This window comes from Nansenia antarctica (genome assembly GCF_963989245.1).
Source record: "Nansenia antarctica genome assembly, chromosome: 1".
Taxonomy (NCBI): domain Eukaryota; kingdom Metazoa; phylum Chordata; class Actinopteri; order Argentiniformes; family Microstomatidae; genus Nansenia; species Nansenia antarctica.
Genome location: NC_137674.1, coordinates 18,513,888 through 18,802,245, shown reverse-complemented (window position 1 = coordinate 18,802,245; position 288,358 = coordinate 18,513,888). Strand labels below are relative to the sequence as shown.

General features: G+C 43.2%; 11 protein-coding genes and 1 long non-coding RNA gene across 14 annotated transcripts; 9 read left to right on the top strand and 3 right to left on the bottom strand.

The window, feature by feature from the left end:
- Positions 1–13,731: 13,731 nt before the first annotated feature.
- On the top strand, positions 13,732–15,857 carry vsx1 (visual system homeobox 1 homolog, chx10-like; the record flags this gene model as incomplete). Its single annotated transcript, XM_080543590.1, has 5 exons — positions 13,732–14,119; positions 14,340–14,418; positions 14,543–14,666; positions 14,833–15,025; positions 15,592–15,857. The coding sequence occupies 5 exons, from the start codon at positions 13,732–13,734 to the stop codon at positions 15,855–15,857; spliced, it is 1,050 nt and encodes a 349-aa protein (XP_080399716.1).
- Positions 15,858–23,813: 7,956 nt separating this feature from the next.
- acss1 (acyl-CoA synthetase short chain family member 1) lies at positions 23,814–57,317 on the top strand (the record flags this gene model as incomplete). The annotated part of the gene is made up of 14 exons (XM_080536209.1): positions 23,814–24,120; positions 24,597–24,693; positions 25,117–25,316; positions 30,607–30,782; positions 32,569–32,721; positions 43,892–44,039; positions 45,236–45,373; positions 45,736–45,828; positions 46,845–46,957; positions 48,021–48,147; positions 48,695–48,822; positions 48,973–49,036; positions 56,794–56,915; positions 57,132–57,317. 14 exons carry the CDS (start codon positions 23,814–23,816, stop codon positions 57,315–57,317), a joined length of 2,052 nt encoding a protein of 683 aa, XP_080392335.1.
- Positions 57,318–73,418: 16,101 nt separating this feature from the next.
- apmap (adipocyte plasma membrane associated protein) lies at positions 73,419–82,277 on the top strand. The gene is made up of 9 exons (XM_080536672.1): positions 73,419–73,682; positions 74,253–74,369; positions 74,979–75,094; positions 75,458–75,550; positions 76,996–77,112; positions 77,673–77,847; positions 78,369–78,503; positions 80,141–80,333; positions 80,957–82,277. Exons 1-9 carry the CDS (start codon positions 73,591–73,593, stop codon positions 81,164–81,166), a joined length of 1,248 nt encoding a protein of 415 aa, XP_080392798.1. The 5' UTR covers positions 73,419–73,590; the 3' UTR covers positions 81,167–82,277.
- Positions 82,278–83,868: 1,591 nt separating this feature from the next.
- Positions 83,869–89,177, bottom strand: cst7 (cystatin f; the record flags this gene model as incomplete). Its single annotated transcript, XM_080536094.1, has 4 exons — positions 83,869–83,952; positions 84,064–84,183; positions 84,342–84,517; positions 89,087–89,177. The coding sequence occupies 4 exons, from the start codon at positions 89,175–89,177 to the stop codon at positions 83,869–83,871; spliced, it is 471 nt and encodes a 156-aa protein (XP_080392220.1).
- Positions 89,178–98,433: 9,256 nt separating this feature from the next.
- syndig1 (synapse differentiation inducing 1) lies at positions 98,434–109,276 on the bottom strand (the record flags this gene model as incomplete). Its single annotated transcript, XM_080544918.1, has 3 exons — positions 98,434–98,592; positions 106,638–106,775; positions 108,722–109,276. The coding sequence occupies 3 exons, from the start codon at positions 109,274–109,276 to the stop codon at positions 98,434–98,436; spliced, it is 852 nt and encodes a 283-aa protein (XP_080401044.1).
- Positions 109,277–116,628: 7,352 nt separating this feature from the next.
- cul9 (cullin 9) lies at positions 116,629–189,292 on the top strand. Its single transcript, XM_080544950.1, has 42 exons — positions 116,629–116,769; positions 118,028–118,684; positions 126,729–126,883; positions 127,198–127,821; positions 128,976–129,138; positions 132,419–132,609; positions 132,797–133,229; positions 134,255–134,447; positions 135,120–135,321; positions 135,654–135,844; positions 136,599–136,795; positions 142,115–142,331; positions 142,655–142,760; positions 143,429–143,656; positions 145,534–145,624; positions 145,772–145,943; positions 146,785–146,890; positions 146,978–147,073; positions 147,186–147,361; positions 152,953–153,086; positions 154,616–154,801; positions 155,588–155,617; positions 155,862–155,992; positions 156,137–156,319; positions 156,431–156,588; positions 157,014–157,215; positions 161,553–161,724; positions 165,772–165,917; positions 166,579–166,729; positions 174,680–174,882; positions 175,358–175,632; positions 176,588–176,966; positions 177,523–177,663; positions 179,453–179,617; positions 179,836–179,999; positions 184,622–184,715; positions 185,270–185,344; positions 185,471–185,581; positions 185,736–185,853; positions 186,174–186,307; positions 187,792–187,883; positions 187,990–189,292. The coding sequence occupies exons 2-42, from the start codon at positions 118,033–118,035 to the stop codon at positions 188,198–188,200; spliced, it is 7,848 nt and encodes a 2,615-aa protein (XP_080401076.1). The 5' UTR covers positions 116,629–116,769; positions 118,028–118,032; the 3' UTR covers positions 188,201–189,292.
- A 6,365-nt stretch (positions 189,293–195,657) lies between these two features.
- Positions 195,658–196,913, top strand: LOC308170200. Its single transcript, XR_013937778.1, has 3 exons — positions 195,658–195,789; positions 196,530–196,572; positions 196,794–196,913. It is a non-coding gene; the product is annotated as an uncharacterized lncRNA (long non-coding RNA).
- Positions 196,914–197,051: 138 nt separating this feature from the next.
- Positions 197,052–214,588, top strand: LOC308161903 (uncharacterized protein; the record flags this gene model as incomplete). The annotated part of the gene is made up of 12 exons (XM_080535983.1): positions 197,052–197,171; positions 197,538–197,756; positions 198,467–198,604; positions 198,730–198,855; positions 199,118–199,252; positions 201,058–201,282; positions 203,867–204,004; positions 208,496–208,606; positions 209,465–209,532; positions 209,645–210,347; positions 210,649–212,178; positions 214,484–214,588. The coding sequence occupies 12 exons, from the start codon at positions 197,052–197,054 to the stop codon at positions 214,586–214,588; spliced, it is 3,618 nt and encodes a 1,205-aa protein (XP_080392109.1).
- An 8,371-nt stretch (positions 214,589–222,959) lies between these two features.
- On the top strand, positions 222,960–239,903 carry znf318 (zinc finger protein 318). The gene is made up of 12 exons (XM_080535872.1): positions 222,960–223,316; positions 227,468–227,589; positions 227,686–227,967; positions 228,390–228,822; positions 229,201–230,392; positions 231,831–231,940; positions 232,180–232,279; positions 232,402–232,751; positions 235,245–235,433; positions 236,265–236,358; positions 236,785–236,903; positions 236,984–239,903. The coding sequence occupies exons 1-12, from the start codon at positions 222,987–222,989 to the stop codon at positions 239,087–239,089; spliced, it is 5,427 nt and encodes a 1,808-aa protein (XP_080391998.1). The 5' UTR covers positions 222,960–222,986; the 3' UTR covers positions 239,090–239,903.
- Positions 239,904–243,542: 3,639 nt separating this feature from the next.
- ppp2r5d (protein phosphatase 2, regulatory subunit B', delta) lies at positions 243,543–271,029 on the top strand (the record flags this gene model as incomplete). 3 transcript variants are annotated; one of them, XM_080544824.1, is made up of 17 exons in its annotated part: positions 243,543–243,635; positions 244,568–244,651; positions 254,091–254,265; positions 259,215–259,414; positions 263,882–263,992; positions 264,251–264,343; positions 265,063–265,193; positions 265,440–265,499; positions 266,213–266,321; positions 266,426–266,479; positions 266,866–267,036; positions 267,291–267,418; positions 267,974–268,075; positions 268,435–268,507; positions 269,230–269,280; positions 269,994–270,110; positions 270,892–271,029. In XM_080544824.1, the coding sequence occupies exons 1-17, from the start codon at positions 243,609–243,611 to the stop codon at positions 271,027–271,029; spliced, it is 1,824 nt and encodes a 607-aa protein (XP_080400950.1). In that variant the 5' UTR covers positions 243,543–243,608. The 3 variants fall into 3 exon arrangements, with proteins under 3 accessions (XP_080400950.1, XP_080400949.1, XP_080400951.1); XM_080544823.1 differs by having other exon boundaries at positions 244,568–244,672; XM_080544825.1 differs by lacking the exon at positions 269,230–269,280.
- Positions 271,030–277,107: 6,078 nt separating this feature from the next.
- mea1 (male-enhanced antigen 1) lies at positions 277,108–281,714 on the bottom strand. The gene is made up of 4 exons (XM_080544938.1): positions 281,648–281,714; positions 280,662–280,993; positions 280,159–280,261; positions 277,108–278,164 (listed from the first exon to the last, which is right to left on the bottom strand). The coding sequence occupies exons 2-4, from the start codon at positions 280,959–280,961 to the stop codon at positions 278,001–278,003; spliced, it is 567 nt and encodes a 188-aa protein (XP_080401064.1). The 5' UTR covers positions 280,962–280,993; positions 281,648–281,714; the 3' UTR covers positions 277,108–278,000.
- A 393-nt stretch (positions 281,715–282,107) lies between these two features.
- dnph1 (2'-deoxynucleoside 5'-phosphate N-hydrolase 1) lies at positions 282,108–283,948 on the top strand (the record flags this gene model as incomplete). The annotated part of the gene is made up of 4 exons (XM_080535760.1): positions 282,108–282,243; positions 282,502–282,585; positions 283,170–283,280; positions 283,782–283,948. 4 exons carry the CDS (start codon positions 282,108–282,110, stop codon positions 283,946–283,948), a joined length of 498 nt encoding a protein of 165 aa, XP_080391886.1.
- Positions 283,949–288,358: the final 4,410 nt, after the last annotated feature.

Genomic DNA, 288,358 nt, shown 5'->3' with positions numbered 1-288,358 from the left:
CTCTGTCCTGGGTCCATGGTGGCCTGGTCTCTGTCCTGGGTCCATGGTGGCCTGGTCTCTGTCCTGGGTCCATGGTGGTCTGGTCTCTGGTCTCTGTCCTGGGTCCATGGTGGTCTGGTCTCTGTCCTGGGTCCTGGGTCCATGGTGGTCTGGTCTCTGGTCTCTGACCTGGGTCCATGGTGGCCTGGTCTCTGTCCTGGGTCCATGGTGGCCTGGTCTCTGACCTGGGTCCATGGTCGTCTGGTCTCTGGTCTCTGTCCTGGGTCCATGGTGGTCTGGTCTCTGTCCTGGGTCCTGGGTCCATGGGTCTCTGGTCTCTGGTCTCTGTCCTGGGTCCATGGTGGTCTGGTCTCTGACCTGGGTCCATGGTGGTCTGGTCTCTGGTCTCTGACCTGGGTCCATGGTGGTCTGGTCTCTGACCTGGGTCCATGGTGGTCTGGCCTCTGTCCTGGGTCCATGGTGGTCTGGTCTCTGACCTGGGTCCATGGTGGTCTGGTCTCTGACCTGGGTCCATGGTCGTCTGGTCTCTGTCCTGGGTCCATGGTGGTCTGGTCTCTGGTCTCTGACCTGGGTCCATGGTGGTCTGGTCTCTGGTCTCTGACCTGGGTCCATGGTGGTCTGGTCTCTGGTCTCTGACCTGGGTCCATGGTGGTCTGGCCTCTGTCCTGGGTCCATGGTGGTCTGGTCTGGTCTCTGTCCTGGGTCCATGGTGGTCTGGTCTCTGGTCTCTGACCTGGGTCCATGGTGGTCTGGTCTCTGACCTGGGGCCATGGTGCTCTGGTCTCTGACCTGGGTCCATGGTGGTCTGGTCTCTGACCTGGGTCCATGGTGGTCTGGTCTCTGTCCTGGGTCCATGGTGGTCTGGTCTCTGGTCTCTGACCTGGGTCCATGGTGGTCTGGTCTCTGACCTGGGGCCATGGTGCTCTGGTCTCTGACCTGGGTCCATGGTGTTCTGGTCTCTGACCTGGGTCCATGGTGGTCTGGCCTCTGTCCTGCGTCCATGGTGGTCTGGTCTCTGACCTGGGTCCATGGTGGTCTGGTCTCTGGTCTCTGGTCTCTGACCTGGGTCCATGGTGGTCTGGTCTCTGACCTGGGTCCATGGTCTCTGGTCTCTGTCCTGGGTCCTGGGTCCATGGTGGTCTGGTCTCTGTCCTGGGTCCATGGTGGTCTGGTCTCTGTCCTGGGTCCATGGTGGTCTGGTCTCTGACCTGGGTCCATGGTCATCTGGTCTCCAATGCCTTGGGGTAACAGTGGCCTCCAACCTGCCCCTCCGTCCCTACAGTACATACTGTAGGCAGGCCTCCTCACTGACGGTGGCAGCAGATTGAAGACAGATGGGGGCTCTGAGGGGCTCTGAGGGGCACGGGTCTCCAGAGCAGGAGGGGAAGGAGGAGGAGAGGTCCTGTTTTTAATCATCAAATGATAACAGAAGACATCTGCTGCCTGGGTGACAGTGCCACGGGGCTGGCGTCACATCGAGGAGTGTGCCAGGCTCTCCTAATCGCACCAAGGAATGGCTTTGTTTATTCCTCCATATTCCTGTGCATTTGCGGCTTAATCCCAACGCCCATCTCCCCCAATCTTAATAATCTTGTGTAAATACTTCTGTATTTACTTCTTACCCCCAACAAAAATAATGACTGGTGCAATCTGTTGTTCAAATAAATCCCTCACCCTCACAGCATTTTATCTTGACCTATACAGCATAAAGACACATGGCTTATAGTCTTCGCATGCAACCTGATAGATACTAAACAAAACACAGATTCGTCAGCGACCAGAGAATGGAATATTAGATACTTTCCCAAAAAGAACTTCCCATAATCCATCAGTAAAATTGCACTTTTCCATTTTTCCTCATTCGCAACATGCACCATATGCTACAGTAGATACCATATGTGATCTTTTCAACAAGACAGAAAAGGGGCGATAGCTTTTTGTTATTAATCCCCCAAATATTTATTAATATTGCAGCTATTGTTTAAATCAAGGGCAGATTTTGTTTTCATTTTCTCTGTAATACTCTTAAATGTCGTCACTTTCTCCCCACATCTTCCCCCAGTTAAAGCCATCCTTCTTTTAGCACACTGAGGATTCCTTAGGGCCACCAAACTTGACAGTATTTTATGGAGGACATCATTATTGTGGAGTGGTTACTCAACTAAAAAACAGGGTTATATTTTAAGATTTAGCCATGTTATTATAGCATAGTGACTGCGTTATATTACCAAAAATAGAGTAGGTGGTTTGAATTAACCCCATTTGCATAATGTGCAACTATAATAACATATGCCATTTAGCTGACGCTTTTATCCAAAGCAACTTACATTGCAGTGCATACATTTTTCAGTATATACGGTCCCAGCGGGAATCGAACCCACAACCTAAGCATTGTTAGCACCATGCTCTACCAACTGAGCTACAGAGGACCAACCCATGCTGCAATTGAATGTGCAATAACACTATGTGCAATATGACAACCCTAGTCGTCTTACCTGTACAGTATAGTATAGTGGATAGTGTACATAGCCTTTATTTATGTAAACCAGCTCCTTTCCCTTCCTGTTTTTTTTCTTTTTTTTTCTTTCCTAGCACCAGGGGAGCCACCCCTCCCAAATTTCGTTGTTTGGTACCTGTACTATAGCAATGACAATAAAGACCATTCATTCATTCATTCATTCAATACAAAAAAAAAATTATATAAGAAAGAGACAATTCGGAGAGATAGAGGTATTGTTACAAACAAATTGCATCTGTTTGGCCGGTTATGTCGACTGGTCATGTAGGGTGAGGCATGTCAGTCATAGGAAAGAGACCATAGCCCAGTCAATCTCTCCTTTTGAGATTATTTTGAGAGCTTCAAGCACCTGTCTGTCCCAGCATTCCCTCACTGAGCCCCCTTAATGAGTCTCTCTGTAATTGACTTGATGATTGTTGTCTAATTAGCACACGTGGGTGTGAGTAAGTGGGGTGAGAGGGAGAGACATCACCCTGTGATGGCCTAAGTCAGTCAGACAGGTCTATGACTGAGGAGAGAATGGTAGTATTGTGTGGCTGGCTAACTGAACAACTGGACAGATTCCCTTCAGCGGGTGGGGTGAGGGGTGGGGGGCACGATTCTCTGGCTTCAGTGACTCGAGACCAAAACCATCTTCACCTGAAGTTTGAACTGTAGGCCTTCCCCTTATTATTTTCTCTCCATATCCACTTTCAGTCGATATTTGTCTACGTTTTATATAAACCAACCTTTGGTCCTAACTAGCGAGCCTTTGCTTTATGAGCCAAGAGAGAGGATCACTTGGTCTATTGTGACCCACACAGACAAACCTATTGAAGGGACGTGGCCAAATGAGGGGTTCTCTACCAGGTTCTTCATTGGTCTAGACCCCCCTACTCTGTGATGGAACATTGGAGAGGCCCACATCTCAACATATTGTTTTCAAGATCACCCTGTTTTTTTTAAAATATAGGTTTTAGGGCATTTTTGCTTTATTGGAGAGAGACAGTAGAGATTCACAGGAAGCATGGTTGAGAGAGAGGGTGATGACATGCAGGATATGTCGATGGTCATGATATCCTCTAATATGAATCAACTGTCCGTTTAGAGTGAGAAAGACTGTACTGCAGTTCAGTGAAATATGGGAGCCAGCTGAGTGGATGTGATGGTAGAGTTCTAGTAAATCATTATCATTTACCAGGTTTTCAGAGTTCAAAAGAAAACTTTTTGGCAGCATTCACCCCAATATCATACCAATTTTGCATTAATTACATACTTAATTGATGGCCATACTGTATGATGTTTTCAGTGTCCATACATTTGTGTTGTAATAGCACAACACAGCAGATTTGTTATTTATTTTCAAGTTATGTTGTGTTATGTAAGTGAAAAGATTTAATACCAAACAAACCGTAACTTCAAATTTTTCCTCAAATGCTAATTCTTATACAATCTCACTTTCTTGATGATTTTTTTGAAATGTTGGTTGAAAAGGTACATTTCCAATTGGATACCTAGGTAAAGGATGTATCTAATTCAAAAGATAATTGCAAATTAGCATATCTGGGTAAATGTTTGTCAAACTGGCACGCGTTTCAGTTATGATCTCTGTGCCACGCCATTCATAAGCGTGGTGTGACGGTTGTTGCAGAGTATTTGCCCCAGACATGGTGTCAGTATTAACATCTAATCATTAGCCATTACTACTAATGCCTCCAGACAGTGTGTATCATTGTATTGTTTCGTTTATGGCAGATTTCCTGAGTGTGTCCTGTCTGGCTTGGCCTCACTTTAAGAGTGAGATTATAGAATATAAATGAAGACTGTACCCAGACTTCCAGACTACGAGGGGTCATTAGAATCCCAGTCTAATTGACACAACTTTAATCCCAATCGAGTAGTTGTTTACATCACCGAATTAGGTTAATCTATCCAGGGCTATTTGCATAAATGTGCATTTTTGAATAATGAAGTGGTCCTGCAGTGCCTGCTCTACGGGTGGATGACGCGTGGCCAGACTATTGTCCCCTATGCCGTTGTCTCCCATAAACAATGGGCTAGCAAAACAATTAACAACAAAACCACGGGCTGGTGTTCAGCTTCTTTTGTGTGAATGACCCCCGGCATTACCACCGTCTGGGATGAGAATTATATGGCTGCAATTACTGCTATCGCTTACAATGCCTTTTAGATTTAATTATTTCAGCCATATACAGTACAGTCACATAGTGGTAATATATTAGCAACATATTTTTGATGTTATAGAATTCCCTATGAATACTGAACATTTCATTCTTTTAATAATACATAATGATTTACAAAAATATCATGAATGAATGAATGAATGGTCTTTATTGTCATTGATATAGTACAGGTACCAAACAACGAAATTTGGGAGGGGGGGCTCCCCTGGTGCTAGGAAAGAAAAAAAACTAAAAAAAACAAGAAGGGAAAGGAGCTGGTTTACATGCTATTGTATAAACCCCTGTTTTGCAATTGCAACATGTTTGTGTTGCTTTGTAAAAACAAAAAAACAAAGAAACAGGACTGAATTACATTTCTAATTCACAGGTCCATACCAAACGTTGTTTGAGAAAATATGGAACCATGTGAATTGGGGTAAACATTGTTGGAGCAAATATTTAGAATTGTTTACAAAGACTCTATACTGGAAATGTGTGTTTCTTCTTCCATCTTGACCACTATTCTAACTGGTAGTACACCAAATAATTATCGGATCTAGGAAAGTATTGCAAGCAACGTTTGTTTGATAAGAACCAGATTGTGATTGTGAAATATATATATAGTGAGTTTTTAAAACACAATTTGCCATCACACATGTTTTAAGGACACATTTACATTCAAACCAAAATGTGTACATTTTCAAAGGCCCTGAACTGATTGGCTACTCATCTAGTCACAAACTGATTGGCTACTCATCTAGTCATGTAATCAATCAGTCTCCGTCTTTTGTTCCCAGGTGGGCACTCTGAGGACATTGTCTCCAGGGATACATCAGCAAGCAGCTTCCTAACGCTTCCATGTGACACCCCTTCCTGATTTAAAGATCCTCAATCCTCAGTTGACAAACCATAATACTCAATAATTGTACAAATCCTGATTTATAATAATAATAATAATAATACATTAGACTTATATAGCACTTTTCTAGACACTCAACTGTTTGCTTTACAAACTGAAAAGATTGAATAGTAATAATAAAAAGACACAAAAAACGAATAAAAGAAAATATAGAGGCCTAATTAAGGTAGTGCTGCGGACACATGGGAAGGGGAGGTGGAGAGGGTTAACTGGTGAAGGCGAGCTTGAAGAGGTGGGTTTTGAGGGCCTGTTTAAATGTTGGGAGGGTGTTGGCCTGTCTGATGTGGTTGGGTAGGGCGTTCCAGAGGGACGGGGCTGCAGCTGAAAAGGCCCTATCACCCCAGGTCCGGAGCTTGGTCCTGGTGGTCTTGAGGGTGGTTTGGTCGTCAGACCTGAGGCAACAGGAGGGGGTGTGGAGGGGGACGAGGTCGGCAAGGTAGGAGGGGGCCAGATTGTTGATGGCTTTGTAAAATGTATTTAAAAAATTATAAAGAGGAACTGTAAAACTTTGAAGAAATGTCCCCCTTGTTGAAATGATGTGATTGAGGTGATCGTCATGCTAGGTTTGTTATGAAGTGGTGAAGGCAACCACTGAGAAAGGCCTGTCTACAACACACATAAACAGGCCTGGTTCAAATACTCAAATACCTGAAAGTATTTGTTGTTTGCTTAATCTACCGTAGACTACTTTGGGACTACTCTATTTCCTCCATTGTAGCCTACCGAACTAGATTAAGGGCACACAGTAACATACACAAGTGTGACCAATTTGGGTCAAGACCTGTGTAAAAGTCAACCACTAAAATGAAAGATAATATAAGTTTCATAAGTGAGATGTGGTTTATGCCACTACACGCCATGGCACACACACACACACACACACGCACACGCGCGCACACACACAAACACACACGTACTGTACACAAACCTTTATTAGAGAATTAGGATGAGCAATAAACCAAACTGTGATTGAGGGCCTAAATCCAAACAATGTTAAACACATCTTTTTGGATAATACACGCAAAACTGATGGTTGACACTTTGTATACCCTTTGCAAATCTGCAATAGCTTACAGTAATCATCTTAGCTGCGTCATTGTTTCATTATGATAATACAGAATATTAATCTTGAATGGGAATGAATAACAATCTGATTATAAAAGTAGAATTCAGTTTACTGCAATGTGTGTGTGAGAGTCTGTGTGCGTGCCACAACTATAACTCTGATTCTCTTCTCATCATATTTAAATTCTTAGTATAATAGGTTCCTGGGTACTGCTGTAACTGTGGAACACGGGGTGTAAAATTAGATTTTTCACAACATGGCTTAAAAGCTAAATAATAAGAGACTATCCTGAAACAGATGCAACGAGATCAGGGACACATCAGCAGGGGGTCCCGTGTTGGCGTGAGGAGCTCTCTGATGTTCTCTCTGATGTTCTCTCTGATGTTCTCTCTGATGTTCTCTGATGTTCTCTCTCTGCAGTGAAACTGGTGTCTCATGTTCTCTCTCTGCAGTGAAACTGGTGTCTCATGTTCTCTCTCTGCAGTGAAACTGGTGTCTCATGTTCTCTATCTGCAGTGAAACTGGTGTCTCATGTTCTCTCTCTGCAGTGAAACTGGTGTCTCATGTTCTCTATCTGCAGTGAAACTGGTGTCTCATGTTCTCTCTCTGCAGTGAAACTGGTGTCTCATGTTCTCTCTCTGCAGTGAAACTGGTGTCTCATGTTCTCTGTGATTACGAATCCTGAAGAGCCTTAAAAGAGAGGCTCAAACATCTGGACTCTCAGCCCAGTCCATCTGCTGTCACAACACTGGCCCCAGTCACACCCCAAACATGCCCCCGTCCCAGAGAAGATTTCTCCATCTGCCAGATGTGATGTGTTGTAGAGGAACTCTGTTTGATTGCCAAGTGATCTGACTTACTGTATCTGGTAACTCCCTAAGGATCCTTGGTTTCTGATGCGCATTGAGTTGCATCTTGTAAGAAATGCGCTATACAAATAAAATTTGATTTGATTTGATTTGATGAGACCCAATTACCTCAGTTTTACAGGTCTCTCACTACAAAAAGCGAATTCAAATATTTTCAGAATTTCAAATAATTGTCTCGTCATCATGATTAATATGATTCTAAATACATCATAACTTCTATGAGAGTAATATCTTTATCATAACCAGAACACCAAATGTGGAATTGACAAGTGGGGTTACTTCCATGTAAATCAACATTTATTCTGTAGCTGCAATCCATCATTGTGATTGGCCCAGACAACTAAGGGAAACCAAGGCGTGCTCTTCAGTAAAAGTAACTGACACTTAGCTAAGCCAATGACACCAGAAATCATCAAGAAGGTTTGGGGTCAGTGGCGGACTCAGGCTGTTTGAAGGGCAGGGGCGAAAAGAAAAAAAGGGCACCTACTGCACAACATGGGACCCCATCAGAGCCAATGGATCAAGTTTAGACCATTGGAGGGGCACCAATAGGGCACATCCTCTAATTTTTGCCACTCAAAAGGGCATTTTTGCCACTCAAAAGGGCACTTAAGAGAGACGTTTTTCCAACCGTGGGGGCACCAGGAGGGGCGGTCGCCCCTCTGAGTCCGCCAGTGTTTGGGGTTCTATGAGAAGGTTTGGGGTGCTAGCAGCAAAGATGGTTATCTACATAGGCTTGTTGTTTGAACACCACATCTCAAACTGATCTGGGCAGAGAGAGAGACAGAAGATGTATGCATGCTGTAACTTCATGCTGCCATTTACCATCATTTCACCCTTAAAACTCGGCGTTTTGGGATTTGTCTGGCCATTTGGAAAATGTCCATACATGCTCAGCTTTCTAATAGCAGCAATAGAAGTCTTCCCATATGATGTAACAGTTAGGATTCCTGGTTTTCACTCCTGATGCCCAGGTTTGACTCCCGGTATGGGCATGTGACTTGTCTCGAGGGGGAGAGTGCAGAAAACACCACATTCCAAACAGTGGATTGAGTTGATAAACAAATAAAACATTGTTTGTTTGTTTGTCATATGTATGCTTTTATCTGTGTAAAATGCTCAAACTTGACATCAGATTTTGGAAAGCACTTTGTTCAGACAAACACAGCATTCCAGTCTGAACGTTCTTCATCATGTGGTCTGACTCTTATTCCTTGATTGCTACAGATACTGGACCTTTAAAGGCACATGTTACCACTTTTTAGAGGGTTAGTTTAGGGGTCCCCAAACTTTTTTCTGTGAGGGCCACATCATTTTTCCTTTCTGTGATGGGGGGCCTGGGTCGGTCTCTAACATAAAATAATATGGAACGGAGTGAAATGGAGGCGGTTGCGCAAAGCAATTGCGCGCAGGAGAGCACTGGTGGATGCAAACAAAGTCTAAAACAGTTGAATTTGGATGGAATTTATACCTATAGTGATATGTCAATGAAATATAATCAGTTTTACAGTCTGATACATGAGGGAGGACCCTCATCATACACGGGGGGACCCATGAAGCAGGGCTGTCTGGGGGTCCTTAAACGAGCATCAAACACTTAATTTCTACCATTCTGGTGAATTGATATGCACCAATTTGTGACCTTTCTGCATACATTTATGGTGGAAATGTCATTATTTATGTAAAGGAAAACACAATATTCAGGCACCAGATGATCAAAATATAATGTAATATAATGCAATATAAGGCTCTCAGGCATTCTGTACTTTCAAATATGTATTCTCCTTGAGCAGTCAACATACTATCAGCTATTTCGCTAGCAAAAACGAAAGCTAACTTATTTGCGAAACAGCGCCCCCTTCACCACGTCGGCGCAATGCCGCAATTGCAGTCAGAAATGACAGAAATCCACCGAGTTCAACGCTTGTAGAAAATACGACCGTCAGAGTTTTGTAGAGAGCTGGATACGGCCGCCTCATAATTCTCTATGCAGGAAAAACCCTGCTTGACACAGATCATGAACAAATTATTTCGTTTTCTCCTGCAGCTGGGCATCTACATTATCTAATCCCCCCATTGTTTCAATTCATCTGGTGCCTACTTGCGGACAGACTCACCGCGGGACACACCTCCTCCGTGATCACATTCATACATTTATTGACAAACTTCTTTGCATTTAACAATAATAATCACTTGTGCACTTTTGGTTAAAAACCCTGCATTCTGAATCAACTTTTCTCTTTACCAACCGTTTGGCCATTTTTCATCTCTCTGAATGTTCGTTCTAGCTCGCGTGCACCTGCTATAGATCCGCATTCTGTGGGCGGGTGAAACTAACTAATAATGTTATTAATGAAAATAGTTTATAACTAAGGGAAATTTTAATTTGAAAGCCAACCTTTAATATCAAATACAGATATGATATGATTAAAACATATATTTAAAGTTTAATTTTCAAAATATGTTTCTGGCATTGTTGAGAGTGTGTGGGGGCGACGTTTTTCAAAGGGCCGGTCCAAGTGTGGGGGCGGGCCGTGTTCGGCCCGCGGGCCATAGTTTGGGGACCCCTGGGCCATAGGCTTCAAATCCACACTTTGGTTCTGTTTATCTGCACTGTCACTAACCACTAACTAATAGCATTTTTAACCAAAAAAACAATATATGTCAAAGTAGCCTAACGTAAATTAGCATCGTTGAAATGGCTTGGCCAAATTATCGCAAATTCTCTGAAAAGTCATCAATCATTTGATTTAAATGATTTTCAGAGGATTCCGGCTTGACATTTCAAACACACCGATTCCTTCTTTTTATATATATATATATATATCATGGCCCAACCACCCAACACGGAATCACCGAACGTATCTTTAAAGTGAGAAGTATCATTATATTGAAAAGAGGCAAATGTTAATGCATGGCTATGAGTGAGGTTTGGGTTATACAAGTTTAAACAACATTTAAACTTTATATCAAACAACAATAAATGATAATAGCCTAATATAAAACCACTAAATTCCCAATGTTATAATCTCTGACATAATCTCTCACTTAATATATAATATAAACATATATGTTTAACATTTGAAAGTGTTACTAAGCAGTTGGTGTCTGAGGTGTTTAAATGACCCCTGTTGCCAATAAGACGTCAGAGTGAATCAGAGCATCACTGCGCATGTGCACGCAGGCTGATTCAGTGGCCGGATCATTTCTGATGTATGACACGTGACCGGTCTATTAGTGAAACAGCCTCCATGTGCCGGTGATGGCCAGAGAAATTAGAGCAAAAAGCGATTTCTTTTAATGTTACGCTCTTTAAGAGATTAATAATCTTGGCGGCGGAGAATCGCCTTGAAATCTTCTCTGGAAAATAATGAGCAGAGAAACATTTACTGATTAATTTAATCCCAGATAATCCCATCGGATGACACCATGAAACCCAGCCTTGTAATCTGGCTCTTGGAATAATGTTTTCCCCACTCAATTCACTGCAAGTACTCTATTGAGGGAAAGGGGATGTTTTCTCCTTGAATGAATTATTGCCCCTTAAGTAAAGGAGGATGTTGTGATTATCTAATGCTCTTGAATGTATCCTTACATCCCTTCAGACTCAGAAATCGTGTTTCTAGAAACTGCTCCAACAGATTGGACATCACACTTGTTTCACGAAGGCTATACACTATTTTACAATGTCATATAGAACTTGTTTATTTTGAAGGGAGAGGTTGGCCTGAGGACTACCGCCAGATTGTGTTATTGGTGGTAATGGTGGAGTATGGCCATGATTGTCGTTAATGAATAATGTTACGATAGCCTATACATGACAATCAGTCCAATGCATTTAATCGTTTAGGAGATTGTTGTATTCGATGATGATTTATTTAATTTATAAGGATGAGGATACGTCCTCTTTTTGTTTTACTTATCCCTTACCAGTTAATACCACTAAAACACTATCCGATAAAGACAATAATCATATATAGTTGTGTAATTCGATGTTAGATTTAAGTTTAGCTCCGTTAAACAAATTCGTTTCAAGATTAAGACCCGATGTTATGTTAATGTTTTGTGTTAGCTACACACCACCACTATATATATATATATATATATATATATATATATATATATATATTTCATGGATACGTGCCCTAAAAGCAGATTTCGCACACGCTCTGTCTTTATTCAAGTGATAGATTAAAGGAATTTAGTGCATTTGGTTTAATTATCTTGTGTAAGACGATTTCTCTAATTGCTTTTTAAAACCGACTCGATACCATTTCACCCGTTGAATGAATGTCATTGGGCAGCTAGGATTTTCTTTTCTTTTTCTATGTAGGACTACCTGGCACGTGCCCTCCGCTCAATAACATGGGATTACCATAACTTGGTCCTAATTTTCCGAATTATGCACGTAAGGAGCTTCATTTTCTCCCGAGGCCTCAGTATTAACTTAAACTGCAGAAATAGGCTAAACCTGATTCTGTGTCAACGTTAAAACAATTACGGTTTTATCTGGTCAGACAGGAAATTTGGTGGATGGTCGGATTATGAACTCTAATTACACCGGGAGATTTTCTCCATGTTAGCTTGGTCTGGTTTAAGTGAAAGTGTATAGGGGCACGTGTCGCCTCCACATATTAAACGAATAAGAGATCATCAATAGTCTATCTAGGGAGAATAATCTAATATTCACTTACGTCGCCTGTAGGCCTCCGTCGCACACAAACACATGCACACTGACTGAGAGCCAACAAGTGCCACTAATTCAAAGGCTAACACATCTAGCCTCGCTTGTCTCTGGTGTTATAGACTGACTATGACTATACTAGCCTCGCTTGTCTCTGGTGTTATAGACTGACTATGACGTCACTATACTAGTGTGTAGTTGGTTTTATATTTACATCATAGGCAGGCTGCTGTACATTTTCCACATGGCTGTCAGTCAAAATGTATCCTGAACACAAATGTAAAACTTTGAGACAAAATATCCAGTGATTTCTAAATTGCATTTAAATGCCTACATGAATATGTTTCGTTAATAAGCTTCAGGTATAGGCTTGTGTCGTAGGCCTAAGGCCTAAATCTTTTTTGTGATATATATTTTAAAAAGTCTTCTTTGTGATTTTTAAAAATTGTCTTTGTGATTATTTTCATCAACTGTAGGTTAGTGTCAAATAAGAAAGAAACTGAATCAGTTTGATTGTATGCCAGGGATGATATATAGATGAACTCATTTTAGGCCACACATTTCTGGCTTATAATGCTCCAAATTGTATCGTGTGACAGACAAAAAGAATGACATTGAAACCTTTCTTTTCTATTATTAACCCTAACCCTTTTTTGTAAAGCGCTTTGTGACCTGCTTGGAAAAGTGTTATAGAAATAAAGATATGCCAATCGTTAGGCTATTATTATGATTATTATTATTATTAGTAGTAGTAGTGATATTGTTATTATAATTATTATTGTTATTAATAATAATAATATTGTTGTTGTTGATGCAGATGCAGATAATAATAATAATAATAATAACAATGATAATAATAATGCTATTGTTGTTGGTGTTATTAGGCTACCATAATTATTATCAACTGACATGCAGGTATTGAGAGATACCTCACAGTATCAGTTTGCTAAAGGCCTAAAAGTGTTATATAATATTATTTTCTTAAATGAACATTCAATCGGTTGAATCCGATTAAAATAAACCAAATTGAATTTCTTTGTCTTTTTAAGTTATTTCCTGTTTGACTGAACGTGGAATAGGCCGGGGGCATTAAGAGGCTCGTGTGAAGGTTTTGCCAAAGGGCTAATAGCCCTGGCAGTCTAATTGATCATCATGGCCAGAAAACTGACTAGCCTATGCTTTGGAAATGCGTATAGCCTATTTAAAAAGTTATAAGGCCGTAAAACCATTTTATCAGCCTGAGTGACATTTGTGACATTTGCCAAACAGAAAAAAAAACACTTACGACCAATTCAGATGGGACAGTGGAGAAAATCCTTATCGGATTTACGGGAAAATTGGTGGCAATTAATCCTTTGGGATTGAAAAAGAGAAACGCCTTCCCAGGGTTTGACAGGTCCGTTACTTGATCTCTGATTGGACACTGGCGGGTATCCCGGGAGGATAAATGGTCCGTATGTTGTCTCCCGCCTCATCACACTGAGCTGCAGGAGAAAGAGAAAGCGCTTTGCAAATGACAACCATGACAGGACGAGAGGACAGTGCGGAGGAAAAGCCTAAGGTCAAGATGTTGGCTCCAGCATTTGGGATCGATAAATCACGACTTCATGGATCTGGGTTTAGGTCCAAAGGCTTTGCCATCACCGACCTGCTGGGTCTTGACTCGGACCTCCAGCCTCGGCCACCCGGACCAGGAGGAAACGATATCCACAGCGCCGGGATGGGGGGGTTCCCTTTCCCTGGAGGGTCTTTGCCGCTCGGTTTGGGGTTCTTATGCAGTTTGGCGGCTCAGCAACCTCCGGGAGCCCCATGTTTCCTCCCCAGTCACATCCCCCTCCTCCAGGCCAGGACGGAGAGCCATTACATGCAGAACTTGGAGCAACAAAGAGACGCCTACTCTGGTACAACTCATTTCCAATTGTTTGACTTGACATGTTTATTCAGGAGGTGTCCACTTCGTTCCCATGCAGGGCGCGCAAAAACATCCCATCACCTCTTATTTTTACATTTTTGAGAGATTCAGTAGCCGATAATAAAAATAAATATTCGTGTCGTTGTCCTTTTAAAATATTCTTTGACATGATATGTTCAGTCTCTAATGTGATTAATTTTGGTTTTCAGACGACGAATGTCTCTCTGGTGATCGAAACGATTCGAAAAACTCAGGGAGTTCACAGAAGAGAAAGAAGAGGAGGCACAGGTTTGTTGATGATGACACTGTTTCATATGATCAGAAGAAGTATAGCTATGACATTAAACGTAACAGAAAAACGATATGGCACATTTATTTGCCGATGTTAAATGTGATATCTTTTATTTTACAGAACCGTGTTCACCTCTCACCAGTTGGAGGAGCTCGAAAAGGCCTTCCATGAAGCACACTACCCAGACGTCTATGCCAGGGAGATGTTAGCAATGAAGACAGAATTACCTGAAGACAGAATACAGGTATTTATGTCACAGACCCTATAGGCCTATATACATCATCAGGTCTATTCAATTGGCTTATTGAGTAGGTAACACTGATTAAATTGATAATTATAGCTACATAGACATATCAAACGCTATCATCATCCAAAGTTATAACGGTCTTGCTTGTGACTCTATTTTTCAGGTTTGGTTTCAGAATCGTCGGGCCAAGTGGAGGAAACGTGAGAAATGCTGGGGTCGCAGCAGTGTGATGGCAGAGTACGGGCTCTACGGGGCGATGGTCCGCCACTCCATCCCCCTGCCCGAGTCCATCATCAACTCCGCCAAGAGCGGCATGATGGGGTCCTGTGCTCCCTGGCTTCTAGGTGAGCCAGCAGGTTGTTTGCTTTATTAATAATAATATAAGACTCAAATATGTATTCAATCACTTGAATACATAGCTGAGGTGTGTTTTGTCTCTGTGTGGTGGTAGGCATGCTACAATATTCATGAGCTTAGAATGATAAGGTTCTATCTCCGTTTAGGGTAGTTCAGAGACATTGAGCGTCAAAGTTTTTACATTCCATTATGTTTTGTGAGATGGAACCTTTGTATTTTATTAATTACTAACTAAAAAATGTCAACATTTAAAAAATAACACCACACAGGCATTAATAAACACCTAATGGATCAGATTATGTAAAAAACTCAATTTTGACAAAAATGGAGATAGAACCTTATAATTCTAACTTCACGATATATTGCCCAGAAGGACCTTATAGGCTAACAATAACTGTATTTGTTTACGAATAGTACAATAACGTATTATTTAACATAGTCTCTCTCTCTCTCTCTCTCTCTCTCTCTCTCTCTCTCTCTCTCTCTCTCTCTCTCTCTCTCTCTCTCTCTCTCTCTCAACATTCGTAAGCAACCAGGTCTGACTGTTCTCTCCCCCTTTCCGCAGGAATGCACAAAAAGTCCATGGAAATAGTCAAAAAGTCGCCATCAGGAACGCCAGAGTCTACCCACTCGGATTCCTACTCAGAAGAACCTAAAGGGAAAGAGGGCGACATAGGCTGGTCAACCCTGGCCAGTGCTGTGGACCACAACACCGAGGAGGACATGGCCATAGATCTGTCATGCAGCACTTCCAAGCAGGACAAGAGCACTTTGAAGGCGCCGTCGCCGCAGAGGGATCATCCCAACAGTGACTCAGACCATGAGAGCTAAATACATCATTAGCCTACGTTACTTTCCGTTACATTCGTTGAGCTCGGACATTGACGTGAACGTTGACAATTATTTCCCAAAAGTACAACGATGTCGTCATCAACTTAGGGACAGTGTATAGGCTACTTGTTGTTTAATCTTCATTATTGTATTATTGTATTTGAACATATGTTTTATATTATCCTTGTTCTGTTTAAAAAAATAAGAGACTATTTAATATTCGTTGTATACTTTTGTTTAATGTGTGTGTTGTTGAATTCATTTTAAGAAACACGCGGGAATGAACCACGTTTTGAATGCGGAGAAAACGTTTGCATCATTTTTAAAGCAAAATACAGGTTGCCTAGTGCAACATCACTCGAGACATTATTAATGTACATTTAATACTCAAGGAGCACAATAACAAAGCACTTTAGTTGTGTTTGATGTTGAAGTGAAGGTCAATTTCAAACACTGTAATAACAAAAATATCAACAAAACTACTGGATAAATAAAACGAATTATTTTTTTCGGATTGTAGGCTATGCCTTTTTTATTGGTTAAGTCTAATGTGTCTTTTTAAGGTAAGTGTCTTACACTGATCTGTTATAGTTAAAATTGGTAATAATAGTTGAGGCTGAAGCATTGGTCAATGGTATACGCTGTCAGAAGAAAGTGAGTCAAGTAAGTGGGTATTATCTAGGAAACATCACGAAATACATGATATATGTAACATATAATACCTAACATTTGGGGAAAGTTGGTCATTCCACTGAGCCTGTGATAGTGAGTTTGGTCTTATCATGTTTGTTACAGCTGAATAAAAGAAGATATAGTTTGGGTTGTAGTAGGCTGCTCAATAATTAGGTACAAAATAAGATGAGAAGCTTTCACAGTTGTGACACTGTGGCCATGCGGTAAACGTGCCAATCAGCCATGGGGAAGTACAAATGCATTAAATGCAACAAAAGCATTCCCTCCCATTTGAAGTCCTGGTGTTGGATCAGAACATCCACACTCAGACCATGTTGGCCCTTTCCAAAACACAATGTGATGAAGAATCTGCCAATAACTCAGTTTACAGTTTATGGCACAGTGACAGGGTAGAAAAAGTTAGGCTTTCCTGCAACCTGACACAAGTAGCGCCAGACGGACCTTGAGCCAGACATATATTATTTTATCAATATTATCTGCCGATATATCCATATTGGCACATAGTCTACCGATATTTTCATACAACAGTAAGGAAAACATATGAGGGGAATGTGTACCCTAACCTAGAAATGTGTGGACCTGGAATTCCAAAAGTGAGAAACATTTAGCCATGTGGAAATGTTGTTTAAGCTGAATGCCAGCCTTGGACAGGTATAAGGTTGTTTAGCATGTTCAATTACCATATTTACGAACTATGTATGCACTCACTGTACTGTAAGTCGTTTGAACTGTCCGCAAAATGGCATATGTAGATATATGAAGCATTTAACTGCTTTATATGGTAAAGTGTGTGTTGAGTGTGTGTGTACATTTACAAATGAATGTGATAGCATATATTCTTATATTTGTCTCTCAGAAGACACTGTATTTACCCATGGAGAGGTTACAGACAAGATAATGGGGCTTCTTGATGAGGACACTAAAGAAGATGTGAAGTTAGTTGATGGAGCCCTTGAGGATTCTAAGTAGGAAATGGAGAATTTGCTTTCAGGTTATGAACACTAATAAAAATGATAACCTACTACACACATACATACAGTATAACAAACAGAACACACACTCCTCAACATTTCTGTTGACTGAGCCAGTACTACAAGAAGGGAAAATAAACTACATTGATTTCACAAAGAAATAAAGTTGATGAATTGATTTTACAAATGGTGACCATAGGTGTGCCTAGCAGTTAATGGGTAAGGGGTAATTTTCAAGGTTTAGTGACTATGCTACATACTTCAATGATTAGTGGGGTTAGTTCAGATACTCACTAGAGGAAGCTACAGTATATGGAGCACTGAAACTGATGATAGTTTGTATTCAGTTCTAGTATGAACTACAATGCCGTTAAGGACTATTCTAGATACAGATGTAATAAGGCATGCAATGTTAGCATCACCTTTGCTCCCCTCGTGCCTTTTGCTCCTTTTTCTGACCGAGGTTCTTAAACCCAGTTCCTAGTCCTAACCACAACCCTAACCCTAGTCCTAACCCCAACCCTAACCCTAGCCCTAACCCCAACCCTAACCCTAGTCCTAACCCCAACCCTAACCCTAGTCCTAACCCCAAACCCTAACCCTAGCCCTAACCCCAACCCTAACCCTAGCCCTAACCCCAACCCTAACCCTAGTCCTAACCCCAACCCTAACCCTAGTCCTAACCCCAACCCTAACCCTAGTCCTAACCACAACCCTAACCCTAGCCCTAACCCCAACCCTAACCCTAGTCCTAACCCCAACCCTAACCCTAGTCCTAACCCCAAACCCTAACCCTAGCCCTAACCCCAACCCTAACTCTAGCCCTATGTGAACTAACCCTAACCCTAGCCCTAACCCCAACCCTAACCCTAACTCTAGCCCTAACTCTAGCCCTAACCCTAACCTCAGCACAATGACGAGGGTGCAACATCTCAGTTCAACCCAAAGACTATTTACCAGAAAGATCTATATATAGAAAGAAAGGATAGAAAGGCTATCTAAGCACAGTATTCACACAGGTACCCTTCACACTCTTCACATGCTCGACATGTGGGAAGAGGTTCCAGAATATTTTCTTGAAGTCTCATCACTAGACTCACCTAAAATAGAAGGACAGGTCACCCAGGTTAGAGGGTGTTAAACCCTAACCTACAGGACCGTTGAGTAGCTTTTCCTGCTTCGCAGAGGAATGCGCAAGATATAATACACAGTGAAAATGCGGATACACATTGTAGTCAATATAGAATGTTTATTTTGTCACCTGATGCAATCTAATGCAGTGATATTAATTATTAAGTCAATTCCTTTTAGTTTGTGTTTATTTGAGAATATGAAGGCTAATATACTTGCAAATACATATTTGATTATGTATTTGTATTCATTATTTATAACATGAATTGTTACATTAAAATATATCTAGGATCATTAAGAGTGTATTTTAATTTCTATTTCATAGATGCCTCCATTAATTGTCTACCATTGTTGTTTCCTCATAACAAACCTCCCATGTCTCTCCAGCCATTAGACACATTGCTTTGCCTAAGCCTCATCGTTATGGCTTAAGTGGTTACTTAAGTGGTTACTCAATACACAAAAACACCATGACCATTGCTCCATTGGGTTTATGGTTCTTAAGATTCACATTAATATCTAGTTGTGTTTTTAACGTCTAGGTTAAAAACCTAGGTTAATCTTTAAAACCCCTAGCATAATCACATATAATTCCCATTTAATGGTTCACAAATCATATAATTGCGCTTCTGCCCCTGCCCTTTTTCCACATTATAATCTAATGCCCCACTGCCTTTAATCTGGTATTGTTTTGTGATTACAATGTTTTGTACAGATTGGTACATTAGATTGGTACATTTCAAAATGAAATTGTATGTTGATTTGAACACACCAATGGTTTATTCACTGTGTAATATTAAATCCCATGATAACAATATGTACAGTATGCTAGTAATAGTAATAGTAACTCTAATTATAATACTGCTACTACTACTAATAATAATAATAATAATCTATTTCATTAGATAAATTATATATATATATCAAACCTTTTCTTAAATATAAAAACAAGATTCTTTTGTAGTCCTGACTAGTAACAACACTGTACCACTATCAATTATATATAAACAGTATATGTATATATTTCAAATTCAGCTGCATAAAGTCATTTTCTCCACAGTGTCGCCAATGTGGAATCCTTCCAAATCTTACTTATCATAACAATTACAATGTAGACCATTGCATCAAGTTAGCTTATTACACTGTTAAACACAGATTTGTGAATTCGGTGAATCTAGGATAGAATTAGTTATTATGATTACCATGGTGTTTGTTTTAGGCTATTGATGGTTACGTCCAATACGCTTCAGGATAATGCTCAGTGAACCAATCATAGGCCACGTTGTATGAGTGATTGCTTTTCCCTGGGATTGAACAAACAGATTAGCAGCCAACAATAAAAAAACAAAAACAAAGATTAGAGATTGTGGAGCAAATAAGATGGCCCTTTGTTGGAATTATCTGTTAATGGAAATAATGTTAAATAACTCAGTTTATGAATAACAGGATTTAATGGTAATATTGGTTGTTATTCTGACAAGCAGGAGAAGCCATGTCGATGGTATGTTTTACTTTGTGAACTTCATATTATGTCCCTTTTGGCATGTTGTCATTTATAAATAAGTAATTGGCTTATAGCTCATCTTCGAGTGTGTTGATGAGGAAGTTTTCGGTCTAAGGCTGTTTTGCTTTGTTTTTGCCTAAAACTAAAACCACTTATTCGAATTGTTATTCATATAGCATATCCAAGCAAAACCTGAGAATGCTAGTTGATGCCATATGACAATCCCTGTTTTCTCCAGTAATGGAGCTGCAGTTGAATTGAAGGGAGTGTCACATACTTGTGAACAGTTGTGAACAATGGGTTATACAGAATGTAATTAATTGACTCCAGCCAAAGGGAGAAACTGATATCACAATTATTAAAATGACCATGATAAGAGTGCAAAATGTGGCATTTGATAAGGGTTAGGGTTAGAGAGAGTGAGTTGGACTGGTAATCAGAAGGTCATGAGTTCAAATCCCACCAGGGAACACCACCACTAGTGTGACCTTGACTAAGACGCTTAAGTTACTCAGCCCTGATTTACTGCTGGAGTGTCTGATTGTAAATTGTTTTGGATAAATGTGTCTGCTAAATGGTTAAAATGTAAATGTAAACTTAATACAATGTCATGTTTAAAGTGATTTAAGATAACAGTCTTGTATTTTCCCACAAAGGAGCTAGGAATTTATTGCACAATTATTGGGTAAAGTGTGTGATGGCGTGTGTGTGTGGATGTATTAGTTATATTGGCATTTGTTTATCACTAATCCAGAAGAAGGGATTGACATTTCATTCGGATTACATTTGAATACAATTTCACCCTTCCTTAATGTCCTCTAGATGGCAGCACCGTTCCTGAGTTTGAGAACCTGTTTAGATGTTCATAGAGTGGCAGCTAGGGAATAGATGTGGCCAATTGGCCTCAATACAGTTGTCTGGAATGTCTGGAAATATTTGGACAGTGACACAATTTCCATAATTTTGGCCTTTACTGCAGCTGTCTTCAGTTGTTGTCTGTGGGTCTTTCTGCATTTAGTTTTGTCTCCAGCAAGTGAAATGCATGCTTGATCGGGTGGAAATTACTTTATATAATAATAATATAATATATTATATACAAATAATATATTATATTATATTATTTAAAATGATTGCAGAATATTCCACTTCTTTGCCTTCAAAACCTGGGGCTGACTCAATAAGTTCAATAAGCCTTCTTATCTTCAGGTCTCGGTTACAAACAGGAAATCAAGTTCATAGGAGCTAATCAAGTCGAATCAAGTAGTTAAAGATCTAGCATTAAAAAGGGATAACTTCAGTGGCTCTGTGTTTGGTCTCTGTGTAGGCTGTGTGTGGCATAGTATAGAGATTAGATTGGAAGGGTGTGTAAACGGGTGTTCTGACCTGGGATTAGCCGTTCCGTTACTGATATGAACAGGGATAGCAAGAATTGAGAGTCCCAGCTTTATATCAGGAAGGTCAATGTTATCAACTCTATGGAAGCAGGGACTGTCAGACTGTCAGAGTCAACTGGCTATGGGTGACATCGGGCTGGGTAACCTGTGGTGCCAGGGTGGGACGATGGGTGTCCTTGATGAGGCTAGCGTCTTCTTGCGGTGTCGGGGTGGGGCGGTGGGTGTTATTGATGAGGCTAGCGTCCCAAGGAGAGTGGGGCCAGGTGTTCTAGGGGTGCTAGGGGTGAGAGCCACGCCTCTCTTTACCATGTTCTCCAAATCAGCTGATTTTTTCTGTGTTTTATAGATGATGTGGTATGAGGCCTATGAACGGTTTGCCCCTTGTGGTGAACCCTTTGTAATTGCTCTCAGGAAGTCCTCTCTTTGTGGCAGACTTAGATAATGATATGCCTACCTCCTGGAGACTGTTCTTCACTTGGCTGGATGTTTTTACCATGTAAAAGATCCTGCGATCATCCACCACTGTTATCTTCTGTGGACGTCCAGGCCTTTTTGTGGTGCCGAGCTCACCAGTGCGTTCTTTTTTTCTAAGAATGTACCAAACTGTTGATTTGGCCACTCCTATTGTTCCTGCTATCTCCCTCTATTTTTTTTAGCTAGTTAGTTTTTGCAGCCTAAGGATGGCCTGTTTCACTTGCACTGAGAGCTCCTTTGACGGCATGTTGTGCCTTCACAGCAACAGCTTCCAAATGCAAATGCCACACTTGGAATCAACTCAGATCTACTTAATTAATAATTTAAAAAACAAACAATAAAGGAATAGCCCACAGCTGTCCTTGAAACAGCTTTTGAGTTGATTGTTCAATTACTTTTGGTCCCTTGAAAAAGAGGGGGCTACAAGAGCTATAATTCCTAAACCCTTCCTCCAATTTGGATGTGAATACCCTCAAATTAAGAGAGAGGTTGCACTTTAAGACCATATATATATATATATATATATATATATATATATATATATATATATATATGTGTGTGTGTGTGTATATATATATACAACTGTAATGTTTGGTAAACAGCTAAAATAACACAACTGGGTCATTTTTTTTATACGGTGCCATTTGGACTTCATAACTTGTGAAAAATAAATTGTTGATTTATCTATATTTTAATGTTCTATTATATAAAGGACATATCTAGCTTTCTGAAAAACATAGTGGTCGAGCTCAGGCACCTACATTTTATTTTATTTAGAATACCCTCTGTAGTTGAATAGGGCGAGTGTCTCCAGAACAGAGTGGACACATAACAGGGTGGACACTAACAGGGTGGACATTTTGAGTTAAAGTTAGCCTTTAGCCTGCCTGTGTTAGCATAATGCCTAGAATGACCATGAATACTTGATGAGGAATCTAATGTGCACTAAATACTTTTTTTGAAATTATTCAATTTGATTGATCTCCTCAATATTTAGGCATAACAGGGTGGACACGTTATGGTCAACCACATTAAACTCACTGGATAAAAACATAAAAATCAGATGGTAAAAGAGGTAGAAAATCACACAGCTTACCACATTTGAAATCCCCTCCACTGATGTGATGTCACCTCATGAGAGTGATGTGATTGAGAAATATGGTTTTCTTTTAAAAGGGACATTAACACAAGCAATATTGTAAGCAAAACCTTTAAAAAAAAAATGCAAAAAAAAAAAAAGGATAAAAACTATATTTGATTTCAATAGATATTGATCAGGAAAATGAAATAATAATAACATATTTGGAAATGTATATGTTTTTAATAGTTATTTTTTGGATTGAAGTTGAATGAACAACACTGGGGACATCCCAAATCCCATGCAAAATCCAATGTACATCTTTAACCAAAGCTTTTAAAATGTAGAAGACAACAACTTAGAAGCCCATATCATTGTATTCATAATAAATAACAATTGACTATACATGAAAAACCTAATGGAATTAGTATTTGTCCAAATTTAGACAAAATACAACATGATTTAGTACTGGGGACGGAAAAGGCACCAAATGACCCAACTCATACAATTCAGTGAAGCGTCCAACTTGTCATGTGGCCGTGAATGACCTTTATGTAATAACTTTGTAACTTGTTCCCACCCTTTCTGCTTTCTGTTTTCACCTGAGGACACCATACAAGGCAAGGATCGGGCTCTGACTGTGGTCAAGACCTGGTAGCAAGGAAGCAGAATATGGCTGCACCTAAAACTAGAAATGTCATACATGTACTCATGAGAGTCAGTGGATTTTTAAAGAATAGCAGTAATCGAAAGAGCATAGTTACGTCTCTGAAACCTGCTCAGCATCAGAGGCGAGCTCTCTCCAGCATCGGCGATAGAAACACACACTTGAGCTCATATCTTGCTGACCGATCATACAAAGAGTTGTACGAATTGTCAGTGCAAGACCCAGAAACGTTTTGGGGATCAATAGCTGAAGAGAGGCTGACATGGAGTAAACCATTTGATCGAGTGAGCGATTGCGATATTACAAGCGGAAGAATCAACTGGTTTCTGGGGGGACAACTGAACGTTTCTGGTAAGAGTTACCAACCACATACAGTAGGCTATTATCATTAATGTATGCACAGTGCACACCCCATTGTATAACTGTATAATGCCTCCTGCATAGAGACCCGAAGTGCGTGGATTCTTTTTTCTTTTTTGTTTACCATTAAGTTGACTTTTACTTTGTTTTTGTGTGTACAGTAGGGGAAACCGGGGACACATGTAACATGTGATTTATCAACTCTGTGATCCATCATTTAATGCAAAATCAACCATTCCTGTGTTTTTTTGTGAGGGCTTGCAATTGTAATCAATCCACTTTTACACCATAAAGGCCCAATCAAAGAATTTACAATTTTACATTGCAAAAAAAAACAGTCTCCCCTAGATCTGGGTCAGGTTATCATAGGGTTACCAACTGTAGTATATGTACTTGCATTTATACATTTTAAAGATGGCCAATTCTGCCTATTGGGCAATAAACAACTTCCTACATTTGGTTGGCAGTGAACTGTCTGGATGTACATGTTGCCAAACATCCTGACAGGGTTGCACTCATCTGGGAGAGGGATGAACCTGGGACAGAGGTGAAGATCACATATAGGTAAGTGATACATTATTAGCATGGCATTCAATTTATTTCGAGACGACATTAAATCATAAAGTAGAGGTAGGGAAGTGGTGTACTTTTCAAAAGAATGTGTTGTTAGTGGGCTGTTACAAGATCTCCAAATCTCCGTTATACAGTTGCTTTCTGTAAACAGGAAGCGGTGGGCTATTCTTAACATTCATCAAACAACATCCTAACGAAAGCTAGGATACAGTAGCTTGCATGCCCTGGTGTTTCAAGTAACAAAGAGAGCCCAAAGACCATACCCTCACAACAAAAGACTCACATAAAATGAACCACAAAAGATGAACCCCTTCAATTCACGTATTACAGTAGACCTACTCATAATAACTCACATCCTGAACTCTGTTCCGATCTGAAAGTCATTCATTCTGTCATTCTGAAACTGTCCAACAGGGAGCTTCTTGAAACAACATGCCGCCTAGCCAACACCTTGAAGAGACATGGGGTCCAAAAAGGGGATCGGGTGGCCATCTACATGCCCGTCTCGCCCCTGGGGGTAGCTGCCATGCTTGCGTGTGCCCGTATTGGTGCCGTGCACACAGTGGTGTTTGCCGGGTTCAGCTCAGAAGCCCTGGCAGGGAGGATCCAGGATGGTAAGTCATCCTGGGCCACATACTCTCTGTGACAGCAGCTCTGTGGCTCATATGTGACAGACTCTCTGTGGCTCATATGTGACAGACTCTCTGTGGCTCATATGTGACAGACTCTCTGTGGCTCATATGTGACAGACGCTCTGTGGCTCATATGTGACAGACTCTCTGTGGCTCATATGTGACAGACTCTCTGTGGCTCATATGTGACAGACGCTCTGTGGCTCATATGTGACAGACGCTCTGTGGCTCATATGTGACAGCAGCTCTGTGGCTCATATGTGACAGCAGCTCTATGGCTCATATGTGACAGACGCTCTGTGGCTCATATGTGACAGCAGCTCTGTGGCTCATATGTGACAGACGCTCTATGGCTCATATGTGACAGCAGCTCTGTGGCTCATATGTGACAGCAGCTCTGTGGCTCATATGTGACAGCAGCTGGTGAAACCGGGAACAAGTCTACAGCAGATTTAATGTTCAGACTTTTATTCAGAAAAATTTAAACACTTTTCAGCGTTGTTGAAAATCAATGACACACCCGCTAGTCAACTAACACAGCTTGTTTTGTGAGCCTGCTAACAATGTAAAGTAGTGTTCTAGTTAGCTAGGTAGTAGAGGGGATTGGTGTTTTGGCTTGACTAATGTTTACATTTATTTACATTTTTCAGAATAAAAGTCTGAACATTTTGATTGGTCGGCGACTTGTTGCACCAGCTGCTGTCACATATGTGACAGGGTTTCATTAAAAGGTCCGCATCTCGGCAATTGTCAAAGCTCGCAATCGAGCCAAACAAGTCTTGTTGTGAAAAAAATTGTTTTCCGGTTTTTGGCATAGGACGACAAACGAAGCGATGAAGAACCCACTCGATATCATATCCAACAGTTTTACATTCACTAAATACCTACATTTAGTTAGCAAAGTCGGGTGGGGGGTATTATTCGTATTAGTGTGGCAGTGTGTGTAGCCACGCCCACTCCAGCTGTATTTAAGTAGCCATGTCCATGTGCGTCTGGACCTGTTGACAAATTTACAAGATGGATGCGGGATGCTCTAGCTAACACCTATAAACAGAATTTCTGAAGCCGGTAGAAATATCGACAGTGGGCAATTAATGAACTCCTTCATATTGGACTATACATAATGGGAACTCCGAACGGGAACTCCGAACTCCGAATCTGACGATGACGAAGAAGACAGCAGAATTTCAGACATTGATCTCCACTTCACTTTCATGGGACAGTCGTCTGCAGACAGACTTTCTGCTGTGTTCTTGGGTAAGTTTTAGTGAGTTACATGTGTTGTATACTAGGATTTTGTGTTGTTTACATAGGATAGCCAAACAGTTATTTGTTGTTTTGTGAGTAAGGTAGATAGCCCCGTTGTTAGCATCAGTTATCAGACCACTGAAACTGCTCACCACAATTATGCCACCCCTCTCCAAAACTAATGAGATGGTGGGAGGAAGAAATACGTTGTCAAAGATAAAACATAATGAATAAATACATTTGTTGCAGACCTACTAAACATGCAACATACTGTACAGTATGTTTCATGCACCATTTAAGTGTGTGTGTGTGTGTGTGTGTGTGTGTGTGTGTGTGTGTGTGTGTGTGTGTACCAGCTAGCCAAACAAGTGTTAGCTTGTTAGCTAGCTAGCTAGCTTTGTTAGAGATATAATAGATTATAGAAAAAGTAAATGCTTTTGTAATGAACGGTAATGTTATGTGGAATCAAAAATAATGATTAATTCTATCTAATGTAGATTTGCTGTAGAATAATACTGTGAATTGAAGTGATTTCACTAGCCTACTTCAGTACAAGTACAGTACACTGAGTCTATGGAAAACCTACACTAGCAGTGTGTCCACACCTCTGACCTGAAATGTGTGTTACAGAATGAGGAGGTGAGAGGTTCTGAGAGATGACACCTTGATGAGAGTCACCAGCACTTCAGGTATTTGTCAATGTCATTGTATAAGAAATTCTATTTTATGAAGATAGTAGTAGGCTATTTCGTAAAAGTGGTGTTGGTAACAGTGGGCAATCATTTTAAATGTAGTCTTCTTTTTTAATTACAGCTTTGATGCCCAGATGGGATGGGAAGGAACTACGCCGAAGTCCCACTAGATGCTTTATGGACTATAATGATAAATGCATGTGCACACGGACAACATTATTATTTTTTACCATTCTATTATTGTATTGCTCAATTGTATCTTGCCAAATGTTTTCCATTGCCATGAATTTGACTCTCTTGTACTTGTAATGGGATGTTATAAACTTTTGGCACTCATGGCAATAAAAAATAATGAATCTTGAATTATTATTATTATTATTATTATTATTATTATTATTATTTAGCTATTTATGTGTCAGCCCTGCAATTTTGGTTAGCTGACAACCCCACTGACAGATGACAGGTAGGTAATGACAGGTAGTGTAATGGGGAAGTGGTTGTCTTGAGGGTGTGGTTGTCTTGAGGGAGTGATTAGTGTGGAGTTAACCAGCTATTGTTCCCACCCATTACCTCTGTGAAAAACGTCTCTTAAGTTTTGAGGCTGGATATCTCAGTACAGTGGTTCAGGGGGTATCAACATTCAAATATCCATGACTTCTTCAACTTGTTTCAGATTTCAATGTATGACACATCATTTTAAAGCTTACAATCTACCCTTTCATAATCTGGAACCATGCCCTGTTACATATATGGATCCATTTGACTGTGTTTCTTCTTCAGATTCGTAGCCCTTATTGACAGTAGCATTGGGTCAAATCATATCAGCAAACACTGTACAAGCATAACGGTTGTGTCAGCCTGTAGTTTTTAGAGTTATTAACCTTAATGCTTTGTGCATGTCACAAGATCTCATGGCTCTGTTGATAACCCAATAATGCAAGGGCACTACTTGTTTTGTATACATTTCTGCTGCCACCAAACCAAAAACATGACATTTGATCGGTTGACTGCACAAGGGTAAACATGGGCATTTCAGTTGTGCCTGCAGCCATTGAAGCTAAAAAGAGTGATTTTATGGGCTGTTATCTGTAATTATACAAAGCTGAAATAATGCCCTAAGCCTTTTTAGTTCTGATTAAAGGCACAGGATAACTGGATAACAGGATAATAGTTGAACAGGTTATAGCCCCAGATGGTTATGACCCCTTAACGGTTCATACTGAATGTCTGCCAAGGTTTCAGCTAGAACAAGGCGTATACTCAACGTGCATTTTCAAGTGAGTTATTTTATACAGTGTAAATTCCTGTGCTGAACTTGTGAACTTGTATTTCCCTTTATGGTGTAATACAACAGACAGTAACTGCCAGTTTCCCCCTTTTTTTTCTTTTTTTTTCGTAATACTGGAACTACTCAAGTGTTTGCTACTGTTTTAGACCCGATAAGGGTTTGTTTGATTTGAAGCTGCAGGTTGTGATAATGCAGAAGCCAAGCACATTAAGACAGATCAAATGGCTGCATATAAAAAAGATAGTGTCAAGTCAAGTCAACTTTATTTATGTTGCACATTTACATGCAGCAGCAGCTGAACCAAAGTTCTTCACAGGCAGGGCTAAATAAAATGCAACACAATACAAGATATGATAACAATTAAAAGGAGAGAAGATAAAAGGACTAAAACAATAAAACAATAAAAGCCAGGGACCTAACAATGGCTAAGTGGGGGGGAAGGCCAGGGAGAACAGGTGGGTTTTTAGGAGGGATTTAAAAACCTCCAGGGTCTGAGTGGCACCACCAGCAGTAGCTGATCTGCTGACCTGAGAGATCTGGAGGGGGTGTGGCAGTGCAGAAGCTCAGAGAGGTAGAGAGGGACCATTCCATTGAGTGCTTTAAAAACGGTGAAGGATAATTTAAAATCGATGCGGAAACGCACAGGCAGCCAGTGGAGCGAGGACAGAACTGGGCTGATGTGCTCGTACTTCTTAGTCCTCGTAAGGAGGCGCGCAGCCACGTTTTGGACAGTTGTATAGGCGGCGGAGCAGGGACTGGTCAATCCCCGCGTAAAGTGCATTACAAGAATCGAGGCGAGTGGTGACAAAGGCGTGTATCACCGTCTCCAGGTTCTTCTGGGAGAGCTAGGCCTTTGTCTTGGCCAGGAGTCTAAGGTGGTAAAAGTAAGCAATTTAACATGAGAGGAAGGGGGTTGTGGAGACATTTACCACACTGGTACAGGGTTGTGGCACGAGGCGAAGCCTGTGCAGTGGTAAATGTCTCCACAACCCCCGCCCTCGAATGGTAAATTGCTTTTCTACAACAGCCACCACATAATATAAAAAATAAATACGCAGTTGTAACATTAAATTCATTTATTTACAATCATTAACCGTTTCAGAATACATAGAATCAGAATCAGAATCAGAATCAGAAGACTTTATTGCCATGACATGTAAACATGTTAGGAATTTAGTTTGGGACAGTGGAGCACGGTTTACAGCAGGACAGGTGCAAGACAGGACAAGACAGTGCAAACCAACATCATAGAGTGATGTCATAAACTATAAACATAAACATCAAGAGTCATAAACTAACCCTAAGTGCAAAGATCAAGTGTTCAAGTGTTCATGTCCAGACAGTCCAAAGCTCTCTGGGTGGGGGTGGAGGGAGGGTAGATAGATTGGGGTCAGGTCAGGTGGGGGGGGCGGGGGCAGCAGCATTTAGGGCGGGGGGGGGCAGCAGCATTTAGGAGCCGGATGGCTGTGGGGAAAAAGCTGTGTGCGTGTCGGGCCTTCACAGTTTTTAGAGACTGAGGGGAGCGGGCGAAGAGACCGTGTCCTGGGTGTGCTTATATCCTTCCACCACAGAATATAATTAAGATACACACATTAATCTGCTGCGGTAGTAAACACAGCGCAGTAGAATGACGTCACAGGCGGTCAGATTTGGGCCCTAGTCTGGAACGCACGTCGAACGTTCGAACGATTAGCAAACGATTAGCAAGAGCGTTCGAACGATTAGGCCGTTGATGGCCCTGCCAGGATTTGGCAGCGCCACTGTAGAAGGCCCGCCGTTGTCGACTCTCCTCTAGGTCATGAGTCAGTCTTTTGGTTTTGTCTAAACATACACCTACCTTGTCATAGATCCATTGCCCATCGACCAAAATAACAGATGGTTTCAGACTGCACCATGGAACAAATGAGAAAAACCCACATCCGGTCTCTGAAATAGTTAGTTATGCTTTCCAGGTTCAGAAGGGTTCCTTTTTCTGGACGCCCAACAATATTATGTCATATTCTCAGATCTCTCAGATTGTTGTTGTGTTCCCGTCTCCCTTCAGCTCAGTGTAAAGCTGTGGTCACGTGTAACCAAGGAGTGCGGGGAGGCCGGCTGATAGACCTAAAGCCTACGGTGGACATTGCAGTGAAGAGTTGCCCCTCCGTCCAACATGTGTTTGTGGCCCATAGGACCGACAACCCGACTCCCATGGGCCAACTGGACGTCCCACTGGAGGAGGTAATCCTGAGGTCCGCTGAGCGCCTCCGAGGGCAGTGACGATCCTAGAAGGGATCGGCACCTTTCTCGATCGGTTAGGAGCTTGATCAATTCCGTCCTCTCCTCTGTCCTCCACTCGCTTCTCTATGAAGATATAGGTTCCTCCTCTTAGATGTTCTCCTCCGATGCTTTTGAGAAGGACGCGAGTATATAAACCCCTCAAAAAAAGTTCGGAAACGTTTTTTTTTTTTTCATTATTCCTCCCCTTTAATAATACCAATTGGTATTGTATTTTATATCGTTGGAAAGCCTGATTAGTCACCGTTACAACGAGGTATAACTTGTAAGGATGCATTCGTGGAATGAGCAACACAGCTAAACGTGTGGGTAGCGGCCCAAAAATATTTGCCAAAATCCCCTATATTCTTCTGTTGGTATTCACTCTCGTTTTGAGTTGTTTGGTGGATTGGATGATTGCACTCTCCCACAGTAATAAGGAAAAAACAACACATATTGGCCATTTTTACACTTTATTAATTTTACATTGTCAGGGACCTCAGTAGTGTGTGGAAGATCCATACGCAGTCACAACAGCTTGGCACCTCCTCCTCATGATGGTCACCAGCCTGGTCACACACTGCTGTGGAACAGCATCCCATTCCTCAACTAGGATTTGCCGCAAGTCAGCCAACATGGTTGCGTTTACGTCACTCTGGCACGTACAGCACGCCCAAGCTGATCCCACAAGTGTTCAATTGGGTTGAGGTCTGGACTCACGGCAGGCCATTCCACCCTCTCCACTCCCAAATACTGGAGGTGCTCTGTGATGATCCTGGCTCTGTGGGGGTGAGCGTTGTCATCATGGAGGATGGAGTTAGGTCCCAGATTCTGGAGATATGGGATCGCCACTGGCCCCAGAATATCATTCCTGTCAATTAGGTGCCATTCAGGTGCCAGTCACACACCTGTGACTGACATACACCTGCCAGCACTTGAATCTCAAAACGAGAGTGAATATCAACAGAAGAATATTGCAGGGGATATTGGCAAATTCTTTTGGGCCGCTACCCACACGTTTAGCTGTGTTACTCATTCCATGAATGTATGATCCTTACAAGTTGTACCTCATTGTAAAGGTGACTAATCAGGTTTTTCAACGATATAAAATACAATACCAATTGGTATTATTAAAGGGGAGGAAGAATCGACTGAAATAACGTTTCCAAACTTTTTTGGAGGAGTTTATATATAAACGTACTGGAAGCATGATGACCTAGCACACCTTTAACATGCTATCCTACCTCATATAGGTTATTAAATATAGGGTATTACATATAAAGTATTACATATAAAGTATTACATATAGGGTATTACAGAGCATGTACTGTATTCTTTTCTGTAACTTTTTATTTATGAACATTTTCACTTTATGTATAAGAAACTCTCAAACAGATAGAGCTTCCTTACAAACATAACACAATAGTATGAAAAGAAAAAAGAAACACAAAGCAAAAGTGAGGTCGTGGGATGGTGAAATTAAATCAATCTAGAGTTCATCCGATCTAACTTACACTGTTACATGTTGTACATTTTTTTTTACTGTATTCTAAAATATCAAGATGCCCAAGATCCATACAGAATCACCTGTGTCTTTATATTAGTCTCCAACTATTCTTGCTTCTCTCTCTCTCTCTCTCTCTCTCTCTCTCTCTCTCTCTCTCTCTCTCTCTCTCTCTCTCTCTCTCTCTCTCTCTCTCTCTCCCTCTCTCCCTCCCTCCCCCCTACCTCCCTCTCTCACCTGTCTCAGGCCATGGCCAGGGAGGCTCCAGAGTGTGCTCCAGAGCCTATGGGTAGTGAGGAGATGCTCTTCATGCTCTACACGTCTGGCAGCACAGGCAAGCCCAAGGGCATCGTCCACACTCAGGCTGGCTACCTGCTCTACGCTGCACTCACTCATCAGGTTTGTCCTGTAGGCTTAGGGCCAATCCCAATTCCCTTTTCTACCCCTATGGCTCGTTTTCGAGTGTCACTCGATTTGAAGGCAAGGCCTTCGAATACGTCACAAGCCCTACCCCTTGAAATCTAAGCCCTATGAATTGGGACAGCCCTTCACGGCGCCTACGTCATCAACAGTGGTTTAGACGCGGTACGGGTGACGCGTTGTGTTGCCGGCGAATTCTCTCTCCTGTGACCGGAGGAGATAGCAAAGATGGCGGCCGTTAGCATTACAAACACTATGATAACATCCTCCGTAGTATCTAGTCTATCTCAGTCACAGACATGTTCAACAACAAGGAAGGGATACAACTAATAAACATGTTAACTCACTATTCACCTTGTTATACAACAACTACTACTACAAGTGTCTATGACTACTGTTAATGTTAAATCCGTGTGGAGCTAATGCTATCGCGTCTCCACAGGCTAAAGTACAACACTGATATCCTTAACTTATGTCCTAAACACACTACTGTCATAACGTACCTTCTCCTTGACATGGACATAAACACCTGCTACCTTCTTTGAAAGAAATCGCGATTTATTCAGTGAAAACTAGTACATGATAGCACAACAGAACATAGCATAGCATTCGCGAACACTATGCTAACAACACTATGATAACATCCTCCGTAGTATCTAGGATAAACGGGTTATTTTGATAAACTGGACACATTTTGTGAATATATATGGTTACTTTCTCGCCTGAAAACATATAAAAACGTCATAAAATGACATATTAACACTTGTAGAGCCAAATTACAAATTGTCGCCAATGGCGGCCAAAATTGAGGATTTTATATTTGTAGATGATTCGCAATGCATCCTGGTATCAAGGGGTAGCGTACCTCTAGCCCTTCGAAGCTAGTCTGGTCCTGAAATCCCTCGAAACGAAGTAATAGTTAGCCCTCCCCCTTACCCCTAGCCCTCGATGAAATATGAATTGAGACAGCCCTCGCCCTAAACGTGAACGCGCAAATCGAGCCATAGGGGTGAAAACGAAGGGCTAGGGGTGAATTGGGATTGGGCCTTAAGGCCCAATCCCAATTCACCCCTACGGCTTTGTTTTCACCCCTATGGCTTCGTTTTGCGCGTTCACGTTTAGGGTAGGAGTGTCCCAATTCATATTTCATCGAGGGCTAGGGGGAAGGGGGAGGGCTATCAACGGCTTCGTTTGGAGAAATTTCAGGACCAGACTAGCTTCGGAGCCATATGGCTTTGTCCCCGGATGCATTGCGAGTCATCTACAGAAATGGTATTTCGCTCTATTCAATGCGGAAGACAGCCACAAATGTAATTTACTTTCTCTGTAATTACTTATTAATAAAGATTAGAAAAATTATGATAACCATCTTATTATCTTAGTTTAATGTCATTTCAATGCATTATAGAACTTTTTTTTGTAAAGAGCAGAACAAAAAAGTCGCTATTATGCCGATGTGCAGAGTAACAGAGTTGGGAATGTATGTTTAGCTGTGGTGAATGTAGATGAGTTTCGCCGTGCTTTGAGCAGCCCTGGTTGTTGTTGGAGCCCCCCTTTGGAGTTTGGGTGTACTGCAGGTCTGCACGTTCTTTGTCCTTCTCTTGTTGCCGTACTTGCGGTGGTGCGTCAGAACATGGCCGCCACCTCAATGGGTATGTGCGCTATGTAAAATGCTCCTCGTGTTTTGTTGTTTGTATGAAGAATCTTGTAATGTAGGGTGAAGGTGTTGGTGTAGTACTGTGCTGTTTGTTTTTACATGTATTGTGATGATGTGATGTATTGTGATGATGTGAAACAGAACATTTATTGTATGTTGTTTTGAACATGCAGATTCACAAGCAGACCAGAGAAGAATTGTGTTCTATATGTCTTCTCTGCAGGTATGTCGCTCCACATGTTGTTTGTAATTGTTATTTGTAATGTTTGAGGGAAGTTTGTGTTCTTTCTGTGAACAAATTGTCCTGATGTGAAATGTACATAGACGGTGGTGGTAGAACATGGCCGCCACCTCAATGGATTCACAAGCAGACCAGAGAAGAATTGTGTTCTATATGTCTTCTCTGCAGGTCAAATAAACGAATTAAATGAAAGAAGTTTGGCTGTTTGACCATCGTTACACTGGTGCCGTGACACGTCGATCTCAAGATCAGCTGAACGCCGATCTCCGTGGATGCTGCGTGGATGCCAGGTCTTAGTGTGATAGATCAAGTGTGGTCAGAGTATTATAGTAAATGGTCATTCAGTCTGAGGTCTGTGATTATATCAGTTTAAAAAGTGCTTTGATTGTTTTGGTTTTTATGTCCTGCTGTAACTTTATATATTTTTTTAAACATTATTATTATTATTATTTTTTTCATTCAGTAATATTACACAACGCAAGTCTGTACCACTATGGCTCAGAGGCCAGGTTTTAATGATGAGATTTTTGCCAGTCCAGTGTTGCCTATGGGGAGGGGTGCATGGGGGGCATGTCAGAGCAGAGCAGACAGTGCTGTCATAGACATTGACAGTGCTGTCAATAGTAGGGAGGTGGGGTGTTCCCAGTTGTTTACTGACAGTGGTAGAGGCACAGGGTCAGGTCAGGACCCAGGTTGTGCTGCTGTCGGACAGTTTACAGGGGAGGCTCCTCCCACATCCACACCCAGTGTTAATGACACTGAAGCTCTTCATCACCTTTCAGACATGATGGGTCAGCTAGGTGCTCAGATTGGCGAGTCCATTGTAACCAAGTTAATTTCAGCTGGTGTAGTTCACTCAAGTAGTATGAGCAGTGCACACCTCAACTGCACATCGCCTCCAGATCCTGTAACTGATCCTAATGTTGTTAGACAGGAGGTTCCGTGCGTTACTGTGAATGTAACATCAGACAGGGAACCACCAATGTTCCGAGGTGATAGTTCTGATAAGTGTTCAGTCCAGGACTGGATTGACATGTCTAAAGCTTATCTGAGAAAGCAGAAATGTCCAATGCATGAACAGGCTGAGGAGATACTGGCAAGGCTGATGGGTAAGGCAAAGGATGTTGTGAGGGTTGGTTTGCGAAGCGATCAGACACTTGATGTGAAGCAGAACCCTGATCTCATCTATGATATCCTTCTCAAGTACTTCAGTGATGTGTCATCATGCCTCCCGTTGTCAGATTTCTATGCCACTCTACCCAGACCCAATGAGAACCCTGTAGACTACTGGTTGAGGATCAACAAAGCAGCTGATGTAGCTGGTGAGGGCCTTCGCAGACAAGGTAGGAGGATGGAGAACGTGGGTGAAGAGGTAGCACGGATGTTTGTCAGGCATTGCCCGGACTCTGGACTATCCCGTATTCTGGAATGCAAGGCTATTGAGGAGTGGAGCTCACGAGACATACAGTTGAAGATTGATAATTATCAGAGAGAGCTGAGAGCCTCTGGCAGGACCGGTAGTTCTGTGCCATTGAAGAGCCATGCCACCGCCCTCCACACTGTGCAGTCTCATCCAGAGCCTTCGATTCAGTCTGTGTCTGAGCAGTGTTCCACCCAGTACCCCCCTGCTCCTGCCCATAGTCCAGTGTACCACACACAGTGTCCGCCTTCTACCCTCATTCCTTCCCAGGGCCATGCTTTAGGCCAGCTTCCGTACCACTCCTCCGCGACTGCTGTGGCCCAGAACACTCAGCAATCTGAAGACAGGATTCTTGCTCGCATTATGGAGAGGCTGGAGCAGATGATGGGGAAAGTGCAGCAGCGTGACAGTGCTCCTCGTGGCGGAAGATACCAGGGTGGCGCCCGTGAGAAGGCCTGCCGAGTCTGTGATGACAGTAGACACACTACCATCTCACACTGCATGTCAGAGAGGCTGTGCTTTGTCTGTTTAGCCCCAGGTCACACAAAAGTTGAGTGTCCCACCAGGTCGTCCCGAGCACCTCAGCCTCAGGGAAACTAGGTGGCCTGTATTCAGAGGGAGAAAGTATAGGTCGCCAAGTAAACTCCCATTGTGAGGACGAATCTAGTGCTGAGACAGTGTATATAGCTCTCAAAAGCTCAAGTGATAACTCTGAAGATATTGTTTATCAGAATACGCATACAATTAGTGGTAGTGACAGCCTTTTCTACACACCTGTGACAGTTGGTAATACAGTGACTCTAAATGCTATGCTAGACAGTGGGTCTATGGCTTGTACAATGAGTAAGACGGCAGAGGGAAAGCTTAGAGAGGTTGGAGTTGCTACAGAGCATAACCAGTTCAGTTCAAATGTGGTGCTTGTTGGCTGTGGTGGTCGCCGTGTCAAGCCTGAGTCAGCTTTCAACGTGGAAATGGAGGTGTATGGCTGTAGGATTATGGTTCCCACTCTGGTAGTTGAAGGCCAGCATGATGAGTTGATACTAGGCACCAATGTTATTAAATATATCCTCCGGCAGTATAAGCAATGTGATGGCTACTGGAAGGCTGTGTCTACGCCCTGTCCTGCTGGCGATCCAGAATCTGAACAGTTTCTCTCGATGCTCGCTGGTCTGAACCGTTGGCGAGGTGACGTCATACCTGACAAGATAGGCACAGTCAGGTGCAACTCAGCCGTGTGTCTTGAGCCTGGTCGGGAGTACCTGATGTGGGGCAAGCTACCCAAGTCCACTATTGTGTCTCCTGGTAGCGCTGTGATGACAGAGCCCACATCGTGTCGCTCAGCTCCAAGAGGGGTTCTGGTGGCCAGAGTTGTTACTCCTTTGTGGGGAGACGGATGGGTTCCATTGAAGCTGATCAACTCGTCCGACAGGCCCGTCTTGGTAAGACGCAATGCTAAATTGGCCGACGTCTTCTCCTGCATTGCGCTCGAGGACATGGATGAGACCGGACCTGCTGAGGTCCCACTACTCAGTTGCTGTCAAGTAACCCCGTCCAGTGAAAATGCGGCCCGCACTGTTGATGAGGAACTGAAGTACATGGGATTGAGTGGGCTCGACATACACTCCTGTGACGTGTCTGAACAGTGTAGAAGCAAGATGGCTGACCTGGTTGTGCGCTACAAGGACATCTTCTCACGCCATCACCTGGATTGTGGAGAGGCAAAGGGCTTCATACATCGCATTCACCTCTCAGATCACAGGCCATTCCGGCTCCCATTCAGACGAGTGCCCCCCAGTCAGTATCAGAAGTTGCGCCAAGTACTGAGTGAGATGGAGGAGAAAGATATAATCAGGAAGTCAACCAGTGAATATGCATCTCCGTTGGTTCTTGTATGGAAAAAGAACGGAGATCTCCGTATCTGTACAGACTTTCGCTGGCTGAACAAGAGGACCCTGAAGGATGCTCACCCTCTCCCTCACCAGGCCGACTGCTTAGCTGCACTTGGAGGTAACTCCTTGTTTAGTACTATGGATCTAACCTCAGGGTTTTATAACATGCCACTACACGAGGATGACAGAAAGTACTCTGCCTTTACAACACCTATGGGCTTGTATGAGTATAATCGCCTCCCGCAGGGCCTCTGTAATAGTCCTGGGAGCTTCATGCGTATGATGACTAGCATTTTCGGAGACCAGAACTATCTGAGCTTACTGGTTTATCTGGATGATTTATTGGTGTACGCCCCTGATGAGAGGACAGCTCTGGAACGCTTGGAGATGGTGTTCAGTAGACTGCGTGGTCATAACCTGAAATTGGCCCCCAAGAAGTGTTTTTTTCTCCGGAAATCCGTCAAATTCCTCGGCCACATAATTAATGACAACGGTGTGTTGACTGATCCCAGCAAAGTTGAGAGCATCGCAAAGATGACAAGTGCTGACCTGATGGAAGCGGACGGTGTAACCCCCTCACAGAAACGAATCAGATCTTTCTTGGGGATGATCAATTATTACCAGCACTTTGTGCCTAGCTTCTCCGCTATTGCAAAGCCTCTCTTCTCTCTGTTGACGGGCCAGAAGAGAAAAGGGAAGGTGAAACAGTCCAAACAAAGGTCACAAAGCAGGAAGTTGAAGGTTACTGACTGGACCCCCGAAACGGAGCAGGCTTTCCAGAAGCTGAAAACGGCGCTGGTTGAGACGGCTGTCCTGGCTCACCCTGATTTCAGCCGTCCCTTCATGCTGTCAACGGACGCGTCCCTTGATGGCATCGGTGCTGTCCTGTCGCAGATCCAAGAGGGTGAAGACCGAGCGAGGCCAATCGCATTCGCCAGCAAGTCCCTCTCTCAGTCTCAGAGAAACTACCCAGCCCATCGGTTGGAATTCCTAGCCTTGAAGTGGAGTGTCTGTGACAAGTTTAGCCATTGGTTGAAGGGGCATGATTTCACTGTTTGGACGGACAATAATCCATTGACTCATATCATGACGAAGCCCAAGCTGGACTGCTGCGAGCAACGATGGGTGGCTAAGTTAGCGAGCTATAACTTCGACATCAAGTACGTGCCAGGCCCACAGAATGTTGTCGCTGATGCCTTGAGTCGTGTGCCTTTCGTCAAGCAGAGAGTCAGTCACAGATTACTTGAAGAGCCCTACAAGAATCTCCTCTCCGAAGTCCAGGATGTGTCGAGTGCTTCTGTACAGGACGCCTTCCGGTCGTCCAATGATAGTGGTGACACTCCACGCCAGGCAGAGAGTTACGCTCAAAGTGTCCCATCACCTCTGCATGTCCACGCTCAGTCTATGGAGATGGATGAAGTGTCTGTTGTTCTACAGTCATATGACGATCTGTGGGAGGTCGGAGCAAGAACGCGTGCTGTAGCAGTCTTGCACCATTTGCCTCAGTTAGTCCCAGGTGGTCAGGACTCACTTCCTGCTTACAGTGAGAAGGAACTCCGGGATGAACAGCTCAGAGACAGAACTCTCTCTCGAGTCTTGTACTATGTGGAGAGACATCGGAGACCCTCCAGGAGAGAGAGAGATAAGGAATCAGTCACAGTCATGAGGTACCTGAAGCACTGGGAGAAACTTGTTGTGAGCAATGGGATACTCTACAGAGTCTCGAGGGATCAAGTCGTGAAGTCAAAACGCCGCCAGTATGTGGTTCCTGAGTCTAAGAAAGTTGAAGTTCTGAGAGGTGTTCATGACCATGCTGGCCATCAAGGTCAGTTCAGGAGTCTTGGCTTGGCCAGACAGAGGTTCTTCTGGCTCAACCTCGACAGAGACGTAAGAGACTACGTCCGTAACTGCCAGCGGTGTATTGTCAGTAAGACTGTTGAACCTGCTGCGAGGGCGCCTTTGCAGAGTATCACATCAACCAGGCCACTTCAGCTGGTTTGCATTGATTTCTGGTCAGCGGAGGACTCAAGGAACAAGTCAGTTGATGTGTTAGTTGTTACTGACCATTTTACAAGAATGGCCCAGGCATTCCCCTGCAAAGATCAGTCAGCCAAACAGGTGGCGAGAGTTCTATGGGACAAGTTCTTCTGCGTCTTTGGGTTCCCAGAACGTATCCACAGCGACCAGGGAGCTAGCTTCGAGAGTCAACTAGTGAGTGAGCTGCTCAGAGTCTCCGGTGTCAGGAAGTCGCACACAACCCCGTATCACCCGATGGGTAACGGTAGTGTGGAACGTTTCAATAGAACTCTCGGTAACATGATCCGAGCGCTTGAACCAGAGGCAAAAATCAACTGGCCGAGGCGTTTGCAAACTCTGACGTTCATGTACAATAGCACAGCGCATGAGTCAACTGGCTATGCACCTTTCTATCTGATGTTTGGGCGTACTCCTCGTCTCCCTGTCGATATACTCTTCCGGACAGTCCTGAATGATCCAGCTGTGGTCAGCTACGACAAGTATGTGATGTCTCTCACGAAGGATCTGAGAGAAGCTATGGTCATAGCCCAGGAACATGTCATAAAAGAACAGCACCGTCACACAGAGCTCTACAACAGACGAGTAAAAGGGCCCACCATTGACGTCGGAGACCGTGTGCTGTTGGCGAACAAGAGAGAGAGAGGAAAGAGAAAGGTGGCTGATCGTTGGGAGTCTACTGTATACACTGTGGTGGATAGGAACTCTGAGACTCACACATATAGGATACAAGACACTGTCACTGGACGAGAGAAGGTAGTCCACCGTAATCTATTGTTGTTGGTGAACTTTCTGCCGGTGTATGATACGAGTGTGATCTCTGACCCAGTTTCATCCCTGTCTGCTGTTCATACATCAAATGAGCCAAGTGATATGTCCGTGTCGGAAGTGGAACAGGATTCCTTGCCTGGGGAAGTGAGTAGAGGAACCGCGTTCGAGTCGGAGAGAGTGGATTCCTGTCCTGGGAGTGAGGGAGGGGAGGTTGAAGACATGGAGTATGGGGGAAGAGCTGTTCGGGAGAGGGATGTTCCCTTGACTGTTCCAGAGCCCAAGGATCCCAAGGGAAGAACCCTGGAGTGGGTCACCCAGTTACCATTCCCTGACCACTCACGGACAGAGGCTACTAACACTGTAGTGTCTTCAGTCTCGTTTGCCCCTCAGAGGGTTCCCGAGCAGATGGCTGAGGAGCAAATGGTAGATCAGTCCATTAACTCTGATTCTAGATTTGTGGTTAGCGCTGATGATTGTACTGATGTTTCTGGTAACACAAATCAGACAGATGATGCTAGTGACACACAGCGTACTGACACTTTAGCTTCTGTCACACAGTGTGAACATCCTAGTACAGTCACACAGGTCAAGTCCAAGTTTGGTCGCCTTATCAAACCGGTTGACAGATTGATATATACTATGTCAGGACAAGACATTATTCAAGACACTAAGTCAAACATTCGAGCTGTTTGCAGGTCAGTGTTCCAGGCTTCCCACAGTTAGATAAGCCGAAGCTCAGTTCAGTGCATGTATACACTGTGCACACTGACATCCTATGACATATAGGTTTGTTCGTTATTCTGATTGTTTCATAAGAGGTTGTGGCCTCTTGAAGGCTAGTAATACACAGTGAAAATAGGGTCTTGTGGGGTGTAGAACGCATCCTACCGCCAGTAGTTGGTTGGAGAGGTAGTTTACCTCTCTTTCCACTTCATCCTTATAGGATACTTTTCAAGTTGGCTGTCCTGTCCTTTGGCGGCCCTATGTAATAGTGTAAAAAGTAAAAAGTAGTATTTAAATGTATAGTTGCTGCTCAAGGTTGGCGAAATTCAGGGGAGGTGGGTGTAACAGAGTTGGGAATGTATGTTTAGCTGTGGTGAATGTAGATGAGTTTCGCCGTGCTTTGAGCAGCCCTGGTTGTTGTTGGAGCCCCCCTTTGGAGTTTGGGTGTACTGCAGGTCTGCACGTTCTTTGTCCTTCTCTTGTTGCCGTACTTGCGGTGGTGCGTCAGAACATGGCCGCCACCTCAATGGGTATGTGCGCTATGTAAAATGCTCCTCGTGTTTTGTTGTTTGTATGAAGAATCTTGTAATGTAGGGTGAAGGTGTTGGTGTAGTACTGTGCTGTTTGTTTTTACATGTATTGTGATGATGTGATGTATTGTGATGATGTGAAACAGAACATTTATTGTATGTTGTTTTGAACATGCAGATTCACAAGCAGACCAGAGAAGAATTGTGTTCTATATGTCTTCTCTGCAGGTATGTCGCTCCACATGTTGTTTGTAATTGTTATTTGTAATGTTTGAGGGAAGTTTGTGTTCTTTCTGTGAACAAATTGTCCTGATGTGAAATGTACATAGACGGTGGTGGTAGAACATGGCCGCCACCTCAATGGATTCACAAGCAGACCAGAGAAGAATTGTGTTCTATATGTCTTCTCTGCAGGTCAAATAAACGAATTAAATGAAAGAAGTTTGGCTGTTTGACCATCGTTACACTGTGCCTATGCTTAACATAGAAATACACCGTTCCACCGTTCCAGCGCGCTTCAGCCAAGTTTAAGATCCGAGGGTTTTGGTGCTTAGCAGTAGAAGACAATAATAGCAAAACTATTACCTGGGCACTTCCATTAGACTACCAAAGCAAGACACCGGAGCACTCATATCTGCGCGTTTGTCACAGGGTGACACCCAGGGTCACCCTGTTCCTCTGCAACAATTGATTGTATGAGCGACCGGCGTCCCAGTCCAATGGAAGCATCAGGCACAGCCTCCCCATAGAAATACACCATGTCATCACCACAGCCTCCCCATAGAAATACACCATGTCATCGGAGCGCGATTCACATTTCCGAGATGTACAATCCTGTTTATTTAGAAATAAATTATTACCTGTGGCGTTTGACAGCGGATGATGGTAGACATAATAAAAATAATAACTTTTATTTGTATAGCACTTTTCCTGCAAACGTTGGAAAAAATTAAACAATCAATTAAACAAAATCAATTAAACTGTGATGTTCATTCTCCAAACATGTGTAGCTGGTCCGCGCTCCAAAAAAGAAGATGTAAGATTTCTTTAAATATTTATCACTTTCAGATGAACGTTTTCGACCTAGGTACTGCAGTGTGTAAAGCCCTGTACAGTGTTGTATGTTTTAATGGGGAGTACAGACAGTGCAGTCTAAACAATGGAAATTATTCTGCCTCATGGTTATGCATAGCTCAGACCAATTAATCCAGGGTTCCTCTTTTGTGACATGAAGCCCCATTCATATTCTGGGTCAAAATTAGCCTTTTAGCTTGACAAACAAGAAACATCTGTTTGGTCTCAGCTTGTCTATCTGGGGTGAGCGTTATATGTTGAGATTGACAGACAGACACAAATCTGACATGATGCTGGTGAAAACATGACCCTTCATTTGCACGAGATGTGCTGCTAATTTCTAAAGTAGCTTACCAGCTCAGACCAAAACAGACGTTTGGAATTGTTCGCCCTGTCTCTCTTTGGCACATCGCTTGTTTAGACTCTAATAACAGACAAAGCTGCTTTATCCGCGTGTTCCCCTGAAACAGACTGGGCCTCTTGGGACACTGCCTGGGAGAGACCTGTAACGTTGGCCAGACTGTTGGGTACTTCTGCTCTGGGGACTATCAATGGGCAGCCATGTTGTGGGAGACAAGCCTGTTGAAGACAATAAACTCCTGTGCATCACACACCACACACACGCACACGCACGCACGCACGCACGCACACACACACAAAAACAGTTGAAAGGGGTTGAAATATCTCAAATAAGTTAGTGACATTTATGCAATCATCTGATTGATGATATCATTGTCTTTACCGAATTGTAAAGTTGTAAATTGATTATATTATCGCTAATTAATGATCTCTATTTTTCCTTTCCCGCAGTATGTCTTTGACTACCATGCTGGCGATGTGTTTGGCTGTGTGGCAGACATCGGCTGGGTGACTGGTCACAGCTACGTGGTCTACGGGCCGCTGTGTAACGGTGCTACCACTGTGCTGTTTGAGAGCACCCCCACGTACCCAGATGCTGGTGAGACACCGCAATACAGAGGAGGGGTGTGAGATTATGTTTACAATAACAGGTTACAGAGCGGCTGTGGCTCAGGAGGTAGAGTTGCCGTCTAATGATCGCAAGGTTGGCAGATCAGCGGTTTCTTGCCCCGGCTGGTCACATGTCGAAGTGTCCTTGGGCAAGACACTGAACCCCAAATTGCTCCCAGTGAGCGGGCCGGCGCCTTGCATGGTAGCTTGCCGCCATTGGTGTGTGAATGTGTGTGTGAATGGGTGAATGAGAGGCCGTTGTAAAGCGCTTTGGAATAAGGTGCTATATAAGTCCAGTCCATAAATCCTTTGAAATCATTTGTGTATAGCTCTTTGTTACACTCACATATAAGACTCAGTTGTCTCAGTATGAGGTAGAACACTTTGGGATGAGAAAGTTCTAAGGTTTTCCTTTTTTGTTGACACAATATTTGCTGCTGCCTCAACAGAGGTCATTGAGTCGTTCCGATGATCTTATCCACAGAGAGATAGACATGTGACATTGTTATCAGCTGGGTGGGTGCAATAGAGATGTACGGATGCCTTTGAACAGCAGCGGTCAAACTGACAGCTCAATCTGATTCTGAAGTTATTTGTTTGATTATTCATAGACAATTTGAGCATATGTATTATCACAAACATGCTTCATGATCTTCATTCTGAACAAGCATAGCTGTGTTGCTGTTTTCTTTGCTATAACCAATACAAAAAAGAAACACTTTAAAGTGTATTTTGGCTCTAGAAATGCGCTATATGAATGAATGCATTAACGTTATTATATTAGAACACAGTGAAAACGTTGTAATAGGTGTGCTGGGTGTGGAATAGAGAAGCGATTGAAGTTGTAACTGCCATAGTGGTGTTTACTTCAGTGTGAGTGACTCATTAACTCTTGATGATGAGTTTAGTCTTGGTTTACTACCAACGGTTAAAGAGAGAAGGAGTGTTTCAAAGTCTTATCTGTTCATTGTTATGTTTCCTGGAAATGGCATACCAGCTTTCATTACCCTCTTTAGCCTTGGCATGATAACAAATATCCTGTTCTTGGCTATGTGCCCTTTTCTAGTTGATATAGGAAGACACTTTTTTTATGAATAATAGCACACTGGAGGGGTGAATGTTCTAAATGAAATGTGTGGGGGGGTGAGTCATGCGCTAGTTGATAATGAATATGTGCACCCTCAGGGCGATACTGGGAGACGGTACAGCGTCTGGGCATTAACCAGTTCTACGGCGCGCCCACCGCCATCCGGCTGCTGTTGAAGTACGAGGACAGCTGGGTAAAGAAATACGACAGGTCCTCCCTCAAGACCCTGGGCTCTGGTGAGAGACTACACGAGCACACAGACATGGCCCTTGACACTTTAACCAAACATTTTTTTCGCCATTCCATACAGTGCAGCTTATTACGTATTCAGCTGGAACAGTTGATCTCAACCTGGTCCTTTGTGTATTTAAATGTATTTCTGAAACATTCCCAACTCAATGTGGGGGTAACTTTATGGTCAGGCTTTGCGTATCACAGAAACTTGGATAGATTCTCCCTGTACCGCTGTCCAGAAGGGAGTCATTCAAACAAGCTGTGAGCTGGATGTGAGGGGTCAGCCACAATATGCCTTTCAGAAGCCTTTCATATAGCCTTCAGACGGGCTGAATAATAACATTTATTTTGTATATTTCTGCAGTGGGGGAACCAATCAATCATGAGGCTTGGGAGTGGTTCTACAACGTGGTGGGGGAGGGGCGATGCCCGCTGGTGGACACCTGGTGGCAGACAGGTAAAACCCTCCAGCCAGCCCTGCTGTTGAACTGAAATGTTTGTGTTCATGTTCGTGTCTTAGAGGCTCATATAAAATCGTCCTCTGTTTTAATAGTCACAACTATAACTACAGTAGCAGGAGTAGTTGTAAGACATTTCATACTTGATCACATGGAACAGTGGTGTATCAACGGCATATCAAACAGCTCAGATTAGGAGAAGAGGGAGGAGACAGCCTTGACCTGAACAACCATACACAAGCGTGATGTATCTTATTTTCGACATCCAATGAAAGATAACTGACGTTAGTGCTGTTAATGTTCCTGTGCAAGAAGAGAAAGCCGTTTTAGGCGCATCTTGATTTGTTGTGGTGGTTTCAGTGTTGATCTGCACAGCAAATCTGTCTGATATTCTGTTCATCAGTGGCTTAACTCTAATTTGCGATTAGCACAAGGAACATCTGCAAACTCTACTGAAAATGAATTAGAATAATACCCCCACCCCAAACACACTCACTCCCTACTCCCCAAACACACTTACCCACTACTCCCCAAACACACTTACTCCCTACTCCCCAATGAGGGGAGTAGACCTACTTTGTAGAAAAACACTTTCTGAGGATTTCTTCATAAGCAGGGTAGTGGCTGAGGCCTGCTGAACACTTATCCTATGTATTACATCTTCTTTTCATATTTTACTCATCTGAAGAATAGAACTATCCACATTGAATCCTTTCATGACACACACACACACACACACACACACACACACACACACACACACACACACACACACACCACACACGCGCACACGCACTTGCACACACACACACACACACACACACACACACACACACACACACACATTCAAGATATCTGCTCACAATCTGAAAGAGCTGGGTTAATTATTATTAACCCTTCTTCATGGAATTCCTCCACTTCTTTTAATTCCTCCATCCGTTCCTCCCACCCTCCCTCCCACCCTCCCTCCCACCCACCCTCCCTTCCTGTTTCTCTCTCTCTCCCGTGTCCCCAGAGACGGGGGGTGTGTGTATCGCCCCACGACCTTCTGAGGAGGGGGCGGAGATCGTCCCGGCCATGGCTATGAGACCCTTCTTCGGCATCCAGCCTGTTCTCATGGGGGAGAAGGTGATGATAATAATAATAATAATAATAATAATAATAATAAGGTTTTCTGGTTCAAGTAAACTTTTAATGGAACATGAAGACAATGATCATTCCCATATACTAGACAGGAAGGGATGAAATGATCCGTCGTCATCCTCCAGCACAACGTAGTTGGTTGTGATCTACTCTATGTGTGTGGAACAAGGCTTTGTGTAATGTCTTCAATCCCCAACTCTGGTAGAGCACTCTTTTTCCTCAGGAGTCATAAAGACTACAAGCTGGACCATGTCCAACTTAAGATCCCTGCATCCCGTCTTGAACAGTCTTTTGTAATATTCAGAATATGACATGCTTATTGTGAAAGATTGAAAAGAGGAACAACCTTACTGTTGTTGTCCATCACTCCCAACTACTCTCAGTATTCACTATTCAACTTTAGACTAGATATTTAGACTAGATGTTTAGACTAGATGTTTAGACTAGATGTTTAGACTAGATGTTTAGACTAGATGTTTAGACTAGATCTTTAGACTAGATGTTTAGACTACATCTTTGGACTACATCTTTAGACTAAATATAAGAGCTTTCAGTCCAATCTCTCAGGCTTGACCTAACTCGACCGCCTAATAGATGGGTCACACCCGTATTACGTCATCTCACATTGCAATTTAAATGGAAAGCATATGTTGATGTGTCTTGCTTTTACAAGATTTACAGAGCTTTGTTGGAAACTTGGCCTTACAACATAATTTCTGCAATTTCGCAAATTCTTTCTCTTTTGCCAAATTCTGTCAAGCTGAAAGTGAGCTAGTATGACCAGCATTCCCTGGGTTTCTAGAACAGTTGCTGTTCTGTTTTGTGTTATCCTGTGGTGTGTAATGTATTATTTTATTTCATATGCAAACAAGTTATTATTATTATGTTCCTGCAAGTTTATGGTTGCTAAGGACATACGCTTTCATATATTTTTGGACATACACTCTTAATGGTTATTTTAATTAGCTTAATCACTTCCTATTTATCCAAATTAGAGAGAGAATAGACATGATGAATTCTATATTGTTTGTGCTCTTCTCTCTCAAAGGGGGAGCCACTATCAGGGAACAATACCAGTGGAGCTTTATGTATCAGGCAGCCATGGCCCGGAATGGCCCGGACCATCTTTGGAGACAACAAGAGATTTGTGGATGCGTATTTCAAACCATACCCTGGTGTGCTTCTCTTTAAAGTTTATAACATATACTAGCTAATAGAACGTATAATAAGATCACACATGTAATGGAGGTGATTCAGTGACCAAAGTCATGCATTGGTTACCCAAGCTAATGTCTTGGTTTTAGCTCAGTAAGTTTGTCTTCCAAGCTAAAGAGCTGGGTTTGAGCCAATGTCAGCCAATGTCAGTCGACAATTCGTGAGCTTAAAATTATACGGTTCTATCTCCGTTTAGGGTAGTTCAGAGATATTGAGCGTCAAAGTTTTTACATTCCATTATGTTGTGTGAGATGGAACCTTTGTATTTTATTAACTACTAACTAAAAAAAAGCAACTTTTTAAAACTAACACCACACAGGCATTAATAAACACCTAATGGATCAGATCAGAAAAAACTCAATTTTGACCAAAATGTTGAACAAAATGGAGATAGAACCGTATAATTCTAAGCTCACGAATTGTGTTAATATTTGATTGACATCTCAAACAATGTCGGGGGATCTTATATGTCAGTTTATTACCCAAGGTCTTTATTTTGAACTCCAGGTCATTACTTCACTGGGGATGGAGCGTACCGGTCCAAAGAAGGTTACTATCAGATAACTGGTCGTATGGATGACGTCATGAACATTAGTGGCCATCGGTTGGGTACTGCTGAGATCGAGGATGCCCTTGTAAGCACACACCTCCATAACCCACACTTCTGTGTATGACTGAATGCATATTCAGTCTAATTGAATTGAAAAAAATCGACATCATGATTATGTATATGCAACGTTTAATAAGTTTCAAATGGGTTTGTGGTTTGGATTCTCATCTTCTAGGATGAACACCCAGGGGTTCCTGAGACTGCTGTGGTCGGCATCTCTCATGATATCAAAGGAGAGGGTAAGAGTGAAAATGCTCACATTAGACAATCCACCATCCCACCCAGCCCCCTCACACATCGTGAGCTTAGAATTATAAGGTTCTATCTCCGTTTAGGGCAGTTCAGAGATATTGAGCGTTGTAGTGACTACATTATGGGTTCATGTTCTCCTCTTACTGTTGGTTGTGTAGTGGGAGGGAACCAGTTCTGGCACTAGGGGCAGAGGGGAGGATTATTAACGTTGCAACTTCCTGTTTAGACACAACAGTTTTGGTGATCTATTTTCTGGTCCTGTACTGAGAGTACAAGTTGTTATTTTGATTAAACAGTTTTGGTGATCTATTTTCTGGTCCTGTACTGAGAGTACAAGTTGTTATTTTGATTAAACAGTTATCATTACGTTGCCTACGTCTTTCCTTTTTCCTCCGGCACTACACTGGTGACCCCGACGTGGATTTTTGTTAACGTAATTGTGTACAAAAACCAGCGAACGAACATTACAATCCTGCAAAATGTCCGGGCGAGGAAGACGTTCAAACCAGCGGCAGCCATCACCACCCCCTGTCAGGGTAACGCGTGGTGCGCACACTCCCACTCTCAAGCTACCAGAGTTCTGGGACTCAACGCCTGCTGCATGGTTTGCTATTGTAGAGGCACATTTCAACAAAAGTGACATCGATGACGACGACGACCGGTACAACCATGCTGTGGCAATGTTGGGCAGCTCCACCGCAGCTCGAGTGGTAGGTTTTTTGTCTGCTCCCCCGACGACGAACAAATATGAGCGCCTCAAGGCCCTGCTTCTAGAGACATTTGAACTGTCCACTGCGGAGAGGGTGCGTCGCCTATTTGCCATGTCGGACTTGGGTGACGAGAGGCCTTCTGCGCGCATGGAGAGGATGCTAAACCTGCTCGGTACAGAAGACCCCATGATCCTCTTCACAGAGCTGTTCATGCGCACATTGCCAGCTCAAGTTAGGATGGCGCTGGCCAACACCGCCATCATGGAGCCCCGCGCCCTGGCCAGGGAGGCGGACCGGTTCGTCTTGGCCATGCCTCAACGGTCCCCCGACCTGCTCGCTCCCGCGGCCGCCCCGCCACCCGACCGTCGCAGGAGAGCGAAGGATGACGCCAGACCTTCTGGCCAGCAGGGTAACGCTGCGGGCCATTGTTTCTACCACGCCACTTTTGGCGCCAAGGCCAAACGGTGCCGCTCACCCTGCACCTTCGGACCGACGGGAAACGGCGGGGCCGGCACTCAGTAGTGGCCCTGAGCGCTGGCGTCACCAACAGGCTGCTCTTCATACAAGACACCGCCTCTGGTCGCAGTTTCCTTTGTGACACAGGTGCCCAGTGGAGCATCATTCCGGCAGAGAGATCGGATGTGGCGAAGGAGGAGCGTGGTCCGCAGTTGGCAGGCGCGGACGGCACACCTATCTGCTCTTATGGCACTAGGGCGGTGGACGTGTGCTTCGGAGGGCAATGCTTTTCGTGGGATTTTGTCATAGCGGCTGTCACATTTCCCCTCCTTGGTGCGGATTTTCTGTGCGCCCACAACCTGTTGGTGGACGTGGGGAACAGGCGCCTGGTCAACTCACAGACTTTCGCTTCCTTCGCCTGTACGCAGGGGGAGGCGGTCTACAGCGGGTGGTCCAATACGCTCGCCGAAAGTGACCAGTACCTTCGGCTGCTCGCCGAATTCCCCGACCTTACCAAGCCCACCTTCTCCGCGCCCACGGTGAAACACGGAGTGGAGCACCACATCGAGACCGAGGGGCCTCCCCTCCACGCCAGGGCCAGGCGCCTCAACCCGGAGAAGCTGGCCATCGCCAGGGCGGAGTTTGCGCATATGGAGCAGGTGGGCATCGTTCGGCGCTCGAGCAGCCCCTGGGCGTCTCCCCTGCACATCGTCCCAAAGTCAGACGGCGGGTGGCGCCCATGTGGGGACTACCGCCGCCTCAACGACGCGTCCAAGCCTGACCGCTACTAGGGATGGACGGTTTCCAATTATTGAAACCGAAAAACCGTCAAATACTAAAACCGCGGTTTTCCGGTTAACCGAAAAACGTCTGGAAAAAAAAAAAAAAAAAAAAAAAGAGAGCGACAATTTCAAATAATTGAGCCCTACTGCTACAATACACTCATGTCGAACACCATTAAAACACCGTAAGCACAGTCGCAACACATTTAGGCTACTTAGTTTCACAAATATAAGTGGAAAGGCAGACTTTTGTAAGCTACACCATACATGAAAACACATGAACACTTAACACACCAGCTCCGCTGATCCAGGGTGCACGCCTGCACGGAAGATCATCTCTTGGAACAGCGTCTTCATTGAATGAACTGCTTTCTCAATATCTTGGTTCTTAGACAAAGTTTCAGCTGCTGCTCAATGTATTTAAATATTTGAATACTGCTCAATAATCACTGAAATATTAGACTTAGAATTATGCAGTGAACATACTTAAAGCTTTTCATAAAAACCACATGCCGCGAGACTGACTCGTCCTGAACTGTCGTAAGTCAATCAACAAAGAATGCCCCATCAAAATAAAAGTGCCCATGGTAGAGCTGTCAAAATAGAGCTTTCAAAATAAATGTACTAATACAGATAGAGATAAATACAGAACTACCTTTGCGTCACTAAGTGACCGCGTATCTTCTGAGACATGCGTTCTGTCATCACTTTCAGTAGCGCCTTCACACACAGTGGTGCTGTGCACAAACACTCTTGATCCGTATAGCTCTTGTTTTATTATATTGTGGTTTAGTAAATACTGCACTTGGAGTTACATTCAATGCATGATTTGTGCTATAGAACATAAATAAAGTTTGATTGATTGATTGATATCAAATCAAATCACATTTTATTTCTATAGCGCATTTCTCACAAAAGTGACCCAATGCGCTTTACAGAGAGCAGCGAAAATGATCTTATTAAATGTAAGCGAGTAATTGTAAAAAACCTTTCCTATCTACCAATAACTGAAGGCAACTATCTTTCCCATAGAGTGATTCGTTACCCTTAAATATAATCCCAATTAGATATTAATCCTCAGTTATTCTTCACAACTGACCAAACCTCTCACTCATTGCGCGGCAGATTCAGACTGTATCATTGTTATTTTCACACACGACAAACATGTGACATGTTCCAGTTTTATTCTTTGAACAACATAGGAAAAAAAAAAAAAAAAAAAAAAAAATCCGGTTTCAGACGGTTTTGATAAAAAACCGTTTCTATTTTTATAAACCCCGGTTTTCGGTTTAACCGAAAAACCGTCCATCCCTAACCGCTACCCGGTCCCACATGTCCAGGACTTTTCAGCGAACCTGGCAGGCAAACGCTTCTTCTCCAAAGTGGACCTGGTACGGGGGTACCATCAGGTGCCGGTGCACCCCGAGGACGTCCCTAAGACGGCCGTAATCACGCCATTTGGACTCTTCGAGTTTCTGCGGATGCCGTTCGGCCTGAAGAACGCGGCGCAGACCTTCCAACGCCTCATGCACTCGGTGCTCCGGGACCTACCATTCCTCTTCGTCTACTTGGATGACATCCTCGTCGCAAGCACCACGGAGGAGGAGCACCTGTCCCACCTCCGGGCCCTTTTCACACGGCTCAGCCAACATGGGCTGATTGTCAATCCGGCGAAGTGTGAGTTCGGACGGAACACCATCGACTTTCTCGGGCACCGGGTCTCCGCAGAGGGGGTGACCCCCCTCCCCTCGAAGGTGGAAGCTGTCGCTGCTTTCCCGCGCCCCAGCACAATCAGCGAGCTCAAGGGGTTCATCGGGATGGTAACCTTCTACTATCGCTTCCTCCACCACATCGCTCACATCCTGCGGCCTCTGTACGATGCCCAGAAGGGCAAGACTCTGAAGCAGCCGGTGGACTGGACGGCGGAGCGTGTCAAAGCCTTTCAGGACACCAAGGCGGCCCTGGCCCGCGCTGCCATGTTGGCCCACCCCTCGCCCTCGGCACCCACTGCTCTCACCACGGACGCCTCTGACTTTGCTGTGGGAGCGGTGTACGAACAGTGGGTTGGGGACGCCTGGCAGCCTCTTGCATTCTTCAGCCGCCAGCTGTCTCCCAGAGAGCAAAGGTACAGCACATTCGACAGGGAGCTCCTCGGGCTGTGGCTTGCTGTCAGACACTTCCGTTTTTTACTGGAGGGCCGCGAGTTTACGGCCTACGTGGACCACAAGCCACTCACGCACGCCATGTCCAAGGTGGCGGAGCCGTGGTCCGACCGCCAACAGCGCCAGCTCGCCTACATATCCGAGTTCACCACAGACATCCAGCACGTTGCTGGGAAGTCCAACCAGGTCGCGGATTGTCTCTCCAGGGCGGTGGTTGGTGCGGTCCAACTGGGTTTGGACTACGCGCGCATGGCTGCAGACCAGGCCGCCGACCCCGCCGTCCAGGCTCTCAAGTTGTCGGACACAGGACTGCGCCTAGAAGAGGTGGTTTTCGGTGACGCAGGGGCCACGCTCCTGTGCGACGTCTCCATGGGTCAGCCACGACCGGTGGTCCCCGCCAACTGGAGGCGCCCCGCCTTCGAGGCGATACACGGCTTGTCTCACCCTGGTAGGAAACCGTCCTCACGGCTGGTGTCAGAGAAATTCGTCTGGCATGGGCTCAAGAGGGATGTGAGGGCCTGGGTAGACACGTGCATCGCCCGCCAGCGCGCCAAGGTGCATCGACACGTCAAGGCCCCCCTGGAGCAGTTCTCTGTGCCTGAGCGGAGGTTCGATCATGTAAACGTGGACCTGGTAGGGCCGCTGCCCCCCTCGCACGGATACACCTATCTCTTTACCATGGTGGACAGGACGACTCGCTGGCCGGAGGCAGTTCCGCTCTCCTCAACGACAGCCCCCGACCTGGCCCGGGCGTTCATCGCGGTGTGGGTCTCCCGCTACGGCACCCCTGCTGATCTCTCCTCTGACCGTGGCTCACAGTTTACTTCAGAGCTGTGGGCAGCGGTGGCGGAGAATCTGGGGGTCAAGCTCCACCGCACAACCGCCTATCACCCGCAGGCGAACGGGCTCTGTGAGCGTTTCCATCGATCCATGAAGGCCGCCCTTCGAGCCAGCCTCACGGACAGCGACTGGCTTGACAAGCTGCCGTGGGTCATGCTGGGGCTCAGGACAGCGCCTAAGGAGGACCTCCAGTCGTCGTCCGCTGAGCTGGTGTTTGGACAGCCGCTGCGGGTCCCCGGTGACTTCATTCCCAAGTCAACGGAGCCCTGGTCCGCCGCCGCTCAGCGCGCCTCCCTGCTGGACAGCGCCAGGACCTTCGTCCCGGTCCCGACTACGCAGCATGGTGTCCCTACTTCGAGGGTACCCCCGGAGCTGCACTCAGCGAGGTTCGTTTTCATTCGTCATGATGGCCACAGGACTCCACTACGTCCTCCTTATGACGGGCCTTTCCGTGTCATCGAGGCCGGAGCCAAGAACTTCATGGTTGACATGGGGGGTAGGCCTGAGTGTGTGTCCGTTGATCGCCTCAAACCGGCCCACTTGGACCTTGAACTGCCCCTGGACTTGGCCCTGCCACCGCGCAGAGGCCGGCCTCCAGTCCTACCTCCCCTGCCGCGCCCTGGCCATTCCCCCCTCCGACCCCGACAACCCCCCGCAGCTCGCGAGCCCCCGGTCGTCACTGCCCCCCGTCCTTCCCTGCAGGAGGACGTGATGGGCGATGTCACACCTCCTCCCGCACCTCCTGACTTTACCTACGATCGTAGGGGCCGGGCCATACGCCCTCCTCGCCGTGAGGATTTCCAATATTGAGGTGAACACTGGGGGGGCTGGTGTAGTGACTACATTATGGGTTCATGTTCTCCTCTTACTGTTGGTTGTGTAGTGGGAGGGAACCAGTTCTGGCACTAGGGGCAGAGGGGAGGATTATTAACGTTGCAACTTCCTGTTTAGACACAACAGTTTTGGTGATCTATTTTCTGGTCCTGTACTGAGAGTACAAGTTGTTATTTTGATTAAACAGTTTTGGTGATCTATTTTCTGGTCCTGTACTGAGAGTACAAGTTGTTATTTTGATTAAACAGTTATCATTACGTTGCCTACGTCTTTCCTTTTTCCTCCGGCACTACAGCGTCAAAGTTTTTACATTCCATTATGTTTTGTGAGATGGAACCTTTGTATTTTATTAATTACTAACTAAAAAATGTCAACATTTTTAAAATAACGTCACGACATGGCAAACATATAAGTAAGTAAGTAGCCTTGTGAACCGATGGTTCTCCAGCCTAATGGCCCATAGGGCAAGAGCCTCCTGCTTCCGTAGCGTGAGGCATCTTGACCCCCTGGACATGACGCTAGTATCACCCCCAATCCAACCCTTAGTGCTGAGTGCCAAGCAAGGAGGCATCGGGTACCATTTTTACAGTCTTTGGTATGACTCGGCCGGGGATCGAACACACAACCTCCCAATCTCAGGGCGGACACTCTAACCGCAAGGCCACTGAGCTGGTCCACAATAATATGGTTAGTGTTAGTTAATGAAATGAAGTTTCGGTCATGAAATTGAGTTTATTGGAAATGTTTTATGGCGTCATCGAACGTGACAATTTAAACAAAACTAATTGACCTGATAATACAAAGTCATAGTAGGATGAGTCAACTGGCCCCAGTAGCCTGCTGCTTATCAGTCCTCACTTCACCTGTCATCGTGAAACTCATTCCAGCTTATCTGTCTGTTTAAATCCTGTTGGTTATCATGAACCTCACACCATGACTCTCATTTCACAGTCAAACCAGGGCCAGTAACTGACTCTCTCTGTGCTGTTTGTTACTGAGGTTAATAATCAACCCTGTCAAGTGCGCAGCGGAACAATTGTTTATGAAGTGAAGATAGCGGAATATTACTGCTTGTCCTTGGCTTTGGGGCAATGCTGATGACCTAGATAAGTTTGTTCCTGCCCAGGTCTGGTCACACACCGCCACCTTGTGGTTGTACAAGGAACAAATATCCCATCTAGCAGATGCATTTACATTTACATTTTTGGCATTTAGCAGACGCCTTATTCCAAAGCGACTTACAATCAATACATTTGAATACTAAGCATGTGAATCATCAATCCACCATTCGTTGCAGGAAGAGTAATCTAGCTCAGGCCCGGGGCCATTGATAGAAGGAAAAACCTTCTCCCTATCACCTTCTTCTAAAACCTAGTTTTCTTTTTTTTTACACTGGAGAAACAGAGAAACAGTACAAGGGGGGCAATAGAAGTTCTTAGGGACACAGTAGAGGGGAAAGCGGGTGTCTTTAGGAGACGTTGTGGTGAGGGACAGAAGATGTCTCAGGAGGAGCAGTTAAGATGTAACCTGAAGAGATGGGTCTTCAGTCTACGACGGAAGATGGGTAGTGACTCTGCCGTTCTGACAGCCGTTAGATGCTTTTAGCCAAAGCAACTAATAACAATTTTTTATATGATCTCAGCGGGAATCAGACCCACAATCAATCTAAGAGTTACTATGCTCTACAAACTGATCCACAGAGGAACACTGCAATATGTATTAATTAATTAATCTTTATTAGCTGGCCTATTGTTCCTCCTAGACATGGATTACTTCTTACTATTATTATTATTATTATTATTATTATTATTATTACTATTATTATTATTATTATTATTATTATTATTATTATTATCATTATTATTATTGTCACGTCTGATTCAGTAGCAGCGTCATTGGCTCATTTCTAAGCATCTGTTACTGCACATTTAACTCTTTTCTTTATTTTCCTGTCCAACAGTCCCGTTTGCCTTTGTGGTTTTAAAGGAAGACTATTCTCTGAATCAGAAGGCCGTTGTTGAAGAGCTGCGAGGCCTGGTGGCCACTAAGATAGCCAAGTATGCTGTCCCTGATCACTTCCTGGTGAGCTCATGATGCTGCCTGAGTTGCACACCACACTGTGCATTCCTGTGATTGAAACATAGGCAGTATGAGAGAATGCTGTTATATCACCGTCTTCATGCCAATGACATTTGTTTTGAACCAGCAGGATGTTATTAATGATATGCCCATCCATGTTCATGTTGCTTAAGCAGTGTTGTCCTCATATGTCTTTATCTCTCATTTGTCCTCTTCTAGGTAGTGAAGAGACTTCCTAAGACCCGCTCAGGAAAGATCATGAGGCGTATCCTGAGAAAGGTCGCTATGGAACAGACAGGAGACCTGGGGGACGTGTCCACCCTGGACGACCCTTCTGTTGTCACAGAAATCATCCAGGCTCATACTCAGTATAAGAGCCTGAAGCTGAAGAAAAAACAGGGATGAAATCCATCCTTGTTCAAGCTCTTCTTGCACTGCTGTGTGTGCACTGGTCATTTGATGTAATTAACTCACACGCTCTCTGATAAGCCATTCACCCATGCAGTACTAAGTCAGACACACAATATTATTATTCATGACTCATGAAGTGTTAGGATAATAAGATATTAGTCATGATGGGAATATAATGTTGAACTAGTATTTGCCAAATGAAGGTGTTTTATGTGTTCGGTGTTGGGTTTTATCAATATAAAAAGCTTAATTCTTGAAAATATTAAGTGCAAATGATTTCAATGAAATAGGAATAATACAAAAAAACGTTTTGTCATACAATCTTCATTGTATCATTGGCATATTCAATCATTCTAATAATAATAATAATAATAATAATAATAATAATAATAATAATAATACATCCCATTTAGCTGACGTTTTTATCCAAATCGACTTACATTGCACGAGTACATACATTTAAATAATTTTTGAATACTTTTTCTTGTATCTTTATTTGACAAATTCTTGAGAAAATAAAGAAACTACGAACATATTTCCCCGCTTGTTCGTGTGATGATTTACACTCTTGAATATTAAAGCCCTAGATGCCAGAGAGATAGTTAATTATAGAGTGCATCCAAATAATAAGTATAATATAGTATACAGTATAATAAATAATAAGTATATTAATAAGTCTCATTCCAGCCCAGTATGTGACGTATGCAGTCCATGTGTTGCTGGCGTACAGAAAAGGCAGACCCCGGAAATATGTAGCCGTTGGCCACTTTCGAACGTCTATCAACAACAGTATACTGTCGTAAAACAGTTGTTAGTTTACTTTACGGCCAATGTCATAACATTGCCTTCCTGCACGAACGAAATTAGTTGTGTGATATTAAAGATGCTGAGATTACAAGATGAATTGGCCACTGTGCTGGGGCTCTTGGTCAATGCAGCCGTGATAGAAATTAGTAAATTGTTGGACGAGCGCAGCGGTGTGCGTTTGGAAACGACATGGGCTCAGAACATGAGACATGACAGTGACCCAGAGAAGAATGATGAGGCGCAGACAGAATCACAGGTGACGATTTTTATTATGGCAATAATGCTAAGAACTTAGATTCGAAATGTAATAGAAGTCATGTGGGACATTATTAACCAGTGCTCCCAGTTATCGGTATTGTTTCTGTTTTGCAGTAAAATTAGTTGGTAACAGTTAAGTACGCCAAATGAGTGGTAGCCTATACATTTGAATGAATGAATGGTCTTTATTGTCATTAAAGTACAGGTACCAAACAACGAAATTTGGGAGGGGGGGCTCCCCTGGTGCTAGGAAAAAAAACTAAAAACAAGAAGGGAAAAGAGCTGGTTTACATAAATAAAGGCTATGTACACTATCCACTATACTATACTATACAAATAAAACACTGTGCTGTACTCTATGCTATGCTATACCTATTCTAACATTTCCTATCTCTGAACCTTATGTACCCGAGGGTTGTCATATTGCACATAGTGTTATTGCACATTCATTTAAAGTGTCGCAGTTTGCAGGTTTGAAATGTTCACAGTTGTGTTTCAGTATTGCACTTGATTTCAATCTAGTATGTGTATATGTGTACGTTTCATTTCATGGTCTCAGAAGCAGACTGATTATGTCTTCCCCCAAACAGCTGTTGATGATCATGAAGAGATTGTCCAAAGAATCCATGGAAAAAATCAATAGCCTCATAGATGAGAATACAGCTACCCTGTACCTGGAAATAGCTGTGGTTCAGAGAGAGAATGAAGCACTGAAGGAAAGGGTCCAGATGTTAGACGGAAAGCACAGGACCACTGGAGAGGAGGAGGAGGAGGAAGAGAAGAATTATGACTCGCAGAGTGAGGAAGCAGAGAAAATATGTGGACATGCAATATTTTATAAGGCTCAGTGAAATAGCATTTGGACTGATATTGTGAATGTGTTCATGCTTTCAGACATGAAGCCCTCAAAGAGTGGAGATGAAGAGCCCAGAGCCATAGATGTTATTGATTCTATGTCCTTGTCCAAAGTCCCCACTAGCAAGGTAAGCCTCTACAAAATATACACATATTGTTTTTATCAAGATAGGCTGAGCTTTGCAATTGGTTGTGTGTGTACATATGTGTATATGTGTACGTTTGTATGTGTGTACGTGTGTCTACCCTCTAGTCTAATCAAAGGTTTCACTCCTAGTCTGCAGTCATGGTGGAAGGACATCCTGAATGTATTATTTTACAAGAAATGAAACTGCAACAGGACATGCAGAGAGGGGGCACATACAAAGACACATGTGAGTAAGAAGGCTTGCACATACCCCTACATTCACAAAAGTGTTGAGATCCAAGGACCGAATTGCATCTAATCAAACACTTTTTAAAGTGAGTTGATATGAAATACTGAGCCTATAGCAAAATAACAGTTCAATTTTCTCCTCCTGCACAGGTGGAGAATCTGGGACAGAGGCTGAGGAGAATGCTGCTACTGACTACCCATTGGAGGAGGACACTGATATACATCCCTCACCAGGAGAGACCCAACAGGGCCCAAAATTACAGCCTGCACCTCATGACGCTAAGAGGAAAGTCCCCACAGCAAATCAAAGAAGTCGGCCCATGAGACATGCAAGACACACTAAGGGACACAAGAAAGTTGGCAAAGGAAACGAACGTTTAAGCTGTGGCCTTTGTAAGAAGACTTTTAGTAAACAAAGTAACCTCAAAGCCCACCAGGTTGTGCACACAGGAGAGAAGCCATTTAACTGCACTCAGTGCGGAAAAGGCTTCACAGCGAAGTGTAGTGTCAACATACACCAGCTTGTAGTCCACAAACTGGAGAAACGATTCAAGTGCACATACTGCGGTAAGGTATTTGGTACTCAGAGTCACCTTAAAGAACACCTGGTGGTTACCAAAGGAGAGGATGTGTTTAAATGTACTTTATGTGGGAAAACCTTCCCTGCGAAATGTAGCCTCAAAGCCCACACAAGAGCCGGACACAAAGGAGAGAGGAGGTTCAACTGCACTCAGTGTGGGAAGGTTTTTTCCAGGCAGAGAGATCTCGTAATACACCAGGGTATCCACACAGGCGAAAGACCGTTTAAATGCACCATGTGTGGGAAGTGTTTCACGTCCAGACGTAGTTTGAATGTGCATCAGCTGACTGTACACAAAGGAGAGAGACCGTTCAGCTGTGACATCTGTGGCAATAGTTTCAGCCAAAGAAGTGGCCTCAAGTCTCACGAAAGGACCCATACAGGAGAGAAACCTTTCATATGCGATCAATGCGGGAAACGCTTCACAGTGAGAAGTGCACTCAACATACATCACAGGGTTCACACGGGCGAGAAATCTTTCAGTTGCGAAATATGCGGAAAGTGCTTCAGCCTCGCGCCCAACCTGAAGAGACACCAGCAGACTCACAGCGGCGTCAAGGCGTTTCGCTGTGAGATATGCCCGAAGACTTTCACCCAGGCCAGCCATCTCAAAGTCCACCAGTGTATACACACGGGAGAGAAAGCGTTCATATGTGACCTGTGTGGGAAGAGCTTCAACCAAAATGGCGCGCTTCGGACCCACCAGAGGATACACAGTGGTGAGAAACCCTACAGCTGCTCTGAGTGCGGCAAGAGCTTCCGGTCTGCCGAATATCTGAAAAAGCACAGGCTGATACACACGGTCGACAAACCGCACACCTGTGGGGAATGTGGCAAGACATTCCTCACTGCTATCAATCTGAAAACCCACGGTCAGGTTCACAGTGGAGAGAAACCGTTTACCTGTGATGTATGTGGTCAGGGTTACAGCTCCCTGAGTTACTTTAACATGCACAGGCTCATTCACACGGAGGGGAAGCCATTCAGCTGTTCTGTGTGCGCTAAAAGTTTCGCCACACAGAGTAGCCTCAACGTTCACTATCGCACTCACACAGGAGAGAGGCCTCATATATGTGAGGTGTGCGGGAAAAGATTTAGTTTAGCACAGAACCTTGTTCGGCACAAACGGGTTCACACCGGGGAGAAACCCTTTGTCTGCTCCGTGTGCGGAAAGAGTTTCAGCCAAGCGAACAACCTAAAAGTTCATCAGCAAGTTCACACAGGGGAGAAGCCGTACAATTGCTCTAAGTGTGGGAAGAGCTTCTCCTGTATGAGGAGTTTGAAGGAACACAAGTGTGTTGATGATTGAGTAAGGGAATTTTTTAAAAAAGCATGCATTTTATTCATGTGGATACAAATGTCAATAAATTACCTCAGAAACAATGGCAATTGTTAATTTGTGACTTTGTTTGCTCTTTCTGCGAATGGGTCTCCAGTGTGACCCAGCTGTCAGTCTTCACCCACTATGGGAGATTGGTGCCATTTTCAGTTACCTGCCCTTCACTGTAAACAAGCCATACTGAGTACAATGGCTTTTGGCTACCATCTAGTGATGAAGTGAACAAACTACAGTACATAAAGGACCATGAATATTACTGTAGTACCCACCTCTTCTCTTATTCCACCATCTCAGTTTGAAATCATCTACTTTAGGCATATTTCTATAATAGTTATTTCATAATTAAACACCAGGCGTTTGGATTTTATTCATTTAAAAGTGTTTTGTTGCGTGCATATGGAATATCATTTTAATATCTGTTCTCTTCACAGGTCTTGTATTCTGGTACTGCAGACCCACAGGACTTGCATAGTGAGACAAGACAGATTGACAGGGAAACAAGGGTGTGTGGGGGGGCGTAGGGCATCAATTACTCGGCTATGAAAAGGCCAGGATTACACAATTACTCAACATACTTCTTGTCCAGTAATAACACACCTGATTCAACTAAGCCTTCAAGATCATGAAAGGAGGGTCCTGAAATTTGATAGAGTGCAAAGACGTAACATTTGTTTTTACTTGCTCAAATGACCCCCACCCACCGCTGTTCTAGTGTTAAAACTAACAACTTGGTTACCCAGTCACTGATGTGGACAGATCAGGAGACAATGAAAGAAACGATGGAACACTCTTGCTCATGTTTTATTATCATTAAGACTCTTCAGGAGATGGAAGAGAGCAGGAGCGTCTGACAAGAGGAGGACTCAGGCAGCCGGGGCTCCCAGGCTGAGATGGGTGCTGACCATCTGAGGACTGACCATCCAACGGGTCCTTTCGTGGTGGGACAATCACACTTATTAAGTTTGGGATTCTTACAAAGGACAGTTACAAGCCACGCAGTAAATTTGTTGCTTTTTGCCTGTGAAGTAGGAAAGAGAAAGCAGGTATTGTAAAAGGACTAATCATGTTACAGGTCTGTAATCTCATGTAAAAACATGACATCAATGTTTAACAATATAGTATGATTGAAGAATATATTTATGAACAATTTAAAATGTTAAATGTTTTTAACATGCTATGAACCACTCGGAAATTAGCAAAAATCAGGCAAACAAAGGATAACCCACAAAAGGCTTATGTTCTGCATTTATACAGCAATGTCTAGTCAGAGACCAAAATAAACACGAAATAAAAACTAAAACAATATTAACAATCAAAAACTGTCAATTAGGCCTAAACACAGTAGGCCTATACCTGAGCCTCGAATCCTCAAGTTATTCAACATCATGGCAATGTAATTTTGAATATAAAACTTTGGACAAATCAAACTATAGATACCTGGGTACATGTAGCTTTCCCATATCCATATCTGAGCCATGTAGCAACCATCTCACAATTGTTTTCTGTCACACTGTATTTTCCTTTGCATTGCTTATGCAACTTTAGAATCATCCTTATTATTTCGCCATCGTCTTGTTTGGGGTCGTCTTTATGAACGTCATTTTGAATTTCAGTTTTATCTTTATTTGCAACTGTTTCCATTACGTCAAATATGCAATCAGCATTTTTCTTTTTTATATTCCCTGCCAAAAAATATGAAATAAAAGATGATACAATGGAGTTAAACACTTACACTATAAACATTTTTAGATGTCACTTAAGAAAGTTCTGTGTGGTGTTGGTTGAGCTGCTATGTAATATACTTGAACTTACCTGAGAAATGAAAGATATCTTGCCCAACATTTTTTCCTTCAATCTTTGTATCGCCCACATAAATAGCATAGTGGTCATATACTTTACGGTGGAATACTATTATATCTCCAAAGTCGTAAGCCTTTAAATAGAGAATGGAATCATTGTAACAATTTTTTTACATTTAGATTTGAGAAAAAAGTCAGTCCAGTCAGTTTTCAGGTTATTTAAACATATAAATAAAAAAAGAAACAAACTCATTACTACACTGAAGCTACTTACAGCAATAATTCTAGCCCTAACCTTGACTTAACTATAACCCTAATGTACTCACAGTAACAATGGGTAATACACATCATTTTCAGTAGCCTATAATGAAATCACTGTTTAGGTCTCTGTTCTCTAAATAATAATTTTAATAATAATAATGCATTTATTTTGTATAGTGATTTTCTCTGTACTCAAAGACACTCATTCTATGGAGAGAACCAGAATAGATAAATAAATAAAAAGTAAAAAAAAAAAACTGGTACCATCAGTTCTCTCCAAAAAGTGCCTATCATCAGTTAATACCCACAAGTGTAAATGGTGTATTTGATTTGGGTAACACTTTATGTTAAAGCCTTGTTTGCCAACTGAACTGCACTGTAGAAAGGTATCACAGTAATGTAGTTTGTAAAGAGTAATTAGTACTAGTAATTATGTTGATTAGTTACTGTTAGTGTTTGTTTTGACACAAATACTACTTTTACCTGCATAAAAAATGCAAAAAGATAATAATTTATCACACTAACAAGATCAGAAATACTGCGTAATACATGTCCTATCCTGTTACAGAGGATTTCACACTGTGATAGAACTCACTTCTGAGATGGTGACTGGAAATATAAAGAGTGCCAAAATGAAGGTCAGCATAAGTATGCATTCCTCACATTACAGGCCGCATTTCACCACACTATTTCTTTGGGTGTCTTAACAATCGTTTTGAGAGACCAGGGATTATTCAACCATAGTTCAAGTAAATGGTAAATGGACTGCACTTATATAGCCTTTTTTGCTGCTCCAAAGCGCTTTACAACGGCGCCTCATTCACACACATGCAAGGCGCTGGCCCGCTCACTGGGAGCAATTTTGGGGTTCAGTGTCTTGCCCAAGGACACTTTGACATGTGGCCAGCCGGGGCTTGAACCGCTGATCTGCCAACCTTGTGATCATTAGACAGTGACTCTACCTGTGTAAACAGTGTAAGAAGTGTGTATTGAGAGGCTGTAATAATTAGATACTATACAGATGTAAATACAGCTAAAGAGAACAATCCTATACACTACCATATGCTATATATTAATGCAGAAGAAGGTCTAGCTTTAAGAATATAATACAGTGGAGCTATAGTTCACTAGTGAATACCAACAGAAGAATATAGGGGACTTTGGCAAATGTTTTTGGGCCGCTACCCACACGTTTAGCTGTGTTGCTCATTCCACGAATGCATGATCTTTACAAGTTGTACCTCGTTGTAAAGGTGACTATTCAGGCTTTCCAACGATATAAAATACAATACCAATTGGTATTATTAAAGGGGAGGAATAATCAACCAAAATAAAGTTTCCAAACTTTTTTTGAGGGGTTTAGATGACTGACCATCCATGAGAACAACAGAATCACTTTAACCTTGTTTTGAAGCTATACAGTGTTTGTTTACAATGACATTGTTTACAAACAATGGAGTAAAACAAGCTCATATGTTGGTCTCTGATGGGGTCAGACAGTTGAACTAAGTCCACAAGGAAGTTACATTCTTCAAGAATCAATGGATATGTTTAATGGAAAAGTCCAAAAATGTTTGTACTGTACAAATCCCAGATAGTCCCTTTAAAGAGAGCAATGTCATATTATGTAAGAATATACCACTGACAGGCAAGGAAAATAATACAACTAAATTCCATATGACGCCACCCTTTGCTTTGATGAGTGAAGTTTCACTTACCTCCAGAGAGCAAGAGGAGAGGATGGTGAGGTGAGGTGAGAGAGTGAACTGTAGCTGGGGAAGGTGATCCTTTAAATACAGCCGTTATCAGGGCCGTGACAATGGACACACTCTCTCCAACTACTCCCCCCCAGATGGGTTATCACTTCATTTGTTCTATTGGATGACAGTTCTGCCAAACATGGTCAAAAGCACAGAGGGTGTACCGTACCAATATAATGGGACAGTGAAGCATTTTTTCTTCTTTTGGCTCTACACTCCAAATGAAATAATTAGCCTACTGTGCAGCAGAAGAATGTATTCTGAGGTATGCAGAAACAGCTTGTCTGCTCAAGTACAAACTAATGCCTCAAAATTCATTGGATGGTGTCTCATTGTACAGTAAGATAATGGCCCAAAACTTGTGGGACTGGGAAGGCCACTGAACTCATTGTCAAGTTCATGAAACCAGTTTGAGATTACTTTTGCTTTGTGACATGGTGCATTATCATGCTGGAAGTAGCCATTAGAAGATGGGTAAATTGTGACCATGAAGGGATGCACATGGTCAGCAACAATGGGCTGTGGCATTCAAGCGATGACTAATTGGTATTAATGGGCCCAAAGTGTGCCAAGAAAACATATCCCTACACCATTACACCATCCACACCATGAGAAGGTGTACAGGTGTTCCTAATAAAGTGTTCGGTGAGTGTACACACTTCCCCTGTACCTATATATATTCACCTTGATCTTATGTATTACATTGGACTTAAGTAGCCTTCAATATAACAAGAAAACCAGCAATGTCAAGTCTTTGATAAACCACATGAATGAATGAATGAATGAGGCAAAGGTACAGTTATGTTGAAAGAAATATTGCAATATTGTAAAACAAAACAAAAAACACTAAAAGGGGTATAAAAAAAGAGCATCCTCATTTACAGTTCATCCTTTGTAAGTTACCAAGATGACTGGTCAAAACAGTATGTGTATTGATAGAGTATTCAAATCCTGAAGAAAAATGCCATTCAGGGAAGAGGAGGTCATAGCATAACCATATTATATGTTGAACTCTCCAATTGAAAAAAAACTCTCCACAAAAAAAAATAGTACTCGCCGATACCGATACCAGCATTTTTGTGCGTATCGGTGGCCATGCCGATACTAGTATCGGTATCGGAACAACACTAGTTCTTACCCATGGAGACTGTGTTGTCCGAGGCGTTGGAGCTAAAGCCGGACCCCGTGATGGTGACTGCGCCCCCCCCGTAGAGGGAGCCCAGGCGTGGGGAGAGGCCTGAGACCCTCAGGATGTACTCTATGGTGGCGTTCACTCCGTCGCTAGGAAGAAGGAGGCCAGCGTCATGACAACATGCTCAGACACAAGCATACAGGCAGGAGGGAGAATGAAGTCTTTCGAGAAAAAAAAGTGTTCACGTTTTCCACAACCAGTACCGGTCAAAAGATTAGAGTTTCAATTGAATGGGAAAGTGTTTTCAAACGTTTGACTGATGCTGTGTTTCATTTCAGGGTATTCTGATATGTGTGACTGCAGTTATTCAGTGAAATGTGTGTGTTGGGATTTCACACCTGGTTTTGGGGTAGCCTCTGTTTCCCACCTGCACGTTCACGTCATACAGACCAGGGGGGAGGGAGGGGAGCACGCAGGTGATGCTTGTGTCGGACCATTGCAGGATGTCGCACCGGACCCCGACCATCACCGCGCTACTATTGTCTGCTTCTCCGAAGCTCGTCCCCAGGATGGTGAGAACTCTGTATCCTGCAGACAGGAGGAGAGGAGGCAGGAGTTTCCATGTCATTAGTCAGGAGGTCATGCGGTCTTCTATTGTAATGGTTCGTGTGACAGTTAAGCCTGGTACACACATAAAGATTTTCTAAATCTTAACAGACTTTTTTATCTGAGAGAAACCCCACACATTATGGATCGAACAGTTTTGATCCTATTGTGTGTGGTGTGCTCCGATATTCCCAATACAGCACACCACATACATAAAGATCTGTCCTACGACAGTCTAGACTAGAGTCTCGTCCCCCAATCTCGCGTGATCAAACGGGATCTAACATAGTACCCTGACTGATCTGTACGAGGCAGCCATGTGCGACAGGGCAAATAAAGTGCAGAAGAACGAAAAGAAGAAGACGCAAGCTTCTTGATTGGCTACATTCCATTCCACGTCACAATCCACAGAGTCGGGAGTCGGGAGTTGTCAGTTCTGCCCACACACAAGAGGACTTTTGATCGTAAATATAGAACATGTTTAATATTTACGATCGTCGGCCCCGACCATTTTCCGAGCAGATTGTCGGGAGAAATGGACTCTTAACACACCTCACACCACAGGATAATCTTGTAGGATAATCTTTAGAGCCATCCGATTGATTGATTGATTGATTGAAAACTTTATTAGAAGATTTGCAGAAGTAGGTACATGAAAGTACATATTACATACAAGGTCAACTAACAGGATAAAAACCCAAGAAAGCCACTGGCTTATTTCAATTGGGGTCCTTGATTCTCAATTCATCGTTACATGTAAGACAGACAGAAAAACTAGTACTATCTACAAGATAATACAGACAAATAACTATTACTATCTACAAGATAAACATACATCCATCATGGGAAGAACAATACAACAAAACATAAGGTATGTACAGCGGGTAGGACAGGTGGGGACATACACCACAGGTGGGGGCGGGGGACAAAACACAAAGTATGTACAGTGGGTAGTTCAGGTCTTTTAATCTGATTTTTGTTTTAGAGGGTCCAGTTACGGATTGCAGCCTCCTGTAAATGTTTTTTGAGAGTGGTTTTGAAGGTGGGCAGTGTTTTACACTCCTTTAAGATTATAGGAAGGGCGTTCCACATCTTTACTGCATAGTTTGTAAACGAGTTTAAACCCTTGTTTGTGGTGCAACGCGGTTGAACGTGGTTCGTGGAGCTTCCTCTGGTGTTGTAAGTGTGGACGTTGTTCACTTTTTGGAAGTATGTTGACAGGTACTTGGGTGTCTTTGTGGTGTAGCGTATCTTGAAGACTAGGCCCAGTGCAAGCTGCTGCACTCTGTCAACTACTCGTAGCCAATCAAGGCTCAAAGAATGAGCAGCGGTTAGATGTGTCCTAGGGTTGAGGCCTAGCAGAAGCCTAACCAGTTTATTTTGGGCTGTCTGGAGTCTTGTTTTATGGGCCTTTGTGGTTCTATAGTACCATGATGTTACGGCATAGTCGAAGTGACATTGAATGAGAGCTCCTGATAGGGTCCTCAGTGTGTTTTTACTGACAAGTGAGGATATCCTGTACAAGAATCTAGTTTTATGGTTCACTTTTTTGATTACTTTTGCTGCCATTTTATCTCCGGAAAGATTTGCCTCTAAGATGGAGCCCAGGTATGTAATATCCTCTTTTCTTGTGATATTAATGTTACCCACTTTTATTTTAAAATGTTCAGCCTTTCTGAGTTTAGATGGGGATCCGTATAGGATGGTTTCAGTTTTACCTAGGTGTATTGATAGTTTATTGTCAGCTAGCCAGATGCAGATTCTACTCAGTTCAGTGCTTAGCGCTTTTTCCACCTGCAATATGTCCCTGTCAGAGACCAGCAGAGCCGAGTCATCCGCGAACAGGAACAAATTGCAATTACATGCTGATGACATGTCATTCACATATATTAGGAACAGTAAAGGTCCCAATATGCTTCCTTGTGGAACGCCGCAGGTCACTGGGAGGGGGGGGGACAGTGTTCCGTTCACACTAACCACCTGTTCCCTCCCCTCTAAGTAGGATTGCATCCAGCTCACCGATGTTCTATCGAACCCAATTGCTTTCAGTTTATCTAACAATATGTGGTGATCTACTGTGTCGAAGGCCTTCTGGAGGTCCAGCATGACCATGCCGCAGTACTTGCCCGAGTCCACCTCATGGTTGATGTGGTCGTTCAAACGATAATCGGCCGTTTGCTGTCCTTGGTCAGAAGGGGAGAAATCGGGCCAAAATCGGCGAGATTATCTTTATGTGTACCAGGTTCTAGTTAACTACCATCATGACTGGATGGAATTCGACTGGCAGTGCCGATCATATTTAACAAACAATCGTTTCAGACAAGCAAGGTTTCCTTTGTGAAAATGGGGAGATAAGGTAACATGTTGGCGTGACATTCCCCACTCCAGGACTAAAGGAAACAGGCAACAACAGCAAACATCTACAGACCAAGTCAACGTTATGTCACACGTTGGAACGTGAAACTAATCAAAAAATGTATCCATGACAATGACAACAGGTTTTTCCTAACCCCCCCCCCGCGGGCACTTGTCAAAACAATAAAATAATTGGTAGCTATGTCTGTTTTGAACTTGCTTTACAAGACTAGTCAATTGTGTGTGTATAATTCGCTAAACACACAACCCATTCAGTGTTGCTTGTCACCATACTTTAGTAAACAGACAGTGGAAAGGTTGTTGGTTTAACTGAAGTACTGTTCACTGTGTAAGTGGAGGTTTAGACAGGAGAAATAAATGTAGAGTATGTCCTATCCTATTACTACACATGGGCACGCAATGGTCATTATAAGTATTCATGCTTAACAATGACATTGAGCGTTTTTGTGTGCAGAATCTGTATCCAAGGGGATATTCAAAAGAGACGTATACACACGAGCCTATAGAATTACTAGTGACCTTTTACGAGACCATTTACTTGACACAATAAAAGACACACAATATGTATTATCAGACACACAATATGTTAAGATCCGTATTTCTGATATTGTCAACACTAAGCTCAAGGGTTGAATGTCCTGATTAGATCTGACCTTTCCTAAGTTATCTGAATAGTTATCTTGGACCCTCAGTTTCAGCCATTCCAAAATGTTAGACTTAAAACCTATGAAACATTCGACTCAAGAGCCTATGCCAATGTTTTGGTGCGTTTTTAGGGCATTTGTGCTTTATTGAGATAGAGACAGCTTTGACAGGAAGGATGGGTGACATGCAGGACAGGTCGATGGCCAGAATGGAACCAGGGACCCTGCAATGACGTGGCATGCACCTTAGTGAGCTACACCACTCAGGCACCAAAGCTTACGGCTGTTTGAACTCACCAATCACAGCTGTGGTCGGGGGGCTGATGGCTGTTTGAACTCACCAATCACTGCTGTGGTCGGGGGGCTGATGGCTGTTTGAACTCACCAATCACAGCTGTGGTCGGGGGGCTGATGGCTGTTTGAACTCACCAATCACTGCTGTGGTCGGGGGGCTGATGGCTGTTTGAACTCACCAATCACAGCTGTGGTCGGGGGGCTGATGGCTGTTTGAACTCACCAATCACTGCTGTGGTTGGGGGGCTGATGCTGGTGATCAGGGGCGTCAGCGCTACATCGTAGGTGAAGGAGCCCATGGCGGTCTGACTCATGTTGCCTGTTGTCACGGTGACAGCCTGGGCCCCGGCCGTTCCCTGACAAGAACACACATCCAGAACAGCTGCTTGAATCAACAAGACAACAAGACATATTCTGTACAGCAAATCAAGAATGAAGTTGCACTTCTTTCTTTTTTGGTTTGTTACAACGACACAGATAGACGTACTGCTGGAGTCCTGCATTTCAGCTGGTTGGCGCTGGCCTCGACCACCACGCATGTCCTGTCAGCGACCATGACCATGGCCCCGCGGTCGAAACCAAACCCTTCCACGGTCAGGACGGTTCCTCCTGTGAGCAGGGAACAAGAGACGACCGCCATCTTAGTCCAGCAGCAGGACAGAGGGCCTGGGCCCAGGGTTACCAGGGTTACCAGGGTTACCACACTTCTCTGGGACAGGGATTCATTCTATTGATTTAGCTATTGGACTGATTTAGCTATTCTATTGATTTAGCTATTGGACTGATTTAGCTATTCTATTGATTTAGCTATTGGACTGATTTAGCTATTCTATTGATTTAGCTATTGGACTGATTTAGCTATTCTATTGATTTAGCTATTCTATTGATTTAGCTATTCTATTGATTTAGCTATTGGACTGATTTAGCTATTCTATTGATTTAGCTATTCTATTGATTTAGCTATCCTAACAGGTGGAATAAGCAGTTATGTCAACATTGGTACACTATGTGGCCAGTGGCCAAATTAACTCTACTTTGAAGGAATGTAAAGTTGTATCGTTGTTATCTTAAGACCTTGGGGGTTGTTATCTTAAGACCAGAGGGTGGTCAAGGTAGATGGGTTAAGCTGCCGAGGAGTCAATCTGTCCTTGGCAGAGAGAGTATTTAAACCTGTCTGTATTTCATAATGATGTCGTCGAATGTCGGATGCTGGTACTGTGCTGAATGAACCATTCATTTTACATTACATTTTTGGCATTTAGCAGACGCCTTATTCCAAAGCGACTTACAATCAATACATTTGAATACTAAGCATGTGAATCAGCAATCCACCATTCGTTGCAGGAAGAGTAATCTAGCTCGGGCCCGGGGCCACTGATAGAAGGAAAAACCTTCTCCCTATCGCCTTCTACTAAAACCTTTTTATTTATTTATTTATTTATTTATTTTATTTATTTATTTTTACTGGAGAAACATTCGCTGCTGTCTTAAATAAATCTTATAGTACAGATTCCGACCCGTGTTGAACATTCTATTTTCTTGTCAAATTGTGTATGCTGCACACCTAATCTATCCTGAGATGACGCAACGCATTTAAGATCACAAATCCTCAATAGATTGATCCATTCCATCATTTTACCGACAAGAAGATTCTACACCACATATACGAAGAACATTCAATTGAAATCCTCCTACTTTTTACCATCTTTCATAGGCTGCTGGTCTTGACTCTAAGATGTAACCCATTTCTTGTCTTTAGATCAAGGCCTCTGCTCTGCTACTGAACACACTTTGACCAAGAAGAACAGAACTAACTATTGTTCTAACTCTCCAGAAAAGTGAGTCTCCCCCCTTGCCCCCCCCCCCCACCCCCCCCCCCATGTACTGTCTTTACACCTTGATGTGCAGTCCTTCTCTACCGCCCATCCTGAGAATGATCACTTAGAAAACAATCTCACTTCCTCTGTACACGTTTACACTAAGATCCATCGTATGTCACGTGAAAATGTCTTTCCATCGATTCACGTCTATGAGAACTCGGCTGTAAGGCTATGTAGCTACACGTTCATGTTATAACGCTTCATCATTCTGTTCTTCTTTGTCTAGAAACGACCACCCCTCACCAGGCAGACGCTGGGACCACCCCTCCCCAGGCAGCAAGGAACAGTCCTGAGGAGAACCACCACAAGAACACCACCAAGGCCACAAACACCAGCCCGTCCGTTAGCCAAGCAGGTCTGAAGAGTGCAGCAAAGCTAAATGCTAAGGAGAACCTCCACAAGAACACTACCAAGGCCACAAACACCAGCCCGTCAGTTAGCCAAGCAGGTCTGAAGAGTGCAGCAAAGCTAAATGCTGAGGAGAACCACCACAAGAACACTACCAAGGCCACAAACACCAGCCTGTCAGTTAGCCAAGCAGGTCTGAAGAGTGCAGCAAAGCTAAATGCTGAGGAGAGGACAGGACTGAGTGGATGGAGCGCTGCAGACAGTCTAACTACTAGACTCTGAAGCCCTTTTAACAGAACCCCTGGGCTTGACCTTCATACCAACTGACAATTATTTTTCTATTTTTTATCTGATTAAGGATTACCGGTACCCCTTTTTTTCTTCTTATAATAGAATTCTATAAAGCATCTTAAAATCTCAATTTTGTTGTTTGCCTGTTTTTGTTTCACTGAGGTAGCATGAAGAAACAGTTTTTGGGGGGATAAGCAATACCAGAACTAATGGTATATAGTATTTTGGGATGTTTAGCCAAGTAAGCCACATGGACGTTGTCACACTTGGTGCCAAACTGTCTGTGTTTACACTCCCACACTTGTAATACTAGTCCCGTGCGAATAGGGTTTAGGAGGATTCAGGGGAAATGTCAAATTTCACAACTGCATTGGTGCTTTGTTGTGCTGTGCTGCAGCTGCACTCCGCGCCAGCAGGTGGCGATGAAAATCCTGTTTTAAAGGCAGATGTCGCTGTCCCGCTGGGGAACTGCGCTCGATGTGAATGATACTGGGGGAGGACAGGAGATATAACTGTACAATGCTCTGGCACTTACTTCACTGGTCTATCTCTACAAGCCATCCAATTAACAACCTGCTTATGTAGCTAGCGAACTGCTTATTTTACTTACTGCTTATACAATTCCAGGACAAAAGAAGAACTAGTCGGGTCTTATTCCAGTATGAATGAACCAGAGGGACTGCGGTTCAGGAGGCTGAACAGACCTCAGATCATCACAGACGAATTACAAGAACCTCAGTACAAGGGTACCAGGTAACGTAGCTCTGCATTAGATAGATATAGTATTATTATGTATGGTTTATGCAAAAACATTGATTCATAGACGACTTGGTTCTTCCTAGCTAGCAAGCCTATCCATGCATGGTTGACAGCCTGAATCAGGTAAACACGCACGTAGCCTCCATCTCTACTAGCTTTCTAGGTCAGTGTTAGAATACACGTCACCTTGCAATGGAAATAGATCAAATACTTCATTTGTTTGCGTTAACCATACAGTCAATGCAAGACTTTAGGGGTAGAGAGCATCACTTGAGTTGTGTAGGCTATTAGCAATAGCATACAGTTCCATTGATCCGTGAGGCCTATTCAGTGTCCATGCAAATTGTCAATATTTTTTTTTATTGGCTGTGTAAATTATTTTAGATTTTAACTTGCTCTATGTTGTCCTACCTAAATGATAATCCTCAAACCGGCCTTTACAGCCCTGTCAGAAGACCCATAGAGCTAATACTAAGAGGTCTTGACTCTTTAAAATGGCCAAGGAATTGTTTCTAATACTGTACTACTTGTATGTAACGTTATCAATGCTTTGTTTCCCCCTAGTACCTACAGTGGGAAAGTATTCCGTGTGACCTTGCTGACCCTTGGAGGTTTCCTGGTTCTTCCAGTGCTTGCGATCGTATTTCTGCTGGAGTCACCTATCCACCCAGAGTTGTTTAGGTGAGCAGGTCACTATGTTTTGTCAGTTTTGAATTCTGTCTGTGACTGTCTTCGACCTTGACTTTAGTCAACTGTACTCAACTATGCCGCATGACACTTCAGAGACTTACGGTACTCTGGAAACTAGTTCATGGAAAACATTCTTCCCATGGATAGTAAATCCTCACTTTAGTGCAAATGTGACATAATCATGATAAGCGTCTTTGAGTGTCTAGAAAAGCGCTATATAAGTCTAATGTATTATTATTATTATTATTATTATTATTAAGCTATATGACTATGTACAACTGTTTAATTCTCTACTACCCTGTATAATTTGCTGCCCCTTGCACAATATCCTTCGGTCATAGACAAAGCTGATCTAATTCATCAACAGTGTCTGTCCTTTAGACCAAATCGCAAGCTACTTATTCTCCTCATTCAAATTCATTGCACAATTCTGCATTCACGCTTGATGATCTGTTCCGACGTCTACTGTCCAAGTATTTCCTCTCTTCCATTTCTCAACAGCCTTAAGCAGCATCAGGGTAAAGGGTGTTCCAGGACGGTGGTAGTGACCAGTGATTCTTACTGATGCTGTTTTCTCATTTGTTTCCTTCGTCGTGTTAGCCTTAATGAGCCACCACTTATGTCGGGGTGCTACGAGCCCAACTTTAAGCTGAGGGAGGCACAAAAGCTGTTTGAGGACCAGCTCGTTGGCCCAGAGTCTGTTGCGAACATTGGAGGTCAGTGTCGGGGGGGGTAAAGCTGGATTCTGGACACATTCCAGTGTCTTTTTACCCAGTTTGTTTTAGGCTTGTGTAATTTGAAGTGATGCCACGATCGCAGCTGTCAGACAGGTCAAAGGTGAAAAAAAGTTTGTATTGCTGATATGTAAAAATAAATGCAATAATAATAATAATTTTTGCAGATGTCTGTCTTACAAAATTACACAAGTCTTGACATTTATGGACATGATGTACAGTACAGTATTAGCTAGTAACTTCAGTTCATTCTGTGAGGCCATGATAGTGAACCAACCTTCTTGATTCAATGATTAAACCAGCTTCTGATTTGAATGCATATTTCATGTATATCTGCTTCTATAGATGTGCTTTACACTGGTACGGCTGACGGGAAGATAGTGAAGATAGATGGGAGAAACATCCATGTGGTGGCAAGGCTTGGCAAGCCCCCCTGTGGTGAGTCACTAAGGAGGGAACCACTGTTTGTTTCCTTACTCCCTGTCTAACATTATATATCTAACGTTACATGTTTTAAGGCTGATTTGTGCATGATAGAGCTGCATTTTGACATAATTATTATTGCATTTCCCCCCTGTTGAGCTGTATAGCGGCACTTATTAAAGTGAAGTGCTCTTATGACACTTAACTCCTCCTACTGTCCCGGGTCGCTCCAGGTCTGTTGTGTATAATGGAGAAGCGTTTCTGAAAGTACGGTACGGGTAGGATACAAATGCGTGCCGTACCGAGCCGTACCGGTCTGGTCAATGGAAAAGCGGCATAATTGTTTTGCTGCGTGTAGGCTAGATCAGCTATTCTCAACCGGGGTGCCGTTTGGCAAATGCAGATCATTAGCCACCTCATACATGGTAAGAATGTAAGTAAGTAAGTAAAATGTATTTATAGAGCACCCTTCCCAGACCAAGGGTCACAAAGTGCTTTACATAACAAGGAAAAAACACAATAAAACATAATACAAGAGCGAAAGCCACAGCAGGTTAAAACAGGCAAAACAAGTGAAAATAAAAACAACTGAATAAAAGTAACAGACAGCAGGTGTACAACAGCATCAACAGGACACAGAAAGACAAGCCCCTGGGGCTATCCAAAAGCCTGTCTATACAACATAAAAATGTGTCCCACATGCCCCTTTCCCCATGTCACAACGTCAATGCCGGAGTCAGCGTAAGATGGAAATAGCCTTGTGTTTTTTGTTTGTTTGTTGAGAAGGTTGAGAAATGTTGGGCCAGATCAGATCTCAGGTCTCATTTCACAATATTTCACCATAAAAATCTCAACGGAATGACATGTTTTACAAATATGACTCAATAGATCCCATTGCTCAATGGTGGTCAAAAGCTCATTCATGACCAATGGAAGCTACACACGTTGAGTTTGAGTGATGCCCTTTAAAGGTACCCTATGGAAGTTTAGTTGCTAATTATTAACCTCAACATTTTTGCTAAAGTGTTTGGTTATCATACTCATGTGAAACAATATCAATCAGTGTATCATTAACCCACACATCCATGTACAGCACAGGGTGTGTCACTATTTTGCTACTAGGTAATTTCTGGAATCTGGATTAAAAATTAGATCAGTTAGTTAATTATATAATGTAACCAAATTAATTGTATGTATTATTAGACAACTAACACACACCCACGGATGACTTGATGCACAACACGTCTAACAGGCCCAGTAAAGAAAGACCAGTAAAGAATAGACTCCAAAGACACACCCATGTTTTCACTCATTTCATTTAGCGTTAATTGACACTATTGATAAAGCGGAAAGCACACGTCATATTTCCTCAGATACAATATGATGATACAGATGTATACTATACTATACGATGTATTATACCTGGTTGATAGGTTTTGTGATGTAATGTTGATGTAAAGGATCCCATGACCAGGAGCCCAGCTGTGGAAGACCCCTGGGTATGCGGGTGGGCCCTAACGGAACCCTGTTTGTAGCTGACGCCTACCTGGGGCTTTTCGAGGTCAACACCGTCACAGGTCAGCAATGCAACCAAATGGCAAGATTACCCTGACAACTGTCGTCATGGTGCTCTCTTTAGAGTGAGAGACATCATCATTATCACTCCCCTGGTGAAATAAAGGTTAAATTAAATAATTTAACAAATGAAATAATATATATGATCTGTTATGAGACATTGGCAGTCTTACTAATTAATACACATTTTCAAATAATTGCACCTTTTATTCAGTTATGAATAAATATACAGTACCAGTCCAAACTTTTCACTGGTATTTTTCACTACTATATACAGTATATATGTTACGGTACATGTGGGAATACGGTACATGTGGGAAAACGGGTTAGGGTTAGGTGCTACGTCGACTTGGTACATGCTGGCATGTCTAACCCTAATCCTAACCCTAACCCTACCCGTAGCACCCTAGCACCTAACCCTAACCCTAGTTTTCCCACATGTACCGTATTCCCACATGTACCATAACATATATATACTGTATATATGTATATATATATGAATTGTGAGTGATTGTTTTAATCTAAATATTGTGCCACTGTCTCTTCTTGACTCATTGAAAAGGTGAGGTGACCACCCTGGTATCGGCTGGGCAGATGGTAGGTGGACGAAGGCTTTCCTTCGTGAATGACTTGGATGTTACACAGGACGGGAGGAAGGTGTACTTCACCGACTCCAGCAGCAGGTGGCAGCGCAGAGACTATCTCCATCTCATCATGGAGGCCACTGCAGATGCACGGTAAACTAACTATAACTACAGGAGTTATGGCCAAACACCATGTGTAATCATACATCCAAGTATTTGGGTCAATGCAGAATATACAAATACATACATACAATATACTATATCTAAATATATACTATATATAATATATATCTTTAGAGAGTCTTCAGAAACTGATTAGTACCAGGAGCTAGGTTGCTCAGAATCCAACCAGATTCAGAAAGATAGTCTTTAAGGTATTCTTTTAGGTCATTTGTAACATAACACTTTTTTAAAAATGCCGGTCGAGAGAGGACGCTGGCGTTGCTTGTTCGCCGCTTCTCCGCCCGAAATCTAGGTGTAATTGCAGTATACAGAGTAGATTGTCCTACAAAGACACCTAGATTTAGATTTAGTCATCTAAAAATGATAATATGATATGATGTATAGATATGATAGATATTATGTATAGATATGATATGATCATAAGTCTAATGTATTATTATTATTATTATTATTATTATTATTATAATAAGCAGCCTCGGTGTGTGTTTCAGCGTCCTGGAGTATGACACAGAGACCAAGGAGGTGACGGTGCTGATGGAGGGGCTCCGCTTCGCCAACGGCATCCAGCTGTTCCCTGACGAGGAGTCAGTGCTGGTGGCTGAGACCACCATGGCTAGAATACGCAGGTACGCTACCGCTCCTCCTAAACACAGGGTTCCCACAGGTCCTTGAAATCCATGAAAGTTTGTGGATTTGAGAAAAAGAAATCAAGGTCTTGAAAATAGATATGGGTCATTGAAAGAGCTTGAATTCCCCCCCCCCTCTCTCTCTCTCTCTCTAAAAAGAAAATATATATTCAAAAATGTTTTACTTCGCTCGTCAACTAGTAAATACGTTTCTGTATTGCTTAACTTTACACATATTTCACAATATATTGTTTAGCTGTGCTGTGGTAGAGAAGGCAAGAGACCATCTAGTGTTCACACATGCAAGCCTCTCTTTTTAATTGTTGTCTGTGAGCGGATAGTTCCTATTATATCAATTCTCATAATATCTCATAATAGGGAATTTGGTGATTTTATATTTTGCGTTTTGTAATGTTTTTTTTGCAAATTAGCAGAGAGCACAGTCAACACCTCACCTGGACAGATGGTGCAACTGCTCCGTTGCCTCTGTCACAGTGCCCTTCACCAAGCCTTCTGAGTAGAAAGACAAATTGGTCTTCTAGCATAGCCCATGTTGGTAGAGGGAGGGGGGAGGCAGATCTATCTTGGGATGTTGGGTGGTTGTGTGAGTGAGAGGTGTTCATAGTTTTGTTTTTTTCATTTCAGTCTGTTTGATAATGGCAGATTATTATTTTTTTAAATGCCAGTTTATAGATTTTTATTCAACTGTGCAGAATGGAAATGGATTATCTGAAATATAGGATATTATTTTGGCTTGATTTATTTTAAATTAGCCTTTTAGTTATTCACAGCAAGCAGATGAATTCCACCCTCCCATGACAGGGCTTGTAATAAGTCCTAAGTCGTTTCTGTTCGGGAGCTTTTCAATTCTGACCGTGTGCTGGTCAACGAGATCCTCTAGCCCTGCTAAAAGCTCTGGATCTTTGTTGTCTTTTAATAACCCAGTCAAAGTAGTGAGAACACTGCTCATACAAGTGTTTTATTACAAAAACGTAATTCTGTTTTGTTTCAACCCGGTATAACGTCTTATCAGTCACACATCCGTACACTAAGCACCAGGCTGAACCTTCCAAACAATCCCACGGGTCCTTGAAATCCTTGAAAGTTTGGGAATTTCAGAAAAGAAAATCAAGGCCTTACAAGTTTTTTAAAATAGACATGGGTCATTGAAAGTGCTTGAATTCCCCTCTCTCTCTCTCTCTCTCTCTCTCTCTCTCTCTCTCTCTCTCTCTCTCTCTCTCTCTCTCTCTCTCTCTCTCTCAAAAATAATAACAATAATAAATAAATAAATGTAATGTACGTAATTATAGTAGATAAATCACATTGCACAGTAACTTTACACATATTTCACAATATATTGTTTTGCTGTGCTGTGGTAGAGAAGGCAAGAGACCATCTAGTGTTCAAGCCTCTACATTCAAAAGCCTCTCTTTTGAATTGTTGTCTGTGAACGGATAGTTCCTATTATATAAATTCTCATCTAGATCTGTCTCAAACTATGCCGTGTTGGGTCCTTGAATTTGAGGGAATTGAGTCTTGAAAGTCCTTTAAAAGTGCTTGAATTTGATGTTTCAGAAGGTGTGGGAACCCTGACTATCTGCATCAAGGCCTTCTCCTGACTGTCTCTATAACCCTAGGGTCCACGTCTCAGGCCTGAATAAAGGAGGGATGGACACCTTTGTTGACAACCTGCCCGGTTTCCCTGACAACATCCGCCGAAGCTCCTCTGGGGGATACTGGGTGGCCATGTCAGCGGTGCGGCCCAACCCAGGCTTCTCCATACTGGACTTTCTGTCCCAGAAGCCCTGGATCAAAAAGCTTATCTTTAAGGTACAGTATGGTGAATTATTCATTATTATACTTGGATTCTGAGTCCGGTGGTCATTCCTGTTGGTGTTAGGTGCTCTGGGTTTTGGATCCAGTGGGAAACCTGCCTGATGTTGAACATGCAGGTAAAGGATGCCCCCCGTTCCTTGTGATCTGTGATCTCTTCGCCATTCATACCCTTCAATCTCTCCTCCCTCCCCTCCCTCCCTTCCTCCAATCTCTCCCTCCCCTCCCTCCCTTCCTCCAATCTCTCCCTCCCCTCCCTCCCTTCCTCCAATCTCTCCTCTCTCCCTCCCTCCAATCTCTCCTCTCTCCTCCCTCCCTCCAATCTCTCCTCCCTCCCTCCCTCCCTCCCTTCCTCCAATCTCTCCCTTCCCCTCCCTCCCTCCATTCCCCTCCCTTCCCTCCCCCTCCCTCCCTCCCCTCCCTCCCTCCCTCCCCCCCTCCCTCCCTCCCTCCCTCCCCCCCTCCCTCCCTCCCTCCCCCCCTCCCCCCCTCCCTCCCCCCCTCCCCCCCTCCCCTTCCCTTCCCTCCCTCCCCCCCTCCCCTTCCCTTCCCTCCCTCCCCTTCCCTTCCCTCCCTCCCCTTCCCTTCCCTCCCCTTCCCTTCCCTCCCTCCCTCTGCAGCTCTTCAGCCAGGACGTGCTGCTGAAGTTCGTCCCTCGCTACAGCCTGGTGTTGGAGCTCGGGGAGAGCGGGGCGTGCGTGCGGACCCTCCACGACCCTCACGGCGCGGTGGCCGCCTACGTGAGCGAGGCCCACGAGCACGACGGACACCTCTACCTGGGCTCCTTCCGCTCGCCCTACCTGTGCAAACTGGACCTCAGCAAGGTGTGAGCTGGCCCATATGTAACCCACGCTCTTCAGCGAGTGTTTTAGTGAGACTAGACTACTCTCTGCCTACCGACACCCCCTCCCCTCCCCCAGTCTCCCAAGGGAGTGTGTTCAACCTCAACCAATAACCAGAATCGATGAGAACGGCCTAATGCTAGACGTGCTGCATTGATAGCTTTCCGCCAGCTTCAGGAAACACATGGCCCAGGCTTCTGCACTTCTAAGGCACATTGACAGGGATGTGTATCCATCCTCTCTTATCAGCTCACGACCAACCCTTTATCCTAAGTTGCCAGGTGTGTGTTGCAGTTGGAGCTCAAAGGGCTTTTATATTGAAGGGGTATTTTACTGAAATTACAATATCACATATTTTGGTTCCTTTTCCTTAATGGAGTCTATGGGACAAGGACAGACTTCACTTTGGGTTTACCAAAAACCAATGGAAGTATATGCATGTTTGAAATTCCATGCCAGAATCATTCAAAATTCTCTGAATTTAGACTCATTGACTTGAGTAAAATGACTGAAATGATCCAGGCATGACATTTCAAACATGCTAATTTAGCTACCGTTGACTTCCATTGTTTTCTTTTAAAATAGCTAACCATTCGTGGCAGTGCCCAGATAAAGAGAACCCAGGTGTGAATTGACTCCTTTCAGGGTAAGGAACCAAATAATGTGATAGTCATTTGGGTAAACTATCCCTTTAACATTAGTCCTCCAGCAAAATGATTTGCTCAGATGTGGTGAGATTTCATGTTTTTCAAGCCTGTGTTTTGACTTGTTGAAATAAGGTGCCATATTGTTATAATTTTTATTTCGTTGATGAGTGTGTGCTATGAACCATTCCGTATTTGCACTTTGAATTAAACATTTTTGCACTGAGCTGTTATATTTTTCAAATATAACTGACATTTTTCATGTACATTTCAAAAGCGAGAGATGTCAGATTTAATTTTATCAGTTGAGTATTAGTAGTATTGTTATGTATGTATTTTAGGAATGTCACATGAGCTGATTTCTTCTGTTACATATTTTAGTTATCATAGTTGCATGGACAAAATGAGATGAAAAATAATATGAAAATAAATGTGAATCATTTTGATTAACTTGTCAGCATTTGTATACTGCATTGTCAACTGCCTAATGCCTAATTTTTTGTTAAATGTTGAATGCTGCCAACCTTCACTTATTAATAATAATTAACCTACTGAGCTTCCTTTGAATAATAAAAACACTATGTTTTAAATACAGTGTTGTGTCAAACATACATTGACTTGATTCTGATGGAACTTTGCTAAAGCTGAATACTCAAAGGCATAAAGGTCATAAAGTGTCATTAAGGCCATAAAGTGGCCATATATGTGGCTTGGGGTTGGCATGTTCCCCCCATGTCCACTAGGGGTCTCCTTCACCCCACATGGAAAGACATGCCAAAGTGAACACCCGTCCCTGACCACGATGGTGAAGAACGCTACTTGGTCCCCGGGGCGCCGGGCGTCGGTTCAAGCCACGCCAAAAGGGCGACCGCTGCCCCTGGCTGCCAGTGGAGGAATGGCAGCCCGGATGGGTTACAAAGGCAGAGGACAATTTCCACCTGGCGACCCGCCGAAGATAGTGCATGTGCTTGTGTTTGTGTGTGTGTTCACCTAAAAACTTGCATGTGTGTGATCAGAGTGTAAAACTGCCGTGTGTGGCCATTAAAAGACCATCAAGGTCCGATTTCTCTAGATAAAGTGTAATAAATCGGCCTGATACTCACATCATCCAATACTGTAATAGCGTTACTGTAACAAATCAGACAAAAACAAATGTGACATACTGAGAGGTCTCTCACTGCAGGCTTAAACAGCAGCTCATTAACTAATATGGCTACATAAGAGACCACATATGAAAGTCCCCCCCCTGCCCCCCTGGGAAAGGACTTCCGCTGTCAGTGAAGCCCATCAGTTTCGGTGGCTCATTGAAAGAGGGTGCATGACGTGCAGCTTCACATAAGGCTGCTGGGAGTATTGCCTCCCTCTGGGCACTGCTGCTGCAATGCCAGGCTCTCTACCTCTCCTCAACATCACACATTGCAGCACTGATTTCATAAGAGCCATTGAACAGATTAGGCCCTTGTATCACAGACGATTAGATACAAACCCAGGCTTTAAAGGCCTCAGGTCACAGTGTTGAGGACAAACCATAACCCAGGTTGTTATACATACCCTGTGGATCAAACTTCTGGATATATTAGATTTTTAATTTATAATATATCATATAATATTTGGGACATAACTATACTATCGTCCCCAAGCTATTGCTGATGCATGCATATAGTCAGAACTCGCACGATTATTAGAACATTTAATTTGAATGTGTTGTTCAGGTCTTTAAATGCTCCAGTGACGTGTATGCGTCGACCATTATAAAACTATGACAACCCTTTCCCAGGACAAAACTATTTAATTCTGGTTATGATTTGCAATTCAATTTGAACTGCCTAAGCCTCAAGTGCTCAAGCTTCATTCCAAATACATGGTTGTATGGCTTCAAATACATGGTTGTTGTTCAAGTACCTTATCAACGTAGAGAAATTAGAGCTGAAAATGTCATCAAATGTAATAATAGCAAATGGCACTTTGATGAAACTTTTATTTAGAGGAGTGACTATAAGAGAGAGTGGGGTTGTTCCTTGTGGTGAGGCTGGTTGATGAGATTGTTCATCTCTCATGGCAGACAAAATCTATAGTCCTCATCTGATGCAGCCATGGCACCGCCCAGATCTCAAAGTGACAGAGGAAGGTCTGGAAGACAAACATGAACTCTGTCAGAGAGAATCAGTCCAACACGTCCCTTCAGCCAGTCGCTATACATACTGTACTTCACATCACATGATAAACTGTACTATACTGTACCTGATGCAACAAGCCATCTGGTTGGAATTTGCAGTTGGCAAGGTCTGTGTCGTGATCTTTCTTGCGACACATGGTGCGTGAGATCTCTACATCCACAATGTATCGGATTCCCTTTACAATCTGCAACAGAGGGCTGTGTTGAACTGATGAGGTGTGTGCCATGGTTACCATGGGTACCATGGCACATTTTGTATTTGTCAGTCAAAATGTATTTTAGCTAATGAGGGACTGTATAAAGACTGTAAAGACCGACAGTTATTGTCTGTCCTCTTTCATACCTGGCTCTGTGCATCCTGAACTGCAGATGCCTTGAAGAGGAAAGCATCGTTGGACCGGTTGTTAAAAGCTTCGGTTCCAGTAAGCACAGCCTTTAAAACTCCCCTGTCATTCTTGCTGACATTATAGGGAGAGCCGGGCACTAGTCGCCTCGTGGAGTTGCTGACTTTGACCGTTTCTAAAAAGAAAGTTCACAAGTTATAATAAGCCTACTCAAGATAACATTCAAACATATATTTTTTCTGTTTACTGTATTACAGGTCTTCCTACAATGTTGGCAAACAAAGAATCAGGTCTGTTTGTATTGGCTTGTGTTGCAACTGACAGCTCTAATCAGGGGGAATATCACAAAACATTTTCAAAACCTCTCAGACATCAGCCAGTGAATAACAAAGAAATCACTCCACCTAGGAAACCAGTCTTGCAACAGTAACGGTTGATCAATGGTTGATCCACTTTGTCAAAATGAGAAATTTAAACATTTTCTATAAACCCTACCAGAAATCTAACCAGCAGCAGAGTTTCATTGGATTGCATATAATTACTGTTCGAAATACTGTTGGAAATACTGTTGGAAATACAATAACCAATTTAAAATATTGCACTTGTGATAACAAACTATCTGGTATAGATTTGCATATGACCATACAACTAGAATACCTTAATTAGATATTCAGATAACCAAAACAACTACATTGTTTCCCACAATCAAAAACATAATAAATACAACTCATCACAGACGACTCCATCCTATTTTGGTCAAACATTTTAAAGGTAATCTTACCATTTGTGCACAATCCAGCGAGAACCGAGAGAGATAAAACCATACAAAACAGCCCCATGCCTGTGGCGGAGTCGTTTCAACTCAACTGAGTGACTTCCTGTTTGGCAAGTTAGGCAACCACAAGTTATACCACACCAGCAGGCTAGCAACACTTACAAGATAGTTCCCCTTTTTCAGTTCATATGCTTAACCAATTAACTTGCAGGTGCAGCCAATAAAGATATTCTGAACAGACTAGTTTGTTTGATACATTTTGTGATGGTCAAAAATGGCAAAAGATCTTCTTGCAACTGAACAACAAATATTGAGTGAAATTGTTAGGTCAAATCCATAACCACATATAAAACCTCTCTTGTAAAAGTCCTGTGTGATAGCATCACTTTGAAGAGAGTAGAGACAGAGGCTGGGGAAGTTCACATCACATCCTGTGTTTGCTGAACTGAAAGTCAAAGAAGTACTCCAAAAAAGTCCAGTCAAGTAAGTCAATACTTAAACCTTTCATGCCTATGATGTTTCCTCCTATAATATGTCTAACCTTTGTCTTGGATGAGGAATACATGTACATTGTTTAAAAAAAATCATCAATCAGTCATGGAAAAGTAGATACGCCATCCAGTGAACATGGAACTAAAGTAGACTGTAAACTAATGCTGGAGTGTACAGTAGAAGTCTTCATTCTTGGCTTGTAGAAACAATCCCTCTAAGAAGGTTTATGTAGTTGTGGTAATGGTGTAGTACCACCTATGACCAGCAGATGGCAGATGCAGCTCGCCTTTCATGGAGCTCGCTTCCCCACCTCCCCTCCTACACTTTCCATAGCAAAGACCCCAAAAAGCACACATGCCCGATACAGTAGACGTCTCATAGTGTCATTTCAAAGAGCATTGCAATGAGTTGACATTCAAATTAATGTGTTAATACATTATCTTGGAAAGTGTGTAACCAAGGAGAAAGGTGGGGTGAAACCCCCTAAGACAATTTCTCTCTATCTTCTCTATCTTCTTATAACACATACTCCCTACTGCTCCACACTCACTACCTCACTATCAACACCTCTTTACCCCTTCACTGCAATTATACCACAACTTCCCACAGAGTAATCACACACATCCAACTACCCCAACAAGGCTTCAGCCACTCCTTAATTACAACGGCATAATTACCCCAATCACTAACTACATAACACTTACAATTATGAGGTTGTCTGTGTTGTCTCTTTTTTGGATGCAATGTGAGTGCGAAGTACCCCCAGTCCACTTGTCATTGGAACCTCTCTGTCCTATACTTTCATGACTCTTTTGGTCCTCTGTGCTTGCCGTACATCAATCATGACTCTCTTGGCCCTCTGTGCTTGCCTTACATGTCACATGCTCAATCAATATACAATTACCTAAGGTAAAAAAAATGCAGTTAATTGAGTTCCAATGAAAAGATGATGCCGTGAAAGTGGCCTGAGGCTACACGCCGACAAAACGCCGACGAAACGCAATTTCGATCTCTGGCCACACAAGCGTTTTCTCATTGTCTCGCAAAAGAATCTCTGGCCACATGGAACCGCGTATTCAGGTACACTGGGCATGCGCGCAGGGGCGCCGCTAGGGGGTGGTAAGTTAGGACGATTCTAAGGGCCCAGCACTGACAGGGGCCCATGAGAATCTTAAAAAAAAAATTTTTTATTATATTTATAAATAATATTATTATTATCATAAGGACGTTAATGTAGCCGACTTCAAATTATAATTCTATGTATTAAAAAAAGTCACAAAAGAAACAAACTGGAGTTTTGTTTCTCTATGTTTAACAAAATTAAGCCTTATTATTATTTACCCCTCTATTTATTCACTGCATGGTTCAGTCCACCGCGCGCGAGCTGCTAGACTAGAGGAACGTTACCGCAAATATTCTGACAAGGTTTCCATGACCAACACGTCCTGCTGTAGTATGTGTGTGGGACAGATGGAGGACAGCCAGATTGGAAATGCATCAAATGTACGTGTGCGTGCGTGGACGATGTCGTGAAAGGCAAAGCCAAAGTCAGGGTCTCAAAAGAGAAAAGTAAAAAAAATCACTAAAAACAGTGGTTTAGTGATCTAATCACTGCGTGGATGATCTAGTTAGCTAATAGCTATAGCTAATTAACATTAATTTCAAGTATAGTTAACTTACAGTGCACTGTCAGTATAATTTCTGTTAAATGTATGAGATGAGGGCAATTTTGGTCCAAATATAGGTTATTAGAGCTCAGTGAATTTGTATCCAGCAGCTATGCACTCTTGCTATTATAGCTAGCTAGCTAACTAGTATAATGTTACATGCTAATGACGTCATGCACAGATGCACCTCCCAGTCGAAGGAGAAGGAGGTGAGCAGTCGGAGTTTGGGATTAACAAACAGATTTTGAATATTTTAATGTATGCTGCATTACCATGCAAGCATTGAATACAACTTTAGCTAATATTCATATTTAGTAAATAGTTCTTCCAGTAATTGCAATAACATTGACCACTGGCATCTTAATAATATTGTTAGCTAGCTAGATAACATTTAAGTTAGCTAATCTGGTGTAATGTATGTATTATTATGTTAATACTATTATAGGACATATTATGAATTATGTACCTATGGATACTCCATGCCAGGGCCCTCTTCAAGCAAGGCAGCCAGAGAGGAGAGCAGAGGTGGGGGGGTAGTGGTGGTCTAGTGGATAGTGAGTTGGACTTGTGATCGGAAGGTTGTGAGTTCAAATCCCACCTGAAACCACACCACTACTAGTGTGCCCTTGAGTAAGGCACTTAGCCTTCAGTTACTCCAGGGGGAATGTCCCTGTAATTCGTAATTGTTTGGATTAAAAGCGTCTGCTAAATGGCAAAATTAATAAAAATTTAAAAATTTAAGAGGTAAAGAGGCAGAAGAAGAGGAGCAAGAAGTAACAAAGGACAATGACAGCAGCACAGCAAGTTGGCTTCATCACTAGATTTCAAGGATCTTATTAAAGATGTTGCTACTAAGAAGGCCCAGCGTTTAGCTTTGATTTGATTTGATCTCTTTACTCCTATCTTGAATCGTTGTGCATTAGGCTAGATATAGTTTTTAGCTCTCCAGGTATACTATTCCACAGTACTGCCGCAGTGTAAAAATAAAAATCTTCCCATTTCACATTCAATTTCGCTGGCACCATGTCTGTGTTGCTCCCTCTTGTATAAGACACGTTTGTCTTTGTGTGAAACAAGCAATGCTGAGTCAGTAAATATCTCTGCTGTAATTCTTCATTGATCTAATCCTGACAGTATTATGGCCAACTGATCTTTACAAGATCTACATTTATTTAGAATACCACCCCATTAAAATTATATTTTTTACTTTTTGTGTGATTTATACTTTTATAATTGGGTTCCAATCTTCATTTAATTATACTTTTGTCCTTGTGTTGTTCAAGTCTTCATTTAATAAGTTAAAGAATGTTGAGATTTCTTTGCTGAATTGTTGATTCCTGTATTAACTGTAATTTTAAATTACATTTACAAAAGATGTCCATCATTGGATTTCTTGCAGTGCATCAATAGTTCATCAACTTCAACTTGGTTTAGGTTGATGGGTGGTTTAGGTGGGGGGGCCCAAAATCATATTCTGTCATGGGGCCCAGAATCTCTAGCGGCGCCCCTGCATGCGCGTACTAGTAGACCCAGAAAATGGTTCAAATAATTGAGACAGTACCGTAAAATAATAGAAATTCATTAATTCGGAATGATTTTTCATTCATTCGGAATGAAATGGAACAGCAGCTGGGTCCTCATTCAAACACAAGGCCGGTGTGATTTCTTTTCACCTCTTGGTTCACTTCAAAAGGACTTAGTTGAGTTGTTTTAACCACTTTCTCCCCTTCCTGCAGGGACATCATTTTCTTGTCATAACAACTCGTCCACAGTGGCATACAAGGAGGAATGCACTCTCTCCAACTCATACCAGTGGCATTTGTTCTCTCTAAGGGCCATTCATGTGCCAGGAAGCAGATCACAGGTGAGTGGTCCGTCCCTACCAGTGGAGGCTGGTCCATTGAGGAAGAGGAGGATAGTTCTCCCTTGAGTTTTGACGAAATAAAATAAAATACAAATAATAATAATAATAACTTTAATTTATTTAGCGGCTTTCAAAAGACCCAAGGACGCTTTACAAGGGAATGATCAGACAGACAAAACAGAAAACAAACAAAGCAAAACTGAAACTAGGGGCCAACGGCCTTGGAGAACAGATGTGTTTTGAGGGCTAATTTGAAGGAGTCCAGGGTGGGGGCATTGCGGATCACTGTGGGGAGAGAGTTCCAGAGGGTAGGTGATGCTGTATGCGGCTGCTATGAAATTGTACTGTGTCTGTGGGTGATCAGATTTGCTAGATCCAGGAAAGTGTACAAGGCGGTTTTCAATGTGTCTGTCACCTTGATATCTCCAATCTATTTCTCCTCCTGTGCACCTGTACCCAGTACACACTGGGTATGTACACTGCCTATAGAGCAACTGAGCAAGCTGTGCAAGGTTAACAACCTGCTGCTAAACAAGTCAAAGACCCAGGAATTCATCGTAGACTTCAGGAGGAAAAAGTCCGAGATCCAGCCCCTGCTCATCGACGGAGAGAGCGTGGAGAGAGTCTCAACCCTCCGATTCCTGGGACATCACATGCGGGATGACCTGGCCTGGAAGGACAACACAAAAGGCACCATCAAGAGGGCACAACAGCGGCTATACACCCTGAGATGCCTCAGGAAAGAACACAACAAGCAGGAGATACTGGTGGCCTTCTACCGCGGCGCAGTGGAGAGCATCCTCACCTACGGCATCTGCAACTGGTTCTACAGCTGCACAACAGCGGAGAGAAACGCGCTACAGAGAGTCGTGAGAACAGCACAGAAGATCACCGGCGCCCCCCTCCCCTCTCTGGAAGAGCTGTACAACACACGCTGTCTCAGGAAGGCCTCCAAGATCTCCAGGGACCCGACCCACCCTGGGCACGTGCACTTTATCAGGCTGCCCTCGAAAAGGAGGTACAGGACCCCGGCCGCTAAGACAAACAGACTGAAGAACTGCTTCTACCACAGGGCCGTCAAGGCCCTGAACACAGCAAAGGCCTAAGTTCTGGGCCCAGGACAGTCTGGACGGATTGTATGGCAGCTAGTGCTGAGGCACAAACATGTACATTTCAAGCCTGCAAACTGTGACACTTTAAATAGACTTAATTTTCGATTGATTACATAAATAACTCATCGACGGAGAGAGTGTGGAGAGAGTCTCAACCCTCCGATTCCTGGGGGTGCACATACAGGATGACCTGTCCTGGAAGAACAACACAGCAGCCATCATCAAGAAGGTACAACAGCGGCTCTGAATACCAACAGAAGAATATTGCAGGGGATTTTGGCAACATTTTCTGGGCCGCTACCCACACGTTTAGCTGTGTTACTCATTCCACGAATGCATGATCCTTACACGTTGTACCTCGTTGTAAAGGTGACTAATCAGGCTTTCCAACGATATAAAACACAATACCAATTGGTATTATTAAAGGGGAGGAAGAATCGACTGAAATAACGTTTCCAAACTATTTTTGAGGAGTTTATACTGTATATATACAGACACCCAACTAAGGCATTTTGTGCACATATTGTACATTTATTATCCTACTTACCAATCTATCTTTTGCTTATACCCATGTTCTTCCTTATTTATTTTATTCCATCTTAAGAATAATAATAACCTTCCATTGCTGCAAATGCTTCACAAATCCCTATGCGTGTCTTCTTAACAGAGCCCTGCTCCACTGTTTCTGTGGGAGGAAACTCAATCACTGTTCATTTCTAATTAATGGGCCTTGGGGGAAAAACAACCGTGGTGATTCATTGCCTAGATCCCTCGCTACAAGACCCAGGCAGACCTGTGATGAATGTCAGCACCTTTTCATTCACTTCATGTTGTTATGTTGGACTAGCAATGAATTTCACCCTATTCCTTGTCTATCGAATTAAAAATGTACTGTATTATTTTATTTTTTATTTTTTTACTGAGTTAAGTGAAGGATAAGGGTGGGGTGGGGGTGGGGGGGGATTAGTGTGTGGGCTAATTAACATGAGTGACTTATCTGCTTTTAGATCTTAGGAAAACAACAATGTTGGCAAGGTCTCTTCCTGCTCTGGGGTTAACTCTGATAACATCACAGAAGGTTGAGGTCCTTCTCAGAGACCTTTTACTGTACTAAGCAACCAGAATCAATGTTCTCTTCTTTTATCAGTTCGTTTTGCTTCAGAAATGCATAGGGATGAGTTGTGCTATCATTACCCCTGCCCTTCAGATCAGATCCTGCCGGGGATCTCAAACATGGACGCCGCTGTGCATTAAACTAATTACCCCTCAGCCCCTACCCTCGGCCACTTAACCCCTTATGGGCTGCTCTCAGCACACACCTGTTTATATTAACGGAAGCTCTTGGCCTTGGTTGTCAAATAAATATATAAGAGGTTTCTGGTGACAAGCTCTCCTCTGCTCTGCTGTTGTTGCGTACTGTCAACTGTCAACTCCCAGATGAAAGAGCGCCCTCGTGATGTCAGTATTGCTGCGCCAAACGCGAAACACTATCCATTCCATTCTTTTTATTCAAGTGGATAGTGTTTCGATTTGAAATCAAATATGTTAGGATTTGAAATCAAACAACTACTATGAGGTAAAAGCAGAGATTGTTGACTTTTATTTGAGGGGTACCAAAAGTAGTGGGACAATTGGCTTAACAGGTGTGTCTGGTACTGTAGGTCAAGTGTGGTCTGTGCAGGCATAAGAGAGCTGTCAATGTCTAGTATTGATTCTAGGTTTGCCTTTGGAGTCTGCTATTGGTGTCTGTCCACATGAGGACCAAAGTGGTGTCAATGAAAGTAAAGGAATTATTATTATGAGGTCTTGAATTTTGTAGGTATTTTTCTGAATTAGACTCTGTCCAAAGAGTTTGAGTCCTAAAAACTTTTAGTAAAAGTTTGTGAATTTATTAGTTTTATTAAAAAACAAAGAAAATTCCGGAACCGGAAATTCTGTTGTATGATAGTGGTCTAGTCTATTGCAAACTAAATCTGCTAAGTTAAAGGTGTCACTGATGTAAACGGTTACAGCTCGAAGTGGCGGTGAGGTCTGGAAGATTATTGACACGGTCTTAGAAAAAGTCTTAGAAAGGTATTGAAATTAACCTCAAGATTCCTGTATATACCCTGTATAAAGAAGTATATATTATACGCATAAACAGGTATATATTATATGTATAAACAGGTATATATTATATGTATTAACAGGTATATATTATATGTATGTGTCTCTGTTGTTCTCTACTGCTTCAGATGCAGTGGTTATTATTTACTTTTTAAATATGTTTTTAGGGCATTATTTCTTTATTGGGATAGAGACAGTAGAGATTGACAGGGAGGATGGAAGAGAGAGAAGAGGGATGACATGCAGGATATGTCGAGGGTCGGAATAGAACCAGGAACCTTGCGGTTACATGGTATGTGCATTAGTGTGCTATGCCGCTAAGCGCCCCCCAGCTCCAGTGATTTACATCAGTCCCCTTGCTATGAAGCAGTATGGATTACATGCTTCAACATGCACTAACCTGGCATGTGTAGTCTGGAGTGTATCGAACCGTTTCATATACATGACATACAATCCATGCATGTCTCAGACTCTGATATGATACAACTGAGCTTACATATACACTAACTGAACTCTTTATTAGGAACACTATATTAATATTAAGTAGGGCCTCCCTTTGCTCTCAAAACGGCCTCAGTTCTTTGTGGCATTGATTCCACAAGATGTTGGAAACATTCCTTTGAGATTCTGGTCCATGATGACATCACCCGATTTTTCAGGTGCACTTTCAAGCTGTGAATCTCCCGGTCTACCACATCCCAAAGGTGTTCTCTTGGATTCAGATCCGGTGACTGGGAAGGACACTGAACGTATTGTCATTTTCATGAATCCAGTTTGAGACAACCTTTGCTTTGTGACATGGTGCATTATCATGCTGGAAGCAGCCATTAGAAGATGGGTACATTGTGGTCATGACATGAAGGGATGCACATGGTAAGCAACAATACTCAAATAGGCTGTAGCATTCAAGCGATGGTTGATAAGTATTAACAGGCCCAAAGTGTGCCAAGAACACATTCCCCACACTATTACACCACCTCCACCAGCTTGGACTGTAGAGGTGTCCCCAATAAAGTGTTCTGTGAGTGAACTTCGACATGACAACTGCAACTCCCCTGTCCCACCCCCGGCTAGCCTCGTGGAGTGCTTTGAGCTTCGTTAATCACCTCTGTCTAAACATCCGGCTGGGCTGAATGACGTTTTTATTAGAGCAACCTGGGCTGTGTTCGGAATAGCATACTAGCATACTACTTGATTGATTGATTGATTGATTGAAAACTTTATTAGAAGATTTGCAGAAGTAGGTACATGAAAGTACATATTACATACAAGGTCAACTAACAGGATAAAAACCCAAGAAAGCCACTGGCTTATTTCAATTGGGGTCCTTGATTCGCATACTCATACTAGATATGACGTAGATTTTGAGTATGTAGTGCGTTCACACTGTATAGTATGCGAGATTTGAGTATGCGAGAAATTTAGTAGGCGAGCGATACTTCCGGGAAAATGTAAGTCTGTTACGATGGACACTTTTGGCATACTAGAATCCCCAAAATGCATTTCGCGTCCAGGGTTGCAGAGTTGCGTCCAGGGTTGCCAGATGGGGTGGGTTACCGCCGAATGGGCTACTTGATTTTGAGGTTATAGAAAGTTTAGGCTGTACATTGTCAATCCCATCTGGCAACCCTGTGCGCTTTCAGCCTCGTCAAACTGCGTCATACAAACCCGTCATACAGCTGTTGTTTACATCGTCCGATAGCCTGGGGACCGAAAGCTTGCAATAAACATCGTTTTTTGCACAGATTTGAGTGTGCAGATGCTGATTTTTTGCACTCTATTTGATACTCTTCAGCTGCAGCACCCCAGCTAAGTCTGATCACGGATGAGAGGTGGTATTTTCACTATACTGGGAATTAACATGGTGAAATGCATTCTTAAGCCCAATGCACACAGCGTGCGATTTCTGTTGCACGACAACATTCCATTGTTGTCATGAATGGAATCGAATTTTCGCTGTGCGATTAAAATCGGGGCCGTGTGCATTGGGATGCGATTTTCTCATAGACTTCCATTCAAACTTCAAAATGGAATGTTGTCGTGCAACAGAAATCGCACGCTGTGTGCATTGGGCTTTAGAGCCGTCATCATGATTACAAATATGCCACTTGAAATGCATGAAATCCACTTTCCAATTTATTTGTGTCTTACACACATGTTCACCTAGTATTTGACTGCCTGTAGCTCATATATATTTTATTTTAATCATGTTATTTTACCAACTGTTAAGACAACAATATAGTAAGCTAGTTACTTGAGCTAGCTAAAGATATTGGCCCCCCAAATAATTTTACAACGTAAGTGAAGGTAAGCAACGTAGGGTGCGTTCGTAAAATCGCTCTGAGAGCGCCGGAGCGCACACTGGGTGATGATGATGATGAAAACCTTTATTGTCCCCAATGGGGAAATTTTGTTGTCAAACAGCTTAGTTAGGGCAGACAGAAAACATTCAATAAATAAATAGATAAAACAGTGCAGGCTCAATAAGTCAACGTCATAAAGGGACCAGGTAATTTGATTGGACAAGAGGCATTCCATGAGTGCTGATCAGATTTCCAGGGCGAATTTACGAACGCAGCTAGCGAACAGAAGACGCAAAAAATCGTCAGATCAGATATATAAACGGGTTATTTTGGTAAACTGGACACATTTTGGGAATATATGTAGTTACTTTCTCGCCTGAAAACATATTAAAACTTCATAAAATGACATGTTAACACTTGTAAAGCCAAAATTACATATTTTAGCTAATGGAGGTTTAAAATGGAGGTTTAAATTCGCCTCTCCCGGCGAAATGCATTCTGGGAGGCAGTATGCATACTGTGTAAATGGTCGGCTGGTTTTCGCATACTTATTATGAATTTATGAAAAGCACGGTGAGCTGCCTAAACGACTACCGCCCGGTGGCACTCACACCAATCATCATGAAGTGCTTCGAGAAACTAGTCCGGGCCCACATACCCACACGCCTCCCGCCCAACCTGGATCCATACCAGTTCGCCTACAGAGCCCACAGGTCCACAGAGGACGCCATCGCGACGACTCTCCACGCCACTCTATCCCACCTGGAGAGGGGAAACAGCTACGCGAGACTGCTCTTCGTGGACTTCAGCTCCGCCTTCAACACCATCCTTCCAGAAAGGCTAGTGACCAAACTACTAGACCTGGGTCTATCACACTCTATATGTGCGTGGATCAAGGACTTCCTGACCGACCGCCCCCAGAGGGTGCGGGTGGGCCCCAACACCTCCACAGCCCTCAGACTCAGCACTGGGTCCCCCCAGGGCTGCGTGCTAAGCCCCATCCTCTACAACCTCTACACCTACGACTTCACCCCCGTCCACCCCAGCAACTCCATCGTAAAGTTTGCAGACGACACCACCGTGGTGGGATGCATCTCGGGGGGGGACGAGGCGGCGTACAGGGATGAGGTAGAGCAACTGAGCAAGCTGTGCAAGGTTAACAACCTGCTGCTGAACAAGTCAAAGACCCAGGAAATCACCGTAGACTTCAGGAGGAAAAAGTCAGAGATCCAGCCCCTGCTCATCGACGGAGAGAGCGATTCCTGAGGATGCACATGCGGGATGACCTGACCTGGAAGGACAACACAAAAGACACCATCAAGAGGGCACAACAGCGGCTATACACCCTGAGAGTCCTCAGGAAGGAACACAGCAAGCAGGAGATACTGGTGACCTACCGCGGCGCAGCGGAGAGCATCCTCACCTACGGCATCTGCAACTGGTTCTCCAGCTGCACCACAGCGGAGAGAAATGCGCTACAGAGAGTCGTGAGAACAGCACAGAAGATCACCGGCGCCCCCCTCCCCTCTCTGGAAGAGCTGTACAACACACGCTGTCTCAGGAAGGCCTCCAAGATCTCCAGGGACCCGACCCACCCTGGGTACGTACACTTTACCAGGCTGCCCTCGAAAAGGCGGTTCAGGACCCTGGCCGCAAGGACAAACAGACTGAAGAACAGCTTCTACCAGCAAAGACCTAAGTTCTGGGCCCTGGACAGTCTGGACGGAATGATGGCAGCTGCTGGCCTGAAAAAAAATCAGGTGTAGTGCTGAGGCACAAACATGTACATTTCAAGCCTGCAAACTGTGACACTTTAAACAAATGTGAAATAATACCATTTGTGCAATATGACAACCCTAGTCGTCTATCTGTACAGTATAGTACAGTGGATAGTGTACATAGCCTTTATTTATGTAAACCAGCTCCTTCCCTTCTTGTGATTCTTTAAAATGTGTTTTTTTCCCCCTTTCCTAACACCAGGGGAGCCACCCCTCCTAAATTTCGTTGTTTGGTACCTGTACTGTAGCAATGACAATAAAGTCCATTCATTCATTCATTCATTCATTCATTCAATTTAGTAGGCAGTATGCAGTATATACTCATTGAGTATGCTAGTATGCAGTATGCTAGTATACCATTCCGAATACAGCCTCTGTTGCGATTCGTGTAGTCAGAGCTCCAAAAATGTCTTGTACACTAGATGAAACATCCCAGTGGCTGGCAAGCTAAAACTACTGACAAGCAGTGAGATGTTTCTCCTGCCATGAAATATATTATATATTATATATTATGCACAGTGTGTTTAGGTCCTTAGTCATTCTGGATGTAGCAGAGTTGGCAGTGTTCAGAGAAGGAGCGGATAGCGAGTAGGTAAGCAGAGGGAACAATGAGGAATTGTTGGGCATGGTCCATAATCTACGTCATGACATAATCATGGTCCATAATCTACGTCCTGGTCCTTTGATTCAATCAACACTCAATCCGTTTTTATATTCTTCTATTTGTGAGAGCGCACTCTCACTGTGTGGGTATAAGTTCTCAGTTCTCAGACATAACAAAAAAAAAGCCATGACCATCCGTATGCACAAACTGCAGAAGCAAAGCTTTTGTTTACATAATAAAACATGTATGACCATTATTTGCCACTGAACTAGCCCATGTCAAAAGAATCGGGTGCAGTGAAACCACAGACGTATAATAAACATAAATGTTTAAATGGAAATACGACATTTAATTGGCAAGCGCTTTATGTCAAAAAACAATGACTGAAGTATTGAAAACAGTGAGAGTGTTGACATAACAGTATACAGCAGGAAAAAATTGAATCTGTATTGCAGCAAGTCAATCAATCGATTATCACATCTATTCCAGTATGTGTGTAGAAACAACAAGCATCCAGAGAGAGGTATTTACAGCATCGTTCCCACCTGGGTCTGGGTGTCTTCCCCTTGTTGATTTGTGCATATCAACGTAGGGCATCTCTGTCTGAGCAGGCTCCATCTGACGGAACTGAATAGCATGTTGTTAAGTACACATTTCAGGTGTGAGAAATACTGTATGTGTAAGCAATATTGTGCTGTGGTGATACATCAGCCCTCTCTTGATGATTGCACTTTATATAGAGCCTTATCTTACTCTTTATATAGAGCCTTATCTTACTCTAACCCAATGTCAGTCAGCTGCAGTGTGCACACATAACATGTGACATCCACAGATCAATTAAAAGTAACGTATAATAAATGTACACCCATGTTAATCTACATAGTATGGGTGACTGACAGCATTATCAGCCCTTAAATGAACGTTACAGTCAACAGTAGCTGCCAACGTGAATGATACGGTTGTGAAGAATGCTGTCGGACGTTAAACACCCCACTTCACGACGTCCATGTCAGAGTAGAGGACAAGCCCTGTAAACGTTATGCCCTTGGTGCAGATTGTACCGTGCAAGTGTCTGATGATCCTCTCACAGGATGTATTATCATGGTCAAACTTGCACTTCAATCTTGACCGTCAGAAATAAAAAAGCACTCGTCACGTGTGACAGCTAACAATTGACCATTTTCTCATCGCCAAAATCAGATAATTGCTTGACAGTTGTGGGAATCTTCTCCATGTCTTGTCCCTCCTTTGATACATCCAATGAACTCCATCAACCCGTTCGGTCAGGCCTCTTCATTCTGACTGACTGCCCCATGCTTTGAAGTCACAAAATCCATTTGCCCCCAAGTGAATCACACTGTCAGTCCAGGGGGGTGGGGGCAAAGCAAGGCTACAAATGGTGGTTCTTGGAGAGGTATGCGATGAGCGCTACAGCCACACCCACGTAGATGCCTGTCCCGATGGTGATTGACAGCACAGCCAAGAACAGGGCACGTCTGGAGCTGGAGCTAGCCAGATGAAAGTCCCCCTTAGAGACTGCCTTGTTTGTCTGTGAGAGAGAGAGAGAGAGGAGAGAGAGAGAGAGAGATTTACTGAATTATTGGAGGAAATCATACAGCAAATTGGCCCATTTCCAGGCAGATGACTGGATGCGGATCTGGTGGAGGAGCTCATCTGTTCTCCTGGGTCAGAGGAAGGGTGAAGAGACGACAGGATCATGATGGATGACGTTGACAGCATTCAGGGGCGTAACCAGGACTGATGTTAAAGCCAACAAGGACAATTTTAAATAGATCTATGTTATGCATTACACTGGAAAAGTAAACCGTTTCATAATCATAATCACAAGCATAGTGGGGAAAAAAAAACTACTGTCTGCCTCTACTTACACTGAACAGTACCACAGTCACTGATTTGATCTCAGTCACTCTGTTCATCACCTAGTTCTTACTGGAGGAACATCCCTCCTCTGCAGTGCCTGCACGTAGGACAACGCACACAGTATAGGGAGCGAGAGTCAGAGCAAGAGAAAGGTGGGAGAGAAAGAAGGAGAGACAGGAGGGAGGAGGAGGGTGACTGGGAGGGAGTGACAGGGGAGGACCTATGGGCCATTGTGAGCTCTGCAAATTAATTTTTAGGAACGATAAGTCATATCTGTTGCCATTTTTGGCGACGTTTCAGAGATGTTTGGGAATTCAACGCGGCTCCACTTTCCACTTCCTGTAAAACGAGATTCTAACAAATGCAATTTCAGTAAATGTGATTATATATTTTTGAAATATACTTACTTACTTACTATTGTTTAGAAAGCACACAGCCATCTTAGCCGTGTGCCTCTTTAGTATACTGTAAACAAGCCTCCTCCACAGACGTTCCCTAGCGGCCCTGTGATACACATTCAAGTCAAAGAGATGTACTGGATGTAACTCTTCCTGTCAGGGCATCAGTTTCAGTCCTTGAGCCCTAGCAGCACAGCAGGAAGTTGTTATGTTCAGCCATGTGATCCATTTGTTTTCCTGGAGTGTATAGCCACCTAAACCTCAACACTATGGAGTACGTTGTTTAGCTACACTCATTGTCTTATTCAGCAGCCTTCACTTTGTTGGGGAAGATTCTACCATTTTCAAGGGTATGTTCAAAAAAAACGTTTGAAATGTCCAGTCACCACGACCAACATGCTTGAATGTCAGAAAATTGGTGAGAACATTATTGCCTTTATTATCTGAAGACTGCATCCAGAGCTTTTGTGATTCAGGGACTCGAAAATGCAAAGTAGATGAAAGCAAATGATCGGTTCCATTGAAAATGAGGAGCACTCATGTTTACATAATGTAAGACCAGACCTATCAAGAAGCCCTTGGCAATAACACAATACAATACAATACCTAAGGGATGAGTAGATATACCAAAAGAGGTAATCTTCTTTAACATGGGAGTCAAAGGCTTATTCGTTGGCTTGAAAGCAAAGGATCATAGAAATTCTAACACCTATTTGAAGAATTGTCGTTGCTGCTTTTCATAGGGAGAAGACCAAATATTTTGTCCATTACAAAAGATAAACTCTCCACCATATAACACTAGTCTGAAGATGACCCAATACTCATTACACCCCCTCATCCCCAGCCCCCTGTTGCAGACTTATTCACATACATACTTTCTCTATCCAACTCCAAGCTCCAAAGGCATCATTCCCAGCATTGGGATGAGTGATCCTGGTTAATCTGGGCTTGAAGGTATTATTTTATCTAAAGAGATCAGATTCCTGTCCACTGCCCCCATTATCCTCCCAAATAGATAGAGAGGCCCTGCACTGCTGGGACCATGTGGATCAATAGACCTGACTGCAGGCCATGCCACAGATTTACTGAAAGGCACCACTAATCATTTAGCCTGCATAGAGCTGGCAGATGTGGGCCTTGGACCCCAGCATCAGGCAGGATTCTGCCCATCTACCCCACTGACATTTTAAATGTATCTGAGGCATTTTTTGAAACATGTATATATGATATCAGTTACATAAATCTGACTATTCCTACTAATGAGAGACAGCTCAATAGGGTGTCTTTCATAGTTGTTGTAGGATAAGAGGGAGATGGAGATTTCTCAGTAACTCTCAGAAGGCTTTCAGCTACAGATGATTTGTTTCAGATGTGAGATGATCCCAATGTCTCACCTAGATGATGTCTCATTATTCTCATCTCTTTGTGTGTCGCATACAGTAATATGAGTCTTAAGGAGACACCCATTTACAATCCTGGCCTCCCTGCGGTTAGTGAGCATACGAAGTATGCAAATACGATTAATGACCATATTGTTCTGTGCAGGCAAGAAACAGTGATTTGTAATTACTGGTTCAAATCATGTCAGCCTGATTAATTACAATCAAATCGAAGTACAAACGAGTTAACCATCGAGCGACAGCACCGCAGTTCCTCAGACGCAATAAGAATAGAAAACAGGAGATCATTTTGGCCTGTGGAAGGAAAAACGTGTGTTACAGACACATTGTACAGTAAACTGTTCTTCTTTTATCCACGAGATCTGAGAGCATCGGCTAAAAACAGACAATACTCCTACGCTGTCATCCTCTGGTGCATACACGCATAGACATGAAAGTATAGAGAAGTAGGTCATTGTGTGGATGTGGGGATAGAAGAAAAAATCAGAAACATAGAAGCACACCAGTGGTAAATACAGTAAATATATATATTTTTTTGCTTTGTGGAATATGTCTGGCTATCGTCCAAGGAGGGTATTTGTTCCTAGCTTATTCCGTACAAGGCCCACTCGCACACTGTATTGAGCCAAAATATTATGTAAAGAGCTTACCCCGATTTGTGACGGAGCATGCTCTAAAAGCAGTGAATCAGATTATGCACACTGGCTTAGCAAAAACAGATTGTTGCAGTTTGATATTAGGACACAGAGGGATCCTTTCTCAGGGCTTTTTGAACTTCGCCCGTAGTATCAAACATATTTAGAGAAAATAACATATTCACCAATAATTCACTTTTTCTTTTTGTCAACCAATACTTTCCCGTTAGAATATCAATGAGGTTTTATGCACAGGATAATTGTCTAAAAGCCAGTGGTTTTGACACATTCTTTCAGCAACGTTTCAGGAAGGGAGTATCAGAGGTGTTCAAAATAGGTATCGTGTGTTTACGTCTGAAGCTATAATAATCACTATCAACACAAAGATGATGAGGTATTCCTCATGGCTGACCCAGAAACTAAATTAACAGACAGTGGCTTAAAAATCCCATTGTGCTCCTTTGTTGTTTGTCCTGGCTGGTCAGTCTCCCAACGTTACGAAGCACATCATGGGGGCAGCAGTAGCCTAGTGGTTAAAGAGCAAACGGAAGGTCGCTGGTTTGATCCCCGCCTCAGGAGGTAGCTGCATGTGCCCTTGAGCAAGGCACTTAACCCCTAATTGCTCCAGGGGATGCCGACTATGGATGACCCTATGCCTGGAGCAAAAAATAGCAAATTTAAAAAATGGATTCACAAGTTGATTGCATTGCAAATAAAACATTATTATTATTATTATTATTATTATTATTATTATTATTATTATAAATGGGCCTAGCTAAAGAGATGGAGCGTTCCACAGAGCTTGCACTGGGATATTGGACAATAGTAATGTACCTGCTGTACCTGTTTTCTCTATCTTAGTATAAATAGAGATCATCATCACACATCAGTTGGGTCTTGTTGACATACATTATTCACAGAGCAACACGCCGAGTCATTCTGTATGTGCTACAGCTATAACAGCTGTTGTTTGAGGAGCTTCAGCCATAGTATGCAAACGTACCACCTCTCAGATCACGGAAACAAAGCTTGTTACCCTCACCTGATCTAAAGAGAAATCTAAAAAACCCAACTGCTTATGTTACATGTATGTGTTACCCTGGAAACAGCATGCTGAGCGGAAAAATATTTTGATATTCAGAACAGGGTTGAGTGTGTAAAGTGCAGGTGAAGGGCGACGCACGTACGAATGTCAGTCTCTCTTTTCTTAGATCAAGGTCTTCTTATTCTTCTCATATTCTGATGATGCTAATTGGACAAGGATTCCTGGATACCGGTACCTTACCTTTCCTACTGTATCAGCTACGATTGTCTTGGAATATGCCCACCGATGCACCTACCACGTCTGTATAATGTCTATTTATGTATGATGAGGTCTACAGACTCAAAACTGTCCTCTGCTCCTTCCCCTCCCCGTCTAACACTCTGATGGGTTAGTGGATGTCTGAACTCCTGCTTGCATATGAATTTCACAACATAATCTCTCTTGGTTTCCCTTCCGCCCTAGAAGAGATAGGATGTAATGTGCCGGCGGATGCATTATGCATGAAACAATTCCACTCTGCAAGATGGTAATCAGGAACTGTTTTACTGTTGGTGCTGCTGTATTAATGAAAGCGACTCCGCCTCAGTCCTACATACTTCATCAAGGCAAATTCAGGACACCGACATGTCCGCGAATCTCCCTTGAATGTTCAGACAGTGACATATGAAGTGTGGGAGGATGGAGACTGGAACATGCATTTTTTTTTATATTTTAGGGCATTTCTGCTTTGTTGGGATGGAGACTGTAGAGATTGACAGGAAGGATGGATGAGAGAGAGGAGGGATGACATGCAAGATAATGTCGAGGGTCGGAATCGGAATAATGGATTAAACGAGGGCTGGCCCGACGCATAAGCAGTCTATGTGGTCGCTTAGGGCCACAACCACTAGAGGGGGCCACACTTAAAAAAAGAAATAAAAAAGAAAAGCACAGATTTTGAGGACTGATTTTGAGGCACATTAGAAATCTTGCTTAGTGCCACAAAAGTCCTAGGGCCGGCCCTGGATCAAATATCCAAATACCATTAATTACAATAAATAAATAAATGACGTAATTATCACCTAGAAAAAAGCATCAAAACGAATGAAGACATAACGTTAGTGGTTGTGACAATGATGCCTTCTCAGTTGGTGCAAGGAAACAAAAACCTTGAAGACCAAAGGGGTAAACAATGTTAATGTCGGCACAGAAATAAACAACCACATTTCTGGTTTGAAATTTCCAGGTTTGACAGATTCAGAAAAAAACGTTTAGCAACTGCTAATACTACAGTAGGTTGTTTATCCAATAGAAAGTGGTGGATTTCCTGCAATCTTAATCCATTGAATCTAGATTTGTTTTGCTTTAAAGCCTTTTTCCTACTCTCTGACGCCCCAATGAGCAATGTATTGATCGCTTTGTTCTCCCTCAATGGAGGAAATTAATTGGAGTCCTGAGCATACAAAAGGCAAATGGAATCAATAAAACATGTGTGTATAGTCACTCTCGATATGAAGAAACTAAGTGCAAAGCTTAGAGCCACTCTTATCAAGGTCCTACCACTATGCACAGTAGCTAGTTCCTGCTTTGCTTTGACCATGTGAAGTACATCTTCACACTCAAATCTGTGCAGAAACCGTCGTTTGTAGTCGTCACAAGCGACAATTCGACCTTGATTCAAGTGAAATACTCTGGAGGGACGTGCTGGAAGCGGAGCTGTCAAACAGTGTTGTGTGTGTGGGCAGTAGACGTGGTGTATCTTTAGCATCCACATAAATACAGATGGTTTTGTATCAGCCGTGCACTAAAATAGTGGGATGTATGATCAGCCTTGCACTAAGAAAAACATCTTTCTTTCTTTTTCTATCACGACGACTGCCAATGGCCCCTGGCCTGGGCTAGATTACTCTTCCTGCTACGACTGCTGGATTGATGATTCACTTGCTTAGTCAAATGTATCGATTGTAAGTGGCTTTGGAATAAGGCGTCTGCTAAATGGCAAAAATGTAAATGTATATGTAATAGTGGGATGTGTATCAGCCTTGCAATAAGACAGTGGGATGAGTATCAGCCTTGCAATAAGGCTTCGTTCACATGGCAGTGAAATGTGACCCAAATCAGATTTTTTTGCCGACATGCGACTCAGGTCTGATTTATGCATGACCGTGTGAACAGCGCAAGTCACATGAAATCTGACTTTCTTAAAGAGGTGGTATTATATCGGATAGATATCTGATATTTAGCAATGCGCCCGCCATCTGAACTTTCAAGTCACGTTTAATGCGACTTTTACGCATTTCACTCTAGCAGGGTTGCCAGATGGGATTGACAATTTACAGCCTAACCAGTCTATAACCGCTACATCCAGTAGCCCATTCGGCGGTAACCCGCCCCATCTGGCAACCCTGCACTTTAGCGAGTGCTCTACAAAAAGCCATAGCTAAGCATTTGGCTCTCTTTTTCCTCATCCTTCTTCTTTTGACCACTTGCTCATATCTTTGCCGGCTTCCGCTGCACAAAAACTTGAAAATGAAACCGTTTGTAACGTTATCATGTTATCCATGGTTACTTCTGTAAACAGTGCGCTGCACGTGACATCCTGACGTCATTGTTATTGTCCTTCTGCGCATGCGGGTCTGTTCAGGGCCGTGGAATGTTCACACAAGAGTCAATGTAGGTCAAATATAGGTCACATTTTAAAAGTAATGTGAACTGCCAAACAAAAAAATTGGATCTGTGTAAAAAAATCGGAATTGAGCATCAAGACCTGCCGTGTGCACGAAGCCCAAGATAGTGGGATGTAGGGGTGGGTATCGACGATCGATAATTGATCGATAAGGATCTTGGTCGATCACAAAATAAAACATTTGGTCGATCACAAAAAAAAAAAATAATAATAATATTTTTTGGGGGGTGATCGACCAAATGTTTTATTTTGTGATCGACCAAGATCCTTATCGATCAATTATCGATCGTCGATGCCCACCCCTAGTGGGATGTGTGTCAGCCTTGCAGTAATAGTTGTTAGTGGGATGTGCAGCTGAATAGAATTTGTTCTGTTTCAGTATTCTACCTCTCATTCGTTTTCTCTCATGTATCAACGCACAAAACTTCCCAAATGCATTTTGGTTTTTTCTACACAATAAAATGTGATGAGGTCAAACACTGTAATTTCTACAATTTTCCTATACTTTGCAAACTATCCCAAGAAGAAGATATGATATATATATATATCAGATGATATATTCTTAACCTGTGCTTATATGTGTTAAGCAATTTACTGAGATTCAGAATATTGAGCTGTGCGTGCGCAGTGCTGCAGGGTCTTTCAACCGCTTATCTGGGATACGCTGAAGCTCCCAGAACCCTCTCTCAATGGCAGAGTGGCGTTCTGCTGTTTTAATTCCAGCCTGCGACATTCTCTGCTACTCTGCAGCTGCATGGCTTTATAGTTGGATTTTAAGGAATTGATTTTAGTGTGGGCTGTAGTGTTGCCTATGCCAGCCAAGCCACAGTTTTAAATGGAGAATGAGAGAGATGTAGGTGTGGAGTCGTGACTTGCAGACAGACCACAGTGGTGCAGAGTGGGCAGCAGCCTGCTTTAGAACGAGCTCCCCGCAAGCTGGGGCTGTATGAGCAGCTCACACTCGGGAACATCATTATTACACTGGGCAAAAATAACCTGCTGGGGCTGACCTACCAGCTGCTAAAAGCCACAGCTAAACTCTGTTAGATTAGGCTTGTCAGTTTTCACTATGATTCGTTTCTCTTTACAGTGTTCTGCCTCCCAGGCTCCCCCCCCCCCCCCCCCCCCCCCCCCCCCGGGAACCATAGGTTGTCTTTTTATATCCCAAGTGTTAAACAGCATGCAGAAATATTGAACAATGACTTATACATTCCAACCACAGTAGAACAGGCAAGAGTCCACTGCCTGACTCTGTTACAAGAACGAGGCACAACCTAGGCTGTTTGGTTTCATTGTATGTCACAAATAATCGTCTCTAGGTCTTAGATTTAACCATACATTCTAAGCTTTGCGTCTAGTCTCTTTCCACAGCCTCTGTTAGAGTCTAGCATTCAAGAGTACTTTATTGCCAATACTATGCTGTAAATCTGTAAATGATTACAATTATTACAATCATTTATTTGTGCACATACTGGGCATAATAAAAACATTTAAACACTGCCTTTTTTTGTTTGACAGACTCAGTTATTAGTGTTTTGGAGAGATAGACGTGAGTCAGTGTAGGCCTCACCTCATGGGACAGGTAGAAGGCAGCGATCCCCAGGGGCCAGAAGCAGCACAGCATGGAGAACACACTCAGGCCCAAGTGGTCTCTAGGAGGCATCATCAGAAAGTTGTCCTCGCTCTCTGTGTCACTGGAGTACTCACTCTGCAGAAATACACAGAGTCACTACTTTGAGATGAGGGTCGAGACAGAAGGTAGATATCTAAAGGTCTAGAGAACAGGGGTGAGCTTCCCAAAAGCTTTGTAGGTAATGTAGCAACTTTTATCTCTTTTGACAATCCAGACCCACTCCTCCCCTAGACCAGCAGAGTTCATTATTTAACATATTTTGTTAGTTCACACACAGAAGATTGACCTGCAAATATTGATTTTACAACTGTTCATTTAAGCACTACACACCTTCCAGGGTGGTACTCGGAGGAGGGGCTCCAGGTTACTTTGTTACATTTCCATCATTTAGCAGACGCTTTTATCCAAAGCGACTTCCAATTAGAGATTACAGGGACAGTCTCCCTGAAGTCAATTAGGGCTAAATTAGGCTAAGTGCCTTACTCAAGGGCACACTAGTGGTGGTGTTCCCAGGTGAATTTGGTTAAGCAGACATTTTGAGGGCCCTAGTGTTACAAGAACATGCCTGGCTTGTGAGACTATCACATGGTAACCATTGCAAGAATTCATCCGTTTTGCATCAACACCTTCTTGTCATGTTGCATTTTTTGATTACTGCTTGCTAATGTTTAGCTGACATCATTTTCTGTCTACAGAATACAGCTCCTTGCTCCCCTCACCCTCGTACATGGTTTTGTGAAGGCACAAACAGCTTGCACAGCTGGGCCTCTCTAGCAGTCGATTTGCACAGAGAGGGCTCAGTACATATGTTCACCTCGACAGGGGCATGACCAGCCTTGCCAGCTGGACAATGATGGGTAATACCCCCCCAACCCCCCACCACCCTTCTCTCTCTCTCTGTTTGATTATCATTAGAACAAGAGTTTTGACAACCATCCAGTCCTAGAGGGTGGTTAGGTAGGAACTTTACAAACCATTACACCCCCTAAAACATCTCGCTAATTAACTTCAAGTGGATTCTGATCTGACTTCAAGATGACAAAATGTTTAATTCAATAATCTCATTCGTCATACTGCCCTGAATCTGAGTGTAGAGGATTCAGGATTGTGGCTGCATAATAATCGGGTGCTCAGTTTTGGATTCCAAAAAACGTCTTTGCAAGTACTTTGGGTCAGAACACTTACGGTAGTAATGACAGAACAGAAGTGACACAGATTAAACCTAGTCTTGGACTAAATAACATGTTCAACAGAAAATCTCAATTGAATACACATTTTAGTCTCGGATTAGGCCTCTCTGGGCAGCGAAGACATTGCATGACATTGCTGTGAATATCAAAGAAATCATATATAGAATCTATATCTACGTATATGAAAGTTGGGTAGGGCTTCTCATAGGGAGACAACAGAACCATTTTGGGTAGTATTTGGTCGTATAGTTCAGTACCAAAAGTAATGTCTACACTGGACTACCAGAACCACAACATTTTCAGTGTTGACACAATAATCCTTTATGTTTAACATTGAAATGAACATTTTACGCTAATTTGAATTGAATTCAGTTAATCAAGGGACAGGTTCTACACTCTCTCTCTCTCTCACTCACACACACACACACACACACACACACACACAAAAGGTAAGCCACCTTATATATATGTCACTGAATTCTCATAAGTTGGTGAATTTACTGGCTGAATCAGAACAGTTGGTGGCTCAGCAGGTAACTGACTCTCTCCTTCCCTCTTCACTCTCTACTCTCCACATCCTTCTTCCCTCTTCTCCCTTTACAACCTCTCCACTATCCCCCCCCCCCGCCCCCCTCTCCTTCTTTCCTCTCTCCCCACCTCTCCATTCTGTACAGAGCCTCCCTGGTGGAGAGATATAGCCTTTGAAATATTCCAGCTCAAGATATTCATCCGAGCTCCGAGCAGTGTGTAAACATTCAACTGTTTACTGCTCAGTGTCTAATGAGAAAATGACAAAACACAGATCCCCCCGCCCGCCGAGTCTTACTTTACCTCCAGCTCCTGGAACTCGTCCTCGTCGTCCATGTCGTAGGACAACGTCTGGATCTTGGCGTCCTCCGCAGAGAGGTCCAGGAACTTGCCGTCGGCGAACATCAGCGTGTCCCCTCCTCCGGCAGGGGGGCCGTGCGCCAGGTCCTCTATGAAGGTGGTCTCGCAGCAGTCCCCCCCGCCGCCCCCGCCCTCCCCCCAGGCCCTCAGCATGTTCTCGGAGTACAGGATGAGGTTGGGTCTGAAGCGGGGGTCCACGGCCTGGGACAGAGCGTTGGGGTTCAGCAGCTGCGGAGGTCCCTGGGAGGAGGAGGACCCCTGCTGGGGAGGCAGATTGCCCACCACATGGCCCTGGTACTGGGGGGCAGAGTACACCGACACCAGGCCTTCCTTGGTCTCCACCACGAGGCTACGGGTGTTAATCAATCCGTTGCGCCTGCAGTGGTCCAGGCCGGCGTCCCCTCCTACCCTGGCTGGAGACGTCTTACTCTGGCTGGGGGGGACAGGCTCCTCGGCCTGGTCGGAGCTGGTCGGCCCTGCTCCCTGTCCATTCTCCATCCCGGCTTTCAGAGCTGGATCGTTTGATCAAATCCCCTCCTCTTTAGAGGCCTCTCTCATAGGGGTTTTTGGGAAGGCATGAGATGGCAGGCTGCACCTCTCCTGTGGGAATCAGATGAAAGTGGCTGAGTAGATAAAAAGGTATTTTGTACCCAGCGTGTGTGTGTGTGTGTGTGTGTGTGTGTGTGTTTCCCAATCGAAAGCGTTAGACACACAAATAGACTATATTTACACCTCCCTTCGTCTCATCTGTTATGGTATTTCAGATGTGAAATAATCACAACACGGTTATTTTCTGTCAGCGTTTGGCATTCTGCCGATATTTTCGTATGCTCTTGGATTCAGTTCTCAAGTAAATGTAATTGATTATGCGAATGTATTTACTAAATCCAGCACATCCAGCAGCATGGCCAAGTAGAGGGGTTATCATAAAGTGGAGAGGAGTGTTTTGCCTAAGGCATTTCAGATTCCCAGCCAACATCACTTTGCATTTCATCTGGTGGTTTGTGTACCAACAAATGTATGTGGTGCACACACACACACACACACACACACACACACACACACACACACACTGTCTCACTTTCCCTCTCCCACACACACACACACACACACACACACACACACACATGCACGCACTGGATGGAATGCCTAATGCTTTTGTGGTTCAGGTTGTGTTCATTGCATGGGTCCTTGGTGTGTGTATGTACAGTATTATAAGTAGGCCTAATTGTCCTATTCAAACATGCACTGAGACAAACTCCTTACACCCTGATGGGTATGTAAAAAAAAGGAAGAGATTTTTTTCACTTTGAAACAGACACATACTGTACTACTTCTATCCAAGAAACATATCAGAGAAATTGATTCTACCATTGCATTATCTGAACACTCTTGCCAAGGCCCGGAATGGAAAGGATGTTTTTTAGAGTGGTAAGCAGCGTCTTATGACCAAGCAGATATCTGGATATTTTCTGGGGACAAAATTGCAATCCTTTATTTGTATGCTTTTTGTCAGTCAAATTTGACTTTCTATAACCTCAAGGGAAGTTACCCACCAATATTTAAGTTCATGCTATCATATACATGTTGCTTTAATGGGATAATTAGTAGCTCCAATGGAATTAAAAATGCTATTCTCTTTATATCCCCTTCAATGCTCAAAGCTGGTCAAAGCATGCGTGTAGGAAAGATAGTCCAATATGTTACATCATGAGAGAAGGTTGTCTAGTTTATCACAGTGGTAGTAATAGCATATCACTTATCTATGAGCATATCACCACAACTGGCCGTGGCAAATCAAAGCTTTTAAAGGCTTATCTCAGCACTGAGCCTCAGCCATTTGAGTAGTTCTACATACTGTAACTAGTCTGGCAATAAGGAAAATGAAAGAGACCATGGAGTCCTAATAGATCCCTGTTGATGAGAATTAAATCAAGAATGTTGAGCGACACTCTATCTGTAAAATTGGCGTACATGTTTTCTTAATCATTGAGGCTAAAACACGAAATAATTATAATTTATGGTTGGAGAAGAACTAAGGCTATATAAATCAGAATGTTTCAGTGAGCACAACAGTGAACCTACTTCTGATTTAATCAATCAGACATAATAATATTGACTTTTTCTTCAGCAGTTGAGGACTTTCGTAGTTGTCTGATTCTCTTCACATCATGGAGAGTTGTCAGCATAAAGAAAGAGTAGGTTACATGTACTGTACATCTATCCTTGAGTAGTTACAGCAGCATTGAGGACGTTCAATGTTATGGTATCATGGTATGGTGGTATGGCATTGCATTTTAGAAAAAGGCAACCATTGCATCAATCAGACATAATAATGTTTACCCTGTTTCTGTTCCAGCGTATGATCCCAGTCAAAAACTTTATATGAAACTCATATAACGTCGGTGTTAATATTCGTATAGTTGAGTTCTATGCTACTTCAAAAGACAATAGTACTAGCTAGGCCTCTACAGTGGGATAACTGGTTATTTACGATGAATAGCCATGCGCTTCCCCCACTTTTGATTTCGTATAGTCTGAACGAACGGGCCTATGTTTTATAGCCTACTCGCGAGGGAAAAAAACAGAATCTAAACACCACCAGTATAAAATATGAATTTAAACACCAGTTTAGATCAATGTGCACGGACACACGTCATGAAATATAGGCTACAGTAGCTACTTGAGGAAAAACATGGTCAGAGAAAAGAGGCAGATCAGGAGAATTAAATCCCCGGGTACTCCAGGAGCTGTCCATGGTCCTGTCATTCAATGACCTGGATCGTCGCGTGAACACGGGATTGTCCCCTTCACAGTCGTTGCAAATGCGGCAATATCGTCGCAATACGCAGAAAATACTAACGAAGCACATGTTGTCCAAAAGATTACTGTTCTAACCCCTTTCCATATTGTCCAACTAAACCATGAACGCAACCTATATAGGCTTTGTCTTTTGAATCAAACATATTGGGATGAAGCATCCCTATAATATGTGAATAGCAATTGATTCGCAATTAACATCGTGTTGCCATAGGTTTCATTTGATTGTAATGCACTGATCTAATTATTGTGCATTCTTGTGCAATCATTCGGTGGTGCTGTAGGGTAGCCTACTGGCACAGGCAAGGCACACTAGTATAGGCTATACTTACCTCCCAAGGTGAAAGCGTTCTGCTGTGAGAAGACCCGGTGCAAAACATAAGTCGACCCAGCGAAATCCTTTTGCCGCTCCTTCCTTTTCACTGAGAATCCTAGTCGGTTCTCCAGACTAGGTCCCCCTGCATTCCGCCTTAATACCAAAACAATGTTCACCGAAGTTAAGTGTCCGGTTTTGTCTCTGCCACTTGTCTCCGAATAGGTCTACACTACTGACCTAGAGATAAACATTTAGTCTGTGACACTTTCGGTTACTGTGTGCCTGCGATGCTGGTGGTGATGCATTCTGGCTTTTGGTCTGTGAGACCAAGAAAACGTGGAGCACAGTTGAGTTGACGGACTGAAACCCAGACCCGTTCGAGGCAGCACTCTACGCTAGTGCAGTGTGCTGCTGTGTGAAATCTCAGGCTACCACTTGAAAATAAGACAATATCCCCATGGTCCTAAAGAACACGGCTACTAAATATGTGTTTTTGTAAATATGTGTTTTTGTGTGTCTAATAGGGGGGCCCCTTTTCCATGAATAGTCCCATAATAGGCCTATATGGATATAATTAGCTCATTGGTTGAAATTAAGCTAATCACTTAATTAAATAGCCTCCACAATTACAAATAAAGAAGCTATACTCAACATCAGGCTAGAGACTGTATTGTTGAGAAAGCTAACAGATGTGTTGCTCTTGACTGTGTAAATCGTACGTTCATGAGTTTATGCCTGCTGCTTACATCACACAATGCAATACCGCCCTCAGGTGTAGGCTTCATGCAAATAGGTTAGAGATCTATCTGTAGCCTTTGTGAAATACACATACATTGTATACACATCTCTGAGAAAAATGAAGAGACCACTCCAAATATGTCTTAAATCAGCATGTCTACATGTATGGCAGCCATTCCATTCCAGTGTGTGTTGAGTTCCAACACAGGCACACCTCATTCTACTTAGTGAGGTACTGATTAGGTAATCACCTGAACACAATCTTATTTAACAAAGAAAAGTATAAAAACCACTGCTGTGGTCATCACTCTGCTCTTGCAATAGGACCAGCTGGATGACAAAAACAGTGCTAGTAGTACCTCAAAAGTAATTGGAATCAAAAAAATAACTATTGACTGTGAGTGAATAACTATTTGAGTGAGGAAAAGAAGGGTTCTGTTCTGGCTTTACTGGCCCCCACACCATTACACCACCAACACCAGCCTAAACCGCAAAAAGGGCGTTCTCATTTGCAGCCCCTTCCTCTTGGAATTCATTACAGCAGAGTCTGAAACTGTCTCAGCTGATCCCTCTCTCCAGTTTCAAGCTCTTGCTGAGAGGCATACAGTGCGAGTCCATGATCTGTTCTTGCTATTAAGTTGACCCTCCCTTTTGCCCATTACTGACCCCTCCCTGTCCCTAGATCTTTAACTGTCTAGTTTTAGGTTTTTGTAGTTTTAGCTTAGTTTTAGATTATCTTAGACTGTTTTAGACTAGTTTTTGTTTTAGACTGTGTAGTTTTAGTTTAGTTTTAGTCTATACTGACGGAAAGTTTAGTTTATCTTAGACTATTTTAGACTAGTTTTAGTTTTAGACAATGTAGTTTTTAGTTTAGTTTTAGACTATGTAGGCCAGGTTTTTGTATTGTATTTGTTTGTGGTGGATGTTGTATGCCTGAACAGGTCACACTTGAAAACGAGCCCTTGGGGCTCAATGTGTTTCTTACCTGTATAAATAAAGGTTAAATAAACAAATAAAAATAAATAAAAACCATTTACACAAGGCAGGATGGATCCATGCTTTCATGTTGTTTATGCCAAATTCTGACAAATCATCTGAATGTCACGGCAGAAATAAGGACTCATCACACCAGGCAATGTTTTTTCCAATCGGCTCTAACATGGAACCCACAAGGCAGGAGGAAGACCTAGAACCACCTGGAGCCTGGAGAGGAACCACAGAACAGGAGATGAAGGCGGAAGGGCTGTCATGGCAACAACTGGATCGGAGAGCACAAGACTGGAGAGGATGGAGGGGTTTCATCAATGGCCTATGTTAGGGAATTTAAAGGCCTAAGTAAGTACAGAGTAGAATTCATGTCACTGTGTAATGACCTAGCTATACATATACATATGATATGTATTACCATTAGATAATAACATGTAACGTGTTGTACATAGGTATAAGATAGGTATAAGGTAGGTATACGGTAAACCTATGTTACAGTGTTGCTCAAAAGTGTATTAGACCTTGTTGAGAACTTTGTTAATGAAACAATACTGTATTAGACTTTGTTGAGAACAACCTTGTTGTGTTAATGAAACATTCCCCTCCCCTCCTCAACGACTGGTGAATTGACGATTCACTTGCTTAGTCAAATGTATTGATTGTAAGTCACTTTGGAATAAGGCTGCTAAGTGCCAAAAATGCTAATGTCAATGTCAATTGTAAAAAGTTCTAGGACATCCAACATCTGATATCTTTCAAGCAATCATTAGGAGAAGCTAAACTGGAGGAATTATGGGGTTTAATGGGAAGATGCAGTGGGGGGGAAATAAGTATTAAACTATTTAATTCAACATATTTACATTGCAGCTATTTACATGACATTAAGACCAGACATTGGTCTTAACTCAATAAAACAGCTAAAGAAGTTTTAACATTCCAAACAATAAAAAAAAGCTGTGCTGGATTTTACCCAAAAAGGAGCGTGGTCATGCTGATGACAAGTAGATGACTAATGACTGCTCTCTGACCTGTCCATGAGCTGACTGCTCTCTGACCTGTCCATGAGCTGACTGCTCTCTGACCTGTCCATGAGCTGACTGCTCTCTGACCTGTCCATGAGCGGACTGCTCTCTGACCTGTCCATGAGCTGACTGCTCTCTGACCTGTCCATGAGCGGACTGCTCTCTGACCTGTCCATGAGCTGACTGCTCTCTGACCTGTCCATGAGCGGACTGCTCTCTGACCTGTCCATGAGCTGACTGCTCTCTGACCTGTCCATGAGCTGACTGCTCTCTGACCTGTCCATGAGCGGACTGCTCTCTGACCTGTCCATGAGCGGACTGCTCTCTGACCTGTCCATGAGCGGACTGCTCTCTGACCTGTCCATGAGCTGACTGCTCTCTGACCTGTCCATGAGCTGACTGCTCTCTGACCTGTCCATGAGCTGACTGCTCTCTGACCTGTCCATGAGCTGACTGCTCTCTGACCTGTCCATGAGCGGACTGCTCTCTGACCTGTCCATGAGCTGACTGCTCTCTGACCTGTCCATGAGCGGACTGCTCTCTGACCTGTCCATGAGCTGACTGCTCTCTGACCTGTCCATGAGCTGACTGCTCTCTGACCTGTCCATGAGCGGACTGCTCTCTGACCTGTCCATGAGCTGACTGCTCTCTGACCTGTCCATGAGCTGACTGCTCTCTGACCTGTCCATGAGCTGACTGCCAAGCTAGAAAGAAGACACGCTTCCCGGCCGTCTGGACGTCTGGAGAGGTTGCGCACTGAATGGTATTCACAAGTACAAATGATGCTCTTAAACTGCAAAGATCATTCCAAGTAGCAGGTCTCCAGAGGAAGCACCGTTGCAAACAAAACAGAAGAGAGACCTCCTAATCCGGCCAAAGAAGAGGAACAAGCAAGCAGTATGTCCTGAGCACACATGACCACACTATACACCCAGTTAGATGGTGCAACACCGGCCTAATAAAAACATTGTTGATGTTTTGAGGCAAACACAAATTGGGGGGACGGGCTGCCTTTACGAGTTGGGAAAACGAAACCAGTACCAGGGAACAACATTAATCGGAATTAAACGAATGAACTAATCAGTAAGTTATCTTGCTAAACTCATCCATATAGACTTGCTTGTGAATGTTACTTAACTTTCGCATGAACGTTTCAAATTCGTGTTTATTAATCTCTCGATCATTTTACATCACGAACAAGAGTAGGCCAGGCCTACTGACGAATGTTAATATCGCCTTAATAGTAGAGGCTGTTAGACCAAAATATAGCGCGTTGACTTCAGTTCATGCAACAAATGTCCCCTTTGGCATGCAAGTACCTTAGGGTGATAGAAAAACTTTTGGCGGCCATTTGGCGGGTATTGTTGGCGGCCATTTTGAAAAAAAGCAGATCTCACTTGTGTCTTTGGATAAAAGTTTTTCTATGACCCTAAGGTACTTGCAAGCCAAAGGGGACATTTGTTGCATGAACTGAAGTCAAAAGTTGTTAACAGCCTCTACTATAATATTGAACAGAGCATGTGAACCAGTGCGTTCATGAGGCCACCGAGGTCATGGTCATGTCTAGTGTATTTTTTTTTCTTTTTTCGTAATAAGTCCATCCACCTCACCTGAATCTAATTTAAAACATTGGTGGAGAAGTATCAACGCACAGAGTGGGATCGTTGTCTGTTTATAAAATAGCCTAATGAAGATTACTAATATTCAAAGGTCACTTAAGAAAAAATCACTTAGAAAAATGTCAAATCAAATCAAAGGTAAACCCATGTCGTGTTCCTCGACGCGTGCTTGACGATAGTTCTCAGGCACCGGTGGGCTTGACGGTTAGAGAGTGAGGTGAGCTCCTGTAGGTGGCGGTACACCTTGGGCTCCTGTAGATGGCAGTACACCTCGGGGAAGCGACGTCGCCGTAAACGTCAGAACGACAGAAGAAGAAAGATCCGAGTGTCTGCTGCCACTGACGTGCGCGACGCCATACACACAGTAGTGAACATTGGCTTCCGAACTGGGAAGCAACACATTACTACGGAGACGAAAACCCCGTCGACTGAGGGGGGAAACTGTGAAGCCGGGGAAGCCCTACTGTAGCCGGGGAGACAAGCCTGGAGGTAAGCCAGATACAAAGCCCTGTTATTATCGTAGGCCACGCGGTAGCAGCTCTCCGCTGTAGCGACCTAGCCACGGAGCAGGCGGTGGAGTTAGCCCGCTGCCTGGCTCCACTGGCCGGGGTAGGAGTAATTGCTGAATCGAAAGCGTTGCCATGGAACGACTGTCTTGGATAACATTACCGTCACAAGTTTGTTAATGTATAGCTAGCCGTCTTTCTCCGCGATCAGAAACCCGAACAGGAAAGACGGACGTCATGTAGTATTGGTGCATTTGACGCCGTTTCCATATGGACCTGTGTGATTCTATTACAGCAACTAAACGGACCCCTCCCCAGTTTCTTGCCCCGTCAAATGCGCCAGGCCCCTGCCCAGGTGATGAGGCACAAGCCCGCTAAATATCTGGAGATGGCTAACAAACCGACCAACGACATTGACAGACAGTCGTATATATATGGCTTCCTAGCTGTGTCCGTTGTAAAAAGGCAGGATAATCGAGCTGACTCATTTCCTAGGTGATGCAATCCCGTGTTTAAATAAGTTCACTCGTGCAGCTCGCTCGATAGCAAACACAGCCATACTAGCACCTGACAGGGACAGCTAGCGAGTTATTCACACGCTAGGAATGCTCGTTGACAGCGTTAGCCAACCAAAGCAAGTTAATGAGTAACGCTAAATATGTCAAATGTGACATTATCGAACGTTTCCACTAACAACGTTAAATACACTTGAGCAGCGATAGTCCCTGTGCTGAAAGCGCTAATAACCCACCCAGTACCCAATAATAGTAGTAGTGACTCATTGAAGTTCTCATTTGACCGTGATTGTCATTGACCTCTTCATTATCTAGCTAGCATTCTTGTAAAGCTACTTAATAATGAACCCGTTTTGTGGGCAGCGCCAAAACAACATGGTTGAAGTTAGCTGTCTGGAGAAAGATTGTACACCAGTCGGATATTGAGGGAGTCCTTTGTGAAGCCACCCACGTTATGGTCCATCTCTCTACCAAAGTAACACGCCCACTGGTCTTAGCCTACGATTATTTTGATTTGCATAGTTTTAACGGCTGATTTTACGTTACTCTATTATGGGCCACACAGGTGTCAAACTACTTAGATAACAGCATACATATTGTGAAAAAGAGATCTATTTTTAAATTTGAAATTAAATACAATTTGAAATTAAATGTTCAAAGTATTATTATACGAATATATTGACAGTCATTAATTTCATATTTTTTTTTGGTTTGTTTCGCTTCTAGCTATCATGGTGGGCGAACGCCGTAATGGGAACCTGCTGGTTCAGCTGGGCCCCAAACAGCAAGCATACCCAGAGGAGCTGATCCGACAACGCCGGACTCACGACGGGCAGACGGAGTACCTGATTCGCTGGAACCTGCTGGCCATAGACGATGGCAGCGGCTCAGGTGGAGGGAGCAACGAGGCCGGGGGAGGAGGGGGAGGCGGTTCGGGTGTCGGCGGCTCAAGCTCCGGCGAGAGCAAGACAGAGAACATCCTGATGTGGATGTCGACGGAGGACGTGTACGCCAACTGCCCCACTCTGTTAGGCAAGCGCAAGGCGGACACCCAGAGGCCCCTGCAGGAGGAGGAGGAGAGGCCCATCGGCGAGTTCCCCGCCGACGTGACCTTCGACGAGGTGGAGCTGTCGGACATGAAGGACGACGTCAAGAACCTGGTGCGGAGGGCCCGCAAGCAGATGGGCAAGAAGAGCGACTTTGCCATCAGCATCACACACACCATCCACGTGCTGAGCGCCTATGCCAGCATCGGGTCCTTGGTGGGGGTCTTCAAGGAGACGGGCGCCCTGGACCTGCTCATGGAGCTGCTGTGTAACAAGGAGCGACAGACCCGCCGCAGCGCCGGGAAGATGCTCCGGGCGCTGGCCTCTCACGACGCAGGTGTGTTCAGGGTTCCCACGGGTCCCAGGGTTCGACATTAACGCCGTTTTACTTGTCCGGAGCAAGTAAAACTTTCGCCGGGTTTGTTTGCGCGAGCACGACGATGCTGCTAGACCCGGATATTTTTACCTGTGTGCAGGAAGAACAACAGACGGCGCAGGCGCGTGACTAGACTAGATGATCGTGAGTGAAGATATTATCAAAGCGTACGCGCCTGTCGATCACCCGTACGCTTTGATAATATCTTCACTCACAATCATCTAGTCTAGTCTCGCGCCTGCGCCGTCTGTTGTTCTTCCTTGAAATCGTTGAAAGTTTTTGAATTTGAGGGGGGGAAAAAATCAAGGCCTTAAAAGTTTTGGAAAATCGACATTGGTCATTGAAAGTGCTTGAATTCCCCCCTCTCTCTCGCTCCAAAAATATATAGGTAACATGTCGAAGGAAATAAAACAACCATACTAGTTACTAAGGTTAATTAGTTAGCTAGATTTTAAACCGACATAACGCCGTTAGATTTGAAAACCGTTCATGGTCATTCCTATTATATACATTCTCATCTACATCTGTCTCAAACTATGCCGTGGTGGGCTCTTGAATTTGAAGGAATTGAGTCTTGAAAGTCCTTGAAAAGTGCTTGAATTTGATGTTTCAGAAGGTGTGGGAACCCTGTATGTTGGTCGGGGGCTCGATGTCTTTTATTTTATCAGCCATAGATGCCATAGAAGATGTGCAGTAAGCAGGGGGAAAGAGAGGCCATTTGCACACACATTTGAAATGCTCTATTGTCCCCTACTCCCCTCTTCTCAATTATAACCACTGACCTTAACGCAATGGACAGATACAGGCAGTTTACTGGTAGAGTAAGTGGGGTTGGTTTCTGCCTCATTGCATATAGACGTTCCTCATAGATCAGTGCAGTGGTCAGGTTACACCGTCATAGACAGTCAATGACCTATTGAATGTATATTAAGGTGGTACCTTAAACAGTATGAAAAGTAGGGCGACATTGGGTTGTGTAATTTGCTTTAATTTAATTATATCAGGACTGGGCCGTCGTTTGAAATCTGCACCCAATTCCCTCATTGTTGAATCATGAACTTGTGGAACGATTGTACCTTGGTAACTTGACTCATCTGCCTGGTATTCCCTTCACTCTCCACAGTGAGGGTGTAACTTTTCCGTAGTGCATTAGATCATGAAGATTCGTAGATAAGATTGGTTTCTATTACATTGAATGTGTTGTGTTTATTGTGGATTTTGAGTATTCTGTAAAATATGCTAATCTTATTCATGAATACTCACAAGACACTCTTTTTGGGTCAGTGTAATGTCTAGTCATGTAGAGCTGATGAGTGTTTCTTGTATGTTTCATAAGTTAGGCTAGTAGGGAAAATGAGTAGGCTACTCTTTTTGTCTTATAGAGGAACAACATCATCTACTCTGTCTTTTGGACTGTTTCTTAGCAACTGTATCAGAGAAGACAGTTTTGGTTAATTTTACAAAGTAAATCATTATAGTGAAACTGTGGCTATAGAGAAACTGAACTGAAACCTAAAAGGATACATGGCAGATCAGGGCTTGACATTAACCTTTTTCAGGTACTTGTCCTTTGGACAAGTGAACTTATCTTGTACTTGTCCGAGAGCTCAAGTTACTTGTCCAAATCCAAAGATTTTGAAAAAGCAATACATATTAATAATAATTTATTATACTCTCACCGGCCACTTCATTAGGTACACCTTTTCAACTGCTTGTTAACGCAAATATCTAATCAGCCAATCATGTGGACGGAACTCAATGCATTTAGGCATGTAGAGATGGTCAAGACGATCGGCTGAAGTTTAAACCAAGCATCAGAATGGGAAATAAAGGTGATTTAAGTGACTTTGAACCTGGCATGGTTGTTGGTGCCAGACGGGCTGTTGCGTGATATTATAGTTAGGGGTGTAACGGATCACGGATAATCCGTGATCCGTTCGGATCGCCCTCCACGGTTCGGATCGCATGTGTACCGCGGATCAATAGCAAAAAAAAAAAAAAAAAACGTGCGCTTTATTCTCACTCTCTGCATGCGTACTGAGTTGACAACAACATTCATTCACTCATCTCTGTCCCACTTATATCACGTCATATCACCCGCAAAGCAGCCTGGGTGATTGTGTAAGCACACACCTCCACGTGAAGCTGGGAATCCACAGTAACAAGTATGGCGAGTGCTAGCAACGTTGGCGAACTGGAAAGGCCTCCCTCGTCATTGAAATCACATGTATGGGATCACTTTGGCTTCCCTGTCACTTATAATAATGATGGAAGGAGGGAGGTTGATAAGAAAGTTACGGTGTGTAGGCATTGTGCCACGCGGAAATCTTATGAGGCAGGCAATACGTCAAGCATGGCCGCACATTTAACGCGACATCACCCTGGTGTGTTGATGACGGGGGGCAAGAAAAAAGTACTGCAACAACAACTTCTCCAAACGTCATTTAAACAAACGATTCCTGCAGACTCAGACCGGGGTAAAGCCATTACCAATTCAATTGGGAAGTTTATCGCGGCAGACATGAGGCCATACTCCGTTGTGGAGAATGGAGGGTTTCAAAATATGATCAATGTGCTTGAGCCACGTTACAAAATCCCCTCGCGCCCCCACTTCAGTGAGAAGGTTGTGCCCGACCTCTATGAAAAGGAGAGGATCCTAATTGTCGGCGAATTAGCAAATGCATCCTCTGTTGCCCTCACCACAGACGGGTGGACCTCCCGTGCAACGCAAAGCTACGTGACCGTGACGGCTCACTTCATCACAGCAGAGTGGGAGATGTGCAGTCCCGTGCTGCAGACGCGCGCACTCTATGAGAGTCACACAGGTACCAATCTTGCGCAGATCCTGACAGGAGCAGTAGCAGAGTGGAAGCTAGAGAGACCCAATATAAATATCCCAGTCACCACAGATAATGCCAAGAACCAAGCAAATGCAGTGATAGAAGCTGGACTGGGGCCACAGATAGGGTGCTTTGCACATTCCATTAATTTAGCATCCCAAAGGGGAATCTCTGTCAACCGGATGGACCGCCTCCTTGGGAGGATCAGGAAGGTTGTTTCCTATTTCCACAGGAGCACAACAGCTGCTCATTTGCTTAAGACCAAGCAAGAAATGCTACAGCTACCAACCCACAAGCTCATACAGGATGTCACAACAAGATGGAACTCCACCTATGACATGATGGAGCGCTATCTGGAGCAGCAGGCAGCTGTATACTCTGCACTGACAGACAAGACCCTGAAAAGAAATGTCAAAGACATTGTCACCTTGTCTGATGGTGACGTGAAAGTGGCAGAAGAGGTCCTCGAAGTGCTCAAACCCCTAAAGATGATAACAACTCTGATGAGCACTGAAACAGCACCATCTGTGTCCATGATCCTACCTCTGAAAACAAGGATTCTACAATCCATGGCCCCAGATGAGCAAGACAGCAACATCACTGGAGATGTCAAGGCTGCCATTAGAGGGGACCTGAGCCCCAGATACACTGACCCCCCTCTACAGGACTACCTTCACCGATCTACTGCACTGGACCCAAGGTTCAAGTCGCTGTCTCACCTAGACCCTACCCTACGTCAGAGGACATACAGCGATCTCATCACTGAGATTATGGGCACTGAAGAAAAGGTAAATATATATATATTAAAACGTTTTTTTTTACCTAATATTTAATTACTTAAATAATAAATACTGCAATTATTTTAGTCTATGCCATTTTGGATTTAGATAATAATGTATGTTATTGCTACAATTATAGTTCTATGAAATATGAAAATAAATGATTAGATTAATAGATCGATTCCTTTTTTCTGCAGGGTCAAGCCACAGAGCTGCCAGGAGAAGACGCAGAGCCAGAGGCATCTCCTCCACAAAAGAAGTCAGCCATGCAGGAGCTTTTTGGGGAGACCTTTGTGAGCAGCATGGACATAGCCCAGACGTTTGCCAACACCATTGAGGAGGAGGTGTCATCCTACAAGGTAGCAAGCAGCATTCCACTGGATGGTGATCCACTGGCATGGTGGAAAAGGAATGAGGATAAATACCCTCACGTTGCCATGATGGCAAGACGCTACCTGGCTGTGCCGGCTACTTCAGTTCCTAGCGAGAGGGTGTTCTCCACAGCAGGAGACATAGTGACTGCAAATAGGTCTGCCCTCTCCCCAGACAATGTGGACATCCTCATATTTTTGAAAATGAATATGAAGTTATAAGCTTGAGGCTGCTTTGCTTTATTTACTTTTTTTTCTTACCATGTTTAAAGGATTTCACTTTATTATTTAGGTAAAGTTAGGTTTCACTTGGCAACCAGATTGCAGCAGTGATGTTATATATATATATGTTGTTATATATATATATGTTGTTATATATAGATGTTATATATATATGTGATATATATATCAGTTTTGACATCTTGAATGTTGTTTTTTTGTTTCACACATGAAAGTGGTGTTATTACAGAATTCAAGGAAAATGTTGTTTTTATTTTTAAAAATATATGTTTTGTGTTGATCCGAAAAATGATCCGATCCGTGACTCAAAATCCGTGACACGATCCGATCCGTGAGTTAGGTGATCCGTTACACCCCTAATTATAGTGTCAATATGGACCAAAATCTCTGAGGAATGTTTCCAGCACCTTGTTGAATCTATGCCACGAAGAATTAAGGCAGTTCTGAAGGCAAAAGAGGGGGTCCAACCCCAAGGTGTGCCTAATGAAGTGGCCAGTGAGTGTATGTGTATGCAAATAACACATTTGACTACCATTGATTTGATAATGATGTATCCTTAATTTTCAAATGTATTCATTAAACAATATTTTGTAATTATTTAAAATTGTTACGATGGGGTAATCAGTGATTACCCTAACCCTAACCATTTTAGATCAAGATTGGCCACAAAAGGGATGAATATCTAGGAATATTTACAAATTTTTTGTAAAAAAAGTCCCTCCCCAATGGAAGCAATCTTACTTGCTAGCTTTTGGATAGTATCCTATATTAAAATTGAGAAATCTATCATTAGTGTCATTCTGAAGTTCGCATTGCGATGTGCTGGTCTTAAAACTTAAAACCTAAAATATACGATCGCATCGAACTACATGAAAATAAGCGGCATTGAGAAGAAGCGAATACGCGTTCACGCGAATGGTACTAGTGACAGGCAACCCAAAACGTAGGCTACACTATGGCTGCGTTCCTAAACTCGCTCTGGAATCTGAGCAGCACTCATGGAATGCCTTTTGTCCAATCAAATTACTTGGTCTTTTTATGACGTTGAACGCAGTGTGCGCTCTGAGCGAATTTACGAACTATGAATGAACTACTCTATAACATCGCCGAAAACGAACTACGAGAGACTGAAATAGCCTCAGCGAGAATGAGGCGCGGCATCGCTTTGCTTGTAATATTTTTCTTTTTACTATTCAGATCGGAAATTTATGTTTTACAGATATTAATACACATTGATTTCTTTTTTTGTTTTTACTGCAGGAGGAAGTCCACTTGTCCAAACATAAAATGTACTTGTCCCGGACAAGCCTTAATGTCGAGCCCTGCAGATGATGCATGTTTGACGCGGAATTTGAAATCCAGTCGAGCAATCCGTGGGAGGTTTTTGAGGGAAAAAGTTGCTTGGCCTAAATAGATTAGATTGAACTTTGTTGTCATCGCAGAGTACAAGTACTATACAATGAAATGCACTTTCTAAATTTTTAAAAATATTTCACTGGATTGCATCGTCTCAGACCTTTGGCTATGTCATAGTTGGTCAACTATGAGGTTTCTCTGAGTTTATGAATGTAGTTTGTTTGTTGGTGGTCTGACAGCAACATCGATTGTGTCTGCTGTTGTGATTGTATTTTGAAATTGATTATTTGGCTCGAAGTGCAAGAATCATAGCTTTGAGGTGATGTAACGTATGACTACCTACGTAAATATAGGAAGCGTGTACAGGGCAAGAAAATTTTGTTGGATCCTTAACAGGCTACCGCAACATGTTTGATATTCATTCTGTCCTTAAGTTGTCATTTTGTTCTCTTGATGTTGGAAAAGGAAAAATCCAGACAGACCAGAGATCTTCAATTAGGTAGTCAGTCTCAAACTGCAGTGTCAAAGCAAAAGCATGAGTCCAATCTTTGTGGAACAATGCACTCTCACTGTTCTACCACACTGAAACCACTCTAAATTCTAAATGTACTTTCACACATAACTGAATATTCTTCAATTTCCCTATCATCCCTGAAATGGAGACAGAAGTTTGTGTTGGCCTACCAGCCTGTTTGAGATTGCTGAGCTCACCAGTGTTGTTTTTCTTTATTTTTCAGTTCGTTCCAAACTGTTGTTGACATTTTGCTAAAATACAAAAATGTCATTAGCAAATCAAGCAATACAATTGGATTTATATAGCACAAGTCATGCATTGAATTCAACTCCAGCTGTTGCCCATGGTTAGTCAGTCTGAACAGTCAAGTTGCCCATGGTTAGTCAGTCTGAACAGTCAAGTTGCCCATGGCTAGTCAGTCTGAACAGTCAAGTTGCCCATGGCTAGTCAGTCTGAACAGTCAAGTTGCTCACCCTGATTTACAAGCTTATCAATGGTGTTATTTTTTAAGTTGAAAGACGCAGTATGGCAGACAAGTGTTCATCATTCAGTCAAGGTCTTTGATTTATTGTATTTATTGTATTTCATCACTGAATGTATGCTCACACATGTAAGTGGAGCCAAACAGCACCACCCTACTCTGAGCCAGCCGCCGCGTGTGAAAGAACTGTGTTTCACTCAGGCATAGAACTAGTGACTGTTTCAACCTCCTCCTGTGTTGATCTCCTGAGTTTCACACTGGAGATCAATAAGCTTGCTCCAGCTGCATGTTCCGTGGTGCTTTCTCATTATCGTATGAGCGAGGGCGTGACACAAGTTCCAGCGAATCTTAAATCATGGCGAAGATAAATCAAAGAAGCGCTGTGTAAACTCGGCCTGCAAGTCACAGCAGTGTCTCACCGCGCTGGTTGGCGATACCTCCACAGAAGCCAGTGTCGGAAAATGAATGAATGAATGAATGTCCCTCAACCTCCTGGTGAACAACACCAGCTTGGTGCCGAATGCCTTCACATGGTTGCACAGTTCATGCACAAACGCATTTTCCGTTAGATTGTGTTTTACGTTATCATCATAGTCATTTAAATGGCCCAGAATATCAATGGCAAATGCAAAGTCGTGCAGCCAGCCCTCATCATGCAGTTCGGGGAAATTCTGTGCCCCCCAGGAGAACATTTAGTCTGGCAGCCCTGCTACAGTATTCACAAACATTGTCAGCTCAAGAACTGTCCATGTGCTTCCCCATCAGGAAGAGGCCTTTGACATGGCGTTAAGTCCCAGCCTGCACCTCTGCATTCCTGTCAGTCTGTCACTGCCTGATGTTCCTACCTGTGCCATGTTGAGCAAATCCTCAAGTGCACAGGAGGTCTCTTTGTTGCCCTGGCTGTGTTTACAAGTTTACCGCAATTTTCAGGGGAGATCTGAGTTGATTTGATAGTACGGGTATTGGCTGTGTCCAAGCCACTCTTCTGTACTCGTAATTTCTTTAACTCTGTCAAACACTGTTGCCATAATGATCCCTAATTGTCACTGATCTCGCTCTATTCTGTGGTGTTAATGAGGTAGTCAATTGAGCCCTCGAATATCTGCAACTCTACTGGGATGTTGATAATGCCTCATTACATGGTGTCATTAGAGACCAGCTAGGGCTACCTGGGCTGTGTGTGTCAGAACAATTTATATTGATTGATTTTATGTGCGTACCTACTGCGTACTATGCCAAATAGTGTGAATGTGAAACACGACGTCGCAATATAAAAGATCGATCTCGGGGATTTATGAATCGATAATCACTCATTCAAATTAAGATCGATTTTGAATCGGGAAATTGATTAAAGGCCAATATCGGTTCTTGGATATATCTGTCAAGCTCTAATAATGACCGTGTCCCTTCCTGTCTCTCCACAGGGAGTCGAGCCTACGTGCTGCTGTCCCTCAGCCAGCAGGACGGGATCGAGCAGCACATGGACTTTGACAACCGCTACACTCTCCTGGAGCTGTTCGCAGAGACCACCTCCTCCGAGGAGCACGGCATCTCTTTCGAAGGGATCCACCTCCCCCAGGTAGTTACCCAACCACCACCACAGTGTTGTAGTTACCCAACCACCACCACAGTGTTGTAGCTGCCCAACCACCAACACAGTGTTGTAGCACACAAATAGAAAACATTCAATAAAAATACATAAATAATAATAATAGAATTGAATGGATGGTCTTTAACACGCTCTCTCTCTCATTTACATTTACATTTTTGGCATTTAGCAGACGCCTTATTCCAAAGCGACTTACAATCAATACATTTGAATACTAAGCATGTGAATCAGCAGTCCACCATCCGCTCTCTCTCTCTCTGTCGTTTCTTCCCCGCGTGCTCCAGATCCCCGGGAAGCTGCTGTTCTCCCTGGTGAAGCGCTACCTGTGCGTCACGTCCCTGATGGACAAGCTCAACACGGCCGGGGTGGAGTCCAGCTCTGAGCGGCAGGACGGGGGGGGTCCCTCCTCCTCGGCGGGGGGGTGGCACCAGACGGAGCAGCTGCGCGTGCATCGAGAGTTTGAGTACACCATGGCCATGGCCAACCTGATCTCAGAGCTGGTGCACGTCATGGGCTGGGACCGCAACCGGCCGCCCCCCCCCCACGGCCCCGGCGGCCCGGGGGCCCAGGGAGGGGGGGCCTGCGGCGGGGAGGACCAGGAGAGCGAGCCGCCCCGGCGGCGGAGGACGTTGCGCTCCATCTTCCAGCCTCTCTTCTCCGCCTTCCCCGCGATGGCCGCCGTCTCGGCCCCGGGCGGGGGGGCCGCCACCCCCACCCTGCCCAAGAAGAAGGCCGGCAACGGGTTCAAGACGCGCACGGATTTCTCCAACCGTTCGGCGTACGTGGAGTACGTGCAGGACAACCTGAAGACGGGCATGCTGGTCCGCATGCTGGAGGACTACGAGGAGGTCAGCGCCGGGGACGAGGGGGACTTCAGATACAGCAACGATGGATCACCTCCTGTACAGGTAGGAAACATGGTTAGATTACCCAGAGTCCTCCTGTACAGGTAGGAAGCATGGTTAGATTACCCAGAGTCCTCCTGTACAGGTAGGAAGCATGGTTAGATTACCCAGAGTCCTCCTGTGCAGGTAGGAAGCATGGTTAGATTACCCAGAGTCCTCCTGTGCAGGTAGGAAGCATGGTTAGATTACCCAAAGTCCTCCTGTGCAGGTAGGAAGCAGTCAGACTAGCTGACTGCCTCGTCAGACTACAGTATATGTAACCATCCAGAGCAGGTTATTGACGTGAGATTACGGTTGCGCAATGTGTAGCCTATACATCACAATAATCTCCACATCTCAATGTATAACTTACACATCATAATCATTAGATGTAGTATATTAACAACACATCTTAGGCAGTGTCATGCTTATTTCCCTTCTTGCCAGTGGCTAAATCCACACCAACAGGTAGCCTAATGTTCTCTGCACTCCCGTTGTCTGATCTCAGAGAATCGCTGAAACATGATTCACATATGATGCACCCAGTCGTGTTTTCCCTGCCCTTCACAGTATAGAGGATATCGAGACGTTAGAATTATAAGGTTCTATCGCCATTTTTGTCAAAATTGAGTTTTTTACATAATCTGATCCATTAGGTGTTTATTAATGCCTGTGTGGTGTTATTTTTAAAATGTTGACATTTTTGAGTTAGTAATTCATAAAATACAAAGGTTCCATCTCACAAAACATAATGGAATGTAAAAACTTTGACGCTCAATATCTCTGAACTACCCTAAACGGAGATAGAACCTTATAATTCTAAGCTCACGTATTGTCACATGCCGCTTTCACTCCTGTGCATGTGACCTAGCTAGAGTTACTAGGTTTCACTTTCCCTTCTGCGCCGCCGCTTTGAAATGCTTCCCTTACTCTGCCCGACCTGTCACGTGTGAGAGACGCTGTGCCAAAACAATCTCTGATTCATGGTTCAGTGACGGGTGACAAGTGCTGCTGCCTCATGTTGTTAAGGACTCTCAATAACTGTGTGGTGGTGACTTATTGATCAAATAAAGTATTATAGATTCAATTAAATATGTATTTGGCGTCCCTTCCCACTTGGTTAGAAATATTATCAAGTGTTGTTTAATGTGATAAATACATGAGCTCATTACTGGCAGGTATACTGGAACTCCCTATCGCGAACCTATTGGGTGCACTGGCACATGGTGGAGATCTTGGGCTGGGCACCACTGGGCACCAGTGCTCAGACTGAGAAGGAGAACCAAGAGAAGGCCTCCAATCTGACTGGGACGCTCAAGCTTACAGGACAGCTTACAGCCGGTAAGCGGGGGGGTTATGTTTAGTGTTGTTCCGATACCATTTTTTAATACCGATACCTGACCGTGCAGTACTTGCCGATACCGAGTACCGATCCGATACCACGGCGTTTGAAAAAACTAAACCAAAAAACATGTTTTTTGAGCCGCATACTCACCTCGATGTAAAATGATTGCTAACACTTAGTCTGGCACTGCTCAAAACCTTTGTCAAACAGGAAAAAATACCAACAGAGAGTGAATGCTATAGAACTTTTTTTTATTGTCTACCTGGTATGGTGACAAGAAAATCAACCCCTTATAAAACCTGAAATGTGGCTCTCACAGATGCCAATCAGTGCAATATCCATTTAAGATATAAAACAGTCGTAGTAGTAGTGCAACAGCAAGTGAACATTTACAAACAAAATAACTTTAAGATATAAAACAGTCGTAGTAGTAGTGCAACAGCAAGTAAACAATTACAAACAAAATAACTTTAAGATATAAAACAGTCGTAGTAGTAGTGCAACAGCAAGTAAACATTTACAAACAAAATAAGGCCCATTTGAGACTAACATAAGATGTAGGCCTACCTGAGGGAATAATAATATTTTAGAAGTGCAGCCTGAATTTGGTAAAATAAATAAAAGGATATTTTAAATGTTAGGAAATGTTATCACAAATGTAAACAAACTCCACTTTAAAAAACAAAAACAAAAGAGCTGGAGCAAAATAAAGTGCACTGCACATTAGTGCAGACATGTCACATAGCAGCACTCATTCCTCCAAATTAAAATCCTTAAGGGCTCTGCACTAAGGCTGCCACGATTAGTCAACTAGTCACGACGACGTCGACTACCAAAATTGTCGCCGACATATTTGGTAATCGCCGTAGTCGCATGTTTTTTTGGAGCTGAAATAAGCGTTTTTTTTTTTTTTTTTTTTTTTGGGCTAGCACCAGGGGAGCCCCCCCTCCCAAATTTCGTTGTTTGGTACCTGTACTATATCAATGACAATAAAGACCATTCATTTCATTCGATAAGCATTCGTTTTTCTTCCCTGAAGCTGCCACTGGCTAGCGTCTCCCAGTGTCTTTGATGTACATGCGCAGTGTCGGTCATCCGGGGCACAAGTGACTTCCCCGGAAAAACAAACAGAGAAATGTCTTCCTGTCCTCGTACCTCTAAAGTGTGGGAGCATTTCAACCACAACGTTGAAAAAAAGAATGTAAAATGTAAAATTTGCAAAGCTGAACTCGCTTATCATGGCAGCACGTCTATGATGCGCGAGCATCTAAAAAGGAAGCACGTTGTGGCAGATGACGAGGAAGACGATGGCTCGTCTCGGTAAGCTAGTTAGCTTGTTATTGGCTAACGATATCGTTACGTTAAAAGCCTTCTTACATTATTTTACGTTGTCATCAAAGCGATACTTATCAAATAGCTAAAAATGTTGTCTTAACGTTACAGTGCTAAGAAGGCGCGTTCTACTATGAGATGAGTGAAGCAAAGCAAAACTTTTGTACTCTGTACAAGTATTTATTTTTGTTTTTGTATTCTTTTGGTTGCCTAGTGCCTAGCCTACCTCATTTTACTCAGCAGTTTGCACCCTCTACTACTCTTTACATTACATTACATGCAAGTGATGCCAGAAATAAATCTGCAAAGTTCATTAAAATATCTATTTTTGAGTGAACAATCATTTTAATTGTCTTTATTTTTATTTAGCACATGCCTACAACAACAACTAACAACTTCAAGCTAAATTTAGAAGCTGATTTAGAAGATGATAGCTAAATAAGAGCGATTGAGTAATTGTGCGATAAGCTGTAATTTATGATCCGATTAGTCGACTAATCGTTAAAATAATCGGTGACTAGTCGACTATGAAAATAATCGTTTGTGGCAGCCCTACTCTGCACACAGCGTGCGATTTCTGTTGCGCGTCAACATTCCATTTTGAAGTTTGAATGGAAGTCTATGAGAACATCGCATCTCAACACACACGGCCCCGATTTTAATCGCACGGCGAAAATTCGATTCCATTCATTTTGAATGGGACAAAGCACACGGCGTGCGAGTTTTGTCGCACTGTCAAATTTGGCAAATGTTAGCTTCAAAATTAATGGAATCGAATTTTCGCCGTGCGATTAAAATCGGGGCCGTGTGTGTTGAGATGCGATGTTCTCATAGACTTCCATTCAAACTTCAAAATGGAATGTTGACGCGCAACAGAAATCGCACGCTGTGTGCGGACACCTTTAGGCTTCAAGTTCAAATACATAGGCAGGTTCTTCTTTAAGAAGATGAGCATTTCTACTCTCTCTCCTAGCAGCCTGTTCCTCTTTTCATCCAGTATGTTGGAAGCTGTTCTGAACAGTCTCTCACTATCTACACTAGTAGAGGGAGCACAGAGAAACACTGCAGCAGTAGCAGCCAGGGTGGGGAACCGTTCCTTATTCTTTCCCCAGTACTCAAATGGGCTCTCTAAGCGGTGGATGGTTTTCCGCGATAGTGAAAAGCTGCCACGCCATTGGTTGAGAGCAGCTGCTCTGGGCCAATAGCGTTCCAGCAGAGGAGCATGCCTGGGCATGTCTGGGCATGTCTGTGTTAGGAAGGCTGTGTCAGGCTACGATAGCAGACAAGCTGAGAAAAACGCAACGTGCTGCGTTTGAACAAGAGTTTGGTATCGGGTGTTATTATTTGTTAGTACTCGCCGATACCGATACCAGCATTTTTGTGCGTATCGGTGGCCATGCCGATACTAGTATCGGTATCGGAACAACACTAGTTATGTTGTACGCAACATGATGCAACTCCGGAGCATCGAAGCACATGAATTTTGAGCCTGTATGCAAGTTCATCTTGGGGAAAACATTTAATGTGGTAAACGAAAAATGTCCATAGTCCAAAGATTTTCATCTGGAATGGACTTGTAGCCAAATGTAGCCATTTCTGTATTGTAGAAACGCAAACCAGCATTGTCTAGATGTGCTACAGAGATTGTTACAGGGCTCGAAATTAACACCGTTTTACTTGTCCGGAGCAAGTAAAACTTTTGCCGGGTTTGTTTGCGCAAGCACGACGACGCACCCGGCGAAAGTTTTACTTGCTCCGGACAAGTAAAACGGCGTTAATGTCGAGCCCTGTTGTTAGAATAATAATAACTCTAACCCATAGAATATAATACTAATACTATATAAGCAAGTGTATGTGTCCGTCCCCCAAAGGGTGAAGAAAACCTTATTGCTTTGCGCTACGACAGTCTAATGTTCTCCGCGGTGTGTCCTCTCTCGTGTGCAGTGAGCCAGACGTTCTTCTTGAAGCCCCCCGGAGGGCTGTACTCGTTGCCTTACCTGGCGGAGGTGCTGCAGGCCGACGAGTCTGTCCTCTGCCGGGCCGAGTGGTGGGAGGTGCTCTTCTTCGTCAAGAAGCTGGAACCCAAGCAACAGCAGGAGGTCAACAACATCCTGTGTCAGAGCCTGGATGACCAGGCAAGAGCCCCATCACCCCATCTCTGGCTTTCATTTGCATTCTAGCTCCTAACCTCCTACTCCTTCGCTCTCTAACGCCCCTCTCTCACTGTCTCGCTTCCCTGCCCATTCGTGGAGTTTGAGAGAGGATTATGTTAGTAGCTTGGCGTAACTTGTTGTGTTTTCTTGCGCTCTGTCCTCTCGTCAGATCATAATCATACACCGAGACCTAGAAGAGGTCAATCTGATTCAGCTGTCGGTCCCTGGCGAGGTGGCCCGGAAATTGCTCCACTATCTAAAGCAGACCCTGCAGGCCGCCTGCCTGGGAGACCTCCTCTGCTCCCACACCTTCAATAAACACTACCTGAGCTGTGGGGGAGGAGGGCTGGAGGACGAGGACCTGCTGCCCGACGACGACTCAGGGCTGGGGGGGCAGGGGACCTCCTCTTCGTCCTGTGCCGCGGCCTCCTCCTCTTCGTCCTCCTCTTCTTCGTCCTCCTCTTCCACTATGGGCTCAGTGTCCAAGAAGCCCAAGAAGGACATCCCCGCAGACTCTGGCTGCGGGAGCTTCGACACGGAGAGCGACCTGCCTAAGGAGGACGAATACAAGTACCCCGAAGACCTGGAGGAGAGGATGAAAGGTGTGTGTGTGTGTGTGTGTGTGTGTGTGTGTGTGTGTGTGTGGGGGGGGGGGGGGGTGTGGGGGTGTGTGTGTGTGGGCATAAAAGAGTAACTTCAAACCAGTTATTGGGAGTTGTTTTTGTTGTTGGCGTTCTGCCATGTTACCCATTTCTTTAGAAGCACATTTTCTAGAGAATGAAAACGCCAGAGGAAGACATGTGAAGGCGTACCCACCCAGACTATTTTCATGATTGGGTGAATTACCCCGAGTTGTCCTCATAGGCCTGGCGTGAACCTGATCTATTCTATTGTTTGCTACCAACAGCACAGGCTGCTAACAGTTAGAGGCGCCCTCTCCAATCAACTGTATTTCAGTGACTTGATGAGGGCATGGCCTGAATTGCTTGCCAAAGTTTAGTAGCATCAAGTTTAGTAGAGACAATATCCAAGAAGAACCTGTACATGCACACATTTTATTTTTGCATTAATTATGTTTTTGCTGTCACGTCTGAGGAGAAGGGTGAGATTGTTCACAGCTGGGAACAAATGCTCTGTTGAAGAAAAAAATAATGCTACCATGCTGTGGCTGTGACTATGTAAGGAGAGAGTTCTAGTCAAATCAAATGCATTCTACACTAATATTTTATTCCAACAGTATGCATGCATGTAAATAAAAACCTAGAAGCTGAACTTGCTACTAAACATTGATGTTACATTGAGGCGGTTTCTAGACTGTGCTGCCACTAGAAAAGTGGCCTATGAGGAGAGCTGAGGGTAAGACGCATTTTCACCTTATCATGAAAATGAACCATCCCCTTTTGTGTATATTTCTCGTCAGCCCACCATTGATATGATCCCCAAATATAATTATGACCTAAGGTTTGTGCATACATACATACAAGCTAGCGAGGGAGGGGGGGGAGGCGTGAGTCAAATTCTGCTTTAAGGAGGATGAGAGAAACTATTATGTACATGATGTCACACATTATGGTCATGATCTGCGTGCTGCCTTATTACTCAGACATGCTTCCCCCCCTGCCTCCAGTGTATAACAACCCTAAGGTGCAGGGTAAGAAGACGGTGCTGGAGAAGCTGGGGGAGGTGGTGGACATCATGAGGAAGGCCGTGTCCGACCCGGGGCAGCAGCTGGCGGGCATGAAGTTCATCTCCAACGTCCTGTTTGAGGAGGTGCCTCCGGAGAGGTCCATCATCAGGACAGACACCGCCCAGACCATACGGTGAGTCTGCTGCACCCAACCCCCACCCACATTGGGTAACATCATGGGGTTAGTGTCCTAAAAGTCCATTTAAATGCATTATGCCAAAATGATATGGTAATAAGTAACCACTGATGAACTTCACAAGTTGTAATGTACATACAGTGGATGCAATCTGGCTACCTGACTCTGCAGATGTTATATACAGGAGGCCGTTTCTAAATTAATATTAGGCGTGTTATATAATATATAATATTAGGTGTTTTGCCGAGGGGAGTGAGTGTTTGCAATTATCTTTAGTTTTTTGGCGCGTTACCCAAATGACGCCCCTGCCCATCTCAGCCAGATGGCTGCACTGATCATATTTATTGTATATATCGATAACTGATCGATAGACCATAGGCCTAATTTTGTCCTGTTTTATTCCTATAGATTATAATTATAATATTTTCAGATCAGATATGGAGCTCATCCTGATGTTTTTGCCAGGGGTCAGAACCTCTGACATCATCTTTGCACAAAATGAAATGGGGCAGATCTGCAAAAAAATAACCACAAAAGGGGGGATTTAATTACAAAAATAAGTTATCCAAAAGCCTAATTACTGACTCGTGGTGCAGACAAGATCTTCATAACACAAGAAACAAGCGAAGGTCCTGTACGACAGCAGACTCTCTCTCTCCTCGCCCACAGGGACAAAGTCCTGAAGCTCCTGGTGGAGATGCTGAGCGCGCAGACGAAGGAGAACGCGGTCTGTGCTCTGCGTCTGACCCGAATCTTCATGCTCAAGTACGAGTGGAGGGTCTGCTTCGCCACGGAGGGGGGCGTCAAAGCCATCCTCTCCTGTATGCAGGAATACCCCACCGTGACCCAGGTCCAGCAGGTCGCCCTGGCGGTGAGTACAATTCGTGACGTTAGAATTATAAGGTTCTATCTTCATTTTTGGTCAAAATTTAGTTTTTTTACGTAATCTGATCCATTAGGTGTTATTTATTAATGCCTGTGTGGTGTTATTTTCAAAATGTAGAATTTTTTTTGTTAAAACTTTGACGCTCAATATCTCTGAACTACCCTAAACGGAGATAGAACCTTATCATTCTCATTATCTCATTTATGATGCAAGAGAACAAATGCAAGCTTGTGGTGACACAAAGAGAAGAGACAAATACTGTACTTGGCTTGTATGTTGGTTGTCTTCTCTTATTGGTACATTTCTATTTCTTTTAGACATTGATGGTCATCACAGGTGCCAGTAAGCATGAAGAACGCACGATGGGCACCTGTCTGCCTCTCTCAGAGTCTGGCACTCAGATGATGCTGGAGATCTTCGCAAGTATCGGCTCTGCCACCCCCGAGGGCTCCAAGGGACTGCTGGGTACCATCCCTGCCGCCATCGAACTGATGCTTAACACACCAGGGTATCTGACTATAACACACGATTCATGTCAATGAAAGGGCGTATTCACCATGACGAGATTAAACGCTAACTTCTAATCTCTAATCTGATCTCTACCAGACCTGGGCAAAAATTGCATACTTGAAACTAGGGATGTCCCGATCCGATACTGATATCGGATATCGACCCGATATTGGTCCTGAATGCTGGATCGGGGATCGCACCAGAAAAAAAAAAGGCTCCGATCCGATCCTACTGTCATGCGCAGTCAAACTTATGTGTATAAGCGATGAGGGAATGAAAACAGTCAGAAACGCGTGTCGCAGAAATGCTTCACGCGAGTCGCAGAAATGCTTCACGCGAGTCGCAGAAATGCTTCACGCGAGTCATATATGCGCTTAAAATGCGCATAGCGCTGTGTGCTTCCGGTTTCATTACAAAGAGGTTAACCCTATATGTGCCTGACGTCTAACAACATTCAAATGACTCTAACTTCATATTTTTTCGGATTTCAATGTATGACACATCATTTGAAAGCTTATGATCCGTAGTTCCAATCCACAACACGTCGCATTTGTTGCTTTAATAAAGGCTGGCAGTCTTTAATTTAACTGTTGTTGGTGTGGACTATATACTGGGGAGGTATTTGTTATTATTCAGATATTTGCAATGTATGCAAATATCGCCCCCCCCCCCCCAAGTTATTCAAATACTTGAAACCCGTTTTTCGAACATGTATTTTGGGCAGGTCTGATCGTTCCGTCTGTCCTGTCCAGGTGCATGTTGTCTGTGAGGAACGGGCTGCTGGTGGTGATCATGCTGATGTCCAACCACAAGAGCCTGGTGGAGCAGCTGGTGGCCTGCGACGTCAGCGCCGTGCTCAAGAAGTGCCTGTGCGCCCCGCGGCCGGAGACCATGCTGGCCATCATCGCCCTCAACCACATCTCCATGGTTCACAAGCTGGAGAAGAAAGGTAGGCGTTTCGTGTGAACTGTGAAGATGCCGAATTAAAACAAAAAGAAAGAAACATGAACATTCTTATCCCACCGGCTTCTTTTCCTCACTGACTACAATCGGCACAAGCTTTTAAATTCCGCGTGTGGGTGCCGCGCGAAAATGTCAAGAATTGACATGATTTGTTTTTACTCAGGGTTCCCACGGGTCCTTGAAAGTTTGTGAATTTGAGGGGAAAAAAATCAAGGCCTTAAAGGTTTTTGAAAATAGACATGGGTCATTGAAAGTGCTTGAATTCCCCCCTCTCTCTCTCAAAAAATAAATATTTATGTTACGGTAGATGTGGGAAAACTAGAGTTAGGGTTAGGATTAGGGTTAGGGTTAGACATGCCAACATGTACCAAGTCGACGTAGCACCTAACCCTAACCCTAGTTTTCCCACATGTACCGTATTCCCACATGTACCGTAACATATATACGTCATATAATTAGAATATCATCAAAAAGTTGATTTATTTCAGTAATTCCATTCAAAAAGTGAAACTTGTATAATGTATACATTCATTCCACATAGACTGATATATTTCAAGTGTTTATTGCTTTTAATTTTGATGATTATTACTGACAACTAATGAAAACCCCAAATTTAGTATCTCAGAAAATTAGAATATTGTGAAAAGGTTCAATATTGAAGACCCCTGGTGCCACACTCTAATCAGCTAATTAACTAAAAACACCTGCAAACGCCTTTAAATGGTCCCTCAGTCCAGTTCTGTAGGCTACACAATCATGGGGAAGACTGCTGACCTGACAGTTGTCCAAAAGACGACCATTGACACCTTGCACAAGGAGGGCAAGACACAAAAGGTCATTGCTAAAGAGGCTGGCTGTTCACAGAGCTCTGTGTCCAAGCAAATTAATAGAGAGGCGAAGGGAAGGAAAAGATGTGGTAGAAAACAGTGTACAAGCAATAGGGATAACCGCACCCTGGAGAGGATTGTGAAACAAAGCCGATTCAAAAATGTGGGGGAGATTCACAAAGAGTGGACTGCAGCTGGAGTCAGTGCTTCAAGAACCACCACACACAGACGTATGCAAGACATGGGTTTCAGCTGTCGCATTCCTTGTGTCAAGCCACTCTTGAACAAGAGACAGCGTCAGAAGCGTCTTGCCTAGGCTAAAGACAAAAAGGACTGGACTGCTGCTGAGTGGTCCAAAGTTATGTTCTCTGATGAAAGTACATTTTGCATTTCCTTTGGAGTCTGGAGGAAGAGAGGAGAGGCACAGAATCCACGTTGCTTGAAATCCAGTGTAAAGTTTCCACCGTCAGTGATGGTTTGGGGTGCCATGTCATCTGCTGGTGTTGGTCCACTGTGTTTTCTGAGGTCCAGGGTCAACGCAGCCGTCTACCAGGAAGTTTTAGAGCACTTCATGCTTCCTGCTGCTGACCAACTTTATGGAGATGCAGATTTCATTTTCCAACAGGACTTGGCACCTGCACACAGTGCCAAAGATACCAGTACCTGGTTTAAGGACCATGGTATCCCTGTACTTAATTGGCCAGCAAACTCGCCTGACCTTAGCCCCATAGAAAATCTATGGGGTATTGTGAAGAGGAAGATGCGATGCGCCAGACCCAACAATGCAGAAGAGCTGAAGGCCACTATCAGAGCAACCTGGGCTCTCATAACACCTGAGCAGTGCCACAGACTGATGGACTCCATGCCACGCCGCATTGCTGCAGTAATTCAGGCATAAGGAGCCCCAACTAAGTATTGAGTGCTGTACATGCTTATACTTTCCATGTTCATACTTTTCAGTTGGCCAACATTTAAAAAAAAACTTGTTTTGTATTGGTCTTAAGTAATATTCTAATTTTCTGAGATACTGAATTTGGGGTTTTCATTAGTTGTCAGTAATAATCATCAAAATTAAAAGCAATAAACACTTGAAATATATCAGTCTGTGTGGAATGAATGTATACATTATACAAGTTTCACTTTTTGAATGGAATTACTGAAATAAATCAACTTTTGATGATATTCTAATTATATGACCAGCACCTGTATTAAGAAACGTTTTTTTTTTATATACCGTATTTTCCGCCCTATAAGGCGCACCGGGGTATAAGGCGCACCTTCAATGAATGGCCTATTTTAGAATTTTTTTCATATACAAGGCGCACCGGCTTATAAGGCGCACCGGCTTATAAGGCGCACTGCCGTTTTTTTTTTTGACTGGGGTTGCGTTATGCATCCACTAGATGGAGCTGTGCTAAAGGGAATGTTAACACAACAGTCAAATAAAGTCACACTTTATTAAGCGTTCTTAAACGTTGTTCAACGTTCAAACGTTAATGTGCATATTAACAATATTAACAATATTAACAATAACACAGAGACATACTGGAGGTATAATTTTTTTTATTTAACCGTTATTTAACCGGGAGGTTCTTTGAGATCAAAATCTCTTTTTCGAGGGAGACCTGGCCAAAGAAAGCACACCAACCAGTAATCCACATCAATATTATAAAACAATAAAACAATAATAATAAAACAAAACATACTAAATAACAGACAAGAGATAAGAGCAGACTACATATTAAAACATGAAAACATTTTAAGAGTAGCAATTGCACATTTCTGTCACACAATTTCCAATCAGAGCTTTGAACTCTCACAGGGAGACGAGGTTAATAAACTGTAGTGTGTTCTGGAGGTTATTCCATGACCAGGGCGCAAAATAATAAAAAGCTATTTATTGTAAATGCGTCACCTCTCGCTACACATATGTACATAACAATATTAACAATAACATATTAACAATATTAACAATAACAAGTTCACTCTTCTCCCAAACGTGGAGGGGAACGTTTCTTCCAAAGGCATGGGTGTTCTACAATGACATGGAGACAGAGGGATGAGATGTTCATTAATTCAATTCAGTCAAACATTCAAACTTTATGTCAGTAAACACGTAGTGAAAGAAACAGTCTGATACCACTAAATCAAACGTTAGTGCATAACTCAACATTGTTCAGTTATGTATAACACGTAAAGCTCACTTTTTCAGTTCATTCGTCTTCCACGAATCCCTTGAATTCTTCTTCTTCAGTGTCCGAATTGAACAGTTGGGCGAGTACGGGATCCAATATGCCCTGCTCCCTCTCGTCATTATCTGAGTCAGTGTCGCTGCTGTTGAATGAATGAATGAATGAATGAATGAATGGTCTTTATTGTCATTGCTATAGTACAGGTACCAAACAACGAAATTTGGGAGGCGGGGCTCCCCTGGTGCTAGGAAAGAAAAAAAAACAAGAAGGGAAAGGAGCTGGTTTACATAAATAAAGGCTATGTACACTATACCTGTTGCCTGGCAGTTCAGTGGCAGTTATTCCTGCCTTCGTGAAAGCTCGGACCACAGTTGAGACTGATATATCAGCCCAGGCATCCACGATCCATTGGCAGATAGTGGCATAAGTCGCCCGGCGCTGTCTCCCCGTCTTGGTGAACGTGTGTTCGCCTTTTTGGATTGATTGAAAACTTTATTAGAAGATTTGCAGAAGTAGGTACATGAAAATACATATTACATATACTGATTCTTAATTCATCGTTACCTTCTGTCATCCACTGCTCCCACGCAGCTCGCAGTCTAGATTTGAACGCCCTGTTTACACCAATATCTAGCGGCTGGAGTTCTTTAGTTAATCCACCCGGAATGACGGCAAGCTCCGAATTAGTTTGCTTCACTTGTTTTTTGACAGCATCGGTGATATGGGCCCGCATGGAGTCGTAGATCAATAGAGACGGAGCTGTGTGGAAAAAGCCACCCGGTCTCTTGACGTAAATTTCTCTCAGCCACCCGCGCATCATTTCCTCATCCATCCATCCCTTCGGGTTAACTTTGATGACGACGCCGGCTGGAAAGTTTTCTTTTGGCAAGGTCTTCCTCTTGAAAATAACCATGGGTGGAAGTTTCTGGCCACTAGCCTGGCAGGCGAGAACTACAGTAAAGGATGACTTCTCATTCCCTGTGGTGCGTATGGACACCGTACTGGTTCCCGTTTTCTCCACAGTGCGGTTCACAGGAATATCAAAGGTGAGTGGAACCTGATGAGAGATGAGATGAGATGAGATAACGTTTATTGCCATTTATGCATACACATTAAGCATACACATATAGGAATTTGATTTGGCGTTACAGTAATAGCATTTCTAAATGCAATGCAAACAAAACAATATCAACCTCGTCCATGTTGGTGATATGCTCTGGCAGGATCTTCTTTTCAGTTATCTTCTTTTCGCAGTATGCGCGGAAAGTGACCAGCTTTTCTTTATAATCGTCTGGCAGTTGCTGCGAGACGCTAGTTCTTGCGCGGATGGACAGTTTACGTCTTTTCATAAATCGAAAGCACCAAGAAGGACCCCCTCGAAAATCCTCGATGTTCATGTCTCGTGCTAGCGCTGTTGCCTTCATTCGAACTGTGACTGTAGAGACGCTTCTACTTGCTGCTCTCTGTTCAAGAACCCACTGTTCGAGTTGGTCCTCTAACTGTGGCCATCTCGCTTTGCTCCCTCGGAAACTTTGCTTAGTTTTCTTTACTTGGCGCAGGTCATCTTCTTGCTTCCTCCACTTCCTTACCATTGATTCATTAATATTGAATTCCCTCGCTGCTGCTCTATTACCATTTTCTACTGCGTGACTGACAGCCTTGAGCTTAAACTCTGCGTCGTACGCGTGTCTCTTGACAGGAGCCATTTTGTCGTCTTCTTCACTGTGAGTAAGCACCGGTGTTTACAGATTACCGTAATGCTGCAAGCGGTGCGGCTTTGCAGTTTACCAGTCGTACTGAAACATTGTATTATTATTAAAAAAAAAATATTGGTCATGTAATTTTTACATTTCGATCCATATATAAGGCGCACCGGGTTATAAGGCGCACTGTCGTTTTTTTTTTTTTTTTGGAACTTTTAAGTGCGCCTTATAGGGCGGAAAATACGGTAATAATATGTAATTATACTCTAAGTCTCTGTATTGCTTAACTTAACACAGTAACTTTACACATATTTCACAATATATTGTTTTGCTGTGCTGTGGTAGAGAAGGCAAGAGACCATCTAGTGTTCAAGCCTCGACATTCAAAAGCCTCTCTTTTTAGAGCAGATAGTTCCTATTATATCAATTCTCATCTAGATCTGTCTCAAACTATGCCGTGTTGGGTCCTTGAATTTGAGGGAATTGAGTCTTGAAAGTCCTTGAAAAGTGCTTGAATTTGATGTTTCAGAAGGTGTGGGAACCCTGTAATTTGTTTTTATTAATCCAACTGATTTCCTTTCAGAGTCTAAGGAGGAGCTGGACTTCAAGGACACGGAACTGAAGATGCTGGTGGTGAGTCTGAAGGAGATGACGGCCACCAAGGAGGTGATCCTGACCCTGGAGCAGCTGCTGTGTGACAATGCCCCCCAGCTGGAGGACGAGCGCAACCTGGTGCGCAACCTGGTGCACCTCATGGACCAGCACAGAGCTGACCGCGCCGTGCAGCTCTCAATCCTCAGGTACAGGGGGGGTCCGGGGTGGTCCTGGTTGGTCCTGGGTCGTCTTGGGGGGGTGGTCCTGTGCGGTGGACCCGGGGGGTGGTCCGAGGGGTTCCTGGGGGGGGTGCAGGGGTGGTCCTGGGGGGTGGTGCAGGGACGGGGCTGCCAGACCAGGCAGACTGTTGCGTGGTGTTGTTGGCATGTTTGTACCTTGCCTTACGTTTTAAACCAGCCAATAATGTTCTGAATGAGTTTCTTCTTCTTCCTTTTCATTCCCTCTGGGCATGGTTGTATGTCAGATGATCACCATCATCAGTGGAATGTTTTTGTTTCCCCTTCAATAGGATATTGAATAAGTTCTTGGACAATTTCCAGGAGGATCTTCTCCCGTGGCACGAGAGCATCGAACCGTGCGTGTCCTCTATGACGGCCTCCATCAACGACCGTGAGGTAGGAAACGACCCATGATGATGATAAACCAAACTACAGTCGTGTGTATCTAAAGCAGGGGTCCCCAAACTACGGCCCGCGGGCCGAACACGGCCCACCCCCACACTTGGACCGGCCCTTTGAACAACGTGTAATTTCTAACTGCAATTGCGGCATTTCACCGACGTGGTGGCGGGGGCGCTGTTTCGCAAATAATTGGAAATACATTTCCACCATAAATTGATGCAGAAAGGGCACAAATTGCATCTAAATTCACCAGAATGCAAGAAATTAAGTGTTTGATGCTCGTTTAAGGACCCCCAGACAGCCCTGCTTCATGGGTCCCCCCGTGTATGATGAGGGTCCTCCCTCAAGTATCAGACTGTAAAACTGATTATATTTCATTGACATATCACTATAGGTATAAATTCCATCAAAATTCAACTGTTTAGACTTTGTTTGCATCCACCAGTGCTCTCCTGCGCACAATTGCTTTGCGCAACCGCCTCCATTCCACTCCGTTCCATATTATTTTATGTTAGAGACCAACCCAGGCCCCCCATCACAGAAAGGAAAAATGATGTGGCCCTCACAGTAAAAAGTTTGGGGACCCCTGATCTAAAGCCTAGAATGTGGAATTATTCAGCTCACGACCAGGTGATTGAAACAGCCTTGTACCGTCTGTCTAGGTTGTGCAGCTCTTCATCCGCTTCCTGTATCGCCTGGCGTCTCTGAATAAAGACTATGCCGTTGTCATGTGTCGTCTGGGCACTAAAGACATCCTGGTTAAGGCGCTGGACAAGCACAGCACCAACCTGCTGATGGTCACTGAGCTGAGGGACCTGATCAACGACTGTGAGAAGTATGCAAGCCTCTACAAGAAGATGACCACCAGTGTGCTCGCTGGATGCATACAGGTTGAGTACCAATACTACTCCCTCTCTTCTTTGCGCATTAAGTTGTCTTGTAAAGTTTTTGCGTTCATCGGCCTTACTAACTGTGTATGGGTTGTTATTCGAAAACGTGCCATGTCGTGTCCGTCGAACAAAACTGCTCTCTCAATCTGAATACACAAAAAATAAACATGAATATATTTTAGGATTTAGTTCATATATATTTCTCATAACAATTTAGTTTTTTTTAAATGAAATGTTATATTGTTATATATTTTTTAACACTTTTCTGTGCGAAGCATCTCCCTCTCTCAGTATGATGTTTCTACTATTACTGGCTATTAAGTAAAAAAATCAATTAAAGTCAAACGGTCACATAAAAACATAACGTTATATAAAGCCTCAAATGTCATTTCATTACTCATAAATGGGTTTTATTCTTAGTATGTGTCAAATGTTGAAAAAAAAATAAAAAAATAATCAGGTCTCCAGGTTGTCGTCAACCCTGTTACTTTTAATCCCCCCCCACACCCCTTCAGAGATAATGGACTGTTCCGAAAGTAGATTTTTTTTCTTCCAGGAAATGAAATGATCTGCCTTTTATGAAGTTGATGGTGGAAAGACGAGTCCTCTTCTTTTAATGCATTTTCTTGGAATGATGTAATGTCTGGACAAATCACAGACAAATAAACAGGACAGACTTGTTTATCACTATGAAGTTTCAAACAGCACTGAAGCTCATAATCCTAACCCTAACACAATGGGAGGGGGAGGGACAATGGATTGAACATCCATTGCATATGTGGAAATAAACCACAATACAGTACATTCTCCACCGTTCTCCTTATTAGTGACTGATCACATTAGTTACACTACTTCCACCCCTAGATATGTATCCAATATCAAATAAAAACACTTTCTGGGGCGCTTAAGCCTGGTACACACATAAAGATAATCTGGCCGATTTTGGCCCGATTTCCCCCCTTCCGACCAAGGACCGCAAACGCCCGATTATCAGATGGCTCTAAAGATTATCCTACAAGATTATCCTGTGGTGTGAGGTGTGTTAAGAGTCAAGAATTTCTCCCGACAATCTGCTTGGAAAATGGTTGGGGCTGACAATCGTAAATATTATGTTCAATATTTACGATCAAAAGTTCTCTTGTGTGTGGTCAAAACTGACAACTCCCGAGTCCGATTGTGACGTGGAATGGAATGTAGCCAATCAAGAAGCGAGCTGACTGACGCGTCTTCTTCTTTTCGTTCTTCAGCACTTTATTTCCCCTGTAGCACATGGCTGCCTCTACAGGTTAGTCAGGGTACTACTACCCTGATCACGCAAGATTTCTGGCTTGGGGGACGAGACTCCAGACTGTCGGAGGACAGATCTTTATGCATGTGGTCGTATATCGGAGAGCACACCACACACAATACGATCAAAACTGTTCAATCCATGATTTTTTATCTTCATGTATGGGGTCTCTCTCAGATAAAAAATCTGTTAAGATTTAGAAAATATTTGTGTGTACCAGGCTTTAGGTGGCGTAGCGGGTTAAGCGTTGACCATGTAACCGCAGGGTCCCCGGTTCAATTCCGTCCGGGGACATATCCTGCATGTCATCCCTCCTCGCTCTCTCACCCATCCTTCCTGTCTAAATCTCCACTGTATCTGTCAATAAAAATGAAAAATATGAGTGGGACTGCCCCACTCAGGAAAAAAATAAAATAAAAAACACTTTCTAAAAAGTACTTTGAAAATCAAACGTTAAAACCGGGGAATGGCACGTTTTCGTCTAATGACCCATAGAAAACAATTCTACAGTAGGATGTAAATGCGGTGTTATGCTGCTTGACATGTCAGTTCATTTCAAACCTCTGCTGTTTGTTTCAACCCAATCCAGATGGTTCTGGGCCAAATAGAGGAGCATCGTCGCAGCCACCAACCAATCAACATCCCCTTCTTTGATGTTTTTCTGCGTAATCTGTGCCAAGGTATATTTACTTTTAGCTGCCCGTGTCACCGGATAATGAAATGTCATGTCATTCCTTTTTTTAAACCGTTGCTTTCCTCAGTTCAGTCAACTAAGTAAGAAACCTGCCTTGACTTAATGCTCTTGCCTATGTGGCCATTTATGACAGGGTCTAGTGTGGAACTCAAGGAGGACAAGTGCTGGGAGAAGGTGGAGGTGTCCTCCAACCACCATCGAGCCAACAAGCTCACTGACAAGAACCCCAAAACCTATTGGGAGTCCAACGGCTGCACCGGCTCCCATTTTATCAACATCTACATGCACAAAGCGGTGGTGATCAGGTGCGTTGACGCCTCCCTCTGGTCATACAGAGGGTGTGTGAGGGAGCTGTTGGAATGTTCCTGCTCTTTCACTCTTGATGTGTCACAATGTGAATAGAGTAGAGATTAAGCACAGCCTTTCGTTGTCCTACCGTTATAATCAGGGTTCCCACGGGTCCTTGAAGTCCTTGAAAGTTTGTGAATTTGAGAAAAACTAAATCAAGGTCTTAAAGGTTTTTGCTAAAAGACATGGGTCATTGAAAGTGCTTGAATTCCTGTCTCTCTCTCTATTAAAAAAAAAAATATATATATTCAAAAATGTTTTACTTAGCTCCTCCTCTCTGTATGGCTTAACTTTACATATATTTTTGTTTTGCTGTGCTGTAGTAGAGAAGGCAAGAGACCATCTAGTCTTCACACATTCAAACCTCTCTTTTTAATTATTGTCTGTGAGCGGATAGTTCCTATTATATAAATTCTCATCTAGATCTGTCTCAAACTATGCCATGTTGGGTCCTTGAATTTGACGGAATTTAGTCTTGAAAGTCCTTGAAAGGTGCTTGAATTTGATGTTTCAGAAGGTGTGGGAACCCTGTATAATTCAAATATATGCAAATCAAATCAAGCCTGTAGCTGATTGTTAATTGATAGCACGGAAGCAAGCAAGAAGGGGAAAGAATACCTTGATCCAGCACTATTAGACTATGCATCATATTTAATGTTTAAAACTGCTGTTACCCCAATTGTTTGCTGATTTACTTAAAAAATACGTAATGATTAATTATTGATATTATAATATATTATCAATATAATATTAAGCTTAATATTATTGAGGCAGTGAAGTCAATTCCCTTTGCTGCAGGCAGTTGACGGTGCTCGTGGCGAGTGAAGACTCCAGCTATATGCCTGCCCGCATTGTGGTCCTTGGCGGAGATGACCCCACTAACATCAATACAGAGATCACCGCAGTAAGTAGAGACAGTGTTTCAGAGGAGAAACTTCTGTGATTTCTTTGCGGTTTCGCCTCTCACCCAATCAATACCGTGTGTTTACAGGTCAACGTGTCTCCGTCAGCCGGTCGCCTTGTACTGCTGCAGAACATGACCCGCTATTGGTCCATCGTGCAGATCAGAATCAAGAGGTGTCAGCAGGTGAGATGCGTCACCGTGACGACACAGACGTCGCTGCTTGCTATAAGGAACTTCAGGTGAAGCCGTGACATTTTTTAACCTCACTCGACACCTCTCTCTCTCCTTCCTCCAGGGTGGCATCGACACGAGGGTCCACGGCTTTGAGGTGCTGGGCCCCAAGCCCACCTTCTGGCCTGTGTTCAAGGAGCAGCTGTGCTGCCGCACCTACCTGTTCTACACCACCAAGGCTCACACCTGGTGCCAGGAGATTCTGGAGGACAAGACCCAGCTGCTGCAGCTCTTCAACAAGTAAGCCTGCTGCCTCTGCTGTGATGCAACACTGCTACACCAGCATGCATAGCTGGCCTTGTTTGGTTTGTTTGTGGGGTAGTTCCTTACATTTTTCATCTTTATTGGATGGAGACAGTGGAGAGAGACAGGAAAGTAAGGAGGAGGAGGGTATGTCAGCAAGGCATGGGCCGGATTGGAACCCATGGGCGTATGTGCACTGTGGGCCATGGAGCTAGACCACTGGACCACCCAGTTATAGACCATTATGACCACCTGCCAGTTAATGTCAATGGTCAGTGGCCATAATATTTTTGACTCATCTGTGAAATAGATGCCATTGATGCCTGCCTCTTGAGCTTAATTCAACTGTCTCACTCCATCAGAACCCACATTATGGGCTTGTTTTACGACTACACACCCAAAGAGGCATCTGTCACACCCAAAAATCAGATGCAGAATGATTTATATATATATATTTTAAAATTACTTTTTAGTTTTAGCCTTACTAAAACCTTTTGTTCGAAACTTAGGCTATTATGGTCTACTGATAATAAATGTTAATTTTTCAATAAATGCTCGTCAAAAAACATCCACCGCGTCCAGTGATGATCGCATCCTTGCGCTCACAGTAGGGATGTCCCGATTAGGGCTGGGCAAACAACCATTTTTTTTTTTTTGCGATAATCGTAAGAATTAACGATCAATTATCGATTACCGTATTTTCCGCACTATAAGGCGCACTTAAAAGCCTTTAATTTTCAAAAAAAACGACAGTGCGCCTTATAACCCGGAGCGCCTTATATATGGATCAATTGGTTAATTTGTTGATCCATACTGGTTGTACACGGCGCTCAAGGCGCTCTGTCAAAATGTTTCAGTACGACTGGTAAACTACAAAGCCGCACCGCTTGCAGCATTACGGTAATCAGTAAACACCGGTATACTGTGCTTACTCAGTCCCACACCACTTGTGTGTGTATAAAGACCCCAAGTAAAGAAGACTAAACAGAGTTTCCGAGGGAACAAAGTGAGATTCTTGGTGCTTTCAACTTGAAGTTTTAAAGTACCCACTCGATATAATAAACAACAGTTTAACGATCACTAAACACTTATCATTTGTGTATTGGATTCATTAATCTCGTTTGCCGGAGGCTACCGGTAAGGGAGGGTTGACTTGTAAACATAGTTTCGTTTTAGCTCGTGTTCAAAAGCAAGAACTGTGTGTTCATCTAGTTATGTGTAGTTATGTGTTTTTAGCATGTCGATGTTCTCCCAGTATGTTGTCATGTTATTAAAATACAGTTTAGACCTTCGTAGCGATGTGTTTTGTTAGCTGTTAGCCGCTAGCAGCGTTTGTTGTGGTTTGGTCAGAGTCACTTTTCTCCCATTCAGTGTTTGAGGTGAACCAACATTCAAATACGCCTGTCGTGTTCAATCTTTCTCTGATTTGAATGTATGACACATCATTTGAAAGCTTACAATCTGTAGTTTAAGCATGTGTAAAAACTGAAAAAGTACGTTGCACATTTCACCAGGAGCTGTCACATATTGGTTGTTGGTTATAATTGTATAGCCTTTTGGTTGTTTTCTGGTGTTGTTTTGCTCTGTTTGTACTAGTCTACTTGATGTATTTTTATCAGCTGTTAAATCACCACAGCGGTTAATCCACTAATAGAGATAATAGCAGATTGAAAATGCTTGTAGCTAACTACTCTATATCTCGTGGTTGCAGCTATTGCGAATTGCTATTCACGCGAGTCAGCTGTGAATCACCGCAGGTCCTTGACGCTTGTTGCAAAAATGGATGACGAACGGCTGATACTTGAGGTGGAAAAATATATATTTTTGACAGTGGAGCAGGTAGAACGTTGACGGTGACAACGCTCAGGTGGAGCTTGGACAACGGGAAGTTGACACAACACCGATGGAGAGGTGACGCAATGCAGTAGGTGGAGCTTGGGCGTAACGCAACCCCAGTCAAACGTTTGACTGCAGTATCTATTCTATGCACCTTATAATCCGGTGCGCCTTATAATCCGGTGCGCCCTGTATATGAAAACAGTTCTAAAATAGGCCATTCATTGAAGGTGCGCCTTATAATCCGGTGCGCCTTATAGTGCGGAAAATACGGTAATCAATAAGCTTTTTTTTCATAAAAAAAAAAAAACTAGGGCAGAAATAACAAGCATGTTTTCCTTGGGGAAAACTTTATTTGTGTTGCTATTGCAGAATTGCACAATGCACACATTCATTCATTCACATTAACTAGACACTACAGTCAGATAACAATCCTCTTAAACAAGGCAGTGAGTAGCCTAAATTGTTTAACTTAAAAACACATTTTACATTATAAATAAAAATATAGAAAATAAGTAACTCACCATAGGAGCAGTAAAAAAACAGTTACTCACAAATAGGAGGATGACTGAAAACGTTAGTGTCCTTAAGAGCGTCCAGCTTAACTTAAATTTAAACTCCAGCGAGAGACTGTAGGCGGCAGGCCTACTGGTTCTTGTTCAAAAAGATGATCATGTTAACATGTTCAGGGGTGAGAGACGAACGCAATCTGGTGACAGTTAGGCCAGCCGCAGAAAACACTCGCTCCGAGGGGACCGAGGTTGCGGGGATGCAGAGGTAGGTCCGCGCTAATTTGGCCAACCGAGGAAACCTTCTTTCGTTTAATTTCCACCAGTCAGTTGGGTCGCAGTTCAGGCCCGCAGAAGGCTCCCTCAGAAAGGTGCAAACTTCGGTTTCGATGGGGATGTCAGCAGCAGCGCCTGCTGCGTATTGCTCCCCGAGGAGCTGTGCCATGGCGCTGACCGGAGCAGGTGCTCAGGTTACACTAACGTACGGGAACTTCCGTCATGCCGTACTGCGTTGCGAAATTCAATGCGAAGGCAAATGCAAAGTTCATTTCTCACACATAACGTGGACAAACTAATTTCCATTATTATTATTATAATTTAAAAAAAATAAATAAAAAAAAATAACGATTATCGAGCAAAATATTTTGTGATCGACCAAGACCTTATCGATCAATTAATCAATCATCGATCATTGATGCCCACCCCTAGTCCCGATCCGATATTGATATCGCATATCGCCCCGATATTGGTCCTGAATGCTGGATCGCAGATCCCACCAGAAAAAAAATAGGCAGCGATCCGGCGTGTCACTCATGTGATGACAACAGTAGTAGTCAGTGGTCACGGGCATGAGAGTTGGCTAGTAGCTACCTGTGTGTAATGAGTCTGACAATGTCATGATACTAGCTGGTGAAATCATAAACCATTTGCTTACGTATTTTTTCGGTTGTTTACACAGTCTGAAACTACAGATGGTAAGCTGCTTTCAAATGATGCGTCATACATTGAAATTGGAAAAAAATTCAAGACGACACGAGTATTTGAATGTTTGTTTGTATCAATGTTTTGCTCAAGAATGGTGACTGGGTGCCCCGCGGTGGTGTAGCGGTCTAAGCACTGGCCACTAGTGCATGCTGCCCACCGGGGACTGGGTTCGAATCCCAGCTCGCCAGATCCGGATATGGCTGGGGCACACACGGGGAGCGGCATATTGGGCGGCCGCTCCCGAGGGCGGTATAGGAGTGTTTCCGGACAAGGATCCGTCGCGCAACAGCGCCCCCGGGGTGCCGGAATAACAGGTGCTGGGCTCGAGGAGCCAGTCAGCTAGTCTGCCTGGCGGCCTCTTCTGGGACTGCCGGCCACGGGGTCGTGCGGCGGATCCTTCGCAATAGGCAGGGGATAATTGGATGCTAGGTAGGGTTCAATTGGCTACCAAATTGGGTGAAAAAGGGATAAAAATCTGGAGAAAAAAAAAGAAAGAATGGTGACTGCTAAAAACGCTGCTAACAGCTAGCGGCTAACGTTTCGTTCTAAAACGAAATAATGTTTACAAGCCAGGTATCACTTACCGGTAGCCTCTGGCAACAGTGAATCCAACCCACAGATTATAAGTATTTAGTGATCGTTAAACTGTTGTATATTATATCGAGTGGTACTTTAAAATTTCAAGTTGTCTGTTATAAAAAAAAACAGAAACCAGATATTGTTGACACCCCTTTGATTCTGCGACTGGTTTTTGGTCTCACCAGCAGCGTCACTAGGCTACACTTTTAAAAAGGGTGCTATAATTGATTTGCCATTTGTAAGAGAAGATAAATAGAATAAAAACATGAAGGCACTAAAACTAGAAATCAGACAGTAACTCTTTTTTTTTCTACAATGCTGAATGCCGCTGTTTAAATTGTTTTAACTTTAAACCAGTTGGTCACTGAGTACTGCAGAGTACTGTTTTTGTTGCTTGAATAAAGGCTGGCAGTCTTTAATAGCCAACTGTTGTTGTGGACTATATACTGGGGAAGTATTTGTTATTATTCAGGAGTAAAACAATAAATAAAAATATCGGATTGATATCGGTATCGCAGATACCTGAAGCCCAGGTATCGGCATCAGTAGTGAAAAAATGGGATGGGGACATCCCTAGCTCACAGTATTCCTTGGCGAATGTGAAGATGACCATGGAGCTCAGTGTCGTTGTGTGAACGACTCCTTGGGGTCTGAGGATGACGTGTGTAATCAAATTATTTAAATATCTAAGTAGAAAAATAGAACAAGGTAGCCTGTTTTCTTCAGATTGTACAGAAAAGGTATTTAATGATCTTTTGCAGAAGGAGAACAGTTTACAAGCATGTCAGAGCAACCTCACAGTCAAACTATCCTCAAAAACGTGATGACAATAGGGAGACATGTATTTCATACACACAGATAACAAACCCGCCCTTAGGTGAGGTCAACCAATCACATTGGGCAGAGGTCATAGGTGAGGAAGAGGGAGGAAGGTGATGTGGGTAGCACTAGGCTGTGCTGCTTCCCTGCCTCAAATCCATTTGTCCCCACACAGTGTACACAAACCACGCATGGCAATTCCCTTCATTCACAGTCACTTAAATGCAACATTCTACGATAGCTAGCCAGTGAATGGATGTCCAACCAACTAATTTAAGACAGATAATAATGACATGACATCTACTTGGTGTTCTCCTAGGTCCTGAATCAGATTGTCATTTAAGCACGTATTAGCACAGCTTTTAAAGAATCTCATCGCATTGCTAAATATGTGCTTGTACTTCCTACCCCGTTAACTCTTTTTTTTAGTTCATGTCTGAACAATGGCCATGTTGAAAAAAAGTGAAAAGGCATTCATCTTTTATCCAGTTATTATTTCTGGCCAAAAAAACCTGTTGAATTATGAAGTGGATCAGATTAGAATTTCCTCTGTTTTGAAATGATTTGCTGTCTATGTTTGCAGCGTGACAATGTTTTTACTCCAAAAAAGAAAAAAACATCCACCGCACAGCCTGCCTAACAATCACATTTTTAAAGTTGATGAATGTGCAAGTAGCCGTTGACCTGTGTGTGACCAGTGACAGCGAGCATTAGGGGTGTAACGGATCACCTAACTCACGGATCGGATCGTGTCGCGGTTTTTATTTCTAGCCTACTCTGTGTCGTTGAGAAAATTAGATGTGGGCCCAGTATTTCTGATGCACACCCACTTTTCTTTCTGGCTACGCTACTGGTCTGCAGATTGAACAGCGCGCTCCGACATGAGCAGATGTTTGCTGACCGCTTCCTGCCTGACGCAGAGGCAGCAGAAGCTCTGGGTCGGACCTGCTGGGAGGCCCTCATCACCCCCATCGTACAGAGCGTCACCGTCTCAGGTACCGACCGGGAATCATTCTTCACCATCGCCTCCTGCACTATACCTTCTATACCTCCTATACCTCTCTATACCTTCTATACCTTCTGTCAACCTTACATCAAAGATTACTCATGGGTATAGTATGATTAACACTAGAACAGCCGTGCCTTTTTACCTACTAAAAGAGCCGCCTCGGGGGTCAACCCCCTCTTTACAATGCTCAAGCTGCTATTTACACACAACGACCACTAGTTGGCTGCTTGTAAATTAGCCTGCCTCCTACACAGAAAAACTGCAAAATAGCGTCATATTAGCTTATCCTGATGTGTTTTTGAAAATGTAAGGATACTGGATGGTAGAACGCACATATCTAGGAAAAGTCATGAAAGGAGGGTCCTGAAATTTGATTGAGTGCAAAGTAGGGCTGGGACGACGCGTCGACGTAGTCGACGTAATCGACTACGTCAATACGTCGACTTGCGTAATGTGCGTTGCAAAAAAAAAAAAAAAACTGCAATTGCGGCACTGCGCCGACGTGGTGGCGGGGGCGCTGTTTCGTAAATAAGTTAGCTTTCGGTTTTGCTAGCGAAATAGCTGATAGTATGTTGACTGCTCAAGGAGAATACATATTTGAAAGTACAGAATGCCTGAGAGCCTTATATTGCATTATATTACATTATGTTTTGAATGGTCATCTGGTGCCTGAATATTGTGTTTTCCTTTACATAAATAATGAAATTTCCACCATAAATTGATGCAGAAAGGGCACAAATTGGTGCATATCAATTCACCAGAATGCAAGAAATTAAGTGTTTGATCTTTAAGGACCCCCAGACAGCCCTGCTTCATGGGTCCCCTCGATGTCAAACACCACTGGTACCACCTCCGCCTCATTTTGAGCCAGGAAAAACCCTGATGGCCATGTTGGCATTCAAGTTGGCTAAACATAGCAGTGAGTCTGCCCTGTGTCTGGGGCCCTGTGTCTGGGTGCCCTGTGTCTGTCTTGACAGAGGCAGTTACAGTAGTAGTAGTAGTAGTAGTAGTAGTAGTAGCAGGTCGCCGAATTAAAGGTGTCTGTGTTTAATTGCCGGCCCACAGACAGCCCCCATACATCAGCTGATCATTTAAAGGGGCGGCCGTCTGAGTAATGTGCATGTCACACGCTGCTTTGTTTTATAAGATCAGCAGCTATTACCCAGAGTGCTTTATAAAGACACTGTTAAACAGAGAGAGACAATACAGCCATTATTTTGGGGAAAATTAAGTGATACATTAATCGAACAGCAAAAAAATCATCGTTAGACTAATCGTTAAATTAGTCGTTAGAGTAACCGACTAATCGAAAAAATAATCGCTAGATTAATCGTTAGAAAAATTGTCGTTTGGGACAGCCCTAGTGCAAAGATATAAATTATTTTGTACTCCCAGGGTGACCCCACCATGGCTGTTCTAGTGTTAACATGGTTCTTTCTACACTGTTCCCTCACCATGGCTGTTCTAGTGTTCACATGGTTCTTTCTGCACTGTTCCCTCCCACGTCTCCAACAGAGACGCCGGTCCTCAGCCCGCTGTCCTGGCTGCTCAGTGAGTACCTGGACAACGCAGAGTCAGCCAAGCGCTGCAAGAGTCGAGCTGCCATCTTCAACTCCCGGGTCCGGCGCCTCACCCACCTGCTGGTCCACGTGGACACCAGCCGGGTGGACACAGAGGAGCTCAAGCCCCCCGTCAAATCCAGTGAGCTCCCTGCCAACCCTTCAAATCTAACTCTGGTGTCGTCCATTTTAGTTGTCATAAACATGTTGTCGTGTGGCGGTTTGATTTTGAAATGTAGGGGTGGGGACAATAACGCTGAAATGCAGAATCAAATTTTGGACAGAGTTTGGGGTAGTCCTCTTCCAGGAAAATGTCTTCTGTAAGTGCATTCAGTTCAATTCATACAACATAATTTGGACTGTTTTCTTGGTAAATAGTACATCTCATCACCAGGGAAAACTAATTTGATATACTACAATGAAATGAATAGATTTTGCACCAAAAGTTTGCGGTTCTTCTAAAAAAAGGAGTCCTAAAAATTAATCATGACGAGAGAATGAAGTACGTTGAAGTGTCTCAGTTCAGTTCTATGTCTTTGGCAATCACTGTGTCTGTTTTGGGCAGTCAAAATGATGCCTGGTTGCCATGGCAACCACATTGAGAAAAAAAAGAGAAAAGCATTGACTGTTTTCCAACCCTTAATATGGTAAATTCTTTCATCAATTTTTTTTTTTTTTGACATTCAATATGAGCTGGTCTTCCCCATACATTTAAGATGAAATACTAAATGATTTTGCATGTTGGGAGTGTATTCTTTTCATATGCGACCACACTGACCAACTTTTTTGTATTTTTTTGTATCGCTAAAACCGCGTTTTGGATTTCAAGTAACATTAAAACCAAGTCTTGAGGATGAATGAAAGTTTATCTTAAGTAGAAACCACCGATCACGTCTTCTATATTTTAAGGTATTTCTTTTGTTTTCAGAAGGTATCAACCGAAGCAAAGATTTAAAGAGTAAGTAACAGCTTAGAGGCTAATGTACTGCATTTTGGTTTTAAGTTACTTATTTTTTTTCAGCTCAGTGGCGTTCCATTTTTTTAACTAAAGACTGAGACATTCCACTCCCGCTTCCCCCCCCACACGCAACCCGCCAGTTTTAATTGCAATTCATCAGGATCTGTTACTTCTCATCTCTCTTTACGTTGTTTTTACCTACTGTATCATTTTTTAAGATCATTTCATTGTCATTTTCTTTCAGATGGCAAAGAAGGCAAAAACAAAGACGCAGCTGCCGCCTCCTCATCCTCCAACTCCGTCAAGCCCAAGGTGAAGAGCACCAGCAGTATTGCTGGGGTAGCACTGTGTTGGCAAGGTGTAGTACAATGGCAGGTAAGTCATTCTTGTACTCCTGCTCTGCTGTAATGCCTGAGCATTGCTCGTCCATAAGCATTAGGATACTATCTCAAACAGGCTGGAAAATGTTTCTGTTTAGTTTTTAGATTAGCCTAATTCCTCTACATATATATTTAACAGGTGAAGAAGTTCCTCGACTCCACGTGCAACCTGCCCGACTTTGTGGAGCGTTACAGAAACATGTACCTCCATCTGAAGAACGCCATGGAGGAGTTGTTTGGTCAGCAGACTGCATTTGTGCTCGCACTCCGACACGGATTCTCCGCAGCCCTTCTACAGCTCTCCATTCTCACTGCCATGCACGTGAGTTCACCGCATTCGCTTTCAATATGACCTCCATTGCACCTGTTACACTTTATCCCCTAAATCACTGCTCCTTGAATGGACCAAGTTCTGCCCTCCCCGTATCTGCAGGTGAGCGAGCGGTTCTCCCAGTACATTGACCTGATGATCCATGAGAGTGGTGTGGACTCTGGAAATGTGGAGACGCTCAACCAGCTCCAGCAGTTCCTAGAACCCATGCTCTTCCTCTCTGGACTGGAGCTGGCCAACACTTTCGAACATTTCTACAGGTACATTTCTAGGACATCTGTTGTACTATTAATCAAACTCTATTCAGCATTAAAGGGGAAATCTGGGATTGGTGCATCCATTTTCTGGCTAATTTTATATACAGCCATTGATTCTTGAATAGTGATTAGTTCAACTCTCTTACCCCATCAGAACCCAGAGTATAATCTTGTGTTACTCAAATAGTAAACCAACACTGTATAGCTTCAAAACATTGTTAAAACTGTCATTTTAATCTCATGGATGGTCAGTCCTTGTATCAGTAGCTCCATCTATGAATTTGAGAGTAGTTACATTTCTGCTGCCCCGTCCCTCAGCTGTTTACCAAAACAGTGGTGGTTTGTTACAGCCCTTAACAGTAGCATTTTCCCTTGGTTTTTTCAAAACCCAATTCCTCCCTTTCCTCACTACCCCAACTCCTCTCCAGGTACTACTTGGGTGACCGGCTTCTGGGCAAAGGCAAGCTGTGGCTAGAGAGTGCCGTCATTGAGGAGATTGGCAGCTGCTTCCCGAACCGCTTCCCCCAGCAGATGCTTAAGAACCTGATTGAGTCTGAGGACTTGCAGCAGGAGTTCCACCTCTACCGCCTCCAGCAGCTGGACAAAACCCTTCAGGACGAGGATGAGGAGGTGAGCTGGGGGGCCGGTGTTCTTCTGGGCTCTTAGTGGGCTTTTTCTTTAATGAAAACAACAGGGGACCTGCAGAACACATTCTTAGAATGATCTTACACAACAATGCACTCCCTTAGCTACCTTTTCTACCCCACTAAAACCACTCCGCTTAACCAACCTATATTTTTTTTTTAAGTGCACCTTTTGTCTATGGATCTATGGAAACTAGGAGATGCAATTTGTGAACCACTCCTGCGTATTCAGGGTTCGACAGTAACACTGTTTTACTTGCCCGGAGCAAGTAAAACATTCGCAGGGTTTGTTTGCGAGAGCACGACGACGCTGCTAGATCCCGGATATTTTTACCTGTGTGCAGGAAGAACAACAGACGGCGCAGGCGCGAGACTAGACTAGATGATCGTGAGTGAAGATATTATCAAAGCGTACGGGTGATCGACAAGCGTGTACGCTTTGATAATATCTTCACTCACGATCATCTAGTCTAGTCTCGCGTAAATAATTAAGGACATTTTGAAGACCTCTACGCCACTGAAAAGTGCGCGGATGGCTCCGTTTTTTTATAGTCTTGATATGCTGACTGTAGGCCCACAAGACAGATCTTGATGCCAATATCTCAGCAGTTGAAATTGACCAGGCAATTAAAAAGATGAAGAGCGGTTAAAGCTCCAGTGCCTGATGGCGTCCTGGTTGATTTAAAAAAAAAAAAAGTGTCAGACAAACTAACCCCCCTTCTGAAAGATGTATGCTAAGGCACTGGAGCGTGAAACACTCCCCGCTACAAGGGCTCAGGCACGATTTCAAGACCCTCTGAAGTGGGAGTCATATAGGCCTGTCACTCTCTTCTCCTGCGGTTAAAAGATCTTAACCAAGGTTATCGCTGGTAGACAGGAGTCAGTTATGCATACAGTGATGCACCCAGACCAGACAGGCTACATTGCTGGGTGACAGCTCTCTGGTAACCTACGCAGGCAGTTCAATGTTCTCTATTCTCCTGAAACTGCTCTCTGAAACTGAGGTCCTGCTCTCCTTGGATGCCCACAAAGCATTTGATCAGATTGAGTATGAGTTGAGTATCTTTTCGCTGCTTTGGAAAGATTTGGTTTTGGACCTACTTTTCATTATTGGATAAAGTTATTATGTTGCTCCCCAGACCTCGGTCCGTACCAATACGATTATTTCTCATTATTTCCCCATAGGTAGAGGGACTAGGCTAGGCTGTCCGCTGAGCCCTCTCTTGTTTAATCTTGCCATCGAGCCACTCAGAAATTCTGACTCAAAAATAGTCTTAAATGCAGACAATCTCATACTTTATCTGTCTGACCCTAGCAGCTCCATTCCCTAAAGCAGTAGAACTTATTTAGAACTTTGGTAAGTTCTCAGGATATAAAATCAACCGTACTAAGAGTTTGCTCTTCCCTGTTAGTGACCAGGCTCGACAGATGTCATTAGAGGCATTCCCATTGGGAAAAAAACTTGCGACTCTTGGCGTATCAGTACCCTGTAGATAGAGGGATTTATTAAAATATCACTTTAAACCAGACCTGGAGAGGATCAAACAGGACCTTATCAGTTGTGTGCTTCTCTAAGAGCAGGCTTGCCAGGATATATCCGGACGTAGATCCAACATGCTCCCTATGCATCAGGCTCCAGCCACCCTCTATCGTATATTCTGGTCACGCCCAACTTTGGTGCAATTTTGATGTTCTATTTTTGAGACATTTCTGTATATTTGCAACAAGGAGACCAGCCCTTACCCTGTGATTAAACTTTGGTGTGGTCCCTGGCGAGGTGGGGGTATCAGTAGCTCAGTCAGATGTAGCCTTTGCATCTCCATTAGCTCTGCCTGATTTTATTTAATTGGAGATCAGCTACGCCCCCTCCAGACAGGAATGTGATGGCATATTTAAAGCTGAAATACTCAACCAGGGGATCCACACACAGAATTCCCTGCTTGAGACGCTGAAACACAGGAAGACAGTCTAATTTATTGACAATCCCTGAATTATGTATAATAACTTTAATTTTTATAGTATGTAGGGCTATGTAGGGCTATGCCTATCTATTTATTTATTGTTAATATCATTGTTGGTTTTGTTTTCTCTATCTTGTGGATGTCATTTGTGGTCTCATCGACTGTATGTATTGTAAAGCCAATACAAATATTTGAATTATTATTGATACCAATGCCATTATGGATTTTGCTTATTGTTCTACAGTTCTTTATTAAATTTATTTGAGATACATTTTCTGTGTGGGGAAAAAAAGAAAGTAGGCCTACATAGGGATGGACGGTTTCCAATTATTGAAACCGAAAAACCGTCAGAGAGTAAAACCGCGGTTTTCCGGTTAACCGAAAAATACAGTAAAAAAAAGAAAAAAAAAGTGCACATTTTTTTTTTTTAAAAAGAGCGCCAATTTCAAATAATTGAGCCCTACTGCTACAATACACTCATGTTGAACACCATTAAAACACCGTAAGCACAGTCGCAACACATTTAGGCTACTTAGTTTCACAAATATAAGTGGAAAGGCAGACTTTTGTAAGCTACACCATACATGAAAACACATGAACACTTAACACACCAGCTCCGCTGATCCATGGTGCACGCCTGCACGGAAGATCATCTCTTGGAACAGCGTCTTCATTGAATGAACTGCTTTCTCAATATCTTGGTTCTTAGACAAAGTTTCAGCTGCTGCTCAATGTATTTAAATATTTGAATACTGCTCAATAATCACTGAAATATTAGACTTAGAATTATGCAGTGAACATACTTAAAGCTTTTCATAAAAACCACATGCGCGAGACTGACTCGTCCTGAACTGTCGTAAGTCAATCAACAAAGAATGCCCCATCAAAATAAAAGTGCCCATGGTAGAGCTGTCAAAATAGAGCTTTCAAAATAAATGTACTAATACAGATAGAGATAAATACAGAACTACCTTTGCGTCACTAAGTGACCGCGTATCTTCTTAGACATGCGTTCTGTCATCACTTTCAGTAGCGCCTTCACACACAGTGGCGCTGTGCACAAACACTCTTGATCCGTATAGCTCTTGTTTTATTATATTGTGGTTTAGTAAATACTGCACTTGGAGTTACATTCAATGCATGATTTGTGCTATAGAACATAAATAAAGTTTGATTGATTGATTGATATCAAATCAAATCACATTTTATTTCTATAGCGCATTTCTCACAAAAGTGACCCAATGCGCTTTACAGAGAGCAGCGAAAATGATCTTATTAAATGTAAGCGAGTAATTGTAAAAAACCTTTCCTATCTACCAATAACTGAAGGCAACTATCTTTCCCATAGAGTGATTCGTTACCCTTAAATATAATCCCAATTAGATATTAATCCTCAGTTATTCTTCACAACTGACCAAACCTCTCACTCATTGCGCGGCAGATTCAGACTATATCATTGTTATTTTCACACACGACAAACATGTGACATGTTCCAGTTTTATTCTTATTCTATTTTATTCTTCCAAAAAAAAAAAAAAAAAAAACGGTTTCAGACGGTTTTGATAAAAAACCGTTTCTATTTTTATAAACCCCGGTTTTCGGTTTAACCGAAAAACCGTCCATCCCTAGGCCTACACAGGTTTTCAGTGTCAACATAGTTTTATTATTTCTTGAGTCTCTGAACAGTGTACAGTGTTTTATTAATGACCTAGACTGTGGAGGCCTGCCATAGTCTCATAACAAACTGAAAATATTTGTACATGATTGATATTTGGGATTCACATTGCTTCTACTGTAGGTCCATATGATTTATTTCGATAACCCCTGAATAAAACCGAAAACGTACCTTGATTCTGAAGAGTTGCATTGTTTGATAGCCAGCTAGTGAACATAAACAGCATTCCTCTCTTTCAGTCAAATTAAATTAGCTGCATTAGCCAAGGTAAACTCAGGAAGAAAAAAAACGACAATGAAATATAGTTTGCTCTCTTTCTGCTCAAAACTGTTAATATTTTAGTTTTTCTCTCTGCGTTAACTACTCACCACACTTTGTGCACTAGCAGTGCTAGCTGTAGTTTTATGCTTTCAGTGCTAGATTAATTCTCTGACCCTTTGATTGCCCAGTGCAACTGTTAGAAAAACATGCCGGCGTCGATAAAAGGAATTACTAACCTTGGAGGCCTACGATTCTGCTGGATCTGACTATTTGGAACCAGGGCAGAACCGGTTCTCAATTCCCATCCCTCGTAATCGGAGTACTCCAATGATTCTGCCCATATGAGTAGATGAAGTGACTATCATAACTTCCATTCAACTGAATAGGTTGTTCAAGAGGGTTTTTGTGTCCCATCCTGTGCTGTAGATGATGGAGGATCAGTTGTCGGAGCCTGAGGAGGAGAGTGAGGTGAAGGTCCTGGTGCTGTCTCCACGCTGCTGGGCCGTCTCCTCACAATGCTACCTGGACAACCCCAGCAGACACTTCCCTCAGCAGCTCATCAGCTACCTGGCAGAGTTCACAGACTTCTATGCAAACAGTCAGTACCTACTACCTTTTTTAGTTCTTCTTCAGCGTGGGGCAGTCCCACTAATATTTTTTTTATTGGACGGATATAGTGAAGACAGGCAGGAAAGTAAGGAGAAAGGAGAGAGGGCATGTCAGCAGGGCATGGGCCGGAATCTAACCCTCGGCGACATGGGTATTATGTGTGCGCTGTAGACCGCGGTGCTAGATAACTGGACCACTACAGGCCACAGTACCTACTTTTTGGTCTAGTAGATGCCATTTCCTGCATTCTGGTGCATGTGGTTTGATACTTTTATCTGGCTATAGCAAGAGAGGAAATATAGGTACATTTTGTAATTTCACTCAAGAGGTTGGCCCCAGTCAGATCACATATTTGAAAATATTAAAAAGCTAAAAGTACAGAAATGTGATACAATTACTAATTCAGGGGATCTTTATGCTTGCATGCAAATACAAATACCGTTACTTCAAATCCAACACAATAATGTAATGGTGGCACTGCAGTAACAACAACATTTGAAGATAATAAACACTAAAAGCTTACAGCAATAGTTCCTCTCTGCCTTGGTACTACAACATTGTTTTCTTCTCACTAGTCCCCTGGATCTCTTTGTTTTCTTGCTTACTTCACTTGTTCCTTCTTTACCTCTTCATTTCATAAATTCCTACATTCAGTGAATGAAGACTAGGACAGCACTCCAAATAGACCGTTTTATTTGCCACTTTTACATCAGATGTTGTAGTACCTCCACCAAACTGCTGGCAGAGTAGCGAAAACGTGGTATGGAGTTTAATTTATTTGGCAATTCTCAGAAAATGCCATTAATTCCCAACGGTATAGTGGGTGGGTCCAATATTATTGGACGTTAAAAGTGGATGGGACTTGTCCTACCCACTTACAATGGCTCCGACGCCCCTTAGTTCAGAATTACAAATAGGTAACTTTATGCCAAGTAATTAGAACTTTCCCCCAAGCGCAACTCTCTCTCCTCGCTGGGGATAATGCCATGGAAACCGTGAAACAAAAGGCAGATCACTATGCGGCCTGGATGTGTCTCACTAATAGGCTACTATTTAGAAGGATATGGGGAGATTAGGGCGCTAGCACAATACTCAATCCAAAACCCACATGGCCTGTATTATTGGAGCTGATCCAAACATCATTTGTTGTTGTATTGGAGCAGGACCAGGAAGAGGATGAGCGTGGATGAACAAACACTGATGTCGTTGCCTAAAGGCACATAGCCTGAGGGTACAGCAGCAGGGCTTGACGCTTACCTTTTCCCCAGGTAGCACTGTGCTACCATGTTGAAAAATGTAGTAGCACACCAAGAATTTAATTTTCGTCAACAACGACAACAAATTATCATAATCATAACATATCAAAATGATCATAACCGGCTCTTGGCCGTAATAAAAATGGAGACTCACACAATGTAAAGGGGAAGTAAGAATATTAATTTCAGTTGGCCCACGGTTCACAGTTCGTGTTTTTTTTTTGAAATGCTACTATTTATTTACAAACTGTTACTTTATTTTGCTTATACTTATGGAACTTTAACATTTAGACACATTCCAGAATATGACTGGTAAATTGTATAATATAAATATATATAAACAAAACACTTTCAAATGTAAAAAAATTACATAAACACTTTCAAATGTGACGTGTTGTGGATTGGAACTACGGATCATAAGCTTTCAAATGATGTGTCATACATTGAAATCCCAAAAAATATGAAGTTAGAGTAATTTGAATGTTAGACGTCAGGCACATATCATCCCAGTCCCGAAGAAAAGCACGGTGAGCTGCCTAAACGACTACCGCCCGGTGGCACTCACACCAATCATCATGAAGTGCTTCGAGAAACTAGTCCGGGCCCACATACTCACACGCCTCCCGCCCAACCTGGATCCATACCAGTTCGCCTACAGAGCCCACAGGTCCACAGAGGACGCCATAGCGACGACTCTCCACGCCACTCTATCCCACCTGGAGAGGGGAAACAGCTACGCGAGACTGCTCTTCGTGGACTTCAGCTCCGCCTTCAACACCATCCTTCCAGACAGGCTAGTGACCAAACTACTAGACCTGGGTCTATCACACTCTATATGTGCGTGGATCAAGGACTTCCTGACCGACCGCCCCCAGAGGGTGCGGGTGGGCCCCCACACCTCCACAGCCCTCAGCCTCAGCACTGGGTCACCCCAGGGCTGCGTGCTAAGCCCTATCCTCTACAACCTCTACACCCACGACTTCACCCCGGTCCACCCCAGCAACTACATCGTAAAGTTTGCAGACGACACCACCGTGGTGGGATGTATCTCGGGGGGGGACGAGGCGGCGTACAGGGATGAGGTAGAGCAACTGAGCAAGCTGTGCAAGGTTAACAACCTGCTGCTAAACAAGTCAAAGACCCAGGAATTCATCGTAGACTTCAGGAGGAAAAAGTCCGAGATCCAGCCCCTGCTCATCGACGGAGAGAGCGTGGAGAGAGTCTCAACCCTCCGATTCCTGGGACACAACATGCGGGATGACCTGACCTGGAAGGACAACACTAAAGGCACCATCAAGAGGGCACAACAGCGGCTATACACCCTGAGATGCCTCAGGAAACAACACAACAAGCAGGAGATACTGGTGGCCTTCTACCACGGCGCAGTGGAGAGCATCCTCACCTTCGGCATCTCCAACTGGTTCCACAGCTGCACAACAGCGGAGAGAAACGCGCTACAGAGAGTCGTGAGAACAGCACAGAAGATCACCGGCGCCCCCCTCCCCTCTCTGGAGGAGCTTTACAACACACGCTGTCTCAGGAGGGCCTCCAAGATCTCCAGGGACCCGACCCACCCTGGGCACGTACACTTTGTCAAGCTGCCCTCGAACAGGAGGTACAGGACCCCGGCCGCTAAGACAAACAGACTGAAGGACTGCTTCTACCACAGGGCCGTCAAGGCCCTGAACACAGAAAAGGCCTAAGTTCTGGGCCCAGGACAGTCCGGACGGATTGTATGGCAGCTAGTGCTGAGGCACAAACATGTACATTTTCAAGCCTGCAAACTGTGACACTTTAAAATAATGTGAAAAAATACTCTTTGTGCAATATGACAACCCTAGTTGACTATCTGTGCAGTATAGTACAGTGGATTGTGTACATAGCCTTTATTGATGTAAACCAGCTCCTTACCTTCTTGTGATTTTATGCATCTATGCTTTTTCTAAAAAAAAAAAAAAAAAAAAAAAAATCCTTTCCTAACACCAGGGGAGCCACCCCTCCTAAATTTCGTTGTTTGGTACCTGTACTGTAGCAATGACAAATAAAGTCCATTCCATTCCATTCCATTCCATTCCACATATAGGGTTAACCTCTTTGTAATGAAACCGGAAGCAAACGCTGCTAGCAGCTAGCGGCTAACAAAACACAGTCGCACTGTCGAGCCCTGAGCAGTGTCCAATATTATCATCAACTAACTTTTCTCATGAAGTTACGCATCTATACCATGTTTGTTTCACGTTATTCCGTGCTTATTTGCAGTTAGCAATTACAACGATCAAAACTGATAACGACACCTAAAATGTACGCAAACTGAATGCTTAGGATGGATGTGTAAATAACCACATCAAAAGATTTCCTAATCAATAGATTTCTTAATTTCTTAGTAAACTTGCCGTTCCTTTGATCAATGCCTTACAAAATTGTCTTAATAGGAATTTTACTGTTCTGTTACCAAATTCCCTTAGCTGTTACAATATGGATATAATATAACCAAGCCTTATGGGCACAGTGGTGGCTCTCTGCTCTGGTCTCACAGGCTAGCCACACACTACAAACTTCAATTTCAGGGGGAGGGTGTTATCTGTTTCCAAAAAATGTTGTACGGGCGGACAGAAATCACCTCTAATGTCAAGAAGTAAGCATGTCATCAAAAGGACATGTCAGATCATTTTGTCTTTCTTTTTAAATAAAATTGCTTATTTTGCATGAAAATTGTTGTATATCGACAGACTCGGAACTTGGATTTTCTTGTTAACGTGCTCCATTTGTGTTCCGTGCAGGCCAGTGCATGTACAGTCTGAACCACAGCAAGCCCCGACGTCTGCAGTGGACCTGGCTGGGGAACGCCGAGCTGCAGTACGGCTCCTGTACGCTCTACGTCTCCACGCTGCAGATGTACATCCTGCTGCGGTTCAACCACCAAGAGGTAACGTGGTTCTACCGGGGAACACACTCTGGGGGGCAGGAGGTAGAGCTGCCGTCTAATGATCGCAAGGTTGGCAGATCGGTGGTTCAAGCCCCGGCTGGCCACATGTCGAAGTGTCCTTGGGCAAGACACTGAGCCGCAAATTGCTCCCAGTGAGCGGGCCGGCGCCTTGCATGGTAGCTTGCCGCCATTGGTGTGTGAATGTGTGTGTGAATGGGTGAATGAGAGGCCGTTGTAAAGCGCTTTGGATAAAGGCGCTATATAAATCAGTCCATTTACCATTTTGATTTTTTTACTCTGGAGAATAACCGTTTTACAGGGTTCCCCACGGGTCCTTGAAATCCTTGAAAGTTTGTGAATTTGAGAAAAAGAAATCAAGGTCTTAAAAGTTTTTGAAATTAGACATGGGTCATTGAAAGTGCTTGAATCCCCCCCCCTCTCTCTCTCTCTCTCTCTCTCAAAAAAAAAAAGACACATATTCAGAAATGTTTTACTTAGCTCGTCAACTAGTTCTGTCTCAAACTATGCCGTGTTGAGTCCTTGAATTTGAGGGAATTGAGTCTTGAAAGTCCTTGAAAGGTGCTTGAATTTGATGTTTCAGAAGGTGTGGGAACCCTGGTTTTAGCTAATAGGCTCATCAGCTCTGTTCCCTCCGTCTCAGGAGGTAGCTATGGAGGATCTTCAGCAGGCCACAGGCCTCTCCCTGACGATGCTGGCCCACGCTCTGTCTCCCCTCGTCACAGAGAAGGGCATCCTCAGCCAAGTCAGCCCTGACAACGACCAAGTCACCCCTGGCAACGACCTCATGAAGGGTGAGCGCTTGAAGCTTCGTTTGTCTCTCTTTTTCTATGACATAATAATGGTAACTCCTAAATTCACCTACAGTGTATTATGGGGGCCATTCTGAATGGTCAAGTCACGATATGGTGGGAAAAATGCCTGCGGAGTCTGCCCTGAATGCAAGGCTATGTCCCTGTCTAACAACAAGGGGCCGGTTGCATAAAGATAGATAAGGGCCAATCCCAATTCACCCCTACGGCTTCGTTTTCACCCCTATGGCTTGATTTGCGCGTTCACGTTTAGGGGGAGGGCTATCCCAATTCATATTTCATCGAGCCATGGCTTCATTTCGAGGGCTAACTATGACTTCATTTCGAGCGATTTCAGGACCAGACTAGCTTCGAAGCCATAGGGGTACGCTACCCCTTGATTCCAGGATGCATTGCGAATCATCTACAGAAATGTTATGTCGCTCTATTCAATGCGGAAATGTCATTTTACTTTCTCTGTAATTACTTATTAATAAAGATTTGAAAAATTATGATCATCTTATTATCTTACCGTATTTTCCGGACTATAAGTCGCACCCGAGTATAAGTCGCAGCAGTCAAAAAATGGGTCACGAAGAGGAAAAAACCACATATAAGCCGCACTGGACTATAAGTCGCATTTATTTACCGTAGAAATGTATTTCTCAAAAACATTCAGTTATTCAATTACACAATAGCACACAGAACAACAGGCTCAGGCTGAATGCCGCTGAATACCGGTGTCCGGTATATGATGAATAAAAAAATTTAAAAAATAAATAAATAAAAATATTAACACATTAATAAAGAACATACCTGGGAGGCTGAATAGGCTAAATTGGTTGTAAAGTCGCTATGGAATAAGGCCTATGCTAAATGCCCAAAAATGTAATGTATCCGGTATGTTAACGTACCGTAACACAACAGTTATTCAACCACCGTACATATTATAGCACACAGAACAACAGGCTCAATAGGTGTCCGGTATGTTAACGTAACACAACAGTTATTCAACCACCGTACATATTATAGCACACAGAACAACAGGCTCAATAGGTGTCCGGTATGTTAACGTAACACAACTAGGGATGGGACGATTATCGTGTTTATCGTTAATCGCGATAAAAACACCCGCGATAACTTTATCGTGGAGAATTTTAATTAGTTGAATAATCGTCATAATCGTTTTTTTTTTTTTTTTTTTTTTTTTTTACATTATTATTATTTTTAAATGACTGGACTTTTTAAATAGGCACTACATTTTATAAACACTGCTTTGTCTGACTGGTGGTCCCCAGCTGATGACCCAGTTAGGCCCACATAGGTGTTCAGTGAGGTGTCACAGCACACCTGTTCTAAAGGCACTGTTGGAGGTGCGTCAGGCAGCAATGCCCAGCAGGAGTACCATCACCTGTATCATGATTTGATCTGTCTGTTTTTATTGTATGTATTAATGTATGTGACCTATGTGTTTTTTTTTATTATTGAGTTTCACAGAGACATGTACACAACAGGACATAACAACAACAACTAGTATCCGTGGGGGAGGTTATTGTCCCATTAATAGTAGAAAACTAGTTTTGCACTTTGTTATGCAGTACATTGTCCATAAACAATAACAGAAAATGTTCTTTCTCTTTTTTATTTATTTAAACAAACTAACAAACAAAAAACAAAGACAAACAAAACAAAACAAAAACAAAAAAACAGGGGGGGAGGAGGCCATGTCACATATTAGAAATAAACAGAAAAGAAAATGACAACAAATGCCATAATATATGGGGGGATCACCCCCATCGGAGACAGCATCCATGTCTTACAGTCCTAAACACAGCGGCAGCACAACACCAGCACAGTAAATATTATTGTGACCCATACATTGTAGATCTGTTACACATTAGTCTTGTGTACTTTCTTGAGTGTAATCCACCAAACCTTTCATTACAATGGCAGCCAGTCTGGTACCAATATAATCTAAGAACGGAGACCAAATCTTATAGAATGTCTTTATTTTACACTTAGACCTATATGTCAGATATTCCATAGGAATCATATCAAAAATTACCTTGTGCCATCCAGCTATTGTAGGCGGTTTGCAGTCTATCCATTTCAGCAATATATTTTTCCTTGCACAAAAAGTGAGGATACACAGAAGTCTTTTGGAATGCATACTTTTAAGTTGTTTGTCTGGCAACCCAAACAACAGACACATGGGGTCCTTATCCAATGTAACATCTAGAATTAGATGAATTTTATCCACTATGCCTTTCCAGTAATCATCTATATATCTACAAGTCCAAACACAATGAACAAAGCTCCCAACCTCGGTAATACACTTTGTACACATTTCCGATTTGTTATGATCCATTTTATGTCTAAGTTGGGGAGTAATCTGCAAACGTTGTAGTAGTCTAAATTGCGTTTTCTTCGTCCTATTACAGACTGAGATGTCGTTTGCCGATTGCCATATTAGTGACCAAGTTGCTGCATCAGTATTAATGTTCAGGTCATTATTCCAGTCTTTGGGCGTAAATGCAGGTTTGCCTTTATTTCGAAAGTGCTCTATACCCAAGCCCCAGAATGCCTCTCGTCTTTCCAGCAGAGACTATCTCCTCCAGCGGAGAGGGTTGGTGACAGAGGCCAGTGTCTTTTTGGCTATTTAAAAAACTTCGTATCTGAAGGTATCTGAAAAACTCATTTTGTGGTAGGTCATATTTCTTACATAATTGGTCAAATGAAAGTAGTATTTCCGTATCATATAAATGTCCGATAGTAACCATCCCTTTGCTGTCCCACCGCTTGAAACCCCTATCCGTGGCACCAGGGGAGAAGTCTATGTTGCCCCAAACTGGCGAGAGGGAGGATGTAATAATCGTATGTTATAAATAAATAGTAATATAATTGAGATTTCTCACATGAGCCGCGCGCGAATATCCTCACAGAAATTTGTCTCGCGCGATTGTTCAGCCTGCATGGGTAACGTGACTGTCAAGTCAGCCTTGTCAGTCAGTCACTAACGTATGCTAGCCTTCTCACCATGGCTGCATCGGCCCCGTGTCCATTGCCTCACCTTTCCAGGGTTGCACGCAGGCTTCTATGCATACCTGCAACTAGTGTTCCTTCAGAGAGAGTGTTTAGTGCCAGTCAGTGGGCACATACTCACACCTCTCCGAGCACAGCTAAAGGCAGAAAAAGTGAACATGTTGACATGTTTGCACTTTAACCTATCTTGAAGCTTTCAAGTCTCTAAGCCACACGGCTAGCACTCAGTTTGATGACAGAAAAGTGTCAGTGTTCAAGTTTTGTTTGACAGTATTTTTTTCCTTTATTTATGCAGTGATACCTTATAATTTATCATTACCTTATTTAAGATTTTATTAAAGATTTTTATTTTTGTCAAGATGTTTTTAAAATGATGTTAATGTTATTAACATGATTCAATAAAAATACAACAAAATCTAAGTTAAAGTGATTACAGTGTGTTTTATTGGCATTCTAAAAAACTTTTTTTTTTTTTTTTTTTTTTAAAATTCTCGCGATAATATCGTGGATCGCGATTATTTTGCCCACGATAATCGTGACATGACATTTTCTAATCGTCCCACCCCTAAACACAACAGTTATTCAACCACCGTACATATTATAGCACACAGAACAACAGGCTCAATAGGTGTCCGGTATGTTAACGTAACACATTAATGAATAAAGATGAACACATTAATAAAGAACATAGGCCCACCTGGGAGGCTGAATAGGCGAAAACGGACATAACAAGCCAGCGAGTCCAACAAGCAAAGTCATTGATATTAATCTCCTTGGCCACTGCCAGGGCGTGGAGACGTAACTGCACTGTTGACAAGCCTCTCCCGGCAGCACGTTGTTCAAGCACCCATCTGTGGACTCGTTCCTCCATCTCTGGCCATCTAGCTTTCAGCCCGCGATTTGCTTTCTTCGTTTTCTTCATGGCAGTGAGAGTAACCTCTGCTTTTCGCCAGTCCCTCACTAGTTTCTCACTCACTCCAAACCTTCTTTCTGTTGCTCGATTACTGTTTTCGGCTGCATATTTTACAAGTTGCAGTTTGTAATCTGCAGAATAGGATTTTCTTTTTGACTCCATTTTGTTTGTGTCATCAGCTGTCTTTTTCAGTGGTAGGCCTACTCGTTGTCACACGCCTAGAGCGCCCTCTCGTGGTTGTAGACGGTAATGTTTACTCCTTGGTTCATGTCAGTCAGAGATTACCGTATGTCAGTTCATGTCAGTCAGAGATTATGAATTATTGATATATAAGTCGCACCTGACTATAAGTCGCAGGACCAGCCAAAGTATGAAAAAAACCGCGACTTATAGTCTGGAAAATACGGTAGTTTAATGTCATTACAATGCATTATAGACCTTTTATTTATAACAAGCATAACCAAAAAATCGCTTTTATGTCGGTGCTGTGTCTAACGTTACAGTAACACAACGCTGCATGACAGTCGAGCATTTCAGAGATGTACAATCATAAATCAATTATTACCTGTGGCGTTTGACAGCGGATGATGGTACACATATGTAAAGTTATCTATCAAACGTTAGTTTAATGTCATTACAATGCATTATAGACATTTTCTTTAGAACAAGCATAACAAAAAAATCGCTTTTATGTCGAGGTGCTGTGTCTAACGTTACAGGCTGATTTGTGGACAGCATATGACATATTTCCATGTCTAATGTCTGATGTCTAATGTCTGATCTACTAATGTCATTTCAATGCATTATAGACCTTTTGTTTACAACAAGCATAAAAAAAAAACGCTGTTATGCCTGATCACTTCCATTAGACTACTAAAGCAGGACACCGGAGCACTGATATCTGCGCGTTTGTCACAGGCTGACAGTCACCCTGTTCCTCTGCCCCGGCAACTGACCCATAGAAATGTGCGCGATTAACATTTCAGAGATGTACAATCATGTTTATTTAGAAATAAATTGTGGTGTTTGACAGCGGATGATGGTAGACATATTTAATGTAAAGTTATTACATTATAAAGTTTTCTATCCACAGGCTGATATGTGCATGATAGGCGCGAATTCCCCCCCCCCCCCCCCCCGGTGGTATAAATTGTATCCGCTTGTTAAGTCGTGACGTCGAAATGCCGAAATAATAATAATAATAAATTATATTTATATAGCGCTTTTCCGAGGCTCAAATACCCTGACAATATGGAGAAAACGGGAAAGTGCTGTGTCCCTTGTTGTATGAATAGATCCGAGTCTAAAAAACGATTAAACTGTCATTCTACCGCTGTAGTTCACAGGTACTCTGGTGCGGGGAATTTCTGGTTTGGACTCGGAAATGGCTAAACGTCACTTGACGTCAGACTTAACAAGCGGATTGCGACATACCAAAACAACTCGCGATCTAATCCGAACAGTTGTTAATTATGTAATATTATCGATGGATGTGACATTTTTGATGGAGGGCAGTGAGCGGGAGACTCATCAAGGACATGTACCGTATTTTCCGCACTATAAGGCGCACTTAAAAGCCTTTAATTTTCAAAAAAACCGACAGTGCGCCTTATAACCCGGAGCGCCTTATATATGGATCAATTGGTTAATTTGTTGATCCATACTGGTTGTACACGGCGCTCAAGGCGCTCTGTCAAAATGTTTCAGTACGACTGGTAAACTACAAAGCCGCACCGCTTGCAGCATTACGGTAATCAGTAAACACCGGTATACTGTGCTTACTCACAGTCCCACACCACAAGACCCCAAGTAAAGAAGACTAAACAGAGTTTCCGAGGGAACAAAGTGAGATTCTTGGTGCTTTCAACTTGAAGTTTTAAAGTACCCACTCGATATAATAAACAACAGTTTAACGATCACTAAACACTTATCATTTGTGTATTGGATTCATTATTCTCGTTTGCCGGAGGCTACCGGTAAGGGAGGGTTGACTTGTAAACATAGTTTCGTTTTAGCTCGTGTTCAAAAGCAAGAACTGTGTGTTCATCTAGTTATGTGTAGTTATGTGTTTTTAGCATGTCGATGTTCTCCCAGTATGTTGTCATGTTATTAAAATACAGTTTAGACCTTCGTAGCGATGTGTTTTGTTAGCTGTTAGCCGCTAGCAGCGTTTGTTGTGGTTTGGTCAGAGTCACTTTTCTCCCATTCAGTGTTTGAGGTGAACCAACATTCAAATACGCCTGTCGTGTTCAATCTTTCTCTGATTTGAATGTATGACACATCATTTGAAAGCTTACAATCTGTAGTTTAAGCATGTGTAAAAACTGAAAAAGTACGTTGCACATTTCACCAGGAGCTGTCACATATTGGTTGTTGGTTATAATTGTATAGCCTATTGGTTGTTTTCTGGTGTTGTTTTGCTCTGTTTGTAGTCTACTTGATGTATTTTTATCAGCTGTTAAATCACCACAGCGGTTAATCCACTAATAGAGATAATAGCAGATTGAAAATGCTTGTAGCTAACTACTCTATATCTCGTGGTTGCAGCTATTGCGAATTGCTATTCACGCGAGTCAGCTGTGAATCACCGCAGGTCCTTGACGCTTGTTGCAAAAATGGATGACGAACGGCTGATACTTGAGGTGAAAAAATATATATTTTTGACAGTGGAGCAGGTAGAACGTTGACGGTGACAACGCTCAGGTGGAGCTTGGACAATGGGAAGTTGACACAACACCGATGGAGAGGTGACGCAACGCAGTAGGTGGAGCTTGGGCGTAACGCAACCCCAGTCAAACGTTTGACTGCAGTATCTATTCTATGCGCCTTATAATCCGGTGCGCCTTATAATCCGGTGCGCCCTGTATATGAAAACAGTTCTAAAATAGGCCATTCATTGAAGGTGCGCCTTATAATCCGGTGCGCCTTATAGTGCGGAAAATACGGTAGTTAATTAATGCAGTGGACAGCGGCTGTTTCTCCAGCGCTCCTGTCACTTCGGATTTCGGAACGTCATAAAATTAAATATGTAAGTCATGCATTTGTTCATGTTTCCAATTGATGGTATATGACGCCGTAAATGTAACTAAAGTTCAGCCGCGAAGTTGTTGCACTGTTGTCCTAAATCAGTGCAGACTGGCAGGGTAGGAGCACAGGTTTCATACAGGTTAGAGCGCCGTTATTCTGTCATGGTCTGATAATGAAGCATTGTTCTTTTTTATTTTATGACTTGTTTGATCGATTGATAGCGTAAAAGTGAAGTTGTGAATGAGTCGCGAGCGTCAATGCTTTTCTACGATACTCCCGATGACGTATCAGTCTTGAAGGGTTGTCCTATTTCATAGGGGTAGATTTCAACCCCTTCGGCTTGTGGCTCTGTTCGAAGGCCTTGGCTCGAAATCGAGTCACACTCGAAAACGAGCCATAGGGGTAGAAAAGGGAATCGGGATTGGGCCTAAGACTGGTCTAAGCCTTAGACTAGTCTTATATTATCAGGTTAGTTCAGTCTAATTAAGACTGCCTGTTGCATAAAAAACAAGACTGACTTATTTTGAGGTTAGGAAGTTAGCCACCTTCCCCCCTGGCTAAGCTTGACTGAAGAGCTGTGTTGCTATGGGAACGAGTCAGGGCGAGTAGCTAGCTAACACTGTAACTCCAGCGCGGTAAACTACTTCACTGGTTAAAACTGCTAAGCAGTATACGGTTCTCCGAATTATATTCCTCCAATATACATACGTTTTCAGCAGAAGAAAATTGTGTTTCTCTCTCATATCTTCCGCCGCTAGGTGGAGCTGTTTCGACCGCATTGTTTTTTTTTTCCTGTCAAGTGTCTTATTTTACCTAGAATGCATTGTGTGGCAGGCTATCTAAGTCAGTCTCACTTTAGTCACTCATAGGCTAGCTTTATGCAACAGGAGCATTTTAGAGTCTATAGCAAGTCTGACTTAAAGTGAGATGTAAGTCTAAGACTGGGTCTATCTTTATGCAACCGGCCCCAGGTGTCCTGAGGTTGAACAACCACGTCCTGTCCATGATCGTGGACAACCACAGCTACTGCTACCTGCTGCCCAAGCAGACCTACATCAACGTGAACGAGGACGCCGCGCGGCCACTGGAGAGGAAGAGGAACTTTGTGTACTGCCTCATCATCCAGATCATGAAGATCGAGAAACAGATGCACATAGACAACCTGGTGTTCAGAGTAAGACCTCACTCAATCACTCTTGTGTGTAAAACCCATGATACCAAAGTAAAGTGAAATAAACACCTTCAGGTCTGATGCTTGTGTAACCCTCTCCTGAGGTACTATTTCAATTAATTCAATAAAGATATAACAGGATTCGGAGTCTTAACTGTTGATGTTGATCTGGCTAACTTTTCTTGTTTACAAATAGATCAGATATTACACGTTTTTTATTTATTTATATTTTATTTTACCTTTATTTTACCAGGCGAGACAATTAAGAACAAAATTCTTATTTACAAAGTGTATGTAATTGTGATTGTATGTCCCCAGAAAACAAGTATATAAACCCGTAAATGTAAAGGGAATAGCAAAAATAGGGTTCTTTCATTTTATATATGTGTACTTGGATTCTGTTTAGTAATGTGATGTCACTGACATGTGCCGTACACCTGTCTTTCCTCTCCTCCCCTCCCCTCTCCACCCCTCTCAGGTGTTGGACTTGTGTCAGAAGCAGGACTCGGGACGCCTCCTAGGTGCGGTGCCGAGGAGGCGTCCGGGCACGGGGCGCTTCAGCTGCTGCACCACCGACGTGCTATCCTGCGTCATGCACATCATCAGCAAGGGCTACATCAGGCGCAACGAGGACAGCCCCCACATCGTGGAGTTCCTGCCCGAGGACCCCTCCACCCCTCAGAAGGGCCAGGCACACTTCTCCTTCAGCCAGGCCGAGCTGAAGAAGGGCGCCAGCGACAACGCAGACATCAGGTGTGCAGACGACCCTTGACCTCGTCGGGGACGTAGGTTTTTTTATATCAGGGGTGGAAACTGGAAACTTGTCTTTCTATCTATTTTTTTTTCTATCCACTATTGTCTTCCATAGCCATCCCAAAAATGCTTTGATAGATAACTCATAGAGCATGTCATGGGTTGATATTTTCAGCCCTGACGCTGGAAGAATTCCTTATGCCGTATGTGCTGTCCTAGTAAAAAAAAAAAAAAATAGGGCATTTCTGCTTTATTGGGGTAGAGACAGGAGAGATTGACAGGAAGGATGGGTGAGAGAGAGGAGGGATGACATGCAGGATATGTCGACGGCAGGAATCAAACCAGAGCAATTACGTGGCATTCACTTAAGTGAACTACGCCACCCAGGCCCCCCCCTCCCAAGTTTTTAAGTGCCTGGCAACCACTGTCTCATACTGACACTGTTGTTCTCTGCCATTGCTCTCTTAATGAATTCAGTCCTTGACTCTAATATTTTGACAAATGCTGCTACATGACAAAATGATGCTTCAGAATGTTATACTAAGTAAAAGAATAAAGAAGAATGTTCAGGAATGCTTTGATTTGGCTCAGACATTGTTGAATTCAGACCCACTAGCCTTCCAAATATAAAATAATTATTCTCTGGTATCTTAACATGGTTCTACTCAGACTTCAAACTGACACACTTTTGAGAGGTGAGGCAGCAAAATGTCATGTTTTTGTGTGTGTGTCTCTGTGTGTGTCTCTCTCTCTGTCTGTGTGTGTCTCTGTGTGTGTGTGTCCCTGTGTGTGTCTCTGTGTGTGTTTGTGTGTGTGTGTGTGTGTGTGTGTGTGTGTGTGTGTCTCTCTGTGTGTGTCTGTCTGTGTGTGTCTCTGTCTGTGCGCGTGTGTGTGTGTGTCTCTGTGTCTGTGTCTGTCTGTGTCTGTGTGTGTGTGTCTCTCTGTGACCCTGCAGCCTGGCAGGCCTCAGTACAGACCCTCAGCTTGCAGAAGACGGCGTCCTGGAGGCGGTCATCTTCTCCATGGGCCGGACCATGAACCAGGAGGAGGTCCGGCAGCTGATGCAGCGCACTGTCAATCAGGTCTCCGCCACCCTGAGTCTGGACCTGGACCGGGCCGAGCACCTCCTGGTCTACTGCAGGTGGAACGTGGACCAGCTGATCCAGCGCTACACAGACGAGCCAGACTCCCTGGTCATGGCGGCCGGGCTGAAGAGCCACGACCCCCTGCCGCCCCCCCCCAACCCCGTCTCCAGCTGCCCGGTGTGCCTCATCTCCTACGCGGGGGAGTCGGAGCCCGCCCCCACCCTCTGCTGCATGCACTACTGCTGCAGGGTGAGCTTGATGCCCAGAACGTCTTATTGATATATATGTTACGGTACATGTGGGAAAACTAGGGTCAGGGTTAGGTGCTATGTCGACTTGGTACATGCTGGCATGTCTAACCCTAACCCTAACCCTAACAGTAGCACCCTAGCACCTAACCCTAACCCTAACCCTAGTTTTCCCACATGTACTGTATTACCACATGTACCGTAACACATATATATTATTTTTTTAAGACAAATGTTGAGCCATAGTATCTACTGTAAATGTGTGCAGGTTGACCAATCGTGAGCTTAGAATTATAAGGTTCTATCTCCGTTTAGGGTTAGGTTAAGTTAAGTTTTTACATTCCATTATGTTTTGTGAGATGGAACCTTTGTATTTTATGAATTACTAACTCAAACATTTCAACATTTTAAAAAAATAACACCACACAGGCATTAATAAACACCTAATGGATCAGATTATGTAAAAAAAACTCAATGTTGACAGAAATTGAGATAGAACCTTATAATTCTAATGTCACGCAACGGCTCTTCTAAATGTTGTGGTTGTTTTCTTCTAGTCCTGCTGGCAGGATTACCTCACCGTCAGGATTGAGCAGAATCTGGTGATGAACTGCAACTGTCCAATCACAGACTGCCAAGCTCAGCCCACCTCCCAGTTCTTCTTTAACATCCTCACAGACAAAGACACTATTACCAAGGTATGGAGCCTGATAGGATGTGTTTTCAGTGTGCACTTGTAAACTAGCTTTCATAACTTGCAATATGTACCCTCTCTGTCCCATTCCCCACCTTGTAATGTGTAACCTAACTAGAGACTAATATAGACATGTGTCAAGGGGTCATCAGGAGACTCAGAACTGACAGAGTTAGCTCCTTATGTAGCAGAGGTATAACGACGGTTGGGGACCCCTTCAGTGGAAAGCAGACTGAACAGAGCCTTGTCAATTGTTATGATTTGTATGATGAACAACTGTGTGCTTGATCATCAATTAACGGCCTATAAGAAGCACTGCCTAAAACATGTCTTGGTGCGTTCTCTCTGTGAGGGACTCACCCGGCGCGTCGTGAATCTTAAGGAATAAACGTTCACTTCAATTGTCTATCTTGAGCCAATCTTTAATTACTTTGGGTTCCACCTATCTCGGCCACCACCCATCAAAGAACCATCATTACAGAGCCCTAATAACCTCATCCCTCTAGTTCTCATACACGGCAGGCTCAGGTCACCTTGAGAATTAAGTGACTTGCCCTGGACGCGCTTCCTATGTTCCTACGTTTATGTAGGTAATCATGCGTTACGTCCTCTCAAAGCTATGATTCTCGCGCTTCAAGACAAATAATCCATCTCAAGATACAATCGTAACAGCAGGCGCAATCGACGTCGGATAGGCGTTTTAATTATACAAGAATATTAAGGGGTTTAAGCAAGCCCTCTACCCATCCACCTGTTGACCACGTCATGTTGTCCTCTGTTCCTCCAGTATGAGAGTCATGTTGTCCTCTGTTCCTCCAGTATGAGAGTCATGTTGTCCTCTGTTCCTCCAGTACGAGAGTCATGTTGTCCTCTGTTCCTCCAGTATGAGAGTCATGTTGTCCTCTGTTCCTCCAGTGTGGGAGAGTCATGTTGTCCTCTGTTCCTCCAGTATGAGAGAGTCATGTTGTCCTCTGTTCCTCCAGTATGAGAGAGTCATGTTGTCCTCTGTTCCTCCAGTGTGGGAGAGTCATGTTGTCCTCTGTTCCTCCAGTATGAGAGTCATGTTGTCCTCTGTTCCTCCAGTATGAGAGAGTCATGTTGTCCTCTGTTCCTCCAGTATGAGAGTCATGTTGTCCTCTGTTCCTCCTGTATGAGAGTCATGTTGTCCTCTGTTCCTCCAGTATGAGAGTCATGTTGTCCTCTGTTCCTCCAGTATGAGAGTCATGTTGTCCTCTGTTCCTCCAGTATGAGAGTCATGTTGTCCTCTGTTCCTCCAGTATGAGAGTCATGTTGTCCTCTGTTCCTCCAGTATGAGAGTCATGTTGTCCTCTGTTCCTCCAGTATGAGAGAGTCATGTTGTCCTCTGTTCCTCCAGTACGAGAGTCATGTTGTCCTCTGTTCCTCCAGTACGAGAGTCATGTTGTCCTCTGTTCCTCCAGTATGAGAGAGTCATGTTGTCCTCTGTTCCTCCAGTATGAGAGTCATGTTGTCCTCTGTTCCTCCAGTATGAGAGTCATGTTGTCCTCTGTTCCTCCAGTATGAGAGTCATGTTGTCCTCTGTTCCTCCAGTATGAGAGTCATGTTGTCCTCTGTTCCTCCAGTATGAGAGTCATGTTGTCCTCTGTTCCTCCAGTATGAGAGTCATGTTGTCCTCTGTTCCTCCAGTATGAGAGTCATGTTGTCCTCTGTTCCTCCAGTATGAGAGTCATGTTGTCCTCTGTTCCTCCAGTATGAGAGTCATGTTGTCCTCTGTTCCTCCAGTATGAGAGTCATGTTGTCCTCTGTTCCTCCAGTACGAGAGCGCCCTCCTGCGGGGATACGTGGAGTCCTGCTCTAACCTGACGTGGTGCACCAACCCCCAGGGCTGTGACCAGATCCTGTGCAAGGAGAGCATCGGTAGCATCGGCACCTGCTCCAAGTGCTGCTGGGCCTCCTGCTTCAGCTGCAACTTCCCTGAGGTCAGTGCCTCTGGGTGACCACCTGCCTGTCAACCACCTGCCTTTCACTGTGTCTGTCAACTGGCCTGTCTTTTACCTAAGGCGTTGCACAATTTTCTATTTCAATAATGCTCAAGTTCCTGTTTCAATAATACTTGGCCATGGGTTTAATGTATCTAGTATATCGCTTTATAGCACAACTGGTATAGTTGTAAACTGTATTCTCCCCCCCCCCCCAGGCTCATTACCCAGCCAGTTGCAGCCACATGTCTCAGTGGATGGATGATGGAGGCTACTATGACGGTATGAGCATGGAAGCCCAGAGTAAACACCTTGCCAAACTCATCTCCAAACGCTGCCCCAGCTGCCAGGCCCAGATAGAGAAGAACGAAGGCTGTCTACAGTAAGTACAAAACTACAAGACCAGTCCATTTACATCAAACCATTTCTTTTTTTTTTTACTTAAAATGTTTATTATCATTTTCTTTTATCAAGTGCAGTCAAACAATATTTCACAACATATTGATGTTACATAAAGGTGTCACGGGTAAGTCGCAAAAGAATAACAGTCCATGAATATCTTTCTTAAAAATAAATAATAACATTAAAGTAAAAGAAGAAAAAACAAACAACAACAAAAGTAATCCCTAATTTCATCGCTGGCATAAACAACCACAACAGCCAATAAACATAATCATTATCACCATTATCAACAACAACAGCAGTGTGACAACAGTAACAATAACAACAACCAACAATGGTAAGAGAAAAGAAAGGGAAAAAAAATAAAAATAAATAAATAAAAATAAATAAACACATCTGCATATCAGTCAGATCAAATGAAAATGTAGTGCAATGGATGACCATCTATTAAGGAATGTGTCTAATTTTAATTTCAATAGTGCTGTTGTACGTTCCATGTTGTAAACATGTTGGATTCTTTCCCTCCATTGTATAACTGTTGGGGGGTGTGGCTTCAGCCAGGAGGCTGTGATTACTTTGTTAGCTATAGGCTAGGTGCACGATCTCACTACTTCCTGAAAGGCAACTGGTATGAACATATCCTGTCTCACTCTATTGGTTTAATTGATTAATCAGCTGTGCACTAAGGCTGCAACTAACGATTATTTTGATAATCGATTAATCTGCCGATTATTTTTCGGTTAGTCGATTAATCGGATACAAAAAAGCGGGGGGGGAAATAATTTTAAAAAATGTAATATTTATAATATATATATATAATTATAAAAAGATTTATTTTGCACATTTTATTTTATGTTTTCTAAATCAGCCAGGCCTATACATATACATGTGCAAAATGAATAAGTATTAATAAAAAATAAAACATAATATAAATAAAAAAGGCTTTGCTACATCAAATAGGTTTAACAACAGGCCATGGACTATGACGGTAGATTGTTTCAATAAAGTAGTTGAACTCTAGCTCAATACATGCATTGTTTTAGGTAATAACTTTGCTTAATGTAAAGGTCAGTAACCCAAAGTGCAATATAGGCTACAGACAAGACACTAATGTTTTTATATAACAGATATGCTCCAAAACAATGCAATGTGTCCTCTCACTCCATACAATAGGCTAGGCGACAGTCAGTGCCTCACTCTAACTCACGGGTAGCTTGGTAGGCTACCACTAGCTAGCCTTTAGCTTATCACCTCTGCTCTACCACTGACGTTAGCCAGCTAGCTAAATACACTTGTCATGCAATATTGAATTCATGAATGCGAGCAAACACTCACTGGCTATCGCATTACATTACAGTCATTTAGCTGACGCTTCGCCAGAACTCACACTAACGCATTTGCATGGAGAGCAGGAGACCATGGAAGGGCTGAGCCCAGCAGGACTTGTATAATAAAACAATAGGAAGTTAGCTGTAACCCTCCTCTATAGAAACATAGTTAGTGTAACCCTCCTCTATAGAAACATAGTTAGTGTAACCCTCCTCTATAGAAACATAGTTAGTGTAACCCTCCTCTATAGAAACATAGTTCGTGCTCTGGTTCTCAGCACAGCTACGCAGACTACAGCTGGACGAGCAGCGTAGTGACAGTCAGCTAGCGGCAGCAGCGAGCTAACCCTGCTAGCTAACTCACTAGCATGTCCTGACAGCAGACAGCAGACAGCTTCACTCTCAAGGCTTTTGAGTAGCATGATTTAAATGTAGCCGCCGCGCCGGTGTAGGTACCGGATTTTCCCACTTTTCCGGTTCCGGTCATAGGTTCTGCCCTTTCCGGCCATAGGTAGCGCTATGATTCGCTATGATTCGCGATGCCTACACCGGCCGCAAGACAGCGTGGCGTGCGTCAACAGGAAGTAGGTTTGTTATGGAAACAAAACCCGAAAAAAAAAAAAATGTAAAAAAAAAAAAAACAACGAATCGATAATGGCATAATGGAAAATTTCGTTATCGATTTAATCGATACGTTGTTGCAGCCCTACTGTGCACTGTGTGTTCCAACGGTTTACCGCACAGCTGATTAATCAATTAAACCAATAGAGTGAGACAGGATATGTTCATACCAGTTGCCTTTCAGGAAGTAGTGAGATCGTGCACCTAGCCTATTAAGAGAAGGATTCTCAGTTGGTATGTTTGGCTGTTTTCTTCAAGATCAGCTGGGATTCCCTAATATGAAATGTGATGGTTCTAGAGGTAGATCTATAGAGAGACATTTTTTAATTTCTCTTTGTATATTTTGCCAGTATTCTAATATCTTTGGGCAGTCCCAAAATATATGCGTGTGATCTCCAACCATGTCACAACCCCTCCAGCAGTGATCTGAGGTGGTGCTCCATTTCGATGTTATAAGTGGAGTGTAAAAGTATCTCATTTTAATTTTCCATCCAAATTCCTTCCAGTTTGGGCTATTGGTTACCTTATGTCCCTGACTGCATGAAGTCTCCCATTACTCATCTGAAATGATTGTGTTCATTTCTAGTTCCCATTTTTCTTTAATATCTAAGTTATCTTCTTTTAACTCTTCCTGCAATATCTTGTAGATACGTGATATGAACTTTGTCTTCACTGTTCCTTTAGTTGTTAATATAAAGAGGTGTTCTAGTTGTGTTGGTAATGAGCAGAGCTGTTCCCATTCTTGGTGATTTTGTAAATAGTGTCTAATTTGCAAGTATCTATAGAAGTCTTGATTTGGTAAGTCATATTCCTCTTTGAGTTGTTCAAATGATTTGAGGACTGCTTTGTCAAATAGCTGGTCCAGAACCACTAAACCGCTTTCCTTCCATTTCAGGAATCCCTTGTCTAACCTAGCTGGAGGAAACTCACAGTTGTTTGCTATCATTATAGCTCTGGAAGTGGCCATGGGAAGTTGTAGCTTTTTCCTCACAGTTGACCATATTTGTAAAGTGTTTTTGCTCCATACATTTGTAACTTTCTTTTTCCCCCATATATCTTGGTTTAAGAATGGTATTGAATGTAAAGGTACATTTGGGCATTCACTCTGCTCCATTCCCACCCATATAGTGTCAGTGTCTTGGGATATCCATGCAATCATTGCTCTGAGTTGGGCTGGCCAGTAATATTTTTTCAGGCTAGGTAGGTCCAGACCTCCTCTTTCTTTTGTGCAGAGTAGTCTTTTAAATTTAATTCTGGGTCGTTTGCCTTGCCAAATGAACCTGGACAACCATTTATCCAATACAGAGAAGGTGGAAACAGGAACATAAATAGGTAGTGATTGGAAGAGGAATAGCAACCTTGGTAAAATATTAATTCTTATACTTTCTATTCTTCCTATCAAGGAGAGTGGTAGGATTTCCCATCTTGCAAGGTCCTCTTTTATGTGGCCCATCAATTTCCCATAGTTGGCTTTAAACAATTTAGATAAGTCTGTTGTTATAATAATTCCCAAGTATTTAAATCCCTGCGACCAGTGGAAGTCAAGCCTACCTGACAATTGATTTGGCCAATGTCCAACCAACATCATTGCCTCTGATTTTGATTGGTTGATCTGATAACCAGAGAGTTCTCCATATTTCTTTATGGTATCTATCAGTGCAGGGACCGAAAGGACCGGGTCGCTTACATAAGTCAGAATATCATCCGCATAAAGGGAAATCTTGTGCTCCTTGTTTCCCATGTCCTTTATGCCTTTTATTTCCTCCTTCTGTCTTATAGACGCTGCCAGGGGTTCAATATTTTTAGCGAACAGCAGGGGGCTAAGACAGTCCCCTTGTACAACCTGGTCTCACACGGCAGACTCCAAACGTCGAATTCCGATGTGTAGCTCGCAGGGGTGCGCCTGCTATGTGCGCCTGTCGGGGCTTCTCTCGGGATTATTCCATTTTGAATTGCACTTGCATTAATTAGTCAGGCCACATTTAGGGTCAGGGTTAAGGTTAGGGTTAAGGTTAAGGTTAGGGTTAAGGTTAGGGTTAGGGTAACCCTAACCCTCTCCGTTGGTTGTATCTCAAAATGTGGCCTAACTAATTAATGCAAATGCAATTCAAAATGGAATAATCCCGAGAGAAGCCCCGACAGGCGCACATAACAGGCGCACCCCTGCGCTTTCAAACGAGCTACCCCAATCTCACGTTTGGATGCGATGGAAAACGTCGAATTCTGACGTCTGCCGTGTGAGACCAGGCTGCCTTGTATCACCCCTCTTTGTAAGTCAAAGAACCCAGAACAGCATCCATTTACTCTGACACGTGATTTTGGATTTCTGTAAATAACTCTGACCCAATCTATAAATTCTGGGTGAAATCCCATTGCAGATAGTGTGCTGTATAAAAAGTCCCAATTCACGGTGTCAAATGCTTTCTGTGCGTCAAAGCTTATTAACATTGATGTTTGCTTATTTCTTTTAGCGCAAGTAATGATGTTTAGGGTTCTTCTTATATTGTTCGCACCTTGCCGATTAGGGATGAATCCTGTTTGATCTGGGTTTATCAAAGTAGTAACATCAAACCATTTCAAGGTGTATTAGCAGTATAGTGTCTGGAATGAATGACATCCTTGCAAACGTCTCCTTTGTTTTTTTAACATTCAGTATGACCTGTGCCAAATGTAACCATGGCTTTTGCTGGAGATGCCTCAAGCCATGGAAACCAACACACAAAGATTATTACAACTGCTCAGCTATGGTGAGTCCATTTGACTTGGATCAAATGTAATCTGTGTTGGCAAGATACATTTCTAATGCAAATGCAAGATTAACTTTGTACCATTTAGAGGTTAGGTTTGCTTCTTTTCACTTAGATATTAATTGTAAAAGGCATTTTGACTAGTGGTGCCCATATTTTTGCACCCCACTGTATAACGGTCTGGGCACGCACAGTAAAGTCTCTTGTTGTTTGCCTTGGTATAACCGTAAAACCGCCCAACCCTAATACACACCTCCTCCTAATACACACCTAATACACACCTAATACACACCTCCTCCTAATACACACCTAATACACACCTAATACACACCTAATACACACCTCCTCCTAATACACACCTAATACACACCTCCTCCTAATACACACCTAATACACACCTAATACACACCTCCTCCTAATACACACCTCCTCCTAATACACACCTAATACACACCTAATACACACCTCCTCCTAATACACACCTAATACACACCTCCTCCTAATACACACCTAATACACACCTAATACACACCTCTTTCTCTGTATTTCTACAGGTGAGTAAAGCTGCAAGGCAGGAGAAAAAGTTCCAAGACTACAATGAAAGATGCACTTTCCACAACCAGGCCAAGGTACTGGATACTTTATGAACCAAAGAGAAACAACATGTATTCACTGAAAGATCGTTTTCAAAAGTGCCATTCTGTTCATTTGATTATTTTTATTTATTTAATTTTTTAATTCTTCCTACTGTCAAGGACTTTGCCATCAGTCTGGAAAAGAAAGTTGCCTCCATCAACGAAGCCCTCCAAATGAAGCCCTTGACATTTGTCATCGACGCCTGCAAGGTCCTTGCTCAAGCTCGCAAGGTAAGAGTGGGCAACCATGTGATTATCCTTTAATGAGGAAGTTTGATTTGTCAAACCATGGTATGATTATGCTTTTTTATTTAAAAGACACAAGACATCTGCAGTTATCCATTACATGTCTCATCACAATAACTGATATGAATGTCCTATGTAGGTGCTGGCCTACTCTTGTGTGTACAGCTACTACAACCAGGACACGGAGAAGATGGATGTGATGGAGCATCAGATGGAGGCTCTGGACCTGCACACCAACGCCCTGCAGATCCTGCTGGGTAAGAACTTGTGACGTTAGAATTATAACGGTTATAACAATTATACAAAGGTTCCATCTCACAAAACATAATGGAATGTAAAAACTTTGACGCTCTATATCTCTGAACTACCGGTACCCTAAACGGAGATAGAACCTTTATAATTCTAATATCACGAACTGTTCCATCTTTAGGTGGCACCATTGTAATATCATGAACTGTTCCATCTTTAGGTGGCACCATTGTAATATCATGACGGTTTTAATATTGAATGTCAGTTGGCACAGCTGCTACTTGCCTAATTATATGTACCAAGCCCTTCATGTGTGTTTTCCCTTCAGAGGAGACTTTGTTGCAGTGCACTGATCTAGCATCCTGCGTCCGCCTCCTGAAGCCATTACACCTCATCTCCGGCCTGGAGCTCATCCGCCGCATTCAAGAGCGCCTAGTGGCCATTTTACAACACTCTACACAGGTAGGGAGGAATGAACTCCCCACACTCTCTGAAGAGCTGAGTAAAAACGGTTAAGTGTGGTCATAATAATTATTGAATGCTTTGTTGTCCGATCAACAGCAAGTCATGAAGGGTTTTAGGGATACGCTGATACTTGTATCCGATACTGTGCTCATGTACTCGTAAAACTACTCGGATACATCCGCTCCCAATACCACTTTATGGCAACGTAACATAACCTCTCGTAGCAGGTAGGCAGAGGAAGAGCAATTTTAGGATAAGTGATGATGACAACAAAAGTAGAGCGGACTGCAAACTACACTCTGCTCAATTCTGTATGTGACAGGGTCTGGGGCCTCATTTATAAAACTTTGCGTAGAACTGGTGTAAAAAGGTTACGTACATAGACAAGCAAAAACGTTTCCGGCACAAGATTCTGATTTATAACAGTGCGCACACACGTCCCACACGTCCTGCAAATCCCGACAGAAAGGCGGAAAAAAAAGAAAATTCCCCCAGTGAAATTCTGCACAACAGTTCTGCGCAATATATTGCACTTGTATCTACCCAACTGACTCATCGAAAACGGAATCAGTTTAAACGTTATTTGTCCTACTGTTCACTTCATTATTTATGTTTCATAACATGCAAGTATTGTTTCATAATTACAGATCCAATTAAATATGATTCTAGATTAAACTACAACATATTTGAGGGGTTCTTTTGCAAAAACAGATATCTCTGTATTTATTATCTTAAATCATGTTTGTTCGTTTTTTTAGATTACATTACGATCAACTTTATTGTCATTAACAGAGTACATGTACTAAGACAACGAAACGCGGCATCTAACCAGATGTATGGACATTGCATGGTTGGACAGTGAGTACAAGTAAATTAATATAAAGTCAGTATACGTGCAATGAATATAAATGTTGATATATTTGCTTGAATATCAGTATAGTAAAGATATATGTACAGTGGACAGGACAAGGGCGTACAGGACAAGGTGTGCGTTCGAATGGGTCTGAGTTTGTGTGGAGGGCCGCACATTTTCACATCAAGTATTTTCTTTTTCTAAATCCAAACATTTGCGTCAAAGTTGCGTATTTATGGTTTCTTGCGTAGGCAACGTTTATAAATGTAAACATACAACACTCCACTAAGTGTGGTCATAGTAACTATTGAATGCTTTGGTTTCTGATCAACAGCAAGTCATTAACGATTTTAGGAATACACAGATTAAGATAGAAACCGGCTTGGGGACCAAAACACCAGACCCTGTCACATATTTAATTTGTTACAGTCAGAAAGTGAGGAACAACTGATGAAAATAAAACATGTTTTCAAAGTCATTGTTAGAACTATAATGGTATTATTAAGCACTCGGTACTCATTATTGGTACTTGATATCGGCAAGTACCCAAATGTACTTGTACTTGGTCTGGAAAAAAGTGCTATCGCGCATCCCTAAAGGGTTTCCTATCTGGTCTCTCGAAACACAGGACTTTCGAGTGGGGTACCAGTCCAAAACAGGTCAGGAACAGGAATCTGCTCAAGCTTCGAACGTCGCTGACGCCACAGACACTAACAAAGCGTGAGTACATGACATAAAAAAATAAAGTGGATCTCCACATTCCAGCATTATATTTTCTGTTCCTGATGCGCATGGCTCAGGAATGAACAGGGTTTCCTCTCTGCAGGGCCAAGTCAGGGGGCTCTGACTCTGGTGACTCTGACAACAACAACAACATCGGCGAGGACCTTGAAGACGAAGCCGAGGAGGACGATGAGTATGACGATGAGTACGTCCCAGAGTGGCAAGAAGAATATGATGAAGATGACATAGACGAGGATGACTTCTTCTCTGATGACGACGAGACAGAGAACCTAGGGAGGACTTTCTGTAACTAAATATCAAACCACATTTAACTTGAACTAAATATCAAAACATTTAAAAAAAAATAGGAAGGGAAATTGGCAGTGAAATATGTGCAGGCACTGCAAGCACCATATGGATATATTAGTCAAATAGTATATAGAAACACACACCAGAAAAGAGGTCTTGTTACAGAGGGAAAGTTTGGGTTAAGGCTGGGTCATTTTTCTGGTCTGTCTCTTTGTGCTGACCATTCAGTTTCAATCCCATGTAAGCTGCCATTGTTCAAAGGCTGCATTTACAATGTCAATTTTTTCTATTTTTTTTTTTGTTCTAATGTTAATTCATATAGGTCTGAATTCGTATGGCCTTTTCCACATTAAACTTTTTTTTTTCTTTTTTTCTGATATGGGTACCATGGCTATCACACACGGAATGAAGGATCCTTTCATGAAAATATATTTGGGAACAAAGCCCGTACTTTTGTTTAATGCAGATGCTGCTGCTTTGGATTTACCTGCACCACTGAAAAAAACAAGGGATTTATCATCCAATGCTAGGAAGGCTGTTAGTCTTAGTTTTATGTTTGTTTTTGTATATTGTATACTGACATCGAATTAGCAGTAGAGAATATTTCTTTCATTACCAAAAGGTTTGCCTTGATTTATTTTGCATTACATGGATATGCCTTCATTCAATAAAGAACCCATGAATCAGATAAACAATATATTTAGTATCTTTATCTTATGATGTTAAATGCTGTTAAACTACATTTTAGGTTCATGTTTGGTGAGTAATATTTTCATCTGTGTTAAAAGGGCAAACTTTAGAACAAAAACCACGTTGGTTGTTCCTGAAGATAGAGGGGGATATCAGAAACATGGCTTCTGCCTCTGAAATCTCACTGCAATATCAGTTTGAAAGTGTCACAGTTCGTTTGCATTATTTGCTAAGAAAAAACGTGTTTTTTGCTAAGCAAAAACGTGTTTCTGCTAACTTTAAGTTTTTTTGTTTTTTTTTACATGTCGAAGTTCAACTGTATAGGGGTTGAGAGATCTGATTCTCAACATCCCACTTTGCTGTATGTTGAGAGATCCTTATGTTCATATTGTTCATTGCCGAAAATCTTTCTGATCTCATTATAATGCAGCTGTGCTACTTCAGCTGACAAAATAAACGCTTTTCTGCTATCATGAAGTGCAAATGTTATTAAGCAATAATACATGTGTTAAGACTTTTACCATGGCTGTGACGAATCATGTAATTTAAAAAAAGCAATCAACATCATATACATCACATGATTAAACACAGTGACACACCATTTAAGCACACACACAGGCTGTGTTCGGAATAGCATACTAGCATACTACTCATACTAGATATGGCGTAGATTTGAGTATGCGAGAGCGTTCACACTGTACAGTATGCCAGATTTGAGTATGTGAGAAATTTAGTATATATACTATATTTTCTGAATAATTTAAGTGTGTTATGACTGGACACTTCTGGAGTACTGCTTCCCCAAAATGCATTGCGCGTCCAGGGTTGCCAGATGGGGTGGGTTACCGCCGAATGGGCTACTGGATTTAGAGGTTATAGAAAGTTTAGGCTGTAAATTGTAAATCCCATCTGGCAACCCTGTGCACTTTCAGCCTCGTCAAACTGCGTCATACAAACTTGTCATACAGCTGTTGTTTACATTGTCCGATAGCCTGGGGACCGAAAGCTCGCAATAAATATTTTTTTGCACAGATTTGAGTGTGCAGATGGTGCTTTTTTGCACTCTAATTTATACTCTTCAAGCTGCAGCACCCCAGCTAAGTGTGATTACGGATGAGCGGTGGTATTTTCACTATACTGGGAATTAACATGGTGAAATGCATTCTTAGACAAGGCTACGTCGTCATGATTACAAATATTCCACTTGAAATGCATGAAATCAAGTTTATTTGTGTCTTACACACACGAATCCCAGTATTTTAGCTTCAGACAGACAAGTTGGTTGTAGTGCTTGCTGCAGCAAGCCCACGATATGTTATTGCTCATATATATTTATTTTAATCATGTTCTTTTACCAACTGCTGAGACAACAATATAGTAAGCTAGTTACTTGAGCTAACTAAAGATATTGGCCCCCCAAATTATTTTACAACTTGTAATTATATTACGATGTTTCTGTCGAACTCCGTAAGTGAAGGTATGTAAGCAACGCAGGGTGCGTTCGTAAATTCGCTCAGAGTGCCGGAGCGCACACTGGGTTCAACGTCATAAAGGGACCAGGTAATTTGATTGGACAAGAGGCATTCCATGAGTGCTGATCAGATTTCCAGGGCGAATTTACGAACGCATGTGTATGTAGCTAGCAAACAGAAGACGAAAAAAAATACTTATCAGATATATAAACAGGTTATTTTGATAAACTGGACACATTTTGGGAATATATGTGGTTACTTTCTCGCCTGAAAACATTAAAACTTCATAAAATGACATGTTAACACTTGTAAAGCCAAAATTACAGCTTTTATGCGGGATGACCTGGCCTGGAAGGACAACACAAAAGGCACCATCAAGAGGGCACAACAGCGGCTATACACCCTGAGATGCCTCAGGAAAGAACACAACAAGCAGGAGATACTGGTGGCCTTCTACCACGGCGCAGTGGAGAGCATCCTCACCTACGGCATCTCCAACTGGTTCCACAGCTGCACAACAGCGGAGAGAAACGCGCTACAGAGAGTCGTGAGAACAGCACAGAAGATCACCGGCGCCCCCCTCCCCTCCCTGGAGGAGCTGTACAACACACGCTGTCTCAGGAGGGCCTCCAAGATCTCCAGGGACCCGACCCACCCTGGGCACGTACACTTTGTCAAGCTGCCCTCGAACAGGAGGTACAGGACCCCGGCCGCTAAGACAAACAGACTGAAGGACTGCTTCTACCACAGGGCCGTCAAGGCCCTGAACACAGAAAAGGCCTAAGTTCTGGGCCCAGGACAGTCCGGACGGATTGTATGGCAGCTAGTGCTGAGGCACAAACATGTACATTTTCAAGCCTGCAAACTGTGACACTTTAAAATAATGTGAAAAAATACTTTTGTGCAATATGACAACCCTAGTTGACTATCTGTGCAGTATAGTACAGTGGATTGTGTACATAGCCTTTATTGATGTAAACCAGCTCCTTACCTTCTTGTGATTTTATGCTTTTATGCTTTTTCTAAAATGTGTGTTTTTTTCCCTTTCCTAACACCAGGGGAGCCACCCCTCCTAAATTTCGTTGTTTGGTACCTGTACTGTAGCAATGACAAATAAAGTCCATTCCATTCCATTTTAGCCAATGGAGGTGTGATTGAAAATGTCTTTGTTTCATTGTATTGCTTATGCTATGCTAGCTAGGTGCATAGAGCCGGAGGGCACAGTATATGCCCATATTTGGTTATGTCATGTGCAACTAAGCCGGTTGAGTGGAAAGTCCCCATGTCCCCAAGTTCCTCTTATTTCACTTTTTTGACAGTTTCGATCTAGTGATACCTGACATTCGGGCCGTTTGGGTTTTCACCAATAAGAACACGACACCACCCTCGGATCGAACCAATCAATGATCTTGGCTCGCAGGTATCAAAAAGGTAGTGCAGCCTCAGCTCAGCGCACATTCTGCCAGTCAAAAACCTTAAAATCTACAAGCTTCTATCAAATTGAGGTAAGTCGTGTCTCACTTCATTTGAATTCAAGTTGGTCTTATGTGTGTCTGTTGAAAACTGTGTATGCTCCAGGTCGAGCCGGTGATTTGAGTACACAGGTACAAGAAAATCCGCCCCAGAGGTTCAAAATGAAGGTTTAAATTCCCCGCTCCTGGCGAAATGCATTCTGGGAGGCAGTATGCATACTGTGTAAACGGTCGGCTGGTTTTCGCATACTTATTATGAATTTAGTAGGCAGTATGCATTATATACTCATTGAGTATGCTAGTATGCAGTATGCTAGTATGCTATTCCGAACACAGCCACAGTCCTTGTACATATCGACTGTTCCATGTACTGTCTGTGGGCGAAAGAAAAGTTCCTGTCATGCGAGTCCAAATAAATAATCGATATAAAATACATAATGGTGGAATATTTGCATGACGCCTTTGGTAGTTTATATCACTCCATACTGTAGTAGTAGTGGTCTCAATGAAATCAAATAAATATTTATATTTTTCCCCTTATAAGTAATCGGTGTACATTTCATCAAGGTAAAGCAGCTGTTACGGAAATGCGTCATATGCGTCTCCAACAACATCCGGTGTCTGCAAAAATGCAAGAGACACTGGTTCAGTAGAGATTCGGGAAAAATGGTCGCTAAGAGACATGTTGTCTTCCGAAATACATGTTAGTTCAAATATGTGCTATGTTTTGTGATCTAATAGTTTCAACATTGGACTCACTCGTCCTAAACAAGTACTAAGGAAGCGTGTTAGCTAGTTTAGCTGGTTAGCCAAGTTAACTCGCCATCGCGTAAAATTTTTGAAATGGCACGAGGTGATCGGAATCGGGCTGACAAATGTCCTCCCCAGGTCAGCGGACCTCCATTTGAGATGGGGCCTAGTGGCCCCCCGCCAGACGGGGGCTGGGGTGGACCCCCTTTCCCTCCGGACGGATTTCACGGTGGGCCGCCAGGTCCACATCCTCACTTCATGGGAGGGCCTATGATGGGTCCTCCCATGCCAGGGTATGATGGCCCTATGAACGGTAGAGGATTCGGTTATGCTCATCCAGGGTTCGGTGCTCCGATGGGGCATGGACCTATGCAACCGCCAGGTTATGGGGGTGATTATGGTCCCATGGGCAGCGGTTACCCTCCTCCGATGGGTAGTGGTTATCCCCCTCCCATGGGTAATGTCTATCCCCCTCCGATGGACAGTGGTTACCCCCCGGCTTATCAGTCGCCGATGGCTGCTCCATGGCAAGGCGAGGTAATGTTAGCTTGCCAACTACTTTGATATAGCTCAGCATATTTTCACATCAGAGCCTATAAATCATTGAATGCCACCAAATGTACAATCGCCTCAGTAACTATTGACGGCTACTCATGACTACAATTATTCTAAATCTCATATGACTGTGTTCTACAGGCCAACCCGTATCCTTACCCGCCACCAAACCAAGATGGGAGTGTCAACACCAACCCTGAGCGGCCAGCATGGGTGAGTCTGGTTCAGATTCAATTTAATATCAGCAGAGTACAGAGACAACGAAACGCATTCGACATCTAGCCTGATAGTCTAGCTGCAATTGTGACTCTACAAGAAGCTTCTCTCTCAGATTGCAAAGAGGGTACGGACTATCTACCCTTAAGCTTAAGACTTTACTCAATACTACCTCTCACACCCACGGCCACCGTGTGCAACACTCTGTGCTATTTGATGTTTTACAAAAGTTGGACTGTTGAATTGTGTCCTGTCTTATTTATCTCCCACAACTTTTCATTTGTCCAATTGTCTCACTTGAAAATATACATAAAAAAACACACAGCTGCACATTTTGTAGGATATTACTCACTACTTGTTTGTAGGATATTGTTTAGGGCAGTGGTTCTCAAACCTCTCCTCGGGGACCCCCAGCCACTACACATATTTGATCTGTTCCAGCAAAATCAGGTGTGCTGGTGGTGGAACAGATTAAATATGTGGAGCGGCTGGGGGTCCCCATGGAGAGTTTTGAGAACCACTGGTTTAGGGTAGGGTGAGCTTAGCAAGTGTGGACCCACGGAATACACCAACGCCACAGGAAAAGCCAGTAAAACTAGTCTAGTGAGTATTTTGACTTAATTTAGGCCTAAACGTTGTAGTGGGAAGATTTGTCAGTGTACTATATTTGTCATTGTTTGTGATTATTATTGCGGTTGCCAGCCAGACTAACTCCTGTCTGGGATGATGAACACATTGGTGACCCCCATCCTGTAAAGAATGAAAACGTTTTCTCTACTCGAGACGTTGCATTTGCTCAACAGATACATTTAAATTATCACTGACTTGACCACCTCCTTTGTTTTTCCCTAGTCTGTCTCTAACACCTAGAAAACCAGGGGGTTGGTTTTGCCTTTGTTCGCTCCTGTCCCCTTCCTCTCCATCTTTGTGATACTAAGGGGCTGAGGTCACCTCCATCATCTTCATTCCATTTCCTCATCTTCACTGTCATGTGATCTCCTCACTGTGATTGGCTTGTGCCTTACCTGAGGGCATGATTCTCATCTGTATAAAAACAGTGTTTCCTCTACATGCATTTCATCGTGGCGCACCGCCACGATGGAATTTCCTCCGCCACCATGCAGATTTCTCAAAAAAAAAAAAAAAAAAAATTTAGGCCGCTTTTTCTTTTAGACACACCCAGAAGCGCGAAGCGACGCGCTTGCAAAACTGTTTTGTGATTGGTCGAATACATCTAGGCTGCGTGTAGACAAACTACTTCAAATGTTACAATATGCGCGACGACGGTGCTGGATCCTGGATCTGTGCATCGGTGTTTAGGAAGAACACGGAGCAGGCGCCAGACCAGACTAGATGATCGTGGAGTGAAGATATTATGAAAGTGTACGTGCTTGTCGATCACCCGTCGCATCGCGTACGCTTTAATAATCTCTTCACTCCACAATCATCTAGTCTGGTCTGGCGCCTGCTCCGTCTGTTTTTCTTCCTGCACACAGGTAAACAGATCCAGGATCCAGCAGCGTCTTCGGGCTCGCGCAAACAAACCCGGCGAATTTTTTTACTTGCCCCAGGCAAGCGTTACTGTTGAACCCTGCTGATACATGATTCTTCCCTGCACATTGACAATGTTTTCTCTCTCCTCTTTCTTCTGCATTGTGAAGGGATCCACTGCAGCGTACACGAAAAGCGGCTACTGTGTCAACCGCTTCCCATAATAGTTACAACAACCATAAAGCCTCCATAATGATAATGAAAAGAAGGGGAGACGAATTTTTTATTGACAACGGAATTACATGCTGGAAAAACATGCAGACACAGACAATAAGAGACGTACGGGAAAACATTTTATTTTTTTTGGCCATCCTCGAGTTTTGGCTGAAATTACGTCGTTGTTTAGAGCGCGCGTGCGCGTTTCATGCGCGTGGTCAACGCTACCCGCCACCATTGTAAAAATTCCTGGAGGAAACACTGTAAAAACCCATGCTTTCCCTCTGTCTTGACTTTTCATGCTTGTAAACTGTTCTCCTTTTGCAAAAGATAATTAAATATCTTTCTATGCATTTGAAGAAACCAGGCTACCTTTTCTAATTTCTATGTAGATAATATAGGCCTTGAATTGATGTACTTGTATCTATCCACCAGAATAGCTAACCTTTTGCCTTTTTGTCTATCAAGAAGGGATCAGATTTTTCCAGATTAATCCAGATTTTTGGGAGCCGTGCTACTGAACTAAAAACACATCTTCTTGATCAATGTGTTTCAGATCGCATCCCTGATTATGGGAGCATCCCAAACAACAGGCCCTGCTCAGAGTGAGATAACAGATTTAATCGGCGCACCCAAGGTGCCTGACAAGCCCAAGACAAGCAAAAGTTTGAAGACCGGCAGCACAAAGAAGCTCAAACAACTAGGCCTACTTGGGAAAAGACATTTTGACAAGTAAATGACCTTTTGCCATCACAGTGAGACTTGCATTGCACCACAGATACATCTGAAACATTCAGTGGATCTTAGCCTTTAGACTGATTTCCACAGGCTAGGAGATATGATGCATTTTTGTGTGCCTATATGCCAATTTTGTGTGCCTATCAAATATTGCAATACTCATTGTTTAACCTTAAACATACTTTAAGTGTGCCCACTCTCAGTAGTAAACAACACATCCTTAGGAGCAGGCACATACCATATCAAGTAACAGTGAGACCAGTTTAACTCTAAGGACATAGGAGCCTTGCCCAGTGGTCAGCAGAGTAGAACAGCATGGACACAGGATAGAGCCTTGTATGGGAGCTAATGTCAGTATTGTAAGTTACGAGGTAAAGCTATTCCCTCTCTGAGAAGAAGTATATAAGCTGTAACTTCCATCAGTACTTTGCTCGGCATTCCCTCTCTGAGAATGCCATGCTCGGCATCTCCTATGTCGCAGCCATGCTTGAAGCTTGGACCTAACAGAGCATGCTGCCTTGGAAACATCTGTACAAGAGAATGTAACCCAGATCTGCCTAATACAATAATTACGATTCAACCTTCTCTCTGAGTCATCAATGTCATTTCCGGCCACCTGACTAAGGATCTCCATATATCACTAGGTCATGTAGTTGTTCAGGCACTTATTTTTGTTATTTATTATCTACTTTATTATCTACTTTACCATTCTTTCCTCTGTATGACTTCTGTAGGCCTCCACCTGGAAGATCCACGGGAATCATCTCATTCATTGGAGTAAGTATGACAGCTACAGTAGGACAGCATCCTGCTCTACCACTTCTCAACTAACTACCCATGGGGGCCATGTTTACTCAAATATGTCACCAAGCTATTCTTGATCACTCAACATTAAAATACAATTTTATTATGTTATGTGGACAAATTAAGATTAAGATAATTTACATGAAATGGGTTGGGTACTTAATTGCACTGGTGTTGCATCCTCTATTCTACAGACTAATTATGGCTTTATTGAAAGAGAGGACCTGAAGAAGTTTACCTTCAGCTTTGAGGTTTTTTTTGGAAACCCCAAGGCCATGAAAGCCGGTGTCAGGGTTCACTTCACAGCCTGTAAAGAGATGGTGGGTCATTTGCACAGCACACACACACACACACAGTCTCTGAAAAAATGTTGAGCACTTTGATGAATTAATAAAGAAATTAAGGTTAACAGATTTTCATTGCATTAATGTTTACTGATTTTTTTTACCCCCATGTCATGTAAACAGTCATCAGAGATTGCCACCGATGTGAAAGTGCCTCCAGGCGGAACTGAGAACATTGACCCAGAAATCCATGAAGGATTAGTCAGCAGAATCATCACTGACCCGGTGGTGAGTAAACAAGAATAACCAGTCTGTCCTTGATGTTCTTCATGTTCATGTTTCACTTCCATGGTTGTGTGAATTATTTGTACACTCTTGTAAGGGAAGTGTTATTATTATTACATACCAACCGCAACCAGAATTTCAGGTCTTAAATATGAGATTGTAGGTCTAAAATATAAGTTGGCAGGTCTTAAAAATTAGCGGGATTAGGAAGTTGCGATAACTTCTCTGTATCGCTTTTATATGTGTTTGAGGAAATGTCTGTTATCTGCAACGATCATGTGGCTTTCCTGACATGTCTTGACGACCATGGCTAGGTGCTCTCTAATGACCAGTTTCTCAGTAAAACTGATTGTATGTATCCTGGCACAGCTTGGCGAGAAGATGAAACCTGGTCTAGTTGAAGCCAATATTGACGGCCTGCGAACAGAGCTGATATTCGAAAAGCGAGACTGCACCATCACTCTGCTGCCAGGGGACTATGTGCTGCTCAACCTCTTAACTGACATAGTCACAACCAACAGGAGAGCCACCAATATTATGCCAAAGACACCTGAGACTTTCAGGATCACCGGAGAGAAGCGGGAAAAGGTCAGGCATGTCTTTTATTCTCTCCTCTACAGTTTAAGAAACGGGTTAGACTGTTGCGTATTTCAGGCATAGATAACGCCATTCCTGGAGAATGTGAGGGGTTTTTAACATATATGAATTGTAGAATGTAAAATAGTGCCTATGTCTGTCCCGTCTGTCCATTTCACACACATTGTAACAGAATGTAAGTTTCCATGGGAGTTTCATGGAAGCTTCCATGGGATTGGTGAAAGTTCATCTGTCCTGTTTATGAACACTCAGCCCTGAGTTCATAAACATTGATGGAATGCAGGCTCGTTATCACTGTTGTGTCAATGTTGGACACTACAAAATGTATTCATGTGAGAGTCAGTCTCAGTCTTTCAGAGCTCCCCATTGTGTGAGGCTTAAGGAGACTGGGTCAACCCGAGTTGTCAAAGCCAAAAAAACATTTATTTTAACAAATATTATACTTGGATTTAAAGCAAGTTGCTATCTTGAGTCTCACTGAAAAATCCACGACAAGAACCACAGCGTATGCAGGCTGACACATCAGAATTAAAGTAAAATGTAATTGTTGTCCTTGATTTAGACCCCAAAAAAATCTTTCATCAGCAGTGTTACAGCTTGGCTTGAGCAAAAGCCTGAACCTCCTTCAACTCTCCATGGCCAGAGTTGGCTACCCCTGATGTAAAGCCGCTCATAACTTTTGACCTGCTCCTGAATTGCAGGGTGTGATAATGAGTGTGAAGGATGGCTCTGGTAGCATTATGGCAGTGAGTCACGACAACCTGCCCTTTGACGCTACGGAGAACATGAGTGAAACCGAGCTGAGCGTCATGGATGAGGTGGAATTCACAGTCACCATAGTAAGTCCCCCCCTCCTGCCCTGTTTGTTGATGCCAGATGTGCAGGTTTTGATCAGGTTTAGGTCGGATATCTGTGATTTTACTAGCTATTGGACACAATGTTCTGTTATTGTTTTATTTTCTAGGCGAAAGGGAACGAGAAGGCTGTCAGATTAAAGAAAGTTGAAGAGGGCTCTGTGATATTTGCGCCTGAGAACCAAAGCCTGTTGGAAGAGGTGAAAAAAGAAGATTCCACTGCCAACAAAGACAAGGTAGGACTCATTTCACTGCAGCCTCAGATAGGTTCTTCAGCTATTACGTTAATCGCAGTTCAAAGTGGGAGTGAAGGGTTTTTGGAAAAGGCATGTGAACTTGGTTGATACGGTTGTTTTTATGTTGTGGATGAAGTGGTTCTTGCAAGGTAGTTTTCAACATCTCAACTGTTTCACAGATTACTCTTTGAGCCTTTGATGTGTGACTTACCCAGTTACAGCCTAATTTAATGTATCCTCATTGGCTGTTTGTTTTCTGCAGTGGAAGCCGGTGACATCAGAGGTGCCAGTGAGCCCAGAGGAGCCCCAAAAGATATTGGTCTCAGAGGATATTAGCTTTGAAAAGTATGAGGGAACGGTCCTCAAAGCTATTCCCAAGATGCCTCACAAGAAGCTGGTAAGGGATGGCACTTATGATGGCTACGGTAAAGTGCATAAATGCCTAGCCTAGTTATGCGGCATGCTACAATATATGGTTTCTTTAACTCCTGCATCTTAGTCTGTTTGGTAGGGTTGGGTACCGAAAATCACTTTACATTCGGTATGTACCCGTACCGAATCGCAAAGGAGATTTCGGTACCTCATTTCGGTACTTTTCTATCTCGCCCCCTGATGTCCGTTGTCAACAGGCGACTTGTGACGTCACATCGCCTGTTAAATTTCCACTCAGTGAAAGCCGCGAGTACGGAAGGATAACGAGAAGGTTGCTAATAGCAACTTCCGCTAGCGGGTTGGCGTAACGCGACGCTCGACTTATGGGTGCGTTCCGTAAACTCGTTCTGGAATTCTGATCACCACTCGTGGAATGCCTTCTGTCCAATCAAATGACTTGCTCCCCTTATGACGTCGGGCCCAGTGTGCGCTGCGACGCTCTCAGAGCGAGTTTACGAACGCAAGCCTTTGATTGGACAGTGCACTCCAGGATTCGACGCGTCTTTTGATGACGTTGTGCGGATGTGTGGCTGCTTCTCTGCGAGGTGGACAACATGATCGGGGATCTCTTGATATTCGGGTACTGTCCTTATCCTACTACTGTGTCTGAAAAATCAATCGTCATGTCTTAATGTTGTCGACCGTGTTATTATTACCGGTATATATATATATATATATATATATATATATGTGTCATTATATAGTATATATGTCAGTAAAAAAAATCTAAAGTACCGAATTAAGTACCGTTTTGGTACCGGTACCGTTTTTAAAGTATCGGTTAGGTACCGGTACCGGATAAAACCCAAACGGTACCCAACCCTACTGTTTGGGGGGGTTGATTTCCCTGCTACATTACTAATCATAATCATCGTAAACCTAAACTGTGAGTCAATGCAGACAAACACTGTTGTTAGGGCTGCAACGATTAGTCGACATAATCGACAACGTCGATCATAAAAACTCGTCGACGTGGAATTTTAGTGTCGACTAATCGTATAAAAAAAAAGGGGATTTTATTTTTTTATTTTTTTAACGGGAGCCATGCAAGAATCAGCTGGGTAAGTTTTAGCTAACGTTGTTAGCCAACTGGCTAACGTTATATTGTTAGGGTCGTAATGTTTATGTTAGCTTTACTGTTACATGTTGGAAAACAACGTCTCATGGACAGGGCTGTACATGCTATGAGCGTTTGTGCTATTAATTTATTTGCCCTGTGGCACGCGTGTGACAGACAGAGGCGCTTGTATGTAACGTTACGTAGCAGGGGTTTTCCATGTTGAAGCCAGGAGAACGCGAGATGAAATGAAGTGAGGGGTGGTCGCTATTAAAATACCAGGTAGTCATGGTGGATGATCATGAATGATGCTTGATAAGTGAATGCTATTTCAATTATGTTGAGTCCACCAGCGAGCTGTCTGTAAGATAAACAGCGCCAAGCGTAGCCTACTAACGTGAGCTGTCTGTAGTCTAGCCAGCAATGCTAGCTAGCCAATCAACTAGCTCTGTGAGCAGCTGTAGCTTGGCGTAACGTTAGGTTAGATAGCTAGTTAAGCCGGATTTATGCTTCTGCGTCGCCATTTACGCGCCGCGAAAAGCCACACGACTAATCGTGACTAACCGGAAAAATAATCGACAGATTAGTCGACTACCAAAATAATCGTTAGTTGCAGCCCTAACTGTTGTACATTCAGGCCACTGAGTAGGGAAGTCTTGTAGCATATACGCATACTGTAGATGGATCTGAAGAAAGTCTTCCTCTCTTTGCAGGGTCAGAGTCAGGAGCCAGGGCTGGGACGTTTGGTGATGACAGTGGCTTGCGTACAGAAGCATCAAACCTTTGGGGCAGTTGATATTCTGACTGAAGCCACCATGCTGGACGGTGACAAGGTCCGGTTTAACATCTCCACCGACACAGAGACCAAGGCGGAGCGTGCTGTCAACGTCGAGATTCTTCCAGACACATTTGAGGAGTCCACTGAGCAACGCAGAACAGTACGTTGGGAATATTTTTAATATGCAGTTTAGAGGACTGAGACTAGCTAAAAGGGATGGTTTAGCCAGGTGCCCACATAGGACATCTTCCCTCCACATAGGACATATTACGTCCACATAGGACATCTTACCTCCACATAAGACATCTTACCTCTACATAGGACATCTAGACCTCCTCATAGGACATCTTACCTCCTCATAAGACATCTTACCTCCACATAGGACATCTAGACCTCCTCATAGGACATCTTACCTCCACATAGGACATCTTACCTCCTCATAAGACATCTTACCTCCTCATAAGACATCTTACCTCCACATAGGACATCTTACCTCCTCATAAGACATCTTACCTCCACATAGGACATCTAGACCTCCTCATAGGACATCTTACCTCCACATAGGACATCTTACCTCCTCATAAGACATCTTACCTCCACATAAGACATCTTACCTCCACATAAGACATCTTACCTCCACATAAGACATCTTACCTCCTCATAGGACATCTTACCTCCTCATAAGACATCTTACCTCCTCATAGGACATCTTACCTCCTCATAAGACATCTTACCTCCTCATAAGACATCTTACCTCCTCATAGGACATCTTACCTCCACATAAGACATCTTACCTCCTCATAAGACATCTTACCTCCTCATAGGACATCTTACCTCCTCATAAGACATCTTACCTCCTCATAGGACATCTTACCTCCTCATAAGACATCTTACCTCCTCATAAGACATCTTACCTCCTCATAGGACATCTTACCTCCTCATAAGACATCTTACCTCCACATAAGACATCTTACCTCCTCATAAGGCATCTTACCTCCTCATAAGACATCTTACCTCCTCATAAGACATCTTACCTCCTCATAGGACATCTTACCTCCTCATAAGACATCTTACCTCCTCATAGGACATCTTACCTCCTCATAGGACATCTTACCTCCTCATAAGACATCTTACCTCCTCATAAGACATCTTACCTCCTCATAAGACATCTTACCTCCACATAAGACATCTTACCTCCTCATAGGACATCTTACCTCCTCATAAGACATCTTACCTCCTCATAAGACATCTTACCTCCACATAAGACATCTTACCTCCTCATAAGACATCTTACCTCCACATAAGACATCTTACCTCATAAGACATCTTACCTCCACATAAGACATCTTACCTCCTCATAGGACATCTTACCTCCTCATAGGACATCTTACCTCCTCATAGGACATCTTACCTCCTCATAAGACATCTTACCTCCACATAAGACATCTTACCTCCTCATAAGACATCTTACCTCCACATAAGACATCTTACCTCCACATAAGACATCTTACCTCCTCATAAGACATCTTACCTCCTCATAAGACATCTTACCTCCTCATAAGACATCTTACCTCCTCATAAGACATCTTACCTCCTCATAAGACATCTTACCTCCTCATAGGACATCTTACCTCCTCATAGGACATCTTACCTCCTCATAGGACATCTTACCTCCTCATAAGACATCTTACCTCCACATAAGACATCTTACCTCCACATAAGACATCTTACCTCCTCATAAGACATCTTACCTCCTCATAAGACATCTTACCTCCTCATAAGACATCTTACCTCCACATAAGACATCTTACCTCCTCATAGGACATCTTACCTCCACATAAGACATCTTACCTCCACATAAGACATCTTACCTCCTCATAAGACATCTTACCTCCTCATAGGACATCTTACCTCCTCATAGGACATCTTACCTCCTCATAAGACATCTTACCTCCTCATAAGACATCTTACCTCCACATAAGACATCTTACCTCCTCATAGGACATCTTACCTCCTCATAGGACATCTTACCTCCTCATAAGACATCTTACCTCCTCATAAGACATCTTACCTCCTCATAAGACATCTTACCTCCTCATAGGACATCTTACCTCCTCATAGGACATCTTACCTCCTCATAAGACATCTTACCTCCTCATAAGACATCTTACCTCCTCATAAGACATCTTACCTCCTCATAAGACATCTTACCTCCTCATAGGACATCTTACCTCCTCATAGGACATCTTACCTCCTCATAAGACATCTTACCTCCTCATAAGACATCTTACCTCCTCATAAGACATCTTACCTCCACATAAGACATCTTACCTCCTCATAGGACATCTTACCTCCTCATAAGACATCTTACCTCCTCATAAGACATCTTACCTCCACATAGGACATCTTACCTCCTCATAAGACATCTTACCTCCTCATAGGACATCTTACCTCCACATAGGACATCTTACCTCCTCATAAGACATCTTACCTCCACATAGGACATCTTACCTCCTCATAAGACATCTTACCTCCTCATAAGACATCTTACCTCCTCATAAGACATCTTACCTCCAGGTGTATAGGACATCTTTTATTAGCATTTTAGCCGTATGGGCATCTCAGGGTAAGATGCATTTTCACCTGATCAAGAAAATAGACTGAACCTGCATTTCTTTTTTTCAAAAAGATGACAGCGGATCTCAGATGTGTACACTATGCATGATTGTGTTTTCCTCTACCAGGGTGTTGTGGTGGATATCGGGGTGCTGTCCGGCTTTATTAAGTGCCAGCAGAACCCTCAGCTTTTCTTCCGTCTGGGTGAGGTGATGGAGGAGAACAAGCTGGACCTCTCAGCGAAGGTGGAGTTCAGCGTCATTCCGGTGAGTCATTGCGGTCACAGTGATTGAGAGGTTCTGGAGCACAAAGTATGCATACATTTACATATACAGACACACCTAATATTTCTGGCCTCACCTTTCTCATGATCAACGATACCCCACAAGGCTGGATCTTGCGTGGAGCCCCACACAGAGAGCGATTGATGGTTATTTTGTCTTTCTTCCATTTTCGAAAAATCACACCAACAGTTGTCTCCTTCTCACCAAGCTGCTTGCCTATGGTGTTGTAGCCCATTCCAGCCTTGTGCAGGTCTACAATTCTGTCCCTGATGTTGTTAGACAGCTTTTTGGTCTTGCCCAGGATGGAGAGGTTGGAATCTGATTGATTCTGTGGACAGGTGTCTTTTATACAGGTAACGAGTTGAGATTAGGAGTACTTTTTTAAAGCGAGAGGGCTAATCTGTGTGCCTCATGGGCACATACCAGAATTCTTGCTGGTTGGTAGGGGATCAAATACTTATTTAACTCGATCAATCTATTTATTTAACTTTTCTATAATGTGTTTTTCAGGATTTTTTTGTATTGATATATTTTTTATATATTATATTGAATACGTTCATGAAGATGATTTTTTTATCTTCTTTTTTTAGAAGCTAAACGTTCATTGAGATCAGCCGTGATCAGGGATAATCTCGTTTTGGACATTGTTTGTTGATAGTTATTTATTTCATTAATGTGGCTTTTTAATTGAGATGGCCGCGAGAGAGAAGGGGGAAAGAGCAACTGAAAATGGTCCACAGACAAAACTCTAGACAGATACAGGGTGAGATGTTACTTTGCCAAAAATTTACAGGCAAGCTGTTTACATTCACTTTTTAGCAGACGTACGTTACTTTGTAACTGTTCTTTATGTGGTTGTCTGCAATACATTCCAGTTGTGGGCAAAGCCAAGCACTCCCTGATACTTTTTTACTCTGCAAATTAAGAGATTCTTAATTCTTTCAGAAATCATAAAAACTAAGATGAGATGTTATAATAAAGTAAAAAAACTCAGATTCCTCTAACCAGTTTGTCATGCATTTCTTTATTCCAACACTACGTGTTTTTGTTTTCTCCCCCCCAAAATACAAGTAAATCGTAGTATCTTTAAACTTGTGATTAATCATGATTAATTACAGCCTATTATTGTGATTAATTACATTTTTTAATCGATTGACAGCACATATATAAAGTATAGTAGAGAAACCGTACAGGGGGGTAGTGGGGATGAGGAGGTCTTTAGGAGGGACAGTTAAGATATAGCCTGAAGAGATGGGTCTTCAATCTACGCCGGAAGATAGGTATTCACTCTGCAGTCCTGACTGCAGTGGGTAGCTCATTCCACCAGCGAGACGCCAGGACAATGAAAGGTTGTGAACGAGTAGCTCGACTGCTTCATCCACGTAGAGGCGGTGGTGCCAGGTGGCCAGCCGAGGTGGAAGAGTGGAGTGACCGGGCAGGGGTTTGGTGAAAGACTAGTGTTGTTCCGATACCATTTTTTGATCCCGATACCGATACCGATACCTGACCGTGCAGTACTTGCCGATACCGAGTACCGATCCGATACCACGGCGTTTGAAAAAACAAAGCAAAAAAACGTGTTTTTTTAGCCGCATACTAACCTCGATGTAAAATTATTGCTAACACTTAGTCTGGCACTGCTCAAAACCTTTGTAAAACTCGTAAAGTTTTTGTAAAACTTAAGTAAAAAAAAAAAAACGTACGTTTTTGTAAAGTACTCACCGATACCAGCATTTTTGTGCATATCGGTGGCCATGCCGATACTAGTATCGGTATCGGAACAACACTATGAAAGACCACCGCTTGCAAGTAGGGAGGGACCGCTTGCAAGTTTTACCGCCTGGTAGGCGAGCACCACGGTCTTGAATCCGATGTGAGCTGCTGCCAGGAGCCAGTGAAATGTGCAAAGGAGGGAGGTGACAGGGGAGAATTAGGGGGGACTGGACACCAGGTGGCAGCAGCATTCTGGATGAGCTGCAGAGGTCTGATGGTGGAGGCGGGGAACCTGGCCAGGAGTGCGTTGCAGTAGTCAAGGCGAGAGAACACCTTAAGTGTCTGGACCAAGAGTTGTGCTGCTTCTCTGGTGAGGAATGGACGTATCCTTTTGATGTTGTAGACTAGGAACAATCTACAGGAGCATGCTGCCCCTGTGATGTTCGGCGCACAGGATATGTGGTTGTCAAGTCTGGGAGGAGGTCACTGTAGAGCTCTCTGCTGTGATGGAGAGGGCAGGCTTTCCCAGGGAGGAAGAGCAGCTCAGTCTTGTTAAGGTTGAGCTTGAAGTGATAGGCTGACATCCAAGCAGAAATGTCTGCAAGACACGCAGAGACACATGTCGCCACCTGTGAGTGACGATGGGGAGAAAGAGTTGTGTCATCTGCCTAGCAGTGGTAGGAGAATCCATGTGAGGAAATTACCACGCCAAGCATTTTGGTATAGAGGGAGAATAGTAAGAGCTGTAGGACGGAGCCTGGTGGACCCCAGTGGTGAGGGCTCATGGAGAGGACAGCGATCCTTTCCAGATCACCTGGTAGGAGCGATCGGCCAGGTAGGATGCAAACCAGGCGAGTTCAGAGCCAGAGATGCCCAGTTCAGAGAGCGTAGAGAGAAGGTCCAGAAGAATGAGAAAAGAGGAGATTGAGGAGAATGGAGGGCCTCCGTGAGAGCAGTCTCAGTAGAGTGCCCAGCCTTGATGCCAGGTTGGTGAGCGCCAAAGAGGTTGTTCTGAAAGAGATGGTTAGAGAGAAGTTTTTTGTTTTTTTCCCTTGGGGAAAAAACTTTATTTGTGTTGCTATTGCACACATTCATTCATTCACATTCAAACTAGACACTACAGTCAGATAACAATCCTCTTAAACAAGGCAGTGAGTAGCCTAAATTGTTTAACTTAAAAACACATTTTACGTTATAAATAAAAATATAGAAAATAAGTAACTCACCATAGGAGCAGTAAAAAAACTGTTACTCACAAATAGGAGGATGACTGAAAACGTTAGTGTCCTTAAGAGCGTCCAGCTTAATTTAAATTTAAACTCCAGCGAGAGACTGTAGGCGGCAGGCCTACTGGTTCTTGTTCAGAAAGATGATCATGTTAACATGTTCAGGGGTGAGAGACGAACGCAATCTGGTGACACGTGGACAAACTAATTTCCATTATTATTATTATTATTAAAAATAAAAATAAAAAGTATTAACGATTATCGAGCAAAATATTTTGTGATCGACCAAGATCCTTATCGATCAATTATCGATCGTCGATCATTGATGCCCACCCCTAGTTGTGATGATTCCCCAAATCACACCTCACTCTGGATTTATTAGTGGCCTGTTTTAACATGTTAACCTACAATAAGGCCTGGATCTGCGTTCTAATAGGTATAGTATTTTTTATCCTATATGGAAACTTAACTTTTATCTTTTGTAGGTGCACTAGAAAGGTGTTGTGTATTGTAAATAACGGGACGTAAGGTAGGTAACAGAATCATAGCTTTAGTATAGCATGGTAGTCAACAACACTGATTCTTCTAGCACATCTCATTCACCATGTAATGATGGCACCTACTGGGTTAATCAGTATGAATGCAATATACCACAAAGGTTATTTTGTATTTCTCACATTCCTGAAAATTGTAATTAAAAGTACAATCTGTGATTCGATCTGCCTTAAAGGTTATTTCAATTCATATAGGTGGTTACCAAACTGTGTATTCAAATGTACTAAAATATTGGAACCAATTGCTTGGATTTTAACACCACTGGATTTCAACACCTTTGTATTGAACTGTACTGTATTGTGTTTACAAACAACTTTATTGTTTTTAAAATGCATATCTTTAAAAATAGACAACGCATAGTGTTGACTTCACCCCTCCTTCATAGCTCTGCCTATTCATTCAAGAGGGGCTTTTATACAAAAACCAGGCTTGATAAAACAAATTAAATTTCCATCTTTTGAAATGGGCAAACAAAGGTAATTTATATGCTGTAAATATCTCATGACCTATTTTTTCTTCATATTGATATAGACTTCTACTTTTTCAGCGCTATTAAAATGTCAATGTTTATTGTTAACTATGAAAATGTATGGCAACATGTGTTTATTCTTATTCCAAATAAACATTTTCAAAATATTTACAATTTCCTCTTTGTTAACAGTCATAAGATTACCTCAGAGAATCTGAGGTATCTATTTATCTTATTCAATATTGTTCTATTTGATCTGATTGAGAAGTGCATTTAATGGTTTTTACTGTTAATTTAACATCATGAACTCTCTTTTTGTGCTAACACCTTTTATCTAGCAACTCTTTCTTTATTAACGCGTCACATTTTCGGGTTCAACCTGACCATTTTTTACCATCATGCGCGTCTCCCACATGCACCTGTAGTTTTGTCAAAGGGGAGTGACCCCTTAAAACGATGCAAATTTCAAAAGAGGCGAAAAACGGTTAACTATTTCGTGTCTTTCCCAAGCATGAAACGGCTGAAGGGGGGAACCAAGCGATTAGGATTAAACGACTCACCAAGACGGTCTTCACCGCTGCGCCCAAGCTTGGGGCCCTTGGGACGGGAAACAAAGAAAAAGTAAGATACTTTGGTCAATGATGTTTCTGTTTGGACAATCAGTGTCATATTAAAGGGACTTTAACTTAACTGTCTATATAATATTGTACCATAATAATGATATATACAGTGCCTTGCAAAAGTATTCACCCCCCTTGGCTTTTTACCTATTTTATTACATTACAACCTGTAATTTAAACATTTTTTTAATCAGAATTTTCTTTGATGAATCTGCACAAAATAGTGTTAGTTTTTAAATGAAATGAGAAATATATATATAAAAAAAGAATTTAAAAAAATAAAGAACTGAAAATTGGCATGTGCATATGTATTCACCCCCTTTGTTATGAAGCCCCTAAAAACTTCTGGTGCAACCAATTACCTTCAGAAGTCACATAATTAGTGAAATCAACAACTTTGTCTCGGACTTGTTTGGAGAGTTCCTTGGTCTTCATGGCAGTGTTTGGTTGGTGGTGCCTCTTGCTTAGGTGTTGCAGCCTCTGGGGCCTTTCAGAAAAGGTGTGTATATACTGACAAATCATGTGACACTTAAATTGCATACAAGTGGACTTCATTTCACTAATTATGTGACTTCTGAAGGTAATTGGTTGCACCAGAAGTTTTTAGGGGCTTCATAACAAAGGGGGTGAATTTTTCAGTTCTTTATTTTTTCAATTTCTTTTTTTATATATATATTTCTCATTTCATTTAAAAACTAACACTATTTTGTGCAGATTCATCAAATAAAATTCTGATTAAAAAAATGTTTAAATTACAGGTTGTAATGTAATAAAATAGGTAAAAAGCCAAGGGGGGTGAATACTTTTGCAAGGCACTGTATATATGTACATATAAAATGTTGTGTATTCCTATCCACAGAAGAAAATGACCATCAAGCTGCTGAGAGACCCAAAAGACAAAGCAGAAAACAAAGATGCTGGTCCTGTGTGAGTTTGATTGATAATAAAAGCTTTTAAGGGTAGGTCCCAACATGAAGTTGGCATGCAATGTAAAATCTAAACAATACATTCATAGTAAAGCATTTCCTCCTTTTTCCAGCAAGGACAACTCAAAACCTTCGACGGACAAGCTCAAAGCGGTTGTAAAAACTCTGAGATCTGGAATGGACAGCAAAGCGAGGACCGGGTACGACAGCAACCGGCACAGACATGGCCACAGCAGAACTCATAGCAGGAGTCCCAGCCGAGACAGGTTCGGCCGTGCCATTGTCAGAAGGCCACGGAGCTCCAGCAGGGAGCGCAGGCAGGAGAGGGGCGGTGGCCACAGCAGGTCCAAGCGCAGCCGCAGCCGGAGCAGAGAGTCGTCCCACCGTGGGAGCAAGAGACGAAGCAGCAGCAGCAAGGAACGAGAAGGCAGCAGTCAGAAGAGGAAGGAGACCAAGCCCGGTGCAGACACTGATACGGTACCTCCAGCTGTACACAAGCCTGATGATGTGGTGGATGAGGAACTAGCCAGGAAGAAGAAGGAGCTAGAACAGCTCAATGAGTTGATAGCCCGCAAGAGAGCCATCGCTGCCATGGAGCCTAAGGTGGCAGAAGTGAATAGAGAAGTGGAGAAGACTTGCTTTGACTATGATCATGGAAGGATTGCGCTAGCAGACCTTAAACCAACCACTGACTACAAGCCAGTGCCAACCTCTGACTACAAGCCAGTGCCAACCTCTGACTACAAGCCAGTGCCGGGCAAGTCCATTCTGAAGAAACGCACAGATACCATCACAGGGCAGCTTTTCCCAATAAAGGTATTTTCTTGTGAATTTATCCTCTACATAAATATTGTTCTTTGGTACACTTTGGTTGGTTGTATTAGGATTGGTTGGTGGTTGTCATTGGTCCTTTATTCACAGGGTTACATAATAGAAAGATGGTACTTGTATATTACTCATATACTTGTATATTACTCATGCTTGAATCAAAAATGAAATATTACTACAGTGTTTAAGTGTTATGTTGATTATATTGCATAATTTCATGAGCTAAGAGCAATGTCTCAGATGTACAAAATGTTTTAATATCTGCAATTATTTATTGTCCTGTCTGCAGGTGGAATCCACTGAAACGGACCAATGCCGTTATAACCCGCCCACTCTCCACCACATTCAACATTACCACAATCCTGACATCCAAAGCCCCTATAAAGCTCCCTCTGCCCAGCCATCAGGTCAAAGGTCGTATTATGAACTTCCACATCAACAATCTTCTGAGCATCACTCCTCTCAACTCGACCAGTCGTCTCCAGTTGACCAAACTCCTGTTGAGCTGCACTCGCCATATCAACCGTCTCCCAGCCAAATAGCGCCTCAAGAGGAGAAGAGCAACTTGTCCACTCAGCTCAACCGTTTCCTCAACATCCTTAATAAAGGAGTGGATGCTGGTCTGCTGTCCACTGTGATCAATGAGTCTAGAGATGAGATGGCAGTCATTAAGGAAAAGACTCCAGAATCGCCTCAGTTTTATCATGAGTCGCACACTGGGGAAGACCATTACAGGGAACGCAACACAGCTAAAGAGGTCGAGCCCACAGGCAGGGACTTTGGTAGGGAGAGCGTGAAGACCACAGACCTTTATGAAGACTACGGAAATGACTACACCACTCAGGACGACCTGCTGCCTCATGAGAGAGCCGTCCAAGATGGAAGTGGTTTTTCCCAAATCTTCGGATCGACAAGTGACAGGCAGCACTGCCTTAGAGAGTTTCAAGAGACATGCGAAGACGAGGAGGAGCAGTTCCTCTATGGGGAGAAAACCTCCAAGACGGAGAAGGAGCACTTTGAGAGCTCCGAGTCGGCAGACAGATACAGGCGGGACGGGGAAGATAAGAGATCGAGCCCAGTTCCGACCTTGACCGTGGAGGGGACCAGGGAGAACAGTGACAAAAAGGAACACTTTGACAAGATTCAGAACCTTTTGCGGACCATTGGCCTGAATCTGAACACGGCAGAGGTCACCAAGCTGGCCGACAGGACCCAGGAGAGGCTCTATGGGAAGAAGAATGAGAAATCTCCGTCAGAGTATTCGGACAGAGAGAAGGGCCAGTCTTCAAGAAGGGCCGATCGGCAACGGAGCCGCACACACTCCTCTGATTCCGAGCTCCACCAGTCCATCTCCCCTGTCAGGGGTTCCCGTCATCAGGAGGTGCACGTGAGCCACCAGGAAGTCTCCGAATACGAAGGGTTTCTTGACCGGGAAGAGGAGGAGGCTCTAGAGAGGGCTAGGGAGATGCAGAGTCTTACCAGGGTGAGGAACACACTTGTACAGAGCATTCCCACCACCCTGACCACCACCTACTCCCAGGAGCTTCCTGGTACCTCTTATCCTTCCACACAGTACTCTATGTCCGGATGGCCTCAGGGGGCTAGCATGCAGTATCCAGTGCCGTACCCTCCACCCGGATATCCTCCCTATGCCTTACCCATGGGTCACCCTCCTGGCATGCCCCCCACACCCCATGTGCCCCTAAATTCCCCTTATTATGGACAGCCTTCTAGTGGGATTCCCTCCACCTCTCCCTATTCTTTACATCCTTTAACTGGTGCCCCCATAGTGCAGGCTACACAGTCCCAGGGCCCACAAGTCAGTAACTTGACCCAAGTGAAGCTATCACATTCGGCAAAGGCACCCGAGGTATTAAACACTGGCTCGTCGCGATGCCTTACGATGATTGAAACAACCGCAGCTGTTAAGAAATCTGCGCCTAAACAAGCTAAAGTCGTACAATTTAATCTACCAAGCTCCGAAGCAGCACAGCCCCAGACCTCTTCCAATTCATCAAAGAATCAACAAGCTTCCACAGGAGCAGAGGATGATATCAAGGCCAAACAGAAGAAAAGGGTATGTGACCTTTCACTTTTTACATTTTTTAAAATGTATTTTGTGTGCAGAAATTTACAATTTGTTGATTGTGTGACAATCAATGACGTACAGAAGAAAGGAAAATACCTGTTGAAAGCTCTCATGTAGTTTATTGCTCAATCTTACTTTTGTATCAAGGTACATTATATTCACCATTTGATAGGTGGTACATTGGTTAAAGTTTTCTGTCATTTTGACGGATTTCCATCAAACGGATTCCTGAGAAGTGGTTGTTGATCGGTGCAGATCTGCAAAAGCCAACTTGCTGAAGTTGGTCAGCTAGCTAGCTAGCTAGTTACCTCCCCACAAATGAAAGAATATATCACTGTGATCTATATTTGGCAAATTAAGTTTATTAGGCTTGCCATGTGTAACAATGTCATGAATGAAAAACAATGAATTAATGAATATGAGAGAGTGAGGGACAGCCGGGGAGAAAGTGGCAAATAGCAGCTGGTGAGTTACCCTGCCTGTACCAAATCATTATGTTTTTAACTGATTTTGTCTGGTCAGACCTCTCAGTGTGAGTGTGTGTGGTCTGGTCAACATATCGCCCTCTAACTGTTTTGTAGCTGGAGCAGTTTAACCAGCGGATGAGAGACAAGAGTGAGAAGCGGATAAAGGATTTCCATAGCCGGGATAGAAAAGCACCACCAGGTATCCAAACACTTGACCGGGTCATGAAGTGGAGGTCTCAGGATAGATGGCCACAATCTGTAGCCAGGGTTAGAATTAGGTGATTCTAAATTCAGTCAAGAGTATAGCTAGCTAGATTCAAGTCATTGGTAATGGGCACCAAAACCAAATAAAAGTACACTATGAAGTGAGCTTAAGCCAGTTAGTAAGTTAGTTACACAGATAGATTTGGTGAAGTTTAGGCCTAGTTGTTTTAAGTGTTTTCTCCAGCCACAGTTTATCAGGCTTTGGTAATATATTAAGTAAAGTATAGGTATATCTTGAGTAAACCTCTTACCTTAAGCCATTATGTTTACCTTCATGGAATATTCACGTTTTTTTTAATGTCTGACTCATAGTCGTTCAAAATAGTTTATTAGCAAAGCATAGTAACCTATCAAGAAAGGAGGTTTTGCAGAAGACTGACTGCTTATGATATAGTACAATCTGTAACTATTTATTTAGCCTAAAAGGCTTAGCACCATGACATTTGTTTAGAGGAATGGGTTACGTTTTTTTTTTTACCAAGAAGCTATTTATTGCCCACTGTACCCATAATACAGTATTTAGACAAAGGTCTTTGCTGTGGTGACCATTTTGCATAGACAAATGACAGATTCAGCACCTTTACTCTGGATAGAAGATTGTTTACTTTAAATTTGATGTAAGCTGCCTTCAACATGTCAATGTATCCCCCTGCTAGGTAAGTACTTTCATACAATTTGCATGAAAGGTTTTCAGCTGTTGTATTGCATGTGTGTTTTTCTCTGTGAAGCTCAGGGACATTGCTCAAGTGAGCATTCAGATAGATAGGGCTTTCAGATAATGTCTCATGTTATGTACATGTAAGAAAATCTAAGATTGAGCTTCAGATCCCTGTAGCTGAAGAAAATAAATCTACCAGAATGAGGTTTTATGTTAATATTTAGTTTATCTCAAATATAGGGAGAATCATTGTAACTGCCTTTCATTTTATACTACTAACTAGGGCCTGAATACAAAGGTATATAATAGCACTAGATGACCATGGTCAAGGTTTTCAGTGTTTCCCATACATAGACAAGATTGTGGCGGGCCACAAGTCATTTCTTCCACCATAGTCTCATAACGAACCAAACATATTTTTAGCGCTGTATTTAATTTGTATTTATTTATTTGTAGCTCGTTTTTCAGCGTTGCTCACGCTGTTGCGTAAAGTGTTGGAGCAGGTTCACAGAGACGCCGCGCGCCACAGTCTCACACATTCCTGTGGGAAACACTGGTTACATTTAACTGTTTATTTAAATTTGAATCTGTTGTAGCACTAGGTTAGTTTCAAGAGAAGATCATTGTTTTGTCTGCTCCATCATAGTACAATACTAAGCAACAGATGGAGGACAAACAGCGGAGCAGCAACCTGCAGATCCACGAGTCTGACCAGGCAAATCCCAACAGTAACCTCAACCACCTAGGCTAACAAATACATGTCCCTTTTGTTGTTGAATTTTTACAGGCAAAGTTATGAGCGGTGAGCCTAAGAACATATGGATCTGTGGCCACTCGCTTGTTTATTGGGCAGAGATGAGGGCCAAGTCACCTGAGGTGGGTATGCAGCTGGGCATGGACCCCAGCAGTGTGGTGGTGTGGTGGAAGGGCACCCAGGGTATGACGTGGGCTCAGCTCCTTCCCCAGCTTCTCCAGCTCAAGGTCAAGTGGCCCAATCCAGATGTGGTCGTCATACACCTTGGCGGGAATGACCTCAGCACAGACTGCCCCGAGTCCCTCCTGGCGTCTGTGAAGAAAGACCTGAGCTCCATGCGGAGCATCTTCCCACAATGCCTGTTGGTCTGGTCAGACATCTTGCCACGGAGGTCCTGGAGGCACTCTGATGACATGGCAGCAGTGGACCAGTTCAGGGCCGCCATCAACCGTAGAGTTCACAGCATCATCGCTGAGCTGGGCGGCACGGCTCTGACCCATGACAACCTCAAATGTGGAACAGATGCAGGGCTCTATAGGCCAGATGGGGTTCACCTGTCTGGTAAAGGCATAGATACCTTCAACTTGAACTTGCAGGACTTTCTGGAGAAGTGGGAGACGGAGGCAAACAAGGCCCCTGAAGATGAAAACTGAAGATGTTTATGATTTAAGGAATTGTTCATTGATCATCTTCCCATTGTAATTTCCTTCCTGTGTGTGAGGGTTGGATAACGACCCAAGTGTTGATTTGAATGTACCGCAAGAACATAATTAGAGAACAAATTCTGTTAGAGGTATCGACTCGACTGATTAGATGCTGTAATACATCTTTTTAGCATACCATTAGTTTGTTCCAGCTATTCCAGTTATTGTATTACTTTTGTTTGGCTGTGGGGGGGGGGGGGGACATTAACTAGCCAGTTGTCATTATGTGCCTGGGATTTCATTCTCTGGAATCTCCTGAGATTTGATGTCCTCCATAGTACTCCTTGTACTGGCTATAGATTGTGGAGTGAATGTTTGCAGAGGTTATCAAAAGGACTAAGCTTCCCAGTGATGCCCCTGTCAACATTCTTGAGCATTCTGTCATTAAAAAGAGATGCTGTGATTCGTTTTTAAAGGTATTTTTGGCTTGCATTGCAAGTAATACATTTTAGTTATAGACCTGTTATTTAGCCTCGAAGCACAATGTGAACTAAAGCCCACTTATTTTTTTTTACAGGGTTGCAAGAGGTCATGTGTTAGTTGATTTCCTCCACTGTGTCTGTTGTTAGGTGGCCTCTGGCTTACCAAGCAGCTGTGTTTCTTCCTCTGCAGGATGTCGGCTCTTTTCCCAGGATAACCACAGGTTTTGAGAATCCAGCAGGAAAGAACAATGGTTACCTAGGTAACGATGAGAGAGAACATGCGTTTGTTGCAATTTTCATTTTGCATTTGATTAAAATAAAGTAAAGTAAAGTAAAGTATCCTAAAGCATAGTCAAAGGTTGGTGAACAGAGAGTACGCTATTGCAGATACTGAATTACTATTTAAGCCAATCAAATGTTTCCAGATGTTCTCACTGATTATTATTTTCAAGTCAATGGCTCTTTGTTTGTTGGGATTTCCTTTTTCATGTAACTGATGACACCCTGTGGAAGAAAAGAGAAATGGACACGACAAAGTCAGTCTGCGAGAGTCCTTCATCCAGTTTATTCCCTCACAGACCTGTCATTGTATAAAGGGATCTCTTTGTATCCATGAAATGTATGTTTCTTATGAATAAATCCTTCACTCATGAGGCAATTACAGGTTTTCCCAATCATTTAAATACTTTTACTGAAACTAGCTCAGATCAGATCCTGATCAGGCGAGAGGATCTCATGTAGATGGCCTGCGATGTTCTCCCTGGCCAAGGGAAAGCACTTGGCGTGCGTCTGCATGGATGTCGTTACACACCTCCTTTGCCGGAAAATAATAGTATATTAGTACATATAGTACAGTAGGCCTATACAAATACAGTATAGACTACACATTTCATAAATGTAAGACAAAACATTACACTATACATTTCTCTAAGCACTGTAGATATCCATAGAAACCATAAAGTTACATGACTATAATAACTGGAGTATAATAGACTACTGGTTACTTACCTATTCTCATCTCCAAATATCTGGATAACTGAGGCTACCGTGAAGCGGCTCAAATTTGTCTCGACTTGCTACCCAGCTTCGGTCATTGTTAGTGGCTGTTACTCTGACACAGTGTTTTCTATGAAATAAAGGGACAGCTATTCCCTGTAAATGATAGCATATGTAATGATATGATTTTAATATTTAGTTGATATTTTAGTTTTTAAGCAGTCTGTTAAATAACTAATACTTTCCTTTGTATTATGACATTTAAAGGGGGAGAAAAACATGTATTTTAACAAAAAATATGTCACTAAGCCATGACTCGTAAGACAAGCACATTTCATGGCACTGACCATGAAATCAAGGACCCCAATTGAAATAAGCCAGTGGCTTTCTTGGGTTTTTATCCTGTTAGTTGACCTTGTATGTAATATGTACTTTCATGTACCTACTTCTGCAAATCTTCTAATAAAGTTTTCAATAAAAAAAAAAAAAAGACCATGCTCTACAATATATTTGTTGTGTGTTTTGCAATATAACTGTTACATATATTTTATTAACAATAAAACACTCAAATAATAATAAAAAAGAAAATACTTAAGCGATGTTGATTGAATACCCCCTGGTGAATAAGGCCTGGACTGGAAAGCCATTTTCATAGAAGGAGTTTGAACCAGTGGCGGCTGGTGCACATTTTTTGGGGTGGGGCACAGCAGTGTGGCGGGGGGGTCTTCTTCCAAAATCGCGCGCACCGCGCGCGATTTTTTTCCCGCGTGCACGATTTTTTCCCCGCGTGCACGCGCATAAAACACGCACTGGCGTTACAACCATTGTATAATTTCAACTTTCACCCTTAAACAGTGTGCGAATTACATCACGGTGTGCGGGGGAGCCCACGGAAAAAGCCCACGCCAAAAAAAAAAAAGCCCAAATCGGGGCCGGTGGCTTTCCGTGCGCAACGCGCGCGTGCGATTTTCGGCGCTAAGTTTGTTATTGTTATTGTTTGTACCAGTGATTAAGCCATTGATGGCACATAGTAACACAATAAATTTTTATTATGCAGCAAACCAACGACTACGGATCTTGTATAACCAACAGCAACACATCAAACTAGGACGCACGGCGCCTCAACCGGACAATCCGTCGGGTTAGCATCTCAGTAGCAAGTAGTAGACTATGCTCCTTTAACAACAACCATGCACATAGCCCTTCTCATTATAACACAGCAATCCATAGGCCTACAACACAGCAGAAGCCAAGTATATAAAGCGGGTCTTACCTTAACACAGAAGCGACCACAGAGGCCTGGGTTCAGCTGCCTTTGCTCTACGTCCAGGAGCCCATGATGTGGACAGGCGATGACCTGATTTAAGCCAAGATGTGACGAAAGGCATTGGATCGAATCTCTCCAATGGAGGTCCATTAAGGTCCACAAAAAGTAGTGACGAGAGGCTGGGTTCACGCAGTCTATTGCGAATCTTACTGTCAGTGTCATTTACAGCTGAAAAGCCCCTCTCGCACTCCGATGACGTGGGCAGGTATGTTCTGCTTGCTATGGACAGCTTCTCCAGCACTTTCCCTGGTGCAGCATCTTGCAGCTTCCAGTCACGAAACTCCTGCACTGCTTCACTGGCAGATTCGCCAAGTTTTTTCGCAATAGCCCGTATTTCTTTTTCTCCATAAAGGATGAGTGCGTTGCGGTCCTGTGGCCAAAAGCGCTTGTAGAGGGGTTTGAGCATATGAACGAGATCTGACTCTGGCATTCGCTTCGTAAGGTTGTCGATAACAGCCTGGTAGAATTGACCCCTTTTAATCTTACCGCTGCTCAGACTCTCAACTAGCTCCACACCTTTGAACAATCCTTGTGACATGCGTTCCTCAGCCTTCTGTGCTGATTTACCTCCACCCACTTTCATAGCGTTAATTACATCAATGCACTGCTGAATCTGACGACTGGCACTCACTATATCTATGTCCCTTTGCTGCAACCTTAGTGACAGGGCCTGCAGTTCACGAAGCATGTCTTTCATGCAAGCCAGATCGGCTACAAATCCAGCGTTTGAGAGCCGTTTGTGGAGCCCAAGGAATTTCTTCCTCTCAATGTCACTGCGAGACGGATCCTCACTTGCGGTTTTAAAGTGTCTCGCTAACGCAGGGTAGTTGTTCCAGACGGCTTTGACAGTTCTAAAACTACTTGCCACCCACCTTATGGTAAAAATCTGCCCGATTTTCAAAACCTGCACGTTCAATTCCTTTGCTGCCTCCTCGAGTAGTCTGGCATTCTTCGCGGACTGGTGATACAAAGCGTACAGTTTTGAAATAAAAAACTCAAAGTGGTTACATCCAGCAACAAGTTTTAGAGCGTCATGGACTGCCAATTCTGCACGGTGGCAAAGGCAATGTACAGACAGTATATTTGGGAAATCCTGTTTCAGGCGAGCAATGACTCCACTGTTTTTGCCCGTGAGGACAGAAGCACCATCAGTGGCTATGCTGATGAGATTATTAGCCAAAAACTCATCATCAAAACCTGCTTTACGTAGAGCCTCTCTCAGGCTGTTGTAGATGGACTCAGCGTCTGTGCCCTGCGTTAGCTCTGTGAGGTCTAAATAGACATTGTCCACATCCCCTTTTCCTGTCACGTCACATCTCACATATAAAATCATATACGCACGTCCGTGCACTGTGCTCTCATCAATAGTGATGCTTATTTTTGACTGGGCCTTTTTAACATTAACAACAAACTTTTTGCACATTTCGTGTGAAATGTGGTGAATAATCTCAGCACAGGATTTATCGGATCTGTGTACAGGGCCTACCTTTGCCCCATTGATCTCTTGGAGCTGCATGACGGGTGGAAGTTTTTTAAAAGCCATCCTTTCTTTGGCTACCATATAGGCGGATCTGAACGCGATTGATGTTTCCTCGAACAACTTTGCGTTGATAGAGAGAATCCTGTTTGGCATTATTTCTTTTTGTCTTGTTTCTGCCAGTTCAACTGCCCGTTTGTGCGCCACACTATCCCGGTGCTTGTAGATTTTCTTACGCAAGTTGTTCTGTCTGTTACTGGTTACGTCCCCGTTCATCCACTCTTCTGACAAGTGCGTTCCAACGTTATCAGTGAGGAGAAGGCTTTTGGCATCCCTGCATACAGTACAGCCTAAGCAACTATTCTTTGAGAACAGCCACGGGAGACGTCTGGTCCAGTCACTCCACTGTTCTTTGGTCCAGCCAGCCAGAGGGACCCCAGCATCTTCGCACCCCCCATCTCCAGCAACAAGCGGGTGGTCATCATCATCATCATCATCATCATCCTCTTCCTCATCTCCTCCGACCTCTTTTTTTGTTGTCTTCCTAACGTTAGTTTCCATGTTAGATTCTTCTCTTGGCTTGTCATGTGTCTCTTCAGCCCCCACAGTAACGTTAGCTGTCAAGTTAGCATTAGCTACCAAGTTAATGTTAGCTGTCTCTCCTCTCGGCTCTGTTGTAGCAGCATCAGTCCCCACGTCCAATGTGCCACCAGCAGCTACAGATGTGCTACCACCACCAACTACAGATGGATTTTCCTCTTCATCGTTTTGTTTGGACTTCTTTGGATAGAAATCGCCCAAGGTGAGTTGCTTTCTTCTTTTCGACATCTTTTCTTCAACAATGGCGCGCGCAGGTGACAGTTTTTTTTAACACACGTGACGTAGTAAACAAGCTTGTTAGTGGGTAGTGGATGCCTGCAGACAGCGCCCCCACGCTCCGAGCGGCTCGAGGCTAGAATCTTTTTTTTTCATGAATCATAAAAACATATTTTAATTATTATTTTCCCCTTATTTTACACCTTTGAGAAAAACCATGACCAAAATAGCATTTATTTGGCTATCATATCAATATTTTAGAGCTCCCCCAAAATTTCGCAAACCATGTTTCCAGGGGAGCTCATGTCACCACTAGGGGAGCTATAGCTCCCCGAGCTCCCCCTTATTTCGCACCCTGCCCTTAAAATGACCGTGTGGCCATGGAGAAGTTACCCTGTCAACTACAGACACTGAGGTGGAAGAGTGACCGGTCTATGGACGTCGGTACGGTCCAATACCCAGTGTCAGACAAGGAGGAAGTCTAGTCAACAAGGCTAGTACAGGCCTCACAGCTACACTCAGGTTAATAAAGGTAGCAGATGAATATGTGTACTATGTGTCTGTGTGACATGGCTACATCAATGAGCAGAGATGAATGCTGCAGTCAGTAGTACAGTACTATCTATTTCATAGACACATGATGGATGATGATGGAGAGTGATGGTGGTCAACACATCACAGCAGGTCAACACATTCAATGATGTATCACAACCAGACCATGTCAGAAACACAACCAGACCATGTCAGAAACACAACAATGCATCAGCTGAGTTAAAGAAAACCAGCTCTTACCTTTGATGACAGAACATGAGCCGTGTTTACCCGTACCTCCGCCTTGCCCCGCGCATATTGCTATGAATAGTTCGAACATAGGTGCTTGCACGTTAGGTGCGAGGCTGCTTGGTTAACCCATTAGCGGGAACATTATTAGTTGCACAAAATAGGCTGATTTAATTGACCATGAACGTCAGAGACAGACATTACGAATGTTCATTTAAAATACTCCGGAAGTCCGGAAAACCGGAAGTCGGGAGTCCTCAGCATAATGCATTGTCTGCAATACAACCGGAGATTTCTTGGCCAGGGCGCACATTTGTGCGCCCTGGCCAAGAAATAGAGACAGCCAATTGGAGCGCTGCTACAGCTCACGTGTAAGCCAAAAGTATTCGTCCTGGCATAGACTTGCATTGACACGGCGCCCCGCGTTCTCCCCCTACGTATTTTAACAGTGAGTTTTACACACACACACACACACACACACACACACACAGATAAAAATGTTTATTGTATTGGAGGATTTTTAATGAATGCTGATAGGCGCCGACAGAATATCAGCCGCATTTTGTGAATAAACAATGTTTATTTAAAAAAAAAACTTTTACAAATCGCAACTGAAGGTGGAAGTGAAGGTGGGGGCGGCGCCCCAGCGCCCTCTATCGGCCAGCCGCCACTTTGAACAGGTGAGAAGTGAGTGAGACAAATATTGGTAATTAGGGTGTGGCATTTTGAAGGCCAGTGTTTTCCAGGTGAAGAAAGTGCTAAATTTGTGCTTAGAGTTTTGCAAAAATGGGATTTAGAATGGCTATTTGCACAATGGAATTGTGCTTAGAGGTCAGCAGTCTGGAGTCTTGTTGTTGATACATGAGCTTCAAGTTTTCTGACTTGAATGAATGAATGAATGAATGAATGAATGAATGGTCTTTATTGTCATTGCTATAGTACAGGTACCAAACAACGAAATTTAGAAGGGGTGGCTCCCCCGGTGCTAGGAAAGAAAAAAAACACAAGAAGGGAAGGAGCTGGTTTACAATAAATACATAAACCATAAACAATAAACCACCTTGTGTCCATAGTTATTTTTTGTGTGTGGAGAAAAACTAATATATAATATAAGTCTGGGACCTGCAACTGATAACAGTGATATGTGTATACATTTCTCATAGATGTAGATGTTTTATACATTTCTCAATCATGATTAGGTTCAATCATGACTCACAAAATGCAGGGATAAATATCTACAATGCATTGCTTCCATTGCTTGCCACAGAATGATAACTTATATCCAGACATGTATGGAGGACCAAGTCTGTCAAAATTAACAATAAATATATACAGACACATAAATGAATGTATGAACAAATAAATGAATGAATACACACAGTATAACGAAATACATTTCTATATTTATTTATTCTTTTCCACATTCATTCTTTCTTTTCCCCATTCATTCTTTGTTTTCCACATGTATTCTTTCTTTTCCACATTCATTCTTAGACATGGACCGGTATGTGTTATGCATTCAAATGCCCGCCCGCCCAGTCGACTGGTGGTAAAGGGCCATTACATTTGGTTGCCTTAAAACCCCACTGAAGAAGAAGAAGAAAAAAGAACGTACGCAGTGACTCAAAGGACCAATGGGGTGTGAGGAAACGCGGAGGTTTGTGAAGCTTGTCTTCCAGCTAGCATTGTGGTAGTTCCTGCGCGTCTGGGGAGAAAAAAAAGATTGAATCTAGATCTACAAATACACGGTCAAATCTATTCAGCATCAAATACGTACGTACAGTAAACAGTAGAAGACGGCCGATCTAATCTGGATTGATTAAGTACTTAGTTGTACTTCTACGTAGGGTCAGATAATAGACTTAACAGGGACATGTATCGTGGTCGTGGCCCGCCTCGAGGAGGAGGGTATGTCCCGTACGGAGACCAGAGAGGCCCGCCGCCCCGAGGGCAGCAGCACCCCGGGCCCGAGCGGCCTTACCCCCGGCCTGCTTTCAGTGAAGAACGAGGCAGGCCCCGGCCCTCATATGACCGCGGGTATCATCACCGTGGTGGGCCTCCGCCACCAGACCGCGGGCCTCCACCACCAGACCCGTACAGACGCCCTGCCCAGCGCAGCAGGAGGTACCAGGAACCGTCTCCCGGCTCAGGAGGTCGCAGAGGCTCAGGTGACTGGGACAGCCTGGGCCCTTCTGCCATCGAGGTAAGTTAAGTGCATCGATATGTGATCGGCGCATAAAGCTGCATCACATTAATTGAGCTCGTTGCAGTTTGGTCTCTTTTATTATCCCCCAAACAGCTCATGTTGCATCTGTGGTAGTGATGGTCTAGTCAGTGGTTAATGAGTTGGACTTGTGATCGGAAGGTTGTGAGTTCAAATCCCGCCTGAAACCACAAAATCCCGTCTGAAACCACAAACTTCAGACCTCAAAACCTACTTATGTGCCCTTGAGTAAGGCACTTAGCCCTCAGTTACTCCAGGGGGAATGTCGCTGTAATTCGTAATTGTAAATCGTTTTGGATTAAAAGCGTCTGCTAAATGGCAAAATTAATTAAATTAATTAGACAGCTGCAACGTGAGCTGGTTGTCAAGGTACCGAGCAGAGACTACAGTCATGTATCCGCTTACGTTTGAATTGAAAGTCAATAAATAAAGTCAAAACACTCATCAGCAGCATTATGTTTTAATCCACTCCTCCGCATGCAGTTCTCTGCATGAACAGGCTGATTACATGGCCATTTTGATTTCATTTCAACCGTCAACTACAAAAAACGTCACAACAACAGAGTAAATTGAAGTAGTTTTTTTTCTAAGCAGTTACTGTATTTTCCGGACTATTCATAGCTTTCTGTCACGTGGTTTCTTCCCTAGCAACCACCGACCTGACGGGCAAAAAGTATCATAGCAACATCGCTCAACATGGCGATTTACCGGCTGCCTACTATTTAGACCACCTCACCCATGAAGAACTATCAAGATACACGACGGTGATAGGAGTAGAGGATCGACTCCATTCAAAAACGTTTGGATTCCATGTCTTCTCCTCTATCCAGACACGTTGGAATTATTTTCCTAACCCCCGGAGAATCAAAGTTATTAACCCGCAAAAGGTGCGTCCTTGACCGGCTTTCTCCGTGAATAACACCGGTTATGGAGGTGGTACAAATACAAGACTATTATTGCTAAATTCACCATCAGTATACGGTCATTTTGAGCCCTTAACCACCTCGCTGACACCCCGAGAAGATATACTTTTAATACGAAACTCGATCAACCGGGCGTTCGGGAGTTCTACCGCTGCTGGACGGAACTCCCGCTGACAGCGGGTCGAGGGGATATTTCTACCCGGGAATTCGCTCCTTGCTGTGTCCACGGTGATAGGAGTGGAGGATCGACTCCATTCAAAAACGTTTCGATTCCCTGGCTTCTCCTCTTTCCGGACACGTTGGAATTATTTTCCTAACCCACGGGAAATCAAAGTTATTAACCCGCAAAAAGTGGGGTTTGCCCGTGGGTTTTGCCCGCAAAAAGTGCCTTTTGCCCGTCAGGTGGGCGTTTCCACTATGCTGTGACGTCACATGAAAGCTATGAATAAGTCGCGTTTTTTTTCATAGTTTTACATTGCCGTCTACAGCCGCCACAGGGTGCTCTGGGCTTGTCACAACTATATGCTGCTCCTATGCCACTGAAGAATTAACTGAAACATTAACGGTAGCTTGGTGAACTTGTTTACTGGTAACTTGCTTGTTGGACTCGCTGGCTTGTTATGTTAATTTAGCCTATTCAGCCTCCCAGGTATGTTCTTTATCAGGGCTCTACGCTAACCTTTTTCACTAGGACTCCTAAATGAAAAATTTTAGGGGCACACAAAGAAATTTAGGAGCACAGTGAAACATTTTATAATAACACATTTTTATTAGTGATTTTGCAATTTTTGCACCAAAATCACACATTGGCCCATGCCTACAGCCCTACTAGACGCAGAGGATATCAGTTGTCCATATGCTTTTGTATGTTGGCCGTCTGGCACGCTTAGAGGTCAGCCAGCGGTCCACGGCAGGAGTGGGATCGAAGTCCTCGACAGAAGGCCCCTCCAGGCTGATCCTCATCAGGTCTTCGGTGGTGGAGACTCCAAGGCTGCTTCTTGTTGAATTCTTTTTATTTATTTTTTTATTTGTTTTTTCAGATTTTATCCCTTTTTTTTAGTGTTGTTCCGATACCATTTTTTGATACCGATACCTGACCGTGCAGTACTTGCCGATACCGAGTACCGATCCGATACCACGGCGTTTGAAAAAACAAAACAAAAAAACATGTTTTTTGAGCCGCATACTCACCTCGATGTAAAATTATTGCTAACACTTAGTCTGGCACTGCTCAAAACCTTTGTAAAACAGGAAAAAATACCAACAGAGTGAATACTATAGAACTTTTTTTTATTGTCTACCTGGTATGGTGACAAGAAAATCAACCCCTTATAAAACCTGAAATGTGGCTCTCACAGATGCCAATCAGTGCAATATCCATTTAAGATATAAAACAGTCGTAGTAGTAGTGCAACAGCAAGTGAACATTTACAAACAAAATAACTTTAGTACTTTAAAAAAAAAAAAACATTTGGATTTTTTTTTTTTGTTAGTACTCGCCGATACCGATACCAGCATTTTTGTGCGTATCGGTGGCCATGCCGATACTAGTATCGGTATCGGAACAACACTACTTTTTTTCACCCAATTTGGTAGCCAATTGAACCCAACCTAGCATCCAATTATCCCCTGCCTATTGCGAGGGATCCGCCGCACGACCCCGCGGCCGGCAGTCCCAGAGGAGGCCGCCAGGCAGACTAGCTGACTGGCTCCTCGAGCCCAGCACCGTTATTCCAGCACCAGACGGCGGCGCTGTTACGCGACGGATCCTTGTCCGGAACTACTCCTATACCCCCCTCGGGAGCGGCCGCCCAATATACCGTTCCCCGTGTGTGCCCTGGCCATATCCGGGTCTGGCGAGCCGGGATACGAACCCCGGCCCCGGTGGGCAGCATGCACTAGTGGCCAGTGCTTAGACCGCTACACCACCTCGGGGCTCTTGTTGAATTCTTAATGCGGTTCTGCGCAGAGAAGCCTCGCTCACACTGGGCGGCTGAAATGGGCATCGACTTGCCAGCCTGTTTCTGCCCTCTACAATATTTGCAGAACATGACGTTGTCTTTAAACTCTAGCCATGGGAAGATTTCCAGCCACTTCGGATTAAATCTATATGTTTTCCCTGCAATGGACGCTGGGGTGTCATCTTCGCTAGTAACGTTAGGCCTACTAACGTTGTTCTCAGCCTCACTGTCGCTACTAGCCGTCTCATCCCCATCTCTCTCGTTAGTTGAACCAGCTTGCGAATTACTTGGGCCCTCACCGGATTCCTCTTTTTCTTTGTTTCTTTGACTCGCAAAATACAAATGAATGGGCTTCATTTTCTTCATTTTGAGTCAAACTTTCGATAGCGCAGCCGTGTTCTTCTCAGGGAAAGTTCACACCACACGTTATCACAGAGAGCTGTACTGTGGTTGGTGGAATCGGATTGTGGCTTGTGGAATGTGGGACTTGTAGTTTAAAATATATATATATATTGTAGTGTAGTGACCGCTCGTTAGCGAGCAAAGTATTCAGAATTCACGGCGTGTGTTGACTCAATCACCCAGGCTGCTTCGCGGGTGATATGACGGGATATAAGTGGGACAGAGATGAATGAATGTTGTTGTTGTCAGTACGCATGCAGAGAGTGAGAAAGCTGAAATCTTTCACTCGTGAATTATTTTCCCGGTTCGCGCAGATTTATTTTTAGAATAAAAAAAATAAAAATAAAATAATAATAATCTGTACTCGCACTGTGTGCTCGTGAATTTATTTCTCTAGTCGCACAGATTTATTTTTTGTCGCAATTGCGAGTGAAATGGTCGCACTGTAGAGCCCTGTTTATGCTATTGTGTAGCTGAATAACTGTTAATGTGGCTTGTTATGTTAATTTAGCCTATTCAGCCTGTTGTTCTGTGTGGTATTGTGTAGTTGAATAACTTGCTTTTCCAGATTAAATGTCTGTTCTTGGTCTTGGATTTTGTGAAATACATTTCTAAATAAATGCGATTTATAGTCCAGTGCGATTTATGTGTTTTTTTCTTCATGACGCATTTCTTAGTGGTGCGACTTATACTCCGGTGCGACTTATACTCCGGTGTGACTTATAGTCCGGAAAATACGGTACGTTGTTTTAGTCTGTAGCAGGTGCCCCTTTTCCAGATTGCTACTCCGAGATGAGTGTGGGCTAGGTTACTTTTCGAGGGCTGAAACATGTTTTGTCTGCAGCGGTTATCACCATCACCTGACCATGGTGGTATTAACACCAGTCTTGTGATCACCGTGGGCAACGAGTTGACCGGACCACCTGGGGTTGGAGCCCCTCGAAATCCAAATGCCCTTCATGACAGGTACAGTAAACGCATCACTGACCAGATACATACAGCCCATCCCATGGTTACATGGCTCTTACGGTGAGATTAATCCCTGTTCTTTCTCCTAAATAGAGCATACACAGGCGGAGCCCCCCACGCCAAGACTTACCTACCAAGACCCGGTTATGACGGACCTGACGACCGCGGCCCCAGGAGGCGGAGTCCCAGCAGAGGGAGGAGCCGTCCTCGCAGCAGAAGCTGCAGCCCCGGCAAAGGACGGAGCAAGAGCCGCCCTCGGAGTCGCAGCTGCAGCCCCAACAGGAGCCGGGCGGAGAGCCGCGGGCGGAGCAAGAGCAGACCTCAGAGTCGCAGCCCCAGCCCCAACAGGTTCTTCAACAACTCCATTGGCTTCCCGTTAAATTACCGACTTCAACATTCTGCTCCTCACTTTCAAGGCCCTTCACAATCTTGCACCCCCATATCTCTCTGAACTCCTTCACACCTACACTCCAACTCGCACTCTCCGTTTCTCCGCTGCCTTTCAACTCATTATACCTTCTGCCCGCCTGACCACTATGGGGTCGAGAGCCTTCAGTCACTCTGCCCCCCTGTCTCTGGAACTCTCTCCCACAAGATATCCGCAACACTGATTCTCTTTCCACCTTCAAACTGATGGTTGAATTTAAGTCTTTTGTTTTGTCTTGTTTAGTTTGTTTTTGTTGGTTTGAATTCACTGTTTGAACCTGTTGCTTGTTTTTAAATGATGCTCTGTAAGGTGTCCTTGAGTGCTCTGAAAGGCGCCTATAAATTAAATGCATTATTATTATTATTAACAGGAGCAGGGCAAAGAGCCGTGGGCGGAGCAAGAGCCGGCCTCGAAGTCGCAGCCCCAGCCCCAACAGGGGCAGGGCGAAGAGCCGTGGGAGGAGCAAGAGCCCGCAGGCCGGCAGGTCTAGGAGCCGGAGCGGCGGGCGGAGCTCCGGACAGAGGCTGAGCCGGGCCCTCAGCGTGGGCCGAGCCCAGAGCAGGGGGAGGAGCGTGGGTAGACTCAAGAGCCGGAGCCGCAGCGTCAGTACCAGCAGCACCAGCAGCAGCAGGAACAGCAGTGGCGACAGGGGGGACGGCAAGAAGAGCAAGAAGAAGCAGACCAACGAGTTCACGGAGCTGGAGATGGCCCGACGTCGCAAGGCCATGGAGGACATGCTGAACATGCCCACCAAGTCCATCCTGAAGAAGCGCCTCGACTCGGAGACGGACTCCCCCTCACTGGTACTGGTAGGGGGTCACACGTCGTCATGTCGGCCGCGTTCGTAAAACGAGCTCTGAGAGCACCGGAACGTCCACGTGACTGTCTCTTGTCCAATCAAATAAAGGGACCGAGTAATTTGATTGGACAAGAGGCGGTCACGTGGACGCTCCGGCACTCTCAGAGCTCGTTTACGAACGCGGCCCTAGTTTTGGTGTATTATCCTTATCTTTGATGATGATTTTTTACTGTGACGGCAAGAAAGCACACGACAGGGTACGATATTGAGCTTTTACTGTGTTTATTCAGCTAGTTCTTGTGTTACGAATGCTATGTAGAGCACACATAATATTCAGCACATATACAGCACATAATATTCTCTTTTTTAAATGTTGTTATAGAAAAGTGATTCTCCAAGAGGTGGCGCCGCAGAGAACCAGGGTGGCGGCATGTCCCGAGAGGCAGAGCGCTTCATTAGCGCGATGAAAGGCATGGAGCCCAACATGTTGGCTTCCATGCTAGGAGAACTGAGGGAGGATCCGCACGACATGCACAGACCGGACAGCAGTGGACTCTCTGGGATCCTCGGCCTGCTGGCAGGGGCAGGTGCGCAGCAGCAGCAGGAGGAGAGAAGGAAGAAGGTCACAGATATTGACGACGAGGAGAAGTTCTTGTATGGAGACGAGGAGCCAGAAAGGGCCAGGTCCCAGGCTCCGGCTGATCGCGTGACCGAGGCGGCGCTCTACGGGGACTTCACGCTGCACCGCGCTGTGGACTCCCCTCGCCTACAGAGCCATGCTGGTACCGGAGATCACACAACCAGGGGCCCTCAGCAGCAACAAGCAGACATCCGGTACCAGAGCAGGTCCTCCGTTACCCCCGACCAAAGCGTAAAGGTTGTACTGCCGAACTACCCGCCGCGAACGGACCCGCAGGAAGAGAAGGACGTGGACGAGTACGAGAAGATCCAGGATCTGCTGAAAACCATCGGGCTGGACCTCGGGGTGACAGAGATCAGCAAGATGGCCGCCAGGACTCAGGAGCGCCTGCACGGGAAGAGGGCACCTTCGAAGACTGCCTCCCACCGGCCCGAGAAGAGGGAGCGTCGCAACTCGTCGGGCAGCTCGGACAGGAGCAGTCGCAGGCGGAGGAGCCGCAGCCGGAGCCACAGCGGGAGCCGCAGCTCAGACAGCAGTCACAGCCGGAGCCGGAGCCGCAGCAGCAGTCTGGAGCAGAGGAGGAACCCCAAAAAATCACCTGACAGGCGCAACAGCAACCACGGGAAATCTCGAGGAGGCAGAGAAGTGAAGACGGACAACGTCAGCAGAGGGATCCCAGTGCTGGGAAACACTGCTTCCCAAACCCCCGAGACCCCCGTCATGGCTTCCCACTCAGCTCTCTCCATGCCTCCCTACCCCCAGACACACGGTCTGGTACCGCCCAACTACCCACCCCCTGGCTATGGGCAGTACGGGAACTATATGCCTTACATGGCCCAACAGTGGCCCATGTACCCACCCCCATCCATAGGCATGCCGCCTCCATCTCCCATAGAAGACTTTCAGAACGCCCCGCCGTTTGATCGGTCATACGGTGAGAACTAATGGTTAAGGGTTAATGATTAAGAGGATAGTAAAATGATTTCTTTGTACTTGTTCCATAGGGGTTTTCAGTAAGCTGCGGGTCATAGCTACTATAATCAATGAAACTGCAGTGTTGTTCAGGGTGTTGTTCATTATATGGACCAATCCATACAAGAGGGGGCCAAAAAGTAGCATTTAATTCAAGTGGTTTAATACATATGAAAACATATATTTAGTACATAGCTTAGGGTGTCTAGTTTCAGGAATACCCATCAGGAATTCTGTAGAATTGGATTTGTAGTTGCCCCAAGTGTGGCACATTACACTCCTCAGGCAAAATTACACATGTAAAATAGACAAAACCCCCCAAACTAAACAGCTACAGTCACATCAAGATAGGGAGAATGTCTTGAATTAACCAAATGAGGAGAGTTAAATAGTATTCTTCAAACAAACAGTTTTTTGCAAAGTCCTTAGAATTTATGTACAGTTACCCAATGGGCAGCTCGCCTGTCTGCGTCTTTCAGGAGCGGCGGCAGGGATCTCTTCCTCTCTCTCTCTCTCTCTCTCTCACACACACACACACACACACACACACACACACACACACACACACACACACACACACACACACACACACACACACACACACACACACACACACACACACACACACACACACACACACACACACACACACACACACACACACACACACACACACACACACACACACACACACACACACACACACACACACACACACACACACACACACACACACACACACACACACACACACACACACACACACACACACACACACACACACACACACACACACACACACACACACACACACACACACACACACACACACACACACACACACACACACACACACACACACACACACACACACACACACACACACACACACACACACACACACACACACACACACACACACACACACACACACACACACACACACACACACACACACACACACACACACACACACACACACACACACACACACACACACACACACACACACACACACACACACACACACACACACACACACACAGCAGCACATAAGTGAGCCACAAAGCAGGGGAGAAAAAAAGGTGGTCAATTCAGGTCTCTGTATTTTGTTACTTGAGAATAATGTCAATCAAAAATGGACCTAATGTCATATTATGGAGATGCAATCGGGATATCTAATAATCGTGCATAGTCTTGGCATTTATATGGTACTAAAATGTAATTATGTATCCAGATTAATAACACCATGAAATATGAAGGGAAAGACAGGTGTAGTTTTATGTCACAACAAATTGCAAGTTAAATAATGTATTTGGAACAGCTCAAGTTCTCAATCCACAAAACAGCAATTGGCCCCCCTAATTTATGGAATGACTTTCAACCTTCTTCCTGTACAGGATCATCAAAGATGGCCCCTCAAGACAATGGAAGAGAGAGCTCCAAAGCAGGCAGCCACCATGAAAGGAGAGTTTTAGAAGAAAAAAATAACGAAAGCCAAAAACAAAAGGTATTCTACTGACTATCCACTTACAGTTCTTTGAAATTATCTATTGAAGCCTAATGTCATTCAATAAAACTCATTTGGCTTGTTTTGTGGTATTGCCATACATGTACATACGTACATGTACTGGCTCCTGCCTACCCAACTGACCTACTCCACCACTGCACGTGGTCTCCGATCCTCTCTGATCTCCTCGTCATACAGTCATATTATTATTACTCACATTCTAATATTGGTATCTCAAGGTGCTTGAGGAACGGGAAAATCTGAGGGGAGATCGAGACATCCGCATGAAGAAGAAAGAGTATCTCATGAAGGAACTGGAGAGATTGCGTAAACAGCAAGGTATTTCTATAACATTTCTATAGCATAGAGTGGTCTTGTTTGTGTCGTAGGGGAGCTTCTCATAGAGTGGTCTTGTTTGTGTCGTAGGGGAGCTTCTCAGAGTAGTCTTGTTTGTGTCATAGGGGAGCTTCTCCGGAAAAAGCGTCGTGAGAAAGATGGACACAAGGACCCCTTACTGTCAGAGATCAGCCGGCTGCAGGAGGAGGTGATGTCCCAGATCTCTGTCCTACGGAAAGAGCACGAGGATGCTGAGAAGAAACGGTCCGAACTCGACAAGGTTGCTCTTATTTTGGGTTTGTGTGCAACTGACAAGCCTCGGAGAGAGAGTAGGGCCTCGGTGGAACGTGTACAACCGCCGCCACCAGAGCAGGAGAAGAAACCGGAGCGAGCCCGGAGTCCAGGGAAGTCGTTGGTGGACCAGTCTTCCACCGCTACGGTAGGATTCATAACGCTTCTAGACAAACCAGAGAACTGAAGCGTTGGTAAAAAAAATCTTCTCATTGGTTATATCTATAGTTTTTTTTAAAGGTGCAGAATGTACGTTTGTGGCCACACCAAAGTTTTAGAACGTAAAAATTAAACCTTTTTAAAAACATTTATTTATTTATAATCGCACATGTTTTTTATATCTTTCTTTTAAAAAGAAATGCAATGTAAAAGCACATTGCTACAGTACACCAAGTCTCACCTGAACAAATGATGTGTTATGTCATCTGTTGGTGTTTTTAAGTTCCCTCTCAGTATGCTCCTGCCTTTGAGTCACTTTGAATTGAGCTTAATTAGTTGTGACGGACAGGGGGACATCTTATTATATATTTGGCAGACAATATTTTTTTAATCGTGTGATAACATAGACATTTAAGTCAGGTACATTCAGTGTCAGATTGTGAAAGTCAGTTTAATCTGTCAGGTAATATGTCCTTAGTGATGATACACATCAGTTGTTCATTGAATGAGGGCTACACTCTGTCCCCGTTGTTTTCAATGCAGCTGTTGTTCGATAGAAGCATTTTTACAATCAATATGTAGCCTAGAAGGTTGTAGATCTGTTGGGATAAATACTTTGCGTTCAGAGACCTATGCCAATCCTGTGGACCTCTCCACTGACCTTTGGGGTCTAAAACTAATACTTTGATATTAAGACTTGATAGTTTCCTTTCTAAAACTGTTCTTAAAAGGGAATTATACAAATTATATTTACTTTACAAAAAGAGCATTTCAACAACACAACTTTGAGTAGTGGGGTTTTAGATTAAGCAATATTTGGAAATTGTTGAATGTGAGCAAAACAATTAAACCGTAAAGAATGGAAGCAATGTCTAAAAAGTCAAACTATCCTCATTCTCAGCTTTTAAATGTTGCTTTTGACAGAGGTAAATCTCCTGAAACCTCCTATTTGCTGTGCCGCTCCATACATTTCCTGTGTGAATAGCGCTCAAGTGAAATCATTCTTGCTCAACTGCTTTTACACACAGATCAGTTATTATTATTATTATTAGATCAGCGCTGAGATATTATTTTGACTAGGGATGCAGCGAAATGAAAATTCTTGGCCGAAACCGAAATTAAGGAAACACTTAGCCGAATATCGTGTGTGTACTGGCGGTTTTTAATTTATTTTCCATAAATTAAATAAATATAGCTTTTTATTCATGCTTGCATACTTATTCATGTAAAATGATAATTATCAAAATGATGTGCTTGAAATTGTATACTTAATGTTAGGTAATATTTCCTAATTTCAAAAAATTGTGACAGCGGCTGTTGAAAGGGGGAACAAGTCATCAATCAAAATGTTCAGACTTTTATTTTGAAAAAAGGAAATGCATTTCAACGTTGTTGAAAATCACATCACACACTCGCTAGTCAAGCCAAAATATTGCAATGCAATGGATTCGGTGAGTAATCCCACTACTACTACTAGATAACTATAACACTACTTTACATTGTTAGCAGGCTCACAAAACAAGCTGTGTTGACTAGCGGGTGTGTCATTGATTTTCAACACCGCTGAAATGTATTTACATTTTTCTAAATAAAAGTCTGGACTTTAAATCGTCTGCAGGCTTGTCCTTTCACCAGAGGCTGTCACATAATACTGTGATCCCATCAGTTTCCAGTGATCGCTTAGCTTGTTGTCAAAGAACAGATGCCGAACTGCCGACATGTTTGCTGTGATTATATGACTTGGCAGTAGGCAGTCATTACTCAATGCTCATCTCTTTCGCAGAACTGCATGGGTTGCTTGCACTGTTTGATCCTGTCATCCAAAAAAGTCTCACATTCGGTCTTTTCACACATTCGGCCGAACATCGAATGTGCTTTTTTTGCTATTTTCAGTGGCCGAACTTTCGTTGCATCCCTAATTTTTACCATTCATTGGAGGTTCATGTATACCTTCAAGAATATAGAATTATACCGGTAAGTCAAGTACACACTGTAAAACATAGACTATAGTACATGCTGCACAGACACAGAGTCAAGTACACGCTGCACAGACATAGCTAGGATTCTCCTTAAGAACCCATGAGTACTGTAACTCCCTCAAGGCTGGAACACAGATCGCCTAAGTTGCCAAGGTAAGAGTTTTTGAATTTGGGGATTAGAGTAAAATTGTTTTTGGCCCTTCCTTGACAGAGATGTTTTTCCAATTAAGATGAATATGGAGCATACATACATACATACATAGTATGATTCAAACATGATGTAAACATCATGACATTTGAGCATGTGCTATAGACAAACATAAACTGCATATACATAATCTATGTATAGTCTATAACTCAATTATAAGTTGTGATGCGAATGCTAACACATCCCATACACTTACAGGCATACAATTATGTGGTTATGTTCAATTGAATATTGAATATTTGAACGAATCAGGAGTTCAAAGTGGTTAATTCTTCACGTTTTTTTCAGTTAAGCTGATCAGTTAACCCTTGGAACTTGTGTTCCTGGTCAGGCGGCTGCGCTGTCTTCAAGATCTCCAGAAACATGGAAGCAGAATGTCCCGGCCAGCGCTGCGTCTCCTGTGAATCCAGAACTGTTTGAGTACTATGACGCGGGAAACCACTGGTGCAAAAACTGTAACATCACCTCTGGTTCCATGTTTGATTTTTTCACGCACTTGCACAGCAAGACGCACAGAAAGGTTTGTGTACCATTTGTTAATTGAAAATGTCAGGTTGTATATGTAATAGAGTTATTTAAGTATCTAAATAGAAAATAGAACAAGGCAGCCTGCCTTCTTCAGATTGTATAGAAAAGGTATTTCATTATCTTTTGCAAAAGGAGAACAGTTTACAAGCATGACAGACAGTCTGTCAGTGAAATCCTTCTCAGAAAAGTGAAGTTCAAGGCACAGAGCCTAGCTTTTTATGTACAGGTAACAGTCACACCCTCAGGTAAGTTACAAGCCAATCACAGGGATTTCCTGTCTACATCTGTAATGAGGAGGGGGTCACATGACGCTAGCTGTGATGCAAATTATGAAGATGTTATGGGGGGATTGACCCCCACTTTCTCTTAGAGACACCAAGGTGGAAAAGTAAAGCTTTAGATTGCTCGGCCTCGTCTAGGTGTAGGTCAAGAGAAAAGAGAGCAATCAGGTCTGTGTGATCATTGAAATGTGTCTGTTGTCTAGCCAATGTCAAGCTTCAAGTAGAGAAACTGGTTTTCATTGCCTACTAGATTGGGGTTGTCAATGTGTTAATTATCTAGTGACTCTCGTGAATTCAGTCTCGAAGTAATGAATGTCTTATCAATAAATAAGATGTCTTATCAGGCGTATTATTCCGCCACATATATTATGTAAGTGCTGTTTCCTCCTCTTCTTATTTGTCTGTCACAGGTCAGCCATATCGCTCCTTTACAATGTTTCATTGATACTTAACAATGCTTTTCTTTGTTGGTTAGTTTGTTAATTGTTAATCTAAATGTAATTAGTTTGTTAATGCGACATTTTGCTTTTTGCACTTCATAGACCCAAGATGTATACAATAGACCCTGGGCCCCAAGTATCACCAAGATTCAGAAGAATTATTTATCAACAGAGAAGATGGTCAAGCCTATTAAAGGTACAAAGCTGCACCTGTATTTCCTTTTTGTCTGGTTTATTGCACATTTATTTTTATATATCTGTCATGAATTGTACTGTTCAATTTTGTTAGCAATCTTTCACTTTTAGGTTTTGTTTCCAGCTGGAACTCTAACTCTGCCACAGTTTTCATTCACAGAAAATAAAACGATGCATCCGGGGCAGTGAGAGGCATAACTTATTTGCCACTTTCATAGGGAGCCAATATTACTGCATATGCATCTGTTCATTGAATATACCTCTATACACTTTCTCAAGGGAACAGATTTAAATATATTAACCATCTCCTCTTACTACAGGTTTTCCATGGAGAGCACCGTAAAGGTAAATTACGGTCATCAATGACTCTTCCCTGTGGCAACCCAGGTGGTTCAACCCTGTCCACTTTCTTCTTTTTTTCTCATAGGATCTGAATTTTTGCTGCCTGTGAAGGGATTTTATTGCCAGCTTTGTGAGGAGTTTTATGGGGATGCAATTTGCGCAGAGGACCATGTCACAAGTCATGCTCACAATGAGAAATACAAGGTAATTGGACAGCTTTAATAAGTAATTTCAGTGCTACTAATGCACATTAATAACCTATTTGTCTTACTTCCTTTCACCAGAAACAAATATATGAGTGTCCACTCTACGAGAAGAGAAGAAACCTAGACCGCCAGGCTGCACTTTCCTTGGAGGCCAGTGATAAGAAGCACACTGAGCTCAAACGGAAACACGAGGAAGAACACAAAAACAGCACAGAGAAGGAGGGAAAGCCTAAACACAGCAAAAAGGAGAAGAAGGACAAGGAGAGGGATGAGAAGTCTAAGAATAAGGAGGAAGAGGAGAAGCCCAATTACAGCAAAACTGAGGTAGAGGAGAGTCCTGTGTTCAGCAAGAGAAATGAGGAAGAGAGGCACAAATACAATAAGAGGGAGGAGGCTGATCGATACAAACATAGCAAAGATGAGGAAGACAGATCCAAGCATAGTAAGAGAGAGGAGGAAGACAAATACAAATATAGCAAGGAGGAGGAGCGCTACACAAACCGCAGGGAGGAAGATGAAGAGAGATCCAGATACGGCAGGGTAGAGGAAAGATCCAGGAACATATGGAGGGATGACGATGAGGAAGAGGAGAGGTCTAGATACAGTAAGGGGAAAGAGCCCAAGTCCAAATACAACAGGAAGGAAGAGGAGAGGTATAGATCAGAGAAGGAGGAGGGTAAATGTAAGAAGGACGATAGACAGTCCAAAAAGTTCAAGGGTGGGCGTCCTAGGGAAGAGGAGAAGTCAGGGTCGAGGAAGCAGCCCGAGCCCGCAGAAAGATATGTCGAGCCTCCCAGGGTGTTTTCAGGGCCAAGTCTAGCAATGCGAGCAAAGATGCGTAAGAAAAGTGAGGAAACAGGTAAAGGTGGAGCAGTAACCCCGACCATCTTCGGAAAATTCAGCTGGAAGAAAAAGGAAAATGATCTCGCGAAGGAGGCGGAGAGAGTGGCTGCTGACTTCTTAAGGGACGATGAGGTAGTGAATAAAGGCAATGATGGCAATGAAGATTCTTTTTCAAAGTCTTTGGCTGTTGCCAAAAACATTGCTATCAAGCTGTCAGGAAAGACAGTCATCCCCCCAACAAAAACCTGGCTACCCTACCACTCTGACCACGGTAAAATACGGCCTGATCTCCCTGCACCCACCAAGGTCTTGAGGAAGTCACCTTGGGTGTACGCCAAACCTGCCCCTCTGAACGCCTTCCTCTCTATCACACCGACCGTTGGCACTGGGGTGACACCTCTGCCAGTTATACAGAACCAGCCTGAAGAGGACTATTCGCTGCCTGCAAACATCATTTCCAAGGCCTTTGGTGGTGAGGAAGTGGTTCTAAATAAGCCACAAGATCAGGACACTGGGGAGTCAGACACTACCTCCACATCAATGTCTGTGACTCTAGAATCCTCCCTTCCAACTGCAGCAGCGACATTCACCAAGGCCACAGCCCCAGAGCCTAACCTGACCATGTCTGTAATGACCTATAATGAGTCTGATGTAGCTGCCCCAGGCGTGCCTGAGAGTGAGCAGAACCTCCCAGTGCTGGTCCACCCCCCTCCTTTCATGAACAAACCCCCAAGTGAGATAATCCATAAATCAGAAAAACCCAAGTCGAACCTTGCTGCTGCAAAAGCCCAAGATCTGTATGACATATTCTACTGTAACAGTACCACATCCAGTACCAGCACTGCCACTAAACCGGCTATGGATCCTAAACCAGAAGTGAGTGACCCGCTGAACTGTGAGACTTTGCGAGACTTTGCGAGACTCTGTGAGACTTTGCCTCCACAAACCACCGAACCCTTGATCACCCCGGCTCCTGAAACTACCAACTGTGTTGAAATGAACACAGGGGAATCCGAGAGGTCTGAGGATAGGGTTGAGCTGCAGCCCAAGGAAGAGCTCCCTGAGGCTGCCCCTGAAGCGCTCCCTGAGGCTGCCCCTGAAGAGCTCCCTGAGGCTGCCCCTGAAGAGCTCCCTGAGGCTGCCCCTGAAGCGCTCCCTGAGGCTGCCCCTGAAGAGCTCCCTGAGGCTGCCCCTGAAGAGCTCCCCGAAGCTGCCCCCGAAGCGCTCCCTGAGGCTGCCCCTGAAGAGCTCCCCGAGGCTGCCCCTGAAGCGCTCCCTGAGGCTGCCCCTGAAGCTTTGGATAACCCACCTGACGAATTGTCAGAAACACCTCCCAACTGAGGTGCTGAGCATAGACTTGTTTGACTTGATTGATTGAGTAGTAAGGCTCCACCTGAAAATGGGTGCAGGGGGGGGGACAAGTGGTAACCCACCCATCTTTTATAAAATATAGATCTGGTAACTACATTTAATGAATGAGGGGGAGCTTTTATTGAGACTTTCCATGAGCAAGCTCATACTGCTGTTTTTGCAAGCTTTTTATTTAGAGAAAATAGACCTCTTTCTCCTTCTGACTTGCACAGCAAAGGTTGTCTTTACTTCTAAAAGGTAATGTACTGTACTAATGTTTGTTGATTATTACTATGTTTTTCTTTTTTTGTTATACCCAAATCCAACCTCTTAAGCTGTTTGTTCTTGTCTCCCCTATTTGAACAATTGAACGGTATTGTAATACAGGAACAAGAGTGCTCAAGGTTAAGAAGAAAAACACATTTGGTAAGATAGTGCAGCATGGACCAAAATATATCTCTAAAAGAATGTTGTTTGCTTTGACAACCGCATCATAATATCTGTCACTCTCTATCCTCCAGACAAGAAGATGTGGATGTATATTCATGAACATAATATTGGAATCTTGATCCAGTTTTATTTTTTTTGCTCACTGTTTTGTTTCACTGGCAGTACTATGCTCAATGCTGTTGTATTAGTGAAAATATAATGACATGTCTATCCTGTAAGTGTTGCTTAAGTACAGTTAAAATAAAATTGTTGCCACAGCTTTTCACTCTTTTATTCCAGAAAAATCCCTAAAGTCAGACTTCAAGTCAACTTTAAAGCATCAAACTAGTATTTGATACGATACCTATTATAATTATACATTTAGCAGCTTTCACATCACATCTGTAGTTTATTGAAAAACACATTTGGTAATAGGTAATGCAGTTCAACATCAATTACATTTTTAAGAAATAATATTTCTGTGGTGGCCACTGACTTCTGAAATAAACAGTAACTCATTATTTTGTGTTATCAAATGTATACAGAACCATTTGTCATTCCAACTTTATTAGTTTTTGTTAATAGACTTTATTATTTATGTGTGACCATCTGTGCTAACCAAGGTGAATTGCTTTGTAATGATATTTTACGTTCTAATTGTTGAGTTGTGATTTATGTTGAGGTGCATGAAAAGTTTCAAATTATGCAGTTCACCAATGGCAATGAGGCATACCTCTGTGATACCTGAGGCATACCTGTGTGGTTAAATATGTTTTATTATTTGCTTATTTCTCTGCAGGCCCTTCGTCATTAGGATTTTAACTAATAGATTTGCTATATTACTGTTAATTTGAATTATGTTAATCTGAAATCAAGTGCCTGGGCTTGAAATTGGAGTGAATGAAAGCATCAAACACCACTCACTGCTTCAGAAATGCACACAAATCTTCGCTTCAGAAAAGGTAAGGCTCTCATAGCAATTTGATCAGCTCTATAAAGGGCTGTTCATTTGTCCTATACATGCTCAGAAAAAGAAACTAGGGATGCACCGATACCACTTGTTTCAGACTAAGTACAAGTACTTACATTTGGGTACTTGCTGTTACCGAATACACAGATACAGAGTGCTTAATAATACCATTATAGTTCTAACAATGACTTTGAAAACATGTTTTTCATCAGCTGTTCCTCACTTTCTGACAGGGTCTGGTGTTTTGATCCCCAAGCTGTTGTTTGTTATATTGATTGGGCTCTTAAACTTTTTTTTTTTTACATTTGTCATTGATTACCGACTCGTTTCCGATCACTTCCACCTGACCCTGTCACATATACAGAATTTAGCAGAGCATAGTTTGCAGTCTGCTCTACTTTTGTTGTCATCATCGCTTATCCTAGAATATCTCCAAACTGCTGACATTGCTCCCCCTCTGCCTACACAAGGTTACGTTATGTTGCCATAAAGTGGTATCGGGAGCGAATGTCTCAAGTAGTTTTACTCATAGTTTTATGAGTATGAGTACTGTTATCGGTGCATCCTTAAAAGAAGCACAATCTGAACATAAAGAAAATCCACAGTGAATACAGGTGCATCTCAAATAACTTGAATATTGTGGAAAAGTTCATTATTTTCAGTAATTTAATTCAAAAAGTGTAACTTTCATATATTCTAGAATCATTACACATAAAGTGAAATATTTCAAGCCTTTTTTGTTTCAATATTGATGTTTATGGCTTACAGCTCATGAAAATCAAAAATTCAGTATCTCAAAATATTAGAATATTACATAAGACCAATCAAAAAAGGGATTAATAATACAGACATGTTGACCTCCTTTTGCACAAATTACTGCATCAATGTGGGGCACCACAAATCATCACTGAATGTGGAAACTTCACACTGGACTTAGCAACTTGGATTCTGTGCCTCTCCACTCTTCCTCCAGACTCATGTTGCATTTCATTTGGAAATCACCATTGCCACAGGCTGATTGCCTCCATGCCACGCCGCATTGATGCAGTAATTTGTGCAAAAAGAGCCCAGACCAAGTATTGAGTGCATGAATGGACATACTTTTCAGAAGGTTGACATTTCTGTATTATAAATCCCTTTTTTGATTGGTCTTATGTAATACTCAAATATTTTAAGATACTGGATTTTTGATTTTCATGAGCTGTAAGCCGTAATCATCAACATTCAAACAAAAAAGGCTTGAAATATTTCACTTCATGTGTAATGAATCTAGATAGAATATATGAAAGTTTAACTTATTTTTTTTTATTTTCTTGATGCACCTGTAGCCTACATTGTTTTGGTCAGTTTTACTCTTTCTTTACTCAGTGCAAGACTGTGACAGAGTTGTCATTAAGGAAATCGAAAATTCTAGTTATTTATTCTTCTTTTTCAATGTGCATACAGTACATCACAAACAATATGTGGATCTTTGATATTGTAAGAGCAAGGCTGAAATCATTTTCATTGTATTAGTCGAGAAAGATGTTGACGGCATAACATGTTGTCCATATTGTGAAGTGTATGTCATGTAATGTCAACATCAATGTTTTTGCTGCATTAACTTGATTCAATAAATATGAGGCGATAGTACACAATTGGAGGGTTTGCGTAATCATTTGACAGATCTCTTAATATGTGTTCCAGAATGTATGTGTTCTACATGCTCATCTTCATGATTTCAGTAGGCCTACGTAATAAGCACTTTGTACTTTCAACTTCTGTAGACCCCCTTCTTGGAGCTGATGATTACGTTTGTATAGCCTCGGTAACTTTCTCACTCATAAGTGATTCCATCAGAGCAGCATCATAGTTCAGTGTGTGAGAGAGACATCAACTGTTCAGAGATGTCTCCTCTAGTCTATAGAGATGTCTCCAGACTAGGGATGGGAACCAAGAACCGTCTCTAGTTGAAGATCAGTAATAAATTGTTCGATGCATCGGAATCGTATGCCTCAAAGGCCTACACCCTTTTATTAGTGTTTATTGTTTTTCATTCTTGTCATCTGCCTTTTAATATTGTAATAGAGTACTTGATACACCAGCCTCTGGTCCAGTTGAGGGTGTGGTTGGGGGACCAACCTTAGCCAGACAACGCCACCGTGGGTATTTCACCCAAGGAAATAATATATAGGGGGAATAATTCAAACACCTTGAGTTACAATATACGATATTCCCTATAGGTTCTTTAGGACCATGGCCGCAAGGACAAACAGACTGAAGCTCAGCTTCTACCCCAGGGCCATCCAGGCCCTGAACACAGCAAAGACCTAGGTTCTGGGCCCTGGACAGTCTGGACGGATTGATGGCAGCTGCTGGATTGAAAAACTCAGGTGTAGTGCTGAGGCACAAATGTGTACATTTCAAGCCTGCAAACTGCGACACTTTAAATGAATGTGCAATAACACTATGTGCAATATGACAACCCTAGTCGTTTTATCTGTACAGTATAGTATAGTGGATAGTGTACATCTTTATTTATGTAAACCAGCTCCTTTCCCTTCTTGTTTTTTTTCTTGTTTTTTTCTTTCCTAGCACCAGGGGAGCCACCCCTCCCAAATTTCGTTGTTTGGTACCTGTACTATAGCAATGACAATAAAGACCATTCATTCATTCATTCATTCATTCATTCAATCATTCATTTATAAGGGCTTTACAATGGCCTCTCATTCACCCATTCACACACACATTCACACACCAATTAGGCAAGATACCATGCAAGAATACATCTCTCCCATTATTTCTTTACATTTTCTTTGACTTTTGAAAAAGTACATTTCATTCAAAAACATATAACATATTACACAGGCAGTTTCTCCGCGCCTCCCTTGAGGCTCTCTGGCACCCCCTAGGGGAGGCGCGCCTCACACTTTGAAAACCCCTGTTTTAGACCATTACCCAATGAGAAAATAAGTGGTCCGTTACTAGGCAGTAATACGAGTGACAGTCAGGCCGATGGTTTAGTTCTCGGCCTAGAAGGGCGCAGGGAGCTGAAGGTAACCGAGTGGCAGCAGTCGGGTCCCGGGGAAGTCTGTCACGGAGTCACCGTGGGAAAACACCAACAGCCACAACATGCCGAATAAAACTAAAAAGGAAAAGGTAACGTAATTATCGCAACACCACTTACTTCAACCAAATATGTACTGATGCTTTCTTTGAATTGTATGTTATGAACCTATTATTACTAAGCTGTTATCATTATCGGTAGGCCTAGCGAGCAGAGCAAGATGCATGTTCAAACCCTGCAACTTACAGACGGACCTAAATTGTTCACACCATTATGAATTAATATTTGCTTTAGCTAGTTATTTTAGCTAGGCTATCCGACGATAGACAAGCAGAAATGCGTTTAACTTTAAATGATTGATGTTAACAAATCAGTTTTTGTTTTGAAATAATGTTTTACATTGAGCTCCATTTACATCCACACGAGTGGATCAGAATATGAATCTTTATGTGATATTCACGAGTGTGAAGCCCACATTTGTTCACCGGTGATGGTGTGTTGACAGTTAGCTTGGAAGCATTTTGCTAGCCACATTTCAAATGTCATTTGTTAGATGAACGCAAGAAGGATTATCCTTTAGTAGTTGGCTGGTTCATGTCGTTTGTTATGAAGTAAAGCTACATTGATTAAATATATGTTCAACTTCTATGTGTGTGTGCTTCGTGTTCCTATTAGGTTTTCCACCCTCACTCACTAGCCAAAATACAGCTAGCTGTCTAGCTCCATCATCATCTGACTGCCTCTCATAATAAACGAATGCGACAGTCATGGGCAAACAAATTAATCTAGGAATAACAATGTGTCATATATATTATTATTATAATTATTATTATTTTTATTGTAGAACCTTTATGGTAGCAACATTTAAAGACATTTTGCATGCTGCATCATGGGCTTTATTCAGCCACTGAGAAAGAACCCATCCACCTGTAAGAACAGATGATAGGAGTTGTGTGTATATCTGTGGTCCTATATGACGGATGCTCTTTGTTAATAATGTACTATAATTGCTTGTTATTCACAGGAACCAACCAAAGCTGCCAAAAGCAGCACTAAAAACACTAATGCAACCAGTGGGAAAGACACTGGGACTGAGAATTCAGATGAGGTAAGGTTTGACTTACGCCCAGTAAGATCCCAATGCTTCATTATCTGATCGTTTCTGCATCCTTCATCTGTAATCCGCTTGTTAAGTCTGACGTCAAACGTGACGTTTAGCCATTTCCGAGTCCAAACCAGAAATTCCCTGCACCAGAGTACCAGTGTACTACAGCGGTAGAATGACAGTTTAATCGTTTTTTAGACTCGGATCTATTCATACAACAAGGGACACAACACTTTCCCGTTTTCTCCATATTGTCAGGGTATTTGAGCCTCGGAAAAGCGCTATATAAATATAATTTATTATTATTATTATTTCGGCATTTCGAAGACAGCGCCTCAGCCAACGTTGGACCCGGAAATACGTCACCACTTAACAAGCGGATAATGTGCCTACTGACATCACAATTCAGTTGATGTGATCTACATCTTTTTAATTAGTGGTTGAAAAACTGTCTTGCATCAGTGGCATCTAATTGGTTGGCCATAGGTTTGATACATGGGTTGTATTTGAAAATATATAATTCTGTGCAATGACATTGCGAAGCAATGAATGAAGCAACATGTTTATTAATTAAGTTTTTACTAAGACACTATGGGTGTGTCTGTTTTACAGTGCTGTGTCCCTGCTGCATTGTAGCCTAATGCAGGAGGCATATAGCCTTACGAATTGGGGATTTTGAGAAATCAACACAAAGCTGTAAGAAGCCAGATTTATACACTGATTAAATAAGCACTACAGTTTCCTGGTGACTACGTTTTACGTAGCCTAGCTTATTCGCTCCAAAACAGTTAATGGAAACTGTTTCCTTCGTCTGATTAATTCATTCAAGTGTGATGGCAGTGTGTTGGGACATTTTGACTTGGACCCACAGTTTTCCCCTGGATAAGATTATGAAGAATGTATTTGCATACAGAGAGGTCTTTTCTCTTGGTGTGATCACCTTCTGTAACCATGGAGACAAACACATTTGGACACCAATAGGCTACTCTCTTACTAACTCTATGAGACGTCTTTACTACGAACACAAATTGCACCATAGGCTAAGATGAAATATCTGCACAGCCAAATTATTTGGTTCCAAATGCAGACTTACAGACTCACAAAATGTTATTCCCAAATGTGTTAGGCTACAGTCCTACAGCTGTATTCGTAGCCAGAAAAGTCACCAGGAAACTGTAGTGCTTATTTAATCAGTGTATAAATATGGCTTCTTACAGCTTTGTGTTGATTTCTCAAAATCCCCCAATTCGTAAGGCTATATGCCTCCTGCATTAGGCTACACTCCTAGCTCTTTACTTTATCGCATGTTTAATGATGAATTGGCGTCATCTCGAATCATATTCCATCAAGTTTCATAAACATTGTCCCAGTGGTGTTGGAGAAAAGCGTGTGTCATACGAATGGACAAAGACCGAATCATAGTCCCCTCTCAGATTTCATGACTTACCGTATTATCTAAAAATACAATGTTTGGCCTTTGTGTAGACATATGGCACACGATTGTTGAGCCATATAGGCCTGCTGGTTGGTCTCGTAGCAGCTCCTTGGGCATATTGTTCAGGGGGGCCGTTATGGTGCTTGAGTTGGATCCAGACTCCGGACGTTTTATCAGGAAGGGAGCGGCTGCCTCTGTGTACAGACCTCTCTGTATGCAGCTGAGCTCTCTGCAAAGGCCTGTAAAAGGCTGTAACTGTGTCTTGATTTACTGCCCACACAATGTATCGCTGTCAATGTGAAGGCCGGAGCTGGCTTATATTGCTATGCATGCTACATTTTCCTCAATTTCCTGAGTATGCCTTCCATTTAGGAAGTGACTGAGAGGTTAATTGTAGAATTCTGCATTTGTCAGGTGACATGGTGATAGTTCTATAAAGGTAAAGGTCTACAGGTGACATGGTGATAGTTCTATAAAGGTCTACAGGTGACATCATGGTGATAGTTCTATAAAGGTCTACAGGTGACATGGTGATAGTTCTATAAAGGTCTACAGGTGACATGGTGATAGTTCTATAAAGGTCTACAGGTGACATGGTGATAGTTCTATAAAGGTCTACAGGTGACATGGTGATAGTTCTATAAAGGTCTACAGGTGACATCATGGTGATAGTTCTATAAAGGTCTACAGGTGACATCATGGTGATAGTTCTATAAAGGTCTACAGGTGACATGGAGATAGTTCTATAAAGGTCTACAGGTGACATGGTGATAGTTCTATAAAGGTCTACAGGTGACATGGTGATAGTTCTATAAAGGTCTACAGGTGACATCATGGTGATAGTTCTATAAAGGTCTACAGGTGACATGGAGATAGTTCTATAAAGGTCTACAGGTGACATGGTGATAGTTCTATAAAGGTCTACAGGTGACATGGTGATAGTTCTGTAAAGGTCTACTCTACAGGTGACATGGTGATAGTTCTATAAAGGTCTACAGGTGACATCATGGTGATAGTTCTGTAAAGGCCTACAGGTGACATGGAGATAGTTCTATAAAGGTCTACAGGTGACATGGTGATAGTTCTATAAAGGTCTACAGGTGACATGGTGATAGTTCTGTAAAGGTCTACAGGTGACATCATGGTGATAGTTCTATAAAGGTCTACAGGTGACATGGTGATAGTTCTATAAAGGTCTACAGGTGACATGGTGATAGTTCTGTAAAGGCCTACAGGTGACATGGAGATAGTTCTATAAAGGTCTACAGGTGACATGGAGATAGTTCTATAAAGGTCTACAGGTGACATCATGGAGATAGTTCTATAAAGGTCTACAGGTGACATCATGGTGATAGTTCTATAAAGGTCTACAGGTGACATGGTGATAGTTCTATAAAGGTCTACAGGTGACATGGTGATAGTTCTATAAAGGTCTACAGGTGACATGGTGATGGTTCTGTAAAGGCCTAGCTACAGCAGTGATCCTCAATCCTGGTCTTGGAGAGCCACAGTACTACATGCTTTTGTTCCAGCTCAGCAGTAGTCGTGTTTCCATAAACCATTCTGATTCGCATTTTGAAGTGATTCGCATTAGAAATGTTATGGAAACGGCTTAATTCGAGTAAACTGTATGCTTTGTACGCTTGCTTCAGGTGGCTTTTGCCTTACCAGAGTTCATGTGCATAAAGTTAAATGGAAACAGGTTTGCCGAACATTCAACTCGCGTGACTCAACTGTTTGTCTGCGTCTTTCCGGGTATTCCCTTACGCGTGATGAAAACATGTCTGCTAAACATGTCTTAGATGGCAAACAGCAAAGAAATCCCACAATATACCAGGACTTAAGAAACGAGATGCTCAACAAATGATTTGACCAACGCTGGCCCATTTTGCACAACAAGTGGAAGAGTCTGAAGCAGCGGAGTGTTTACAGATAATGTACAGATATCGCACTGCTGCATTGCAGTTGGGAGAGTTCTTTACATCAAACTATATAAATGTAAATACTGACGAAATTACGTTTTACGTAGCCTGGCTTATTCGCTCCAAACCAGTTAATGGAAACTGTTTCCTTCGTCTCTGGACAGCTGACGTGCAAGAATCATTATAACTTTCCCAAGTGAAACTAATTCCTGAATTACTGTCAAATTAAAACTAATTCCTGAATTACTGTCAAATTGAAACTAATTCCTTGCTTCATTTTCTCTCCTGGTTTGTTTGTCTACTTCCACAACTATGCAACTTAGACACGTAGCCTATTCTGCGTCATCCTCTGATGAAATTAAGTTTCACGTAGCCTAGCTTATTCGATCTAAACCAGTTAAAGGAAACTTGCATAATTCGCACATGATTCACATTTTCTTTTTGCGAATGTCGTATATTTTTACACATTAATAGCCTTCTTATATAACGTATATCTTACACATATATTCACGTATATTTTACACATATTACACGTATATTTTTATATATATATACATACGTATTATTACAAATGATCGCGGGGAGACCTGATAAGCAATTGTCGCACATGTGCAGACACACACACACGCACATGCACGCCCCCGAGGGTCTAGGCCAATCAGAGGTCTAGAAGGAAGGATCACGATTGGCCAAGAACATACTGTGATGTGATTGGCTGAGAGGTCGCTATAAAATCCTGTGCTGGGGAGCTCCTGGCTCTGTTTTTCTGTCTACCTCTCCCCACGTCGTGACTGTTTTGTGTGCCTGTAATCTGAGGATCCGATCTTTTTTGAATAAATACTCTTAAACTTTGGCCAGGAGTTTTTACCTCATTTTTAATCACTGAACAGAGAAAATATTCTACACGAACTTTGAAAAATTAGCTTAAAACTCGCTTGACATTTTATGGAAACACAACAAGTGACACACCTGATTCAGCTAATTAAGGTTTTGAAGATCAGTTGATTAATTCAATCAAGTGTGATAGCAGTGTGTTGGGACATTTTGACTTGGATCCACAGTTTTCCCCTGGATAAGATTATGAAGAATGTATTTGTCTTTGACAGAATTATATTTTGGTTTATTGTTACACATCTAAATGAAAGTTCTTACTCATATCCTTTATTTGTTAGCCACAAAAATAAAGTTTGGTAAATCATAAAGTGGCGTAGAATATTATTGATTGATTTTTATCGGATTTGTTATGGAAAGGTAAATCACGATCATGAAGCTCTGTACAGATTCTATTTCAAATAGCCTTGCACTGCTGTTACAGACTGTAATGGAGATAGGCAGGTTACAATGCCCACAGATACCTAAATCCTCTCTCCACTAAATGCTCTCACCACTCTACTCCAATTAACAAATTCTCAAAATGTGGAAAAACTACTGCATTTTCCTAGCAATGAAAACGTATGATCAAATAGGCTATACTATAGAATAAGAAACAAAATTGCATGCAAAAGACAGATAATTCCTATTATGATTTTTTAGCAACAGCAGAATCCACAGATGTTTTAGGCAAAGCCTTCTTCAGTGTAAGAATCAAATACAGAATAACCGCCTTCAGCATGCATCAGTCAGTGAGTTTGGTTTGTTAACCTTTGCTAATAATTGTTAGTATTAGCATACCTTAACGGTAACATTGGTGCTCTCCAAACACGTCTATGTTCAGAGAGTGGTATTGATGACAGGAAAAGCATGGCGCTTAGTTTGAAGTTGTTGTGCAGGGTGAAAAGATATTGATTGGATCTATTTTGAATTAGAATCAGTCATGCGAAGCGGGCTATCCAGGCCACCTCTGCCAGGCCTTGGGCAAACCTAAACATGTCCGATGGGATGGTCCAGAACATACGCTGCCACCACAGCAGTCTGCAAAAACATCCCCAAATGCAGACACGGTGCCGCCCCTGTACAGTCAAACATAAACACAAGGTTTTACCCTGTACAGTCAAACATGAACACAAGGTTTTACCCTGTACAGTCAAACATGAACACAAGGTTTTACCCTGTACAGTCAAACATAAACACAAGGTTTGGAGAATAGATTTTAAAAGCAACCATCCATTATCTCCTTTACTTCAGGGTCACAGTTCTGAAACAACAACTTTGGTGAAAGTAATATGGTCAGTTTATCCACTTAGTTCTCGTTTCAAAAGTTATATACAGTAGACGTTAGGGGGGAAAAAAGGAATATATCGTCATCATTGTATTTGCTGTTTTGAGACATATTTATGCACTTATTCATGTTGTCATGACAATCGAACCATGGTAATTATAATTTTACAATTGTAATTGAAAAGGGTGAATCAGGCTAATTGCCATACAGTAGGTGATGATCTTTGCAGTCTAAAATATTGCTTTTATAGCTCCGTATGATGGGGATTTGGGCAATCTGTCGATAGTCGATATTGAACTTCCCTTTGATAGTGTTGTTATTCACTTCCGGATTGATCTTGTGGTTTTGTAAGATAGGGTTAGTTTTTTTTTTTTTGCTGCCAGTCGATCGTACAGATCCTCTTTCCACACTTCAATGAGTCTGTGAGCAGCTCCTCGCTTTAACTGTTTTCCTCTTTGGATTCTACTTCCCCCCCCCCAGACCTGGATATTTCTAAAGAATGTTGAATGGGGGGCGCTTAGGTGGCGTAACGGGTTAAGCGTCGACCATGTAACCGCAGGGTTCCGGTTCGATTCCGGCTGCCGACATATCCTGCATGTCATCCCTCCTCTCTCTCTCACCCTTCCTGTCTAAATCTCTACTGTGTCTGTCAATAAAAATAAAAATATGAGTGGGACTGCCCCACTCAATGTGCAAGTGTTACTGTTTAGATAAAGCTGGTTACGTCCGTAACTTTAATGATTTAACTTAAAGGAAACCTTTACGGTTAGAAATGTGTCAAGGTAATTTAATCAGGGAATCCTCCCTGACCTTCCTCTACTAGGAGAATCCCTGTAAGCTGATCGACCTGTGATGGCAGAGCACACAGGGGTTAGGATCCAAACCATCTTAAACTAAATGTCCTTTTTGAGTCATTTCTGCTTAAAAACCAGACCCAAACTAAACTGCTTATAACATTAGCAATATGATTATCAGATACAAAAGCAGGATTCTTTGTTTTGTGTGGATATGCTCGGATCATAGTTCAGAAAAATATACTACACATGACAAGGAGATAAAGTAAACAATAATCAGATTAATAATCAAATTAAAGCAGAATTTGGGCCTCCAGGTTAAGAGGTTAAAGGCAAGCCCTCAGATGTGCCATGGGTGAGGGAGTGTTGTCACAGTGTTGGGACTATGATGTGAATGGGGAGCCGTTTGCACTGCCAAGATGGGGTCATTGATATGACCTGAAGTACCCTGAACTGACGCTCAGTTGCTTCAGATTTGCTAAGGACGAGCTGCTTGAAGATATTCCTGAATGGTGCATATAATAATGGTGTTCCTTGTGCTAGAGTCAAAATTAAGCACAACAATTGTGTTTGTCCAGTTGATTTGTGGACTTCAGTCTTTTTTTTTTCTTCAAGTTTTTTCCCCTCTTTTTCTCTTGAATTTATTTTGTTATTCTAGTTAGTCAGTGAGTGGACACAGGAGAACAGTGAATTATTCAGTTAACCTAACCTAACAGCAGCTGTATATCCAATTACAAACTTGTTCGAGAAAAAGGATGCCATAGGGGATTTATTTGTTTTTACCATTCGCCTTCAGTTCTTAAGAGGCATCACATAGTTACAGTATGTGTTGCTTACATGAAATAGAAAAGCCTAATCCTGTACGTCCATGTACGTTTATCTGACATGAAATAGGACCACAGTTGTCTAAGATGTTTTTGCCATTATTTTGTGGCGACATTACCTTAAGTAGTGGAGATGACTTCAGATGCAAACAAGACATTTCCACTCGTTGGCAATTCCATAGGCATCTTTCAAGTTTCAAGTTTTATTGTTACATCACATTACACAAGTTTAAGAGAGTAACATTCTTAAGCTTGGGCCCTGGGGAGCTCCTGTGTTGAGGGTCAGAGGGGTGGAGGTCTTTGAGCCCATTCTCACCAACTGTCGTCAGTCCAACAGGAAGTCTAGGATCCAGCCGCATAGGCCGGGGTTACGGCCTAGGTCTTTGAGCTTGGTGTTTGGTGTAGTCTGGAGGGGACAATGGTGTTGAATGCTGAACTGTAGTCTACAAACAGCATCCTCACATAACGTTCCTCTTGTACCAGGTGGGTGAGGGTGGAGTGTAGTGCTGTGGCAATGGCGATCTGTTTTGCCGATAGACAAATCGGTGAGGGACCAGGGTGGGCGGTGGCATGCTGCGGATCTGGGCTTTGACATGCCTCTCAAAGCATTCGCTCACGATGGGAGTGAGAGCAACAGGGTGCCAGTCATTTAGGCACGATCAGAGCGCTGTCTGTGCGGCCTGTGGTGTGAGCCCTCTCAGGTAGGCTGGTGTTGGTCTGTGGTGTGTGAGCCCTCTCAGGTAGGCTGGTGTTGGTCTGTGGTGTGACTGTGAGCCCTCTCAGGTAGGCTGGTGTTGGTCTGTGGTGTGACTGTGAGCCCTCTCAGGTAGGCTGGTGTTGGTCTGTGGTGTGACTGTGAGCCCTCTCAGGTAGGCTGGTGTTGGTCTGTGGTGTGACTGTGAGCCCTCTCAGGTAGGCTGGTGTTGGTGTTCTCAAAGCGGGTGTAGAAGCTCTTCAGCTCGTCCAGGAGAGAGCCAGCTACGCTAGCTGTGCAGCTAGGTCTCCCTTTGAAGTCTGAAATGGTGTGCAGCCCCCCTGCCACATGCTGCGTGAGTCATGGCTACACAGCTGTGTCTCTCTCTTTTCACTCTATTCCCGTTTGGCTGCCTTAATCACTCTGCGGAGGTCATAGCGGGCTTTCTTGTCATTTGTATTGTCACCGGATTTGAAGGCAGTATCTCTGGCGGTAAGTGCAGCCCTGACTGTGCTATTAATCCACGGCTTCTGATTTGGATACAGCCGGACTGTTTTTTGTGGGGACAATTTCCTATATTCCGTGTTGTATAAATCCCATGACTCCTTGCGCGTGTCCATGTATGTCGTCATTAATCTCTCGGTAGACCTCCCAGTCCGCGTCGTCTAGGTAATCTCGGAGTACAGCGTCTGATTGGTCAGACCAGCGCTGGGTCGTTGTCACGACAGGTGTGACCAGCTACAGTTTGTGCTTGTAGCCGGGCAGGAGCAGGATGGAGGAGTGGTCTGATTTGCAGAACGGTGTGTGGAGGGGTTTGTAGTAGGGGTGTAACGGTTCACAAACATGTTGGTTCGGTACGTACCTCAGTCTTTAAGTCACGGTTCGGTACGTTTTCGGTATAGCAGGGTAAAAATGTAAAATTTTTATTTTTATTTTTTATAATTATTAAACAGTGGTTTACTAAACAAACAGTGGGTCTTTCTTTCTTAAATAAAACAAAGTACAATTTACTGAAAAGTAAATCAAAATGAATATTCTCTCAATAAAGAATATAATCAAATAAACATCCATTACGGTGCAGCATTTAGAAAATTAACTGTACTGTACTTGTATTCACATAAGCAGCTTTCAACATCACATTAGGACTTGCCAGCTTGTACTGACATTCATTGTATTTTCTATGCAATATATGTGCAGCTGTGGTGGAAGTAAGACACAACACTTCTGACTCTGCCTAGCAGTTTTGCATGTGCAGTACAACGCTGTATCGTTAGGTAGATTTCCGGTACGAATACGTGAACCGTTACACCCCTAGTTTGTAGGCATGACGTAGGAGGGTGTAACAGTGGTGGAGAAAGCTTCCTGCTTGTCCCTGAAAGTTGTGTTGACCTGTCCGCACGGCAGACAGAATCCCAGAGGAACGATGGTGTGGTCGGTACGTCTCCCGTAAGCCTACATATGGTTGTTATGGTAGAATCTGCTAAATGGCAAAATTATTTAAATTATTAATTAAATTATTAATTATTAATCTACCTCTACGTTTTCTACTAGACAAAATCAGATTCTTCTCTTTGTGTGCGCTCAATGTACGTGTGTGTGTGTGTGTCCTCTGTAGGCCCAGCAGCAGCAAGCCAGCAAGCGTCCCAGTAACAGCACCCCACCACCCACTCAGCTCAACAAGATCAAGTACTCTGGCGGTCCCCAGATCGTCAAGAAGGAGCGTCGCCACAGCTCATCACGATTCAACCTCACCAAGAACCGCGAGCTGCAGAAGCTCCCTGCCCTCAAAGGTAACACTTGCTAACCATCAGCGGCTAAACCAGGTTTTTATCCATCCCTTGGAATTGGTTCCATCCACATATATTGTTTAGATCACTGGGAGCAATTTTGGGGTTCAGTGTCTTGCCCAAGGACACTTCGACATGTGGCCAACCGGGGCTCGAACCACTGATCTGCCTACCTTGTGTGTGATCATTAGACGGCAACTCTACCTCCATAGCCGCCCCGGCAATAGGCAGGACTGCATGTCTTGCCTTGAATGAATTGCTCCCATGGACAACCTATATATCAGAAACATCATTTTAGTTAGAAACTGTGATAATTGACTGCTGTCCAAAGAGCTAAAGTTACTTTGCTAAATTCAGCCGTTTCAGTAGACACTCCAGTAACAACAACCGGAACAACAAATGACACTGATACATTTTCAATCATTCCCGAATATGATCATCTTCACATCTTCATACACTTTATTGTAGCTCTCATCACACTCGTCATCTGTAGAATGAAGATGGATGCCTGTTCTTTATTAAACATGATTATTTATAACTAGTAAGAGGAACTGCCAAGAGAGGCAATTCCCAGTCTCTCTCTCTCTCTCTCTCTCTCTCTCTCTCTCTCTCTCTCTCTCTCTCTCTCTCTCTCTCTCTCTCTCTCTCTCTCTCTTGTTCTGGCTTTGGGCCTCCTTCCTCTCATCGAGAATCCTCCCTGGTCTGGTCAGGCAGGGGAACACAGGACGTATCACAGGCAGTAATTGGATCAGCAGTACAAGTGTCTACACTAAGTAGGGCAGTGAAACCTGGGCCATCACACACATGCAGACAGATCAGAGTCTTCTCCTGCTCAGACACACTCTCCCTCCTCGACGCAGCAGATCTCATAGATACAGTTACATGGCCGGCATTCATATTTTTGGGTGAATTGATTCAAATGAAAAGAATGAACCGAAACGGTTAACTCTCACAAACCCAATTGCACAGTGCTAGGTTCATGGGTTTGCTTACTTCACCAAAGGTTTGTTGGTGTAGTTTTGTAGCGACGCCTGTTATTATTTGCTGTTCAGATCTGACTGCAGCCATTTCCCTGAACCATAAATGCTCATAAACGCTCGCCAGTCACAGGTCCCGGACCACAGTGGTGATGTCAACATGTTCAGTTCTATAATTGATTGTACTATATCAGAAATAGCTCTTTATTGGTTTGAGTAGTTTCATAATGCTAAATCCAGTCAACACAGTCAACTTCCTATACAGCATTAATACAGGGGCTGTGTTACTGTAGTTTTAGCGGGTCTGGGTTACTTCAGTTCTGCATAATCTTTACTGGTTTCTCTATCGATCAGAAACATCTGGTTTCTACTACAGTCTTATTGTAGGGGGGTCTTTACATAGAAGGTCAATGTTCTGGCTGCTCTTGACTGGAAGACTTGGGTATGGGTTTTGGATGAGGACTCGACTTCTAACAAACACAAACGGATGTTGTCTAGTAGCTCTGAGCTGCCGTGTCAGTATAGAAGTGCCTGAAGCCAGTGTTGTAACACTCGTGTCTGGTCTCAAGACAGCCACGTTCTGTTTTTGTGATTTCGGTCTTGGTTCAGTTTCAGACACATTTTGACTGTCTGGACTTTCTTGGAACATCGACTCGTCTGGAGACCTCAGGCATCTCTGCTTCCCATTGATTTGCTGTTAATAGTGTCAATCGTTGTTGTAACAGACATAATGTTCAGAATTGTATAATAATAATAATAATAGTGTGGTGGCATCTAGACTTGGCTAGCATTAGTTCAGTCTGGAATCACAGTCATGAATGGAATAGCCTCATCCTCAGTCTTGACTTCTACTCTGGTTACGGCTGTGGGGACTATGTCTCTGACTATGTCTCTGACTATATCTCTGACTATGTCTCTGACTATATCTCTGACTATATCTGACTATGTCTCTGACTATGTCTCTGACTATATCTGACTATATCTGACTATGTCTATGACTATATCTGACTATATCTGACTATATCTATGACTATATCTCTGACTGTGATGATGTCTCTGCACTCTCCCTCTCTGCTATGTGACCTCATGACATATCCTGCCGCTGGGCTTTCAGGGGAATGATCACAGTGGAATATCCACAGAGGTGGGATTAACCCAATTGAATGTGCTACATGAACTGCCAACTGTTGAATTGGATTATGAATAACGTTGATTATACAAGCTTTTATTTGTTTAGGATGTAAAAAAAAAAAAGACTCATTTTGAAGAGAATGCATTTAGGAAGCCACTGAGAGCATCATGTTCAGTATGTGAGAGAATAGGGTTTGACCAGGATTACTGATCCATAATGCTGATATTCTCTGTGCACAGTCTCTGGAAGTCTCTGGAAGTCTCTGGAAGTCTCTGGAAGTCCACACACGATGAAAGAAAGGGAAGAGAACCTTGAGGACTCCCCTCCTTGCTGCTGTGTTGGGTGACGTCCCTCCTGGTACCTCCAGCAAAGGAAAAGCTCTGTCTGGCCATATCTCACTAACCCCCATTGATCTGATGCCAGTCTCTCTTAGCTATAACCAGTGATGCTCCAGTGATGCTGAGTTATATGCTTGAACACCGGGCCAGTGGTTGTGTGGAGGGGGAGGAAGCTCAGGAGTGTAGTGATGCTGCTGTCTTCTACCAGGGTGATTTGTGGGGAGTATGACAACCGTAATCAAATAGTGAGAAATGTGACTGTGTGGTGTTGAAGTGCCTGTTTGGTGTCGGTCGGGAGAGATGAGAGAATGAGAGAGAAGTGCTCCTCACGCAGTCCGGGAAAAAATATAAATGTGTTAGTTAAACTAAACTAATGTCCACCAATGTTTTTTTTGCATATTGCATATGCCTTACCAAGTACAATAAATAGAAATATGTTTTTTTTCTCCATGTCCTCCAATCAGGGGAGGGGGTGGTAGGCATTCCAAATGAAATAACAAAAGAAGACATTATGCAAGCAATGCTTTCTGACTGAACTGAATTGCTCTTTTCCCATTTCACCCTGCAGACCTTGACATGTTTGACACCCCTGCCCTAGGACCCCCATCTGACACCCCTGCCCTAGGACCCCCATCTGACACCCCTGCCCTAGGACCCCCATCTGACACCCCTGCCCTATGACCCCCATCTGACACCCCTGCCCTAGGACCCCCATCTGATACCCCTGCCCTAGGACCCCCATCTGACACCCCTGCCCTAGGACCCCCATCTGACACCCCTGCCCTAGGACCCCCATCTGACACCCCTGCCCTAGGACCCCCATCTGACACCCCTGCCCTAGGACCCCCATCTGACACCCCTGTCCTAGGACCCCCATCTGACACCCCTGTCCTAGGACCCCCATCTGACACCCCTGCCCTAGGACCCCCATCTGACACCCCTGCCCTAGGCCCCACCCCTTCCTGGGTCCCATAGTGAGGAGGCGTAGACCGGAGTGTGCATACCTCTATAGGCCCATGTGTCTCCGCTGCAGTGGTAGAGCTGTGCCACTTTCCTCGTCTCCGTGAGGGGGCTGACAACTACAGGAGACATGCTCATTGTTAATGGGTGAAGGAGGCCTGTGGCTAATGGAAACATAGTTGCATAAGAATCTCTGGCATCATTGTCATTACATGTACTTTGAATTCAAAAATGTTTTACTTGATCTAGGAGGACTAGGAGCCCAGAAGGTTGGGTGGGGGGTGATGAAGGGAGGGGGTGGGGAGGGATCAGTATTGGAACATTTTATATTACTGTGTTACATGTTTTGTGATGATTCCTAAAATCAAATGGCAATAACATATGTTCATAAACTAAATAAATAAAGGCTAAAGGCTTCACTGGCTAAAGTAGCTGTCAGAAGAGTACAATAACAGGGTTTCTCACTAATGGCGCTTTTCCACTACCGTGCCGTACCACGTGAGCCCAGTTTGTTTTGCTTTCTCCACTGCCAGCCGGGCTGAGCCGGGCCGATTTAGTTCTAGTTCCAGAGGTGTGGCGAAAGGTACTTTTTGCCAGGCTGTGTGTGACGTGTGACGCTGCAGACCGTAGATTGGTCACAACATCGTCATCCCATGTTCATAGAGTTCACCGCTAACCGCCATTTTTATAACAGATTTCGCTCTCGGAAAATGTCATTGACTTTTTCTGTACTTATTAATAAAGATTTGAAAACTTATGATAACCATCGTATTATCTTAGTTTAATGTCATTTCTAATGCATGCTAACGTACCTGTCTGTAGAACAGCAGTTTCACACTAAGAGCCACAGCCGGTTACAGCAGGAAACCTGTTTGCCAGACTATCAGTGAGTGAGCCCTGGACATGATTCAAGATGACCTAAATGATGGAATAATTATAGGATATTTTCTGTATTTCATTCTCTTTTCTGTATTCAGTAGTATCTTTCCAGTTCTCAGTTCTCACAGGGTTCCCACGCTGGTCTTAAAAAGCCTTGAAGTCTAAAATCTAGCAATCTGATTTATAAGGCCTAAAAAGGTCTTACATTTCAGTTATTCGGTCTAAAGGGCTCTGCACACAGCGTGCGATTTCTGTTGCGCGTCAACGTTCCATTTTGAAGTTTGAATGGAAGTCTATGAGAACATCGCATCGCAATGCACACGTCCCCGCACGGCGAAAATTCGATTCCATTCATAACAACAATGGAAATTATGGAATGTTGACGCGCAACAGAAATCGCACGCTGTGTGCAGAGCCCTTAAGAATTAGGTGCTAGGTATAACAAATTTGATAGCTAGGAAATCAGTCCGACCACGCTGTATGGCAGTGAAATCCCTAATTTCATCACCTTGAGGATGACAAAAAGCTATCATATGGTGTCACGAATAGATCTAAAATTATATTCAAAGAGGTCTAAAAAGGGTCTAAAAAGGTCTTAAATGTGACTTGTTGAAACTTGTAGGAACCCTGTCTCAGTTGTCATCCCTCCTCCTCCTCTCTCCTCAGATGCGCCCCCTATCGACCGGGAGGAGCTGTTTGTGCAGAAGCTGCGGCAGTGCTGCGTGCTGTTTGACTTCGTCAGCGACCCCCTGAGCGACCTCAAATACAAGGAGGTGAAGCGTGCCGGCCTGAATGAGATGGTGGAGTACATCACACACAACCGCGACGTGGTCACAGAGTCTATCTACCCCGAGGCCGTTATCATGGTGAGAGTACACACACACACACACACACACACACACTCACACGCACGCTCGCACGCACGCACGCACGCACGCACACACACACACACACACACACACACACACACACATACACACACACACACACACACACACACACACTCACACACTCACACACACACACACATTCACAGTGATGCGACTGAGGCTTGACAGCATGTACTCATGTAAATAAAAGTAGACATAAATGCATCCCTTGACCGCATTTTCCCAACCACAACCTGCTTGTTAACATTAGGGGGATTCTTTTGGTCTAGTTGGTCCACATACTCAACTGTTGGAACCATCAGAACCAAAACCTTGAAAAAGAAGCTCTTCGTAGCTCATTTATTTAGTTCTGGTATAAGTCAGATCAAGGCAAATGCCGCTGGAAGATTTTAACAGGGTTCCCACGGGTCCTTGAAATCCTTGAAAGTTTGTGAATTTGAGGAAAAGAAATCAAGGCCTTAAAGGTTTTTGAAAATAGACATGGGTCATTGAAAGTGCTTGAATTCCCCCCTCTCTCTCTCTCTCTCTCTCTCTCTCTCTCTCTCTCTCTCTCTCTCTCTCTCTCTCTCTCTAATTTTCTTTTAATATACAGTATATTCAAAAAAATGATTTACATAATTATAGTAGATAAGTCTCTGTATTGCTTAACTTAACACAGTAACTTTACACATATTTTACAATATATTGTTTTGCTGTGCTGTGGTAGAGAAGGCAAGAGACCATCTAGTGTTCAAGCCTCTACATTCAAGCCTCTCTTTTTAATTGTTGTCTGTGAGCGGATAGTTCCTATTATATACATTCTCATCTAGATCTGTCTCAAACTATGCCGTGTTGGGTCCTTGAATTTGAGGGAATTGAGTCTTGAAAGTCCTTGAAAGGTGCTTGAATATCAAGTTTCAGAAAGTGTGGGAACCCTGTATAAGTCAGATCAAGGCAAATGCCGCTGGAAGATTTTGAGCTCGGCAATCCTACTCTCCCCCTGGGGTGTTCCCTTTCTCCTCTCCTCTCCAGTGACACATTTGAGCTTTGTGCTCAATAAATAAATAGTAAATAAATATGCATTGGGGAGGCGATGGATAATTAACAGTCATAAATGAACTAGACACCTGCCCTTCCTTTGAGCTTCTCTCAAAGTATGTCCATGCATAACAAAGGTCGCCTGTAAAATACACAGTGCTCCGTGTAAGTAATGGGACAGTAATGCATAAGAATAAGAAGAAGAATTGTCTGTATCAGCTCTACACTCCAAAAGTTTGGATTACTATGAGATTAAAGTAGAGATTCTCATCTTTTATTTGATGGTATTTGTGTACATTGGTACTCTGCCTGGCCTGTACTGCAGCCATGTTCAGTTGTTGTTTGTTTTCTGTTTTCTTGCTTAAGATCTTATCAGGAAATGAAGTGCATGATTGACTCGGCCATTCAAGACCTTTTCCCACTCCTGAAACACTCCCTAGTTACTATGGCAGTATGTTTTGGGTCATTGTTTTTCTATATAACGTAGCGCCATTCAATTTGGAGGCATTTCGCTTGTACTCGAGCAGACGAGATGTTTCTGTACACTTCAGAATGCTTTCTGCTATTATCATCAGTTAAGTTAGCCACTTCTAGTGGCAGCTATACCCAAACCTAACCCCCAGTGCACCATGTTTCACAGATTAAATGGTATGCTGTAAAGCTTGAGTAAATCCTTTTTTTCCTGCAAACTGTCCTCTTGCAATCACTCTGGTCTTTCTACTACCTGTACACAAACCTGCCTGCGTCTACGTACAATACATTTCTCATTTAGAAAACAATTTCCTCTTCCATTCAAAAACCCAGAGCTGTTTTCATCAGGATCGATGGGAATCGTGATTGGGCCCCATTTTCTCGGATCACTGTGTTTCTCTGACAAACAGGACAGGACATACGGATGCTTCACCGTATAAGTGGCCACAGCTGAGCCATGACCCACTCAGACCAGCTGAGCCATGGACCCACTCAGTCCAGTTGAGCCATGGACCCACTCAGTCCAGCTGAGCCATGGACCCACTCAGTCCAGCTGAGCCATGGACCCACTCAGTCCAACTGAGCCATGGACCCACTCATTCCAACTGAGCCATGGACCCACTCAGTCCAGCTGAGCCATGACCCACTCAGTCCACTTGCTGTCTCTCTCTTAATTATGAATTCCCTGGCGACGGCAGCAGAAGTGGTTTGAGAGGCAGGCAGATGGAGGTGACATGCTCTGGTCCAGAATAGGACACTTATGATGCCCCCCCCCCCCCCATGGAAAGGGAACGTTGGTGTGCTTATTGATCAACCAGATGATAGAGAGTAATGACTCATCAAAGTTGGTTCACCTCTCTCACACACACACACACACATTTCTGTCTCTCCTCCAATGTTCTGCCTCCAGTGCACAGTGTTCTCATCAACTACGACTGGTGAATTGATTGATTTACTTGCTTAGTCTAATGTATCGATTGTAAGTCGCTTTGGAATAAGGCGTCAGCTAAATACCAAAAATAAAAAAAAGGAAAAAATGTAACTACATCAGTCCCAGACCTCTGTGGTGGTCCAGTCATGCTAGGAGAGGACAGTGGACTGGCTTGGAGACCCTGGACTAAGCCGTCACAAACCAAAAGGACTTCAAGTGATGTGACCAAGCAGCAATCCAGAACAGATATAGTTGAGGGGAGGAAAAGGAAGTTGAAAAGGAAAGGGGGGGGAGTGAAGATGCTCATTAAAGCAGAGGATAGAATGAATTAAATTTTAAAAAGGACATTTATTGCAGTCAAATGAAAATCATCCGTCAATGGCAGTTTTAATTACTATGCAAATGAGCGGGTTCACCTGACACACACAGGATTTCTGTCTCTCCTCCAATGTTCTTCCTCCAACGCCGTGTTCTCATCGACTACATTGCAGTCACAGACCTCTTCTGGGGTCGCCCCATGTGCAGTGAAGCCACTGTAGTTAGCCAGGTCTAGTGGCAGCTATACTGTACATGCCCAAACCATACAACCCTCTCCACTATGTTTCATAGATGAGGTCAATCTTGAGCAGATCCTTTTTTTCTCCAGACTTTCCACTTACAATCACTCTGGTACGATAACAATAGTCGTGGAGTATCTGTCCACAAGACTTTTTTTCCAGACTTTCAAAAGTTCGCTTAAAATTTGCTTTACATTTGATGGAAACACAGCTATTGACAGCTCTCTTATACCTGCACACATGATGTGACGGAACACACCCGACTTACCAGAAACACCTGTCACGCCAATTATCCCATTACTTTTGGGTAGCCTAAAATAGGGGGACTATGCATAAAAAGTGTTTAAGTAATCTCATTAAAACAAAAGCTGTCTGAGAATCATGCATTTAACCTCACAGTAAATCATTTGCCTTCAAATTCAAACTTTTGGAGTGTAGAGCAAAAAGAAGAAAAAAAATAAACATCTTTACTGTCCCATTAATGTCCTCCTGCCTCCCATCACCATGTTGCTGTCTCCCCTCTCTCTCTGTGTGACTAGTCGGTAATGAGGCCGAGGTAGGGAGGTGCAGGCGGGCTATTTCCAGTCTCTCCTCTCCTCAGCGCCTCAGGGCTCTCTGCTGCAGCAGCCTGTAGTCCAGACAGGCAGCAGGTGCTGCTGGGGAGGCGCTGCAGCAGTCGTCAGGCAGAGAGGGAGGCTGCAGGACTGCAGCGCTCACTATTGTATCACAGGTAGAGATGGCCAGTGTCGGTTAGCTGTTAGCCGTTAGCGCTAACGGCATCACACTGAGAACTGTGTTCACTGTTTAATTACACAGGCTGTAATTAAAGTTTTGTCAGTCTGTGATTGTTCATATTAACCTAACCTTCCAATTATTTTCCGCCGATTAAAGATGAAATAATTCTCTTTCGCCCCCTAACACACCAGCCAGACATACCACTCCAGCTTCATTTCTATCCGCAATTTTGGCTAGGGAAAAAATACAGGATAAAAACACGCTGGGCTTCTCAGTCGTCTAAGCAGCTACTGCTCTAACAGTCTGGACGTGATGTTGAACACGTCTCGTGACGTTAGAATTATAAGGTTCTATCTCCATTTTTGTCAAAATGTAGTTTTTTACATAATCTGATCCATTAGGTGTTTATTAATGCCTGTGTGGTGTTATTTAAAAAAATAGAGTATGAGTTAGTAATTCATAAAATACAAAGGTTCCATCTCACAAAACATAATGGAATGTAAAAACTTTGACGCTCAATATCTCTGAACTACCCTAAACGGAGATAGAACCTTCTAATTCTCAGCTCACGATCTCACTCAGCAGCGCTGTGCTACGAAAGAGATCGCTGCTCGAAGAAAGACGAGGTCGTTGTGCTTTGGTTTGTTGAATGTGTAACAGGGTCATGTGACATGTCTGTCACTTGGCTGATGTTTTTTGGACTATGTTGACTGATGCTTCTGTCTGGTCCAGTTCTCAGTGAACCTCTTCAGAACCCTCCCGCCGTCCTCCAACCCCACAGGAGCGGAGTTTGACCCAGAGGAGGATGAGCCCACGCTGGAGGCAGCCTGGCCCCACCTGCAGGTGTGTGTGTGTGTGTGTGTGTGTGTGTGTGTGTGTGTATGTGTGTGTGTGTGTGTGTGTGTGAGTGTGTGAGTGTGTGAGTGTGTGAGTGTGTGAGTGTGTGAGTGTGTGAGTGTGTGAGTGTGTGAGTGTGTGTGTGTGAGTGTGTAAGTGTGTGTGGTGTGTGCGTGTGTGTGTGTGTGTGTCTGTGTGTCTGTGAATGCTATTTATCAACATGAATCGAACATTCCACATCCCTTTTTTTCTTGTCTTATCCAGCTGGTGTATGAGTTCTTCTTACGATTCCTGGAGTCACCTGATTTCCAGCCTAATGTCGCCAAAAAATACATTGACCAAAAGTTTGTAATGTCTGTAAGTACCCCTCTCCTCCAGAAAACACTAAATGTGCTTCTTGAAATTGCTGCGCTATTGACATTTTGGTGTGTGTGTGTGTGTGTGTGCGCGTGTGTGCGCGCGCGTGTGTGTGTGTGTGTGTGTCTGTGTGTGTGTCTACGTGTGTGTCTATGAATAATAATAAGAACTTGAGTCCGCCTACTCACTTTCTGGGGGCTGCCCACAGCTCAGATGTGGCCTCAGACGTTACATTATGACAAAACCCAGTGATCCAAATAGGATATCAATCCAATCTTGGGATGTAATTATATCTGGTCACTTTCATAAATTTGCTTCGTGGCCTTTCAAACAAAACTACTTGAACGTTCAGATGTGGTCATTGGACATCAGTGTTCTGAGCCCCTGTAGTGGCTTGAATGTTTATGTGTAGATGTATGACACATCGTGACGTTAGAATTATAAGGTTCTATCTCCATTTTTGTCCAAAAAATATTTTTTTTACATAATCTGATCCATTAGGTGTTTATTAATGCCTGTGTGATTTTGTATTTTTTAAAATGTTGACATTTTTTTGTTAGTAATTAATTAAATACAAAGGTTCCATCTCACAAAACATAATGGAATGTAAAAACTTTGACGCTCAATATCTCTGAACTACTCTAAACGGAGATAGAACCTTATAATTCTAAGCTCACGACATGTTCAAGACGTCTGACAGAGTCCTCCCCCACCCGTAGCTCCTGGAGCTGTTTGACAGTGAAGACCCACGGGAGCGGGACTTCCTGAAGACTATCCTCCACAGGATCTACGGCAAGTTCCTGGGCCTGAGAGCCTACATCCGCAGACAGATCAACAACATATTCTACAGGTCAGCCTCTTACCAGGGTACACCTCAGCCATGTCTTGTTAGATGTTGAACCACTGCCGATATCCGTCTCATCAGTGTTTTGATTTATAATGTCTTTCGAATGTTGTGAGCATAGATATGCTATCACAAGAAAGAGGAACTGGTTGTCTTATGTTGATATTTGAATAATTTGGATGACAAAAAGATGTCAGTATCTTGAATATCTTTCCCATATGATTGATAGCTGACCTCGGTCTCTTGTTGCAGGTTTATATATGAAACGGAGCATCACAATGGAATTGCGGAGCTTTTAGAAATCTTAGGAAGGTGAGTACTGTTGTCCTCTGTCCACAACACGCTGGTCTCCGCCATGTGACCTTCTAGTGTCAGAGAGTTTAGTACATACACTTCTAGTATCAGAGAGTTTAGTACATTCACCAGTTTAACACTAGAACAGCCGTGAGTGAGTAAAGAAAAATGTTATATCTTTGCACTCGATCAAATTTCAGGACCCTCCTTTCATGACTTTTCCTAGATATGTGCGTTTTACCACCCAGTATCCTTACAAAATCCCATCAGGATTACAAGCTAGTATAAAGCTATTTTGTCATTTGACCGGCTCTTTTAGTATGTAAAAAAGGCACGGCTGTTCTAGTAGTGTTAAATCTAGAACCAAAAAATGGCTGAAAGAAAATCAGTTCTGTAATCATTTAATTGTAATGATGATGATGATGTGTGTGTGTGTGTCTTAACTAGTGTAATGTTGTGTTGTAATGTTTTTACTTTATTTACATTTTTATTATCAACATAATTTTTATATATATATATATTTATTTTTAATAATTATTATTATTCCATTGTTGATTAGAGCTTTATTGTATCTTAGTAATTTGTCATCAACTATTGTCTTGTTACCCTTCCCCCTGGGACGACAGATGAAAATGAGCTGGATCTGGCGCAATATATGTATTGTGCATTGTCCCTGTCAAATAAACTAATAAATAAATAAATTTGAACCAGCGATCTTCTCCTCACCCCAGCATAATCAACGGTTTCGCCCTGCCATTGAAAGAGGAGCACAAGATGTTCCTGATCCGAGTGCTGCTGCCGCTTCACAAAGTCAAGTCCCTGAGTGTCTACCACCCACAGGTACGCTAGAGGAGAGGCCCACTTACACAGCGTGAGGGGCAGGATCTCTATTACATCCTGGCTGAGATGCCACTCACAGCTGTGCCCCTATGCTCTCTCTACAGCTGGCCTATTGTGTGGTGCAGTTCTTGGAAAAGGACAGCAGTCTAACCGAACCAGTGAGTTTGTTGTCATTTCTGTCAAGAGGTTTGCAACAACAACATGCTTCTAAAGTAAAGCCCTTAGTGTATTTGTTTTGTGACCATTTTCTCACTCCTTTTCGAATATCAACAATTTATTTTGCTTTATGCTTTTTAATTCTATTAGTTTAGTTTTTTGTTTTTCGTTATATTAGTTATTGTTGCTGTATCTTGTTTTGCACATATTTGAAATAAACATCTCAATCAATCAGTCAATCAATCAATAAATCAATCAACCATAATAAGATGAATGTGTAGAATTGTGTTGAATATGTTGGTTGGAATATGGGATATGCTGTTATGATTCGTGAATCGATCAAGAATAACACACGGTTGACTAACGGCGAGAACTTTGCCCACACTAGGTGATCATGGGCCTGCTAAAGTTCTGGCCAAAGACCCACAGCCCCAAAGAGGTGATGTTCCTCAACGAGCTGGAGGAGATCCTGGACGTCATCGAGCCCTCTGAGTTCGTCAAGGTCATGGAGCCTCTCTTCAGACAGCTCGCCAAGTGTGTGTCCAGTCCACACTTCCAGGTACGTTTGACCGTACCAGCCCCAATAAAAACGAACAGACACATAGAACATCTACACAACAAATACAGGATACCAGCTATACACAGATTATACAGAATACTAGCATTATGCAGACAAACAAATGTTAAAATACAAAAGGTTGAAAGCTCTCAGGGGTTTTACCCACTCGGCTTTATTGAGAGATTTTAGGCTAGCTCAATAAAACTGAGATATTGCGGTATTGTCTCTAATCCGTTTCCTAAACGGTGTTCTAGGTGGCAGAGAGAGCGCTGTACTACTGGAACAACGAGTACATCATGAGCCTAATCAGCGACAACGCGGCCAAGATCCTCCCCATCATGTTCCCCGCTCTCTACAAGAACTCAAAGAGCCATTGGAACAAGTACGCCTGAGGCTGCTACTCTTAAGTCAAACACCTCTTCAAGCTGAACTGATGTACCTCCACACATTACATTTACATTAACATTTTGGGCATTTAGCCGACGCCTTATTCCAAAGCGACTTATCAATCGATACATTTGACTAAGCAAGTGAATCATCAATCCACCAGTCGTAGCAGGAAGAGTAATCCAGCTCAGGCCAGGGTCCATTGGCAGTCGTCGTGATAGAAGAAAACCATTTTTTGGTATAGACACTGGAGAGACAGTACAAGGGGGACACTGGAGAGACAATACAAGGGGGGCAGTAGAAGTCTTAGGAGGCACAGTATAGGGGAGAAGCAGGTGTCTCAGGAGGAGACGCAGTGCTGGTGGGTAGTAGATGTCTCAGGAGGAGCAGTTAAGGTGTAGCCTGAAGAGATGGATCTTCAGTCTCCGACGGAAGATGGGGAGTGCCTCTGCAGTTCTGACACTCACACACACAAGCCCGTTGCTTGTCCATGTTGCCACAGCAGCACCATGTGATTGTAATGGCTCTTCCTTGGCGTTTCCTCCTGCAGGACAATCCACGGGCTGATCTACAACGCCCTGAAGCTCTTCATGGAGATGAACCAGAAGCTGTTTGACGACTGCACCCAGCAGTGCAAGGCGGAGAAACAGAAGTGAGTGACAGACACACACGCACGCCGCACACACACGCACGCACACACACACACTCACACACACACTCACTCACACACACACACACACACACACTCACACACACGCACGCCACACACACACACACCGCACGCACGCATGCATGCACACACGCACACACACACACACACACACACACACACACACACACACACACACACACACACACACACACACCACTGCAGCAGACATGGTCAGAGGGAACAGCAGCAGCTCCCATCTGGAATTATTGATTCCCTTTCAAAGAGAAATAAAAATGCACGCTGTGTCATCTCCCTAGTGGGCTCAAACTCCAAACTCTTTTGTTGTTCCTGATTCCCAGAGAGAAGTACAAACTGAAAGAAAGGGAGGAGGTCTGGCATAAGATAGAGGAGCTAGCCAAGCAGAACCCAGAGGTATGACTGCCAACATCCTACGTTACGGAAACGCTCTAATCAGCTGTTTCAACAAGCTGTGTCTGTGAATAATGGAGTGCAATGTATTTGTACATAAACCATTTGGAGATGGATAGAGCATAATTGGTTTTAGTGGTCTGTTCAGATGGGGGGACTGTGTATGTATGCAGTATCAAATTCATTGTCCCATTATTCGCTTTCTTTGAATGCTTCCCATAATCTCCTTCCCATGTGTCCCCAGCACTACCTCAATTAGGCCCCTATACTTTGTTTTATTTCTTTCATTTCTTTTTTTATTACTACTCGATCTTTTCAGTTTGTAAAGCATCTTTGAGTGTCTAGAAAAGGGCTATATAAGTCGAATGTATTATTATTATTATTGTTATTATTATGTCAGTATACTATAGACCACCCATAATGCCCTTGTACTACCAGAAGTGGGAGAGAAACTCCTCAGTCCTCTGTTGCTCCAGTTGTGTTTGAAACTGCCAGTACAATGAGAGCTATAGGCGGGGATCTTTTGCCTTTAAACAGGGTCATGCTTTAATTAATTCAACTTCAGGTCCTTTTGTTCCAGACAAATCTAATTATCACAGTTCGTCATCTCTTGTGACAGCTCCAAAGGCTCAGGCGGAAAGAGTTGAGCTTTTAATTAAGAAGGGGGCTGTGGGTGTGTGTCTGACAGTGAAATATCTGTCTCTTAACCTCTGCTTTCCCTGCAGATTACCAAGGTCTACCCTCCCCTCCAACCTGGTGTTCAACGACAAGAAGAGGTCTGCTTCTTTTTCACATTCACTCCAATAAACTGCCTTATATTGGTCTTGGTACTGCAAATAGTCAATTAAATGGTAAAAGGACTGCACTTATATACAGTATAGCTCCTTATTCCAAAGCGCTTTACAACGGCCTCTCATTCGCCCATTCACACACCAATGGCGACAAGCTACCATGCAAGGCGCCGGCCCATTGGGAGCAATTTGGGGTTCAGTGTCTTGCCCAAGGACACCTCGACACGTTGCCAGTCGGGGTGGCTCTACCTTCTGAGCCACAGCCGCCCCACTATACCATTGTAGTAGTAGCCTTGAGAACCGATGGTTCTTGAGCCTAATGGCCTTTAGGGCAGGAGCCTATTTCCTGTTTCCATAGCGTCAGGCGGCTTGATGTACAAGTACACCCCGCCTGGACATGACGCTGGTATGTCGCAGGGTCTTACCCCCAAATCCAACCCTTAATGCTGAGTGCCAAGCAGGGAGGCATCAGGTACCATTTTTATAGTCTTTGGTACGACTCGGGCAGGGGATCGAACTCACGATCTCAGAGCGGACACTCTAACCGCAAGGCCAACTGAGCTGGTTATCTGTACAGTTGTGCGTGCCTTTTATTTTCCAGAACTAATTTGTGTGTCTGTGTGTCTGTGTGTATGTCTGTGTCTGTGTCTGTGTCTGTGTCTGTGCGTGTGCGTGTGCGTGTGTCTTTCTGTATCCAGTACGTGATGTACAACGAGAGCGCAGGCGGGGTGCCCTTGTACTCCATGGAGACTGAGGCGCCCACCGCTGAGGACATCCAGCTGCTGAAGAAGACAGTGGAGACTGAGGCCACACAGGTAGCGTCAACACACCCACAGGTACACTGACCTGGAGACACAGGTAGCGTCAACACACCCACAGGTACACTGACCTGGAGACACAGGTAGCGTCAACACACCCACAGGTACACTGACCTGTAGGGGGACACAACACAGAGAAAGCACCTCACCGCGTATAGGTCACACGCACACTTCTGTTTTTGTCGTGTCATCACGGTTGCTCGACGCTCACGTGGAGATCTTCCAAGTCGAATCCACTCGTCTCAACCGGCAACATTTAGAACCGAGCAGGGAACTTTCTACCCTCGAATTTCCCTCAGCGAAAAAAGGGGCCCGCCGGTTGTGTCAGATACAGTACATTTACATTTAACATTTTGGGCATTTTAGCAGACGCCTTTTTCCAAAGCGACTTCAATTGATACATTTGACTAAGCAAGCGAATCGTCAATTCACCAGTCGTTAGCAGGAAGAGTAATCCAGCTCAGGCAAGGGGCCATTGTCAGTCGTCGTGATAGAAGAAGAGTTGTTTTATTTATTTTTTTTATAGACACTGGAGAAACAGTACAAGGGGGGGCAGTAGAAATCTTAGGAGACACAGTATAGGGGGGGGGGGGGGGGGGGGCGGGGGAAGCGAGTGTCTCAGGAGGCACAGTGCTGGGGGGTAGTAGATGTGTCAGGAGGAGCAGTGAAGGTGTAGCTGTAGTGTAGGGATGGATGTTCAGTCTCCGACGGTATGTGTACAGTATGTGTGTTGGGCGGACTCGTCTCACCCGTCCTCTTCCTCTGCGTCGCTCCTCAGGGGACGAAGGACATCAAGAAGGACAAGGTGCTGATGAGGCGGAAGTCGGAGCTGCCGCAGGACGTGTACACTATAAAAGCCTTGGAGTCGCACAAAAGAGCCGAAGAATACCTGACCGCCAACCAGGAGGCTCTCTGACCAGACCCCCTCCTCACCTAACCACCCCCCCCTCCTCTGTAACCACCCCCCCCTCCTCTGTAACCACCCCCCCCTCCTCTGTAACCACCCCCCCCTCCTCTGTAACCCCCCCCTTTCCCCCACGTCTCTGACACGACCCCCTCCTCACCTAACCCCCCCCCCCCCCCTCCTCTGTAACCCCCCCCCCTCCTCTGTAACCCCCCCCCACCCCCCTGCATCTCTGACCAGACCCCCTCCTCACCTGACCCCTTATGTCTCTGACCAGAAACACTCCACAACTAACCCCCCCCCCATGTCTCTAAACCCCCCCCCCGGGTCTCTCATCCAACAGTCGCCTGCTGTCCACCTGGCCGAGCCTCCACTCCCTCTCTCTTCCCCCTCTGCCTCTGTCAGAGAACCCCATCTGCTGCAGACACCAGAGCCGTCACAGAGAATAGAAAAGAACACACACACACAAACCTAATCACCATTTCATATAAACACACACGGGGGGGGGAAATAACTATTCAACACATCAACAGTTGAATACTTCTTTCCACACCTCTAGTGGGCCAGTCATTATGTTGCACGAGGACAACAACAGTATTGAGAGTAAGTATCTGAAGCATGATTCTGTTTGTTTTTCTCTCTCTGTTCTCCCTTTTTGGTTACTTCCAATCCCTGAGTACCTTCTGTGCTGTGTGCACTACCCACGACTCATCATTACCTATAAGGAGCAGTATTAAGGGTCCTGTTTGTCTGGAGTGAGGGGTGTGGTTTATCTGGGGGGGGGGGGGGGGGTGAGTGGATGATAAGGCCTTGCTCTAGTTAGCTGGTGTCCAGCAGAGTGAATGTAGTCATGGACAAAAATTCCCCCCCCCCTGCATCTCTGTCAGATAATGCACCACTTCTCCTAGAACATTGTTGCAATTACAAAATGCTTTGGTATTGACATGTTTATTTATTTTTGTTTGCATTGGACCATTGCAACCATTTTTCAGGGAGAACTTAAGTGGCGCATTCTCTGACAGAAGTGCAGGGGTGCTAATAGTTTTGGCCATGACTGTACACTTAATATACTGTAGTTTGAGGCTGTGATTCTCCTCCGTGTCTCCCAGGTGAGGTCATATCTAGGGGACTGTTGGGGTAGTCTCAATTCCAAAGTGAGACAAAAGGCTCATAAGGCAATGAAACAAAGAGCACAAGAAATAATGATGTCTGCCTTTATCTTCATTTAATGACTTAAGAGTGTATGTCAGTCTCTTTCATGAAGCTGTGTTCAGATTTTAAGTATAGTAGGTTAACATAATTTCACTGTTTAGAATCCTTAAAACATGGCCTTACGGTGTATAACCCTTTTCCCTGTTGGTTAGTCGTATGCAAGCATGATTGTGAATCCTACTTGATTGGTTTATGTCAGCATCAATGAGAAATAATCACTTCAATACAGACGCAGCTGGACGCATGATGAAAGAGTTGGAGTGAGTTTTAATTTTTTTATTTTGGTCACATGTTTTATGGTTCATTCATGTGAAATTGTTCATACGTTAATTGTGCGCCACTCTAAAGCACCTATAAAAATCCAAAACACGGATTATATTAGCTGTTGTCCATGAAAGAGAATGAGTCTCGATCAAATGTCTCACTTTTGCTGTCTCTGAGAATTGGACAACAGGTCGATGAAATCAAGCATTGTGATTGGCTGAGAGGGGTTTCATAACGATAATGTCCTGGTTAAATCACCTGTTTCAGGGCACCAAAGGCCATGGGACTTGCTTGGTGTTTCGGTTAAGTCAGCTGTACTCTGTCTGACCAGAGAATGTACTGTACCCTGACACCACACCTGCAATCTGCTGGGTGTCATGCATGACTCCTGCTTCACTCTGCTGGGTGTCATGCATGACTCCTGCTTCAATCTGCTGGGTGTCATGCATGACTCCTGCTTCACTCTGCTGGGTGTCATGCATGACTCCTGCTTCACTCTGCTGGGTGTCATGCATGACTCCTGCTTCAATCTGCTGGGTGTCATGCATGACTCCTGCTTCAATCTGCTGGGTGTCATGCATGACTCCTGCTTCACTCTGCTGGGTGTCATGCATGACTCCTGCTTCACTCTGCTGGGTGTCATGCATGACTCCTGCTTCACTCTGCTGTGTGTCATGCATAACTCCATAACTGTTTGAGGTGGACAGAATGCTGGAATGTTTTTATTTTTTTGGAAAGGCAACCATAGGCTGTGGTTATGAATCCGTCCATCCCTTTCAACATATTTCCCTCTGCCTGTCTTGTCAGACTGATGTTAACCATGTTTACTGCCCCAAACTCACTCATTCCTTTCACATTCATTCATAATGTGTTCATTGTTTCTGTTCCAATGAACGATGTGGCCTCTGTCTCGCTAGTGAACCTGTAGCCTCCTCCTCCTGGTAGTCACCTCCTCCTGGTAGTCACCTCCTCCTGGTAGTCACCTCCTCCTGGTAGTCTCCTCCTCCTGGTAGTCACCTCCTCCTGGTAGTCTCCTCCTCCTGGTAGTCTCCTCCTCCTGGTAGTCACCTCCTCCTCCTGGTAGTCACCTCCTCCTGGTAGTCACCTCCTCCTCCTGGTAGTCACCTCCTCCTGGTAGTCTCCTCCTCCTGGTAGTCACCTCCTCCTCCTGGTAGTCTCCTCCTCCTGGTAGTCACCTCCTCCTGGTAGTCACCTCCTGGCCTTTCTCATGTTTTGTTTGTGGATTTTTCTCTTTTTTTATTGATGTAGAAATCCCTCTGTTTAGGGTGCCTCGTTCCATTGAGGAAAGGGTTATTTTACCAAGTGTAAGGAATCTTCACTAGGGTACAACATATCCTATTTCCTTCTCTTTCCCTCTGAACCTGCTTGAGTGAATAGGTCTATGTTCTAGATTGTGCTCTACTGTTTATTTCAAGCGAAATCCTAAGCAATATTTTTTTAGTTTAACAACAAACCCATGCACTTTTGTATGGTGTATGGATGTGCGCAAAAACAATCCTCCTTATAGGACTATATAAAGATGGGAAAAAAGATACTTGCTTTATTATCAGGCACATTATATGGGGGAAAGGAAAGCCTGCAGTTACTGTTGCAAATATTTGTGTACTGTATATGATCATCTATAATGCTTAGGGTTGCACACCTGCCATCCCCGTTTCCTGTAAGGTTATCCCACACACCCCCTCCTCCCAGTTGAATGTTTTTTTTTTTGTCTGTTTGTTTTCTGCACGTCGTCCCATATTCTCTGTGGTAAAGTCTTGTCCGTTGAGCTTTCTGTCTATCACTCTGACCATTCCAATGGTGGCGAATAATTCCCTACGTTGTGGCTGCTGGACAAACCGACTCTCACATGCTTAGTGTAACAATCGTTACCCTTCAAACATGCTGCTGTAACTCTAAGGCAGTCTGAATACACATGGTGAGTATTAACATCATGTCAGGTTGGTTAGAGATGTTAGAGTTGGATTCAGAACACATGAATCAGTGTTATTATGCTGCAATAGCTACAGTAAACAATCTTGTGGAAATACTGTTATACCTCTGTACTCATTTGGCCCCCAAAAATAATCGAGTTGACACGCCTACGATTCATGCACAGATTTGCCTTCCGGTGACGTTAAAAATGTGTGACATTACATTTGGACGAGAAATACAGCTCTGGAAAAAATGTAGAACACTGCAAAATGATCAGTTTCTCTGGTTTTACTATGTATAGGTGTGTGAGTAAAATGAACATTTGTTTTGTTCTATAATCTTGGCAACATTTCTCCCAAATTCCAAATAAGAATATTGTCATTTACAGCATTTAAATGCAGAATATGACAATTGGTTAAAATAACCAAAAATATGCAGTGTTTTCTCGAATAATGTGAAGAAAACAAGTTCATATTTACACCATTTAGCAGACACTTTTATCCAAAGCGACTTACAATTAGAGATTACAGGGACAGTCTCCCTGGAGTAATTTAGGGCTAAGTGCCTTACTCAAGGGCACACTTTCCCTAGTGAATATAGGCCATCGATGAAAACCCCTCCATCCTCTCCAGTCTTGTGCTCTCCGATCCAGTTGTTGCCATGACAGCCCTTCCGCCTTCATCTCCTGTTCTGTGGATCTTCTCCAGGTGGTTCTAGGTCTTCCTCTCTGCCTTGTGGGTTTCATGTTAGAGCCCTGCTGCTTTGCGATTGATTTGTTTGGTCTTCTGAGTGTGTGGCCTATCCAGTTCTATTTTCCTCTCCAGATTTGGATTTCTATTGTTTCTTGTTTGGTGAGTTCAAACAGGTTGGTGTTTGAGATGGTGTTGGGCCAGTAGATTCCCAGGAGGCGTCGGAGGCAGCAGTTAATGAAAGTCTGTAGTTTGTTCAGTATGTTGGTGGTTGTCTTCCAGGTTGCAGATCTGTATCTGAAATCTGTATCTGATCTGAGTGGATTTGACATTTGAGTTGAAGATGTTTTGTTTGGTCTTGAATGCTAGGTTTTTGTTGTTTTCCAGATTTTGTTTTAGATGTTAAATGTTGTCCTTGCTTTTCCTTGGTTTCATCGTCTGCGTCGTTGGAGGGGGGCGTAGCATTGTACTACTTGGAGGTCAATCTTCTTATGCGTAGTATGATCCTAGCTGTGATGATCCTTGAGTTGATGGGTTCCCAGCTGATTAGAAGGGCCCTTCTGTGGAAAGCATGAACGCTACTCCCTCTGTCTGCTCTGGGTGCCCCCTCTGTCTGCTCTGGGTGCCAGGAGTAGAGTATGGACTCTCCACTCGCCAGCTTGACCTGCCCTGACTGGAGCCATCTGGTTTCACCCAGACCAAGGAGAGTCCTCATCCCCTCCACTATTACGGCTGTCTTTCTTCCTGTATACATGGTCCTCTTGTTCCATGTTCCATGTTGGTGGATCGTCAGAAGCTTCGGACGCACCGTCTCCTTGTGGTTTTCCATGTACGTCGTCATTTTGTCTTTAGCTTGGGACGCACATATCTACAAAAAGTTATGAAAGGTCGGTCCTGAAATTTTATCGAGTCCAAAGGTAGATTTTCTTCTTTTTACTCACTAGGTTAAATGACCTCACCCATGGCGGTTCTGGTGTTAAGTCTTCCTTACCAAGACTGGGATTTTTTGTGGTTAGTGTTGGGCAAAGATGAACATTTTACTCATCAGAGAAGATTACCTTACTCCAGTCCTCTACGGTCCAATCCCAGCTGCCGTTTGCCATTCTTTTTGGAGGCCACTTGGTCCTACAGTTGTTAAGTGACAATCGAATGAGTTGGCGTCATTCTGGTCAGTGGAGTCGTTTTCGCCCTCTGCCGGTCTGTAGCTTAGTTGTCCCCAATGTCTGCTGCTTGACCGTGATCTTATGAACCGCCGTCTTTGACATTTTAAGGATGAAATCAACCTGACACTCGTTATTTTTCTGACAGTAAAGCCAGAATTGAACCCTTCTTTTCCTCACTCAAAACCTTTCTTTTCCACTCTTTTTAAAAAATATATTATTACAATTACTTTTGAGGTACTACTCGCACTGTTGTTGTCATCCAGCTGGTCCTATTGCAAGAGCAGAGTGACGACCACAGCAGTGGTTTTTATACTTTTACTTATAAGATTGGGTTCTGGTGCTCACCTAATCAGTACCTCACTTAGTAGATTGAGGTGTGCCTGTCTAACTCAACACACACTGGAATGGAATGGCTGCCATACATGTAGATATGCTGATTTAAGACATATTTGTAGTGGTCTCTTAATTTTTTTGCAGAGCTGTATATTCATGTACAATATAATTTAAGTAGCAATTTCACTTATAAATATAAATAATTGATTACTGTTCTTTTACAGAACAATACAGTACATTCCTATTGACTACAGTTTGTACCCAAAAGATGTAGCCCTTGAGACACAGCAGACTCAAGGAATATTGTAGCATTGTTCCTGGACACTGTCATTATTAATATTAACATGGCATTTGAGTTATGACACAGTGGATGAAGGCTGCACTCGGTGTGTCCAGTAGCCAAAGACAAATTCAAGAGAACATTCTGAAACAAAAGGGTCTCTCCCCTCTGCTCCCCGCCCAGATCTGACACTAATGTTACGCTGCTTTCCAGGTCATATGTACATATGTTGTACTTTAATTCAGTAGAGCATTACATAGTATGAAAGTCATATTTTGTACAGATGTTCATGTATGTACAGAACAAAATAAAAACTCAAAAATAAAGTGGACATGTTTGACATCCATTACATTTCTGATTCTGTGTTATCCTTACACAATGAACTTGAATAATATCTATCACTGGTTTTTGGACTATTGGACTGAATTAACGTCAAGAAAACATGTTTTTGTTACAGAGATGCCATATATATATATATACAAATGTATTACGTTCAACATAGACAGTGATTAAATACTATATGCGATATGGTAATCAAACAGAGAGGGAAACAAAAGCACATTAAAAAACCTTGATAAAACTTAAAGGCAGGTGGCATTCTACTGTACGCTACAACTGTTGAGAAGGCATGGAAAGTCCTGGTTCATGTACAATATCGCAATTTGTTTTCATACTCCTCAAGACCCACAACTAGCCTCATCAGCCAATACCGATTAGTAACAATTGTTGGACTCAATTCCATTCATCGATGAGAGGACTGACTCAAGTGGCAGACATTTGTGATGCCTCACTGTAGTTAATTTGACCTCCTTCACATATGAATCTACAAATGTCCCTGAGCATTTGTAGAGGGTGTTTTCAGGGTAGTATCACAAACATTGAATAGAGAAAATCTGGTCGGAAACTTGACAGGGTTTTCACAATGACACATCTCTACAGAATAGAGACACTACACCATCACGAGAGTGAGACCTGTGATGTCACAGAGACACGACACCATGACAGACTCAGAGGACCTCAGGGGAGGTGAGGTGAGAGGGTAAGAGTGCTGCGTTGGAACGCAGGGGGCACCGATGTCACACGGTCGCTGTGTTTCAAGTCTCAGTCTCAGTTGCGCTCTAGCATCAGGCCTTCGGAGCTTTGCCGAGTCTGAAGTGTCTGCTGAACCATGTCCTTCCACTGGTCGTCTGAGATCTCCTGGGCCCAGGAAGGGATGGCCAGGGTGGGCAGGGCCACTGCTGCCATGGTCCTCTTCACCAGCTCCACGTGGTCTGGAGAACAACGGCATGCATTAACATACAGCGTGAACCAGCATATCGTTACCCTCATAGCATAATGGACCTATCGCTAAGCTACGCCCCCTTTCAAAACTCGCACAATCAAACAACGCTTCATTGACAAGTGACTGACTGACTGACTGCGACTGAATGACATTCAATGACTTACAATGGCGGGAGTTGGCAAATGTCTGATTTCTGATTTACCACAGCAAGTAATAGACATGTTTTTTTAAAGATGACAGGAATATTTTGTCTACAAGCTTTTCACCATCAGATATCAGCGAGTTGTTTGTCCGAGTTTTCTGCCTGTCATGACTTTTGCTGTGATATGATTGGACAATTTCTATTTCGGGGCATGGCTTAGCGAAAGGTCCATTGCCTAAGTCATACTTCACTTGTGGTCAGCCGAGCCATCTTTGTATGTAGTGTCAAAAACGCCTATGTCAAAGAGATGACATGGGCAGATAGTGATTTTGGAATGAAACAAGCATTCTGATCCCCGTTCAGTGTTTCCTCTAGGCTATATGCATTTATTCGTGGCGGGCCGCCACGAATGAATTTCCTCCGCCACTAATTGATTCAGACAGTCCACTTTGATTCAGGCTGCGCAGAAAGGCAGCGAGTTATTATGACCGGAGAACAGAAAAAAAGCAGATTGAAGCTAGATTTAGGGCGCTTCCAGACCTACATTTCGTTACAATTTAGGGCGTAGTTAGTTACAATATGTTACAATTAACCTCGTCGTTTGTGTTCGCACTGCAATCGAGACTGAATCCCTCTCAACAGGCGCGCGGCGACACGCCTTCAAAACAGTTTTGTGATTGGTCCGAATTTAGCGGGACATTTGGATTTCTCTCTTCGCCCGTCGCCGGACCCTTTAATCCCGTAAACGTATCCTAATCGAAAATGCAACATCATTAATTAATGTAATTTTAATTTTGCCATTTAGCAGACGCTTTTAATCCAAAGCGACTTACAATTACGAATTACAGGGACATTCCCCCTGGAGTAACTGAGGGCTAAGTGCCTTACTCAAGGGCACACTAGTAGTGGTGTGGTTTCAGGCGGGATTTGAACTCACAACCTTCTGATCACAAGTCCATCTCACTATCCACTAGACCACCACTACCCCCCCATCATCAGCGACGACTGTGGGTTATTGCATTTACTGCTGTTCTCTGGTTCATGTTCTTATACCAGTGCTCAGTATCAGTATAGAGTATTTTAAATGAACATTCGTAATGTATGTCTCTGATGTTCATGGTCAATTAAATCAGCCTATTTTGTGAAACAAATAATGTTCCCGCTAATGGGTTAACCGAGCATTCTCGCACCTAACGTGCAAGCACCTAGCTTTGAACTATTCATAGCAATATGCGCGGGGCAAAAATAATCTATTGCCTCTAAAATCACCACGAACAGAACGGCGGAGGTACGGGTAAACACGGCTCATGTTGGTGTCCTCAAAGGTAAGAGTTGGTTTTCTTTAACTCAACTGATAGCATTACCTTGCTGTTGTTGTTTACCGAATGCTCCATCTGACAGTCACACTGTGATTTTACTTGTGTAAACAGTTAATGAGTAACGTTAGCCGGTTTTGTGCGTGTACTCTCATGTAGGCCTACTTCGTATTGATCTTTCTGTGTGTGTGTGTGTGTAATGCGCGTTCCGCATGTTCCGCTGCAGCTGTAGGATATATTGGTATTTGATCACCTTCTATATAAAAACACCTGCTCGGCTTTAATGACTTAACCGCTATTTAAGAAAGTATAATTGTTGCCACCCTCTATTTTTGGGTGAAATTACGTCTTTGTTTTGAGCGCCAGTGCGCGTTTTATGCGCGTGCACGCGAAAAATTTGCGCTCCGCCACTAATGTGAAAAATCCTGGAGGAAACACTGCCGCTGGCTGATGGCATAGGGCAATAATGCGAGTTATTAATAACGAGTACGCCTCATCATGCGGAGCGTGGCACGGCTGCCTCACCTGCGTCCATGGGGATGGAGGCCTCGCTGCGCTGGGCGGCGGCGCCCTCTGGGTCCTCCTCCTCGTCACTGTCTGGGGCGGGGGGCAGGTGGAGGCCCATCGCCTGGAGAGCAACCAATGGAGTTTGATCAGCGCCTTCCAAAAACGGGATCAAACCCATATCTCTCTCTCTCTCTCTCTCTCTCTCTCTCTCTCTCTCTCTCTCTCTCTCTCTCTCTCTCTTTCTCTCTCTCCTCCTGTGCCACAGCCGCCCTCACGGTGTATTGTGATCATTAACACAAGTCACTGATTGAGATATGGATGAGATACTACAGAACACATCGATTCACAAGTCGTGACAGCCGATTACAGTCTATATGATGATTAAAAAATGATTCGGTATGAGACCTGTGATGTCATCAAACCACCAGACTGCCTGATGATGATGATGATGATGATGATGATGCACAGACTTGACATTGCAGTAAGTTCTGAGTCTTCTGAAAGATGGGAATGGGGAATACCTCTATTCTCTCCTGAACCTCTTGCAGTTGCTCAACGATGGGGACGCCGTCGTCCGGCTGGTCCCCGGGTGCCCCGTTAAGTCCGTCTGGATCCTGGTTCAGTGGCTGGTAATAGTAGCCCCCGTTGTCCTCCTCTTCATCCCCGACACCCCCCTCGTCTTCCTCCATGTCCTCGCCACTCCACTCTCCACCGCCCACCACGGGCCCCCCGCCGTCCGACGGCCTCTCCTGACCCAGCTCCTCCTCCGAGTTTGGCAAGATTCTCTCAGGACCCATCTCTCCTGGCCTCTCCACTTCCATCCACAGACGCCAAACACAGGCAGAAGCCCTGGCTGGGGGGTGAGAACAGTAGCATTGTGTGGGAATCTTGTTCACGGTTCATGTGTCAAGAGAATGTGTCTTAGCCCTGATCAGAATGAGTGGTGTTCATGGGTAGTTGTGACATCAGAGTAGGTGTCATGACGAGGGTAGGTGATCTAGGCCTAGGTACTCACCTGGAGTGCAGCATAGTGGCGTTTTAAGTGTGTGAGAAAATACAATTAGTATTGGAACCCTGCTCTTTGATGTATTGATGTGAGCCAAATGATTGTTGGAAGGATCTGACTTAAGTGAGGCCTTGTGAGCTTGGTTCTTCTTGCAAATAGGAATGTCATTGGCTACTGATATCATCCACTCCCCTTCATCCCAGTATATGACAACCCCAAGCTCCGTTTTTGCTGTTGTTAATTTAATGTCATGATCAAGACAGTATATATGTATATATGTATATGTGTATGTTTATCCACTATGGATCAGAGAATGGATACTAGTTCACGTTAGGTATGCTAGCTAGCTAACAGTTAGCAAGCTCACGAAAAAGGGGGAGAAGAATGCCCGTGATGCATCACTTGATTATTTGATATTGAAGTGAAATAATAATACATGATTATAACCCCCTGTCCTGTAGACCGCTAAAGCAGGGTGGACTAATGCGTCATGTCACTAACCTTGGAATTTTGATTGGTTTTCTTTTGGGCCAGATCACCGGCTGCTGTTATGGTTCCTGACTTCCTGTATGTCACGGAAATTAAAATATACGCGAAACTGACGTCATCACGCTACAATACATGATTTTACAGCTAGCGAATGTGATCTCTCTTTATATACGATAAGATAAGATACGATTCGCACGTATTGTTAATTGATTGAAGGAACAATATTTATATGAAGTGTCCTTTATGTGTCGTCATTTTAAGGTTTCTTCTAAAACCTTGGTTTTGTTATTTCTTGACACTAAACCACAGGGTGGCGCCATTGCGCCATGCTAGTATGTATGACGACCCTTGACCCCCCCCCCCCCCCTGCACACACCATTCACCGCCATTCAACATTTGAATTTTTAGCCAGCAGTTTCAAAGGGCGTTTTAAACCATTCTAAAACTAAGAAACTAAAGTGGAGAGGCAGCTATGCGCATTTACTTTTGTGGTAGTATTCGCGGAGGTAGACAGGATGTGGGTATCTATCAGAGAATTGTGAAAAAACTGGAGAAATATGGCACAGTTCTCACAGAGCACGTGAGCCACAGTGATCTGACAGACCAAGGTGAGATGCGCTGAGTTAGAGTACTCTTTCTTTCGATGTCATGTATTGCACAGGGTAGCAATAGCTACCTACTATTTGCTATTTAGTCGGGATCTGCCTATCTCTGGTAAGCGAGAGACCGTTGCCAAAATGATGAGGAGAATCTGCTTCTAACACTACTCTAATGCGTTCTGTGTAACTTCTAACACTCCTCATATGCGTTCTGTGTAACTTTGCATTCCACACATGTATTCTGATCTTCCACCTGCACGTCCCTAGGTGAGGATGCACCTCCCTTTTTTTCCCCCGACGGGGAGAAATTCATCCACGACCGAGACTTGAAATGGCTTGAGACGTCTGATGGTGAGATAGAATGTCAATGTTCACTGTAACATGTCTAGTAGTGGAAGGTTGACTGGTGCTAAGGTATGGGTGAAGTAACTTGGAACCGGCAGTGTGAAGCACATCCTGACAATGAGGTCATTGCATTTCAGTGTCAATCATGTGTGTGGTCAATGCCTGGGTGGGGTTCGAACCCTGGTCTCCCATACAAGCTTGTCCACCATAACCATTACAAGGACATCTTCCTGCTCTGATTGTTTCCATGGCTACATCATCATGAGTGTGAGATTTCTCTTACACAGCCCATCCCTGCTGAGAAATTCAGTTTCCACTGACACCATTGAAATAAGGCAAACATACAATAGACAATGACATAACATATCCAGTCCTATCAATTAATGCTAAAATACAGTGAAGCCCAAGATAAATGTACCAAGGAACATGAAGCTATGCATTTCCTGTGTCATTCCTATGTCATTATCCTCTTCAAACGTACACATTTTGTCTTAGCAACAGGGACAAAGTTGTACTATAAGTGCGTGCTGCTGCTATAGTTACACAATGGTTCAAGCTAAAAGTGAAACATTTCTTCTCTTTGACATTAGTAATCGTAGCTGAGGTGACACAGCCGTCTCTGGGAGTTGGGTACGAGCTGGGCAGGGCGGTGGCCATGCAGAAGAAAGTCCTCTGCCTTTTCCGGCCTTCCTCTGGAAAAGGTAACATTTCACCGTTGACATTGGTTCTCTGGCCAATCGTGACTTTAGAATTATAAGGTTCTATCTCCATTTTTGTCAAAATGTAGTTTTTTACCTAATCTGATCAATTAGGTGTTTATCAGCGTGCCTGTGTGGTTTTATTTTTAAATGTTGACATTTTTGAGTTAGTAATTAATAAAATACAAAGGTTCCATCTCACAAAACATAATGGAATGTAAAAACTTTGACGCTCAATATCTCTGAACTACCCTAAACGGAGATAGAACCTTATAATTCTAAGCTCACGAATTATTGACTGGTAACAGGAATTATTGTTGTACAGGACCATTAAACAGGATCAACATAATGTTCTTAGTTTGTAATGGTCATGTTCAAATCTGAATACCTGAAGTAGTAGGCCATCAGAGCAGACTGACTATAATGTGTGATCATATGATCATAGTGATCATATTGTACTGTATACTCACCTATGTGTGATGTTGTTTCTTTCCCCATGTCCAGCCCTGTCTGCCATGATCAGGGGGGCGGATGATGGCTCCCTTTTCCACGTTCGAGACTACACAGAGGAGGAGGTGGAGGAGGAGGAGGAGGAGGAGGTGGAGGGTATCCTTGAAGCCTACTTCAACAAGCTCAAATCGGACCAAAATGTTGTTGAAGATGGTAAATGACAATGTTGTTTGTTTTTATGGAGATTAGTTGTTTAAATGACATTTAATACATTTCTACATACTGTTGAAGCAATGTGTTTACTACACACAAGGTTTGTTGAAGATGATAAATGACAATGTTGTTTGTTTTTATAGAGATTAGTTGTTTAAATGACATTTAATACATTTCTACATACTGTTGAAGCAATGTGTTTACTACACACAGGGTTTGTTAAAGATGATAAATGACAATGTTGTTTGTTTTTTGGAGATTAGTTGTTTAAATGACATTTAATACATTTCTACATACTGTTGAAGCAATGTGTTTACTTTAAATTTTAATTAAAAATGTGTTTTTTTTTTTTTTTTACTTTTTGGTTAACCGGAAAACCCCGGTTTTAGTCTTTGACGGTTTTTCGGTTTCAATAATTGGAAACCGTCCATCCCTAGTGTGTGTGTGTGTGTGTGTGTGTGTGTGTGTGTGTGTGTGTGTGTGTGTGCATGCGTGTTTACTAAGCAAACAAAACTGTGTCATTATGACCAACCTACAACTTTTTACTATTGAACTTTTACAGAACCAATTTACTTTATGAAGTGATTTGAATTTTTCCTGCGGAAATTCAATTCTTAAATTCATGTATCTAAAATTAAAGGCCTTAAAATGTCTTAAATGCATTACAAATGTCTTAAAGTGCCTCTTGTCCAAACACAATTACTTGGTCCCTACTTTGTGCTGTGTTCAAAAAATAAAATATTTTGAAAATAAAACATTTATTTTTAAATATATATATATATATATATTTATTAAAGATTGTTGTCTTCATTTGCACTTGACACCACAGACCTCATTGTCTCTTAGCTTGTTTTATAGCATTTTCGCTTTTTAATTGTCTAGTGTGTAATATCTGCGATATGTTATATGTGTATATGTTTGTGAATATGTGAATATGTTTTCTGTTTTTTGCACCTTCAGAAGAACCACTACAATTTCATTGTATATGCAACTGTACAACGACAATAAAGTATATTCTATTCTATATATTTAAAATGACGTGATCCCTTGGTTATGACGTTAGACCCAGTGTGCGCTCCGGCGCTCTCAGAGCGAATTTACGAACGCAGCTTGAGTCGCGCGCAGAGAAGTAATAACAGGCAACAACTCGCAGGACAACTTGCAGTCGAGTCTTTCACGGTAGCTAAAAGCCTCACAAACAGCAGACACCTAGCCTCTTTAGCCTGCAGCGTAACCACGGGAAAGTGCAAGTTGAATGAAACATGGCTGGACAGTATCTTCAGTAGGCCTATTCAGTAAGTACCCTAGGAAAAGCTAACGAAGATATCATTAGCATTCAGTATCTTTTGTTGCCTCATTTAAGTCAGAAGAGTAGACATGGCTTCTTGAAATGTTTGAAGTGTAATTCAATTCATAACATAAGCCATCATTTTATTACTCCATTATGATGATGCTGTGTAATCAAGTTAATATTTTTTCCCACTATTCATAGCTTTCATGTGACGTCACAGCATAGTGGAAACGCCCACCTGACGGGCAAAAGGCACTTTTTGCTGGCAAAACCCACGGGCAAAACCCACTTTTTGCGGGTTAATAGCTTTGATTTCCCGTGGGTTAGGAAAATAATTCCAACGTGTCCGGATAGAGTAGAAGACAGGGAATCCAACACTATTTGAATGGTGTCAATCCTCCACTCCTATCACCGTCGTGTATCTTGATAGTTCTTCATGAGTGAGGTGGTCTAAATAGTAGGCAGCCATGTTGAGCGATGTTGCTATGATACTTTTTGCCCGTCAGGTTGGTGGTTGCTAGGGAAGAAACCACGTGACTGAAAGCTATGAATAGAGTCACATAGAGGGAGGCAGGGAGGAGTAGAGAGAGCGATAGTGCAAAACACTGCCCACCTTCAAAACCACTCTCAAAAAACATTTACAGGAGGCTGCAATCCGTAACTGGACCATCTAAATCAAAAATCAGATTAAAAGACCCGAACTACCCACTGTACATACTTTGTGTTTTGTCCCCCGCCCCCACCTGTGGTGTATGTCCCCACCTGTCCTACCCGCTGTACATACCTTATGTTTTGTTGTATTGTTCTTCCCATGATGGATGTATGTTTATCTTGTAGATAGTAATAGTTATTTGTCTGTATTATCTTGTAGATAGTACTAGTTTTTTTTTTGTCTGTCTTACATGTAACGATGAATTGAAAATCAAGGACCCCAATTGAAATAAGCCAGTGGCTTTCTTGGGTTTTTATCCTTTTAGATGACCTTGTATGTAATATGTACTTCCATGTACCTACTTCTGCAAATCTTCTAATAAAGTTTTCAACCAATCAATCAAAATAGAGAGTTAGCTAATTTAAATGTGAAATGTTTGAGGAATGTGTTTGTCATGACATGACATGACATGACATGACATGTTTGTCATTGAGCCATTGGCAAGCTTGTTCATATCGTATATTCATTTACATTTACATTTGGGCATTTAGCAGACGCCTTATTCCAAAGCGACTTACAATCGATATTCGATACAATATTCATGCCATTCTCAGGAGTGTGTGTGGAGCAGCTGACCCTGAGGAGCCTGCCGTCCATCTCCATGGATGGACCCAACGTGAACTGGAAGGTCTTTGAGCTTCTGCAGCAAGAACTCTGCTGGAGGTATCTAACTCTGCTGGAGGTATCTAACTCTGCTGGAGGTATCTAACAGCCTGGAGAAGGATGCGGACAAGTGCAGCACACATCACTGATTTCTATCAGAATTATTACAGCTGTGTATTTTGCGTGGTTATCAAGATCACATTATGGTAGGTTAAAGTAAAGGTTGCATGATGAAATATTTCCACAACCTAACAATGTACACTATTATATATACTCTCATACTCTGTTACAATTCATGTTTGAGATACACAACATATATATTTGAGCTTTTAACTTAATAACAATGTACCCTTCTTGAGACTCTACCAATAATACACTGTAGTTGTAACATCAAGATGGTTTACATTGGAGTAAAACAACTTAATGTTTTGGGTTATTATGGGGTAAAACAGTTGTATCAAGCTCATGAGGCATCTATGAGTAATATTCCTCAATAATCCACATGTCATACATTTATAAACCCCTCAAAAAAAGTTCGGAAACGCTTTTCTTGTTGATTATTCCTCCCCTTTAATAATACCAATTGGTATTGTATTATATTATATCGTTGGAAAGCCTGATTGGTCACCTTTATAATGAGGTACAACTTGTAAGGATCATACATTCATGGAATGAGTAACACAGCTAAACGTGTGGGTAGCGGCCCAAAAAACTTTGCCAAAATCCCCTGCAATATTCTTCTGTTGGTATTCACTCTCGTTTTGAGCTTCAAGTGCTGGCAGGTGTATGTCAGTCACAGGTGTGTGACTGGCACCTGAATGGCACCTAATTGACAGGAACGATATTCTGGGGCCAGTGGCGATCCCATATCTCCAGAATCTGGGACCTAACTCCATCCTCCATGATGACAACGCTCGCCCCCACAGAGCCAGGATCACCACAGAGCACCTCCGGTATTTGGGAGTGGAGAGGGTGGAATGGCCTGCCGTGAGTCCAGACCTCAACCCAATTGAACACTGAGGAGGAGGTGCCAAGCTATTGTGACTGCGTATGGATCTTCCACACACTACTGAGGTCCCTGACAATGTAAAATTAATGAAGTGTAAAAATGGCCAATATGTGTTGTTTTTTCCTTATTACTGTGGGAGAGTGCAATCATCCAATCCACCAAGCAACTCAAAACGAGAGTGAATACCAACAGAAGAATATAGGGGATTTTGGCAAATATTTTTGGGCCGCTACCCACACGTTTAGCTGTGTTGCTCATTCCACGAATGCATGATCCTTACAAGTTGTACCTCATTGTAAAGGTGACTAATCAGGCTTTCCAACGATATACAATACAATACCAATTGGTATTACTAAAGGGGAGGAATAATCAACAAAAAAAGCGTTTCCGAACTTTTTTTGAGGGGTTTATATACATTATATCCAAAAACAGCTTCACAAATTACAGGTTGTGGCTTTGATTACGGTACAGTATGTATTCCATGATCACTGGGGGGAACACAGTTCACAACTTTATTGCACACTATTCAGTATATATAAAAAATAAGACTCAATGCAAAATAAATCATACTATACAAATTGTACAAATAAATTACAGAAATAAATTACAGTTACAAATTCAAAATACTGTTGACTGTTATTAACCCCCATACAGCAGTAAACGTTACAAATTAGTTTTCAGTGTTGAAGTACAAAAGACACAAACATTATTATTTACAAAATAACACCAGTAATCACCCTTTAACAAAGGCAGTGTTGCAGTGCTTTCATCACATAGAAGTACATTATTGTAAAAAATAAAAA

Excerpts from the sequence above, each read along its gene's own strand:
- apmap (XM_080536672.1), top strand. The coding sequence starts at position 73,591 with ATGAATGAACCAGAGGGACTGCGGTTCAGGAGGCTGAACAGACCTCAG. Across the intron at positions 77,113-77,672 it reads CGAGGTCAACACCGTCACAG|GTGAGGTGACCACCCTGGTA; the intron begins GTCAGCAATGCA and ends CTCATTGAAAAG. Across the intron at positions 80,334-80,956 it reads TCAAAAAGCTTATCTTTAAG|CTCTTCAGCCAGGACGTGCT; the intron begins GTACAGTATGGT and ends CTCCCTCTGCAG.
- cul9 (XM_080544950.1), top strand. The coding sequence starts at position 118,033 with ATGGTGGGCGAACGCCGTAATGGGAACCTGCTGGTTCAGCTGGGCCCC. Across the intron at positions 143,657-145,533 it reads TGCTCGCTGGATGCATACAG|ATGGTTCTGGGCCAAATAGA; the intron begins GTTGAGTACCAA and ends AACCCAATCCAG. Across the intron at positions 187,884-187,989 it reads GCCACAGACACTAACAAAGC|GGCCAAGTCAGGGGGCTCTG; the intron begins GTGAGTACATGA and ends TCCTCTCTGCAG.
- znf318 (XM_080535872.1), top strand. The coding sequence starts at position 222,987 with ATGTATCGTGGTCGTGGCCCGCCTCGAGGAGGAGGGTATGTCCCGTAC. Across the intron at positions 223,317-227,467 it reads TGGGCCCTTCTGCCATCGAG|CGGTTATCACCATCACCTGA; the intron begins GTAAGTTAAGTG and ends TTTTGTCTGCAG. Across the intron at positions 231,941-232,179 it reads ACGAAAGCCAAAAACAAAAG|GTGCTTGAGGAACGGGAAAA; the intron begins GTATTCTACTGA and ends TGGTATCTCAAG.
- mea1 (XM_080544938.1), bottom strand. The coding sequence starts at position 280,961 with ATGGAAGTGGAGAGGCCAGGAGAGATGGGTCCTGAGAGAATCTTGCCA. Across the intron at positions 280,262-280,661 it reads AGGTTCAGGAGAGAATAGAG|GCGATGGGCCTCCACCTGCC; the intron begins GTATTCCCCATT and ends GTTGCTCTCCAG. Across the intron at positions 278,165-280,158 it reads CTCCATCCCCATGGACGCAG|ACCACGTGGAGCTGGTGAAG; the intron begins GTGAGGCAGCCG and ends GTTGTTCTCCAG.